This window comes from Halichoerus grypus, chromosome 11 (genome assembly GCF_964656455.1).
Source record: "Halichoerus grypus chromosome 11, mHalGry1.hap1.1, whole genome shotgun sequence".
Taxonomy (NCBI): domain Eukaryota; kingdom Metazoa; phylum Chordata; class Mammalia; order Carnivora; family Phocidae; genus Halichoerus; species Halichoerus grypus.
Window position 1 is genome coordinate 47,139,734 of NC_135722.1, and position 241,894 is coordinate 47,381,627.

At 43.2% G+C, this 241,894-nt stretch overlaps 1 protein-coding gene and 1 pseudogene across 8 annotated transcripts; one reads left to right on the top strand and one right to left on the bottom strand.

Moving 5' to 3' along the window:
• Positions 1 to 459: 459 nt before the first annotated feature.
• STK33 (serine/threonine kinase 33) lies at positions 460 to 155,979 on the top strand. Of its 8 annotated transcripts, XM_078058429.1 has the most exons (15): positions 460 to 518; positions 836 to 965; positions 68,314 to 68,350; positions 87,903 to 88,289; positions 89,404 to 89,517; positions 93,296 to 93,409; positions 95,640 to 95,744; positions 100,076 to 100,214; positions 102,504 to 102,592; positions 104,460 to 104,544; positions 111,608 to 111,683; positions 116,058 to 116,170; positions 116,617 to 116,702; positions 134,465 to 134,671; positions 155,144 to 155,979. In XM_078058429.1, the coding sequence occupies exons 4-15, from the start codon at positions 88,065 to 88,067 to the stop codon at positions 155,354 to 155,356; spliced, it is 1,566 nt and encodes a 521-aa protein (XP_077914555.1). In that variant the 5' UTR covers positions 460 to 518; positions 836 to 965; positions 68,314 to 68,350; positions 87,903 to 88,064; the 3' UTR covers positions 155,357 to 155,979. The 8 variants fall into 8 exon arrangements, with proteins under 8 accessions (XP_077914555.1, XP_077914554.1, XP_077914559.1 ...); XM_078058428.1 differs by lacking the exon at positions 68,314 to 68,350; XM_078058433.1 differs by lacking the exons at positions 68,314 to 68,350; positions 134,465 to 134,671.
• Positions 82,046 to 83,053, bottom strand: LOC118535125 (heterogeneous nuclear ribonucleoprotein A1 pseudogene; annotated as a pseudogene).
• Positions 155,980 to 241,894: the final 85,915 nt, after the last annotated feature.

Sequence of the window (241,894 nt, forward strand, 5' to 3'; positions counted from 1 at the left end):
CTCCATCTTTCGGGGCCAGCTCCGCACGCGCCGCGGGGCGACCAGGGGGCCGCCGCCGCCCGAGCTCCGCCTGGGAATCGCCGCTGGGCCTCACCTCGGTACGGGGATGGCACTGTCAGCAAGCTTTCATTTCGTGTCACGGGTGGCCGCTTCTCTGTCCCCGAGCCAGGATTCCTTGGCCGGTCCCTGAGAGGACTGCTCGCCGGGCCCGCGGGCGCCTTTCCCCAGCCCGGCCGCCGGGCGAAGGGGCTTCGCCGCAGCCGCCGCGCTGTGTCCCCGCGCGGCCCCCGTCCACCCCTCCGCGGCCGCCCCGCCGGCCGCCAAGTTTCTCCACGGGCGGAATTCCGCGCTTGCCCTCCCCCGGCCCCGCCCCCCCGCGGCTGCCCCCCGCCCCCCGGCCCCGCCCCCCCGCGGCTGCCCCCCGCCCCCCGGCCCCGCCCCCCCCGCGGCTGCCCCCCGCCCCCGCCCCAGCGCCGAGCGTGCGCGCCCCTCTGCGGCCGGCCGGCCCTCGGGGCAGGGTGAGTGGCCTCCCGCGTCGCCGCGCCGCAGGGTCCGGCTGTTGCTATGGCAACGCGCCGGCAAACGGGCCGCAGGGCCTCCCGCTGCGGGCGGGCCCGCCTCTCCTCCCAGTGTCTCCCCGGGCCCAGCCGTTGGGACCCCATTTTCCCCGGGGGTCCGAGGTTTGGGGTCGTCCCGTTCAGCTCCACCTTCTCACCTCACCCATCCTGGGACCTGACCCTTTTTGGAAGTTTAAAGCGAACTGACTGTAGGGTAAGTGTGATTTGGGAAAAGGAGCATGTCCTTACAGGTTTCTCTCTCTTTTTTAATCTCCTAGCGCCTGGCTCCTGGTAGGGCCTCATTATGTGGTACTTCTTACAGCCCTGGATCTAGCCTCTTGCACGCGTAGATGCAATTCGAGGAGCTAGTATGGCCTACGAGCAGCCCCTTACTGGCTAGGCGGAAAGGTAACTTCAGCACTCTTACCTTTCCTCATCCGACAATGCAGATTGTAATTTCTGACAAAGTTGTGGGCTTGCTGGAGCCTGTCAGACTGCTTTGTGAACCGTGAATGTAAAGCACTTGCGAGTTAGTCATTAGGGATATTTGCATGCTACCAGTGGTTTCATCCTCCTGGTCCCACAGCACCAGCTAAGACAGACCTTCTTTTTTTGTTTGGCCACCAAACAGCTCCAATATCCAACCGGAAAATAGGGTGGTCATGCGTCGGAGGAGGGCTCTGTGAATGGAAAAGAAACACCAACAGGTTTTGAACCTAAACTTCTCCCTTGCTTTCTGCACTTCCCCAGGCCCATGGCTTCAGGTTACAACCAGTACACAGCTGCTTCACACCTTTAAATTTCTAGCCCCCGTAAATCTCTAGAGTTTCTTTGTTTGTTTTTGTTTTTTCATTTAGCAACATTTATTTAGGGTCTATTACATGCTTGGCATTGAGGTTACAATTGGCACTGAGGTTACAAAAAAAGTTGGTCCTTTTTTAAAAAACTTATTTTATTTACATTCAGTTCATTAACAAACAGTGTATTATTAGTTTCAGAGGTAGAGTTCAGTGATTCATCAGTCTTATGTAATACCCAGTGCTCATTACATCACTTGCCCTCCTTAATGCCCATCACCCAGTTACCCCATCCCCCACTTCCCCTCCCCTCCAGCAACCCTCAGTTCGTTTCCTATGGTTAAGAGTCTCTTGGTTTGTCTCCCTCTCTGATTTCATCTTGTTTTATTTTTCCCTCCATTCCTCTATGGTCCTCTGTTTTGTTTCTTAAATTCCACATATGTGTGAAATCATATGATAATTGTCTTTCTCTGATTGACTTATTTCGCTTAGCATGATATCCTCTAGTTCCATCCACATCGTTGCAAATGGCAAGATTTCATTTTTGATGGCTGTGTAATATTCCTGTGTGTGTGTGTGTGTGTGTGTGTGTGTGTGTGTGTGTGTGTGTGTACATCTTCCTAATCCATTTATCTGTGGGTGGACATCTGGGCTCTTTCCATAGTTTGGCTATTGTAGACCTTGCTGCTATAAACATTGGGGTGCACGTACCCCTTCGGATCACTACATTTGTATCTTTGGGGTAAATACCTAGCAATGCAATTGCTGGGTTGTAGGGTAGCTCTATTTTTAACTTTTTGAGGAACCTCCATACTGTTTTCCAGAGTGGCTGCACCAGCTTGCATTCCCACAGCAGTGTAAGACGTTTCCTCTTTCTCCACATCCTCGTCAATATTTGTCGTTTCCTGACTTGTTAATTTTAGCCATTCTGACTGGTGTGAGGGGGTATGTCTTGTGATTTTGATTTGTATTTCCCTGATGCTGAGTGATGTTGAGCATTTTTTCATGTGTCTGTTGGCCATTTGTATGTCTTCTTTGGAGAAATGTCTGTTTGTGTCTTTTGCCCATTTCTTGATTAGATTAATCCTTGAGTGTTGAGTTTGATAAGTTCTTTATAGATTTTGGATACTAACCCTTTAACAAATAATCCTAAAATTTGTATGGAATCAGAAAAGACCCCGAATAGCCAAAGGAAAGTTGAAAAAGAAAACTAAACCTGGTGGTATCACAATTCCGGACTTCAAGCTCTATTACAGAGCTGTCATCATCAAGACAGTATGGTACTGGCACAAAAACAGACACACAGATCAATGGAACAGAATAGAGAGCCCAGAAATGGACCCTCAACTCTATGGTCAACTAATCTTTGACAAAGCAGGAAAGAATGTCCAAGGGAAAAAAGTCCCTTCAACAAATGGTGTTGGGAAAATTGGACAGCCACATGCAGAAGGATGAAACTGGACCACTTTCTTTTTTTTTTTAAGATTTTATTTATTTATTTGAGAGAGAGAATGAGAAAGAGAGAGCACGAGAGGGGGGAGGGTCAGAGGGAGAAGCAGACTCCCCGCTGAGCAGGGAGCCTGATGCGGGACTCGATCCCGGGACTCCAGGATCATGACCTGAGCCGAAGGCAGTCGCTTAACCAACTGAGCCACCCAGGCGCCCACTGGACCACTTTCTTACACCATTCACAAAAATAGACTCAAAATGGAGGAAGGATCTCTAGTGTTTTTCTTTCTTTCTTTCTTTCTTTCTTTCTTTCTTTCTTTCTTTCTTCCTTTTTCTTTCCTTCCTTCTTTCTTTCCTTCTTTCTTTCTTTCTTTCTTTCTTTCTTTCTTTCTTCCTTTTTCTTTCCTTCCTTCTTTCTTTCTTTCTTTCTTTCTTTCTTTCTTTCAGATTTTATTTATTTACTTGACAGAGAGAGAGAGCACAAGTAGGGGGAGGCAGCAGGCAGAGGGAGAAGCAGGCTCCTTGCTGAGTGGGGAGCCCAATGTGGGGCTCAATCCCAGGACCTTAGGATCATGACCTGAGCTGAAGGCAGATGCTTTACTGACTGAACCACCCAGGCGCCCTGATCTCTAGTCTTTCTATCTCAGTGAATCACACCATCCTCCATCTAGTTTGCAAGCCAGAAATCTTGGACTCATCCTTCACACCTGCCTTTCCCTCTCCTTCCATCTCTAAATCATCATCAAGGTCTGTTCATTTTTTCTTCAAACCAATCTCAAATCCATCCACTTATTTCTGTCCTTAACCACTGTCACCCTAGACCAAGCTACCATTATCTCTTGCTGGGTCTCCTATAGTAGCCTCCTAACTGTTTCAAAGGTATTCATCCTGTCCCGTTAATATTTCTATCTGTTCTTTGCCCTGCGGCTGGAGTCATCTTTTAAAAATTAAAATTTGATTATGATACCTCTCTTCTCCCCCATTGCCCCCTGCTTAAAATCCATCATGACTTCTCATTGCTCTTAGGATAAAGATACAACTCCTTAATGTGGCCTACAAATTGTATGACTGTATACTTTAACATCCAGACCAAGATACTTTTGAGAATAAAAGACAGTGTTGTTATTTACATGGGGATTGTTTCTCAGCATTCTGGGGCAAATGGAACCCTTCCTATAAGGCCCTGTGGTACCTTCCTCTTCTCCAGCCCCTGGTTCTCTGGGTTCCAGTTACATCGGCTCTTTTTCAGTCCCTTGTCATCATTTTCCCTCCTACCAAGGGCCTTTGCGTGTGCTCTTCTCCTTGCCTCTTCTCTTTAGTCTATTTAACTCTTGCTCATCCTTCATATCTTAGATCAAATGTTTACTCAGGAAAACTGCCTCTGACCACTCTGTCTGGGGCAGACCCCCTTGGCTATAGTCTCTTCTGATACCAGTTCTCTTTCCTTGCACTTGTCACAATTCCAATTTTATTTGTCTGTGTGACTGGTACATGGTATGTAGTTAATAAATACTTGAATATTTGAATTATAGACATTTCCCATGTCATTAGTTTCTGGAAATATCACATAGTGGTTTAGAGCCCAGACTGCAGAGCTAGACAGATGGATGTTTAGATTTGAATTTCAGCTCCCCCACATTCCCTTATCTGAAACCCGTGGGGCTAGTTGTCTTTTAAAGTTCAGAGTGTTTCTGATTATAGAAAGATAACATGGCATATATACTGTATCCCTTGTGAGTGGGGTCTGGGGCAGCACCATGTAATCAAACCCATTGATTTTTCTTTAGTGAGATGATGTCACTCTAAGTGCGAGAAAGGTTATACATAGTTTTGTATCGCTTCAGGTCAGGTTTTGCCAACAAATGAGTTTGCTACAAATTGATGCAAGCACTTTTTGGATTTTAGGATTTCCGATAAGGGCACGTGAGTCTGTCCCAACGTAACCTTGAGGCAATCACTTAACTTCCCTGTGCCTCAGATTCCTCAGCTGTAAAATGGAGAGGGTCAGAGGGGAACCTAATCCACAGATTCCATTTGTGTTGTTGTGAGGAGTAAATGTGTTAATATAAATTGACCCTTGAACAACATGGGGTTTAGGGGCACCAATCCCCCACGCAGTTGAAAATCCATGTATAGCTTTTGACTCCCCTGCACTTAACTGCTAATAATAGCCTACAGTTGATCGGAAGTCTGACCGGTAACATAAACAATTGATTAATTGATGTATGGCATAATGTATTCTTACAAGAAAGCAAGCTGGAGAAAAGAAAATGTTATTAATAGAATCATAAGGAGAGAAAATACATTTACAGTACTATACTGTATTTATTGGAAAAAATCCATGTGTAAATGGACCTGCGCCGTTCACACCTGTGTTGTCCAAAGGTCAACTGTACATGTTAACTGCTTAGAACAGGGAATGGTCTTTAATCAGTGCTATAGCAGGATCAACTCTTATTATATCATTTTTATTGACTTCATCATAATCCACATTGTGCATGAACCATTATTTATTTACTTATGGCAATTTACTTATTGTTGGATATTTATATTTCAAGTACAAAAATGAAGAGAAAAAGTTTATATTTAAGTCTTTTGACTAGATTTTTGATAACTGAAGATCAGTTCCTAAAAATGCAATTAGGGTCAAAGTGCAGGATCATTGTGACTGCTCTTGAAACGAATGGCCGCCTTCAGAAAGATTATACCCATTTGCCACCCCACCATCAGTCTTGTGTGATACTTGCGTTAGCATTATCATTTTTAGAAATCTTGGCTAATTTCACAGAAAAAAACAGCACCTCCCTATTTTAACTCACATCTTTCATTATTGATGTTTTTAAGCATTAAAAAAATCTTGTTTCTGTGAATCACCTGCATAAACTCAATGGTGGCTTTTATCTTAGAGTCTCAGGTTTTTTTTTAATCAGTTGTTTGTTTGATTTCTGCCTCCCCCAGCCCAGGCAGGAATCAGTATGCTGAGCTTTGGCTGGAATTCGCTGGATAGGTATCCCTGGAGGCTGGGGCGAGCTGTTACTTGCCTGCAAGCTCCGGAGCAACGTGGAAAGCTGTGTTTCAGAGGCTAGGTCCCCGGGGAAAACCTGAAATCAGGTCCAGAAACTGACTGTGTGTTTATCTGACTCTTCAGTCTCACAGGACTTGGAAGAAAGAGGGCAGGAGGTAGGAGGCAAATGGCCAAGGCAGAAGAAGGAGGCAGAGTGATTCTGAAATCTGGGAGGGAGAAGCCTTAACCTCCTTTTCGTAGGGACCGTGCAATTTCTTGTGAGGCTGAGGAGGGGAATGCTGGGGGTACTGTCTTGGCCAGACACTGAGGTGTGTGGGTTCTTGTTAGAGTAAGGCTATTAACCCTTGCTTGTCCTATGGGGGCATCCGCCCACAATTGCCATTTCATTTCATTGATGATGGTTTTTGATTTCTAGAAACTAAAACAATTTTATGTTGTCTACCTATTAATAGTTTCCTCTTTGATTCATTGTTTTTATGCTTAGAAAGCCCTTTCCATGCAGAGACGAAAGAACTGTCTGTATTTTCTTAAAAAATGCTAGTTTGTGATGTCAGCATATCAAGGAAGAGTTAATGCAAGTAAGTAAAAGAGGATTGAGTAGTGTGATTCCATTCCAAACCTAAAAGATGCTGATACAAAGAGAGACCCTCATGTCATCTTCATGTCTCCTTGAGGAAGAGCCTACACTGCTCCAGGCGAGCTGAGGAAGACTTTTTCTGACATGGTCTGTCACGCATGGGGAACTTGTAGAATCATATCATGAGATACTTTTAGAAGTGTCCCAAAAGGAGAAAATGTGATCTCTGAAGATTCTTTCTACTTCTTTTGTCCTCTATATGATGCTATATAGTATTTCAAGCACTCACAATTGTTAGATACTGAGAAATAATTTCCTTCTTTTTAAAAGAGGCTTAAAAAAAGGAAAATGTAATGTAAAATTAATTGCTGACCTTGGTGCTGGTAAATTAGTATGTTTTAAGATGAGTTTCAGAAAGAATTTTCCTTTCTGCCAAGCTTCAGTACGGATCAGTGAGGCAAATTGTGTTTTGCTCGGATCTGTCTTAGGGTTCCAGAATGTGAAGAGTGGACAACTTATTGTTAAACCTCATTGATATATCCTTCCTTAGTTTATTAACTAAAATAAATTGTAGAGAACCTGATCACCTCACAAACTCCTGCAGTTTTTCCCACCTGAAGTTCTTTTATTTCAGAAAAGTTTATAAGGTGAGGGGCAGTGACTTTTATATTTAATCAGAATATCTTTTCTACTTACAATGGACTAATTATCTTTCTTAATAGCCATTGATGTGTCAGTTTGAGTATCAGTGAGAATGTGGTATTACATCAGGAAGATAAAGCAAAAAGAAACAGCTTTCTTTTGATGAAGATAAGTTAATTTAGAAATACTGTTACCCCAGGGGAATTCTACCAAACACTTAAAGAAGAATTAATACCTATTCTTCTGAAACTGTTCCAAAAAATAGAAATGGAAGGAAAACTTCCAAACTCGTTTTATGAGGCCACCATTACCTTGATCCCCAAACCAGACAAAGACCCCATCAAAAAGGAGAATTACAGACCAATATCCTTGATGAACATGGATGCAAAAATTCTCACCAAAATACTAGCCAATAGGATCCAACAGTACATTAAAAGGATTATTCACCATGACCAAGTGGGATTTATCCCTGGGCTGCAAGGTTGGTTCAACATCCGCAAATGAATCAACGTGATATAATACATTAACAAAAGAAAGAACAAGAATCATATGATCCTCTCAATAGATGCAGAAAAAGCATTTGACAAAGTACAGCATCTTTTCTTGATCAAAACTCTTCAGAGTATAGGGATAGAGGGTACATACCTCAATATCATAAAAGCCATCTATGAAAAACCTACAGCGAATATCATTCTCAATGGGGAAAAACTGAGAGCTTTCCCCCTAAGGTCAGGAACACAGCAGGGATGTCCACTATCACCACTGCTATTCAACATAATATTAGAAGTCCTAGCCACAGCAATCAGACAACAAAAAGAAATAAAAGGCATCCAAATCGGCAAAGAAGTCAAACTCTCACTCTCTGCAGATGATATGATATGATATGATATGTGGAAAACCCAAAAGACTCCACCCCAAAACTGCTAGAACTCATACAGGAATTCAGTAAAGTGGCAAGATATAAAATCAATGCACAGAAATCTGTGGCATTCCTATACACCAACAACAAGAGAGAAGAAAGAGAAATTAAGGAGTCGATCCCATTTACAATTGCACCCAAAACCATAAGATACCTAGGAATAAATCTAACCAAAGAGGCAAAGGATCTGTACTCAGAAAACTATAAAATACTCATGAAACAAATTGAGGAAGACACAAAGAAATGGAAAAACGTTCCATGCTCATGGATTGGAAGAACAAATACTGTGAAGATGTCAATGCTACCTAGAGCAGTCTACACATTCAATGCAATCCCCATCAAAATACCATCCACTTTTTTCAAAGAAATGGAACAAATAATCCTAAAATTTGTATGGAATCAGAAAAGACCCTGAATAGGCAGAGGAATGTTGAAAAAGAAAAGCAAAGCTGGCGGCATCACAATTCCGGACTTCCAGCTCTATTACAAAGCTGTCATCATCAAGACAGTATTGTACTGGCACAAAAACAGACACATAGATCAATGGCACAGAATAGAGAGCCCAGAAATGGACCCTCAACTCTATGGTCAACTCATCTTTGACAAAGCAGGAAAGAATGTCCATTGGAAAAAAGACAGTCCCTTCAACAAATGGTGTTGGGAAAATTGGACAGCCACATGCAGAAGAATGAAACTGGACCATTTCCTTACACCACACACAAAAATAGACTCAAAATGGTTGAAAGACCTCAATGTGAGACAGGAGTCCTTCAAATACTAAAGGAGAACACAGGCAGCAACCTCTTTGACCTCAGCCGCAGCAAGTTCTTCCTAGAAACATCACCAAAGGCAAGGGAAGCAAGGGCAAAAATGAACTATTGGGACTTCATCAAGATAAAAAGCTTTTGCACAGCAAAAGAAACAGTCAACAAAACCAAAAGACAACCGACAGAATGGGAGAAGATATTTGCAAATGACATATCAGATAAAGGGCTAGTATCCAAAATCTATAAAGAACTTATCAAACTCAACACCCAAAGAACAAATGATCCAATCAAGAAATGGGCAGAAGACATGAACAGACATTTTTCCAAAGAAGACATCCAAATGACCAACAGACACATGAAAAAGTGCTCAACATCACTCGGCATCAGGGAAATCCAAATCAAAACCTCAATGAGATATCACCTCACACCAGTCAGAATGGCTAAAATTAACAAGTCAGGAAACGACAGATGTTGGCGGGGATGCGGAGAAAGGGGAACCCTCCTACACTGTTGGTGGGAATGCAAGCTGGTGCAGCCACTCTGGAAAACAGTATGGAGGTTCCTCAAAAAGTTGAAAATAGAGCTACCATACGATCCAGCAATTGCACTACTGGGTATTTACCCCAAAGATACCAATGTAGGGATCCGAAGGGGTACGTGCACCCCGATGTTTATAGCAGCAATGTCCACAATAGCCAAACTGTGGAAAGAGCCAAGATGTCCATCGACAGATGAATGGATAAAGAAGATGTGGTGTATATATATATATATATATATATATATATATATATATATACACAATGGAATATTATGCAGCCATCAAAAGGAATGAGATTAGTTATGAGATCTTGCCATTTGCAACAACGTGGATGGAACTGGAGGGTGTTATGCTGAGCAAAATAAGTCAATCAGAGAAAGACATGTATCATATGACCTCACTGATATGTATCATATGACCTCACTGATATGAGGAATTCTTAATCTCAGGAAACAAACTGAGGGTTGCTGGAGTGGTGGGGGGTGGGAGGGATGGGGTGGCTGGGTGATAGACATTGGGGAGGGTATGTGCTATGGTGAGTGCTGTGAATTGTGCAAGACTGTTGAATCACAGATCTGTACCTCTGAAACAAATAATGCAATATATGTTAAGGAAAAAAAAAAAGAAGAAGAAGAAGATAGCAGGAGGGGAAGAATGAAGGGGGGGAAATCGGAGGGGGAGACGAACCATGAGAGATGATGGACTCTGAAAAACAAACTGAGGGTTCTAGAGGGGAGGGGGGTGGGAGGATGGGTTAGCCTGGTGATGGGTATTAAAGAGTTCTGCATGGAGCACTGGGTGTTATGCACAAACAATGAATCATGGAACACTACATCAAAAACTAATGATGTAATGTATGGTGATTAACATAACAATAAAAAATTAAAAAAAAGAAATACTGTTACCATTTGCCTTAATTTTTGATCTATACAATTTGGTCAACATTATTAACTATTATAAATATTCATTCAAATATTTATTGAGTGTGTATGACGAGAATATTGCATTGTATTTTCACTTTTATGTAGTGTGTGTACAAAGTTTGCTTGTGATTCAATATTCCTAACATGAGCTGTGCTTATTTGGAAAAATTGGTCATTTGGACTCACACATGTTCATTCAGGGAATCTAGGAAGAGCCTTATAGAAAATGTTCATCCAGTCTCCGAGGTTGAGATGCTGGTAATTGGAAGTGCTATTCTGTTACATTGTCGTTACCACGGTGGAATGCTCATCTGCAGCAGCAGAGGTGGCGGGGAGAGAATCCGTTTACCATTTACCAAAGGCGGTGCATCTGAGGCTCAGGTTCTTATACCTGAATTCTTTCAAGTCTGTTTGCTGTTAGCAGATCTAACACAGAGGCTCTTCTCTCTGCTCTAGGGAGCTCAGCTTGCAACCAGCTGAGATATTGGGAAGAAAGCAAATATTTATCCTTGGATGTTTTTCATGGAAATCAAATTAATTTTTCCTCCCAACCTTTATGTTGGTGTTCAGTTTATGTTGGTGTTCAGTTTATGGCAATAAAATTCAATGCTTTTCATATTTGTTATTATGAAAGTAAACACCAATGTGCAGCAGTGATTTTCAAGTTAACTTAATTGCTTTTCTGTCAAATCTCTTTGATGGTACATATGTTATAAGGTGTACACTTAGCTCATTTTTATAGTTGCACCTTTTTTATAGAGATATAATTAGCATACTATAAAATTCACCCATTTAAAGTGTACAATCAAGTGTTTAGTGTATCACTAGGCTTTGCAGCCATCACCACTATCTAATTCCAGAAGCTGTCCTCACCTTAAAAGAGAAATCCCACATCTATTAGCAGTCAATCCGCTCCCTCCCCCCGCCCCCTGTTCTCCCCTCCCCTAGCACCTGGCAAACACTAATCTATGGTTTGCCTATTGCATAAATGGAATCATACAATATGAGGCCTTTTGCATTTGGCTTCTCTCACTTAACACAGTGTTTTTCAGAATCATTTCTGTTGTAGGGTTTTGGTTTTTTTTTTTTGTGAGAGAGAGAGAGAAAGAGAGAGGGTGAGTCGGGGGAGGGGCAGGGGGAGAGAGAGAATCCCAGGCAACCTCCACGCTCCACACAGAGCCTGACATGGGGCTGGATCCCACGACCCTGAGATCATGATCCGAGCCAATATTAAGAGTAGAACACTAAACCTCCTGAGCCACCCAGGTACCCCTTCATTCCTTTTTTATGACTGAGTACAATTCCATTGTATAGATATAGCACATTTTACTTATACATTCATCAGTAGATGGCCATTTGGGTTGTTTCCTTTTTTGGCTATCATGAATAAAGCTGCTATGAATATTTACCTGCGAGTTTTTGTGTAAACATATGTTTTCATTTCTCTTGAGTATATATACCTGAAAGTGAAATTGCTCATCATATAATAACTCTGTGTTTAACTTTTTGGAGAGTGCCAAGGTGTTTTCCAAAGTAGTTGCACCATTTTGCATTCCCACCACAATGTGCAAGGGTTCTCATGTCTCCATATCCTCACCAGTGCTTGTTTGTCTGTCTTTTTGATTATAGCCATCCAGTAGGTGAGAAGAGGTACCTTGTTATAGTTTTGATTTGCATTTTCTTCATAACTAATGATGTTGAACATCTTTCCGTGTGTTTGTTGTCATTTGTATATCTTTTTTGGAGAAATATTTATTTAAATCCTTTGTATATTTTTTATTTAGATTGTTGAGTTTTAATTTACATATTCTGGATACTAGACCCTTGTCGGACAGATGTTTTACAAATATCACATTATGTAGATTGTCTTTTTACTTTCTTGGTAGTGGCCTTTGAGGAACAAAAGTTTTTAATTTTATGAAGTCCAGTATATCTATTCTTGCTTGGCTTTCAATGTCATATCTAAAAAACTATTGCCTAAGTCAAGGTCACAAAGATTTACCTGTATGTTTTCTTTTAAGAGTTTTGTAGTTTTAGCTCTTACATTTAGGTCTTTGATTCATTTTGAGTTAATTTTTGTATATGTGTGAGGTAGGTGTCCAAATCCATTCTTTGGTGTGTGGATATCCAGTTGTCCCAGAACTATTTGCTGTACACCTCACAAGTCAACCTGTGAGTCATGTTTTGGGGAAACACTTTGGCTGATTCCTTATCTCAATTAGATGCCACCATTCTACACACTGGACATTTGAGGCAAAGGAACATATGTATTGCTAGCTAGGAACTAGGACTTTAGTTCCACGTTTCTATGTAGGTTTGTAACTTGGTGAATTGGCTTGTAGGAAATGTAAGCTTCGGGGCTACTTCCCTCTCTAATCCCCCTTAAGGCCTCCAGGTGGACCTATGTGGCTGCCTCCTTGCCATCTTTTCTCTGAATCATAACCTGATTCCCATCTGACCTTCTGGGGAAAGGAGAAGAGCCAAGGAGAAGTTGCTTCCTCCCTTCTTTAGAAAGGCCCTAAAATTTTCCTTCCAGCCTCATGGGAGGAACAGAAAAGCCATGTGAACCTTTCCACAAACAAAAGGAGGGGGATCCTCAAGGGAAGACAGATCTTGTCACCTCTCTGTGCCACCCCTTGACAGCTCCTCTCTCTGGAATTACGACCTAATTGGGCCTTGGCTGATTTCGGAACTCCTTTTCCTTGAAATGGAATGATAAGGAAGATAGCTTTGCATTCCTTCCAGAGATTCAGGTGGTATTGTGGGAAAAGCTTAGGATTGGTTCACCTGAGTTCAGAGTTTGGTTCTGCATCTCGAACTTAGGTTTTTTTATCTATAAAATGGGGTTTATAATCACAGTTTCCCAGGATGATTATGAAAAACAAATCAAATATCATATGTAAAGTACCTAACAAATTTGTAGCCCCTAAGTAAATGCCAGTTTCCCTTCTCTCTTTTCCAAATTTTCTGGGAAATTTGTATAAATCTGTACAAATACAGTTTTTAAAAAAACTCCATAGGATCTTAGAGTTGGAAGGGACCTTCATACTTCTGATTATAACACTTCGTTGAATCTGTCAGAGCTCTTTTCATGTTTATTTACTTGATTTATTCCATTAGTATCGATCACTTACTTTATTTCAGACACTGTTCTCTCTCTGTCAGAAGTCAGTGGAGAGATGACAGACACACACAACACAGGCCTGATGCATGCTTGTCACTGTCACTTCACTCATCCTCACTTCTCATTTGATTCATCCCTCACGAAATGATGAGCCAGACAGTACCATAGATTCTTGGAATGCAGAGATGCAGTCTTGGAGAGCTCATGGTCTCTAGTGGAGGGAAGTACACCAAGCAAGGATCATATCCTGCGGGGGGCGCTGTTAGAGACACACGGACAGGTGCTGTGGGAGTGGGAGGAGAGCGCTCCCCAGTCTGCTTGCAGGAGTCAGGGAAGAATGAGCAAAAGGGGAAAGGAGTCTGAGGCAGGAAGACAGCAGGCTCAAAGGCCCGGATGCGGGAAAGAGTATTCTTTCAGGGAGCTAACCCCCAGGGAAATAATCAGAGACAGTGACTAGATAGGATAGTAGTGCCCAGCTTACCAAGAGCCTGTTATGCTGGGCTGAAATTTGAGGTCCGTTTTGATGGGAGAAAACTGAAGCACAATTTGTAGTTAAGAATTAACATCTATCTTGGCTTTGTTCTTATTCCAAGCCTAGCTTTCAAAACATCTTTTCTTTGTCTTTTGTCTTTGGCATTTTCCCCAAGCATCTGCTATTTTAGGCTTTTGCCTTGGTGATTCTCTTCATACAGCATCCGGCCGCTTTGGTATCGTCCTGGGTTACTAGCCTATCTACTTTGGAGTGATAACTCATGGAGAGCTCCCTCGGTGTCAGTATGCTTTCTCTGGAAGAGTCTATCTCCTGTTTGCCCCGGGACTCAGTAATGGGAAAGACCCACCCTGTGGTAGAGAGAGGGCTGTCAGAGGAGGGCCGGCTACATGGGGAAGCCCCCAGAACTAGACATACTGTCCGCTGACGCTTCTGATGTTGCCAGAGCCCCAGCTCCCTCCTCCTCTCCTCCCATAGCCTCTCGCTGACTGACTCTGCTCTGGGGCTGTGGCTCTCGGCCGCTCTTGCTTTGCCTTATTCTGAGTCACTGAGGGATTGAGGAGTGGCCCCGAAGCTCAGGAATCTTAGCCTCGTTAGTGGCAGCCATCCTCCACACATCCAGTCACTTATCTCCTCAAGACACAGTCCAAGCAGACATTTCCGACATGAGAGGACACGTCTGAATTTCCAGAGGTCACTTATGTAGGGCTTTGTTCGGAGATCCTCCCTATTGTAGAAATCATTGAAGAAACTAGCCTTGGGAAGATTGGGTAGGGGTGGAAGGGAGAATGGAGGGCATGACAGCTACTTTCAGGTATCTGAAGGGCTGGGTAAGGATAGGGGACAAGGTGCCAGATTTTGGTCTGGAATTCTGGCCCTACCTCTTACTAGCTTTGTTTTTTTAATCTAAATTCTTTTAAGCCTAAAATCATTCTGCGATTTAATAAATGTATCAGGCAGTGCCTCTACCGATTAGATCTGGATTCTTAAGGCAGATTGAGTGGCAGCATTTTAGCATTTTGGGCTCAGCCACTAGTGAATTGAAGTTGTAATAGCTGTATTTATTATACCCAGAATTGAATGAGTTATTAATAAACCATTCCTTAGCCCCGTATTATCTCTGTTTTACAGACTAATTTTTTTCAATAGGATTTCCTTAATTGTATCAAATATTTCATTCCTAGAATGCTTAACATGTCTGATTGGCATAATCTCCAGGGAAACTAGGCAGTCTTAATTACATCTAATGTTTTGATTTCGTTTGATTCTTTAGATGAGATTAAAAGTAATTTATTTTAAAGGCTATGACTACTCTCTGTATACCTATGCTTATTGTGAATTTAGAAAGCTTTGGCCATATTACATTAGCATTACCAGTATATCAGATAATTTAGATTGTGGACTAGTATATAGGGTAGTTAACTTCTTTCAGAACAAAAAGCTTGATGACACTATTTTTTTCACTACCTTCCCCCCACTTTTCTCATCACTGTCTTTGGATAGCATTGATTTATATTTTCTGTTCAATTACCCATTTCCATAGTATATGTCAAGACTTGCTCCTGAGGAAGTAGAGGGTTCTTGGGGTTGACTCTTCCCAAAATATGTTTCCTAGTGAATAAATGTTGGTAATAATTTGTAGAATATGATTTTTAGTTCTAGATGTCATGTTTCACCCAGAGGAGGGTGAAGGGCCTGGGATGGTGAAGCATCTTTACATGATATGAAGAATGGCTGAGGGTCTTAGAGATACAGAAAAGATGGTTTGCCTCTAGGAAACATGATCAAGGGGACACATGCTCTTTTTCTTCATATCTAGAAGACTGAGATCTACTAAAGAGGGACAAGGCATATCTGTAGGAAGGACAGACCAGTCGTGACCTGTAGGAAAATTTATATGGAAACCATTTTGGCTCAATATGAAGAGAAACATTCCATCATGGGTGGCCATTGAAATGAGGTTTTGGGGAAAGTAAAGAATGGGTTCCCTGTTGTTGGGAAACTTTTAACAGTGTCTATGTCAGCAAAATCTGATCTTCCATGAAAAAAAAATCCCATATACCAGATGTCCTTTGGTGTTCTTCCCAGTTCCTGGATTCTGTGGTTGCCTCCCCCCATTCCTGATACTATGATATGGCTACTTCTACATTCTAGGTTTTGCTTTAGTGATTTGCACGTGATTGAGTTAATCTTCCTGAACAACCAGCCATAGCACAGAAGGCTATGATGTGGTAGATAAAAACTGCCTGACGTGATAATTCACAAAGTGGATATATACCATGTGCACATATATACTTATATATCTGTTTTGTATAATGGAGAGTTATTATACTTTCATGGTTTTGTCCTCTGTTCCTATTGTTATAAAATATCATGTGCTTTAAAGACCTCTGAGTCTCAGAAGAAGCAATTTCTTTATTTTGACATTTATTTATCAAATTGATTTTTAAAGAATACAGCTCTGTTAAGTTTTCCAAATAGAGCTAATGAAGAGCCTTCGTGGGAGTAGGAATTAAAAACTGGTGGTTTTATTGTGAGATTATTTGAGAAAGATCTACAAATAAAATTGTATAGACATTCAATTAGTATCTTGGAAATTTAAGAATAGGAAGTGAGAACACTATAGTCATTTTGGAAAATTGTGTTTTTAGACTTAGTTATTAATTGGATTGTTGAGTGCAGCATTAGTGGTTTCAAAGGGCATCACAGTTCATTACAATTCTGACCTGGGGTAATAGATATAGAGGTAAAATGAAATCCATTTTCCTTAAGAACTACTGGCTTTATGAAATGATTAAATCTGATTTTAAAATAAAGCATTAAGTGCAACCACTAAGAGTTCAAAAAACACTTACGGGTCCCGTGAAGAAGATTTAGTGCACTTAGCTTTCAAACAATTTGCTCATTGTAGATGAAATGCCTTTAAATTGATGTAAGTTATCATGCCAATAAATTAATAAACTATGAGAAGATACATATCTTCTCTTTGGAATGGGCTCATTCTCCAGGGACAGATGGTTCTCCTTCAGACTAGGCTTTCTTCTGAAGTGGTAAGGTGTTAGAGAAGTCTGTTTTCTGCATGAACTTAAGCTCATTGTGGGTGCTATTAAAGCTTTTGATGTGATATTGTGGAAAGGAAGTCATCATGCTGGGAGAATTTCCCCACTGAGAAAGATTTACATTCTATAGGACTTTTAGAATTCTTTAATACTTTTCATTTAAAGACCCCAAAGCATATGATTTATGTACAAATACATCTCTCTTCCATGAACTCCTATGCAGCCCAGGCCATTGGTATTAGAGAATATGGGGAATGTCCTTAAGTTCATTGGGGAGCAAGGTAAAGCCTCGGCAGTCTTAGAAAACGAACAGATCTTCTGACTCTGCTAAATCTAAATCTTCTATTGGGTAGCTTCTTCTTCTAATGGCAGCCTGAATACTGTGCAATGTAAGTAGTGATATTTAATGTCAAAATCATGATTTTTCAAATATTTGGGTATCTGTTACAAATAGTGAGTAAATGAATTTATCCGTTTATGTTTGAACATTTTAGAGTCACGTTGCTAAGTGAAAATATAATGAATTTCTGTTGAAAATATCCAATTTTTTTCTCCCCTTAATAGCAAAACATCTTCATGCATCTTTCTCAAAATATTATTAATAAGATTGGCCATGAACAACCATTATTGAAGTATTCGAATCACTGTGGGCTTTAGACATGAAGCTGGGGCGCAGAGCAGCTTTTTTCTTTTCTTCTTCTCTTTTTGGTCTGCCCCCTTTTTATCGCCTCTGTGCTTCTACACAGGATGTAAAAAGAACTGCTTGGGTCATGATCTCAGGGTTCTGGGATCCAGCCCCGCATCAGGCTCCTTGCTTGGCGAGGAGTCTGCGTCTCCTTCTCCCTCTGCCCCTCCGCCTGCTTGTGCTCTCTCTCTCTCTCTCAAATCAATAAAATCTTAAAAAAAAAAAAAAAAAAAAGAACTCTCTACGGAGGTCCTTACTTCTTAAACTTATTTGTAGTGTGCCAATGGGATGAGACTGAGTAGTCATTGTTGCTGCTGTTAATTCCTAGTAATAACTTTTAAAAAGTGCACCGAATTATCTGAATGTTAATACTCAGCAATTTCACCTCTTTCAGCCCTCTTTTCCTTACGTCTGTGGGACTTCTCCACCACTTCCACTGCTACCTTTTGGCTTATTTGTGTGAATAGATTGCTCTTTCCCTTTCTTTCCCTCCCTCCCTCTTTCTCTCCTTTTCGCAAATACTGGATACCTACTAAGTGCACTGTGAGAGCCTGAAGGATACAATGATGGATTATGATAGGATCACTGTCTTCAAGAGCTGGTCTGGTGGTGGAGAGGTAGGTAAGTAATATGATGGAGTGTGATCAAAATAGTACACTATGACAACTAGGGATACAGTGCTTGCAAAGTATGAAGGATAGAGAAACTTAAGCTTTGTGTATGGGAGTGGGGAGAATAAGAGAAATGAACATTGACTGATAAGGTAGAAGTATGATTGAATATTTATTAATTTTTTTGTTTAACCAGTGTTGTTTAATCTGCATGAATTTTTAGGCATTGATTTGAGGCATTTTCAGTTCAGTGTGGTAGAACTTATAGTTGGCCATGTATTTTATTTTATGTCCTTAGAACATCTCCTACAATAGATTTTTTTTTTTCTTTTTTGGTTTCCAGAGGCTTAGCAGGATAAATATTACTGCTCATGATTTCTTGCTTCTGAAATTTTTCTACCTATTATTTGGAGAAGCCCATTTTGCGATTTCTTAAGGATTCTGACCTGGTCACTGGGCAGTCATAGTGATTAGATTCTGTGTCATATTGAGTGTCTTCCTAACACTTTCAACTTCTGTATTTATTAGTATTTTACTTAGTTTACTTTGGTTTTAAAAAATCCTTACACTAAATGTTGTTCATAAAATATTCATAAATCTTATGAGGACCTATTTGTGATATTAATTTATTTAACAGCTATTTAATAAAGCACCTACTATGTGGCAGGCATTGTGGTGAGCACTGGGATAAGAGAAAGATGGGGTCTGTACCTTCATAGAGCTTACAGTCTGATGGGGGAATACAGACAGGGAAGTGGACAGTGGGAAAGGTGCTATGGAGTACATGGTACTGCTTGACTCATACAAAAGGCACCTAATCCAGACTTAGGGGCCTGGAGATGTGTTTTTGAATGGAGTGGCATCTATATTAAGACTTAAGGATGGGTAGAAACCATCCAGGTAAAAGGTAGAGTGATAGGGCACGGTGTTTCAAACAGAGGAAATAACATGTGAGTCTGGGTGGACCTGAGAGATAGAGGGGCTGCAAGAATGTTGACAGGAGCCTAGAGTACGAGGTAGGGGAGTGGATTAGAATGAGGCTAGAGACCATATCATATCTATCATGCTGGGTTTGGTGAGCCATGTTAAGGAATAGACTTTAATTCAAGGTAAGAGGGAGTGATGGATGGGCTTTGAATAGGGAGATGGCCTAATTTGATATGCGTTTTAGAAAAATCATTTTGGTTGCCGTTTGCATCTCAGCTTGAGATGAAGAGATCAGTTAATTGGAGCCTGGGATAGTAATTCAAGTAGGAGATATTGGAGTGGCAGAGGTGAAATAGCCACGGGCATTATGTGACTAAGGTTTTAAGTCAGACGGAGGCTCAGCTTAACTGGACATTGGACTATGCTTTGATTTTCTGTCTTGACGAAAAACTTCTGGATTTTTTAAATGTATTTTTTAATTTTAAGTTTTTATTTAAATTCCAATTAGTTAACATACCGTGTTATATTAGTTTCAGGTGTACAATATAGTGACTCAACACTTCCATAGGACACTGGGTGCTCATTACAAGTGCCCTCCTGAATTCCCATCACCTGTGTCACCCTGCCCCTCCCCCACTCCATTCTAGTAACCATCAGTTTGTTCTGTGTATTTAAGAGTCTGTTTCTTGGCTTACGTCTCTCTCTCTTATTTTTTTCCTTTGCTTGTTTGGAAAAACTTCTGGATTTTAAACCGTTTTAGAACAAATACTTTATGACATTTAAAAAATCATGTTACTGTTAAAAATAGTAGCACATATTATAAAGTATACCAGATATTATTCTAAGCACTTTACATTATTAATTGATGTACAATTTACAGCAATCCTATGAGATTGCTACTAGTTTTATCTCATTTAGACAGATGAGAAAACTGAGATATAGGTTAAGTAATATGCCCAAGGTCAGATAGCTAGTAAGTGTCTAAGCTGGGATTTGAACGATGTCAGTTTGGGGCCAGGGTCAGTTCTCTTAACCACTGTTTCCCATTCCTGAGAGTTTGGAGGAATGAGGCATGAGCCCTCCTCTCCAACTCTCTGCTATTCTGTATCCATTCTGAAGAGAAGCAGATTAATTCCAAAGAAAGTTAGAGGTAGAAGCAGGATTTATGGATTTAGAGAGAGGGAGGAAAGTAGAATGACTCTTAGATTTGTGGTTTGGCCTCTTGGGTGACCGTGGGACCATTCATGGAAACAGGAAGCCACAGAGGGGGAAGAGCAAGTCCAGGCAAGGGTGGAGGATGGAGAAGGAGCAAGGCGAGGTAATTATTGCTGTTATTATAAACATGTTGGATTTGAGGTGCTTGTGGGTCATCCTTGTAGATACGCTCAGGGGACAGTTGTTGTACGGGTCTGGTTGTTTGCTGTTACAGTAGCTGGGATTCAGAGAGAGAGAGAGAGAGAGAGACCTGTGGCTACCAGATCTGGAACAGCTTCTGTGAACCAGGTCTTGGTTTAAATAGGTAGGAGCCTTCTAGATGAGGGAAGCAGTATACTTGATGACTTCCTGGTAACAATGGACACTTCCTGGTAAGAATGTGGGTGAAGGGCGACTGGGTGGCTCAGTTGGTTAAGCAACTGCCTTCGGCTCAGGTCAGGATCCTGGAGTCCTGGGATCGTGTTCTGCATCTGGGCTCCCTGCTCAGCAGGGAGTCTGCTTCTTCCTCTGACCCTCCCCCCTCTCATGTGCGCTCTCTCTCTCTCTCTCTCTCTCTCATTCTCTCTCTCTCAAATGGATAAATAAAATATTAAAAAAAAAAAGAATATGGGTGAAATGAGAAGATCTGATTTCTAGGCATTTTTTTTCTTGTAAAGCATGTGACTTTTGGCAAATCACTCCTCTTTGGCTTTCATTTCATTTATTTATTTGATTATTTAAAAATCATTTAAATTCATATTTAATAGGTTACATTTCAATTGAAAATGTTCATCTACAAAAGAATAAACATATCTGCTCTGCTTGCTTATAGTTGTTGAAAATTAGAATGTCCTTTCATGGACCTTCTGTTTCTGAGATTCTTATTGCAGGAATTAAACTCAAGTGTTTAAACATACTTTATCAATGGTAAAGGAAGAGTACAAATATGAATTAGTGGCCCCTGGTATTTTGTAGAGATTATATACATAAGTCTATAGATAGTGGCAAACGTGCAATGGCTCCTGATTGTTTTGCTCGTGAAATTCAAACTCCTGAGCTGATTCTTTGGGGTCTGGGCCTATCTCCGGCAGCTACAAAATGAGCAGAAAAGATTGGATGTCACAGATTTTTTGAAAGAGGAACTAGCCAAATTTGCCCATTGAAAATAAGAAAGAGAAAAAGAGATTGGTGATGACTGTAACTTTGTGATTTCCAAGTCCACAGTACCATTTGAAGGAGAACATTACATAATAATAATGATTTCTAGGAACTGTGCGAAGTGATTTATATACTTGACTGATTTAATTCTCACAGTTAACTATCAGTACTCCCATTTTATGGGATGAGCAAACTGGGGCTTAGAGAACTTGCCTAAGGTCACACACTGGTAAATGGCAGAGCTGGGATGCAAGCCCAGGTCTTCTTATCCGCAGAGCCTCGCATGTAACTAGCACACTGTATATACTTTTGGTTTAAAGTTTAATTATTTTTTGATTAGATTATACTTATACATGGTATAATTTAAAAACAGAAGGGTATACAATGAAAAAGTCTTCCTTTTGACCCCGTCTTCCTGATACTCATTTCCCTAAAATGAGAGTCCTTTCAGAGATGTTCTGTATGTATGTGTAACTGTAAATTAAATATATAAAAATATGCATATATAATATCCCTGTGGTATATTACATACAAATGAAATTTCACCCATTTTACACAAGCAGTAGTATACTATAGGCCTGCTCCTTGATTTTCTTTCTTTTTGCCTAATAATATCTAGGAGATTATTTTAGTTAAAAAAAGGGGGCTCTTCATTTTTTAAATTGCTGTATAATATTCCACTGTATGCATATACCACTAGCCCCTATTGAAGAACATTTGAGGGTTTGCCAATATTTCGCTATTACAAACAATGTCTAATAAAGAACTTTGAATTGGAGTTATTTTGTGCATGTGCGAGTCCACTGTATATGCCAAACAAGAACCTAGGGGGTTGCTCAGAGTGTGGTGAAGTTCTCTATAGGAAGAGTTATATTTTCTTACTAAGATGGAAGGTGTTTTTTATTCCAAGTATACAGGTGTACGATAATCAATAACTATGTGAATGCTTTTCTGTCAGCAGGGCTCTACATCAAGCACTGTAATCGTGTGTATGTAGGGCTTGTAGACTTCGAAAATGAGAAAAAACAAGCTTATGGCATAGTTGACTGACTCAGGGTGAGAGATGCCTGCATATGAGCAGACATTTACTCAACAGAGTGAAAATTTCAGTCCTAAAGAAAAATGGCTCATTACTGCATGGAAGAACTTCCCTGGAGATGCACTGATGCGTTTGACCCTGAGGAGGATTATGGTAGGATTCTTGCTTAAGAAAGTTGCCATATAAAAATGGCTGTAATGGCTCTGTTGCCATTGAGTATATCCAGGAAATGGGCAAAAGGGAATTTTTAAGATCTATATGTAAAGTGAAGAAAACTAAAGTAAGCTTGTACATAAAGAACTGCAGAGCTATAAGATGGAGTGCAAGTGGTTTATATACTTACATCTTCATAGCTTCTGCATTGGTAGAATATACGATGAATATGGAGGTAAACATTAATACAATTTCATAGTACTTTGTATTTTTCTGAGTTATTGAGTGGGCAGTTACTATTTTCAGGAGTGGTTCTAGATATTCTAAAGTGAACCTGAAGAGTATAGAAAAAATAATACATTTATATGTCTAAATAAACTTAAGGAGGGTGACATGGTAGAATTAAGAAACATATTTAAGATTATTCTGCTTATAGCACATTACATAAATAGTAAATAATAAATGAAGTTTGTGAAAAGCCATGTAGTTTTTGAAATTTGGGTCACAGCTGAGTTTGATTTGTTGTCCTAATACTCTAATTTATTAATTATGCATTCTTTGAGTATCTTTGTTGGTTTTTCTTTCTGGCTGTTTTCCGTTTCATAGTTATTAGCTCTAGAATCTATAGGTAATGGACTCTAGAATGCAGACCAAAGTCACTTTAATTAATAAAAATGTGAAATCTCTTACCCAGAAATATAGCTTCTTAGTTTATTCGTATTGCATTTGGAACATAATCATTATATGTAAAAGAGTGATACTACTGTGTTTTGGTAGTTGTGTCATATTAGTTACTAAGTATTAATTTCTGTTAACTCCGAACTAGATACGTTTTGGGGCTCCTGTCCTGCACTTTCCTCAAAATGGATCTTCCCGTCCCACAACCTCTGTTTTGACACATCTGAGTTCCTGCCATTGCTGGTTTGAGGCCCTCCCTCAAAGTCTGATTACACCAAGGTTGGCTAATTGATATGTAGGCTTTTCAGCAATTTATGATCCGTGTTGCTTGACTCGTTCTCATGTGTATAACACTTGACCGTCAGTGTCCAAGAACTCCTGCTTCCCACAGGTTTCCACAGTTTGCTGATACGGACTCTGAGGTTACATGTCCAACTTTCTGGTTCAGCTGGGCCCAGCATGGCTATGTCCTTTTTTTGTCCCACCTTGTTTGTCTGTATCTTCACTTCTCACTTTGTTCTGTGCATTCTCTCTGCTGGAGAAGGAAGAAACAAAATAGAAATGAACACATTTTTAGGATGCGATCCTACATATAGCTCATTACTATTTCATTCTTTTACGGGTTGTGATGTTTTATGGAATGCTTATGTTTACGTGTAGTTTGATATTACAAATTAATCCATTTATAAAAGCACCATGAAACGAACTATTTTTACAAAGTTACCATGTCTCTGAGTCAGGCATTCACTTTTAAATGTTCTAGTGATAGTATTCTGATGGTATTCATCAGAGCTTCTGATAATGTTCACCCATGGGTTTGGAGATAAAATTCAAAGCAGTAAGAATTTGGGGTTCACTTTGGTACTCCGTAAGTAGTTCTTACTTGAGTAAGAACTGCTGGGTTGGGATTGGGTTGTGGGAGCTTGGACACAGCATCTTACATGAAAGCTTCAGCACCCTTGTGTACTAGTTGGCAGGTGTCATGATTCTTATGTTATGGCTCAGAAGACCGAAGTGTGGAGGTTAAATAGCTTGCACGGGAACACTGAATGTTCAGTAGCACTGTAGGAGTGGGATCTGAATATTATTCCACCCATGGGCTCATACTTTTCTGAGTCTCTCTGATTAAGGTAGTTTCAGATAATTCCCCGGCAGTCTGTTCTTTGTTCATGGCCATTGATTGTTAATCAGGAGGGGGAAGGGATCATAGTGATGTATAAAAATAGTTGATCATTTAAAAGTTATACTGTATGGTACATTCTACTTTGGTCGTTTCTCATAAATTTGTCAAAATGGTGTGGTAGAATTCTTTTAAAAACAGGAGATTCTAGGCTTATTTAATTTCTTTTCTTTCCCCCAATATTTTTTTATACTTTAAAAGAATGTAGAGTGATAGCTTATACATTCTGAAGCTCAGGAAACATTGCCATTTTAAAATTAAATTAGCATCTTTGATTTCTGGTTTAAAAAATGTGTTTTTTCCCCAAAAACATATTATTAACATTGTTTAATTACAAAATACATACAGAAAAACTGAAATTCTTGTTGCTTATATTTACTTAGTATATGTGACTTGCTTCCTTTTAATACTATATGTTTATTTCCTGAGCCTTAGTTTGAAAATGGTGAATGTTGAAGTACATTTACAGGTCACAGTTTGAGATTACAGATGCTTCTATGAAAACTGCATATTTTCTAATTTTTTGGCTTATAAGACTCAAAGTCTGTTTCACTCTTTGATGAGAACTAGTTCTTAAATTAAACCAATGGATTAGTGCATGAAATTTGTTGAAAGCTGTTTCTTTGCAATATTCTGATGCTTCCTAAATAAGTATCTGGTGTTCACCCTACATTTTTAAAATAACTTATTTTGAGATAATTTTAGAGTCACATGCAGTCATAAGAAATAATAGAGAGAGATCCTGTTGGACTCTTCATCCAGTTTCCCCCAATGGTAACAGTTTACATAACTATAGTTCAGTATCACAACCAGGAATTGACATAAACACAATCAGCATACGTTATGTAGATTTCACCGATTTTTACATATGTGTGTGTGTAGGATCCCTCATGCCACAACCACCTCCCTCTCTCCTCACCTAATCCCTGGGTACCACTTGTCTCGTCTCCGTGTCTGTATAGTGTTACCATTTCAAGAATGTTATATACATGCATCTTCCTTTTCCCCCTCCATAATGTATAGTATCTGAAAATAAGAACAACTACAAGAAAAAGGGTGAAGGATTCTTAATGTTTGTGCCTACGTTAAGGTTTTCTTTGAAAGAAGGGCAAAGCTATCACCTTAATGTTCACTAGCTAAATTATTTTCCCTGGGCATAAATTATAGTTTTCATATAGTAAAATGCTGAGTTACTAAATCTGTATACTTGACATATTCAAAAATGCTTGTAATTCAGCCTTTCACTTAAATATCACCTTTTCAGAGAGACTGTTTTGATGATTCAAACTACAGCAGTTTCCAAGTTACTCAATCTCATTGTCCTCTATTTTCATGATAGTACACAGGCATTTTATGATTTGTTTGTCTATCTCTCCCTCTTTACCCTCTTAAAATATAAGCTCTGTGAGAGTAGGGACCTTATTTGTATTTTTCATCTTATATTTCCAGTGCCCAGAGTGGTGCCTCTACATAAAATGTTATTGCATGACATGCATTTCATAGGTCTGAAAACCTATCTTCTAAGCCCGTATTTGTTTGTTTACTTTAATGATAAATTTTAATTTTTAATGGTGCCCCGACTGTGCCTGAGTTTTGGTGTATAGTGCTGAAATGTTTGAATCATTTTACTATAATTTAGTCAGCCAGTGACTTTTTGGGAACATTAAATCCCCGGGAGGTAGAACAATTCTTACATTCCCTAGTCAGGTCTGTTTGAAGGCATCCAGTAGTCTTCTGTGAATTGACAGAAGCCTAGAACATCGATCGCTTGCTTCCTTTCATAGAATTACTCTTTTTTTTTTTTTTTTTAAAGATTTTATTTATTTATTTTGACAGAGAGAGAGAGAGACAGCGAGAGAGGGAACACAAGCTGGGGGGAATGGAAGAGGGAGAAGCAGGCTTCCCGCAGAGCAGACAGCCCGATGCGGGGCTCGATCCCAGGACCCTGGGATCATGACCTGAGCCGAAGGCAGACGCTTAACGACTGAGCCACCCAGGCGCCCCTCATAGAATTACTCTTAAGAGTTTGGTCCGATAGTGGATTTCCTGGGTTTGAAGCCTGGCTCTATCATTTATTAGCTGTGTGGCCTTGTGCAAATTACCTAACCTCTCTGTATCTTGGTTTCATAGTCTGTTAGATAAGGATATTAATAGGACCTATTTTATAGAGTTGTTATAAAAATTAAGTGAGACAGTATCCTAAAAGTACTTAGACTACTTCTTGGCACATAAGAGATGTTTAATAATAATGCTAGCTGTTATTATTCAGTGTGAGGAAGTTAGTATCTGTTTTATTCACACATCAAGCAGTTGAAATAACACAATTTATGGCATACATCTAATCAGAGAATAGTGTATCATAAGAGTTTTATCTATAATCAGAAAATGGATTTCAGGTTTATTTATTTCCTCTTATTACATTAGATGGTTTTGTGAACATCAAATAGTTTGGAAAGTGCTGAAAGGAAATGAAATCTGAGAGGCCTGGGAACATATTCTCTTGATTGTTGGTTGTAATTTTTGCTTTGAATGAGAGAGGTCACGTCAGAACATAGACTGGTCTTTTGTTGTCCATGCAAATTATGATCACTAATATGAGTTTCCCAGACATTGGTTAAATGCTGATAGTGAGAGGCAGTCATGAAGAGGATTAGGAAGCTACTGTTGTTTGGTTTTATCTCCCCTCACTCCTCCTCTTAGAGCTCTCTCTTCGTTTTCTGTCTCAGCTGCCTGGTTTCTGCTTGCTAACCTCTGCACACCATCCTATAAACATTTTCTATACCACCTACGAAGGTAAGTTTGCTACTGATCGGCTAACTCCTTAGATTGAGCTAGTCCCTGTAATAGCTCCCTGCCCTGTAGCAATAAGTTTACAAGAAGTTGCAAAGAAAAGTTCAGGGAGGTTCCATCTACCTTTTACCCATCCTGCCCTAAAATTAACATCTCGAGTAACTGTAGTGTAACGGCAATACCAGGAAATCGACATCGGTACAACCCACAGAGCTTATTCTATACATTTATTTGTGTGTGTGTGTCTCTGGTTTGTGGAATTTTTTTTTTATCACGTGTAGTTTTGTGTAACCATCACTACCTGTAACCATCAAGCTGCTGAACTGTACCGTCGCCGTAAGGCTCCCTGGGCTACTCCTTGCTGGCCACACCCACCCCTCCCCGCTCTGTAATCCCTGACAGTTTGGTCTCCTCTTTATAATTTTGTTATTCCAAATTCCATCACATCCAGAACGTGATGTAAATCGAATCATGAAGTATGTTACTTTTTGAGATTGGCTTTTTCCACTCAGCTTAATTCCCTTGAGGTTCGTCTATCAAAGTTTGTTGCGTATATCAATAGTTTGTTTCCTTTTATTTTTTTCTGAGTCGTATTCCTTGGTATGGCTGCATCACAGTTTGTTAAACTATTCACCTGTTGGAGGACGTTGGGGGCATTTCCAGTTTTTGACTGGTACTAATAAAGCTGCTATGAACATTCATAACAGATTTCTTTGTGAACATACGTTATCATTTTTTTTGAGATAAATGCCCAACAGTACAATAGTGCTAGGTTATATGGTAAGTCCATTTTTTAGTTTTATTTATTTTTTATTTTTTTCCATTTTTTAGTTTTAAAAGAAGCTGTCAAGTTGTTTCCCAGAGTGGCGATATCATTTTACAGTTCCACCAATACTGTACGAGTAATCTAATTCTTTCTTTCTTTTTTAAATTTAATTAATTTATTTAAGTAATCTCTATACCCAGTGTGGGGCTCGAACTCACAACCCCGAGATCAAGAGTCACATGTTCTTCCGACTGAGCCAGCCAGTCACCCCTATGAGTAATCTCATTTTTCACATCCTCACCATTATTTGGTGGTATCACTGTTTTTTTATTTTAGCCATTATGATGGTGATATATCGTTGTGATTTTAATTCACAATTCCCTAATGGCTAGTGATGTTGATCATCTTTTCATGTGCTTATTTGTCACTTGTGTATCTTCTTTGGTGAAATGTCTGCTCGTGTTTTGCCCATTTTCTAATTGGATGTTTTAATGTTGAATTTTGAGAGTTCTTTATTTTTCTAGCTATAAGTTGTTGTCAGATGTGTGATTTGCAAATATTTTTGCCCAGTCTGTATTTTGCCTTTTTGGCCCCTAATGAGGTCTTTCACAGAGGAAAATTTTTAATTTTGATGAGGTTAACTTACTAGTTTTTCCTTTTTATCTATTTTGTTTTGAAAAAAAACTGGCATGCAGTTTGGAGTTTGTTGAAATTCTTGGATCTGTGCGTTTGTAGTTGTCATCATGTTTATAAAAATTCTAACCATTATTTCTTTATTTTTTTCTCCTCTCCTTTTGATACCATTTATATGTATACTAGATGCTTGATATTGTCCTATAGGTCACTGCCGCCCTGTTTATTTTTACTTGGCTTTTTTTTTTTTTTTTTTTTTTCCCTCTCTGTGCTTCATTTTGGATAGTTCCTATTGCTATGCCTTCCAATGGACTAATCTTTCCTTTGGAAGTGTCTAATATGCTGTTAATCCTATCTACTCTATTTTTCATTTCAGGTATTGTATTTTTCATCTGTGGAGATTCCATTTGGATTGTTAAAAAAAATCTTCCATTTCCCTTTTAATCATATTCATGTATTCCTCCCTCCTTTTAAACATGTAGGCCATATTTATAATAGTTGTTTTAACATTCTTGACTGCTAGATCTATCATCTCTCTCATTTGGGAGCCATATGCCGGCCAGCTTTTAACTGGATGTCAGACATTGTGACTTTCATGTTGTTGGTTGATGGATTAAATTGACTTTCCTTACATAGTGTTGGATTTTGTTCTGGCATGCAGTTAAGTTGCTTGAAGGCCTTTGAAGCCTTTTGAGACTTGCTTTTAAGTTTAGTTAGGGCATTTGTTTGCACAGTATTTGTTGAAAAGACTTTTATAATTCGTTGAATTACTTTGTCACCTTTGTTGGAAATCAGTTGACCTCTGTTCTGTTCTGTTGATTTGTTCCTTGCCCCAATACCACAGTGTCTTGATTATTGTACCTTTATACTGAGTCTTGAAACCAGGTAGTGTGACTCCTCCAACTTTTTTCTTTCTTAAGATTGTTTTGTCTTTACTGGGACCTTTGCTTTTATAAATACACTCTGGAATCAGTTTGCCAATTTCTATAAAATATGCAGCAAAGCTGAGAATCACAGAACAGACCTTGATAAAATCCATGCCTTCTGATGTTTCTTAGAAGTTTTTTTGTGGGCCTTCTCTAGAAAATACTCCTTAGGAAGACTGGGCTTCATTCTGCTTGAACTTCCATATCTTTTAATTTCTAAAAAATTGCTGTAGTATATATACTGTCCTATATTATTATTATATATACTAATAAATACTTTTCTTTAGGTCTTTGCCTGGGTGTATTTGTTGCCTTGTCTATTTTAGTGTCTTTGGTAGTACTGAATTGTTCTTGTTTCAATCTTGAGAATATAAGTGTTGATTTAGTAAGAGAAAAACAAGAAAGTAACATAGCACATCATTGATTAAATCTGTCAACAAAGGATGTGTAAGAGAATTGAGCTTTTTCCTCTGTGGTATTAGAATTGGTCTTCCTTCTGCTATGTTACAGTTTCTAGACAGGTATTAGGGAAATATTCAGGGACACAGTTTTTATGGCACTGTAATTAATGAAATATCAATACTATAATGAAGTGGCATTATTGCTTTTATATTTCCAAATGAGCTTGAGTTTTCCAAAAACTTCAAATAAGCTATTTTTTTTGCTGCTATCTTGAAATATATGCTTTAATAGTGTTTAATCTTGTTGCTTTAAATGATTTTTTTCTAGAATTTACCTAACCAAATTGCAGTATTCATTTTCACAATTATTTCTGAGTTGTGGTTTTACATATATAAAACATTACCCACAATTTATGATTCCAGTTACATAAATTGGTCATTTTAGTCTCCTGTAGTAAATACATGTAGATGTTATGAATAAGATCTTACAGGTACTTTTATGTCATTTTAATGGGTTCATGTTTGTATTGAATAACTGAATTGCAACTTTTAATTTCAATTTGTGGAGTGTTCACAGAATAAAATATTTGAATTAACTGAAATGAATTAGGGCACCTCAGGACAGTGATGGAAAGAACTAAGAACTATATTCATTTTATTAGAGTGATCATATTGTTTTATGAGAAAACAAGCCATTTTGCTCTGGATGGCAATTATTTGCGGTAAAGAAGTACCTTGGAATTATAGATCATTTTTCAGTTTTATGGGCATTTCTGTCAGCTGAAAATAATTGCTGATTTGGGCTTTCCTTGGAGCAAGAGGTAGAAATTATTTTATTAACTTTGTATGGAGGCATCTTTTAGTCGTTAATTAGATATATTACTCTGGAAGCAGTAGAATATTGTTTTTTTAGAAGTTTAGAATTCTGTAATAGAAGCACAATAAAAGAATAAGTCAGTTGTAGAAAAGTGCCTCATATGTGGTTCAGAGAATCTGAGGCTGCTGATGATTTAAGAGCACAGCAAAGTGCTAACTGTATGTGCTACAGATACCAAGTCAAACGGAGTTCAAAGCCTGAAAGACCCTGGTGGGCTTGGTTTTTGTTTTAAAAGATAGTATGTGATGTTCTTCATCATGCCCATATTGGGACCACAAAAAGACTTGCCAGTATTTCCCACAAAATGATCATCAGGTAGAGTTCCCTTGTGTCTGATCCCCTCCCCCATTCTGCCAGATACAGGCATAGCTCGTGTATTTATGGAGATGGGAGGACTAGCTGAACTGGTGGTATATTGGTTTGTTATAGCCTCATCCCGAAAGAAATGTGTTCCTGCCAGGACTCTTGGTTTTCTTCATATCCTCTGAAATTATGCTCTGCCTTCAATCATACGTTGTTCCAGCTACAAATCATAATAAGCAATAATTTTATGTCCCTGAACTAGGTACCACATAGTGTTCTAGATATTTTCTATGTATTGACTCATTTGATCCTCACGTCAATTCTGTGTTATATTATTTTTTTCCATTTTACAGATGGAAACTGAGACAAACATTGTCAGCTAGAAAGTGACAGAAGGGAGCTATGAACCAGATTCTCTGCTCTTAATCCTATTCTTTTCTATCTAGCTTGAATTGATTAAGAAATCCCAAGTAAATTTGTATTATCAGTGTTTTAACATTATTAACAATGTCCTAAGTTTGACAGCTCCAACTTTGTATTAGAGACCCCTCCAAAAAGCTTGCTTGGTAATTTCTTTAATTTCCATTAGAGGTCAGTCTATCACCTGGTAATGTCAGTATTGTCCGCTTCCTGGTCTTGGAAGTGCAAAATTTCAAGTATACTAAGTTAAAGAAGTATGCTATGAAAGAGACTTGGGGAGCAGAATAATTTTTGAATTAGAAACATAATCAAAGAGTCATCTTTATAGTAATAAAGGCAAATATGACTATTAAAAGACCCAGTATTGGCTGAATAGATTGTATTTGCAGAATTTAATCAAGATATCCTGGAACCAAAAAAAAAAAAAAAAAAAGATATCCTGGGAGATGATAACTGGTGTAGAAAAGGCTAATGACCTTGACCTTTCTTTATTGCCTCTAAACTAACCACACATTAAATATTAAACCAATTTTGGGTTGCTACTACTCCAAGTCCCATTTAATTCATTCAAGGACATAGACTATACCCTGAGAGTAATGAAACAGTGAAATTACTTAGTGTTCACTAATAGATACTCTCTGGTAATTTTAACGCAATATGGGTCTGAGGACTTTTTTAAGTGGCCTAGAGACTTTTATTTCTCAGCTTTCAAGTTTTAGAAGTAACAAGGTATTGAATTACAATGCAGAAACCAGGAGTCTTCATTTAGAAGCAACATTTTGAGGCAACTTCTGTGGTTGGAGAAGAGGAGCGTCATATTTTGGAGGAATCCAGGTAGTTATTTGGAGACTCTAGCACGGTCCTGAGTAGAGAGTAATTTAACCAGCAACGTTAGTTATATGTAAGAAATGTTCTGGATCCTGTAGGTTAAATAAAATCTTTTAGGCAGCCTTCAAACGAATGGAAACAATCTGACTTGACTTCAGATTTGTCACACGGGAAATGAATGGCGACACACAGAAGAGGCCAGGCCAAGGAGGAAAGTTACACAGGAAGGTGGGTCAGCAGAGTTTGCAGGTCTGGATAGAGAAGACGTTAAATCCGGGGGACTGTTGGAAGAGAGAGGTACAAGAAAGTCCTATACATAGAGAGAGAGAGGGAGAAGCAGACAGGATACTGGGCTTCCAGGGAGACAAGTCACATCTAAGACCTGAAACCACTGAGCATGAAGGTAAGAACTGGTGATGTACTTAACACATGTCAGGTACTGTGCTGAGACACTTTGTATATATTATCTCAATTTCCTCTTATTTTTTAAGGCAGATTCGAATCCCCTTTCACAGGCAAGATGACTGAGGCCCAAAGAGTGTCAGTAGCTTCCCTGGGGTCATATAGCTTGTGCATGGCCAGACTGAGATTTGAACTCGGGGCTTTGTGACTCACGCTGGAAAGCTGTGCTTCCTGATGCAGAAGGCATTTCTTTTCTGCCTCAGTTTTATGCTGCCTGCAGGGTAGGGATAGTCATAGGCTTATATCCAATGGGAAATTAACCCCATAGTTAAACCCCAATTACAGCAAAAGTAGAGGGTTATAACTTCCAGGGAGGTGGGAGTAGGGATATTTTTGTTAAAAATGTGAAGTTTCTTCACCTCTGCCTATATTCACAGTAAAGACCTATATTCTCCATGTAGCAGTGATTAGGTGGTGGTGAATCTGTCCCTTGTACTTCTCACGACTTTGTTGTTTTTTTTTTTCCTCTCCTAAAATCCACTAATTATCTTACTAGGTGTTCCCTCTGTTGGCTTGATTTTTCATAAATGGCACTACTGGAGGTGCCCTCTCAAGGACTTTCTAGAGTCTTAATAGGAAGAGTAGTGGGCCAACCTAAAAGGAAGTTTAGGGATCACTAATTTGGTCTGTCAGTATACTTTTGTCACTTTATTTTTACACCTGCAGGCAGCAGTGCTTCTGAGATCTTTTGGTCCTTTAAAGATAGCTTTGATCCTAGATCTCTTTCTGCTTGGGATATGTTTTTGAAGGGCTGAGGACAGAATGTCAGCTTTCTTCTCCCAAAGGCACCCGTTGCTGAATTTCCCCTATAATCTGGGGCTTTCATCATTTCCTCCATGTTGATGGTGGCACCAGACCTGGGGAATAGCGTTTATCTTTTGTTTTTTGACCTAAGTGACTGGTTAATGGTGAAAGGGCCATCAGCTAAGAATGCTTTTAATAAGGCCCTCTTTTTTGTGGTCTAGCCAGGGTCTATCTGAGCTCAACTGCAAAAAGTATTCCCCAAGTTCTCTCACTTTTTTCATCTGGAGTTGCTTGAAGGTGATTCTTAGGAGGAGTACATCCACATGCTGTACAAGGGCAAGCAAAGCTGTATCTCTTTATATAGCTTTTAATCTCTTGGTTAAAACTTTGATTTATTTGGACAAAATAATATAGAATTCTTAACTTAGGGGTGTCATGTGACATTGGACCCACAAGTGCCAGAATCCCCTTCTAAGCCTGTAGCAGAATTCTATAAGGCTGAAGTGCCTACTTTCTTCCAAGAGGCTTTTGGGATTGAATTTACTCATCCGTTTTCAATCCATAAATGCCCCAAGTGAGTTCTCTCTCCTACTTGCTATTTCATAGAGAAAGAAGACATTTGATGGGAATTTCCCTACCAACCAAATCTGCGAACCTGCTTGCACCCATCCACTCTTCCTCAAATAGCTTCCCAACCCACTTTCCTACTGGTTTCCACTCTTGATTCTCTTATATCCTGCAACTAAAGTCATATTTTACAAAGACAGATCAGATAATGTCATTCTGAAAACTTATATATTACTTTGCACTGCTCTTATGATGAAGGCTGAAATCTTTCATGTAGACTACAAGGCTCTATAGGAGATGGCCCCTGGCCTCCCTCACCATCTTGGACTGACAATAGCAGAGCCCTTCTTCACAGTCCAACCATTCTGGTCTCCTTTGGTTTCCTCAAGTCTGCCACGTTCCTGCCTGGATCCTCCTTTTGGAACACATTCTTTGCTTCCCCTAGTTAACTGCTCATGGTCCTTCAGATCTCTGCTCAAGTGTCATTCTTTAAGAGAAATCCCAATGTAGACCTATCATTATCAACTTAATTGCATTTTTTCCCTACATGTTTTTATTGCCAGAAAGTTCAGTTTGTCCCTGATGAGGACTTTCCCTTCACTTGATGTATTGCCTAAGAACCTGGAGGTTCCAAAGGAGTGTTAGTTTCATGTACCAGATAGAGAGTGACCTGGATATCTGGTTAAGTACGATATAGCTGTATAAAGATTTGCTGTTGAAGACTGATCCTGCATAGCCCAAAGGGGAAAATTATCTCTGACATTGTGATGACCTGCCAAACCACAGAATGTGTCATTAGTTGACACTCAGACACTAAGTCATCGTTCCTCAACACATCATCTTGTGTTACGGTGATTATAGGCTGGGCTAGAGTCACTCATCACTCTTCCTTCATGAGCACTTGAGTTGAGCTTGAGTCACCAACTCAGACAGCTCCTGCCCAGCAAGTACTCTTTCAGTGACTTCTGCTTCCCTTCTTGCCAGGAGACTTTGGTCATGGCCATGTCAGGTTTACCCCAACATGTTTCCTTAACTTTGAATCCCAAGGAATACTCACAGAAGGCCTATGGGCTTTGCATTCCAAGAAAAAAGGTAGTTATTTTTAGGTTCTATAGCTAAAGAAAAATTCTATTACATCCAGATATAGGGTACTTACTCATCTTGCATTCTGTCACTAAGGGAGGCAAATCTAAGAGACTCTCTACAAAATAAAGAAAATTAGCCTCAAGGACACTTTTGCCTCTCCCCATACTGAGAAGCACCACAGAAATTTCTAGCTAAAATAATTTAATCCATACCTCTTGGGTACTCTATTTAATCTCTGCTTTAACGTCCACCCCTATACTCACTTATTGATCTATTATCCTTGTGATTGTTTGTTTAAAACCCAGCTTCCTCGCTATAATATAGGTTCCTAGAAGGTAGGAACTATTTCTGTCTTCTTCATTGATACATCCTCAGTGCCTTTCAAAATGCTTTGCACATAGTTAACATTCCATGCATATTTGATGAGTGAATGGATTGTAAATTTTTCAAAGTAGATTTTAATAATAACAATGACTTCTAAAGATTCAGGAGATATAGGAATGTAAACCATGTTAACCATATTCCCCATCATGGAACCAATTAAAACTCAACAAGTATAATGAAACACAAAGAAAAATTCCATGAAACTAGGAAAGGGCTCAGTTCTAGACTGTGGACTGGTATCTAAGAAGTATAGTGAAATACGGATCAAATTTAGGAAGGATGCTAAAAGCTGATACACACTTCTGTGGTTTGTAAACGAAGTATGGATTTCACTGAAAGGAAGGGGAGGGCTTTGAGTGCCCATCCTATGAGGTTTAGGAGTTGGAGCAGGCCATGTGAAAAATTGGAAAATCCCCAGGGGAGCTAGTTCCATATCTCAGAGTAGTGGAAGAGGTGAGGATAAGGGAACAGTATTTTTTTTTTTTATACTCAACTTCTAACCTATAATGAAGTGAGGGGGGAAGAAAGAGGAAGAAATGAGCTTTGCAGAAGTTGACCAGAATCAAATGAACAGAAATGAACAAGCAATAAATTAGCAAACCATAGTTGGCTAAATTGCTTTACTCTAATTATACAGATGAAGTGCATTTCAGGTTAAGAATTATTTCAGGGAAAAAAAAGAATTATTTTGGGAAACAGAAATTCCAGAAAAATGCATCTGTGTTCACTCAAATAATATGAAGGGAACATAGGATTTTTAAAAATTGGAATTAAGGAAAGGAAGGCAATTCCCTTCTAGTGTTGAGAATCATGGGATGTGAGGCTTTGGAGCTGTTGGCAGCCACATTCCCTGCCTCATGAAGGAAGTTGGTCTGTCTGTGATAGTAAGAGCAAGTCAACACATAGAAGCAGAAAAAAAGACAAGAGAGAAACCATCCTGGTTGAGATAAAAAGGCATGGTGATAGTGACATTTGAGTGTTACCCCTGAGGTCCTGATGCTTTTTATGCATTTCCTAAAGATAGGTGAGGTACTCCACTATCCTTCTAATACATTGCTTTTATCTGAGCTAGTTCATGTTAGGCTTCTACCATATGCTTGCAACTAAGAGTTTTGTAAAATATAATATAGATCTAAAGACAGGCAGAGAAGATCCAACATACGCATTATTGGTGTGGCTGATAAAGAGAGCAGAACTGGTGGACAGAAAAAATTTAGATAGGTAATGAAAAAAAAAACCTTTAGAAATTAAGGAAATTCATAATATGTAGAATCAAAAAGGTACATGGTTCTAGGAAAAACTGAAACAGGATGATCAATACCAAGTAAACACAAGATAGTAAAGTTAGTGTGCTTCAACTTTAAGAATCTTATAGACATCTGCGCAGAAAAAGTGAGTCACTCAAAAGGTGGAAAATCAGAGTGCCTCAAATGTCATGGTAATAGTCAAAGTCAGGAGGCGGTGGATAAGGGTTTCTAGAGCTTTGGTGGGGTATGTGTGGGAAGACTTGATACCTGGTCAAGCTATGGTTTATGTTTATGTTTATGGTTTATGATTAAACAATATTCTCAAATATTCAAGTACCTAGTTCCTGAAAAACTGCCTCATGAGTTAAATTAGTCATTTATGTGACAAATAAGGAAAAAGAACTTAGGAATGGAGAAGCAGATAACTCTTTGAAGGGATTGGCAGAGCATATGGAATCCTCTTAAATATTGAACTAAGTCAAATTTAATAACTGCATTTTACGAAAACAGAAGAAAATGTAAGGGCTATACAATTAGTAGTGAGGAAGGATTTATAACAAATATAAGATGGGGAAGGTAGAAGAGGTAAAGGTATATGGAAGTGGGTGAACTCATTTTTCTTAGTGGAGAGAGAGTCAGTAGATCCAGCCTAAAGTTGATGAATTTACTGGTCTGAGGTGAAATCTTGGCGCTGCCACGTACCAGCTGTGTAACTACAGATAAGTTTAAATGTCATCTGTAGTCACAGAATCTTCATCTGTGTCATGGAGATAATGACACTACCAAACTACTGAGGTTGTGGCGAGGATTAAATGCAATAATGTATGTGAAGCGCTCTGACCAGTGCCCAGCCCAGAGTAAGCAGTCAGTAAAAATGACTATTATTTATTATTTTTATTATTTTTTTAAGGAGAAAATATGGGCAGATAGTTTTATGATCTTAGGACAAGGGGGTCTTTCTAAGCATAACTCTAAGCCCAGAGACCAAAAAGGAAAAGATTAATAACTTGACCTTGGAAAAAGTAGAAGCTCTTGTATGGCAAAATCACCATGGTAAGAATCAACGAACAAATACTCAAGTAGGGAAGAATAACTGCCATCTATTTGACAGAAGAAGGGTTGATATTATTAATATTCGGGGATACTGATAGATAAGTCAACAAAAAATATAAACAACTCAGTGTAAAAACGGATGATCTAGGGCATCTGGGTGGCTCAGTCGTTAAGCGTCTGATTTTATGAAGAAGATTGTACTTTCATGGAGCCAAGCAGATCCTAGCATTTCCTAGAGTTTGGCCATATAATTTACACAAATCTATTTAGAAATTGTGACTTTTTTCTATTAGAGACTGTGATTTCTCAAAAGCTTGTGATTTCATTGAGCTCAAGATATTTGAGCGATAGGAAATGATTGCAATATCCAGTTGGCATTGGCTGTTTGATTCTAAATATCCACATAGTTCTGCTATTTTTATTTATTATTTTTTATTTTTTAAATATTTTATTTATTATTTGACAGAGAGACACACAGCGAGAGAGGGAACACAAGCAGGCGGAGTGGGAGAGGGAGAAGCGGGCTTCTCGCGGAGCAAGGATCCTGACGTGGGGCTCGATCCCACAACCCTGGGATCATGACCTGAGCCGAAGGCAGACACTTAATGACTGAGCCACCCATGCACCCCTCTACTATTTTTAAAATTTTTATTTTATTTAAATTCAATTACTTAACATATAGTGTATTATTAGTTTCAGATGTAGAGTTCAGTGATTCATCAGGTGCATGTAACACCCAGTGCTCATCACATCGTGTGCTCTCCTTAATGCCCATCACCCAGTTACCCCATCCCTCCAACCCCCTCCCCTCCAGCAACCCTCAGTTTGTTTCCTAGAGTTAAGAGTTTCTTATGGTTTGTCTCCCTCTCTGATTTCATCTTATTTTTTCCTCTCTTCCCCTATGCTCCTCTGTTTTGTTTCTTAAATTCCACATATGAATGAAATTCATAGTTCTTCTATTAATGCTTGTTTTGAAAACCTGAATTTGCTGCAGAGCAGTTGATATATTAGGAAACAATCTGAGCATAAATGAATTTTGTATTTGCTTATGCACAATTTTGTCAGCAAGAAACAGCAGGTGAACACAGAATACTGCACCTAGTTGAACTGAGCCGTGTAGGAATACACAAAACGGCACATGCACAGGCCTGGGATATCTACCAGCTACCTCACTTGGAGTGTTAATGAGCCACACCCACCTGCAGCTGGTGTTACACCTTCCCTTCTGATTTCCCATAGCCTTCTTTCCGTGACTTAGCAATTAGCTCATAAACTACAGCCTTCCAAACACTCACATTCACAAGCAAATTTCGGGTCTTTTTCAAAATAAGGTAACATATTTATGAATTTCTTAACCAGTAACATATATAAAGCTGGGTTACCATTTTTCTTAGGTCCCTATCTTTTGTGTGTGTGTCACTGACAAAGTTTTTGAGTATTGTGTCCCGAACTGCATTTCCCTCATAAGTCCTGTGTTTTCTATTGTGTGATTGTTATAGTGTACTGATTTTTAGGAACGTAGATGTCTCTTTATAGCAAAAATAACTACCTCCTTGAGCAAATCTATGCTGATCTTTTTTCCTTTTCCTTTTGTTGCAGGTGCTCCACTGTACCAAGTTAGCTCAGCATTTCCAGGGCTAAGCCAACTTCTTTAGTTCCTTACTGAATATTGGTTAGGCCTTCACAGTTCACATGTACTAGTGAATTAGGTGATTTTTCTAAATTAAAATTTTGCAAAGGGCTTCATCTTGGAATAAGATCTCCAATGCTACATGTTGAACTCCTTTGGACTTCTCTAGACCTCTATGACTTAAGTTTCATTACACTGCTGATTTTCCATACATTTGTTATTATATGAAGAAAATATCATACCAAGTTTGTGGTGTGAAATACAGAGATACAAATAGCATGTGATTGAAAGTCACATATTTATTATTTGAAAATGAATTATTTGTAAAGAAGCTTAGCCATCTTTCCTTGAGGGTTTTGTCTACTTCAGTGATGATTTAGGTTAACAAAAAATCTTTCATGTTGAATGTTGAAGTTCTTTTTGAAGTTTTAACATGATATGCCTAGATACAAGGAGTCACAACAAGTATATAGTCACCTTCTTAACATCTGACTTACAATGCTTACCCTGTACTCAGATTCTGTTCCTTATTCTAGTTCACTCAGTAGTTGCCTTATGAATTATTTCTGTAAGAATATGAGAAGTAGGAATGTATATTTTGGCTTGAATACTGGTTTAAGATTTACTTCGTTGAAGTATAGACTTTTTAAAAAAAAAAGATTATTAATTTATTTATTTGAGAGAGAGCACAAGTGGGGAGGAGAGGGAGAAGCAGGCTCCCCGCTGAGCAGGGAGCCCGATGGGATGAGGGGCTTGATCCCAGGACCCTGGGATCATGACTTGAGCCAAAGGCAGACGCTTAACCAACTGAGCCACCCAGGCACCCCTGAAGTATAGACTTTTACTCTAACCTTAGAAAATAAGAATGTGGCCTTAAGTTGCAATTTAAGAATTCTTTTAATTTTCTCTTTGAAAGAAAGTATCTTTGCCAGTTTAGCAGAGGGGCATTACAGCCATGACCTTAAAATCTCTTCTTCTCTTCTTCATTCATTCTTCAGAGAATACATATTTGTTAAGTGCCTACTATGTGTTGTGCTGTTTTATATCTGGAGAATGTGATGATGAGTAACAATAGTACTGTCTTTCCTCCCTAATCTAGTGGGGGAGATAGAAACGTTAATCAATTACTGACCAACATATGTAATTATAAATTGTGGTAAGTGCAACAACAACAACAAAAAATACGAGTTCCTTTGGAGGAGAAAAAAACAGGGAGACCTAATTTGGATAAGTGATTAAAAAAGGCCTTTCTGAGGAAGTGACATTTAAACTGAGACCTACAGGATAAGGAGTTTACCGGAAGGGAAAGGGGGTGGAAGGATTTCCAGGCAGAGGCAAGAGGTTTTGTGATATCATTTTATAGTACTTATGACCTTTTTAGATACTTATATAATTAGGTACTAGTCTATGAGCAAGACAGTTTATAGAGCTGTGTTACTGAAAAGATGCATATAAATTACATTTTTATAAATGAATTCCTGAATTCCTGCAGGCTTACATTATACTCACTGTGCTATATCATCTGCATTTGATTGATGTTCAGTTACTTCAATTACGGCTAGATTGATCTTTCTAAAGCACAACTTTGATGATGCTTTTTCCTGCTCAGAAATCTTTACCAGCTCCTCAATTACCCAATAAAGTCCAGACTTCTCAGCCTTATGGCCAAGCTATTCCAAATTGGTCCTAGTCTCAATGTCCTCCTTCATTTTTAATTACTCCTCTTTGGGCAGTACTCTGTGTTAGCCAACAGAATTTCTGGATGAGCATGGATGCTTTCTTTCTGATATGTCCACCTTCACTTGTGTTGCTTCTCTTTCCTTGCAATGTGTTTACCTCCTTGCAAGCTGGTCCAAGTCCCATGCATATTTCTAGGCCCATCTCAAATGTTACTATCTAATCTCAACGTCTTTCTCTGATCACCCCAGTTGTATGTAACTTCCTTCTCTTCTCACTTCTTATGATATTTTATTTTTACTGCTCTTGAGGCACTTCTCCCTTCTTACTTTGTTTAGAAGTTATTTCTAGGCATGTCTTATCTTCCCAGCTAGACTTGTAAGCTTCTTGAGGCCAAAGCCTGTGATGGAAAAGTCTTTGCTTCTCTCGCTGTGCCTGACATAGTCCCTTGCAAACGTAGGCTCCAAATAAAAATTTTGGAAGGAATTTGTAAGTTAATTGTTGGTTGCTTGATTGCCCTTCAAAAGTAGTTAATGATTTCTAAACAGATGCGTCTGGGGACTGACATATAAAAGAATCTTTTGTAATGTTAGTTGTCCTAAATTCAGATTTTCTTACAAAGGGATTCTACTTGTTTGGGATGTTTATATGTCTTTTTGTCCATTTCAGTGACATTGATTCACAGAGATTATTTTAGATTCATAAGTGATGCTGTCATTTCCATTTTTGCCTCCCTTTTGAAGGTTTGCATGCTCATTTAGCCGTAAAAAAGAATGAAAAGAACAAATCAGCACCCTCTCTGGTTGTTGATACCCAGCAGGGAGAAATAGATTTGAAAGCATGTCTAGGTAATGTATTTATTTTGATTGTTTTGGGTTTTCCAAGTGAATGTGGCTTTAAATGAGTTTGGAATAGTCCCATATAGAATTTTGTTATTCATTGGTTCATTTGGACCTATACCTCTGGTAAACAACTTCCTATTTATAACTTTTTATTAAAACCCATTTCCGTTTGAGAAGTTGTACCTTTCACTTCTGTCTGAATTAACATTTGAACAGCTTTTAGATTGCTCTTCAACTTATGACTGTAAGACCCAAGGCTTTGGTTGATGTAATTCTTATTTTTTTTTTTACTGAAATAACATTATTTCAGGTGATATTTAAATATACAGGATGATGATATATTTCTCATAGAAACATTTGTCTCCAAGAACAATTAAAACAAAGTATAGTTGCCAAATAATGTGTAAATATCTATAATTGATTTAGTATTTGTGATTAACATTATTGTTTTGGCTAGAAGCATTTCTTTATAAGTCCCAGTTATATTCATTTTTTTCCCCTTTTATAAGTGGTAGTTTTTTTTTTTTTTTAAGAAAAATAATTTAGGAATTCCACATCTTTATGATTAACTCTGTTGTTCTTAAAATTTAGCCCTGGAATAGTATATGATTCTGTATAAGTTAATGAGTGTATGTGAATTATCAGAGGGTCTTTTTCCTTGAATATATTATTTACTTTTCATATAAAATTGTAAAAGAATTTAAAGATTTTATTTATTTATTTGACAGAGAGAGACACAGTGAGAGAAGGAACACAAGCAGGGGGAGTGGGAGAGGGAGAAGCAGGCTTCCCGCTGAGCACGGAGCCCGATGCGGGGCTCGATCCCAGGACCCTGGGATCCTGACCTGAGCCGAAGGCAGATGCTTAACGACTGAGCCACCCAGGCGCCCCCCAAAAATTTAAAAATTTTAAAAAGTTATAAGGAAAAAAATGAAATGTATCCATAATTCTTCTTCAGAAACAATCATCATACTAGCTATTTGTTAATAAAAATCAATCTCTAGCTATGTAATAGTTAAGACTACGTATAAATCTGGGTTAAAAAAATAAAAATTTGATTTCCTCTCTGGAGGCAGTTTTCATATTAGATTAAGTTGAGGACCCTAGAATTTTAAAAAGTTCTTTAAGATTATTTTGATGTGGATATTGTGAATTACTATTTAGGAAGATCATGTGACATGAACCTTTAAAATTTTTCTAGTTACATTTTTAACATGATGAGTATTTTCTAAAGACAATGTGTTTTACTTATCTAGTCTTATAAATTTGAAATACATTGTTTTATCAACAAATGTGGCCAAGTAAAATAATAGTGTTTTAATTCCCATAGTTAAAAACTATATATTTTTGAGCTGTTAATCACTGAAAGCATTTGAAAGTGTTTTCATCTGCTAATTTGAGTGACAGTTAAATTGTCAATGTAGTGTCCCTCTCTTGGATTCCTTGGATCCACGTCATAGGGCAAGATCCTTGATAAACATGTGATTTTCATTTGGTCATATTTGACAGCATGGAGACATCTAATGAATGACTAGATAAAGATCTTGAGAATAGACGTAGAGTCTGTATTAGGCAGCATCAAATTGAAGGAGGTATTAAGATGATATAAAAGATGGAAACTAAGTCATTTTGTTTATTAAGATTCTTTCATTCATTCAGAAATTTGATTTCATTGGATTATGTACTTGATACTGATTTAGGGTTTCTCAGCCCTGGTACTATTGATATTTTGGACTGGACAATTCTTTTTGAGAGGTCGTCCTATGCATTGTAGATGTTCAGTGGCATCTTTGGCTTCTATCCTCAGATGCCAGTAGTGCTCTCCCCAGTAGTGACAATTAAACATGTCCCCAGACATTGCCAAATGTCCCCCAGTGGGTAAAATCACCTCTGATTGAGAACCACTGTTTTAGATGAACATTGTAAAAGCAAATTTTTTGGAATGTATTTTGCATTGTTTCCCTATATCAAATGTTGTACATGTTCCATGTGATTTGGTCTTTCAATATTTCCCAGGTAGTGCCCTGCCTGAAAAAAATGGCTTAGGTGTTACAGTGGAATATGGAACTAGCCATATTAGCTACAGAACTACTGAAAAACCTTACATTTGAAAATTAACAGTTGATTTAATCGTGATTCTATAGCATTTATAACATCCTGGATCAAAGAATCTACTCTTTTTGATCTTTTGAAAAGTACTTTGGAGCCTAAGAACAAATTTTTACAAAGAAACCTTCTAATGCCTGTTATTTTTCCTCCTTTAAGAATGATCCTATTCATCTTTTGTTTTAAAGGCTCTATAACTTATTGGTACTGCATAAAAATCCCATTATTATAGAGACTGTTCTCTTTGCTTCTCTGCTGCATCCTTTTCTGAAGTTATGAGAGATGTGAAACATATTCTGAAAATTCATTCAAAGCTTTAAAACTTATTATATCCAGGAGAGACAGATTTAAGATTGCTGAGGTTTCTGGTTGAGGTACTTCAAGTAGAAATCCATACTCCATTAGGCTCTCTAACATTGTGACCTTAATTTTCCAGATATTTTGTCCTTTAAATTGAAAGCAGTATTTTAATACTATTTAAGTCTTCTGGAGGGGCTTGTAATATCACAGACTTAAGTTGTGAAACATTTGAAACAAATGAAAGATAAAATAGCAAGTGACTTAGGTCTGTATAATTTTATACATTTTTTATTCCAAAATATACAATGATAGAAAGATATGCATGGAATGTACTTAATGCACTGAAGTTGGTGAAAAAAGAAGCTATTTAGTAAGGAATTGTTCAGACTGTACTTAAGCAGAATTTCTTTCATGGGTTTTTTTCTTGGCATTGCCTAAAGAGTTTCTCATTAGAAATAGTTGTTAAGTTCTCTGAAGTTAGGAAATTTACTTTGTATAAAACTATGGTCTGGGTGAAATGAAAATCTACTTGGACAATAGCTACTGAGTTATCTTGCTTCAGCAGATAAAGCAGAAAATGTAAAACTGTATTATACCGTGGAGTCAAGAAACCGAGAACTATTTAAGAAAAAAAAAAGAAAACCTCTATGGAAAAGAAGAGATGAAAAGCCTCTTGTTCTTTCATTAGTAAATTAGGTCAGTTTTTAAATAATACGCTCATTGAAAAATGTACACATTTCTCAAGTAATTGATATAATTTAATCCAATTCATATCTTAAGGTATAAAACTGAATTCTTTAGGGGCTCTTAATTGCTTCGTCTATTTTCCATTGTAAAACGTTGTTTAGAACCTAAATTGATCGTATAATCTTTTCTTTAGTTTGTGGCTCACTGAAGGATGATACATCAAATATTCTTTATTAATCTATAGAAGCTTAAAATTTATTTTAGTCTCTGTGTATTACTTTAGTTATGAGTTAGCTATTGAGGGGATACGATAACCTCCCTGAGTTCCTTTTACACATATTCATGTTAGTTAAGTGCGAAATAAATTACATGATTATGTTAATGTCAAGTAATTATTCCACGGGTTGCTAGGGGGCATTCTTTAACGTAAAGAAACAATTGCAGGTAGATTCTCCAGATCTCTTACTGTCCTGTTGCAGTCCAAAATTAGAGTAGTTTACACTTATTGGTATTGATGTTTTATGGGTGCTCCATTGCTTTAGGCTAAAGGTGAAAAGATTCTTGCCTGTTTGTAGGATGTATAGCCTGTTTTTTGCTGAAAGTTTTGTTCACCGAGTCTCCAGGTCAGTGTTTAGTCTCCGTCTTACTCTTACTCCTTCACCTTATTCAGATAAACTATCTCCCAGATGATTACTAAAGGCCTCATCAGACTAGGGCAAGAGAGATCTATCACCCCCACTGAGAGGACAACTTTTAAGATGCAGTGAAGTGTCCCGAGATGGCTCTCAAGCCCCCATTACCCCCCTGGAAGACTGGCCTTGATATCAATATATGAATGTCTTTTCTAGGGGTGCCTGGGTGGCTCAGTCTGTTAAGCATCCGACTCTTGATTTCAGCTCAGGTCATGATCTCAGGATTGTGAGATTGAGCTCTGAGTGGAGCCTGCTTAGGATTCTCTCTCTCTCTCCCTCTGCCCCCTCCCTACTTCCTGCCGCTTGTACATGTGCTCTCTTTCTCTTTCTTACTGATTCTTGGTCTCTCAAAAAAAAAAAAAAAGGATGTCTTTTCTTTTTTTTTTTTTTTTTTTAAAGATTTTATTTATTTATTTGAGACAGAATGAGAGAGAGAGAGAGAGCACATGAGAGGGGGGAGGGTCAGAGAGAGAAGCAGGCTCCCCGCCGAGCAGGGAGCCCGATGCGGGACTCGATCCAGGGACTCCAGGATCATGACCTGAGCCGAAGGCAGTCGCTTAACCAACTGAGCCACCCAGGCGCCCAAGGATGTCTTTTCTATAAACTTTGCAAATCATTCACTAGTAAAATCTTCTGGCTAGATCTGACATTTCTTGGATAGGCTGAGCATCAAAGGGAGAACAGATTCTGGACGACTCTTAAACTTACTCATCCCAGTTTATATCATCAGTATATTTGGAAACATTCCTTTTAGTTTTCATGTACTGTCCTCCAGTCAGAATGGTGAACTGGCCAGACAGCAGTGGTTCATTGTCCCATAATCATCACCTGAAACATTTCCCAACTCCTGACTTTTAGGGGCTCTTCTAGATTCTTCCCCTCTTTAGCACCTTTGAAAGGAGTAGACACTCTGCTCCTTGTTCAAAGTTTGTAGAGACATGCATACACATGTGTTTGTTCGTTCGTTCGTTCATTCATTCATTTGGCATTTGTTGAACACAAGACACTAGTGCAGGACACATCTTGTCACTCAGCAAAATTCATGGGAAATTGCCTATGTTCCTGAGCAATTCATTTTTCCAGAAAAATTCCTGCTATTGGCTTTTTTCTTTAGTTAGTGGCAACAAAGAAATCTATAAAATTATACTTATGATTGCTAAAATGACAAGATTCACCCTTAATATTTCCCTTAATAGAACATCTCAGCATAGGAATAGAGGACATAAAACCGAATGAAATTTTCGTCCTGTGAAAAATACAACAATTGAAAAAAAATCACTTGTATTTAGATTTAGGCTTAATTAAATTCTAGTTCAATTGTTAAGTAATAATACTTCATAGGCGGTGCTGTGTATTTCCTATTGTATCACATAATGAGCATCACACCACATCGTCAGATACAGTGTCTGGTTGTCCCGCTTTTGGTGAGGCTTTTGGTGAGGCTGGTACTGATGAGTGGGCTCAGGTGGTGTTAGCCTGACTCCCACCCTGTTGTGGAGTCCCCTTACCAACCTTTCTTTTCTGTATTCTAGGTGTTCTGAGATTTTATGATTTTTTTTAAAGATTTTATTTATTTATTTGACAGAGAGAGACACAGCGAAAGAGGGAACACAAGCAGGGGAAGTGGGAGAGGGAGAAGCAGGCTTCCCACAGAGCAGGGAGCCCGATGCGGGGCTCGATCCCAGGACCCTGGGATCATGACCTGAGCCGAAGGCAGACGCTTAACGACTGAGCCACTCAGGTGCCCCTGAAATTTTATGATTATTGATGTGGATCATTTTTTCATTAATTTTGCTATGAACTCTGTGGACTCTTTCAATTTGGAAATTCATATTCTTTACTCCTGAGAAGTTTATTTATATTATTTCTTTGATAATTTCTTCTCTTTCATTTTCTTTATCCTTTTTCGCTTGAACTCATTATTCAAGTGTTGGACTTCCTGGATATATCATTTAATTTTCTCATCTATTCACTCTCATTTTCCATCTTTTTGTCATTTTGGTCTATTTTCTAAGACATTTCTGAAATTTACCTTATAACCCTTTTAATTTTTTTTTTTTAAAGATTTTAAGAACTCCCTCTGGTTTCTGAATGCTCTTTCGTTGTAGCTTCTTTATGGATATGATATCTTGTAACTCTTAGGGAATATTATAATATGGCATAATTCTGTTCCTGGCCTTCCCTCTGTTTTCTTTGAGTTCCTTTTCCCCCATTTGTTTTTGTTCTCTTTCACTTTTGTGTCTCTCATAAAATGTATAGCTATCCTTGCCTGTGTTTTCCTATTTAAGAATGAGGTATCAAAATTGCATGACAGGCTCTGTGTCGGCTAGTCAAGGCGAGCAGGTGAAGATCTAAGCCTTGTTTGTGGGGGGGCTGCCGGAAGGGAATCCTTGTATGTCAGGATCTGTAAATCTGTTGTGTGTGTGTGGGCGGGCAGTTTCTACAGTGAAGCAGCCCTGGTCCCTGTGTGTTAGTTATAAGTCTGGCTCCCAGCACTCCGGGACATAGGCAGGGGATGACAACTGGGGAAGCTCAGTATGGCGCTTCACTTTTGATCTCAGATATACTTGCATCCCAAGCCAGAGAAGGTACCTGCCAGAGAGGGTGACTTCTGGTCTTTTGTGGGTTGGGGAGGAATAGTGGTCTGGCTATGTAGAATATAAGGGATACTTCTGAAATTTTGGCATTGATTGGGACAACTCAAATCTGTAAAGTCTTTTAGTAACATTCTAGACAATAAGTCAAATAATTCAGTGCCTGGACCATTTAAGTTTCTTGTGTTGAGGCCCCGAAGAGAGTAGAGAACAATACCAGACACTGTAACTGGGGCTAAGGTGACACCCTCACACCCAAGCAGTCCTGGCAAATTTACCATATTTTTCTGTCTCTTTTTGTATAAGAAATAATATTTTTTCTAAAATTCATTGCTGGGGGTGCCTGGGTGGCTCAGTCGTTAAGTGTCCGCCTTCGGCTCAGGTCATGATCCCGGGGTCCTGGGATCGAGCTCCGCATCGGGCTCCCTGCTCAGCGGGGAGCCTGCTTCTCCCTCTCCCACTCCCCCTGCTTGTGTTCCCTCTCTCGCTGTGTCTCTCTGACAAATAAATAAATAAAATCTTAAAAAAATAAAATAAAACTCATTGCTGTACCAGGTTTAGAGGTGAGTTTCCACACTCTTCCCTTCCTGAATATCTTTCTAAGGTGCTTAGAGGATTCTATCCTCCCAGGGAAGTATTTGTCCTCTTCTCTTCCTGAACATTTTATTCAGTATTTTACATTTTCTCTGAGACGCCCAGTATGCAGGGTCCTTTCAAAGGCAACTTCTTACTAGTTGTCGGTCTTAAGATCAATAGGACCTTATAGAGACATACTTTTATTTCTGAGTATTGCAGATTGCAGTTCTTTAATAATAGCAATTTCATTTTGGTGGATCAGGTGTCACTCAAAACAGTAGAATGCCCACTGGAACCACAGATCACCTAATTGTTTTCAATGGGTGATGATTTAATATGTTACCAAATTGTATATAGCCATTTCTCATGCCTTAGAGCAGTGGCTTTCAAACATTTTTAACCCTGACCTCAGTATGAAAAAATTCACCTTGCTGCGTACACACAGACGCATGTACATTCACACATACACCTGAAGCCAGTTTGAAGAAATAATACCTTTAGGACAAGTGTTAGACTCTCATATTTTTCTATTCTATTTAATTTTAGAATGTTGTGCCCCACAAATGACTTACAATTTGAAATGCCTGCACTTGTGATTCTTAGTATTTGAGGGGAGGATGACAGATTGTGGACCTTTTTGGCATTCTGATGAAAGTATTGGTATCTCTTCTCAGAAAAAATGCACATACACACATTTTTGCATATATTTTCAGGAGACTCACAGTCTTTAGGCATAAACATAGACTCCTTAGTTCTAGAAGCTTCTATGCTAGATAAAATTTGGAATTATCTTGCTTTCCTGATAGATTTCACCCAGCATGCCTGGACAAATATCAACCGCACAGCAGATATTCTGCCCTTCCTCCCTTCCTCTTTCTAAATATTATTAATATAGGTTTGTAGACCAGAGAAACTATGTGACAAATAAAACTTCCTCTTGCATATCAAGGTTAAAACTCACAGAGGAGCCTCATTCTTCCTGGGCATAGAGTTGTCTTTGTAGTATTTAGAGTCAGGGCATAAGGACACACACTGGTATCTGATAGGTCAGGAGACATTTTGTCCTTTACAGAGCTGTTCCTTTGCGAAGAACTTCACATTATCAGTCCCCTAGCAGCTGCAGGCTGATTTCTGGCCATCTTTGCTTCTGGTGGAGAAACTTATTTATTACCAGTCACCTTCACCAACTGTTCTTTAAAACCACCATCTGGTAGTTAGAATGGAGCCACGGCTTTGTGGTGTGAACTTCTGCCTTCTCTCCCTTTCACCTTTCCTGCTTTCTGTCCTTCCTTCCACAAATATTTATTGAGTTCTTTCTATGTGCCAGGCTTTGTTAATGTGAGGAATAATACAATGGTGAGAAAATCTCCATGTCTGGGTGTGTCCAGCCGACCTTGCCCCATTCTTCTGTGGTTCATTATCTTGTGCCACCATTCTTATACTCTGCAGTGGCCCTGCTCCTTACTTCCTGCTTCACTGGGATTTGGTATTTAACTGTTTCCTGCCCACACTGGAAATTTTCATCTGCAATTTTTCTTCTGCCTACAACAACAAACATATATATTTTCTTAGGCAGTTTTTCTTTTGCCTAGTACCACCAATTCATTTTTCCCTTTTAAATAATAATGTAAACATGCAAATCTTAAAATATTTCTGTTGTTAATATGTTCTGGGTCACTATTTTGGAAATAACATCATGGGAATATGGTGTTAATGTGCAAAAATCACCCGCTGGGTTGAGAGTTAGGATCTTTGAAAGATGTCTTAATAATGGGGGCATTTTCAACTGATAAAATATAGGCTCATAGCATTTGAAACGTTATTAGTATTCTTTCAAGAGCAGACATCAATCTCAGAAATCTTGTGTACAAACATGACAAAATTGGTCTGTATTACACTCTGATAAAATCACAAAATGATTTTATTTTCTTCACTTGTTTATGAATGTGAAATATTTGCATATTATTACAATAACTTCCACAGTAGTTGGAATGAAATCTGATACATTGTTAATGGTGTAGTTAAAAATGTGTGCATTGCATCCATATTTTGTGGCAGTTTTCCAACAGTTTTTTGAAAGGATTCTTAAACCTTGCATGTTTTATAATCAGGCTCAGCAAACAGACACCATCCATGCTTCAGGTTACTTCTTTCAGGGCCCGTGATCACAACATTTTGTCTCGCTGAGCTTGGACAGTCTTACGTCCCCTTCAACATAGTGATCTGGGCTGTTGCTAACTAAGTGCAAATAGTGAGATGCAAGCTATGTGTCATATCAGTTTTGCACCCTAACCGTCAGAATCAGCAGAGGATACCAAAATGTCTGCCGAAGGCAAAGGTTGGCCAGTCTGGGGGGCAAAGGGCCAGAACAGTAAGTATGTTAGGCTTTGTGGGTCACATGGTCTCTGTTGTTCCACTGTAGTGCCAGAGCTGCCATAGGCAGTAAGGGAATGAATGGGTATGGCCGTATTCCGGTAAAACTTCATTTATAGGAACGGGCGGCAGGCCACATTTGGCCCACAAGCCAGACCTTGCTAGCCTCTGGTTTATTTATTTTTTAAAATTTTTTAAAAAAGGTTTATTTATTTATTTGACAGAGAGAGAGATAGAACAGCAGGGGGAGCGGCAGGCAGAGGGAGAGGGAGAAGCAGGCTCCCCGCTGAGCAGGGAGCCCAATGTGGGGCTCGATCCCAGGACTCTGGGATCATGACCTGAGCGGAAGACAGATGCTTAACGACTGAGCCACCCAGGTGCCTCTGGCCTCTGGCCTCTGGTTTAAATCACTGCTACTCAAAGTGGACTCTGTGGACAAGAGCTATCAACGTCATCTATATGCTTCTTAGAAATGCGGATTCTTGTTCTGCACCCTAGACTCACTGGATCAGAATCTCTGGGGATGGGGCCCAGGAATCTGCATGTTTACTAGCTGGCAAGGTGATTCTGATGCCCACTAAAGTTTGAGAGCCCCTAGTTTAAATAACATGGCACTTCTCTTCTTGAAAAGCTTTGTAGAAGTCAGTCATGAAACCACCTCATGCATTTAGATCTTCAACCACTTTTCCTGTCTCTTCTATGACATTTGATTTATTCAAGCTTTCCACTTCATGGGTCATTTTTGGGAATTCACATTTTGCTAGAAAATGATCTGTTTCCTCTTGGCTTCAGATTTGTTGCTGGTGGTGGTTTTAAAGCAATTCTGTGAAACTTTTGACATTCCTATTAAGACATGGATTTCTGTTCACTCCCCTTGGATCTAGGCAGGCTTATGACTGTTTCATCCAGTAGAGTTCTGGCTGAAGCAATGCCATGTAACTTCCAAGGCTGGTTCAGACAAGGCGACGCAGCTTTCACCCAGTTCTTAGAGGTGCTCACTGTGGGGGAAGTCGGCTGAGTCGGTCTCCGCCCTGGGGGCGTGGCCACGTGTAAGCTCCCAGCTGCCAGCGAGCACAGCCAAGTGAGCCATCTTGGACACACAGTCTAATTGAACCCTCAGATGGCGGCCACCCTGCTGGCATCTCAGTGAAGTCACATGAAAGACGTTCCCCCAGATGAGCCTTTCCTCACTTCCTGACTGATAGAATCTGTGAGCACAGTCCCTGCTGTTTTAAGCCACTAAGTTTGGGGTGGTTGTTATGCCGCAATTGTGCCTGGGAAAGTTACCCTAGGCTTGCAAGTATTACTGTTTTATAATGATCTTCCTGCCCTTCTTATCTGTGCTTGTGATTTCTTTCATACTCTTAATCATATATATTTTGCTCTCAATTTTCTTTAATTAGAGTTGAAGGGGTTTTATTTATTTTATTAATCATGTCAAAGAATCAGTTTTTAGATTTTTTTATTCTACTATTTGAGATATTTCTGTTTCATTAATTGAAGTTTTACCTTTATTCATTTCTTTGTTCCTACTTTCTGCTTATTTAATTGTTCTTTTCCTAGTTGCTAAAGGTGAGTAGGAGGTTAATTTCCTTTTTCCTTTTTCTTCTTTCATAGGAAGTACATTAGAAGCCGTAAGATTTTTTCTGAGTATAGCTTTCACCTGTGTCCCATAAAGTTGGGAGGAAATATTTTCCTCTTCGTAGTTTTCTGGCAAGTTTGTAATTTTAATTTTGATTTTCTTTTTATCAAAGCATTTTGGAGAGTGTTTCTAAATTAAGTAAAGTTTTTCTTGTTTCTGGGGTAGAGGGAAGATCTTCCATTTTTCCAACATCTATAATAAGGACCTATTTCTCTACTACAAGAAAACAAAATTCCAACTGTTTTCTCCAGCAGGACCTTCCCTTCTTCCCTTACCAGTAAGTTTGCGTTACACTTCGGAGTGCTTTTACTTCCTGACTCCCCCATGTGAGTGTTTTAAATGCTTTTGCTTCTGCTGTCTCCCTATGCCTGACTTCACAAACCTAAGCTGTTTTTTTTTTCCCCAATAGTTTAGTAATATTTGTTTCAGACTATGATTAGGTTCTTATCCATTATTTAGCTCTGATATTGTATGTTCTCATTCCCTTTTCAAGGTACTGTGTGATGCTCCTCCATTCTTCTCTCCATAGATGCAAAGGCTTTCTTCGAACCTAAGAAACAGTCAGGACTTAGCACACCTTTTTGTCCCCCACTCCCACCAGCCTCAAGACCTACTGGAAAATGCTTAATAAATAATATGCTTATTTTAATTCTACTCCTGATTTATTTGGGTGTATTTTATAACCCAAATGTTTTGTTTAGAGTGTTGATTTCATTGAAAACTTTGGAAAGAAATATTGCTACACATGCAAAGTTACGGGATGGAAATCAACTACAGTTACATGGAAGGTTTTCATTAAAAATGTCTCTTGCTATATATCTCAAAGAGATAAAGGTTTAATAACTCAACCCTTATCCTTGAAATGAGAAGTATACTTAAGGTAGATTGGATTATACCATTTAATGTTTGAATATGTTGTAGTAAGGGCCATGTAGATTTGTTTGGGATGTTGAAGGTCATTCATTTTAAGCTCCTATTTAGGGAAAAATCCATCCTCCTCATTTCCCAACTCCTGTGTAGTAACTTCTGCCCTTTTATGGAGTTAAATGGATTTCCTTTCCTGCTTCCTTGGGCAAACATGCTTTCCCATGTCTTATAATATTTTTCCTTAAGTAACCTATTGAGACATTTTGTGTTCCAATTTCAAAGGTATATCAACTAATTCTTTAACTAAACATGATCTAAACTTTGGTAAATCAAAAATTGGGATTAATAGTTAGCTTTTTTTCATACCAAAGTTGGAAAAGCTTACTCTTTTTATCTTGTCCTTTATACCTTTGTTTTTTCTGCCTTGCACTAAAATTATTTGTATTCATGCTACATTATTTCCTTTTATATAAAGGGTCAAGGACCTCACTATTTGTTTCCTTCATAGGGCCCCAATAATTCCTTACACGTAGTGGGAGCTTGACCAATATTATTAAATAAATGACTGAATAAATACTTGTAACTGCCATTGTGATAATAGTGAAGTGATTTTAGTAATGGTCCTACAATTTTGCCATGGTAACTTTTTTTTTATTATATGGAATATCCTGTTACAGCAAAATTATTTTCTGTATATAATCAAAATATAGTACATAGTACATATACACAGAAGGCAAAATTCTGAGAAGCCTGTACATATATGGATCTCAAAATCTGTAGATACTTGATAGTTCTTCCACTATCACGATATGGCAAGAGCAATGAAGTAAGTAATAATTTAGCTATTCAGCGCAGATGAAACATGCATATGTGATAGAATATTACTTCTTTTACCTCTCCAAAGCATCTAGAGCAGGCTTTGACCAAGTTTTGATAATTCCTACCAATGCCATTTGGTGTTGGGGAAGTGGGGAAATTATATGACAGACATAGGGCAAAATTGGGGACTGGAGAGCACTCGGTACCTTGGAAATCTGCAGAGGCAGGTACTTTGGACAATAAATGGATTTAATCACTGGACACTGGGGATTGCGTGGGATTGACTGTTCATCCCAGAGGAAGAGAGTAAATAAGGATAAGAGAAACAATAATATCTAAGCAACAAACCAGATAACTTTCAAATTTATGTCTAAGCTTTGCTGTTAGTTGATGTATCAAATATTTTAGCAGCTTGTCTTCCACCCAGACTGGGTAAATAGTAGTAAAAAGGAAACCGATTATGACAAATTCTTCTCTTTTTTTTTGTAGTTTTATGGATTTATTAACACAAATACTATGTGCACGTAAGCTTTCTATTCATTTTCTTTGCTGTGCAGTCTGGCATTGGGAATTGGTGACTCTGTTGGCCAGCTGGGCTGCTCTTTCCACAATGGCTTTGTAGTTCTTAGAGGAGATAATGTGAGCAATCTCTGCACAGTAAGATTTGTTGCACCTCACCAGCACTTTAACCTCCTTGACGTTATGGACTAGGAACTTCCAGAAGCCACTGGGCAGCATGTGTGTTGTTTTCTTGTTGCTCCTGCAACCAATATTGGGCAACAAGATCTGGCCTTTGAATCTTCTGTGCACTCTATTGTCAATGCCTCTGGGTTTCTGCCAGTTGCACTTAATTTTGACATATTGGTCTGACTGGTGCCGGATGAACTTCTTGGTTTTCTTTTTTTTTTTTTTAAAGATTTTATTTATTTATTTATTTGATAGAGAGATACACAGCGAGAGAGGGAACACAAGCAGGGGAGTGGCAGAGGGAGAAGCAGGCTTCCCGCTGAGCAGGGAGCCCGATGCGGGGCTCGATTCCAGGACCCTGGGATCATGTTCTTGGTCTTCTTTTTAACAATCTTGGGCTTCACCAGAGGTCTGAGGGTGGCCATGATGCCGAATAGGAGATGGCTGTCACCTCTGAAGGCAGGGCAGAGGAAGAGAGCTATGACCAGTTCTTAATTTGTATTGTTTGAATTTTCATTCAAGTCTATAGTTGTTTTTTTTTTTTTTTTTTAAGATTTTATTTATTTGACAGAGAGAGACACAGTGAGAAAGGGAACACAAGCAGGGGGAGTGGGAGAGGGAGAAGCAGGCTTCCTGCGGAGCGGGGAGCCCGATGCGGGGCTCGATCCCAGGACCCTGGGATCCTGACCTGAGCCGAAGGCAGACACTTAATGACTGAGCCACCCAGGCGCCCCCAAGTCTATAGTTGTATGCACTGGATCCTGGATACCCTAATCAAAGTTATTAACTTTTTCTGTTCCCACAGTATCAACCTCTATTGTGCATTTAATTATTCTTCCTTGTGTTAAAGTTAGTTGGTCACATAACCAGATTGGCATTTTTCAATACCAGTTTGGTCAAACTTGGGACCATGACTATTACTGGGTAGTGAAATCAAGTTAGTGGAGCGGTGGTAGGGTGTTGTGACAAGAATATATATTTTTTTAATGGGAATAGAATAGATAAGAATAGCAAATAGAATGTATTATAAATACTAAGGATACTTTTTATGAAACATTTATTTCAGTATATGTATATATATATGTAAAAATATATTTGTTATTATGGGTAAGGTAGAGCCCATTTGAAAAATACTTGACTAGACTGAAAAACTATTTTATTAGGAGTCTGATTGATCTTTGCATTCAATTAATTTTATATTATGAGTACTCACTAAATGCTCCTGGAATGTTTATGGTATTTGTCCTGGTAGTCACTGTGTTAACAAAAAAAGAAGGACTTTTTACCCAATCAGTTTCTGATTTGGCTTATATGGATGTAGAGATTTTTTGTCAGGGGTGCCTTTGAGTCTACTACCCATTAGTCTTCTTTAGTGAAAGGGGTTTGACAAGGGTATACACTATCTTTCCTCCTTTACCTTTACCTTTATTACAGGACTCATCAAAGAATCTTTGCTGGAGCATAATGTAAGGGGTGTGGTCATGATTTAGACTCATTTCCCCTTCTGTTATCCCACAGCATATATTGAGTGCTTACAATTTATCAGGCACTAATATAAGCACTTTCCTTGTATGTAATTTATTTACTCCTTATAGTAACTCTACAGAAGGTGCTTTGTTATCCTCAGTTGCATGATGAGAAAATAAAGCTCAGAAGTAGATTAAATAGATTAAAATCACAGATTTAGTAAACGACCAGGATTTGAATCTAGGCAGTCTGTGGGTGTAATGGAAAGGACACCGCACTGTTCAAGGGCGGAGAGCTCGGCTAGAGGGCTAGTTGGCTCGGAACTTTGCTCAGTCAAGACTCTTTCTTGGGGCAAGGCTGCTAGACAGAAGGCCTCACAGGATTTTGTTTTTTGGTATGACTGGGCCCTGAAATTAGGTAAAGAGGAAGATAGACTGAAGTCTCACTTTTCCTTCTTTTCTTTAAAAAAATTTTTTATTTGAGTATAGCTGTCTCTTTTCTTTTCTTTCTTTTTTTTTAAGGGGGGAGGGGCAGAGGGAAAGGAGGAGAGAGAATTTTAAGCAGGCTCCATGTCCAGCGTGGAGCCAGTTGGGTTCAATCTCACAGCCCCAAGATCATGACCTGAGCTGAAATCAAGAGTCAGATGCTTAACCGGCTGAGCCACCCAGGTGCCCCTAGTTGTCTCTTTTCAATTAATATCTTGATGCTTTGTGGACAGACTTTGAGATAGGTAGCCAGATGCTTTGCCATTTAAGACAAATCCATATTTAGTCTGCCCCTTCCGATTTACTTAATTGGCAAATTTTCAGGAACAACTTAATTTTTAAAAATTTAGATACAATTTGCACAATATGAAAGTTACTACTTTGAAGTGTATACCTCCAAGGTTGTACAACCATCACTACCTTCTAATTTGAGAACATTTTCCTCTCCCCAAAAAGAAACCTTGTAAATTAGTAGTCACTTCCCTTTCTCCCCTTCCCTCCAGGCATATACAGTATACAAATTTACTTTCTGTCTTTATGGATTTGCCTATTCTGGACACTTCTTATCAATAGAATCATACAATATGTGGCCTTTTATCTGGCTTCTTTTACTTAGCATGATATTTTCAAGGTTAATTCACATTGTACATATGTCAGTGGCCAAATAATATTCCAATATATATGCCACATTTTGTTTATCCGTTTATCAGTTGATGAACATTTGGATTGTTTCCAACTTTTTGGCTACTATGAATAATGCTTCCATGTTCATTCATGTATAAGTTTTTGTGTGAATATATGTTTTCAGTTCTCTTGGGTCTATACCTAGACGTTGCTGGGTCATATGGTAACTTCATGTTTAACTTTTTGAGGAACTTCCAAATTGTTTTCCAAAGCAACTACACCATTTTATATTCCCACCAGCAATGTGTGGGAGTTCCAAGTTCCAATTACTCCACAACCTCTCCAACACTTGTTATTTTGTTTTTTGTTTGTTTGTTTGTTTTATTATATCCATCAAGGTGAGTGTGAGGTGGTATCTCATTATGGTTTTGATTTACATTACTATAATGACTAAAGGAATTGTGCATATGTTCATTTGTTTATTGGCATTTGTATATCTTCTTTGGAGAAATTTCTATGCAAATCCTTTGTCCACTTTTTTTTAAAGATTGTATTTATTTATTTATTATATATATAGAGAGAGTAGGGAGGTCGAGGGGGGAGGATCAGAGGGAGAGGGACAAGCAGACTCTGTGCTGAGCATGGAGCTGGATGCAGGGCTCCATCCGAGGACCCCGAGATCATGACCTGAGCTGAAATCAAAAGTCAGACACTTAACTGACTGAACCACCCAGGCACCCCTGTCCACTTTTTAACTGGGTTGTCTTTTTATTCTCAAATTTTAAGAGTTCTTTATATATTCTGGATACTAGATTCTCATTAGCTATATGATTTGCAAATATTTCCTCCAATTCTGTGGGTTATTTTTTCACTTTCTAGATAATGTCCTTTGAATCACAGATGTTTTTAGTTTTGATGAAATCCAATTATCTATTTTTATTTTGGTTGCTTGTGCTTTAGGTATCATATCTAAGAAACTGTTGCCTAATCCAAGGTCACAGAAATTTATTATCCTTGTGTTTTCTTCTAAGAGTTTTTATAGTTTTAGCTCTTACATTTAGGTCTTTGATCTCTTTTACGTTAATTTTGTATATAGTGTAAAGTAGGTGTCCACATTCATTCTTTTTTTTTTTTAAAGATTTTATTTATTTATTTGACAGAGACACAGCGAGAGAGGGAATACCAGCAGGGGGAGTGGGAGAGGGAGAAGCAGGCCTCCCACTGAGCAGGGAGCCCGATGTGGGGCTCGATCCCAGGACCCTGGGATCATGACCTGAGCTGAAGGCAGACGCTTAACGACTGAGCCACCCAGGCGCCCCTTCACATTCATTCTTTTGTGCATAGATATTTAGCTGTCCTAGTACCATTTATTGAGAAGACTGTTCTTTCCCCATTGAATTATCTTAGTACCTTGTCAAAAATGACTCAACTACAGATGTATAGGTTTATTTCTGGACTTTCAATTCGATTCTACTGATCTGTATGTTTATCCTAGTCCAGTATCACACTATTTTGATTAGTGTAGTTTCAAAGTAAGCTTTGAAATTTTGAAGTACAAATCCTCCAGCTTTGTTCTTTATTTTCAAAATTGTTTTGGCTATTCTGGATCCTTTGAATTTACATATGAATTTTAAGATTGTCAATTTCTGCAAAAAAAAGAATGATGGAATTTTGATATTGAATTGTAGATCAGTTTGGGGAATACTGCCATGTTAACATTAATGGGTCTTCTGACACATGAAGACAAAGTGTCTTTTCATTTGTTTAATTTCTTTTAACAGTTTTTGTAGTTTTCAGTCTTGTATTTATTTTGTCACTCTTGTTTTTTGGTACTGTTGGATTGAATCGCTTTCTTAATTTCATTTTCAGATTGTTCATTACTAATGTATAGAAATACAACTGATCTTTGTACATTAATCTTGTATCCTGTAACCTTTCTAAACTTGTTTTTTAGCTTGTGTACATGTGTATTCCTTTAGGATTTTCTATTTCCAGGATCATGTCATTTGCAAATAGAGATAATTTTTTACTTTTTCCATTCTAATCTGGATGCTTTCTATTTTATTTTCAAATTTAATGCTGGAATCCAGGCTAGAGCTTTCAGTACAATGTTAAATTAAAGTGGCGGGAGTAGCTATCTTGTCATGTTCCTGATCTTAGGGAGATAGCTTTCAGTCTTTAACCATTAAGTATGATGTTAACTTTGGGTATTTTGTGGATGCCCTTTGTTAGTTCTATTGCTAGTTTATTGAGTGCTTTTATCATGAGAGGATGTTGGATTTTGTCAAATATTTTTTCTGTGGGTATTAAGACGATCATGTGTTTATTTTTTCCTATATTCTATTAATATAGTGTATTACATTGATATTAAATGTTGAAACAAGTTTTTATTCCTAGGATAAGTCTCCCTTTGTCAAATTGTGTAAGCCTTTTTATATGCTGCTGGATTAATTGTTTTGCTAGTATATGCTGCTAGTATTTAATTGAGGATATTTGCATTTATAGTAACTTATAGGGAATATTGATCCATATTAGTAGTAGTACTACTACTAGTAGTAGGTAGTTAGTAGTAATTAGTAGTAGTCGTAGTAGGAGTAGTAGGGGTGTTTGTGTGTGTTTGTGTTTGATATCTTTGACTGGGTTTGATATCTGTGTACTCCTGGCCTCAGGCTAGTCACTTCATTTTTGAAGGATAGTTTTTGCTAGATTTAGAAACCTTGGTTGACAGGCTATTTTTTCTTTTGGAACTTTGAGTGTGTCATCTCTCTTCCTTCTGATTCTATGGTTTCTGATGAGAATTCAGCTGTTAATCACATTGAACATCCTTTGAATGTGATAAATCACTCCTCTGTTACTGCTTTCAAGATTCTTTTTGTCTTTTTCTTTTGGCAGTTTGGTTAATATGTGTCCAGGTGTGGATCTTTTTGAAGTTATCCTACATAGAGTTTTTGAGCTTGTTGGATGTGGAGATTAATGTTTTTCATTATATTTGAAAGTTTTTGGCCATTATTTCTTCAAATATTCTTTTTGCCCCTTTCTGTTTCTCCTCTTTTCTGAGATTCCCATTATGCATATATTGGTACATTTGATGGTGTCTTCACAGATGGCCAAGGCTATGTTAATTTTTCTTCATTCTTTTTACTTACTTTGTTCCTCAGACTAGATAATCTCAATTAACCTATCTTCATTTCATTTTTTCTTTCTTCTGCCTGCTCATATCTGCTATTGAACATCTCTAATGAAATATTCATTTTAATTATTGTACTTTTTAACTCCAGAATTTGTATTTAAACAAATAGTTTATGCATCTTTTTGATAATCTCTGATGGTATATCCTCATACATGGTTTCCTTCGGCTCTTTGCAGTCAAATGCTCTACCACTGAGCTATACTCCATCCTTCAGCTCTTTGAACATATTTAAAATAGCTTATATAAAGTCTTTGTCCAACATTCTGGCCTCAAGGTCAACCAGAGATAAGAGCTTACGGGCTTCTCAGATCTTACCTGTGTATGGTACATCCCTCTGTGTATGTGTGCCCTCCTAGATTCCCAAGAATATGTTGGAGCTTTCCAAAGTGCCTATGGACATCTTATTTCCCAGCTTTTTCTTTTAAGCTTTTTGGTTAGTTTTTTGGCTACTATTGGTCCAAGTATTAACCACTGCTTCAGGCAGCTGTGAAGTTACAAACTTGATTGTAATTGTTTTCAAAAATGCCCTGTGGAAGAAGACGCTTTGTACAAGGTGTGCCCTGATTCAGGTCAAGTACAGACTAACTTATAAGTGGGGTCTTCTAGAGAACTATCAGAAAGGTCAAGTAATGAGAATTCTTTGGGAATGAGCATTCAAAAGAGCTCTAGCTCCATCCCACTGCACTCCACTCCACTGCTCTTCCCAGCAACTACTAGGTTGTACCAGGAATGTGAGCTATTTTTTGGGTAGGCTATTGCAAATATAGAGTGGGGGATGGGACTAAGGGAAGTTAAAATGTGACAAAGCTTCCTGTTCTTGCTTAAATACAACTATTTATTTATTTAAAAATAAATGTTTCTTCTGTTGCTGTAAGCCTTTGGTTAATTTCCATATCTCTCAAAAAGTTTATTCTAATAATTTTGGTCAGCTTTTTCATTGCTTTTATGCAAGAACAAATTTGGAAGTCCCTAATCTGCCATTTCCACCAACAATACCTCATAGCTTACATTTTAAATATAATTTTTCAGTCCCATCTCTCTTGGAAATCTTGAGCCATTTGGCTTTTGATCAATCTTTCTTTCATTAAATACCCTCCTTGCTGCCTCTATGGACACTACTTTCCATTGTTCAGTGGACTCTCTTCCTCTGATTATCCTTTAGAAGTTGATGTTCCTAAAATTTCTGTCTTTGGCTCTTTTTAAAATTTTAATTGCAGTGTAGTTAATATACAGTGTTATATTAGTTTCAGGTGTACAATATAGTAATTCAACAATTCCATGTATTACTCAGTGCTCATCAAGCTAAGTATACTCTTATTCGTCTTCACCTATTTCACCCATCCCCCACCTACATCCCCTCCAGTAACCATCTGTTTGTTCTTTATAGTTAAGAGTCTTGTTTTTTTGATTTGCCTTCTTTTTTTCCCCTTTTGTTCATTTATTTTGTTTCTTAAATTCAACATTTGAGTGAAATCATATGGTATTTGTCTTTATCTGACTGGCTTTTTTGCTTAGCATTATACTCTCCAGATCCATCCATGTTATTGTAAATGGCAAGCTTTCATTCTTTTTTATGGCTAAATAATATTTCATTGTGCGTGCATGTGTGTGTGTGTGTGTGTGTGTGTGTGTGTGTGTGTACCACATCTTCTTTTTAAGTTTTTATTTAAATTCTGGTTAGTTAACATACAGTGTAATATTAGTTTCAGGTATACAATATAGTGATTCAACACTTCCATACATTACCTGATACTAATCACAGGCGCACTCCTTAATCCCCATCACCTATTTAATCTATCCCCCCACCCACCTCCATTCTGGTAACCATCAGTTTGTTCTCTATAGTTAAGAGTCTGTTTCTTGGTTTGCCTCTCTCTCTGTCTTTCCCTCCTTTGCTCATATATTTTGTTCCTTAGATTTTATTTGTTTATTTTTTTTAAAGTAATCTCTATACCCAATGTGGGGCTTGAAATCACAACCCTGAGATCAAGAGTTGCATGCTGTACTGACTGAGCCAGCCAGGCGCCCTGTTTTGTTTCTTAAATTCCACTTATGCATGAAATCATATGGTATTTGTCTTTCTCTGACTGACTTTTTTCACTGAGCATAATACTCTCTAGCTCCATCCATGTTGTTGCAAATGACATGATTTCATTCTTTTTAATGGTTGAGTAATATTCCATTGTATATATATACCACATCTTCTTTATCCATTCATCAATTGATGGGCACTTATACTGTTTCCATAATTTGGCTATTGTTGATAATGCTGCTATAAACATCAGGGTGCATGTCCCTTTGAATTAGTATTTTTGTATTCTTTGGGTAAATACCTAGTAGTTCATTGGATCATAGGGTAGTTCCATTCTTAACTTTTTGAGGAACCTCCATACTGTTTTCCAGAGTGGCTGTACCAGTTTGCATTCCAAGAGTGTAGAAGAGTTCCCCTTTCTCCACATCCTTGCCAACACCTGTTGTTTTCTTGTTTTATTGATTTTAGCCCTTCTGACAGGTGTGAGGTGATATCTCATTATAGTTTTGATTTGCATTTCCCTGATGGTAAGTGATATTGAGCATCTTTTCATGTGTCTGTTGGCCATCTGTATGTCTTTGGCAAAATGTCTATTCATGTCTTCTGTCCATTTTTAAATTGGTTTCTTTGATTTTTGGGTGTTGAGTTTTATAAGTTCTTTATATATTTTGGATACTAGCCCTTTATTGGATATGTCATTTGCAATATCAGTAGGTTGTCTTTAATTTTGTTGATTGTTTCCTTTGCTGTGAAGAAGCTTTTTATCTTGATGTAGTCCCAATAGTTTATTTTTGCTTTTTGTTTCCCTTACCTCAGGAGACATATCTAGAAAGGTGTCGTTATGGCCGATGTCAGAGAAATTACTGTCTTTGTTCTCTTCTAGGATTTTTATGATTTCAGGTCTCACATTTAAGTCCTTAATCCATCTTGATTTTATTTTTGTGTATGGTGTAAGAAAGTGGTCTGGTTTCATTCTTTTGTATGTAGCTGTCCATTTTTCCCAACACCCTTAGTTAAAAGACTGTCAGACTGTCTTTTTTCCATTGCATATTCTTGCTTCCTTTGTGGAAGATTAATTGACCACATAATTGTGGGTTTATTTCTGGGCTTTCTATTCTGTTCCATTGATCTGTGTCTATTTTGTACCAGTACCATACTGTTTTGATTATTACAGCTTTGCAATATAACTTGAAGTCTGGAATTGTGATACCTTTTTTTTTTTCATTTTCAAGATTGCTTTAGGGCTATTTGGGATCTTTTGTGGTTCCATACAAATTTTAGGGTTTTTTTCTAGTTCTGTGGAAAAGGCTGTTTGTATTTTGATAGGGATTGCATTAAATCTGTAGGTTGCTTTGGGTAGTATAGACATTTTAACAATACTTGTTCTTCCAATTCATGAGCATGGAATATCTTTCCATTTGTTTGTATCATCTTTAATAATTTCTTTCATCAATTTCTTTCTAGTTTTATAGTTTTCAGAGTACAGGTGTTTCACCTTTTTTGGTTAGTATTTTATTATTTGTAGTGCAATTGTAAATGAGATTGTTTTCTCAATTTCTCTTTCTGCTCTTCATTATTAGTGTATAGAAATGCAATGGATTTCTGTATATTGATTTTGTATCCTGTGATCTTACTGAATTTATTTATCAGCTCTAGTAGTTTTTTGGAGGAATCTTTAGGTTTTACTATATAGAGCATCATGTCATCTGCAAACAGTGAAAGTTTTATTTCTTCCTTACCAGTTTGGATGCCTTTTATTTCTTTTTGTTGTCTGATTGCTGTGCTAGGACTTCCAGTACTACATTGAAATAAAGTGGGACAGTGGACATCCTTGTCTTTTTCCTGATCTTAGGGGAAAAGCTCTCAGTTTTCCCCCATTGAGTATGATGTCAGTTGCGGGTTTTTCCTATAAGGCCTTTATTATGTTGAAGTATGTTCCCTCTAAACCTACTTTGTTGAGGGTTTTTATCATGAATGGATGTTGTACTTTGTCAGATGCTTTTTGTGCCACTACTGAAATGATCATATGGTTTTTATCCTTTCTCTTATTGTTGTGATGTATTATGTTGATTGATTTGCAAATATTGAACCACCCTTGCATCCTGGGAATAAATCCCACTTGATTGTAGTAAATGATTTTTTAAAATGTATTATTGGATTCAGTTTGCTAATACTTTGTTGAAGCTTTTTGCATCTATGTTCATCAGAGATACTGGCCTGTAGTTTTCTTTTTTAGTGGTGTCTTTATCTGCTTTTGTTATCAAGGTAATGCTGGCCTTACAGAATGAATTTGGAAGTTTTCCTTCCTGTTCTATTTTTTGGAAAAGTTTGAGAATAGGTAGAATCACCTTTGAAACTGTCTGGTCCTAGACTTGTTTGTTGGAATTTTTTTGATTACTGGTTTAATTTTGTTGCTGGTGATCAGTCTGTTCAAATTTTCTATTTCTTCCTGCTTAAGTTTTAGTAGGTTATGTGTTTCTAGGAATATATCCATTTCTTCTAGGTTGTCCCATTTGTTGGCTTATATTTTTCATAATATTCTCTCACAATCTTTTGTATTTCTGTGGTGTCAGTTTTTATTTCTCCTCTTTCATTTATGATTTTGTTTGAGTCCCCCCCCCCCCACCTCTTTTTAAAGAGTCTGTCTAGAGTTTGTTGATCTTTCGAAAGAAGCAGCTCCTGGTTTCATTAATCTGTTCTATTGTTTTTTTTGTCTCTATATAATTTATTTCTGCTCTAATCTTTATTATTTCCTTCCTTCTGCTGGTTTGGGGTTTTGTTTGTTCTTTTTCTAGCTCCTTTTGGTGTAAGGTTAGGTTGTTTATTTGAGATTTTTCTTGCTTCTTGAGGTAGGTCTGTATTGCTATAAACCTTCCTCTTAGAACTGATTTTGCTGCATCCCAAAGATATTGAACCATTGTGTTTTGGTTTTCATTTGTCTCCCTGTAATTTTTTATTTCTTCTTTGTTTTCTTGGTTGGCCCATTGATTGTTTTGTAGTATGTTACTTAACCTCCATGTATTCATGCTCTTTCCAGATTTTTTCTTGTGGTTGATTTCTAGTTTCATAGCATTGTGGTCAGAAAAGATACGTGGTATGACTTTGGTCTTTTTTAATTTGTTGAGACTTGTTTTGTGGCTTAATGTGATCTATTCTGAAGAATGTTCCATATGCACTTAAAAAGAACGTGTATTCTGCTGTTTTAGGATAGGATGTTCTGAATATGTCTTTTAAATCCATCTGGTCCAGTGTGTCATTCAAAGCCACTATTTCCTTGTTGATACTCTGTTTGATCTGTTTGTTGATATGAGTGGGGTATTAAAGTCCCCTAGTATTATTGTATTACTATTGATTAGTTCCTTTATGTTTGTTATTAACTGGTTTATGTATTTGGGTGCTCCTTCTTTGTCTTGTTATGGTCTTTGTTTTAAAGTCTATTTTGTTCAATATAAGTATTTCTGCCCTGACTTTCTTTTGACAGCTATTTGCATGATAAATATTTTTCCATTCCCTCACTTTCATTCTACATGTGTCTTTAGGTCTGAAATGAGTCTCTTGTAGATAGCATATAGATAGGTCTTGTGGTTTTTTTTTTGTTTTTTGGGTTTTTTTTTGGTAAAGATTTTGCTTATTTATTTGAGAGAGATAGAGAGAGAAAGAGGAGCAGGAGGAGCAGAGGGAGAGGGACAAGCAGACTCCTCGCTGAGCATGGAGCCCAACATGGGCTCAATCTCATGACCCTGAGATTGCAACCTGAGCCGAAATCAAGAGTTGGTGTTTAACTGACTGAGCCACCCAGGCGCCCCAATAAGTCATGTTTTTTATCCATTTTGTCACCATATGTCTTTTGATTGGAAGGTTTAGTCCATATACATTCAAAGTCATTATTGATATAGATACGCATTTATAGCCATTTTGTTACTTGTTTTGTGGTTGTTTTTGTAGTTCTTCTCTGAACCTTTCTTCTCTTGCTCTCTTCTCTCATAGTTTGTTGGCTTTCTTTAATGATGTACTTGGATTCCTTTCTCCTTATTTTTTATATATCTATTATTATTTTTTTTAATTTGTGGTTACCGTTAGGTTTGTAATATAACATCTTCTGCATATAGAAGTCTATATTAAGTTGATGGTTGCTTGAGTTCAACCTGTTTTTACTCCTCTTCCCCCTATATTTTAGGTATATGGTGCCATACTTAACATCCTTTTATTTTGTGAGTTCCTTGGCTGATTTTTACAGATACACTTATTTTTACTGCTTTTGTGCTTCCTACTTTTCTTACTCTTACTTATGGTCTTTCCTTTCCACTCAGAGAGACACCATTAACATTTCTTGTAGGCTTATTTAGTGGTCATGAACTCCTTTAGCTTTTGTTTGTCTGGGAAACTCTTTATCTCTCCTTCTAATCTGAAGAATAGCCTTGCTGAATAGACTATTCTTGGCTGCAGATTTTTTCCTTTCAGCACTTTGAATATATCATGCCACTTTCTCTGGCTTGTAACATTTCTGCTGAAAAATCTGCTGATAGCCTTATGGGGTTTCCCTTGTATGTAACTGTCTTCTTTTTTCTTGATGCTTTAACAATTCTCTCTTTATCATTACTTTTTGCCATTTTAATTACTATGTCTTGGTGTGGACCTCCTTGGGTTGATTTTGGGGGAGGGGAGTATCTCTGTGTTTTCTGGATCTAGATATCTGTTTCCTTCCCCAAATTAGGGAAGTTTTCACCTATTATGTCTTCACATGTATTTTCTGCCCCCTTTTCTCTCCCTTCTCCTGGGATCTCTATAATGCATTGTTATTAGCTTTGATGGAATCACTGAGTTTCCTAAGTCTATTTTCATTTTACATGATTTTTTTCCTCTCATCTGCTCAGCTTGATTACTTTCCATTACTCTGTCATCCAGGTCACTAATTCATTCTTCTGCTTTCTCTAACCTGCTTTTTATTCCATCTAGTGTATTTTTTTTCCATCTAGTGTATTTTTAATTTCATTTATTGTGTTCTTCATTTCTGATTGGTTCTTTTTTTTATCTCTTTGTTAAGGGTCTCACTGATGTCTTCTGCTCTTTTTTCAAGTCCAGTGAGTATCTTTATGATCATTACTTTAAATTCTCTATCAGGCATATTTTTTTAAATTTTTTATTGTTATGTTAATCACCATACATTACATCATTAGTTTTAGATGTAGTGTTCCATGATTCATTGTTTGTGCATAACACCCCGTGCTCCATGCAGAATGTGCCCTCTTTAATACCCATCACCAGGCTAACCCATCCTCCCACCCCCCTCCCTTCCAGAACCCTCAGTTTGTTTTTCAGAGTCCATCGTCACTCATGGTTCGTATCCCCCTCCAATTTCCCCCCCTTCATTCTTCCCCTCCTATCTTCTTCTTCTTCTTCTTTTTTTTTCCTTAACATATATTGCATATTTGCTTCAGAGGTACAGATCTGAGATTCAACAGTCTTGCACAATTCACAGCGCTTACCAGAGCACATATCCTCCCCAGTGTCTATCACCCAGTCACCCCATCCCTACCACCCCACCCCCACTCCAGCAACCCTCAGTTTGTTTCCTGAGATTAAGAATTCCTCAGATCAGTGAGGTCATAGGATACATGTCTTTCTCTGATTGATTTATTTCGCTCAGCATAACACCATCCAGTTCCAACCACGTCATTGCAAATGGCAAGATCTCATTCCTTTTGATGGCTGCATAATATTCCATTGTATATATATACCACATCTTCTTTATCCATTCATCTCTCAATGGACATCTTGGCTCTTTCCACAGTTTGGCTATTGTGGACATTGCTGCTATAAACATCGGGGTGCACGTACCCCTTCGGATCCCTACATTTGTATCTTTGGGGTAAATACCCAGTAGTGCAATTGCTGGATTGTATGGTAGCTCTATTTTCAACTTTTTGAGGAACCTCCATACTGTTTTCCAGAGTGGCTGCACCAGCTTGCATTCCCACCAACAGTGTAGGAGGGTTCCCCTTTCTCTGCATCCCCACCAACATCTGTCGTTTCCTGACTTGTTAATTTTAGCCATTCTGACTGGTATGAGGTGGTATCTCATTGAGGTTTTGATTTGGATTTCCCTGATGCCGAGCAATGTTGAGCACTTTTTCATGTGTCTGTTGGCCATTTGAATGTCTTCTTTGGAAAAATGTCTGTTCATGTCTTCTGCCCATTTCTTGATTGGATCATTTGTTCTTTGGGTGTTGAGTTTGATAAGTTCTTTATAGATTTTGGATACTAGCCCTTTATCTGATAGGTCATTTGCAAATATCTTCTCCCATTCTGTCGGTTGTCTTTTGGTTTTGTTGACTGTTTCTTTTGCTGTGCAAAAGCTTTTTATCTTGATGAAGTCCCAATAGTTCATTTTTACCCTTGCTTCCCTTGCCTTTGGCAATGTTTCTAGGAAGAAGTTGCTGCGGTTGAGGTCAAAGAGGTTGCTGCCTGTGTTCTCCTTTAGGATTTTGATGGACTCCTGTCTCACATTGAGGTCTTTCAACCATTTTGAGTCTATTTTTGTGTGTGGTGTAAGGAAATGGTCCAGTTTCATTCTTCTGCATGTGGCTGTCCAATTTTCCCAACACCATTTGTTGAAGAGACTGTCTTTTTTCCATTGGACATTCTTTCCTGCTTTGTCAAAGATGAGTTGACCATAGAGTTGAGGGTCCATTTCTGGGCTCTCTATTCTGTTCCATTGATCTATGTGTCTGTTTTTGTGCCAGTACCATACTGTCTTGATGATGACAGCTTTGTAATAGAGCTGGAAGTCCGGAATTGTGATGCCACCAGCTTTGCTTTTCTTTTTCAACATTCCTCTGCCTATTCGGGGTCTTTTCTGATTCCATACAAATTTTAGGATTATTTGTTCCATTTCTTTGAAAAAAGTGGATGGTATTTTGATGGGGATTGCATTGAATGTGTAGATTGCTCTAGGTAGCATTGACATCTTCACAATATTTGTTCTTCCAATCCATGAGCATGGAATGTTTTTCCATTTCTTTGTGTCTTCCTTAATTTGTTTCATGAGTATTTTATAGTTTTCTGAGTACAGATCCTTTGCCTCTTTGGTTAGATTTATTCCTAGGTATCTTATGGTTTGGGTGCAATTGTAAATGGGATCAACTCCTTAATTTCTCTTTCTTCTGTCTTGTTGTTGGTGTATAGGAAAGCCACTGATTTCTGTGCATTGATTTTCTATCCTGCCACTTTACTGAATTCCTGTATGAGTTCTAGCAGTTTTGGGGTGGAGTCTTTTGGGTTTTCCACATAAAGTGTCATATCATCTGCAAAGAGTGAGAGTTTGACTTCTTCTTTTATCAGGCATATTATTTATATCCATTTTACTTAGGTCTTTTACTGTGGTTATGTCCTATTCTTTCATTTGGGAAATATTCCTCTGTCTCCTCATTTTGTCTAACTCTCTGTGTTTATTTCTGTGTATTGGGAAAGGCAGCTACCTCTCCTGCTCTTGAAAGTAATGGGCTTATGACAAAGAGGTTCTGTAGGGCCCTGCAGTCCAGTGTTCCCTGTTCACCAGAACCTGGCACTTCAAGAGTGTTTCCTATGTGTGTTTTGTGCACCTTGCTGTTGTGTCCTGGCCACTTACCTTCAGTCCAATCATCTGCAGTAGCTCTGTTTGCCTGTTGTGGGCAGTGTTTGGTCCCCAGCTGGGGTGGGGTGTGAAGTTTTAACAAGGTTTGCCTTAATCTTCTGTGGGGCCACTGTCTTCACCAGAACCAAGGCCTCTAAAGTGTGCAAGTTGGGAGATGTGGTATTGACAAGTTTTGCTCTAGTCTTCTCAGGGAGGGACCCACAGCACCAGGACTGAGGCAAAAGTGACTGGAAAGAGTGGATCTTGGTGTAAGCAGGTTAGGGAGTGAATTCTGTGCCACACTGGTTCCTACAGATGGCTGTGTGTTTGTGTTGGGGGCGTAGGGCAGGGAGATGACACCTGCCAGCTTCTTGGTTCCTAGAGGGGTCTCCCTGCGAAAACTGCCCTTCCAGGACATGCTCTGAGATGAGTAAACAAAGCTCCCTCCTGTGTGCCCCAGGCAGTTTGCAAACTGCAGCTTCTGTGCTCTATCTCCATAGCCTGTTTGTTGTGCTGTTTTTTTAAGGGTGGAGACTCAGCTTCCTGTCATCTTCTAGGCTCTCCCAGAGCCAAGCTTGCTGATTTTTAAAATTCTAGGCTTTAAGTCCTGCTGGCTGTAAAAACTCATGAAATTTGGCCCCTGTTCCTTTTAAAGCCAAATGATTTGAGGATTTGTCTTCCCTGTCTGAGCTCCCTCTTGTGAGAGTCTTTTTCTCTTCCTTCTTCACACCCATGGCTCCCTCCCTCCTCTGGGCAGCCATAGTCTTATGTTTAGCTCTCCCCCCCTCCCCCATTACCATGTCTCCTACCCCTTTGTCATGACCTTTTCTCTACCCTCAGTTGTTGAGTTTGTTCTGCCAGTCTTTGGGTCATTTTCTGGGTTACTTACACTGATATGAGTGTTATCTAGCTGTATCTGGGATATGAGGTGAGCTTAGGGCCCTCTTTCTCTGCCATCTTCCCAGCCGCTCTTCCCACTGTTTTCTGTACTTGGCTCTCCTATGTTTTCATTCCACACATCCTTCTTGGGTGATCTCACTTACACCCATGATTTCAGTTGCCTCTTCTATGATGTAAGTCTTAAATCCAAGTTTCTAACCTAGATTTCTCTTTATGTCTGGGCTTATATAACCACTACCTCTTAGGAATCTCCCTTTCAGTGTCCTGAAGGCAAAACTAACTTAACATATCCCAAACCAAACTGATTATCTTACTCCATTTCTATTCTTCCTCCTCTCCTTACTATCTTAGTAATTTGGTCATCATCCACCTCAGTATTCGAGGTGTTCTTGACTTTTCTCTTTTTTTCTTTTAAAGATTTATTTATTTGAGAGAGAGAGCACCAGTGGGAGGAAGGGGCAGACAGAGAGAGAGAATCTCAATTAGACTCCCTGCTGAGGGTAGAGGCCAATGCAGGGCTCAATCCCATGACCCTGAGATCATGACCTGAGCTGAAATCAAGAGTTGGACACTTAACTGGCTGAGCCACCCAGGTGTCCCAACTTTTCTCTTTCTCTCCCCATGGTCATAACTAATCATTTACCAAGTTCTGTCACTCTATTTCCTAAATATCTCCAGAATTTGGCTATTTTCCCCATCCCTGATGCTGCTTTCCTAATTAAGGCCACATTTATATCTTTGCCTGAACTATTGTAATACTTTCTTGTGTTTCCATCTCTAGTCTTGTCTTGTCTTTCATACATTTTCTGTACTGCAGAAAGAATATGCTTTATAAAAAGCACATTTCCTTTTGTCATTCTCTTGCCAGGTAAACAATAGCTAGGGAATATAGATACCATCCCTGCATTCAGGGAACTTGGGTATAGTGAGGGATACAGACAAATAAATGACCAAGTACGATTCAGAGTGTGATAGAGCAAGTATAGTGCATTAAAGAGATTGGCAGACATTCAACTGAACGTGATTCAAGATATCAAGAAAATTTGAGAGGAGATGATATCTAAGTTGAGATCTGCAGGAAGAGTAGGAATTATAATGATGAAGGGAAGAATGGGAAGGAGTGTTCCTGGCTGAGAGTGCATGAAGGAAGATGTAAAGAAGGCAAAGGATTGTAGGAAATGAAAGAAGTTTTGTAGGTTAGAAAACTTTAGGTTGGAAATAGGTTGGAAATGAAGAGGTACACCAGAGCCACATCACATAGGCTCCTGTTTGTCGTGTTAAGGACTCTGTGCTGTTGGGAACCAGTGAAGTGATTTTTGTTGGGAGGAAACATGATCAGATTTGCATATTAGAAAGAACACCCTGGGAAATGCTTTGGTTGAGAGGGCTGACTTGGAATCAGGGTGACCAGTTAGGAAGCTCTTGCATTAATCCAGGTAAGAGATGATATTGATGTGGACATTTGGAATGGAGAAAATTGAATGGATTTGAGAATTGTTTTAAAGTGGAATGGACTTGTCATAGTTGAATGCAGAGGTTGAGGGAGAGGAAAGAACTGAGGAAAATTTTATATTATTCAGTTAATTAAGCTATCTATTTCAATAGTTACCTATTTAGAACATAAAGTTATTGTGTATTTATGTAAGTATGTATGCACATTAGTGACAAGAAAATGTATGGTGTTTTGTAGGTTGTTTTTTTTTTTTTCCAAATAATCTACATCTGTTGTAGGTCTAAAGATCTAAACTCCCTTGAATAGACTTTACTGTTTACTTGGTAAAAGCTAGTAAATGTAGAAATAGTGCCTGGGTCAATTTATTTCTTTCTATAAGCCTAACTTCTCATTTCCTACTGGGATTCATGATTAAAACATCTCACTTCTAGTCAACATTTTTTTCTATCCTAAGCATAAAACTACATGTTTGGTTCTATCAGCTTTCCTTAGCTACATAAGGGTGTTTCTACTGTGGAATTTGCACTACAAAGCAATTCAAAACTTTCGAATTTTCTGTTTGTAGTGTAGTAGATCTCAGTAGGGTAAAAGGACTTGCTGATTTTAGGTTCAGTTTTATTTGGTCACTTTTTATCAAATGAATTTATGTCTACTGACTAAACATGTCAGTTTACTATCTGAATAAAAAACATACCATGAAAATAGCATTCTCTGAGTTTGAAGATCTGATTTAAAAGTTTATCATTTCATCACTAAGACATGAAAAGAGAGTCATTGCTCATTTTTGCAGAAGAGGTTTGGAAACTCATATTTTTGGACTCTCATATTCTTTTATATGGACTTTGCAAAAATAATAATCTTACAGTCACTATTCCCTAAATTATTTCTAGTATTTGTTAAGTTGATGTGTGGTTGGATATAGTATTGTTAAACAAAAGTAGCTTTATTTATATTTTAGGAAATCAAGGAAAATTTAATATTAATTTTTTTATATGTTATAGAGTACATTTTAAATCTTCCTCATAAAAAATTTCTTTTTAATTGAAGAGAAAAATTTCTTCTCCCCCCAAAAGGAATCCTCTCTGTTCTCAGTTGTTTTTTAAAATCTTGAACCTGTCAGTGAAATTGTGTAATCTAGTAATAACATGCCTAAGGCTTATTGCCTTTTCTTGGGCAACAGTATCAGCAAATGATGTGCTCTATCGATTTTAATCACATTGTTTTTACAGTTCCATTGCAAGGTTTTGAAAACTCACCAAGTAAATAAATCTGTGGATACAGATACCTCCTTTCTCTGAAAATCTAACTATTTACATATTATTCCTTTTTGATCAGTTGTTAAGGTAATATGTAAACTAGTAATATTTTGAGAGATTATTTGGCCCTTGCTAGTCTAAAACATTCTGCCTGATATTCAGCATTACCTATTTAAAAAATAAAATTCTTATAAAGGTGATATTTGAGTGCCTGTAGAATTCAGAATTTAACATATAACTAACTGTGTATGGGCTACTCCAGCAAGCCATTCCCTCAACAACTCAGCTGCATACATTTAGAGCAAGCTCTTGTAATTGTATTCTAAGCTAGCTATGAGCTAATTAGATGACAATTTGTATCTTGGAACCCATGTAGAACAATATTTGGAGCATTAGACTGAGAGATTGTTACTGACTGATAAAGTAATTTTCTGATGCTACCATCCATTGGGTTTTGACAGAGTTTCATAATAATAATAAAAACTTCCATTTATTTAGAGCTTACATATCAGTACTTCACATACATTATATCCTATCCTTATAACAATTCTGCCATGTGAGTATGTAAACATCATCTGTGTATATACTTTGCATATGAGGAAGCTGAGACCAGATAGGTTAAGTCGCTGGTGGGGAATTGGAACCTTGGTCTAACAGTAAAGCTTGGGTTCTTTTTCATTACCAAGGGCAAACACATTTCATCTGAAATTTTCTGTACAGGTAAAATGGAATCATTCTGAGACTTGTGAGATTTTAATGCTTGTAAATTGTTTAGAAATTTGGGGTCCTTAGACCCCAAATGGTAGAATACTGGTACCCTATTTTTTGGGTCTGATACAGCTTTGTTTGTCATAGTGCTAAATTTGGAGTAGGGTGTGTGTGTGTGTGTGTGTGTGTGTGTGTGTGTGTGTGTGTACCTGTGTGTATAAAATAAATAACTTAATATTTTATGTGGGATTTATAGTGGGAAACTTTCTTTGGTATTTGTTGTTACTTTGGAACTAATTAGATCTATGCCATTTACATTGCAACACTGACTCTGGTGAATTTGTCACTAAATTCTAATTTGTTCATATGGCAGTAGATTTTGATTGATTATACTGACTGGAGCCTATTCTTCATGCTTTTGAGCTTTATAGTTTATATTTTCAGCATACACTACCCTGTGTCCTCTCCACTGCTGGAGGAGGTAGTGTTGGCGTTTTGGCCACTCTCTCATCACTCCAGATCTGTGGCCGATTACTGTCAGGGTTGGAAGTGCTCACCTAAGATGATTCTACCGTAGCAGCCCTTTCTTTTTGGCAGCTCTCTCAGAATGAGAACCTCGTGGGCGCCTGGGTGGCTCAGTCGTTAAGCGTCTGCCTTCGGCTCAGGTCACGATCCCAGAGTCCTGGGATCGAGGCCCACATTGGGCTCCCTGCTCCGCCGGAAGCCTGCTTCTCCCTCTCCCACTCCCCCTGCTTGTGTTCCCTGTCTCGCTGTCTCTCTCTCTGTCAAATAAATAAATAAAATCTTAAAAAAAAAAAAAAAAGAATGAGAACCTCGTGTCCCACTCTACCCCATCTGTCTTTTGTGCCTGGTGGAGCCACTATTCTTCAATAAAGACACCTTGTTTAACCCTGATCTTTTCTGGAAGTGCTTTTTCTCTCTTCTTGTCTTAACCCGGATGGGGCCTTCTCACTCCCATTGTTCTTGCCTTCAAATGGAAATCACCTTTTTCTATTCCTCTGGAACCGTAGACTCTGGGCCCTCGCATATGCCGTTGTCTCTGTCTGGAAAGCTTTTCCTTGACTTGTTCACCAGGTGAACTCCAATTCATTCTTTAAGACTTAGTTTGAATAATACCTGTCCCATGAAACCATCTGTGACCTTTCCCTCAGCAAGTCAGTAATAATGATTTTTAAAGCAATAATATATCTACCAGGCAAAGTACTAGACATTTTACAAGTGTTATCTAGTTAGTCCTCACAAAAGTCATTTAAGATAGTTAACCCCACTATTATTTCCACTTTACACGTGGAGGAACTGAGCTAGTAAGTGGTGGAAAGTAGAGTTTGAATTCTGGTCTCTCTCATTCTAAAAATTTTTTGTTTCCCACTAGACTATGTTACTTCCTTGATCACTCCCTCTTTTGTATCACTTTTGTACTTTGTACATACCTATCATTATCTTTATCATAATCATTGTTAGGCCCATGTCCTGATAATAGCTTTATCCCCAATACCCAATACAATCCTTGATATGTAATAAGTATTCAAAAAATGTTTGCTGGATATATACATAAACTATTAGATGATGAGATTCTCAGTTGGCCTGTTCTCCTACTTGGACCCCTGGCGCTTTTTGCATATTGCCCTTTGGATACTCTTTTTGGCCAGACTTACAGAACCCTAGCAATTAAGTACCTTTTAGGTCTTATTTCCCCAATCTTTCCTAGCTTGCTGAAATTAACAGCCATGACACATCGATTCCTGAGGTACGATATTCTAAATGCTTTTGTCTGGTTATGAATCTGGGGTTTGTGTGCTACAGATAAATGGCTCATTACTAGGAGTGAAGAAAACAGATTCTTCCAGAAAATAAATATCCTTATTTGAGCTCATTTGGCTAGGGATCCTGAGAAGGTTAGCATATTTCATATGATCTGTTTGTTTGACTGTGACATACATGTTTTATTATGAAGGAAAGAATGAACCCATTATTGCTAATTATACCATCTGCCAAAAATAGTGATCTTTTGTTGAATATAAGGATCTTAGTAATAAGGTTTATTATGACCAAGGACTATAGTTGCTGGGAACTGGTCTTAGCCAGCAGAAACCCTTTGAATTTGACAATATGGTCCATCCCTCAAATAAATACTTATGTGTTTATATCCTTTCAGACTCCTGTAAACCACAGTCTTGAGTAGAACATAAATATGGGAGTACAGTTATAACTTCTTGTCTGATAGGGAACCTTTTAGAAGCAGGTGGAAATTTAGAGGATTGGGGTCAGGCCTAGTGTGGGGGTTTTGGTGTTTTGCTCTAGGAAGAGAGCTTCAAGGTAGAGTGAGAGTTTGGTTGTAGTACATTTTTTGGCCAGGAGACTTCCACAAAGATTTTCTGATTTTGTTTACATGACAGGCCACTGGTTCTCTCACACTAGGTAACTGCATTGGATATTCTATTTGTAAGCTCTAAGACATTGTTTCCATCAATTAGTAAATGACTTTCAATCAATAATCCTTATTTAATGGAGAACTTCTACTGGACACAAGATGACAAGGTGAATAGAACATAGTTCCTGCCCTGGAGGGGCTCACAGTTAAGAGAAGTAGTCTTTGTTGTTGTTTTCTGTTATTAAATTAATATGATTTCTGCAGAAACTTGAAAATAGGGATCATGGAATCTGTTGTTGGTGTTTTGTTGTAGACTGTTTGGAGTTGCTGAGTTTGCAGAGATCTGGCCACAGGACGAAAGTTTCCCGGATACGTCTAAATTGTGTTTCTGTTATTGGAACATGATCTTGAGGGTCAGAATGCCTTTTCTAATATGGTCTGAACATCTGGGTTGGAGCCTTATATCACATGTTTTCTTAGCTAACTAAATAGGTTCATGGAAAGTTGCTGGCTTTGGAAACTTCCTCTTTTTTAGGACTTCTGGGAATATTTGACACACAGGAAAGATACTCAAACCACACAATTTTATTTATATTAACATATTTTATTAATGCAAAGTTATTAATTAGTGCTTGATAAATGAAGCTAGCAAACCTTTCACATTTACCATCAAATTCTTAATCTTATTGATCCATTGCTAATTGGATTAAGATTGCCGAATACATATTTACTTTTTTTTTAAGCTCTATTCTCTTATGAAATTTCAATTATATAATACAATGTTATCAACTATAGTCACCATGTTATACATTGGATTCTCAGACCTTATTCATCTTCTCAGTGAAAGTTTGTATCCAATAAGTGAGGTGATGGATGTGTTAATTAACTTGATGGGAGAACCCTTTCACAATGTATAAGTATATCAAATTATCACGCTGCATACTTTAAATATCTTCTAATTTTATTTGTCAATTGTACCTCAGAAGAGCTGGAAAAAAACATTCCTGAGTACAAGAAGACTATTTTCTCTTAAGCATCCTGGATGGAGGGAGCACAGCTGAGTGTTCATGCCACAATCCTCAGTGTGGTTCTACTTCTCTTCTAGAGTCTATTGGCAGTGTTGTATATTTTGACTGCCTTAGGTACACGTGGGCCCATTTGCTAACTCTTCACCTGTTATTCTCTGATTTCATGAGTGGGAAGAAAGTCTTTTTCCTTTTTCTTATAATACCTTTTCTTCTATACTTTATTTATTAGCTTTTTCTTTCCTAGCCAGGGCCACTACCCCTTAGCACATCCAGCCTTCCAGCGCATCCCCTTCCTTTTCATTATTACCCTGAGTCCATGGTAAATTCTGCTCTGTTATACGTGAAGTTCAGATTGGCTGAGGTGAATTTGGGGGCTGTAACTAGTTTGGCCTGGTCTGTGGTAGGAAAACCCAGGATCCCCATTATAATATTGAGCCTCTCCAATGGAGGTGAGGCCAGCTGCCTCTTGGTTCCTTTAAATGTCTGCTTCACCTCAGTTGATCATTAGGAGTGATTCATCTTTATAGACTTTTATGGCTAGAAGGAACCTGAAGACACCTAGGCTATGCTTAAAGACCTTCTATGGTTTCCTGCCAGCTGATCTTCTAGCTTCTTCTTGGACACTTCTAGTGACTGAGAGATAGTCTCTCCTTTTATCTTTGACAGTTCTAAATGTTAGGAAGCCCTTTTATATTAGATTGGCGTGCACTCCCTTTTTGAATCACACAGAAGCCTAATTCCTTGTGCCTAATCAATCCTCTTCATATTTATAAAGAGAGCCCTCACATTCTTTTTGAGACATCCCTCTTTCATATGACCCATCTCTTTACTTTAATGACTCTTCCTATACACCTGCCTATTTTTCTGCCTAAGTGATTTGTGATTCTGGCTCTTTCCCACAAAATGAACACTCAGAAATTTTCGTTTTGTACAAGGATGGGCCTGTGCTGGCAGAAAGGTACCTGACTTGAGGTTGCTTATAATGTACAGGGAAAAAAAGACACTGGATAACAACAGGAAAAAAATCAGGGAGAGGTTTCTTGGTTTTGTCCAGGCTCTTCAAGCCAAACTTTCTTAGTGAAATCTCTGTTCGTAACTTAAACTGTCAGTGGGACCACATTTAAGACTGTCTTCCAGATTACAGCTCAATCAGTGAGGTATATTATGCAAATTAAAATAGGAAAAAACATAATAGCATATATCAGCTATTAAACACTTTTTAAACATCTCTGTAATGATGTAAATTTTGAACACACTGTAAATCCTCTTATTAGACAACATAGACTCATTTCCCTGATCATGCCCTTAATGGAAATAGTAAACAAGTGCTGGTCTCCTTTAAAATATAACACTATGATCTAGGAACCTCATTTGGCCCCTCTTTAGGCTCTGTAAGCATGTTGGGAAAACAAGTAGTTGAAAGTGAATATACAGTCATTCAGCTTGGTCTGCATAATGTCAGACAATCCATAGTTTTTTTTCTTCACTTGAATAGACTACATTTTTGACTGAATTGACTGACTGTTTAGGTTCCTTGCAGACACAGTCTTAGCAAAGAAAACTAAAAATTGCTTTTGGGGAAGAAAATTGTAGCTAGTTATATCTCATAAAACCATTCTTGTGTTCATTTTCTTGAGGAAATTGCTGTGAGTGTATCTTCTAGGGCCAATATGTAAGAGACCTTTTTATGCTTAAATAAAAGCTCAGAGATTTTCTGTATCAGAGTTGTTCCATTGACTTGTCTTAGTTCTGAGAATAAAATGAAAACCTCTAGTCAAAAGAAAGCTCACACTTCAGTTAAATACTGACATAATTTGAACTTACTTTATTTGTTTACATTATTAGCCTAATACCCATGTTGTCCAGTCTTTGGAGACACAAAGAAACACTATTACGGCAGAAGCTTCTTTGGTTTTCTAATACATCTTTTTATACCTCAGGTCCTGTTTAAACATAAGTCCATGATTCCATAGAAAAAGAGTTATTCATCTTTGAGTTTACATAAAGATAGGTTTGCAATGCTTGATTAATTCTATGCCTCTAAAATATGAATGACATCATTTGGCCTGCTAGATAGTAGATTTATTTTAGTAACAAATCTTTCAGATCAATTCATAAATGAGAAAGAAATAAATGTGAGTAAACATTTGTTCTATTTTGGTTTTTAAGCTAAAATGATTAGAATCCAGCCAGCCAAAAAGAAATTAAATTTGAAATCTAATTCTTGTCAAGAAATTTTGCATGCAGCTATTCAACCCATTGTTTTAGAATCGCTGTGGTGAGAAAGTAGAACATTACTTGGGCAGATGTGGTGGTTGGTAGGTTGGAGGGTGGAAAAGAAACTCAGTGAGTAATAGGAACTCCTGTGCCTTCTGAGTAGAGCTCCTAAATACATGGAGGGCAACGGATAAATCAGAAACTGGAGCAAGAAAGTACTCGGAAGTCTACATCAGTGTCAGTGATATGATGAAAATATGATTTATTTTGAGAAATTGAAGGAAAATTTTAAGGAAATGCTTTCTGAGCAGAGCTGAGAAAAGGACAATTGTTTTTAGATCCAGAAAAAAAGCCATCTTGAAAATGGGAAATTTAATATGTACCAATATGTAGATAGATATATAGTAAAACTTGAAGGATATGGTAAGCATGCTTTTAGGAGTACTGTTTATAATGAAGGAACTCAGATACACTTTATTTTTTTTTTCAAGAGAATATTAAATTGTTTATTGATTACACATGATAATGGATACACAAGCTTTAATCCCATCTATAATTTTATCTGATACCATAATTCAATTTAGATATATTGCATAAGATGTGCCAACAGTCATATTAATAACCAAATAAACTCTAGGACTTTGCTTGGGTGACCCTTTTAATGGTGAACTCCGGGTCACAACCCATTAACTGTCAGTTCAACTACACCAAGGTTTGTGGAGACAATGGCTTCTGTGCCCAAGCAGGTTGCAAATCAATTTCGAATGGAACCTGGCATCACCCTGAAGGAGTTCTAACTTCACACTGTTGGGGTAGTATACCAAGATGGCTTCCGAGTAGACTAACTTTACACAGCACATTTAAAAAAAGACACATTTATTCAGCGTAATGATCAGACTATTACATTTAGCAATTAACAGCATGGGTGCAAAAAAAAAAAAAAAAAAAACTACATTAAAACCCTTTGTTGGAATGCTTTCCACTTTCCATAGAACAGAAACTAAAATAACCTGTTACACCATTAGTCACAAATGCAGTCCTCGAGTTTTTTGCCCATACACATGAGTATTGTCTAAAACATGTCTTCTGTGTAGCAGCGAGGCCCTGCCACCACTGTGCTTGGCTGAGTTCACAAATCTGTTGTAACCTGTAGCTTCCCTGTCACTTCTCTGGCTCTCCTCTCCTGCTAAGCTTTGTTTCCTGGCAGTGATTAGACCCTTCTGCCGCTGCCGTAGCTACGGCTGCTGCTGGAACCACCACAGCCACCTTGGTTTCGTGGTTTGGCAAAGTATTGGCCTCCACCACCATAGGGGCCAGAGCTTCTGCCTCCAAAATTTCCTCCTTTCATGGGTCCAAAATTTGAGGATTGATTGTTGTAATTGCCAAAATCATTATAACTTCCGCCACCTCCAAAGTTGCTTCCATCATTACCAAATCCATTACAGCCATCCCCACTGCCACCGTATCCACCACCTCGACTGCCACCAAAGCCACCTCGACCACTGAAGTTCCGTCCACGACCAAAGTTGTCATTCCCACCAAAACCACCTCCACGACCACCACCAAAGTTTCCAGAACCACTTTGACCTCTTTGGCTGGATGAAGCACTAGCCATCTCTTGCTTAGATAGGGCTTTCCTTACTTCATAGTTGTGGCCATTCACAGTAGGGTATTTTTGAATGACAATCTTGTCTACAGAGTCATCAAATGTTACAAAAGCAAAACCTCTCTTTTTGCCACTGCCTCGGTCAGTCATGATCTCAATCACTTCAATTTTCCCATACTGTTCAAAATAATCTCTTAGATGATGTTCTTCAGTATCTTCTTTAATGCCACCAACAAAAATCTTTTTCACAGTTAAGTGGGCACCAGGTCTTTGAGAATCTTTTCTTGAGACAGCCCTCTTTGGTTCCACAGCTCTTCCATCCACCTTGTGTGGACTCGCATTCATGGCTGCATCCACCTCCTCCACAGTGGCATACGTGACAAACCCAAAGCCTCTGGAGCGCTTGGTGTTTGGATCTCTCATTACCACACGGTCCATAAGCGTTCCCCATTGCTCAAAATGGCTCCTCAGACTCTCATCGGTTGTTTCAAAGCTCAAACCTTTGATGAAGAGCTTCCGCAGCTGTTCAAGCTCTTTGGGAGACTCTGACTTAGACATGACGGCGGTGGGAGGGGAGACTTTAACGATGCTTACTCGGCGGCGTCCACGGGCAGAAAGCTCAGATACACTTTAAATAAACCCTCACATTATGAACTCTTCTTTCAGTTTCTTATAAAAAGTACTATAAAGTCAGTATTCTTAATGCATGCATAAAACAATGTCTTACACATCTTACGTGGGACTTTTCTACACTTGCAGAGAGAAAGTACTATTTTTCCTATACAGAAAAGCTGTTATTTGCAGATCTACTCAACTGCTCTGAGTCATTGATGGTTACAGGCTTTATATTTAACTTGAAATGCAAAGCATTTTCTTCTAAGGCCTGAAGTTAAATCATTTTGCAAAGTGTATGTAGGTACATTCTGAGTTTTCTTTGTCTTGCTACCTATACTTGAAAAACAAGGCCTGACATTTGTAAGAGGGGTGTGTGTGTGTGTGTGTGTGTTTTAGTGGCCTCAGTTGCATTCTTTTTTCCCTCCACCTGTCGGGAGGGTACTTTTTATATATCTTTTCCAGCGTTTGCCATTGTGAGTTTTGATCACAGCAGGAAAATTTTTTCACACAACTTTGATGAAAGGTCATACTTATTGGGATGACTTGCCCATTTTTTCTATCTAAAGTCTTAGAATATGCTGTACACATTACCTGGGGTAAATATATATATAGCATTTAGGATTTTTGCATCTATTCACAAGTAAAATTGGCTTGTAAGAATGCCTTTTGCTTTTTTGAGAACACTGCCCCAGTCAGGTTTTGGTTATTCTTGCTGAGTGAAATGAACTGGATGGCTTTTTATTACTCTGAAATAGTTTATATAGGAACCATCTGGTCCCTAAAAGTAGGAAAGAACTCTGATAGAGAACTTCTTGAATGAAATGACAAGTGCTATGAATAAAAATGAAGTGAGGTAAGAGGGCAGAGTGAATGGGCCTGCGGTTTCAGATGCAGTGGTTAGAAAAGTTCACTCAAAGGAGGAGAAAGCACCATGAAGAGAGGGGGCAAGCCAGGCAGATGTCTGCAGGAAGAGCATCTTGGGCAAAAGAAACAGAATGGCTAAAGCCATAGGAACGGAATAGGGTTGACATATTTGAGGAACAGCAAGAATGCTAGTGTATCTAGAGCAAGGGAGATGATGTAAGATATGAAATCTGAGTGGTAGTGAGGAGTCTGTGTATTTGGGGCCCTATAGGCAAAAGTCAATGAAAGTGAAGTTCTTTGTTCCGTTCATCTTAAATTTATTCTTTAATCATGTTTTTCTGTATTTGATTTGACTACTTATGTAAATTTTTATCCTTTTTCTGTTTTTTAATAAAGGTTTAAGAATATAATTTTTTTTTTAAGTACAGCTTTGCTTACATTCTCCAAGGTTCACGCTCATAAGTCATATGGCCATTTCTAAGCTACATAAGAGACTGGGAAATGGAGGATTTTTAATGAGTACATCCTGGTCAAAATCAGGATTCTCTTAGTAAGGAATAATGGAAGAATAAATATTGGATAAACTACTAGCAATATTTTTCGTAAAATCCTATGTGCCTGGGAGATTTTCCTGTAGATTCTATGCTATGCAAATTGTTACCAAACATTGTGAGATGGAAGATACCCAACTTATTTTATGAAACCAGCCAGAAGCTTGTATCCAAACCTAACGAAGATGGCTGAAAGGAAAATTATAGACCAGTTTAATTTACGAATATAACTGAAAGCTCAAAATACAAATGTATCCGTTTTTCACCGTTAAAAGAATCATCCATTGTGATTATGTAGGGTTCATCCTGTAAGTGCAAGAATGCCTTAATATTAGGAAACCTTTTTCAACAATGCAACATATCAAAAGATCCAATAAGAAAAAATATGACAATCACAATAGGTAAGAATTGACAAAAGGTAGCATTCATTTCTGATTAGAAAACTAGTCTTATTAGACAACTAAAACTAGAAAGACATTTCTTGAAGGACATAAAGATAATCTAACTTCCTCTTCTGGTCAAGTTTATTCCAGTTCAAAGGGCAAAGGTATATTCCATATATCTCTAGCCTTATCAATTGGGGACTGCAAAATATATTTTTATGTATTATCTGAAATAGTATGGTAAAAAACCATCTTAATGTACTCCCAGTTACTTCTGGAAGTTTCTCAAGGTATTCTCTTATATGCACTGCAGAACACATTTCTCTCTCCTTCCTCAGCTCACATCTTTCCAACTTGCCACCAGATAGCTGCCAATAACTCTAATAGTTAGGCAGAATGTTGGGCAGACCTGTTTCTATGCTCAAGGAAAAATAGCACCCAAGAGTTCCTTTTTTTGCTATTTGAATATAAAAATAAGGACAATTCTAATATTGCCTTTGAACTTTCAGAAATAAGTAGTTTTATAAAATAAAGTTACTCCTTTGTGAAAGGCGTTAATATGAATTTGCTCTAATAATAAGCTGAGTAAGGTTTAAAATTTGAAACCCCAGTAATAAATGTTTTATACCAGTATTTTTAAGCTTTTATTATTTATTTATTTTTTATTTTTTGCCACAACCCACAACCCACATTAAGAAGGAGGGGGTAAAGGGGAACCCTCCTACACTGTTGGTGGGAATGCAAACTGATGCAGCCACTCTGGAAAACAGTATGGAGGTTCCTCAAAAAGTTGAAAATAGAGCTACCATATGATCCAGCAATTGCACTACTGGGTATTTACCCCAAAGATACAAATGTAGGGATCCGAAGGGGTACGTGCACCCCGATGTTTATAGCAGCAATGTCCACAATAGCCAAACTGGAAAGAGCCAAGATGTCCATCGACAGATGAATGGATAAAGAAGATGTGGTATATATATACAATGGAATATTATGCAGCCATCAAAAGGAATGAAATCTTGCCATTTGCAACAACGTGGATGGAACTGGAGGGTGTTATGCTGAGCGAAGTAAGTCAATCAGAGAAAGACATGTATCATATGACCTCACTGATATGAGGAATTCTTAATCTCAGGAAACAAACTGAGGGTTGCTGGAGTGGTGGGGGGTGGGAGGGATGGGGTGGCTGGGTGATAGACATTGGGGAGGGTATGTGCTATGGTGAGCGCTATGAATTGTGCAAGACTGTTGAATCACAGATCTGTACCTCTGAAACAAACAATACATTATATGTTAAAAAAAAACCAAGATAGCAGGAGGGGAAGAATGAAGTGGGGGAAATCGGAGGGGGAGACGAACCATGAGAGACGATGGACTATGAAAAACAAACTGAGGGTTCTAGAGGGGAGGGGGGTGGGAGGATGGGTTAGCCTGGTGATGGGTATTAAAGAGGGCACGTTCTGCTAGGAGCACTGGGTGTTATACGCAAACAATGAATCATGGAACACTACATCAAAAATTAATGATGTAATATTTGGTGATTAACATAATAATTAAAAAAAACAAAAAACAAAAAAAACCCACCAAGAGTTCATAATGATAGCCCCAATTCTGGTCCAACATCACAGGATTGATTTCAGTCTTTGCCCTTCCCATATTTTAATTCACTTCTCTGGCAGTGAGAAACTTGGCTTTCATTATTCTCAATATATTTACTTATTTGTTCAACCCTAGAATATCCAGAAATTATTTTCAGAATGACTAACCTATATCATTTTGTAAAACAAACCAATTAACTATGGTTCAACATAGTCTTATAGATAGTTGGGCTGTACAGAATATTGTGTTCCAAGTTACTTGGTTCTTTTTCTTCCTCTAGGGTATGGTTATTTATTGGAAATATAATTAGGTTTATTTGGTTATCTTTGTTACTAATTTTGGGTTCCCTTTACCCATTCTTATTGCTTTTTTTGGATATGTAAAATATTATAACATGGCTCCAAAGGTGTAAGCTGTACAAAAGAAGTGTATGCAGAAAGGTACATACCATTTCTTTTTATCCCATTCCCACCATCCCTTGTGGGAAACCCACGTCATTAGTTTCTTGTAAATTGTTGGAAACAATTAAGAAATTCATATATATTTTATTTCCCCTTCTTGTAGAAAAGGCGACATGCCATGGATGTCTGGAAATCACTTTATATTAGTTCATAGAGGTCTTCCTCATTCTTTTTTAGAGTTGTATAGTATTTCATGATGTAGTTATATTAGTTTATTCAATTACTCTCATGTATGGACATATTGATTGTTCCCAGTATTTTTCAATTGCAAACATTGTTGTAATAAAGGAATATATGAATATAAAAAAAAAAGAAGGGGGGGTAGTGGATGGGTAAAACAGGTGAAGGGGGTTAAAACAAACTTCCAGTTACAAGTCACAGGGATGTAAAAAAATACAACACAGGAAATATAGTCAATAATATTGTAATAAATGGTGACAGATGAACTAGACTTATCATGGCGATAATTTTGTAATGTGTATAAATGTTGAATCATTATGTTGTATATGTAAAACTAATATGATGTTGTATGTCAATTATACTTCAATAAAAAATGCCTTATACTGTGACTGAGTACATACACATACACAAACATTCTCCACCTATATAGCTTTATAATTAGAAGTTTCATAGAAGTTACCAAGGATCTATGCAAAATACTCATATTATCTTCTTAGAATTAAAAAAAATTGATGTCAGCCCACCAAATTGATTTCCTTAGACCATGCTTTTCAGCAATTTTATGGTTCTGAACAGAAATGATTCTTCCAATTGTTAAGTAAATAAGATGTCTGGAGTTCAAGAATTAAATTTTGAAAAATGACAATCCATTGGTTTTTAGAAATATGTCCTAATTTTGCTGTAAATATTAACTTTTCATGCATAGGCAAGATGCCTTTGGTGCTAGTTGCTAGTTTTTCTCTGATTCATAGGAGTGTGATAGAATAAGAAAGAACTTTCTAAATTATGATTTCTTTTCTTTCTCCAGCTCTCATGTGTGAATGTAAGTGTAGTGCATCATTCCTCTAAGGACCTCGCCAACTGGAAGTTACAGTTTTCACCATCGGCGTACCTTGTCCCTTTTGGTCTGATTCTTTTCCTCGAAGAGTAGAAACTTCTTTCAAGTTGCTTTTTTTGCAGAGTTAAGCAAATGGCCAATAGTGGCTTTGGTAAAAAATCCACAAAATGTTCCAACTGTTCATCTACTTCTCAGAAAGGTGCATTTATTGTATGTGCCTGTAAAACAAGGCTTTCTCCAATTTCTGTGGTGGAAATGTCCCAAGCATCAAGCATTGGCAGCTCAGAATTTATGGTTTCACCGGAGAGGAAAAAAGAAAACCAAACCAGCATAGATAGTTCCTCTGGGAAAGATATGGTAAATATTGAAGATTCTCTATCCCAACATAAGTTGGAATCCCATTTCCTAATCCCATCCTCAGATTCATCGGTATCCCTTGGGCCCTTGTCAGCTAATTCATTGCCTTCTTAACTATTAAAAGAACATTCTATCTTATGTAAGAGGTGAACAAAATTGGTTAATAATTTCTTTTATGATATTTCCATCCACTGCCAAATTAGTTATTTGCCAGGATCATGAATAATTTGGAATGTTATTCCAGTTTCTTTATTTTTTAATGGTATATACAGAAATGAATTGGTTTTCAAGTTGGATTAAATCTGAATTTTGGGGCATTTTCTTCAACTGATGCAGAATGGGATTTATGGTTGTAGTTAAATATAGGGTGGTTATTATTTAAGACAATTCCTGGTTTTTGGATGGGATAGCCAATATACTTTGCAAAACCAATTTACATTAATTACAACCTATGACTACCTGGTCGGACTGGTTTGGGTGTATTCTACCTTTATAGAGAAGAGGCAAGTGTGGAAGATTGTAGTTGATACAGCACAACTTTGGAGACAGAGAGCAGTAAGTTTAAGAAAAGTTGGGTTCCCAGTCCTCAGAGTTGTACCTTTTTCAAATTTTCACCTTAAACTGTTATTTTTTATTTGTATTATAGTATAGTTATTGCCATATAGACATCTCTGAGTGTCTTGTTACTATATTGTTTTCATTCAAAGGATATTTTGTGAATGTTTGGTCAATAATTTTTTATATATAACCTACTGGGGATGACTGTTATGTTTTGAAACAAGGGTGATTGAGAAAGCTCTGAAGTTGCCTTCTCTTGTGATTTTAAAGAATCAATAGGTAAGTTCTATTAGATTTGTGATGCAGGTTATCATGTGAACTTGCCTGGATTCAGGGGATTAGATTGAATGGCTGGTTTCTTGTGGTCCCTTTTAGCATAATGAGCCAATGAATCATATAGGGCTTAGAATTTGGAAAAGACAGTAAATATCATGGCACACATTAAAGATTTGTCAGATTATTGAAATTAGAGTTCTTATTTTGTCAAGATACAAGCACATTGTATTTGTACTGCAAGTATATTACATCTTAATTTTTTTATTCCTTTTGGTGTAAGCCCTCAAAAACCTCAAATGTGGAGAGAAAAACATCTCAGCAACAGTGGAGTCGGGGCAACATTACAGAAGGAAAGGTTCCTCACATAAGGATGGACAATGGAGCTGCTATTCAGGTAATAGAAAGCAAAGTGAAACTGCTAGGAACATCTAAGTCAATGGTTAATGGCAAAAATGATTTAAAAATTAGTCTCTAAGGAAGGGAAGAAAAGAAGAAATTTATGGGTTTCAAGTATGTCAAAGTCTTTACAAAAGAAAATGCAGACTAATTATTTTTTCTGTTTATAGAGGACCAAACAGACTTTAATTAAAGCAGAGGGCATTTTTATTAGCAAAATGAGAACATTTTGGTCTTTAGGTCCTGGCCATTGCTGAGAGCAATCTTGGAGTCTTTGTGTAGACTTCTTCAAGACAGATGACTTGAGATGGTTTGGCTTTTCATTTCTTTGATGACTGGTAGTGAGGCCAGAATTTCCCTCGTGGACCCCTCCATTTTTGATTGGATGGATACCAATATGGTACCAATTGATCTTCCAAGGACTCTAATTATTATGGATTGAGTGTTATTACCCTTTTAGAAATTAAAATGTGTTCCTTTAACATCAGATTAAAAGAACCACAATAAGAACAACTACAATAAGAAAATTGCATTCATGTTAAATAACTTTAAAAAGTTGCTTCAAGAGATATTTGACAATTTACTTGAAGGGATCAGAAAAACTTCCTGAGTAATTCTAACTTTTTATAACTTTAAATAAAAGGCTGGATTTTTTTTTTAATCCACAAATTTACTGAGTTTTAAATTTAGCAATAGAGCTTTTATAAAAATAAAATGTACTCAGCGTAAAATAGTAGGAAAATATAGATAGAAAAATGAAAAAAAAAAATCATGAGCCAGATAGAACCAATTTTAACATTTATTACTTTTATTTTTTCTGTGCATGTATGTTATTCTATTTTTTCTTTTCAGTTTTTTTTCTGTTTTAAATTATGAAATATTTCAAATATATACAGATTTTTAAGAAATAACCTTAACTAGCATAATTGAAGTTTTTCTCCTCCCATTAAATGGACAGGCTCATTGTAAAGTTTTTAAACATTTCAGAAGAGTATAAAAAAGGAAGTTATAGTCATCCAAAATTCTACTATCCAGAGATAACTACTCTTAATATTTAGATGAGCATCTTTCCGCATACCAGTGTCAGCACCCTCACATGCACACATTTTCATAATGGGATCATATCATATGTGCTTTCATACTCTACACTATATCATGGACTTCTATATCAATAAAAATAGATCTGCATTACCATTTTTATAGCATCCTCTTAAAATTATTACAAATAAGAAGTCATTTCCTCCTTATTTTCACCACGATGTAATGATGTCAAAGCAGTTAGTTGAAGAAAAAGATTAGTTTATAAAACTAGTTGGGCAGTTGGGCTATTTCTATATCCATTCCTCATTTAAAAAATCCTATATAAATGGTATTAAAATACTGTGTCCAAGTTGTGGTTCTGTATGTTTAAAGAGCAAATTGGAGTTTAGTTTTTAAAGGTCAAGAAAAATTGGGGAGATGGTTATAAAGTTTAGATCATTTTGTTCTGTGGAAAACAAAACGGATAAATGATGATTAAAATTAGGATTTTACTCATTTTTCATAATATATTGTTGGGAGTTGGATATAAATATGATAAAAAATAAAGTGTTTTGTCTTCTTTTAGTCATCTTAGTTTTCTGACTTTGATTCTCACTATTAAGTGGCAATAGGAAGAAGGAGGAACCAAAGTAATTATAAATCATTGAAAGTAGTGCTTTGGGGACCATCCCTTGGGCAGGATGTACCCTTTGTGAGTCTAGGAGTTGGCATTCACAACACTCAAGACCATTAATCTAAAGCTCTTCCTCCAGGATTCAACTCCACATAGCCAGTCTGTCACTTCTCTTGCAGGTGTGTATATGTAGAGGGTTCCTGATTGGCTGGCTTGCTGACTGGATTTATTGATTGATTCATTCATTTACCAGTTCACTCATTCATTCCATATTTGCACTGTTCCTTTGGAATGCCTTCCTTGCTTTGCTTGGATTATAGAAAAAAAGTTCTCAATTATTTGCCTTTGTTCCCTCACATGCCGATCTCAGAAGCTACCTCTTTTGTGATGTTTTCACCTATTTTCCCAGCATTTTAGCTGTGGTCTCTGGCCCCAATGTTGTTTTGTATTTTTTTTTAACTTAAGACTTTATGACTTAAGTGATAATCTTGTCTCTTGAGCAGATTACAAATTCTGAGAAAATAGGAGTTGTGTTTTATCCATTTTTGTACAAAATATATATCACAAGGAACTATCTAAGGAAATTCTAAGATGTTGAAGCTGAATATTTCTTCCTTCCTTCCTTCCTTCTTTCCTTCCTTCCTTCCACTTTCCCCTCTATGTGCCAAGCATGAATATTTTACCTACAAAGTTTCAGGGTAAGCTTTTTAAAGGAATCAAAAGGAAAAGCTTCTTAAGAAGTTTCTAGACCATCTTGGGAGAAAAACATGAACCAAAGTGTTTGTAAGAAGGAAAGTAATAATAGTGTTTGAGGACCAATGCATATGTGCTGAGGGAAGTCAAGATAATGGAACAATCACCATGGTGCAGAGTCAGTCAGGGAATCCCTTCATGAAGCCGGTGAGTAATTAGTTGGGCATTGAATCTTTTCTTATGAAAGTAAGACAAGAATGTAAGCAGCAGCAAAAGGTATGAAGACTAGCAGCTAATTTATCTGTTGTGTGGTAAAGGTGAAAGTGGTTGCTGAGAGAGAGTTGCATCTCCAGGAAAGGCTTTGGCTGCTAACCCAGCAGAGGCTGCACCTAGTGGCATTCCTTCAGCTCTTCTGTCCTGTTCTAATCCCCAGGCATGATGTGTCCAGAAACCCTGCTCTTATTAATGCTCTGATACTGATTTGGATCAAGGAGACTAACCCCCCCCAGCCCAACCAAATTCACAAGAAATCGAAGTATAAATGTGTTACTTGTTTGTTATTTTACAGTGTGAACCAGGGTGCTAGTGTTGGAAAAAACAGTGCATTCTTTTTTTTTTTTTTTTTTTTAATAATATTAACTTTTATTGAGTGCTTATTATGTCAGGCACTATGCTTTTTTAAAAAAGTTGAAATGTAGTTGACATACAATGTTATATTAGTTCCAGTTGTACAACTTAGTGATTTGACAATTCTGCTCATTTCACTATGCTCATCATAAGTATAGTTACCATCAGAAGTTAAATAATAAGTGGAAGGATTCTTGGTCTGGATAGTGTTACTAAGGATGGTTTTTATTTTCTTCCCAGTGCTGACTTATATTAAAATTTCTGTCAGATACTGCTTTTTCTAAAACAAAAGGAATAAAACAATAGAAGCAATTTTTGATAGAAAAAATGAAGATTAAGTGTTACTTGGTAAACAGAAAAGCAGAAAGTATTCAATGGTTAATATGTGTTGATTTTACAGTATAGCTCTCAGAATTTGGGGATGATTTCTTTGGTGAATGTATTTTATACACATAAACACACAGATATGTGTGTATTAATATTTCATTCCTCCTTTTTCTTATGAAGACATTTCCTTAATATTGTAGTTTGTTTTTGTACTTTTGAGGTTTTCCATATTTCTCCATTAGGATTTTTATGGTTTTCCTCCAAAGGACATTTAATGAAATTTGTCAAAACTTATTTTTGGTTAATTAAGATGTTTTTATTAATATTGAAGCAAAGATGTGGTATCTTCTACTTGATTGTACCCTGGAGCAGAAACCCCCTTCCCTTGGGTGGATATCTGTCAGTATTATGTGTTCATTTTTAATACCTGATGAATGGCAGAGAGAGACAAAGGAGCTCTTATTTTTTTATCCAGGAATTCTATACCTTTGGAAAAATATTGGGACAAGGGAGTTTTGGAATGGTCATTGAAGCCACAGACAAGGAAACAGAAACTAAGTGGGCAATTAAAAAAGTGAACAAAGACAAGGTAAGACTTCTTAGCAGCACCACACTGAGGACACAGAGCCAGGGCTGGGGGTGGGGGGTGAGGGAGGTGGGGGGATGGGCAGTATGGTGTCCACACTGATAACACAGCTGACCCTGAGGGCAGGGCCGGGGCTGTTGCCCTGGGGAAGTGTGGTCCTTGCCCTGGCCTTCTGGGAAGGGACCAGTTCTTGAAGTCAAGTAGACAAGCGCTATCTGGGAAAAGCAAATGAAGCATCAACTAACATAACCAATATAACCAAGTAAGGGTAAAGTTTTCCAGAGTGAGTTGAAAGTTAGGGCTGATTCTCAGTCTGTAGTTGTAGGGCTGGGGCTAGAGATTGCTTAGCTAGGTTAAGTCTTGGCACTGTCTCCTGATGCAGGTGCTTCTGAACGACTTTTCTCCTGTCCTTTCTTCTCCTTTGATTCCGTTTCCTCCTGTGATTATTTATCCCACCTGCTCTGATTTCTCCTGGAGTGGACAATGACTGGGCTTCTCTTTAAGGGAGATTCTCGTTTACATCTTGATCATTTCATTAACTTTAAAAAAAAAAAACTTCTGTGCCTGGAAAAAACAGAAGACAAAATACAGTGTTTTTTTCTTAGGCTTATGATGATAAATATTACATTTACAAAATGAAATAGTAAGTTTTATGTATTCTTTAAAACAAACTATAGTAAATTACATACCATTTCTTCCTAAAGTTTAATAAGGTAACATATACGTCTTAATAAAGGGAGATCTAGAGCCTTACTAGAAATCTTTAGAATTCTAGAATCATGGTGCTACATGGCATGTTCTTTCCTTTGCCCCTTTGGTGTCAGGTAGGGTTAGGGGCTAGGTTTTAGGTTTACACAGCCAGGTACCTGCTTGCAACTTTAGGAATTCATCATCTTGCACACACATATTGATGATAAGCATTTACAAACACCAGTAAAGTCAAATAAATTTATATAGTCAATATATGAATTGGATAATATATTACTTCATTATATGCAGGTCAAGCCATTTGGGAAGGGAGGTAGGAACAGAATTGAGACTGATATTAGGAGAAATTGTGGTAACTTTCCACATCTAGTCTAGATAAGAATTCACACCTCATAGTTACTTTTTCCCTTGACCTTCTAGGATAACCTTAAAATGTGACTTTCATCCTCCTTGGGCAGGGTATAGTGGGCAAGTGGTTTCCTACTCATTCCTGAGATAGTAACGTAGAAGGATAGAGGTCATTGGAAGCAGGGATGGCCCTAGGTAAAATGTTAACTAGGTAAAGTTTGCCCTGTGATCCATTCCTTTCCAGTCCTTTAGGAACTATTATGTATTCTCCAAACTTGCTGGGGGCATGGGGAGGGGAGAGGAGGGATAAGACCTCTGTAATCCCTTTCTGGGATATTTTTATGTGGATGAGGGCAATGCTTTTCTTCAGATAAGGATGTTAATTTAGATATCAATGGGGTGACGATTGGGGTGGTGGTAGTGGTGCTGAGGGTAGAAAAAGCCCTTCCAGAATTTCTTAGATGACTTTGTAGAAAATTAGTTGCACCCTGATTTGTGCTCCCTGGGGTGTGCCTGCCTTTACCTTTTGCCATCAGGTATGGTTAAGGGGTACATGTAAGGAGATAAAGCAGGAGTTAGATTGATCTGAAGGCAAGATATTTCTCTCTCTCTCTTTCAGGTAATTTTGAAGCTAAGGGTATCAGGAAGTGATAATTGCAGGGCTAGGTGTAGAATTTCACTGCCTATTATTTCTTTTATATATAAATATATATACTTTATATGTAAGTATATATAAATACAATCAAAATAAAACAATAACAAAGCAGAAGAAAAATATTTTGTTTTTATCTTCTCCAAATGATGTCCCTGGAAGGTAGATATTGGTTTTATTATGCTAACATCAAAGGATGAACAGGATTTTGAAGGAAATACTGAAAGGCATATTCAAAATTGGAATAATCTGTCAGGGGGACAGAGCCCATGTTGTAGTTAATTTATAGAAACAGTCCAAGAAACAGATGTGGCTTGAGGCCAAATTATATATAACTTAAAATTGGACAAAGGAAAGAAGGACCATAATTTAATCTTATCATGGAAATAAATTGCATGTTATCTTTTGAAAAAGGAACTTCTCCAAAAAATGTAGGGAAAAAATGTAAAAATAACAGGAACTTTTATATTGAGGTATGTAGGAGTGACATTCATATGTGAAATCTATGCGTCCTCATTATGAAAGGCTGGAAGCTCTGCTGTGAAGTTACTCGAACGGGAGGTGAACATCCTAAAAAGTGTGAAACATGAACACATCATACATCTGGAACAAGTGTTTGAGACGCCTAAGGTAAGGCTTGATCAGGTGATGGATTTCAAAGTGGTTATTATCACAAACGAACATCGTTGCCTTCTGAAGTCACCCCTGTAGGGCACGGTTGCTCAAGTCCTTGGCATGTGTCTGTCACTGGAGATTGATGAGGGCATTCTGGAGGGCTTTTATTATTGATTATATAATTAGGTGTCTGATGATTAGATTGATGTCTTTGGTGATATTTCTGGGTGGCTTGTTGCAAACAAATGCTTAGAATTGAAACAACTTCATGCACAACCAGATAGTGATTAGAGCTTCCTTAGAGATGGCTTTCCTTTTGCTTTGGTCTTTGGTTTCTCCATTAGGGTCTTCTGGAATATCGTCATCATTTTGCAAGGTTAGCTTTCCAATAAAGTTGGCATGGTTATATTTGGCACTGTGCAGAAGGTATTTTATCATCTGTGTTTTACCAATGCGTTTAATTGTCCTTCTTCCCTAGAAGTTATCATTCTTTTTACATGCCTGTAATTTTCATTTTCAGTTGTTGTGAAGCCTGGGTTATTTGCCATTCTGCCTCCGGATTGTTTGGTGCCGGTGGGTTTGGGTGTTTCTCTGCTTGGAGGCCGTATGATATGTGGTTAGGCATGTGGACTCTGGCGTCAGATTGCCTGTGCATTTGAATCCTGGCTCTACCACTTATTAGCCATGAGATTATGATGTTACTCAACCTCTCTATACTTCAGTTTCCTCATCTAAAAAATGGGTTTAATATTAGTATCAACCTCATTTGGTTGTTGAAGGATTAAATGGAAAAATGGATATAAAGATCTGTCTCTTTAATTGTTAGCTATTCTTCTTTGTTTCCTTTGTCAGTCTCTAAGGTAGAAATAATCGGTTTGATTCATTAGGAGTGCTTAATAACTATGAAAGACCAGTTAACCTTCATGGGAGCAGTGTACGGCAATGGTGCTGAAGTCTACTCAGTTCAGTCTTAGAGTTATTATTTTTTTAATCCCCAAATCTTCTTAGAATAGTGTTGCTCTTTATCCTCAGTTTTAAGCAACTTGATTTCATATACCTTGCTATAGTTTTCCTCATGTTTCTTATGCTTGGGGTTCATGGAGCCTCTTGGATCTGTGAGTTTATGGCTTTTCTCAAATTTAGAAAATCTTTGGCCATTATTTGTTCAAATACTTTCTCTGCCTTCTCCCACCGTGGGGACTCCCAAGTACCCGTGTTAGACTGCTTGGTATTGTCCACAGCTTGCTGATGCTCTATTCATTTTTATCAATATTTTTTCTCTCTTTGTTTCATTTAACAGAGTTTTCATTGCAATGTCTTCAGATTCAGTCATCTCTTTTCCTGTAACATCATGTGTGCTGTTTCTCTTTTCCAACAGAAATTTGATTTGATTCTTTTGTGTATCTTCCACCTTTTTATTCAACATGCTCAGTATTTACTCCTCCTTATTAAATATAGTTGTAATAGCTTTTAATGTTCTTTTCTACTAATTTATCATGTGTGTCATTTCTAGGTCAAGTTCGATTGATTTTTTTTGTCCATTATGGGTTATATTTTCCTTCTTTTTTATATGCTTGTTAGGTTTTGATTGGACACTAGATATTTTTATATTCTTATAACTACTCTTAAGCTTTATTGTAGGACATAGTTATTTGGAAACAGTCTGATACTTCTGAAGCTTGCTTTAAGCCAGAGCAACCTTTGATCTAGGGCTATTTTTTTCTTACTAAAGAAGTAGGACCCTTTGAGAGTACTCTACCTGATGTCCTGTGAATTATGAGATCTTCCACTCTGGCTAATGGGAATGCAAGCTCTTTCTGGCCATGTGTATGCTCCAGTGATTATTCTCTCTGTTCCTCTTGCATGGTTCCTTATCCAGCTTTGGGTAGTTCCCTCATACACATGAACTGAGCAGTACTCTGCTGAAGACTTGAAGGGCAGCCTCTGCAAATCTCTGGAGCTTTCTCTACGTACAGCTTTCTCCTTTTTGATACTCTGTCCTGTGAACTTAAGTTGTCTTGGCCTTTCTGGACTCCCAGCTCCCTTTCCTCAATTCATGGAGACTGCGGGGCTCTCTTTGTATTCCTTCTCACTGCCCCATGGCCTGGAAACTCTCTCTGGACAGTAAGCTGGAATGATCATGGGTCTTGCTCCGTGTGTGTCCTGTCTTTCAGGAATCATCGCCCTTTGTTGCCTGATGTCTAATGTCTGAAAATTGTTGTTTTATAGGTTTTGTCCATTTCTTAAGTTGTTTCAGGAGGGAGGGTCAGTCTGTTACTCCATCTTGGCACAAGTGGGAGTCCAAATCTAGAATCGTTTGAAGGCAAAGGAAATCATCATCTGCGACTGGTTTGCTGGTTTATTTATTTTAATGCACTGCTGGCCCTTGATTCACCAGATCAGATCTGCCTCCTCCCAACACTAACTCACACAAATGCCTAGAACTTCTACTGAAGCTATCTTAAAGATGAATGGAAATTGTTACTTGATTAGGTAGGCCGTGGTATTAGTACTATCATCTAGTCAGAGTTTGTTATGGTTTCTTGTGAGTCTAACTGTTCTGATCTATGCAATTATTTCTAATAATTATAAAAAGACTTCTAAAAAATTTTATTGGTATAACTTTTATCAACTTACATATTTAAAATTAACATCAATTTATATTGTAAGCACTGCTAAAGTCACTTTTCTTTCCAAATAGTTCACTTACCATTTTATGTACCCATGATCCCTACAGTGCTACCAGTGGAAAAAATATGGCACAGTTCAAAAGCTTATTTATGTGTTAGACTTTGCACAATTCTTTAGTGACTTTTGAAATTCCAAAGCATCCTGAGGCTTAGTGAACCAGAATTTTGACTGTTAGAAGAAGGGGTGTTAATCTTCTGTTCCTGTTTTCGTGCTTGCTGATTGAACACAGAAGTTGCATTAATAGTGGCGATAGAATAGAATCAGACCCCAAAATCTTAAAAAACATTTACTAAAATTTAGCAGCAGAGGATGGAATGGAGACATGGAGGGTAGTCTATGAAAGGTATGAAATAGGTATGAAAAAGGCTTGTATTTTAGTTGACTGTGAATCTTTTTGACTCAAGAAATGACTTGACTTTGGGAAAACCTAAAGTGATCTTAATGTACATCAACAGAAACAGCAGATATGGAAGAGACATTTCATCCGTGGCTTTTTCCCATATATACCTAATTAGTTACTAAGTCCCACTGTTTCTTCCCCTTAGGCATTTTTCACGTATTTTTTTTCTTCCCCTTCTTGTGTACATCCTGTACCTCAAATATCTACCCTCCATAAGTAGAGGTCAGCGTACTATAGCGTGCGAGCCGAATCTGGCATGCTGCCTGTGTTTTTATGGCCCACAAGCTAAGTTTTTTAGATTTTTAAATGACTGAAAAAAATTTTTAAAGTAATATTTGATGACACGTGCAATGTATATGGAACTAAAATTTCAGAGTACATATATACAGTTTTGTTGTATTGTCTATAGGTGCTGTTACGCTGTAACAGCAGAGCTGAGTAGTTGCGAAAGAGATTGTATGACCTGCGAAGGCAAAAATATTTACCATCTGGATCTGGCCTTTGGAGAAAAAGTTCACCGAGCCCTGCTGCCCATTACTGTTGGAGTGTTCATTTAGAAATGCAAAATTGATCATAGCACACACCTTTCTCCCTGCTCCAGACACCAGCTTAAAAAACTTCAGTGGCTCCTTACTGCATATGGGGAAAAAATCCAAACTCCTCTGCATGACATCCAAGAGTCTTTACAACCTGGCACCAACCTGTTTTTTTCCGGCCTCACCCCTCCCTGCTCCACTCTTCTCTGCCCCACCAAACTCCTAATGCTGTTAACACGGAGATATTCATTATTCTTTCAACAGCCAGTGCTGTGTCAGTCTTTGGAATCTTTGCGAATACTATGCGTTAAGCCCGTTCTTACCCACATCCTCTACCCATAAATCCCGATTCAGTTTATCCAGACCTGCCTTTAATATCACCTCCTCAGGGAGCAGACTTTAAGCAGAGGCTTCTTTCCTTGGTAACCTCATGCCGTTTTGGCTATACCCCTTCTGTTGGCACCCGCCACACGATACTGTATTTATAACTCTGCTGTGAGCTCCTTGAGGGTAAGAACTATGCCTTATACCTCCTTGTTCTCTAGTATCCTGCACAGTATCTTGTACATGATAGGAAATAAATAATTTTGAATAAGTACATTGATGATTTAGGTTGGGATCATATTTCTATGATACATGTGCAATATATAATATTTTTAAAATCCTCAACTATATAATTTGCTCTCTCTCTCTCTCTCTTTATAAATCTATAATGTCAGAAAATGTACCTGGTGATGGAGCTTTGTGAGGATGGAGAACTCAAAGAAATTCTGGATAGGAAAGGGCATTTCTCTGAGAATGAGACAAGGTGGATTATTCAAAGTCTCGCATCAGCTATAGCCTATCTTCACAATAAGGGTAAGAAGAGAGTCATCCAGCTCATTGACTCCATGAATGCAGATGGTGCTTTTGTTTAAGGGTGATTGCATTCAGGGTTCAGAGTCACAGAAGTGATCCCTACTAAAATAGAAGATTTCATCTGAAAATTTTTCTGAATTTTTTCTTTTTAAGACTTTAATTAAATATAATAAGTATATTTTAATTAGAAACAAGGCAGGTATACAATTGCATTGTACACAGAGAAGGATGAATATTTCTATTCAACAGTTTGAAAAGCAGCTAATCTTGTCAAATCAAAAGTAGGCTAAGTCAATAATAAAAGTGAAATTTCAAAACACTTATATTGTATGGAAGTGTTGAATCACTAGATTGTACACCTGAGACTAATATTATAATGTATATTGACTGATTGGAATTTAAATAAAACTAAAAAAAAATCTATATATTCTAGGCATTTTTTTTTTTTAGAGTTAATTTTTAGAGCAGTTTTAGATTTGCAGCAAAATTGAGCAGCCATTACAGAGATATTCCATATACCCTTGCCCGTACACGCACAGCTTCTGCCTGTTATCAACATCCCCACCAGAAGGTACATGTGTTACAAGCCATGAGCCTACACTGACACATTGTTATCACCCAAAGTCCATAGTTCACATTAGGGTTCACTCTTGGTGGTGTATATTCTGTGGGTTTTGACAAATGGATAGTGACTTGTATCTACCATTATGGTATCATACAGAATAGTTTCACTACCTTAAAAGCCACATTTAGAAATTATTCTAATTTCTTCACTGTTTTTGGTTGTTATTGCTGCTGCTTTTCCTCAGGCTCGTTTTTTTCCTTCAAGGTTAGTTTATCTTACATGTGACTTTAGCACCTTCTCATTTTATACATGAGGAAAAGTTGGTTCCAGAGAGGTGAAATGACAAGGTGAGGTGTGGCAGAGCTGGACTAGAACCCAGCGGCCATCCCACAGACATTTCCTGAGCCCCGCCTGCATGTGGTCTGTGCTAGAATTAGAAAGATACAAAGACAAGGCCCCCACACCTCAAGGAATTCAGGCTGGTGGGAGATGGAGGATAGAAAGCAAACTAATTCAGTGTGATAATTTCTCTAATGGAGAGTCATATAAAGCACAAGGAACATTAGGAGCATCAGTGCCTTGTTTGATTTGGAAAGTCAGGGAGGGATTCACAGAGGAAAACAGAATTTGGGCTGAGGAATACAGTCTCAGACAAAAAAGAAGGGAGGGCCTTCCAGGCAGGGGCAGCAATTTTTGCAAAGACAGGAAACCCAGGGCCTCCTATGATGCTAATGTCAATTCTCCCACATTAAGCTATAAATTCAGTATAATGCCAACCAAAATTTCAGCAGGATTTTTTCGTGGAACTTGTTAGAAATATTCTGAAGTGGGCGAGAATAGCAAAGAAAACAATGAAAAAGAAGAACAATGGAGGCAGACGGGAGACTTGCTGTGCTGTACTTATGTAAGAAGAGGTCAGCAGCACACATTCCACAAACACATTCTGGGAGCTGTGTTAGGGAACTGTAAATGGTTGGATAGGGTCGCCAGTCCAGGGCTCTTCAGCTGCATTTTTCCAGCAGCGATACATGTAACTTTTTACGTGGAGGGAAATGATTGCTATGGATATGAACTGAGTTAGTTATTTGCAACAGAAGTGCTTGGTGCATGATTATTTGCATGCGCATAAAAATCCTACCTGATGTCTGACATGTTCAACTGGAGATTTTGTGTCTCAGGGTTTCCATTTGTTTGTTTTCATTTTAACATATAAAGACTAGGAAAGTATGTGCTCATGTTATAGAAAAATATATTGAAATAAGTGTAGTGTGTATCCACATAGTCAAGTTGCAGGATGTTAAATGTGTAGATTGACAACATACGCATGGAAATAAGTAAGTAATTCTCTATTTGAAGACCTAAGGATATAGGAAACCTTACTGGGTTTGTAACTACTTTTGTCTCCCTCTGCCTGGAATGCTTGACCTTGGGCAGGATCCACCTGCCCACTCACCAGGCCACTGGTCACAAAGAGAAGCCTCCAGGGCAGCAGGGGGATGGGGAAAGAGGAGGGAGTCAAAGAAAATGCCTCCTTAAGGATAAACCTGTGAAGAAAAGGGATTGGAATATAAGGGAAGGAACAGGGCAGAATTATGCTTGACCCTCCTTGAAGTTTTTAACAGTGGGACATTAATTTGTCAAATATATTTATCTGTTCTATTTGTGTCCCCTCTATTTTTCCATTTTTCACTATTCATTTGATTTGTTGTTTATTTTCTTGGTAGATATAGTACATAGAGATCTAAAACTGGAAAACATAATGGTTAAAAGCAGCTTTATTGATGATAACAATGAAATGAACTTAAACATAAAGGTAAGGTATTAGAAATCATGGTAAATATTTGTCTATAAACAATTTGATAGCAAAGTAGCAAAGTACGTCCTCTTTTTAGATACATTTTGGAAGCTTTTGAGCAGCAAAATAAGTGGCTTGTGCTAGAAAAAAAATAAAATTTTACAAAAGAGGTTGTAACTGACAAGAATAATTTTACAAGTTAAATGGTGCTATTGAATCTTTTTTAAAGTACATATTCATTTGGATAGTTCTAAATCATTAGTTAATAGCAAGCAAACAGATGCTCTGAATTCTAATTAATTTCAAAATTATGCCTGGTAATTTGATGTAAATGTGTTACAGATTTAGAAAAAAAACACACCTTGGCTGTGCCTTTGATATTAAATTAATGCTAAAGTCTGTATTTCTCATTGAAAATTTTCCTGGGTATTAATATTTATGTCCTAAGCACAATTAATGTGCCAAGTGTTTATTCTTCAAGATTTTATTCAAATTAAGTGTTCCTTAATGTCAAATAAATGATAGGATACATTATTTATTACTTAGCACTTTAATAGCGGCTGCTTTCAAAATATATGAATGTGTTAATTTAGGAATAAAATGTTGTCTGTGAATAACTCACTCTGTTGTAGAAGCTAAATCCCTATGTAATATAAGTGGGTTTAACAGCATTGTTGTTTTACCAAAGTAAATAAATATTCTTGAATATTTTCATTTTAAACTCTATGAGGGCAGGAATTATGTATGTTTTATTCACTGTTGGTACCTGGAGTAATGCCTGAAAACATAGTATGTGCTCACTTAGTATTTGGTAAATGAAGGAATAATTGCTCTCTAAAGAACTGAATTGATCATGAAACCTTTTATATATTTGATATCTGTGTAGATTTTCTGTGGAGAAGGATACATACTATAATGCTCAAAGTGGGGTAATTGTGAAAACTCCTGGAGAAATTGATTTTTCTATTTAGAAAAATAGTGGTATCACATATTGATAGGAACATTTTCTTATTCCAGAAGGCCCTGGAAACTTTTCATTCAGTGTCTGTGGACCAAGAGCCTATCTTTGGTTGTATGATCAATAAATGTGCCTGTTTTTCTGCTTTCAGCCCAAGGCTGTTCCAACTTGGGAGACAAGACCAAGGGCACATACTGAATATTTAATAACCGAATGTGTACTGGCCCCGATTTGGAACTGAGCAGAAAGAGTGCAGTTGCAGCAGCAGGCCTCCAGCGGATTTGTGGCTCTACGGTTACTTTTTGACCTGTTAATTTGCTTCTTGTAGTTTTTAATAGTGTAGTAATTGTTTTAATTAGTAAACTCTAGAAACACAAAGGAAGTCATAGTAAAGAAAAGATAGTAATTACCAGAGATAGTGTCTTATAAATAATTATAAAAAGGGGCAGTTTCTGTGAATTCTGACAAGGATAATGATTGCATTTATAAAAGTGCTTTAAACTGGAACATAGCTTGAGTGTCAGAAAAAATAGACGATAAACATACTATGGCCAGAATGTATTTTACGATGAAAGAGGTTTTTAAAAATAACTTTTTTATCTGAAAAAGTTAAATGCTTTCTTTCAAAATATAACTTCCTATGTTGAACTGGTAAGTTTAATTAGAAGAAATGAGCAATCAATATCATGGGTGTTTGCTCCAGGTAGGAGAAACCAAGCTTCTCTTTACCACAGATTTGTTTCTTCTTCACAAAGAGGGGTGGATGGGAAGCCAAAGCAAGGTCCTTAGTAGTAAGACAAGGAAAGCCCCTCCATCCACAGGAATCTCTGAATTAAATACAGAGCAATTACAATGTGGTGGAACTCCTGCCTTCAGAATGAGTAAACTCTGGGACAGGAAAATAGGTGACTGGGTTTTTTCTTCCAGGTGACTGATTTTGGCTTAGCAGTGAAGAAGCATGGAAGGAGTGAAGCCATGCTGCAGACCACATGTGGGACTCCTATCTATATGGGTAAGTTAGTAGATTTAAAATGATCTTTCTATATAAAGAGGTAGAACCACTAATGTAAATTAAAACTTGAACGACTTGAAAGAACTCCTAAAACTCAATACCAAAAAAAAAACTGATTAAAAAAATGGGCAGATGACATGAACAGACATTTCTCCAAAGAAGACACATAGATGACCAACAGACACATGAAAAGATGGTCAACATCACTCATCATCAGAGAAATGCAAATCAAAACCACAAGGAGATAACACCTTACTCCTGTCAGAGTGGCTAAAATCAACAACACAAGAAACAACAAATGTTGGCAAGAATGAGGAGAAAAGGAACCCTCGTGCACTGTTGGAGGGAATGTAAATTGGCGCAACCATGATGGAAAACAGTGTGGTGGTTCCTCAAAAAGTTAAAAATAGGAATGCCATATGATACAATAATTCCACTTCTGAGTATTTATCTGAAGAAAATGAAGACACTAATTTGGAAAGATGTGTGTACCTCCATGCTCATTGCAGCATTATTTACAGTAGCCAAGATATGGAAACAACCTAAGTGTCCATCAGTAGAGGAATGGATAAAGAAGATGTGGTATGTATGGTTGTGTGTTATTACTCAGCCTTAAGAAAGAATGAAATCTTGCCTTTTGCAACAACACAGATGGACCTAGAGGGTATTATGCTAAGTTAAATAAACAAGACAGAGAGAAGAAAATACCATATGACTTCACTTAAATGTGGAATCTAAAAAAATAAAACAAATGAACAAACAAAATAAAACAGAAACAGACACTTGTAGATACAGAGAACAAACTGGTCGTTTAGGGGTGGATGGGCAAAATAAGTAAAGGGGATTAAGAGGTATAATCTTCCAATTATAAAATAAATAAGTCATGGGGATGTAAAGTATAGCATAGGGAATATAGTCAATAATATTGTAATAATTTTGTATAGTAACTAGACTTTTCATGGTGATCATTTAGTAATGTACATAAATGTCAAATCACTGTCATATACCTGAAACTAATATAATGGTGTACGTCAACTACAATTAAAAAAAAGCAAACAAAAAAACTCAAGCAATTTGATTTTGCCACAGTTTGACTTACTGGCCCTGATCAAGCTACTTTTTCTTTTCTTAGGTCAAATAATTTCATTGTTTTAGCATTTTTCTCACAGTTTATCTTTAAAGATTGTAGTTTTTATTGGTTTTTTGGACTCTTCTTATAGTTGTTTATATCTCTTAGGTAATCATACCCCAAACTTAATTATTGGTTTTGTTAACTCATGCTGAAATCGTGTGTGTTTTACTTCTTTCCATTTCTTATCCAATTTTATTACCATCCAATGGTACATCCTAAAGCTACTGATTAAATATATTTTGTAAAGCAACCATTTATGATTTTTCTAAGTGCGACTTTTAACAGCTTTACCGAAGTACAATTTAAATGCCGTAAAAAATGTACTATTCAGTGATTTTTCTAAATTCACAGAGTTGTGCAGCCATCACCACATTTCAGTTTTAGAATAATTCTACCCCATAAGGTTGCCTCATGCCCATTTGTCCTTCATCTCATTCCCATCCCAATCCCCAGGTAACCACGAATCTATATTTACCTTTCCTGTACATTTCATCTAAAGGAAGTCATACCATATGTTGTCTTTTATGTTGGCCTTCTTTCACTTAGTGTAATGTTTTTGAAGTATCTTCCTCTTGTACCTGTAGTCTATCCCTTTATATTTCTGAACAGTTCTCTGTTGTATGGCGATGCCACATTTTGTTTATTGTTTCCAGTTTGGGGCTATTATGGATAATGCTGCTATGAACACATGTGTACAAATTTTAACATGGACACATTTTCCTTGGGTAGCTACCTAGAAGTGAAGTTGCTGGGTTGTAAATTATGTTTAACTTTTTAAAAAAGATTTTATTTATTTATTAGAGAGCACAAGTTGGGGGAGGGAGAGGCAGAGTGAGAAGCAGGCAGAGGGAGAAGCAGCCTCCCCGTTCAGCAGGGAGCCCGATGCAGGGCTCAATCCCAGGACTCTGAGTCATGACCTGAGTTGAAGGCAGACGCTTAACCGACTGAGCCACCCAGGCACCTGCCGCTTTATGTTTGACTTTTTAAGAAACTGCCAAATGTTTTTTTCAAAGTGGCTGTAGCATTTGACCTTTCTACTAGCAATGTATGAGGGTTCCAGTTTAGTTGTATCCTTGTTGACTCTTTTTTTTTTTTAAAGATTTTATTTATTTGACAGAGAGAGAGAGACACAGCAAAAGAGGGAATACAAGCAGGGGGAGTGGGTACAAGCAGGGGGAGTGGGAGAGGGAGAAACAGGCTTCCCACAGAGCAGGGAGCCCAATGCGGGGCTCGATCCCAGGACCCTGGGATCATGACCTGAGCCAAAGGCAGACACTTAACAACTGAGCCACCAAGGCACCCCTCCTTGTTGACTTGTGATAATTACCTTTCTTTCTAATTATAGCCACTGTAGAGGGTGTGAAGTAGTAGCTTATTGTGGTTTTTAATTTGGTAATTTAATTTTCCTAATGACCAATGATGTTGAGCATCTTTTCATGCAGTTATTAGTCGTTCATAATCTTCTTTGATGAAATGTCTATTCAAATCTGTACCTATGAGATGATTATATTTTTCTCTTTAAATTTATTAGTGAAGTAATTGCATTAATAGGTTTTGAAAATGTTGAACCATCCTTGCACTTTTAGATTAAACTCCACTTGGCTTAATAAACTGCTTTATTCAGTTTGTCACCACTTTATTTAGGAGCTTTGAGTGTAGCTTTCTTTCTTTTGTGCTGCCCTTGTCTTTTTTGATGTCAGTGTTACTCTAGCCTCATTTAAAAAATAGCATGCTCATGAATCACTTAAGTAACAGAAACTATCTGTTATATTAATAAATTATTAATTTGATGAAATTTCCCCTTAAAATTTTTTTGGCCCTGGTACCTTTTGGTAGATTAAGTTTCTATTATATTTTCTTTTTTTTTTTTTTTTAAGATTTTATTTATTTATTTGACAGAGAGAGAGACACAGCGAGAGAGGGAACACCAGCAGGGGGAGTGGGAGAGGGAGAAGCAGGCTTCCCACTGAGCAGGGAGCCCGATGTGGGGCTCAATCCCAGGACCCTGGGATCATGACCTGAGCCGAAGGCAGATGCTTAATGGCTGAGCCACCCAGGCGCCCCAAGTTTCTATTATATTTTCAATTTATACTGGGTTATTCAAGTTTTCCACACCTTTTTGAATCATTTTGATAATTTATGTTTTTCTAGAAAATTGTTCATTACATTGAGATTTTAAGTTTTATGACATAAATATGCATATATTATAACTTTCTGATTCTCCTATGTATCTGTGACTATCGCCCTAATTATTCCTAATATTTTTTAAGACAGTCATGTGATGTAAGATAAGCAATATGGCCTGTGACATCACCTGGCTAACTCAGGATTCCAGCTCTGTCACTTAGTCTGGTGAGCCCTTGGCAAACAACTTAACTGCTTTTGTTGTGGTTCTACATCTGTATGATGGGGATTATGTCATCCATTTATCAAAAATTTTTGAGGGTCTACTTTGTGTCAGGACTGGTCTGGGTATTGGGAATATAACAGTGAACAAAGTATAAAAATGTCATGTTGGTGCAAACATTAAACAAAGTAAAAAAGTAAAATGTCTGCTATTACCTGGGATGTTAGAGAGAAGTGCTAAGGAAGAAAAATAAAACAGGGAAGGGGAGAGGATATACTTAGGATGGTAATAATAAGATCTTTCTTACCAGGTTGACATGAGAATTAAATGAGAAAATATATGTAAAGAGCTTAGCACAATACCTGACAGTGCTCAATTTAAGCTCTTATAATAATCATTTTTTTTCTTGATCAAATTTGTTAGTGGTTAGGACAATTTATTGGGCTTTCAAAGAACCAGCTCAAGTCTAATATTATTTGGTTGACTTTTTTATTAATTTCTGCTTTTATTTTTCTGGATTCCTTCTATTTTCTTTTGGTTTATTTTTTAACTTCCATAAGTTAAATGGTTATTTATGTTCAGTCTGAGTATTTCTTTCTTCACTCTGAGTATTTCTTTGACCATTTCTTTTGCTAGACAGTGTTCTTTTTAACTATTATTCACTTCTTAATAGTCTATCATTTTAGTCTTCTTTAATCCAAGAATTATTTAGAAGTGCTTTTAGAATTTTCCAGGTTGTTAGGATGTATTTGATTTTCATGTGAATATGTGTTAGTTTTCCTAGCCTTTTGGTTTTTCTGTCTGGTTTTCTTCATTGTTCTAGGCAATTGTGACTTAAAGGTTTTCAACTTCTAAAATTGTTTTTTGTGATTGAACACATGGTTGGTTTTTGCAAATGTTGCATTGGATATTTAGGAAGTATGTATATTCCTCCTTTGTTGACCACAAAAATTTCTCTGTGTGTGTATTTATAAAATCAAATGTGATAGGGGCGCCTGGGTGGCTCAGTTGGTTAAGCAACTGCCTTCGGCTCAGGTCATGATCCTGGAGTCCCGGGATCGAGTCCCGCATCGGGCTCCCTGCTCGGCGGGGAGTCTGCTTCTCCCTCTGACCCTCCTCCCTCTCATGCTCTCTGTCTCTCATTCTCTCTCTCTCAAATAAATAAATAAAATCTTTAAAAAAAAAAAAAAAATCAAATGTGATACCTTTGTGATTTAAACTTTCCATATTGTTAATTTTGTTTGCTTCTGTTGATTTCTAAGACAGAGATTTATTAAAGTCATCCACCAAGATAGGGCTTTGACAAATCTTTTTCTACCTTTTGTAGATTTCTTTAGAAAAATATCTTACTTTATTGAAGTATAATTTGCATACAATAAAATGCACAAATTTTAAGTGTACAAAGTTTGATGACTTTTGACAAATGCATATGCTTATGTAATCACCACCTCAATGAAGGTATAGAACATCTCTATCACCCCAGAAAATTCCTTTGTGTTCCTCTCTGTTAGTCTCCCACCCAGACCGCAGGAACCACTGATGATTTTTATCACCAAAGCTTAATTTTGCTTGTCTAGAACTTTATTTAAATTGAACCAGACAGCGTACATTCTTGTGTCTGTCTTCATCTGTTTCATGTCATGATTTTGAGACTTAGCCATGTCGTATCAGTAGTTTATTCATTTTTATTGCCGAGGAGTATACCTAGTTCTGTATTTGGTTTTTTGTTTTTTGGGTTTTTTTTTTTTTTTGCCTCCTTGATGTATTAAGTTTTGAAACTGTTTTATCTTATTTGGGAAAAGGCTACTTTAGATTCTGTTCATATCCTCCTGTTGGCAAAAGACATCTGGTCTGTAGTTACATGGGGAAAATATATCCAAGCACCCTGAGTTTTATGCCTGCTTATTAGCTGTCTACACTGATAACAAGTGAGAGAACAAGAGAGAAGACAGATGGTTTGTAGAGCTTTGCTGACTTCCTAAATGGCTCCTTGGCACTGTTACCGTGGCCTCTGCCTTCCTGTGAGAGCTGTGATGGCAGCGCACGTGGAAACACCCCCCGTCGTTAAGATGGCTCTGAGGGACCCAGGCCGCCATCCCGGCCCCCGCTGTGCAGGGCACCCAGTGTGGACGCTAGTCACAGACTTGCCCTTGTCAGTGACTCACTGTTCAAGAGCCACTTGGCCTTTAGGGATTCAGTATTTAAAGAGTGTAAGTAGAGGTAAGGAATAATAGTTGCTTAGAGGAAAATGCTAAGTAATTTTCAATGATACGGAAATGAATAACTCAGTTTTGTTAATTACCTATTGTTGAGCCTTTGCTCATTGTTTCTTCTCTTTACTTTTTGGTTCCTTTTTGTTGATTTTTAGTTCCTTTGACAAGAGGCAGAGGAAGTGAAATGCTGTTTGCTTTTAGTAGTTATAGAAGGTGTGTGTGAGTGTGTGTGTGTGTGTGTGTGTAGGGCAGGAGAATGAAACTTTTCTAAAATAAAACCACCTTTTATGTGGGAGGCACTCTGTAGCTGTGTAACTTGAGGCAAGTCACTTCATACGCCGAACCTTAGTCTCCTCACTGGCAAAGTGAGCCGAATGTCTACATACCCATCTCGCAAGATTCTTCACATGATTTACACAAATAACATAATTTATAAAAAAGTGCTTTGTAGACATTAAAGTTCTATTGAAATATATACACCTATATTTCATTTTTATGTTTACATCTGTTTTATTCTTCCTTTTTCCTTGAAGAAAGATATTTGACCCCTAGCCATAAAGGCACAATAGACTATTCCTGAAATACCATATGTGACATTTTAAAAGCCATTTAAAAAGCCAGCCGTTATAAAGTAATCTAATCATTAAAATGTGCTACCTTAAAGTAAAACAAAACAAAACAAAAAACTACACACACAGACACACACAACTACTTTGAGAAGATTGTTTAAAGGAACCCTATTGTGAACACATTGTAAAGTATGGAGCACAGAGTTGGGGAGTCAGGAGTACCCGGATCCTAGTCCTAGTTGGCTTTTTTATCCAGTTATGTTGTAGGAGCTCTCTCTTTGTCTTAGTTTTCTCATTTAGAAAATGTGGAAAATAATTCATATTCTGTCATAGGAGTGATGTTATTATTATTATTATTTTACTAAAATGATTTATAACCATTTATCTTAGTTTCTCTGTGAATCCAGATTTCCACATATTGGGCTTGCTTTAAATTATATCCACTTAAGGCATGTATTCAATTCTATTTTGGGAAAAGAACTGAGATATTGTTGTCTTCTACTATAACTACACAATCTTTGCAAAATCATTTCTTAACAATTTCAGAGGAATGGAGAGCAGTACATTTAGTTACACAGTTTATGCCATCGTTCCATTAGAAGCTAAATGACAGGAGTGAGGGTACAGTGACATCAATTGTTCAGGCCTGTACATTATTCATTTAACATCTGCTGTTGGTTCTCTTTTTCCCTGTGGGGGAATAAATTACAACACATCAGCACATTTTTCATGCTTTGTGTTTAAGCATTTAAACTTCATTTATTGTATTATTAATATTATTTCATTTCTGCTTATTTGGCAGCCCCTGAAGTTATCAATGCCCACGACTATAGCCAGCAGTGTGACATTTGGAGCATAGGTGTCATAATGTACCTTCTGTAAGTAGCCTGCTAAATGTGCAGTTTAAAATGAATTGATAGTCTCTAACAGCAGACTAGAATTACATAGATTTTAAATGAAAACTCGGCAATATAGTTTTTAAAAAGTGACTGAAAAAACAATTGGGAAGCCATTCTAAAAGCTCTCTTATTAATTGTCAGCGACATCCATTAGATAGTTTTTTAATACTATAAATTTATAACATACAGGTTTGCTTTTCATGGACCTATAAATGCTACAATACCTGAGCCAAGTGAAAAACTTGCTTAACACCTCTCTGATCTTTTGTTACAGACCAGGAAGTTTCTTTGTACTTTCTCCAGAGATTCAGTTATAGCCCATCGGATAGAGAGAGGTACTGGGGCCTGGCACTTAGCTGCCCTATGGCCCTGGCATATGTGAGAAGTGAACACTAACTAGACAGGAGTTCAGCCCAGGATCTGGGGACTATTCTATAGTTTCCAATCCTCTTACTGCTCCTGAAAACATCGCTGTTTCTGGCTCTTCCTTCTGTCTCACTCTCAAGATTCCATCAAACCCCACGTCCTGTTCATTTTTCCTTTGCAGTGTCCTCACCTCTTCCTTCATTTCTCTTCACTTGTATCATTTCTCCTCACTTGTATCATTTCTCCTGATGACCCATCTTCTAGAATATTACAATGTCTGTCTGACTGTTCTCCCTGCCTCCGGTCTCCTTCCCCAGTTCATCCTTCACATTGCTGTCAGGATTATCTTTCTAAATCACCATCTGATTGTACTACTTTTCTGATTCCCAACCTCTGATAATTCTGCCTTGTTATAGAAGAATGTCAGAGCCTCCCAGCATGGCATGACGGCAAGTCTCCCCTGACCTGGCTCCAGCATGCCTTTCCAGTCTCGGGCTAGCTGTGTATCCCATGCGCCTGCTGTATGTGCAGCAACTCTAGACCATTCTTCATGATTCACATACCCTGTATCACGTGTCTCTGAGTCTTTGCTCATGCAGTTCCTTCCACTTACAATGGTTTTTCCTTCTCTACTAACCTTTCTCCTGGGCCCTCCAGCTCAAACATTAACGCCTTCTGTTTCCCTAACTCCTATCTACCCCAGCAGAGTTACTGCACTCATCATGTATATACATTCCCACACTCCACAGAGGATTTAAAGCAACATGCAAAAAATGCATGCAAAACAATAACACTGAAAGAAAAACAATAATATTTCATCAGGAAAGTTTGCACATGTGTGAATTGGACAGACTTGTTCACTTTCCTGTGTTCTTATAGCACTTTTAAAAATTAGATTATACTATTGTAATATAATTATTAGATTATGTATATTTTTTTTCTCTGTTTTTGTTTTCCTTGCTCTAAATTCCATGAAGGACAGAGATCTTATGTTATTCATCTTTGCATCCCTCGTATCTGGTACAATAGGAGGCATGTAGTCAGTGCTCAATATACGTTTGTTAAATTGAATTAAAGCGAATTGTCTAAGAGGTGTTCTGAAAAGTTAGTGGCCATTGTTCTGCCTTGTGGTGAGTATGAACATTTTTACACGGATGCAACATTAGTTTTATGGTCATATTGAAGATTTCACTGTGCACTACCTCTTCCAGATCATTTCTAAATATTGACATCAGAGTAGTTACATTTTCACAGTGCTGTGAAATGGAATACACAGGCAGTAGAAATTGGAAGATGTGATTGTAGCTGTAACTCAGATGGTCAACACACATCACTGCTTAGATTGCATAAAGTATAAACGTATTCACAAAGTTTTTGATCATTGTCTTGTGCTAATTAGAATCATACCGTAAAAATTCTGAGCCTTAATTTTTAATTAAAAATATCACTATTTTAATTGTGTTTTATACTTGTAAGAATTTCCAGACAAGTCAAACATAATATATGTAATCTATTATTACACAATTCATGTGGTGTTTGCTGCTGCTTAGTTTGAATTTGTTGTTAAAGAAAGTGATAGTGTAGTACATACCTAAAATTTTTTCTCCTTCTTAAAGATATAATTTTAATTTTTCTGCTTCAGAGCACGGCTGCATATCATCATAATGACATCTTTTTTTCCTTTACGGTAGGCTCTTACTTAGCTAATCAGTGCCTATTCATTAATTTGCCTGAGCCCGGTGTTCTTACAGATAATTTCTTTCACCAAGGGCATAAACATATTACCTTCTCCAGGGGGGTTATTTTCTTGTTTATCAGTTACCCCTGATTTATTTCTGCTTAATTGGACAATGATAACATACTTTCTCAAGGTGAAATTAACATAAATACTCTTCACGGGTACTATCCTTGTTGTTGTGATTCCTATGACATAGGCAACAGAAAATAATAGAAAGGCTTTAGAGGCATTTTTCATGTCTTGGATTCCCTTTTCTGGATGTGCAGAAAATTGCTGTCATAAAATTTCATATGCTGCTGATTGACCAACCATTAGATACATTTTGTGAAAGTAAAATTGCAAAGGACAGAAAAAAGTGGGATTTTTTAAACACAGCCCTTAAGCTATAGTTGCATGCTAGTCAGGCAATGCAGGAACAGCTAAGAAATTGGTGAATGTGCATATCACTGGTTGTTAACAGACTCAATGAGCTGGGCTTTTGCTGGCCTGTACTTGTTATAATAGATAGTAATTGTAGGTAAGACCATTTTTCTGGACTTTTTTTTTATTGCATTTTAAAACTAAACACTAGTGAGGCAAATAAGATCAGAGAGAGGAAGGTCAGAACGAGCTGGAGAAATAAAAAGTATTAAAATAAGAGATTGCAGAACAATAAATACTGATCTCTTAACAAGAAGCTACTGCAAATGAAAAACTCTGTTTTCCAGCCTAGGTTGATAAACTACAAGGATGAAAGCAACTTTTTCCCCTAGGAAATCGTCATCATCGTCCTCATTATCATATAAAATATTTATTAAATTTAGATTAATTCAAAAAATGTTCATGGCAAAGATTTTAAAAGAACTTAAAAATGGAACTTTAAAAATCAGTAAAAATCTAACTGCTAGGAGGCTTAGAGGTCATATACTTATGTACATAATAGGCTAGCATTTGGGAAGTATAATGGGATTATATCATTTTATTCTCTCAGTAATAAAGTGGAAAAATCTAATCCTGAGAGTTGAAGAACAGGCATACAGTGTGGCCTCTGTGACGAGCCCAGGTCCAGCTTCTGTCTGGCTGTCATTGGGAAAATCTGGTTGTTGGCTACAGGGCTGTACTCAGCTGTTGGGGTTGACAGTAAAGATGATAGCTAACATTTGTCCAGAATGTATTCTGAGGAACTGAACTCAACTTTTAAGCAAGTTCTTGCAGTTTTGGACCGGATTACTTACTGAAGCACAGGCTTGCCATGCTTTTTCTAAAATACAGTACAAAATTTCCTTTTTTTAAAAAAAAAAATATTTTTTATTTATTTATTTTAGAGCGAGAGAGCGCACACATGTGCACGAGGTGGGGAGGGGCTGAGGGGGAGGGAGAGAGACAAGCAGACTCCACACTCAGTGCGAAGCCGTCTCTGGGCTCGGGGCTCAATCGCATGACCCTGAGATCATGCATGACCTGAACCGAAATCAAGAGTTGGAGGCTTAACGGACGGAGCCACCCAGGCGCTCCAATACAGTACTTCCTTTTACAAGATTCTGAACACACACAGTCCCTGTATTACAGAATGTGCCTCAAGCCCAAGTTTACTTCATACATACTGCTGGTGGTTTTACTGATATTGGTCATTATGTATGCTCAGCTTTCATTCCAGACTGAAGGGTCAAATCATCATCATCCAGACTGTCTTCATTTTGTATACCATTTTTGAAGAGTTGTTGCCTTTTTAATGGATTTTTGGCTTTGACTCAGAGCCTATAGACCCCAGGGTTATTCTTAGTTTATTTTTACTAACATTGGTATAGTATTTTACCATGGATAAAACCCTTACAGGATCATTAGACTCTGAAAACTCTCACTGGACTCTGATGACTCAATATATTTTCCCCTAAGTCCAGTTTGAATTATGTACCTTAAGTACTACCTTACCTTTGCTCACATTGAAGTATATCTCCACTATTATTTGTGCACTTAAAATCACACACCTGCTTGTATTTTGGTCCTATTTAAGCTTAGTTTTCCCCATCTGGAAGACCTTTGGGTCATGTGCAGATCTGGAGATTTCAATGTATATAAGGTCCTATCACTGATCTTGCAAAACCTCCTTTGCTCCCATTTCTACATCCAGAGAGAGATACCCACCTCTAGCTATCCTTTACTTAAATTTGAAGCACCACTATTTCCAAGTTCTATGGAAACTTAATTTTTAAAAGCTTCATTTTGATTATTTAAAAAGAATCTAAACAAAATGATTGCCTTTGTTGTAGATTATGTGGAGAACCACCGTTTTTGGCAAGCTCAGAAGAGAAGCTTTTTGAGCTAATAAGAAAGGGAGAACTACATTTTGAAGATCCAGTCTGGGAGTCCATAAGTGATTGTGGTAAGTATAGATCTGTCATTATTTACTAAAGCAAATGTATGTAATATAAAAAACTTGGCCAATAATTCAAATACTCTCAATCTCTGTTTCGTCATTAAATTTACTTGTAGAAATAAACACTATTTACTTGTGGAATAGTGATCTCTTCACTGTGATTGTTGTAGTCAAAACTTCCAACAAAAACAGAAATTACATAATAAAAATTGAAGAGGAAGTTGCTGATCATCCAGCCCAGTTTTACTGTAGATCATAAACCAGCAAATCCAGGCAATAAAACCTCACTTTAGGCCTGAAACTTTATTAATTAGCCATTTATTCTGATGATATTTATTTTATAATTGGAATCTTCCCTTCATGTCATATAGACCTAATCCTAAATAAACTGGAAAATGTATGGTATTAATTGTAGTTAAGATAAGATTTTCAGGATTTCCCCTTATTTGCAGCTAAAAGTGTTTTGAAACAGCTTATGAAAGTAGATCCTGCTCACAGAATCACAGCTAAGGAACTACTAGATAACCAGTGGATAACAGTAAGTTACAAGATTACTTCTTTTTGACATGCCACCATTGCTTTTTTTTTTTTTTTAATTTGGTCTTGTAGTTTATATATAGTCCTAAAACAGCCAATTAGTTTCATCTTCTGACAAGTTAAAAAATTATTGAGTCTTAACACATTTCTGAAATGGGTATTTTCAAACTATTAAAACTATTAGCACAGTTGTTTATATATGTTTATAGAGGCTTAAATGAACTCTTCCTTGCTCCATGCCAGGACGGTATCAAGTCTGGTAGAGGAGAGCTGGGAAATGCCCCGTATGAAAACTAATATTGAAACAGTCTGTTTAGACAAGTGACGTAAAGCCTGGAAGAGTCCACTTCTCTTTCAACTCTTTGGATGCAAGGAATCTTTGGGGACTTAGAAAAACCAAGATCTTCTAAGAGTGGCTGTTACCTGGCCTGAAATCTTGAGTAATTATTCATTTACATGTTGCTTCCCCCATCAGACTTACTGCCTTCAGCATAGACCCTGTATCTTACCGAGCTTTGTATTCCTGTACCAGAGCATTACCTGGTCACAATAGGAACCTTGGAAGAAGCTGCTACTTACCTCTCCATATTTATCCTCTTTTTGTTCTCTGGTAACGAGGATCCTCACTTGTAGCTGGAAACACTGCTATCTAGTCTTCATTGCTGGTTATCCCCAGTTTTTGTTAGTTATCATGATGGCAGAAGTAGGAGCAATTTTCGGGAAGTGTCCTTGAATGGAGGGCATATGGCATTCCTCAGGTGCATCTTCTTTCCCAGTGAATGGAATACAGATGGGATGGCTGGAGTTTGACTAGCCATATTAGACCATAAAGTGGAATCCATAAACTGAGGATGGCAGAGCAACAGGATGCAAGGAAGCAGGGCTTTTAGCTCACAGAGCCCCCGTGCCAGCCCTTGACTACCCACCTCCAGACTTTTTCATGAGCAGGAAACAAACTTCTGTCATCTTTGAGACACTGTCAGATATGTTATTGGGCCTAATACCATTAATCTATACTCAATAATTGTTGAATGAGTGAATGATTCAATAAGTGAATAGGTCTGTAGGTATCTCAGAAAATGTCTGAGAACTGAGTTTGGAGATTTCTAAAGACACCTGGGAACTATTGCTAAGCAGTATTCATCTATGAAAATATTATTGTACATCTATTATTTGCTAGACACAGTGCAACGTACTGTTGCTGGTATGCTTACATTGTAGTGGCATTGTTGCAGAATGGTGGTGGCTTGGATGGGGTGGTAGCAACAGAGTTGGAGAGTAATAAATGCAGTATGTTTTTTAGATATAGTTGACAGGACTTGGTGGTGGCTTAGATGAGGAATGAGGATAAGGGAGGAATCAAGGATGACTTCCAGATTTTGCTGTAATAGCTGGTGGGACCATGATGGTGCCATTTACTGAGATGTGGAACACTGTGGGAAAAATAGGGTTTTTTTCCAGGGTGAGGGTGGTAGATCAAGAGTTCCATACTAGATATGCAAAGTCTGAGATGCCAATGTGGCATCCAAGTGGAAATATTAAATAGATAATCGAATATATGAGTCTGGAACTGGGGAAGTCCGAGCTGGAGATATAAATTTGGGAATCATGAGTGTATAGATGCCATGTAAAGTCATTAGGCTGCAAAGATAAGTTAGGAAGAAAAGACAGAAAGGAGAAGAGGCCCCAGCAGCCTGCCATTGGATACTACAACATTCAGAAGAGGAGACACCAGCCATGGGGGCTGAGAAGGGATGGCCGATGTGGAGAGAAGAAAATCGGGAGAGTGGTGCCAGCAAAGTTAGGTGAGAAGAATGTTGGAGAAAGTGAGAACAGTCAGCTCCCCGATAAATGCTGCCAAGATGTCAAGACGAGATGAAGAGTTTCCATTAGACTGGCCAACAGAGGGGTTGATGGTGACCCTGAGGGCCCAGGTAAGTTTAGATACCTATCAGAAACTTATAGTGATATCACTCCTCTTTTCAACTCTCTAGTTTTCCTTTGGCAATTTCCAATCATTGTTTTGAATAATATTTTTTCCTTGAAGGACTAAAAAACCAGTCTTCACTGAAAGCTGGGTTATATCTGCCCTCTTCTGTGAATGTGTTGATCTCCAAATGATTCTGTGCAATAAGTCTTTCTGGCCTAAAGTAATTGTGCAAATGAGCTAGCAGCTAGATCCTTGCAAAACCATTCTGAGGAGATTTGTAGTACAGCAAAATCAAAAACTGTAAAACAGATGGTGTGCCTTAGAAATCTCTCTCTTTTCAGCAGCACATAACATTCGGGTTTGGCCATTTAATTATTTGTTTTCTAATTAGTACAACTTTATTTCTGGCTTTGGTCATTTTTTCAGAAGTCTCCATTTTTGAGCCTCTGTAACATTTGTCTCTATGTAGTCTTTGCCAAATGGATAGAGAAGTGACAGATAGCGTGTACTATATCGGACTACCCTAAGGAGTTCAGTGTATGAAGTTTAGAATACTGGCATTTTATAAACTTCTGAAAGGCAAAACTCTTTTCTTCTTAACCACTTGAAGCCTTCCTGTAATTCATATCCTCTGTTTGAAATAATCTAAAAAGAATACGTTACTTCTCTCAGCACCTGGCTGCTTTATAACCAGAGCTTATCTTTTGCAATATCTAACATATAGTGACATTTTTTCAAAGAGCTTTATTGGATAAAAAGTTTTTATGATTCAGCCTATGTATTGTGCATTTTGAAATATGGTATATATCTGCAAAGTGTTCTGAGAAAAATAGTCATAGCTTCTCTATATACATTTAAGTGAATGGAACTTAAAATAAACACATTTGTCATCCTGATTTCAAAAGTCAAAGATTAGATGTAAGGAAAACCAGCCAAGAAATGACTTTCCTACAAAGGAAGAGTTTGATGATGACTCCCATGGCCAGGAGTGTGCCTGCGATCCTCTTGAGTCTGTTTTTTACTTCCTGTCCTCTTTCCTCTCAACAGTGGCTCAGGAGTTTATTCCATCTTATTAGGCAATTACAGTTGCTTCTTGGTATTCCTTCAAGTCCCCTTATGACATATAACACCAGGAATTTGCATGTTTAACAAGTTTCCCAGGTATTTTTAATGCCTACTTATATTTAAGAACGCAACTATAAATTAAGGAAATATTTTTCTTCTATGGCTTATCATAGTTTCCAGATTTGAGCTCTTTCAGTTTTATTTATACATTCGGTAATTCCTTTGACAGATTTTGTGTGTGTGTGTGTGTGTGTCTACCATGTTGTGCTAGGTAAAAAATAAAATATCATTAAAGATATATAGGATATGGTCTCTGATATAAGGAACTTATAACCTGGTAAGAGAGACAAGCTGTGTAAAAGATACGATCAATGAAGAAAATGATAAATGACATAAGAAGACCAGAGATAACAGAGGCAAGCAAGTGTAAAATCAGGAAGTTCAATCTGACTGGGAGAGAAAATGCTTGAAGGAAAGAAGTGGGAAACGAACTTTTAAAAATGGAAAGAGAATTGTGAGAGGACTTGAATCTCAGGCTAAAAAGTTGTAACTTGCGGTCATAGATGGTAGAGAACAATGTACACTCTTTGAAATGAAGGAAATTATTGTTATAGTGCATCAGTCTTGCAAGGTGGCTTATTTTAAATGGGACAGCAGTCATTTAAATGTCTATTCATTTTAACAAGTATCTGGATTTTAATCCATCAGGTACCATTGGGGTTCAAAGATGAATAAAATGCAGTCTCCCTCCTTAAGTAATTTACCACAAAGTACAATATACTTTTTTTTATGGTCACACTTTGTGAAGGCACTTGTCATCAAGGTGTGGGGTCTAATCTCAGAATGGTCTTTCCTAGTGTGTGAACAAGGCCCTTCTTTTTACAAGTTATTATCCAGGTTTTTGTCATTAGCTTTTGACAATTAGCCTTAACATATACACTCTACATAAGAGAATGAAACTTTTCTGATGCCTAATTGTGGGGCATTTTTTTCTGACTGTATACTTTCATCCTAAATATGTCAAAACTCTTACCTTTATTTTACTATATTTAGTTATTCTTAAATTGTGAATTATCTTATGTATATGAATATGTCGAGGTCCTATTTAACGAAGGTTTCTATAAAAATTATGTTACAAAGCAGCTCATGAACCAGGAACCTTGGAGATTATTCACTATCCAATGAGAGGTAGATAGTTAATAATTCAGTAAATATTTATTGCATAACTACTATGTGCTGCGGAGGACACAGGGATGAGTCTGGCACAGCCCCTGTGCACAGGTTGCCCACAGCCTAATAGAGGGTTTAAAATAAAAATACAGGCAGTGAATGAGTATATAATAATGTGTGTGTGTATATATAAACATAAATAATATGTAAAATACACTATATGTTATATGTAAGTGTACAATGACACGTGTTCTATAAAGATAAAAATATATATTTTATATATACTGTGCTATATAATACTATATAATACAATATGATACAATGTACGGTATAGTGCCATATAATGTGGTACCATATCATGTAGTAGTAGTACTAGGTTTTCAAGAAGAGAGCTATCATCTCCTTTAGGGGATTATAAAAACTACTTAAAGTGAAGGTAATGTGTGACCTGGCTCTGAAAGAGCAGGTAAAAGTAGAAATTCGTGTTACAGTTGTGGTAAGAAGGATGAGAATTCTAGATAGGAAGAACTTTACAAAGATATATAGAGAAAAAAATGTGCAATATATTCAGAGAACATGAAGTATAGTAGTAATTCTGTTTTTCTAGAACCATAGAAGACATGTAGGGAAGTAGTGGGAAATTAAGCTGTAAAGGCAGGTTAGAACTGTTTTACTCTAGACCTTGACTTATCTGGAGGAGACTTTATGTTCGGCTTGTTTGACAGTGGGTTGCTACTGGAAGGCTCTGCAGGACCCTGATCACAGCTGAACCTACTTGAGTTTCTCCTTTGTCCCTCTGATCCTTATAGGGTGACTTGGGTGGACTTGGATGAGGTCTGTGGGCTAGATTCTGAGAAGAGAACACCTATTCTAATGGAGTGTCCTGCCTAAGAGAATAAGAAGCTGGAAAACCCCCAGGAGTAAATTTGAGTTGAAGGTCTTGAGAGAGCCTTACACACAGGTCATGGCTTAAGGGCAGAAGCAAGATCTTGATGAAGAGAGAGTAAAGTAGGAGCCAGGGTCTCAGTGGAAACAGGATGGGCATTGGAGCAGGTTGGGGACAAGTAGCAAGTGTCTGAGACTCCTCACAGGTCAGCTCCATCAGTTAGTGGGCTGGTAGATGTATTGCTGGCAAGACAGACAGAACTTCAGGAAGAATAACCTGGCAAAAGTGTGTGTGGTACAGCTTGCTTGGTGGCAAGCAGAAGCTGGAGCACTGGGGCGCCTGGGTGGCTCAGTCAGTTGAGCATCTGACTCTTGATTTTGGCTCAGGTCATGATCTCAGGGTCGTGGGATCAAGCCCCATGTTGGGCTCCACACTCAGTGGGGAGTCTGCTTGAGATTCACTCTCCCTCCCTCTCCCTTTGCCTTTCCTCCCCACACCCCCCTGCCCACATGCTCTCTCTGTCTCTCTCTCTCTCTCAAATAAATAAATATTTTTTAAAAAACGAAGTTGGAGCACTGAAATAGGACTTGGGTGAGATGATGAAGACTAGAATTCAGGCAAAGAGAGTGGAACAGAAAGGAGGGGGAAAATCAGATGTTAGGAAGAGAATCAACAGTTTTTCAACTAAGTAGAAACATTAGATAAAGGAGTACAAGGACTCAAAACTGTTTTTCAGGTGACTGGGAAAGACAAAAAGTCTAGAAGAATTGCTGGTTTCATAGATTAGAAAAAGAGTGAGGTGTTTTTTGGAACAGTATATTCAAACTTTTATGCTTGAGTAATTCCAAAAAGAGTATTGAAAAAATGGTGAATCTCCTAGGATATTTTTAGGTAGAGCTTAAAAAATTTTCACCCTAAATTTAATCAATTGCAAAGGATATAATTTCCTTAATATTGATAATTAAAAATAAAACTAATATTGTTTTTACATGAATAAGACATTCATCTTATCCATTTGTAAAAATTTGTGATCAGTCTCTTCTTTAACAGGAACTATAGGTTATTCATTCTTTTCTTTGAATTTCTGTTGCTATTCCACTTCTTTCACAAAATTTTATCCTAATATATATTTTTGCTGAAAGGTTTTTATTAATCATCCTATAATTTGTCTCATCTTGCAAGAAAAAGGTTCAAATACATATTTAATTTTGTTTTTATTTGCTGTGATTTTAAGTTTCTAAATGTTTAAAAATTACTTAATGATGATTTATCATTATGATTATTAGTACATAATTGATCAAGAGAACATAATTATAATTTGCTATAATTATTAAGTATCACAAGTACAATTATATTGGAAATGCATCTCTGTACTGGATAGAGAGGGCTGCATTTCCCCACCCCAAAAACTTTATTCATCCATGATTGACTATTACTTATTGTTAGAAAGAGACAGCATTCAGTTTCAATTGTATTGTTGTTTTAGTTTTTAAAGATGTAGGCACCTAGAACCTTATGTAAATATGTAGATGGGAATGGAAGGAGTTTCAACATAGCAGTGTCACTCAGCTCTTTAAATCTCTTTGAGTTAATTGTCAAAAACCACCCAGGGAAAGGCCTGCTAGAGAAGGTTCTGGTTCCTGCCAAGATGCTGAATTAGCACAGATTACTTCATCTTCTCTGAAGATTAAACCTAGAATAACTTTAGAGAAAAACCTCATGATACCAGATTCAGAGAATCAGCATGAGAAGCCCTTGGGAAGATGAAGGATTCATTTTGAGTTGCTGCGTATGGTGGGTGAGGCGACAGCCTGGAGCCAGGACAGGATGTTAAAGTAGGAAGACAAAAAAACCCAAGTTCCCCTTTTGCTTGTCTTCCTTTGCCTTGGGACATTGATGCCTGTCCCCTCACAGGGGTCTAAGAAATAAAATCAGAGCAGTACTGAAGCCCTGTTTTGAGTGAGGAGCTAAGGAAAATGGGTGGGAATTGACTGGTTTTTGGCATTGACTCCTTACCTGTTGAACTCCAAATGCTAGGACTGGCGGGTTGTGTTTTTAGGAGTGCCTCATCTGAAGGTTGTTTCTCCTGGGAGAAAGTTGATAAGGATGAAACCCTAGACTGTGGAGTAGCTTGGAGGGGGCAGGTTTGTGGTGCCTAAAGTTCTTACCCCTACTCTTCCTTGAGCTCCTGGGCTGAGGGCCTGGATTTGACCTTAGAACCATGCCCTGTCCTCCCAAGGAGCCAGTACTCCCTGGGAAAGATGAGATCACAGGCCAAATTTCAGACACCATTAGGAGAGTTTAGAATAGACAGTCCAAAATTTAAAAGTCAGCAAAGTGAGCATACTAAAAGAGATAAGTGGAAGATGTTAATAATATGGAGGAAGAATATGAAATAATACAACAGAACCAAGTAGAACCATTTAGGTGTAATGGTTGAAATATAGAATGCAACTATATAGGGTAAGGAGTGAAATGGGTGCAGCTAAAGAATGAATTAAAAAACTAGGCGATCAGATTATGGAACTTTACAGAAGGAAATGGGAAGATAAATTGAAAACGTAAAAAAAAAGAAAAAAAGTTAAGATATGTGGAGTTAAAAGTAAAAGTGCCCAAATTCCTATAATAGGAGTTTGAGAGAGATAAGTAAAAAGGAGGAGGAGAAAATCTTTAAAGAAATAATAGAGATAAAATAATCAGAATTAGAGAAGAAAGTCTTCAGCATTCAACAGATGATAGAATACTAAATAGGAGAGATGAGGAAAAACTGACAGAAGAGGCATAATGAAATTTAAGAACATTAAAAACAAGGAAAAAACTCTAAAAGCTCCCAGAAAGAAATAGTAAAACATATAAAAAAGAACAAGAATCACATTGACATCTTACTTTTGGGGAGCAACATTAGATACAAGCATAAATAGAGTAATCCTCTAAATATATTAAAAGACCAAGAACTTTAAACTTAGAATTTTGTATCCATCCAAATTATCATTCAAATGAAAAGATATTATAAAAATATTCTCAAATATACAAGACCTCAGAAGGATTGACACACAAGTCATACACGTAAAACACTTGGTTGAAATAATTAAATAGGAAAACCAAATCCAGAAGCTGCTACCAGAGCTATGTGCAGTAAGAGTCTTTAAATACCTTGATAAAGTTTGTTGGTGTCAAAAAACAAAACTAAAAAACCACAAAACCAAAGAATAAGAGGAGAAATTATCTTCATAATAACAAGAATTAAAATGCAAAGCAATATCCATGTGATAAGCACTGAGAAGGGAGAGAGAACATTTGTCCACTGAGAGGGTGCTAAAATGGGAGATGTAAACATCAGATTTTTAAAGTGGGAAAGAATTAAAAAACAAAGAATGGGGCAAATTGAAGTAGTAAACATAAATGATAGAAACAAGTCCAAATATAAAAATAATTACAAATAAGTGGGTTAGAAATACCTATTAAAAGACATATTGTCAGGTTGAATTTTTGTTGACTCTAGCTAAGTGCTATTTACAAGAAACACATTTGAAGCATAAGGACAGAGAAATATTGAAAAAAAGAAGAATGGAAAAGGACATACCAGGCAAACACTAACCTGTGTCACTAAATTAAAGCCTGTGTAACTGAATAAATACCAGTTAATACCTTAACACACCTTTACACAGAACAAATCATTACTAGAGATAAAGAAGGTCACTTTATTATGATAAAAATTCAACTGAACCATGTATGCAACTAATACATGTTATTTTAAACATGTATGCAATTAATAAAGTAACTTGAAAAACAATGTATCAGAAGTTGACAAAAGTACATGGAAAAATTGGCAAATTCATCATAGTGGGAGATTTTAATGCACTTCTCTCAATTACTGATAATGTAAAGCAAATGGAAACAAAAACAGTTACAGAGATTTTAACAACACAATCAACAAGCTTATCCTAGTGGACACATAAACAATTCTGCACCCAACAATTAGAGAACATATAGTTTTCTTAAGCCCATGTGGAACATTTATCAAAATTGCTCTTATACTAATCCATGAAGCAAGCAAGCCTCGATGAATTCCTCACAGATCACGTTCTCTAACAATATGCAAACACGCGTCAGAAGTCAATAGCAGTTAGATTAAATATCTGCGTGTGTTTGGAAATCACATCACATGCTTCTAGAGAAGTCCTGGGTTAAGAATAAATACTAACGAGAAAAAATGAAATCCTTAGAACTGAATGACAATGAAAATACATCATGTCAAAACTTGTAGGATGCTGAAAAGTTTGTTTTGGCAGAAGTTTGTAGCCTAAAATATTTATATTAGAAAAGAAGAAAGGCTAAAAATTAATAAACTACTATCCAACTTAAAATGCATGGAAAAAAATCCAGTGGAATATACCCAAATAAAGTAATAGGGGAAAAAAATAAGTGAAAATAAAGTAAATAGAAAGCGAAGGTAGAGGAGAAAAGATAACAAGAACATTTGAGTCTTCTGAAAGACCAACAAATAGAGAAAACTTTGGCAAAAGTAATTGAGAAAGAAAAAGAGAAGACAAAAAGTAGATATTACATATGAAAAAGAGAATTCAGCCACAGGTAAAGCACAGAAAAAGGATTGTGATTTAAAAGATAAGAAATTTAAAAGACAAGGGAATCCTACCAACACTGTATACTAATAAATCTGAAAACTTTGGCCAAATGGACAAAATTTCTCGTTCCAGAAAAATTTTACAGCTTCATAAAACTGTCTCAAGAATAAATAGAAAACTTGAATGGTCCTATAGTTATTAAAGAAATTGAAGTAGTAGTTTAAAATCTTCCATAAGGAAGATGATGGGTATTAAGATGAGCATGATGAGCACCGAATGATGTATTGAAGTGTTGAATCACGTATTGTATACCTGAAACTAATATAACACTGTATGTAAACTACACTAGAATTAAAATTTAAAACTTTATATATATATATATTCAATAAAAGTTATATATATTAAATAAAAATAAAATCTTCCATAAGGAAAACACCAGGCTTAAAATTCAGATGATTTTACAGATTAGTCCTACAAGACTTTCATCTCAAATTTGTAACTCACCTCCCACCCCCAACAAGAGGGAATTTTTCTTTACTTCTTCAAAAAGTCTAATATAACTCTGTATACTGTAGTGTAACAAAACTAGACCAAAGGAAACTAAACCTATGAAAAAGGAAAATGATCCATTTCACTTATTAATATAGATATGAAACCTTAAACAAAATATTAGCAAATTGGATCCAATTGTGTATATGAAAAGATAATACATCATGACCAAGTTGGATTTTTGCTCAGTATACAATGATGGTTTAATTTCAGAAAAACAGCTATAAATATAAATTCCCACATTAACATATTAAAGGAGAAAAAGCATATGATCATTTCAAAGGAAATACTTACAAGACTCAACATACATTCACAATTTAATTAGAAATAAAAGGAAACTTCTCTAACCTGATATAAAAGATTGTAGCAAATATCATTCTAAATAGGAAATATGAGAACTTCCTTTAAAATAAAGCAGTAGTCAAGGAAGTCAGCTTTCAATATTTTTTTCCAAGAGTGTGGTTTTTAGTTAACTTGAGACAAAGAAAAGATATTAAAGGCATGGGAATTGGAAAGCAGAAATAAAACTTTTATTATTTATCATAATATACAAATTATTAGACACATTATTTGAAATAATAGGAAAGCTGAGTAAGATAGCTGGATTTATTACTGATATATAGTTAACCCTTGAACAACATGGAGATTAGGGGTACTTTCCTCCTGTGCAGTTGACTCCCCAGAAACTTAACTACTAATATCAGACTGTTGACTAAAGTCTTGCTGATGACATGAACAGTCAATTAACACATATTTTTATGTTATATGTACTATATACTATATTTTTATAATAAAGTAAGTGAGAGAAAAGAAAATGTTATTGAGAAAATCATAAAGAGTAAATACATTTACAATAACCTACTGTATTTACCAAAAAAAATCTGCATATAAGTAAACCCACACAGTTGAAACCCATATTGTTCAAGGGTCAGCAGTATATCAGTATAGAAGTGTATCAAATCAACACATATACACCTTAAACTTACACAGTGTTGTTACATGTCAATTATATCTCAGTAAAGCTGGAAAAAAAGATTGGTATATAAAGTTCAATTACATTTCTATTCACAAGCAACCAACAATAGAAAATGTAATAAAAATGAAGACATGTAAAGCAGTATCCAAGAATATAGAATATCCAGGAATAAATCTAACATAAGATTCCTAAGACCTCTTTGGGTAAAGTTAGGAAATTTTATTGGAAAACATTGAAAAAGACTTAAATGAATAGATTGTGGTATGGTCTAACAATGGAATATTATATAGCAGTCCGAGTGATTAAATTACATGTAGTAATATCTATGAAGCAATGAAATTTATCTTTAAACTCATCATAGTTTTGTTAAGATATAATCTGCTCACTCTAAAATACACTGATTTTAAGTATATAGCCTGATGAATCTTTATATATGTATATATTTGTGTAACTACCAGCCAGAACAAAATATGGAACATTTCTGTCCCCAATCAGAAAGTTCCATTGTTCCCTTTTCCAGAGTGATTGGACCATTCACCAGCAATGTGTGAGTTCTAGTTTTGCTCCCCATCTTCTCCAATGCTTATTATTGTCGATATTTTTTTAGATACTCTGGTAGATATGTAATAGCATCTCATTGTGGTTTTAATCTGTATTTCCTGAATGACAAATGAAATTGGTCACCTTTATTTATGTTTATTGGTCTTTTGTTTATCTTCTTTTGTGAAACACCTGTTCAGGTCTTTTTTCCCCCTCATTTTTTCTATTTGGTTTTATCTTTTACTTACTGATTTGTAGGAGTTCATTATTTTAGATAAATGAGCATTCTGTGACACACAAATAAATATATATACAATAACAAGAAATGGAAGAAGCTGACTTACGGAAAAGAACATGGAAAGGATTACTGCAAATCCTTGCTCAAGGAGGTGGCTTTTGAAAAAGAATAGATCATTGGAAATTGGGGGTCTTGAAATGGATTCCCTGCAAACTCTATCCTTGCCCACATATCCCTTTGAAAGTCTTCATGTACAGCCAGGTGTACACAGTTTGAAAAATGTTGGTTTGAATATATTGAGTTTGTTTTTATTTTTCCAGCTTTATTGAGATATAATGGATGTATAACATTATATAAATTTCAGGTGTACAACATAATGGTTTGACATATGTATATATTGTGAAATGATTACCACAATTAGTTTAGTTAAAACATCCATCAGCTCACATGCTTACAATTTTTTATCTTTTGATGGGAGCTTTTAAGATCTGTCTTAGCAACTTTCGAATATACGGTGCAGTAGAGAAGTCTCCACAAACACCTCTAGCTAGAAATTCTTGGCAGGCAATTGGAAATTCACTTCTGTAATGGGGTAAATTACTAAATTTCTCAGGCTGCTTCCCCCTGAAGAATAGGAATATCAACACTAACCTTGTATGCTCATATAGTTGCTACACTTATCAAAGAAAATCACCGAGACGACTTTTAGGAATATTTTTAAAGCATGCAGTTGCTTACTTCAGTGGTCATTATTACCTTGATATGCTGCTGCCGAGCACTCACTGAGGCCCGGTAGGGTGAGTTTGGCGGTTTTACCGGGTGCCACCAGTTCATGTGGGTATCTGCAACTTACATTGTTTCTTTTCCTACTGTAATGTACATTAATTACTAGTCATATAAAGGTAATAGCTGAGATTACCCTGGTAAGTGATTTAAATGGTAAACAAAAAAGGAAGAATAACTTTTCTTCCTCCATCCCCTCATTCCCTCACACTAAAGATAGCCTTTGTTAAGTCTCTATGCATTCTTTCAAAAGTAATTCTATGCATTTTTATGTATATACCTTACACAAGCGGGTTCATATTATGCAAGCTATTCTTTTCTACCTAATGTATCTTGGAAAGATTTCTTTATTTTTTAAAAAGCAGCATTGGATCCCAAATTATGGATACACTATTATTTTCTAAGTAGTCCCCTATGAATATGGAACATGTAAATTGTTTCAGATTATTTCTATTATAGCAGTGGTACAACAAATGTTCTTATAAATATATGTTTGCATGCTGTGCTATCAGGTGAATTCTTAACAGTGGACTTACTGGTCAGAGAGGAGGTGCATTATACATTTTGATAGGTTATTGCTAATTTGCCCTCCCATAAAAAGCCAGTAAGTGAGAAAGCCTGTTTGCCCACACCCTCACCAACACAGAGTATTACAAAACTTAAAGTTATGTCCATCTATTAAGTGAAGATTGGCATCTCATTGTTTTGATTTGGGTTTTGTTAACTTTGTGAAGTTGAGCAGCCTTTTACGTTTTTTTTATAAAGTGATTATTCCATTTTCCTATTGAAAAAAATTTTATTCCTAGGTGTCAACTATACTTAAGTAAAAAAAAAAAAAAACAAAACAACTTAGGAATATTACAAAATAAAGAGTTCTGGCTATTTACAAAAAGTGGAAATGATGACCAGAAGCTAAAGACCTAGAATGTTTCCTTTTAGCTTTGCCATTTTTTAAAAAAGATTTTATTTATTTATTTGACAAAGAGAAAGAGCGAGCGAGAGAAAGCACAAGCAGGGGGAAGGGCAGAGGGAGAGGGAGAAGCAGGCTCCCCGCTGAGCAGGGAGCCCACATGGGACTCAATCCCAGGACTCCCGGGATCATGACCTGAGCCAAAGGCAGATGCTTAACCAGCTGAGCCACCCAGGTGCCCCTAGCTTTGCTAATTTTATGTTTCATACCACCTCACCCCAGCTCATAAATATCATTCGTTCATTCATTCATTCATTCAAAACTACTCATTAAATACTTACTGTTTATAAAATACTGATAGTCACAGTCCTTGAACAGGCGAAGTATGTTAGATAGGGACATATGTTTAGATCTCCAATTTTGGTCTCCACTTAATACTAAGGTATTAAATCAAATCTTAGTATTTGCCAATGCTTCTTCTCCATGAGTATTCATTTTTCCATTTTTCAAAATAAAATAGTCTCAACCCTCTGTTAGTTAACCAAGTAGAAGTTTAGTAACCAGAATGTTGGTGTTCTACTTTTGAAAGCCTCAGATTATTGACCTGTTACTGCTGCCTTCTTGCCATTTACTACTTCACAGTTGATAAGTTCAGTATCTGACTCTGATTACAGCCAGTAAAAGGAATTCAGAGGTTAGCGTCCTGATAGTGAAATGACATACACTTTACAGTGTCTGCCCTAATAATTCTGCCCATTTTTGTTTGTTGGTTGGTTCATTTGTAATTTCTGTTGAACCTAGAAGGCTCATGACACATAGCCCTGGCCCACTTATTCATAGGTCTGTCCAAGCATTTGATACAATTCCTCCTCCAGCTGCTAGCAAGCAAGAAGGGGGTAGTCTAGTAAGTTATTGACTGGACTTCAGACTTTGTGCCCTGTTTGATATCACACATGAATGTAGGAAGCAAAGAGTTAAAGATTTCCAAATAGTAGGGTGTTTCTGAGGGGATAATGTCCTATTCTGAATCCTTTCTCTTCTTCACAATCTCTGTGGAATGAGAAATAGGGTCATTTCTTTGAGTACAAAGGCACTCTACTTTAGGCATATAGAGTATCAGTCATCAAGCTCTTACGTGTATTATGAGCATTTGAAAGATTGCTAGAGATGCAGATTCAAGATAATACAGGGAATCCTTGCTTTGTATAGTAGCGCAGGACCATAAAAATAACAATGCAGGTTGAAACTGCAAAAGGGTCTTAATAATTATTGGGGAAAATTACTATTGTTCCATGCCCTTTAAAAATTTTTGTTACATAATAAAAACTAACTGTTGGTTCTAATACTTGGAAAATGAAACAAAAGGAAAACTGATTTTTCTTAGTGCATTGTAATTTAAAACATTAGAAATATTAAGAACTAAAGTGTCTTATTTTTTTCAGAAAAACTTATCAAAATCAGTTTAAACAGTGCTTACCTTCTTCTCCTTGTCCTATAACTTACAATACAGAGGGGAGCATCTTTTTTTATACTTCAGTGAGTTCTAATACTGTTCTCTAAGTTTGGATCAACTTCCAACATCTTATCCTTTGTGCTTTCAATGTCATGAATTATCTCTGAAAATCCTTTAAATGATACCTTCTTTGCGGGCATCACTTTCTCCGGGGCACCTCTGTCCTTTCTGCACACCACTTTCCTCTCATTTCTGTTCATAAGTTTGCCTTCACCAGGTTCCTTTGGTTGCATATCTAGGTTCTCTCAAACGGTGGCAGTGGCAGTTTCCAAGGTCAGCTACTTCTTCTGTTACTCCATTGACATTTGATTCAGATTTCACTTCCAGCATGATCACTTTTCATCTACTTGATGCACTTTCATCTTAGCTGGCAGATTCCTGGGGAGGCAAGGAGGCAACACGACTGCATACTTTGCTGTCTGTGTGTGAACTGAGTAGCGGATGCCCAGTGTCCCGTCACCAACAGACCATGAAAGAAGTGACATGACTCGTCACTGATCACATTGCACATCTGTAATTTACATGGTGATTGTGGCTGGAAGAGCTAGCAGTGAACTTCGAAGTTGATGTAATTATTGTTAACATACCACGGTGACTGAAATTTGAACTATGTTATTGGGGGACTGAGATTATTTGTAACTAAGTCATGATGACTGAAATTCATGCATATCAGCACTGTGCAAAGCAAGGACTGACTAAACAAATGGGCTGTCACAGGGTACTAATGGGATAGGATTTCTGTAGTAATTACAGTTTTGTTGGGTATGCTGGTTTTACATTGGGCTCACTCTTTTTAAGGGCTTTTTGGAAGTGACTTACAGAATGCAAATGTTTAATTTGCTATTTATATCAGGATAGGCTAAATTATGCTGTGGTAACAAATGACCCCCAAATCTCAGTGGTCTCGATGCCATGGCACAGATTGGCTGGGAGGAGGGGAGGAGGCTTCGTTTTACTTGGTCCTCACTCAGGGACCCAGGCTGAGGGAGGCTCCATCTCTGTGCTTCTATAGTTACGAAGGTAGGGATAGGGAACATGATAAATTACACGCTATCTCTTATAGTTTCCACCCAGAAATGATATATACTATTTCCAATAACATTTCACTGGCCAAAAAAGTCACATAGTCATATCCCAAAAGATATAGAGAACAGAATTCTACAACATGCCTAGAAGAAAGGATATTGTGATTACATGAAAATTAGGGACAAAGGTCAGGATGAAACCAGAAAGTTGTAATAGAGGCTAGATGGATCATAAGGATCAAACAGGGCTATTGGCAGAGCCCTGGAGGTCAGAACTCTTTCAGATGAGCGATCAGAGACTCTACTATTCTAGACAATTCCAACTCTTTTATGGTCTCAAGACTCAGTCTATATTTCATCTGAGTTTAAGCTGACAACATTTTTTAAAGTTCTGGCATGCTTGACAGAGATGACTCTCAAATTGAGCCTTGGAGGAAATGTAGGCTGTGGGTTGGCAGAAGGCATGGTAAGGGCATTTTGGGAGTGAATGGGTAGAGGATGCTATGGGTAGATGTAACCAAAAGCAGGATGCTATGAAAGTAGTAAGAATATAGAACTTCTTAAAACAGGATGAAATAGAAGAACCACGAGGAATTAGTTGCATAATGATCCTCAGTTATTACCGTTCTATACTTAATGTGTGTCTATGTCTTTAACCACAAATATGTTAAACTCTACAAATCCTCAACAGTGTACTCAGATGTCTACCCTTAAAGTGCTCTGTTTCATAGTATTCTGCGTCACTGATGCTTAATGCTTCAATCCACCCACATACCAAATTAACATAGAATCACTTCATAGCTGTGCCCACACTTGTATTTCCCATTTTAATCTAAATGTGATCTAAACTTGTCTAAACCTTCTCTACTAGTCTGTGTTCCTAGGAGCAAAAATATTTAAAGCATACCTACTCTCTCAGGAGCCATTTGAGACTGCATTCATGTATTTCTTGGCATTAAGTGGAATATTATTTTTGAGAAAAACATTATTAATATAAAACAGTCAATTTTGGTTTGGTATGGTCACATTTGGGATTAAAGCAGTGTGCTGAATCAGTTATAATCATGGCCACTTTATATTTAAATCTTCCAGTCAACTAAAAAACTTTCAAATCAAACATCTCTCTTCTTGGACACAGTGTTTAACTACTTAATGAGTTTAGCTTTCCTACCTGGAGATTTTGATGTTATATAAGCTTGCCCTTAGTGTTGGACCCACCAGACTGGGGGCAACTTTTTTCCTTCTTTCTGCTTCCCTGTTAGTTTTCTAAGAGTCGCTCTATAAGGGGGTCTTCGGATTCCAGGGAATTCCCACGTCTAGTGTCCTTTGCATGAGCATGTTGCATTGTTCTTTCAAACCCTAATATTTCCCCCCAAACCCTAACCTGTTGCACATGATCTCAGTCAAGAGGCATGAGCCATATCAGCACAGGGAGGATGCTCCAAAGGGCAACAGAAGTTTTGCTGTTTATTCAGCATTTTAGTTTTTCCAAGTGACTTACTGAATTTAGGAAGATGTATTACTCGAAGTTGTAAAAATCTTTTCAATTTTCTAAACTGTTTCTAACACCAAAAATTCATTGTTAATATTAGGGCAATACGCTTTCTTCAGCAAGACCAGCCAATGTGTTAGAAATGATGAAGGAATGGAAAAATAACCCAGAGAGTGATGAGGAAAATACAACAGATCAAAAGGACAACTGGTCCATTCAAGAGAAGTTGAAAGATTACCAACCCGGCAGCCCCAGTGGAAATGTCCAGGATATCAGTAGCACCTCAGATGAAGAGGAGGAGAAACAGGTAGGAGGGACCAACAGAACAAGTAGGAAGAACAATTGTTCCATTTCTCCAAACTGTAAAATATTTTCACAACACTTGGAACAACTTTTGCAACTCTGTCTTTTTTTGTTTTTGGTCTGTAAGGAAGGACCTACATGACAAAGCAAGTAAAGTTCTCACCTCTCTTAATGCTATTGTGATTTAGCAGGGTAGCCTACATGTTTATTCTAAGATCTATGATTATGTCGGGCAGGGGTCTGCAAACTTTTCCCATAAAGGAACAGAGAGTAAATATTTTAGGCTTTGTGGGTCCTAATAGTCTGTGTCACAACTTCTCACCTCTGATGTGACAGTATGAAAATAGGCATAGACAGCAAATGAATGAGCATGGCCACGTACCAACGAAACTTTATTTACAAAAACGGATGGTGTGTGATATTTGGCCCATGGGTCAAAGTTAATAATTTTGTGCTTTACCAGGCTATACAACCTGGAATGATTTTATGTGTTATCTAGGAAAAGATTTTTTACATTATCCAGTTATTTGTTTGCAATTTTATGATAACTAAAACTATTTATATAGGTTTATCATTTTGCCTTATTAGATCTAAAAGAGCTTTATTCTTTTTGGTGAATATAATTCAGTAACATTTGATTAATTCCAGACAGTGTTCTACTAACCAGATATCCTAGCAATGTACCCAAAGTGTTTTTTCTTTTGTTTCTATGTTTATGGAAAATTTTTCTGTGGGTTTGTTCTCTTGAATATCTTGAAATATCTCAAGATATTTCTTTTTTTTTTTTTTAAGATTTTATTTGTTTATTTGACAGAGAGAGAGACAGTGAAAGGGGGAACACAAGCAGGGGAAGTGGGAGAGGGAGAAGCAGGCTCCCCGCTGAGCAGGGAGCCCGATGTGGGGCTCGATCCCAGGACCCTGGGATCATGACCTGAGCCGAAGGCAGACGCTTAACGACTGAGCCACCCAGGCACCCCATCTCAAGATATTCCTTATCTTGAAATCTAGTGAACATATTTGAATTCTTTTTTAATAATTTAGTGTCCTGCCAGTGGGGGCTGTGTTCACCTCAGGGCAGCCCCGACCCCGTGAGGAGCTGTTACTTTCTGGCTCTCTGAGGCGTAGCGTAGGCAGAGTGCTGCTCAGGCCTGAGAGGGTCGGTTCTGAGCTGCGCCCAGGAAGGTGCTTTGCTGCCTGCCCCTCCCATGCTAACAAGGCCATCAGAAACCTGCAGAAAGAGACTTGGTAGAGTGATCTACTGGTTGATTTTGACTTACTGGTTGAGAACTTCTTCATCTACTTGATAGCAAATGTCTAGATAATAAGTTTAACATTTAATGACTCAGCTATTTTGAAATATTTCTTGTGCTAAGAAATTACTTCTTTTCTTTCAAATCTTCATTAGCAACAGTAAATAGTGGAGTATAAAGTTCTCAAGTGATAACTGAAAATAGAGCTTTCCATTTTCTCTTTTTTTTTTAACTCTGATTTTTTTATTTTTTGAGTTGTTGCACAAAGGCACTTTTTTAATTGTTGTGTTAATCACCATACATTACATCATTAGTTTTTGATGTAGTTTCCATGATTCATTGTTTGTGCATAACACCCAGTGCTCCATGCAGAACGTGCCCTCTTTAATACCCATCACCAGGCTAACCCATCCTCCCACCCCCCTCCCCTCTAGAACCCTCAGTTTGTTTTTCAGAGTCCATCATCTCTCATGGTTCGTCTCCCCCTCCGATTTCCCCCCCTTCATTCTTCCCCTCCTGCTATCTTCTTTTTTTTTTTCTTAACATATATTGCATTATTTGTTTCAGAGGTACAGATCTGTGATTCAACAGTTTTGCACAATTCACAGTGCTCACCATAGCACATACCCTCCCCAGTGTCTATCACCCAGCCACCCCATCCCTCCCACCCCACCCCCCACTCCAGCAACGCTCAGTTTGTTCCCTGAGATTAAAAATTCCTCATATCAGTGAGGTCATATGATACATGTCTTTCTCTGATTTATTTCGCTCAGCATAACACCCTCCAGTTCCATCCACGTCGTTGCAAATGGCAAGATCTCATTCCTTTTGATGGCTGCATAATATTCCATTGTATATATATACCACATCTTCTTTATCCATTCATCTGTCGATGGACATCTTGGCTCTTTCCACAGTTTGGCTATTGTGGACATTGCTGCTATAAACATCGGGGTGCACGTACCACTTCGGATCCCTACATTTGTATCTTTGGGGTAAATACCCAGTAGTGCAATTGCTGGATCGTATGGAAACTCTATTTTCAACTTTTTGAGGAACCTCCATACTGTTTTCCAGAGTGGCTGCACCAGCTCTCATTCCCACCTACAGTGTAGGAGGGTTCCCCTTTCTCTGCATCCCCGCCAACATCTGTCGTTTCCTGACTTGTTAATTTTAGCCATTCTGACTGGTGTGAGGTGGTATCTCATTAAGGTTTTGATTTGGATTTCCCTGATGCCGAGCGATGTTGAGCATTTTTTCATGTGTCTATTGGCCATTTGGATGTCTTCTTTGGAAAAATGTCTGTTCATGTCTTCTGCCCATTTCTTGATTGGATTCTTTGTTCTTTGGGTGTTGAGTTTGATAAGTTCTTGATAGATTTTGGATACTAGCCCTTTATCTGATAGGTCATTTGCAAATATCTTCTCCCATTCTGTCGGTTGTCTTTTGGTTTTGTTGACTGTTTCTTTTGCTGTGCAAAAGCTTTTTATCTTGATGAAGTCCCAATAGTTCATTTTTGCCCTTGCTTCCCTTGCCTTTGGCGATGTTTCTAGGAAGAAGTTGCTGCGGCTGAGGTCGAAGAGGTTGCTGCCTGCGTTCTCCTTTAGAATTTGATGGACTCCTGTCTCACATTGAGGTCTTTCAACCATTTCGAGTCTATTTTTGTGTGTGGTGTAAGGAAATGGTCCAGTTTCATTCTTCTGCATGTGGCTGTCCAATTTTCCCAACACCATTTGTTGAAGAGACTGTCTTTTTTCCATTGGACATTCTTTCCTGCTTTGTCAAAGATGAGTTGACCATAGAGTTGAGGGTCCATTTCTGGGCTCTCTATTCTGTTCCATTGATCTATATGTCTGTTTTTGTGCCAGTACCATACTGTCTTGATGATGACAGCTTTGTAGTAGAGCTGGAAGTCCGGAATTGTGATGCCGCCAGCTTTGCTTTTCTTTTTCAACATTCCTCTGGCTATGCGGGGTCTTTTCTGGTTCCATACAAATTTTAGGATTATTTGTTCCATTTCTTTGAAAAAAGTGGATGGTATTTTGATGGGGATTGCATTGAATGTGTAGATTGCTCTAGGTAGCATTGACATCTTCACAATATTTGTTCTTCCAATCCTTAAGCATGGAATGTTTTTCCATTTCTTTGTGTCTTCCTCAATTTGTTTCATGAGTATTTTATAGTTTTCTGAGTACAGATCCTTTGCCTCTTTGGTTAGATTTATTCTTAGGTATCTTATGGTTTTGGGTGCGATTGTAAATGGGATATACTCCTTAATTTCTCTTTCTTCTGTCTTGTTGTTGGTGTATAGGAATGCCACTGACTTCTGTGCATTGATTTTCTATCCTGCCACTTTACTGAGTTCTAGCAGTTTTGGGGTAGAGTCTTTGGGGTTTTCCACATAAAGTATCATATCATCTGCAAACAGTGAGAGTTTGACTTCTTCTTCGCCAATTTGGATGCCTTTCATTTCTTTTTGTTGTCTGATTGCTGTGGCTAGGACTTCTAATACTATGTTGATTACTATGTAATTCTCCTTTTTGATGGGGTCTTTGTCTGGTTTTGGGATCAAGGTAATGGTGGCCTCATAAAACTAGTTTGGAAGTTTTCCTTCCATTTCTATTTTTCGGAACAGTTTCAGAAGAATAGGTATTAATTCTTCTTTAAATGTTTGGTAGAATTCCCCTAGGAAGCTATCTGGCCCTGGGCTTTTGTTTGTTGGGAGATTTCTGATGACTGCTTCAATTTCCTTAGTGGTTATAGGTCTGTTCAGGTTTTCTATTTCTTCCTGGTTCAGTTTTGGTAGTTGATACATCTCTAGGAATGCATCCATTTCTTCCAGGTTATCTAATTTGCTGGCATATAGTTGCTCATAATATGTTCTTATAATTGTTTGTATTTCTTTGGTGTTGGTTGTGATCTCTCCTCTTTCATTCATGATTTTGTTGATTTGGGTCCTTTCTCTTTTCTTTTTGATAAGTCTGGCCAGGGGTTTATCAATCTTGTTAATTCTTTCAAAGAACCAGCTCCTAGTTTCGTTGATCTGTTCTACTGTTCTTTTGGTTTCTATTTCATTGATTTCTGCTCTGATCTTTATTATTTCTCTTCTCCTGCTGGGTTTAGGCTTTATTTGCTGTTCTTTCTCCAGGTCCTTTAGGTGTAGGGTTGGGTTGTGTACTTGAGACCTTTCTTGTTTCTTGAGAAAGGCTTGTATTGCTATATACTTTCCTCTTAGGACTGCCTTTGCTGCATCCCAAAGATTTTGAACAGTTGTGTTTTCATTTTCATTGGTTTCCATGAATTTTTTTAATTCTTCTTTAATTTCCTGGTTGACCCATTCATTCTTTAGTACGATGCTCTTTAGCCTCCATGTATTTGAGTTCTTTCCGACTTTCCTCTTGTGATTGAATTCTAGTTTCAAAGCATTGTGGTCTGAAAATAGGCAGGGAATGATCCCAATCTTTTGGTACCAGTTGAGACCTGATTTGTGACCTAGGATGTGATCTATTCTGGAGAATGTTCCATGGGCACTAGAGAAGAATGTGTATTCCATCGCTTTGGGATGGAATGTTCTGAATATGTCTGTGAAGTCCGTTTGGTCCAGTGTGTCATTTAAAGTCTTTATTTCCTTGTTGATCTTTTGCTTAGATGATCTGTCCATTTCAGTGAGGGGGTGTTAAAGTCCCCCACTATTATTGTATTGTTGTCAATGTGTTTCTTTGCTTTTGTTATTAATTGCCATATATAATTGGCTGCTCCCATGTTAGGGGCATAGATATTTACAGTTGTTAGATCTTCTCATTGGGTAGACCCTTTAAGTAGGATATAGTGTCCTTCCTCATCTCTTATTACAGTTTTTGGTTTAAAATCTAATTTGTCTGATATAAGGATTGCCACCCCAGCTTTCTTTTGGTGTCCATTAGCATAGTAAATGGTTTTCCACCCCCTCACTTTCAATCTGTGGTGTCTTTGGGTCTAAAATGAATCTCTTGCAGACAACATATCGATGGGTCTTGTTTTTTAATCCAATCTGATAGCCTGTGTCTTTTGATTGGGGCATTTAGCCCATTTACATTCAGGGTAACTATTGAAAGATAGGCATTTAGTGCCATTGTATTGCCTGTAAGGTGACTGTTACTGTATATTGTCTGTGTTCCTTTCTGGTCTATGTTGCTTTTAGGCTCTCTCTTTGCTTAGAGGACCCCTTTCAGTATTTGTTGTAGGGCTGGTTTCATGTTTGCAAATTCCTTTAGTTTTTGTTTGTCCTGGAAGCTTTTTATTTCTCCTTTTATTTTCAATGACAGCCTAGCTGGATATAGTATTCTTGGCTGCATATTTTTCTCGTTTAGGGCTCTGAATATATCCTGCCAGTCCTTTCTGGCCTGCCAGGTCTCTGTGGATAGGTCTGTTGCCAATCTAATGTTCTACCTTTGTAGGTTACAGATCTCTTCTCCCGAGCTGCTTTCAGGATTTTCTCTTTGTCTCTGAGACTTGTAAGTTTTACTATTAGATGTCGGGGAGTTGACCTATTTTTATTAATTTTGAGAGGGGTCCTGTGTGCCTCCTGGATTTTGATGCCTGTTTCCTTCCCCAAATGAGGGAAGTTCTCTGCTATAATTTGCTCCAATATACCTTCTGCCCCTCTCTCTCTTTCTTCTTCTTCTGGGATCCCAATTATTCTAATGTTGTTTTGTCTTATCGTATCGCTTATCTCTCAAGTTCTGCCCTCGTGATCCGGTAGTTGTTTATCTCTCTTTTTCTCAGCTTCTTTATTTTCCATCATTTGGTCTTCTATCTCACTGATTCTTTCTTCTGCCTCATTTATCCTAGCAGTTGGTGCCCGCATTTTTGATTGCACCTCATTAATAGCCTTTTTGATTTCGACTTGGTTAGATTTTAGTTCTTTCATTTCTCCAGAAAGGGTTTCTCTAATAACTTCCATGCTTTTTTCAAGCTCAGCTAGTATCTTTAAAGTGATGATTCTGAACTCTAGATCTGACATCGTACTAATGTCCGTATTGAGTAGGTCCCTGGCAGGTGGTACTACCTCTTGTTCTTTTTGTTGAGGTGATTTTTTCCATCTTGTCATTTTGTCCAGAGGAGAATAGATGAATGAGAGAACACATGCTAACAGGGTAACAATGTCCCCAGAAAATATACTCTAAACAAATCAGAAAAGACCTGAAGCCAGGGGAAAAGAAAGGGAAAGAAAGAAAAAAGAAAAAGAAAAAGATAAAAACAAACAAAAACAGAACAAAACAAAAAAAAACAGAATATGATCAAATATGATCAGGCTGGTGCATAGATCAGTGGCACACACTAGATTTTGGGTGTATTTTGGTCTGTTAGAAGAAAGTGCCTCCCAAAATTTTAAAGAAAGAAAAACTTATATATGTACAAAAATAAGGGTTGATATGAAGAAGGGATGGAATATGACTGTAAAGATGAAAATTATAAAAAATTTTATAAAAGGAATTGATAAAAAGTTGTTTGAAAAAAGAAAGAAGAGGATTTTAAAAAAAAAGGAGAGAATGTGATCAGGCAGGAGAGTAGAACAAAGCCATACACTAGAGATTTAGGGTATATTTTGATCTGTTAGAAGAAACTGTATCTCAAAATTTTAAAGAGAGAACTACTTATATATATGTGCCAAAAATAAGGGTAACCACTATGAAGGGATAGAATATGACTCTAAAAATGAAAAATAAAAATGTTTTTTAAAAAAGGGATTGATAAGATGTTGTTTGAAAAAGGGAAAAAGAAAAATTAACTTTGAAAGACTAAAGAATCATGGTAAAAAAGCCATGAATTCTATGTGCAGTATTCCCCTAGCGCTGGAGTTCTGCCGTTCTCATTGATCGGTAAACTTGGTCTTGACTGGCTGTTCTGGCTGATCTTCTGGGGGAGGGGCCTGTTGCCGTGGTTCCCAAATGTCTTTGCCGGAGGCGGAATTGCCCCGCCCTTGCCCGGTTTGGGCTAAGTAAGCTGCTCGGGTTTGCTCTCCGGAGCTTTTGTTCCCTGCAAGCTTTCCATACAGCTTTGGAGGCCGAGAGTGAAAATGGTGGCCTCCCAATCTCCGCCCCGGAGGAGCCGAGAACTCGGGGCCCCGCTCCTCAGTGCGCCCCCAGAGAAAAGCCGCCAGTCACTCCCGTCTCCCGGTCTCCGGCCGCACTCCGTGCTCACTGGCCTGTGACCGCGCGTTTCTATCTCTGGCACCCGACTCGGTGTGGAGTCTCCAAACCCAGCAGATCCCAGCGGTGTGCTCCCGGGCCGCTCCTCCCGGGGGAGGAAGGTGAGTCTCCCCGGATCTGCCGCTTGTTGGGTCCCTGCTGGAGGAGCAGCAGCGGCCCGACTGTGCGGCGGATCACGGTTTATGGCAACCCCGAGCTGAGAGCCCGCGCCTCGGCTCCGTCTCTGCAGCTGGCTTCCCCGCTCTGATACCTGGGAGCTCTGCCGCACTCAGGCACCCCCGGTCTTTCTGTGACCCCGAGGGTCCTGAGACCACACTGTCCCATGAGGGTTCCACCCCTCGCTTAGCCACTGGAGCGACATCCCACAGTGGAGCAGACTTCTAAAAGTTCCGATTTTGTGCTCCCTGGCTCTATCACTTGCCAGAAGCGGCCGACGGAGGCTCCCTCCCCCACCGTCTATCCCCCGAATATCGCCTCGGATTCACTTCTCCGCCCGTCCTACCTTCCAGAAAGTGGTTGCTTTTCTGTTCAGAGAGCTGCTGCTATTCTTTTCTTCGATCTCCTGTTGAGTTCGTAGGTGTTCAGAATGGTTTGATCCCTATCCAGCTGAATTCCTGAGACCAGATGAAATCCAGGTCTCTTACTCCTCTGCCATCTTGCTCCCCCTTGCCCTTTACTCTTGAGTCCACACAGGATTCACATAGTAATTAATATTCTTAAGAGTGAAATTTTAATTTCATTAAAATTATTCTATGAATATTAAAATATTTCCCATGGGGAAAATTTTGATGTTAAAATTAGATTATATGAACAATTTGATGTGATAACATAAATAATTTATACCTAATAAATTAAGTAAATTCTTTTTCCATTAAAGATTTTTAAATTTGGCTTTAATTTAAGTGGAAATCTGCCATCAGTTCCTGTTTTCCATTGTATCATGGTTCTCTCTTCTGGAGAATCTCAGAAATCCATTTGGAGCTCTGATTTTGTATTTTTTACAAGCCAGGGTCATCATGCTTTTTGGCTGAGTGGCAGAGCTCTTGGAAGACTAGCAGAGAAAGTGAGGATTTGTTATAAACAAAATCAAAACACTTGACCTGAGCATTTTCCTCTGTCACTGAATAGCCATCCCTTCGTTCCAAATGCTGTGGTCATCATAGAAAAATATAGTCTGCATCTCCTCATTGTTCATGTTTGGACTGAGGTATCACACTACACTCTTCTAGACTTGTCATCAAATAGTTGGCATTTGGCCATGTCCTTTTTTTTTTTTTCTTTTTCTTTCCGATTTTTAGCCTAATTTGGGTAATGGTACTCTTCGAAGGTAGAAATGTCCTCTTGTGTATATCTCATGTTTTATAGGCTGAGTACATCTAGGTAATGTTTTGTGTCTTTAGTAACCCTCTAAATTCCCCACAGTGGGTTCTTACTCCATTCTATCAGGTAGACCCAAGACTTCAACTCCTACAAAAGCATTTTACTCATCTTCAAATGAGATGCTTGGCAGACCATTGCTTATTGCGAAAACATGCCTTTTAACATTATGTCCTTAGTGATTTCTGGTAAGTAGTACAATACTCTCATTATTTATTAAGCTCAGAAAACAACTGAGAAATGAATGTCTGGTAATTAAAGTGCACTTCCCCATAACCATGGAGGGAGGGACTAAAAATTCTGGATGTATATTTGCATTACAGAATTCTTGCTTCATAAAGGAGATACTTCTTCATTGTTATTTATTGAACATAGTATTGAATGTACTTGTTTAATGAAAATGGAAGATTTTTCTGATTGTTTCCTTTTGTGATCATTTTTCTCCACTGAAAACGTGGCCTTTACAGTGTCACAGGAGACAGTATATGTAGCAGATACTTTCGTCTAGAAAGTAGATATTCAAGGTTGCCTAGAAACTTTGAAAAGTTATTTTGATCAATAAAATGTATTCATGTAGCAGTTCTTCAAAGACAAGAAATGTTTGAATTTAAATAACATTGAAATTAAACAGTTGAACTGTGGTATGTTGATATATTTCTATGAGAAAGAGTCAGGTTTTCTTGGTATTTTTGTTGAGTAGGATAAAAATTTTCTTCTCTTGACAAATTAAACCTTAGCTTTCTGAGCCCATGTGAATCATGTGCAAATTTGGTGGTGCTTCCACAACTTTGGCACACTTTAGTAGTCCAATACTGAAGCCTTGCAATCTGGCATGCACTTAAAATATAATGGTTAAAAGCACAAGCTCTGGATCTAGGCAGCCTGTATTCAAACCCTGGCTTCACCGCTTACAAGCTTTATAACCTTGGACAAACCTCTTGGCCTCTGGTTCCTCATCTATAAAATGGGAATAATGATGGTATCAACCAGGGATTAAATAAAATAATGCATGTGACATTCTTGACATGGTAAGCACTTCTTAAAGTTAGCTTTATTGCTTCTATTATTATATTGCTAAAGAACTTGCATAGCATATTACAAAAATTGCACGTTTTTTTCTTGTCAGCTTCAAGTCTCCTTGAGGCATATTTCCTTTTGGGTATGAACAAACCAAGAAATATCATTTTCAAAGGTGATAAGGTGATGCTTCCAACCTCATTTGCCCTCTGAGTTTCGTGAGGTCCCTAGGATACTGTGGTAGATTAGATTACTTTTCCCCATTATTTAATCCCTCTCTGTAAGCAATTTGTACATTCACAACCTTTGCCATGTGACATTGCAGTTCTCCCTACTAGAGTAGATGAAGGAAGGATATTTTCTCACCCCACTAGTGTTGGTTTTAACTGTATGACTTATTTTGGCTGATAGAATGTTAAGAGGTGAGATGTAAGTAGAGACCTTAAAAGTGTTTGTGTGATTTAGCTTGTTCTCTTCTATTTCTGCTACCTGCTTTGAGAAGAACATGCCTGCAGGGAGTCACAGTTCCTGGAATTATGGAGATTTGTGGAGCAGACTTGAATCTAATACAAAACCTGAAGTCTGGCCTAGCCTAGCATGGCCAACCCCTACAGCTAACTGAGACTTTTATAGTCATTTGTTACGTGGTTGTACAGAAAAGCGTTAACGTAGCAGACCTAAGCTGCTCACCTTGAAAAGGCCTGCTTGCAAGGTTGGCCCTTGGCTGGCTTCTGGGAACTTGGATTTGGTTGCTATCATTATCTGATTAAGAATGATTCATTCTGCCTAAACTATGCAAACAATTCAGTTTATGCTGCAACCTGCTTTTCTTCTGGGGGTCTGGGATTTTGGTAGGTGCTAGGCAGAGACTGCCTACATGACCAGTTCCCAGTAAAAACCTAGGGTTCCATCTCTGAGACCTTCCCTGCTTGGCAACATTTGACATGTGTTGTCACAGCTCATTGCTGGGGTAATTAAGTGCATCCTGAGAAAAGACCCTTGGAACCTTGAGCCTGGTTTCTACTGGACTTCACCTCAAGTGCCTCTTACCTTTGCTAACTGTGCTTTGTAATAAATTGTAGCAATGAGTACAACTATATGCTGAGTCCTGTGAATCCTCCTAATGAATCATGGAACCTGGGGGTGATTTGAGGGACCTCCCAAACACTGTAGTGTAAGTGCAGCAATAGGTGACTAATACAGGTACAAATAACCATGCTAACATGAATCTTGACATGTTGTTCTTTGACTCATGCTTTTTATAATGCCAATGCTAGTTTGGATTCATAGGATTTTGTCCCTACTACTCCCACTAGAACCTTTTGTGTAAGGCTTAGGTTTCACCACAAGCTTAGCCAGACTTCCACAGTTGAAGGGAAGTATTAGTGAAACCTTTCAAATCATTACCCTCCTCTCCCAAGCCTGGCTTTTGCTCAGCTCCCCTTGTGGACTATAGCTGTTAGGATATGCTATGTATCTTTTCCCTATGGAGAACCAACCCATTGGGTTGGGTTATAACAAATATTGCTTTAAGTGCACATATATTAATTTGGGTCTATTCATCTCTTATCCTGCCTTCAGGCTATAATTGTCACATGTATTATAGCTACATAATTATAAACCCCACAAAACAATGTTTTAATTTTTGCTTTAAATAGTCATATATATTTCCAAGAAATTAAGAGGACATTTTGTCTGTTATATATACCCAGGTATTTACCATTTCTGATGTTCTTCTTTCTTTTCTGAAAATCCAGTTTTCCATCTGGTATCATTTCCCTTCAGCTTGATTCAGTCTCCATTTCTCTGTTAAACCTATCTGGTGAATATTTAATTTTAGGTATTCTAAAATTCCCATTTGATCCTGTTTTATTACTTCTACTTCTCTTCAGAGATTTCCTTTATTCCTCAAAGAATATTTTCCTTTGCATCATTGGTAATAGTTATGATAACTGCTTTAAAATCCTTGTTTGCTAATTCCAACATCTGGGTCATCTCAGGGTCTGTCTCTATTGATTATTATTTCTGTTGAGTAGTCTGGGATTATATCTTAGACATTGGAAATGTTATGTTGTGCTGATTCTGGATTTGACTATGTTCCTCCAAAAAGTGTTGATATTTCTGTTTTGGCAGGCAAGTAGTTGGTTGGAGGCAAATTGTCTCTTAGCCAGCAGTTCAAATCTTAGGTCAGTTCATTTCTCTTTGGCTGGGCAGGATTTAGGATGCCCCTTCTCTGGCTATCTCCTTTAAGGGATTTCCTCATTACTTTCTTGTGTCTCTGGTTGTTTTGAATTCTGTCCCCTAATTCTTTAGACTAGAGAGAGAAAATTGTAAAAGTGTCCAGGGTTAGGAGAGTGGTGGTGAGGAACACATTGCCATTGAAGGAGCAACATTTGATATATCAACAGAAATAATGGAAGCCAGAAGACAATGGAGTGACATTGTTAAAGTCCTAAGTGCAAAATAAAACTAAAAAACTGCCAACTTGGAATTCTATATCTAGTGATAATTTTCTTCAAAAATAAAGATAAAATAAAAAAATACTTTCAAGTATGTAAAAGATGAGAGAATTTGTTACCAACATTTCTTACTATAAGAAATGCTAAAAGAAATTTCTCAAAGTAAAAAAAGAAAAAATGACCCCAGATGGAAATCCTGACTACAGGAAGGTATGAAGGGCAATAGCAAGGGTAAATATGTGAATAAATGTAAAATAATGTTGACTGCTTGAAACAATAGCAATAATAATGAATCTAAGCTTTCATCTCAATAAGCTAGGAAAAGAACAAGAAATTAAGCACCCTTCCTACAAGAGGATATTGTGAATGATTTAGTCCCAATAAATTAGAATATTTATATGAAATGATCAGATTTCTTTAAAAAACATCAAAGCAGATATACAAAAATACAAAATCTGAATAATTTTATATTTACTTTAAAAATTGAATCTGTAATTAAGAACTTTCCAGTAAAGAAAATTTCAGTCTCAAATTACTTCACTGGTTAATTGTTTAAATATTTGCAGAAAAGAAAGCTTGTTACACAAACTCTTGAGAATATTTCCCAATTCATTTATAAAGCAAGTAAACTTTAATACCAAAATATGACAGGAATATTATAAGAAAAGGAAATTGTTAGCCGGTATCTCTCATAAATATAGACGTAAAAATCTCAAACTCAGTATTAGCAAAGTGAATCCAGAAATACATAAAAGAAATAGCACATTCTTGATCAAGTATACAGTATATTCCAGGGATGTATGTTTGGATTAACATCCAAAAATCAACCAATGTAATTCACCATATTAATAAGTAAAGGAGAAAAGCCATATGACTATCTCAATAATTGTGAAAAAAACATTTGATGAAATTCAACACTCAAACATGAGTAGTAGACTAGAAACAGATGGTAACTTCTTTCATATATTAAGGGATTTTTATATTTAAGAAATCTCCTCTAAAGCTAATATCATTCTTTTTTTTAAGATTTATTTATTTATTTGAAGTGGGGAGAGAGAGAGAGGGAGAAAGTTGGAGGGGGAGCAGAGGGAGAGAATCTTTAAGCAGACTCCCTGCTGAGCGGGGAGCCTGATGTGGGGCTCCATCTCATGACCCATGAGATCATGACCTGAGCCAACACAAAGATTCAGATGCTCAACCAATTGAGCCACCCAGACACCCCAAAACTAATATCATTCTTAATGGTGACATATTGAACACTTTCCAACTGAAGGTAGGAGAAAGACAAAAAAGCCCATTTCTACTTCTCTTTAATATTGTACTAGAGATCTTAGCCAATGCAACAAGGCACATAAAAGAAAATTATATAGGCTGGAAAAGAAGAATAAAACTCTCAATTTATAGGTGACATGATTGTGTACAAAAAAATCCCATGGAATCTACAAAATGTGAATTAAACAGTTTTCAGGGCGCAAGATCTGTATACAAAAATAAAGTGTATTTTGATATACTAACAATGAATAATTAAAAAACAAAATCTTAAAATACCATTTAAAATATCACGAAACATAAAATACTTAGTCTTAACTCTAACAAAATATGTGTAAAATATTTATACCAAATCCCACAACACATTGAAATTGAAGAAGACTGAAATATTTGGAAAGAAATACCGTGTTTATGGATTGGAAGATTTGATACTGTTAAGATGTCAATTCTCCCCAAACTGATTTATAACTTTAAAGCAATCCCAATTAAAATCGAGGGCTTTGCTTTTCTGTTAGAAATTGACAAGATGCTTCTAAAATTTGTTTGGAAATATGTAAGACCGAGAATAGCCAAAATCGCTCAAAAAAACAAAGTTGGAGAACTTACATGATGTGGTTTCAGCACTTACTATATAGCTACGGTAATTAATACAATGTGGTATTGATGTAAGAATAGACAAATCCAGGAAACAAAATACAATCTAGAAATAGACCCACCCTTAGGTAGTCAGCTGATTTTTGACAGAGATTTCAAAGCCATTCAATAGGGAAAAAGATAGTTGTTGTTGTTGTTGTTTTTCCAGTAAATAGTGCTAAACTAATAAGATATCCATATGGGGAAAAATGAACTTTGACCCCCCAGCTTACACTGTACACAAAAATTAGTTTGAAATGGTAGTAGACCTAAATCTAAAAGCTAAACTGTAAAGCTCATAGGAGAAAACGTAGGAGAATATCTTCCAACCAGAGAGTAGTCAAAGATTTCTTAGAACACCAGGCAGCATTTTAAAAAGTCAGATCAAATGGACTTCTTCAAAGTAAATGCATTTTCTCATCTAAAGCATATTAAGAAATGGAATAGGCAAGCCACAGACAGGGGAGAAAAAAATTTCAATAGATGTATCTAACAAAGGACTTGTTCCCCAAATATTGAGACAGTTCCTACAACTCAATAATAATAAGGCAACTCCACTTTTAAAATATGCATAAGATTTGAACAGACATTTCAGATAGGAAAATATACTAATAGGCAATAAGCATATAAAATATGCAACATCACTAGTTATCAGGAGAATGCAAATGATAATAGGAAAAGCTACAATGATATATCACTGTATCCTTTCTAGAATGGCCAGAATTTAAAAAGACAAGTTCATATTTTAGCAAATATTAGAGCAAGTAGAATTTTCCTATATTGCTTGTGGATTGCAAAATGGTACAGTTTCTTTGGAATACAGTTGGGCAGTTACTTATAAAGTTAAACATTTACTTACCATTTATCCGTAAATCCCAAATTTGATTTGTAGGACTTGTAGAATATATTGTAGAAAGGACTTGTAGAATATATTTATAGCAGCTTTATATATAAAGAGCCCCAACCTGGAAACAGCCCAAATATCCATTAATAGAAGAATGGATAAACAAATTATGGTATATCCATACAATGGAATACTACTTGATAATAAAAAGGAATGAACCATTAATACATGGGTGAATCTCAAAAACATATGTTGTAATACCATGAGACTCTATAATTATCTCAGTAAAAGTTTCTTTTTTTAGAATCTCAATACAAATTTCAATCTAAAAACATGTTAAGCAAAAGAAGTCAGACACGAGAGTACACACAGTATGTTTCATTTACATGAAGTTTCAGAGAAGTAATTATGTTGAAAAATATCAGAACACTGGTAGCTTCGGGATGGGAAGGAGTTGAGTGGGATGTGGCCCCTGGGAAATTTGTAGGGAGTTGTTCTATTTCTTGATTGGGGTGTTGGTTATACAGGTCTGCGTATTGTCAAAACTTATCAAACTGTACGCTTGAGATTTGTACATTCTACTGTATGTAAATTGTACTTTAACTAAAAAAGAAAAGAGAAATTTATATCTCTCTAATTTGCAAGTTAGATTTTATTTTCATTAACTCCCTACAAGGCCCAGCTATTTATGTAGGTAGCCTTATAAAACAACTCTATATATTTGGAAGTTAATTACTCTTCTTCCCTTTGGTTTTTCTTTCCCTTCCTTCTTCCTTCTGAAAACCATAGGAATGTGAGAGAATGTGGGTGACCATTGCGAGCAAAGCTGGAGCTGAAAACTTGTATCAGAATGTTCTGTCACTTGGACCTTGTGCAGGCCTATAATTTGAATGTGTGACTCTAGAAATGGTTGCTATGGTGATAAACCACTTTACTTAAATAGCATGTATTTTACTCAAAATTCAGAGAAATGGTAACAGTTTCTAGTAATCATGTACTGGTATTAACTTGGAGGGATATGCCTAGAGCTTACAGGTTTTGCATCCATTATCACCAGATGAGTTCATCAGGTTAAAGTTATGCCAGTGAATAATGAAATATGTGTATTTAGCCCAATTTTCTTGTTACATATCTCCCCTTGCACACATGGATCCCCTTTCCAAGATGAATAATATGAGCTGGAAAAATCAGGCCAAGGGTGCTGAGTTACTAAGAGATGAAACTGGAGGAAACTTGAAAGGTCATCTTTTCCATCATCCTGCCTCCAGTAGGACTGACTATTCTTCAGCCGTCCCAAGTGGTAAGAGCCTGTCAAGGCTGAGGAACAATTGAAATGCTGCTTGGGCCAGCCCCTGGTGTAACCATCCTGACTGCAGCACTCAGAGACACCGTCTAGCTCCACAGAGCTGAGCTCTCTCCCCTTCTGCATTCTACAGAGTGTGATTATATATGTCCTCTTAGTCTTTATATTTCTAGACTGAAGAGCTCTCTTGTAAAGAAACCTCCATCCATTAATCATATTAGTAACCTGTCTGTAAACCTTCTCTGGTTCCTTTATCTCTGTTCAAGCTGATTGCAGTGTTTCAGGTATGAATTCTTCATGATTTTATATAAGGATAGAAGGATTTTTTTCTTTGTTTCTAAGATGCTTTCTGATGATAACCAGGTTTTCTTGATCACTGTGCAATGGTATGTTACGCCAGTATCTTCAGAGAACAATCTACAGTGATTTGTAGATCCTTGTCTTGGACAGATAATGATGGCCAACAATCTCATAATGATCATTTAGACTCTTTTCCCCCAGACCGGAATATTGAAATTCCCCTCTCATCTTCCTCCCCCTCTGTGCAATCTTACAGGAGATCCTCACCTTCTATTTGCCTTTTATGACCTGGAAGATCTTAGTAATTCCTATAGCCTTGGCAATTTCAGTTTTCATTTCTCTGTCATGTTACTTACAAAACTGTAAATTGCATCAGTGACAGCATAGATCCCTGAGGAATCCCCTCAACTATGAGAGAAGAAAAAGAGAAACCTAAAATTTAGATAACCTGTAACCTGCAGAGGAAATCCCTGAAACATTAAGATTTGTTTATATTCCTAGAGAAAAGCCTAGAAGCTGGAATTTGCCTTGGCCATTTGTGTTCAGGGAGATGAGAGGCGTGGCTCTCGGTGAAGAAAGCTACAGCTCAGTCTGAAGGACAGACACCATGAGGGCCAGCCTGCACCCATGTTTTGTTAACATCATAGCACAGTTTCAGTGAGGTGATATTTAAGAGGGGAGACTGAGAGTCTTCAGGAAAGCTCTTACAATTCTGATTCCTGAACAGTGGCATCCTAAACTTAACGCAACTGCAAATTAGCAAAGAGAAATGGTAAAGTGTACATGCGTGCACACACACACACAAAACATCTTACAAGGTACACACATACACACAGAAGCTTCTAAGCATTTGCAATAAACATTCGCATAAAGGTGAGTAGATTTACGTTGATGTCACCAGAGAGTAAAGGAACAAATATTGAGATTTGTTTCAGTGCAACCAGTTTTAGGCCAACTTGGAGTTCAATTAAAATATAGATGACTGTATTAATTTGAATATGTATTAAATACCAAATTGAGAAAGAAATAAGAAAACAGGCACTCATATGTTGCTGGTAAGAGTATAGGTTGGTACAACTGCAGTGGAAGGCGATATGGCAGTAGCTTTGAAAACTACAAATCCATCTATATTTTGACCCAGGAGTCCCACTTCTAAAATATATATCCTGTAGACATACTTGCACACCCACAAAATGACACAAGTGCAAGATTATTCACAGCAGCACTATTTGTACTAGGAGAAGTTTGGAAACAACCTGAATGCCCACTGTGAAGGGACCGGCTAAATAAATTGTAGTCCCTTCAAACAAGAGAAGACTGCATTGCCGAAAAGAAGAATGAGCACCCTTTTTTACGTATGGACACAGAAGGATCCTCAAGATAATCATTAGTTGAAAAAAATCAAGATGTAAAAGAGTGCTTATAGTGGGCTACCATTTGTGTAAAAAAAGGGAGAAGAAAGCATGTCAATATATGGATTGGACTGAACCATATGCAATTGCCATTATTAGGCTGTTTTTGACCTGCAGAAATGACTACCAATTCAGTTTGGTTCCACTTAATATTTGCTTGAAGATGCATGACCTCTCTCTGGAAATGTACACTGTAAATTGATAATATTGGTTGTCTTTGATGTGGCGCAGAGCTGAGTTAACTGGGAAGCAGGGAGGAGATTTTTAACACTGTGAATATTAAATCATGGGGGTGTGCCATCTATTTTAAAAATATATCACTAAAATTGGATATGAATAAATAAAATAAAGAAATGTAGCCGAGGAATATCATTTCCTCATCTTGCTCAAGAATGAAACTGAGAAATATCATGTTTCTGCACTGAAGTAAGCAAACATTTTGGTTTAGTTTCCTCTTCCCTTCCCCTTTGCCAGGAAATCCTGAGGATTATCTTAAGATATCTTATCCAAGAAGAAAATACCAGAGCCTCTAGTGATTTTGGAAAAACTAATCTGCATCACTACCCCCGCCCACAGAGACTGTTTCTGAGTATTTCTTCCTGGTGATGCAACTTCTAGTCTACTTTCGTGACTCAAGTCCACTAACAAATGGAACCGTGGAGAAGAATGGAAGTGTTAAGATAGATATGAATTTGCACGCATTAAAAAGAAAACGCCAGAGTCTCTGTTCCTACTCTAGAGAACAGTAGTTGTAGTGGACACGTTGAAAAACATTTCCTCGACTACTTGGGTGATAGCTCAAAAGGTGGAAATGTCAAAAGGGAGAAGGTTACACTGAGATTCGCCTTTTAATAGGATTTGTATGTCAAGTGAATTAAACTTTCATGAATTGAAATTTCCAAGATAGGTTTCCTGTCTTAGGGATCAGTGCTGCATTCAACAAAGCAGCTTCTCTCCACTGGACGTGGGAACATTGGGGGAGTTGACTCTCACCCCGTTGTGGCACGTGAACATTCTCAGTGAGAGGGTAGAGGCTGTATGGCTGAATGCTAATGCATTTTCAGTATTTTCTATTTCGTGAAGGAATACACACGGAAGCAACCTAGAAATTTTGTTGGGAAAAAAAATCTATGGAGAAAAGGACTTTTTTACATTTACATTACATTAGTCTACATTTCCAAATGTAGACTAATTTTTCAATCTACAAATATACGAGCTCGAGACTTAGCATACACTGTTATGAAGCCATACACGAGTGATGTTCCGAAGAGGCACATACTTCAGGGCTGTCTGCAATACAGCACACGTCAGGTGGCTTTTCTCTTTCTCTAAATATAGCTGTCCAAAATCATAAATGACCTGAAGTTCTGCTGGGGCCCTGGGAGGTCACTTGTTCATCGGGAAAATCGATATTAAGTGCCTACTACCGTGTATAAAACATGGCCACTGGTATCACAAGAGCCTGAGTGATCAAAGAAACCAGGTTTATTTGTAGTGTGTTACCTGTAATGTTTTCACATCCTTTGAAAATTGCTAACCTGATTATCAACTCCTATGTAGAGTAACTTTGCATTCACCAGAGTGTTAAACATCTGAGCCCTTTCCAGACGGTTCTGTGTACGTGAGGCCTACTGCATCTATTCTCCCATGTCTCATCCCCCACCCTGCTGTGTCCCCCTCTCCTAAGACGTTCTCTGCTCTTTTCTGTTCTGTTCTGTGCTCGCCTTCATTTCAGGAGAAGTGATCACTTCTAAAATGGGTCTAAGGTCAAAATGGACTCTGCTTCCCTCATGACAGCAGAATCGAAGACCATTTCCTCTGCCGTGGGGTGAGGTGACCTGAGAAAACACAATTGCCTATTGAGATCTCTCCTACTTGGTTTGTACTTTAAAGAAGCACTTTACCGGCCACCATCTTCGTGCATTCTCAGAGTGAACCCACGTGGGAAATGTGCGAATGCATGGTCCCCGTTTACCCGCATGGCATCGAGACTCTGAGAGGTCCGTGGACCTGCCCGAGTGGAGTGACTGGGATTAGAAGCCAGTCCCTGGAGTCAGCACAGAGAACGGCATGGCAGAGCCGGCCCAGAAATCTGGTAAAGATGCAGTGGGTGCGGTTCTGTCCTGGCCGACTTCCCTGTGCACATGTTGTAGACATTTACTTTGATTTTGCGTGGCAGACGATCTGAAATTGTGCCTCTAGTTTGCGCTACACCGAACCCTAAACAAGCCTCTTTTCTTGAAGGCGCTAAAGGACCTTACTCTGGCATTTAATAGCAGCTTTGCGGTGTGATTATGTCTCCCCTCTGGAGAGCGCTCCACCTTGCAGATCCTGGGCAACTTTGTGGTCCCTTGCTTCTTTGAATTGGTGTCTATTGCTTCCTGTCTGAAAGTTAATCCAGGCCTTTTCTTTTATTTCCAGTCCACGGTTTATGTAAAGAAATTCCCTGTGACCCGTAAGAAGGAAAACGCGGACAACTTGGACACGAAGTGTGCAAGTTCCACATCTAGCAGACACCTTCCAGGTGGCTTCAAGGCAGAGCCAGAGAAATCCCCCATGACTTCAAGCCAAGGGACAGCAACCAAATACATTGCCAAATCCAATGCCATGCCTAGAACCAAAAAGAAACTCTAAGTGTCCTTCGCCGATGCACAGTACAAACACAGAGCTGCTCCTGCTGGTGCTAAGACGAGGTGATGGGAGGGGAGAGGACAGGACCAGGAGGAGCCTTTAGCCGCTTAGCCCTGCTGAGCCCTGCCATGTGTTTGCACCAGCTGCACCGCGAAGGCAAGCCGGTCCCCGGCAGCCCGCGGTTAAAGGCCAGCGGCCACCCGGCTCCATGGCGGGCTGCGGCCGCAACCAACCCAAGGGGTTTTCGAGAGTTGTTTAGAGGAGTACAGGCCCTCAAAGCAAGGCGGTGGGCATGCTTGCTCAGTTTTCCTTCAGATTCTTATATTTAGGCACAATTATTTGTAGGAGAAAATGAGAGCCGGATATGGCAGTGGAGGTTCTGAATAATTATGTGCACTTGGCACTGGAAGATTTTGTTAGGAAATCACTAATAAACTTGCCAGAGGCATAACAGCAGAAGCGCTTCAGCCATTCACATGTGTTCTTGTGATTTTAGGTTGCTATAGAGTATTTAAGACAACTTATTTTAAATGTAGAAAAATAGGAGATTTTGTAACTGCTTGCCATTAACTTGCTGCTAAATTCCCAATATATTGATTGAATCAATAAAAAACAGATGTTACCCATGCACGTTAATTTTTATGTTAACAAGAGGTGGATAGAATAAGGTCCTTGAAGCCCTCGTGCAAATTAGGAGTTTGGCCTGCTTCTGCGAAGGTAGGCACATAGCTTTGGCGGGGAGGTCATGAAGCTGGGTACAGGGGAAAATACATCATTACCCTGGGTGTTATTAGGTATCTCCTTTCCACCTGGGCAAATAACTTTGTCATTCCAGGTCAAACTGGGTGAAGAGATGCTTAGCCTGGCCCTCCAAACAAATTCTAAAGAAGCTATTTGCATTTGCTTTTACCTCCCCTTAAAGTAATAACCTAGTTGCAGCCCACCTCCCCCCATGGGATTGTCGTAGACCTCCCAAATGACGCACAACTGGCCTGCGGAGCGCGTACTAGTTGCATATAAATCCACTCAGCGGCTGACGGTGATAGAAGTACTTCTCGGGATTAATGTGGACGACACTGTTGTACCCGTGAACTGGGCAAAGCCGGCACCCGCCTATGTTGGCCCTGGCTGAGCAGCTCTGTCGGGACCTTCTGAGTGCCTTCAGTGTGCTTCCCTGGGGGGATCCGCCAGCTAAAGTGTACCTGCTTTAAATGCTTTATTTTAAAACTGGAGTTGGCATAGCTCCTTCCAGGTCTTTCCCCCTTACTGGTTATTACCTCCAGTCCTACCAGGAGCCCATAAGCCATCTCCTGAGCTTTACGCCTTCTGTCAGGGTTTAGTGAGCCAGTCTTCAAGGAGTATGTTCTGTTTACCTGCTGAGAAGCCCAGCCTCATTAGCTAAGTGGAGATTTCCCTTCTCTAGTAGTCCTCCTGAAGGCAGGGGTAAGAGCTAACCACTGCTCTCCTCGCCGAAAAGCCAAGGGACACAGTGGCTTTGATTCTGCTCATCCCCTGAGCCTGAAAATGGAATATTCCCTGTATCTAAAATGCTCTTGCTTTCCTAGTGATACAGTCTTTTGTATCACGTATTAGAGGAGTCTGATGTTAACTTTAATATTACCCAAATTTCTGCCCACATTTCTCTTTGGCCTTGAATTAGCGATTCTGCTCGGTAAGCGTGGCCAGAGGGCCAGAACTCGGCACTGAGTGAAAGGTGAAGTCGATTAATAACTTGTTCTTGTGTCTGCACCTTTTCTCTCCAGCACCAAGCCAGGCCAGCCATCCTTCCTGCCATAAAATCATTCTGTCAGCCCTCATCTGTCTAGACCTTCATTTTATTTATGTAGAATCATTTTGATAGAAGCTTAGCTCACTCTTTCTAAAGGGAATTTTCACATTATTTTGATTTGTTATTTATTTGTATGGAACACCTGGGCCAGGCCATATCTGAGCTTTTTCCCCCAACTGTTGTACCTCTTTACCATCTGGGGACATGTGGCCTCGCTCTCTTCATTTGCTTTCATGGCTGTGAAAAAAAGCAGCTCTTCTGGTGCAGAATGGTTTTCGGTGACCAATAGGCCAACTCCAAGGCATTGGTAGCCATCACTGCGAGCTCTCCGGGGCACTGAATGGAGGGACGGGCTTTGCAGGACCCAGAGGGACACTAGGACAGGACAGAGCAGGCGCCCTTGCCAAGGCATGCAAATGCTGATCACACCACGAATTGAATAGCAGACAAGTCAAGGCAGGAGATAAAATTGATAAACGCAGGCTTGGGGCTGAGAAGTTCAGTGAGGAGAACAGAAGATGCTATCAGATAAGGGCTTAAATCAGAGGAGCAAGGGAGATGGGTTGGGGGGGAAGGGAGCAGAAAGAAAACAAAGTATAATTACTCAAGAACACCGGACGCCAACACACGGTTCTGCCAAACCGGGCGCTGGTGTCAGAGGAAGGATGCACTGCGGAGTGCTGGCCCCGGGCTCGGCTGAGGGAGAGCCTGCCCTCCCGGGCCTGTGCCCCGACGCACCCAGATGAAGACGCAGGCAGAAGAGACGAAGACTGGGGGGATGGGAGCTCAGCGAGGCTGCACTGGTGGCCCCAGGGCCGCCCTTCCCTTTTGAGCAGGTATGCTATATGGGGTGTTGCGGGGGGAAAGGAGCAAAAGACCAAAACATGTTGTGCTTATCACTGAACTGCTTTGTTTAAATAATTCTATTTGACTCCAAATTGTAAGTTCCAGGTTAGACACATCAAAAGCAGCCAGTCTTGAAAATGAAGCTTTTTAAATTCCAGCCCTGCTGTTGGAGTAGAGAGAATAAAGGCTTTGTTCAAACATGCATTCCCAGCAGTAAGCAGAGCCTTGAAATTGGCCAGGGAGGTTGTGTCCTATAATGGTTGCACTTGGCTGGAGACCAAGAAGCTGTGGCTTCGGGGAAACGCCCCTGGACTGGCTGCCTTCCGTCTGCCCCTCCGAGCCGCTCTGCCCTGCTCTGCCCTCTCCGCTCTGAGAGGCTCATCTCCAGGGACCACACTCACGGTCTCCCTGGGCTTCTGTCAGTGGGAGGGCCCCACAGGACATCAGAGGGCAGGAGAGCGGGGGGCCAGTCACCTGATTCCCCGGGGCTGTCCGTGCCAGGCTGCTGGGACTTCACTGTAGTCCCTTGCTGTGGGCCCCTGCTGGCGTCCGGTCCCAGCCAAGAGCAGGGGCTATTGCCCTGGGTACTGTGTCTTCCTTTGTGGGTTCCCCTAACTCTCTCAGTCCCTTTACAAGTGGTCTCTTTGTTAAACCCTCGACAACCCCATTTGAGCGTACCCTCAGTCTCTTCCTGGGACCCAGAGCGATCCAGGCCCTCTCCTTGCTGGTTCTGTCTTCCCTTGTCCTTTGACCTGGGGCCATGCTGTCTGCGGCGGCCACACTCCTACCGAATAGCAGTCAAGTGAAGAGCGGAAAGCCTAGCTGAGTTCTTCCTGAAGCACGCGGTGCCCCTGGGTGGTCCCGGGGGGTTGAAGGAGGGGATGGCAGAGGAGATTTCCCAGGGTCTAACCTAGACAGAGCAAGATAAATCTAGCGTGACCCGACTGAATCCGAAATTGTCTAGACCCCTAAGGTTCACACTGAGGTTTAAATTCCAGTCGTGGCTTGTGGAGCCTCAAGAAAGCAGCACTTGTAACAGCCGAGGGGACCTCTGGCCTGGGACGCACCGCCCTCGCTGTCTCCTGCGGGACTGGAGGGCCTGGCAGAAGCTTCCAGGGCACCCGGTGCGGCCAGGAAGCCCACGCAACCCGAGGACAAGCCTTCTCCCGGGGCCGCGCATTTCATCTCCGCCTGCGCTCAAGTCACTTCACAAAGCATTTTAAAGTAAAATGTTCACTCTTCAAAGGTCTCACCTCGTTCAGTTTTACTCTTCAGGATCCTGTATTTTTCTGAGTGAGCTGGCTTAGAATTGGTTTTGATTTCTGTGCAGTACATTATTATCACTTAATTCTCATTGGTGAGCCAATTTTCTTGGCTTTTGTTCTTCAAAGGAAGGCCGTGTTCAGTGTCTGTCTTGCATTTTTGTGGCTTCCTTCCTCAGTATAATCAGCTCAACTGTTTCCTCTCTGCGGGTGCTTCGCGTTGCCCTGCAGGCCATGGAGCAGCCCTCGGCAGAGGGGTAGGGGTTCCGGCTACTGCCCCAGCGGCCTCACTTCAAGCCCCAGGTGCACGCGGGACCGCGGGCGTTGGGAAGACTACGAGGGCCACTCCGGTGTCGCCACCCGCTAGCCCAGCGACTCCCCTCTCCGTTGCCTGGTGCCATCCCAGGCATGTCAGGTGGACCCAGTGAACCCAGGGTGAAGACCTCAGAGGACTTCCTCCCCAAAACCTGCAGCAGTTCCTGGCCCAGCCCAGAGGACGGGGCCACGCACCCGTGCGGCCGCATCCCCCGCTCCTAATGGGTTCTACAGCATCTCCAGCTCATTCATATCCCCGGCGCTGATGCGGAGATTGCCCCGAGCTCCCTGCCCTTGGGGGACGGACACACAATCTTTGACCCCCTCACCCACGACGGGCTCCGCCAACGAGATCCTGACACCACACTGTCGTTTCAGAGAGCTTTTTCTCATCAGCACAGGAAGTCCTCTCCATCCCTGGGGCAAGTGCAAAGTCCCAGTGTTGGCATCTGCAGTCTGACCCTGGGGCAAGGCAGGTGGAAGATGAAGCAAAGGACACCTTCCCTGGACCCTGAGGAAGAAGGCCTTGCACAGAGGTGGCAACTAGAGGTCCAGGCATTGGTTTACACTGAGTAGACCAGAAATCAGAGTCCTCCTGGAAGGTGAACTTTGAGCCATATTAGTGGATGGGGTCTTGTCTTTTAACAAAAGCCCATCTTCAGGGAATGACGTAAACTAGCAGCAACATTCACAGAGCACTTACCACATGCCAGACACTCTTCTAAGCATTTTACATGTGTGCTTTTAATCCTTACGGCAACCTGTGACGTTGGTACTGTTGTCCCTACCGGGGAGTACGTTAAGCACAGAGAGGTTAAGAAACTTGTCCAAGGTCACACAGCTCAGGAGTAGCAGAACAGAGGTTTGAACCTAGCCGGCAGGCTCAAGTAGATCACCGTTGCGCTACATGCCTCTCAATGTCTTTGTAGTTTAGGCGGAGATGGCTGTCAAGTTTGATCTCAGGGTTGCAAAAGGTCAGTGGCTCATGAACACCTCCATCTCCCAGCAAAAGCCTAGAGTCGTCATGTTGGCAAATTTGGGGTTCGAGGTTTCAAAATGGAGTAGGGTTATTTTGCGTATTGACGAATTTGAGTAAAGTGCAGCCACACCATACCACGGAGAGCTGCATTCTGAAGGACTCCGCATGACAAAAATAAATTCTAAATGCTTTGACTGTTCATTGTCAGGAGCAGTCTTTGGAAACCTTTGAAGTGTTTTTGACCAAAGAGGGAAAAGAGGCCCTGTGGGCGTCTGGACAGCCCTGTCTGTGTAGACGCGAGAGATGGATGCTCTCCGGGGCCGGGAGCTGTAGCTCCCACTGCACCTTACATGTGTGGAACTAAAGCTCACAATCAGGGTTCCAGTTCCTGCACCGCGTCACCAAGTAGCGGGCTCAGCTGTGCAGTGGCAAACAGGTGCAGAAGTCAGCGGGGGCACACTGCTCCGCCATCCTCTTGCGCATACTTTCAGCTTTTGCCATCCTTACTGCTTTAAGCTTCTGTTTTCCTCATCACACCGACAGCACCTGGTTCAGGGAGCACAGACTGTTTCCGGAGGCTCGGGCCCACGACCTGGTACAGGATGAGGGAGACCTCTGCTCTGGAAAGAAGCCCAGCAGTCAAGGATGGCGCCTCCTGCCCCAGCTGCTATCTCTCAGGTCTGCTCTCCACCACTTGGCCCCAGGAGAAGAGAGGCAGTTCTTATCCTGGGTCCTGCTCTGGAGCTTTGGAAGAAAGGCTTCCTACCAAAGCCCACTGACATGGGTGACGTTTTACAAGAGTGTCTTCCCTTGGAAGAGTTACTCAATTGGCTAACCCCCTTCCTCCCATCAGTGGAAACTCAGTCATGGAACCTTGATGCTTCAGCCACGGGGTCTTGTCCGGGCCCCATCCTTTCCCCGCCCCAATCTGGAAGCTTGGCGGGATGTCTTGCCTATGGGACACTCTGCTTGCCGGCAGGAGAATAAGTCCGGCCACTGCTGATGTCTCCAGGGTGGCCCCACCACACTCTGCAGCAAGGAGCAGGACTTGCACAAAGAATGTTCACTAAGTAGAATTGGACTGAGAGATTCAGTTGTTCATTCAAGAAATATTTATTAATTGACCCTTCACTATTGCCAGGCACAGTGATAGGCACTGGACATAAGAGGAGGTAAGAGACAGTCAAGGTCATTGTCCTTGAGGAGCTTGCAGTCTTGGTGTGGGGCAGATGATCGTGATCTATACAAATATGTAAAATAATTATGTACTGTGATTAGAGCAAGAAAGGAAGAAATAGAACACCAGAATAGATCACGACAGGATAGGAGCCTTCTTGGGAGCCTTTCTGAGGAGGCTTGAAAGCTAAAGGAAGGGACGCTTCAGGCAGAGGGAACCGCGGCAGAGCTGGGTAGACTCCAGGACCTTGACTAAAGGCCAGGATAGTGGGGGAGGGGGCAGGCCCTGTTGGGCCTTGGGGGCCACAGGAAGGAACCCATCCATTCTAAACACGGCAGGTTTCCAGCTGGGGAATGACATCTGATTAAAGGTTCACTCTGTCTTCTATGGAACAAATGAGTCCAAGGGGAACAAAAAGAGAACCAGGGAGATAGGTTAGGGGACTTTGAGTAAGATGGTGGCAGAGAAGATGGGGAGAAATGGGTAGAGGTGAAACACGGTTTAGAGAGAGACTGATAGGATCCAGTGAGGGATGAGACGTGGAGGGTGAAGAAAAGTGGGCAGGGGACCAAGAAGGACTTTCGGCTTCAGCAACCAGACTGACAGTGGTTTCAGTCACCGAGGAAGGCCTACTCGGGGGCTGGCAGTGAGACGGAGAGCTCCTCCAGGTCATCCTAAGTTGAGATGCTATCAGACTTTGAAGTGGAGATGGCCTCTTGAGGTGAATTTAAAGTCCAGAGTGGGTCACCGTGGCTGGAGAGGAGGGGAAAGGATGTGAAGAGAGAGCCAGGGTTAACAGGGAGTTGTTCACGAGGGCTTCTGGACACAAGGCAGGGCCCCGGGAGACCCAGGCATCAAGGTACCATCTTAGTCACACCCTCACTCAGGGGCTGGACATGGCTGTGCTTGGGCAAGAACAAGCATGGGATGACACGGGATGACCTGACATGAAATGCCATTTGGAGAAGTGTCCCTAAGAGATGTGGCCAAACCTCCTTACGGTTGATAAATCAAATCTGAATAGTGACAGGTAACAGGTCCTCACTGGCTCAGAGTTCCATAGCCTCCCTTCAGCATAAACCAGAAAATCGTGGACCAGATACTTTGCTGAAGCCCAAATTTGCAGAATCATGGACTGTCTGCACGGTTCCTTCAGCCCAACTCTCCCAGGGCAGGGACCCCCCCCACCCGCCCCACCACAGCTGCTGATGAAACGCTCCCTGGGTTGGGGGCTCACTAGAAAAGTCTTCCTATTAACTGATACCTGCTCCTCACTGGCCCCTCTTGAACTCCTTCTGTCACATAAAGGACCCTCGAGAGTTGGAGGTGACCCCACAGCCCCAAGAGCCTTCCCTGGTTTAAACATCTCTGCTTCTCTTGGACTCCTCCTCAGATGACATGTTTCTTGGGCCTTCGTTCTAGTTCATCTGGGTCTTTTTCCAAAATGAACCCAGGCCTCCAAGTGTGGCTGGCCACTCCCAGTCCCCTGGAACACTGGTCCCTGTCCCCGGGGCTCATCATGTTCCTGTTAGCAAAAATTTGTGGACAGTCTGGTTTGAGTTTACTAGCAGAGCCGTTAATGATGATGCAACCCTGAAGCACATTTCCTTTCCTATCGGTGGCCTTGTGGCAGACTCTCAGTGACCACAAAAGAGCCCTCTCCCAGCAAGATGCCAGCAGGGAGCAACAGAATGTGCCTGGGTTGGATCTGGGGCACACAGTCCTGGGATCACCCAGGAAGACAGACGCATTTTCCTTTAGTGTCTGTCTTTCTAACCACTGCTGAGCTACAGAGAGGGGAGAAGGCATCATCTGGGTCACAGGCCTGCTCACCAGAGAATCACGGCTGGCTTAGCCACTGCGGGGGTGGCACTGAGGACCCTCCAGACAGGACGAGCATGTGTCTGTGTACCCAGATGTCCGCTAGCCTCCCCTGCCACGGGGACACATCAACATCTCTGCCTAAATTAAACAGCTCTGAGCCCTCCCCGGACGTTACTGGCAGGCATCTGAGTCTTGTCGGGGGATTCTCCCCCCAGACCTCTCCAGCCTTCCCAGGCCTGTTCGCACGTGTCGTTGTTCACGTGCTGCTCTTGGCCTGCCGGTAAAGCCTCAGATAGGACACTTGAAACCAAAGCATCACTTCTGATGTCCTCGCCTCCCGCCTTTATCTCCAGAGCTTCTACTTCCCCAGCTTCTGTACAGCTCCTGGGGTGCCGTGTGTCCAAAGCAATGAGGGCTGGGCCCAAATGCCAGGTTCCACCCGGGTATGACAGAGCAGCCAGGCCTCGGGTCCTCGCATGGCCCTCACTGTGGGGCGCCGCCTCTTCCAGCCCCTGATGTGGGCTCAGCTCTGTGTTGGGGGTGGATGTGGGTGGCCAGGGGTGCCGAGGTGCATGCGCTGTAGGGTGTGGGGTGGGGGTGGGTGGCTACGTGGGAAGGAAGGTCACGTGCACTGGAGGAAGCGCAGAGGGACTGGGCTGGGAGGGCCCCCGTGGGATCGTTCAGGCCTTCCCTGGCCCTACTCCCGGGTCTCGGAGCACCCCAGCTAGTCCTGATACACACCCAGGTCTGTTTCCTCTCTGGGCCCCAAAGCAAGTAATGGGATTTGCAGGCAATTTTCGAATGTCAAGGAACGTAATGGAAAGAGCCTATGAGCCTGTGATGAATGGCTCTGACCACACTCACACCTTAAGTTTTTGGTTGACGAAATCTTTCAAAACGCAGAGTCCACAGAAACAATTTTAAAAGGCATCTTTGGGAGTGCAAAGGGTAGGATGTAGCCCGACCCCTCACCACTGCACAGCAAGGCTCAGTGAAAGGGCTGTTCTGGCTGCTGGTGCCTGCTGGACCAGAAGCCAGGAGGTGGATGCTGAGTGGTCTCTTGGGATCCCAAGCCCAGGATGTCCCCTGTGGGATGAACCTTCTGGATCCCATGTGGGGTCGAGGCAGGCGCCGCGCCATGACCTGGTTACCCACAGCTTTAGCAACCCCTCACCTGGTAGCTGGCTCCCTGCCCTTCTGTCCGGGATGGCAGCAAGAGCCTAACCCTAAAGCACCGTGAGGGCAAAGGGCCTGGCAGGAGACCCTCAGCGGCCCAATATCTCGGAACACCCTTTATCCATCATGTAGGGGTCCCCATCCCTGCCTCTGGGGGGTAAGAGAGATTGAGATGTATTTTAATCAGACAGTGCTTATGGGGATTTGTTGAGGACCAAGGTGAAGATGGAGGGGACTCAGTGGGAAGAACCACATCACCCCAAGACCCTAGGCATATTTATTGGTCAGTCTTGGTTAACGAGGGCGCAATCTCTAGCTTCTCATTTTTGCTTTGGCTGTGACATAATTGAAGGAAAATGGAGAATTTTACGAGGTGCACAGAGGCACAGTGAGGTTCCCAGCTTTGCTGAAGGGACCGTTATGCAGGATATAGGACCAGCCGGAAGGAGAGCTCAGATGCTAGTGCAAACAGCCTCAGATTCTGCCACGGAGGACCCTTTCCTGCCCAGGGAAGAGCGTGGGGAACTTCAGGGAAGGCAGGAGCCCAGGGCGGCGGCCGAAGATGTGATCGCGCTTATTTAAAAGAAATGCAAAATGAAAGCCTGCTGGGACCAGATGTTATTTTCGAGGTGCTTCTCAGCTCCCAGAGATCCCAGCTGATGGAGAAAGCACCAGGAGAGACAGGAGGAAGGGGAGCTCTGAGCGCCCAACTCTGCCTCCAGGGTCCTCCCTTCTCCCGGCTGGGGCTGAAGGTTCTAAATAACACCCCTCCCTCCAACATGCATGTGTGAGCACACTCGTGTGCACCTTCACAGGCGGGTAACTGATTTTGAAGCAGCGGGGGTCCCAGCTGAGACGGGTGTGGGGGGCACACATGAGTCCGAGTGTCAGTTAGCGGGAGGCGTACAGCAGGGAGCGTTGGTGGGAAGGCCCGGCATGAAGGAAGACAGGGAGGACCGGAAGGGCGAGGATCTGGGAAAGCTCCTGGGCCTGGTGGCGAGAGGCGGGCCCTCCGGGCTCCCGGAGCCCATCTTGAGAACCACCACCGCAAGGCGGGAACCAGCTTGGGCGTCCCCTGGGGCCTGGTGGCGGAGATGAGCCCCTCTGAAGAGGGCTCCTGTCCCCAAGTCCCCGGCTGTGGAACGGAAGGTGGATGCTTCCTGTCTTGATGTGACTGCCTGACATGTTGGGGTGACAGGGGCCTCCCTGGGGCCAGGGGAGGTTTGACCTTAAGATGAATGGGAAACTGCTGTTCAGGAGACTGTCGGCAAGAGCTGGAGTGGGCCCCTTGAGGCGGGGGGCCAGGCCCCCGTGGGGGATGCGGGGCTCCAGAACTGGAGGGGTTAATTAAAGAGGGCTTGAGAAATCCATAAACACCCAGCAATGACTGGCAGGTGCTAATTTCTTCCTTGGTATTCACAATGACTTTCTGTTAATTAAGAAGAGAGAGAGCCCAGGGGAGGGGCGGCCAGCCAGACATTCTGGAACAGGAGGGCCGGGCAGGCTGCCCATCCGGGGCCTTCTGAGGGTGAGGTGTGGCCAGAACACAGCTTGACCTTGAGGCCCAGAGAGCAGGGCAGACCGGCGCCCAGCCCAGAACAGCCTGGCCCTCAGGGAGCGTCCTTGGGCAACAGGCGGCATCGTGCATGGGCAGGCCATAGCGTTTAGGTTTCTCTTTGAACCCCCTGAGGAGGACTGGGGACACACAAGGCTTGGATGGGGACTTGGGCCCTCCCATTTCCCAGAGAGTCCTTTTCACAGGCTTGGGCAAGGTGGGCAGCCTTCGCCCCTCGCGGAGATGGAGAAGATGAGGCTGCACTGCGGTCTGCAGAGTGGTTGTGCTTGCTTGGGTGTGGTGAACAGGGAGGATCCTGCCCTCTGTTTGGGGCCAGCAGGGGCATGGTTACAAGGTGGAGACCACCCCCAGGTTCCTGCTTCCGGTTCCCCTTCATCCCATGCTCACACCCCTCCTCCCCTCCCCACCCCCATCCAAACAAACCCAGGGCTGAGCTAGAGCTCTGGGGTGGGTCAGTCCGGACAGCTGGGGCCCCTGGAGACAGACTGGGGATGCCTAAGTGTGTGCTCGGCATGCCTGTGTGATTGGGAGTGTGTGTCCGTTGCCTTGTCTACATGTACATTGTGTCTACCATTGTGTGTGTGTAAACGTGCGTGTGACTGTGAGTACATGTCTGCTCAAATCCTGATTGTACCACTTTCAAGCTACGAGAGTTTGGGCAAGCCACTGGACATTTCTGACTCATTTTCCTCATCTATGAAATGAAAATAGGATAGTGCTCACTTCATAGGCTTGCTGTGAAGATCCTATGAATGTGTGTGACATGCTTGGAACATTTAGCCCGGAACCCCTTTCTCGCCTCTACTTCTCCAATTGCTTGGTGAACTCTTACTCATCCTTCAAAACATAGATGACGGCCGGGCAGCATCAAGTCCACGTCAAGGGCAGGATCTACTCTTAGAACCCTGGGCTGAAGGGCAGAACCCCAGTCCCTAGAGCAGCAGGGAGGACACTGCTCTCTACCCCACACCCATGCAGCAGAGAAAGGGCTCTGCTCGCCAGGGCTCCTCACACTCTGCACACAAACGTCCAGGTGAGCACACTTCCACATATGGGTGTTTTGCACACACCTGGGCAGTGCTGCAGGTAGACACAGAATGGTGCACCCACCTATCCACACGCAATCCACATGGATACAGGAGCTACAAATACTTGGTGTCCTCAGTGTTCACAGACATAGGACTCACACGATCTGTGCGCACACACACAATGTACATAGATGTAAGTGCTACATTGTGTACAAACATAATAGAAAAGCACAATTTATATGCACATGCTTTGTATACGTGTAAGACACGTAATTAGGACACACAGTACTTTGTTCACACATATACAAGATTTACACTTTGTACACGTAAGTCTGCGCATACACACAACACATATATACACAGAGTGCATCCATAGGTACACACAAGGCGTATACCAGTCAAGGATGAACGTGCTCTTTATACACAAGGCAATGCAAGGACAATATGCACACACAAGCTACCCTAACAGGCCTGTGACTGTCATCCTGGGGACAAACCACGCTGAGCCGGTGCCCTTCCCTTTAACCTTCAGCACTGAAGGCTGCATGGGACCTACAGATGGGGAATTAATTGGTGTCATTAACATGTGACGATGATAATGACTTCCCATCGATCCCAGTGGCAGACGGATGGTCACCCCCAGGTGGAGCTGGGAGCCCATGATTGGGGGCCAGGCCTCCCTTGCGGAGCCCTGACATTTGGTGGCCATGCCAGGAATCCCTGTTCCTCCACCCAGGCCACGGTTCCCACTGGTTCCCACCGAGCACAGAGGGGAGGGGAACTGGAAATGCAGGGGAGATTAGCCACTTGCCCCAGGTCCCCTGGCCTGCTGGAGGCTGGGGGCCTGGGGAGCAGGACTCCAGTCCCTCCCATCTGACTTTCCTCTCCCTTCCTGCCCCCTCCCACGGCCATTTCCTGTTCTCTACTTCTCTATCATCTCTGTAGGAAAGGCCGCTCTGTCTCTCCTTGCAGGCTCCAGGCCCTAGCTGTCTCCCGTGGGGCTGGCTCTGTTCCAAGTGTCTGTTCTCTGTCCTGGAGGCTTTGGTGGGCCCGACACCACGAGGTGAAGGGGCTCAGCTGTAGGGAGGGGAGGGCTGGAATACGGCAAGAGGTGGTCAAAGGAAGAAGAGACAGACCAGCAAACTCCTGTTCCTCCTTTAAGATGCTGCCTCCTCCAGGAAGCCTCTCCTGACGTGCCCCACCTCTGAGTCCTGGGGCCCCTCTTCTGTTGCTTCCTGTTTTTACTCCATCCCATCCCTTATCTCGTGGAAGTATGTCTGACTACTCAATTCCTCCCTTGCTGTGGCATGAGCCAGTTACTGACCTAGCTTTGTAACTACTTCAGACTTAGTCCAAAACAGGCAAATAGTAGATGCCTAACAAATGTTGGATAAATGCCGATACACTGAGACGGACACACATAAAGGCTTAGACCAGAGCTGGAGAGACAAACAGAGAGGGATACTGGAGAGCATGCCGTCCAGGACGCAGCAGATAGACAGGCAGACACTCTGGACATCGGACATCGCAGGCTGGCCTGGTGCCCAGGGTTGGGCAGAGAGCCTGGGCTCTCTGCGGCCCCTAGAGGCTTTGGGGTCCCCCTTGCTATCTTGGAGCCAGGCTACCTCCTTCTATCTGGACCTTGAAGGAGAGGAGGGTAGCCGCAGAGTCCTGCAGCTGGGGCTGGGGCTGGAAAGCGGCAGTGGGCAGGTTGGGGCAGAGGACATTTTAATGGGATCCAATGACTGGGATTCAGACTCTGAGGATTTGGGCCTGGGCAGAGAGACTGAGCTCATTCCCAGTAGCCCCCCAGAAGCCCAGCCTGGGTCAGGCCTCTGGGGACACCCCAGACTGCCTGGTTGCACTGAATTTGTTACTGTCACTGCATTTCCAGGGTTTCTAATGAGCTGCTAATGAGCTGTCAGCTAATTATGAGAATTAAATGGGGCAGCCAGGCCAGGCTGAGCTTTTACTGAAAGCTTCAGGAGTATCAGGAGGAAGGAAGGTTCCTGTCATCGGCCTCCTGGCACCACGTGCCTGATTTGACTTCAGCCCCCCTGTGGAGAGGGTGAAGGTATTTGCCCAGGGAGAGAGAGGGAGAACCCCAGCAGCCCCAGAATAAGGCTGGTTCCAGCCTCACAGCTGGGAGGGGCTGTACCCTGGATGGCAACCCTCTGCAGGGCAGGCAGGCCTCAGAGGTCTATGTGTGACCTCCGGCAAGGCCCTCTGGGCCTAGTGTCTATTTTCCTATCTGTGAAATGGGTCTGGGGTAGGAGAAGGGGCAAATTTGATGATCCCTGCAGGCCCTTCCTCCCATCTCAGTCCAATTATAACCCTGTGAATCCTCTCCTTTACGGTTGTGGCTCTCTGAGGGTGGGAGAGGGCTTGCCTGGGTCATGTGAAATCATTAGTGAAGCTGAATAAAGAAATCTTCAACCAGGGGCACCTGGGTGGTGCAGTCGGTTAAGCGTCTAACTCTTGGTTTCGACTCATGATCATGATCTCAGCGTCGTGATTTTGATGTCTTACAGAAGAAGAGGTAAATAAATTGTGATATAGTCCTACAATGGAGTAGTACACAGCAATGAAAAAGAACAGACTCCTTAGACAGTCTTTATTTTACATGGTTCTGATATGCATGGATTTCAGTTACCACAGTTGAGTTAAAAAATACTAGTTTCTCAGCAACACAGTTCACATTTTAGTTATCATGGTATATTAACCGTAATTACATAAAATTCAGACTAACCTACTAGCTTTTCAGTCTGCAAGTCACTACATAAACAGCAGATGCACATACCATGATCTGTGACCAATCATGTCACTTCTGTCAAAGTCTGTCGGTGACTGGCCACCGGGCACCCGCTCTTCAGTTCATGCACAGACAGCAAAGGATGCAGTTGTGTTGCCTCCTTACCTCCACGTTATAAACCCATGTGACATTTTACAAAATTGACAAGCAAAAAAAGAAGTATAGTCCACAAAGATGTAAGTGCAACAAAGAAATAAAAACCAATAATGATAACATTGAAATGAGAATCCAACATCAATGGAGCTGCAGAAGGAAGAGCTGCCCGGCACTTTGTGACTGTGAACTCAGCGTCAAAATGAGGCACGCAGCTGTGACGAAAAGGATGAAGATGTCTCCGAGAAAGTGAGGCTCACAAAATAACTTCCCACGAAAGGAACTTTCAGAGATATTTCATAACATTGAAAGCACAAAGGATAAAATGTTGGAAGCTGATCCAAACATAGAAAACAGTAGGACAATTCACCAAGGCACAGAAAAGACCAGAAAAATGCTCCCTCTGTATTGTAAGTTACATGATGAGAGGAAGGAGGCAAGCACGATTCCAACAGCTCTTGATAAGTTTTTTACAAAGAAATGAAATTCTTGGATTCATAATATTTTAAATTACAACATGCTAAATGAATATTAGTATTACCATTTTTTTAAAGATTTTATTTATTTATTTGAGAAAGAGAGAGCGCGTGAATAGGGGAAAGGGCAGAGGGAGAGAATCTCCAGCAGACTCCCTGCTGAGCACGGAACCCGAGGCAGGGCTCGATCTCACAACCCTGAGATCATGACCTGAGCCGAAACCAAGAGTCAGGTGCTCAACCCACTGAGCCACCCAGGCGCCCCTAGTATTACTATTTTTAAATTTCCCTGTACATTTTAAACCAACAGTAAGAGAGTTTTCCTGTTTTGATTACAAAATTTTAAAAGTCACAGAACAGTCATAAGTTCCCCACTGATTATTAAGATCCCTTTGCATGATTCCTGCCTACGCAGTGTGCACAGCCTCTCACTGCCACGCAAAGCAAGGGCACTGCTGGTACCCACAACGGCATGGATGAGCCTCGCTGACACGAAGCTGGGGGACAGAAGGCAGCTGCAGCAAAGTACATACTTTATAACTCCATTTCTATGACACGCAGAAGCAGGCAAAACTAATCTATGAGGATAGAAGCCGGACTGGCAGTTACCTGGGGGCAGGTGGAGTGTTGACTTGTAGAGGTCATGAGGAAGGCCACTGGGGTGCTGGAAATATCTGGATTTAGGTGGTGATTACAGGCATGTATAGATTTGTAAAAATTTCATCAAGCTATACACTTAATATTCGTGTACTTTACCGTGTATAAGATAGTTTTAAATAAATAATTTTTTTTTATTGGAGAAATTCCGTGAGTGCCTTGGAGTTTTATGGGGCTCCATCTTCTAGAATTTGGCAGTATTTGACATGACTGGTCTCTTTCTCCTTCCTCAGGCTCTTTCCCGTCTGACTTCTGTGACCCAGCCCTCCTGGTGTTCCTCCTTTCTCCCTGGCCACTACTTAGTCCCCTCTCCCTGGCTTCTAAGTGCTGCTCATCACCAGCCCCCACCTTGCCCATCACCTGCCATGCCTGTTCTACCCAAGGGGCACCGCCTTCCACCCTGGAGCTCAAGCACGCTCAGAGCCTTCCCTGCCCTCGCTTTTTTTTTTTTTTAAAGATTTTATTTATTTATTTGACAGAGAGACAGCAAGAGAGGGAACACAAGCAGGAGGAGTGGGAGAGGGAGAAGCAGGCTTCCCGCAGAGCAGGGAGCCCGATGTGGGGCTCGATCCCAGGACCCTGGGATCATGACCTGAGCTGAAGGCAGATGCTTAATGACTGAGCCACCCAGGCGCCCCTCCCTGCCCTCGCTTTATCCAATGTGGTCAGTGGTTTAACCCTGACGCCCGTCTCCTCACCCTCTCCTAGGAAGGAAGGAAGGAAGGGAGGAGGGAGAAAGGAAGGCAGGGAGGGAGGGAGGAAGGAAGGAAGGAAGGAAGGGAAGGAAAGGAGGAAGGGGAGGATGAAGGAAGGAAGGAAGGAAGGGAGGGAGGAAGGAAGGAGGGAAGGAAGGAAAGGGGGGAAGGAAAGGAGGAAGGGGGGATGAAGGAAGGAAGGAAGGAAGGGAGGGAGGGAGGGAGGGAAGGAGGGAAGGAGGGAAGGAAGACAGGCCTGGCTGCTGGGGAAGAGGCAGTGTGGGAGAAGTCATAAGGAGCAGGAGTTGCTCAGGGTGGATTTAGGCCTGATCCCAGCTCTAAAGAAGTGACGCCCCATTAATGTCTTCCTGGCTACTGACATGTCTCCCTGATTGAGCCTGGAACTCCACACTATTAGCCACAAATGGCATTTTGAAATGGCCTTTTTTTTTTTTTTTTGGGCGAACCCCAAAGACATTGCTAAGATTTACATTTTCAAATATATGCTGACCTTTTTTTCCACTTTCTTTGAGTTCATTTGTCATCAGTGTATAATTGAATCAATATATTTCCCGATCAGCCCCAAGATTGAATAAGGTCACGGGGAGCCATGTGTGGGCATTAGACATCATTATTTCACTCCGAATGAGCGGCCATGGCATGGAGCATTCCAGGCGCCAAATGAAATTCTATTAGATTCTATTACACTTTTACAATTATAGAGACGTTCCAATATTACAAGGGGAAATGAAGTCATAATAAAAAAGCCCAGAGGTGTATTACAGAGAAATGGGCACACTATTTTTCTAGTTAAAAACCTGATGGAAGGAGCTTGACTGGCTTTCGGTTGCTGAGTGTGACCTTGTTCTCAAAGCCCCTCAGCCGCCGGCTCGGGCCCTCCCTTCCTGAGCCTCTGCCAGCCAGAGGCTGGTTGGAGCCAGAGCCAGGGAGCCAGCAGAGCCTCTCTGGTCAGACTGAATCCAGCTCCTGGGCCCTAGGAGGCAGAGACATGCTCCACAGAGATGTCCCAACCAGGGAAATGGGCAGCCCAGACACTGAAGTGTTCTGGGAGGGAGTCCCAGTGCGTGAGGGGGAGCAAATGGCCTGCGTTGGTGTGTAAGAGGGTGGCATGGGACCCCCTGGGGGCTACGGGGCTGTGTGGGCTTGGGGGCAGCTGCCCCTGCTGGACCCCCTTCATGTAGGACTGGGTAGCCAATAGTCACATGGGGCAACGTTGGTATTTTGGGGTGCTCACTCCCTCCCGTGGAACACTCCCCACATACAACCGTGCTACAGCAAGCTAGGGTCTCCCCCATCTTATACTGACTCTTCCAGGGAGTTCTACCCAGCCCTGAGCAGAGAGAGGACAGGGCCCAGTGGGTAGGCTCCTTGGGCTTCCAGAGGAGCCAAGCAAAGGAGGCCTTGAAGCGTGAGGAGGATGGGGACAAAAGCATCAGAGAGGAAGAGCCTGAGGCTCAGCAGGGAGGAGGGCCAGTGTGATGGAAGGCCCAGAGGTTGGCACTAGGGCGGGTGCCTGGGGATGGAGGGGTAAGAGAGTGGAGGGCAGGGCAGAGAGCCAAGGCTGCACAGTGGGCACATGGCCTGGGGGGTAAGGACGAAGGGGCTGGACCACAGCCTCTGTCCCTGAGCTGGAGGAGTGTCTTGGGAGATCTGAGGGCAGGGTAGGGTCTGGCCAGGACTGGGTGGTGGCTGCCCAGGAGGGGCTAACTGTGTGGTGCGGTGACAGCTGGACAACCAACCACAGAGACAGGACAGGGAGCCAAAGGAAGGGGCTCAGAAGGGTCCCTGGTGGCTGGATGGGGCTCAGACACCAGATCCAGGCCCAGGGCCTTGGTGGGAAGAGGACAGTGATAGAGCAGCTTGGGAACAGGCCCAGGGTCCTCCCTTTCTCCTAGGCCTGCCCAGGTACTGCTGAACATTATCTGGTGGACAGATGAATGGATTTCAGAAAGGGTTTCCAGAAACACCGTGATAATGGTTTGGTAACTTCTCACTTCTCTCTCTCTCTGAGGACATGCCTATCTTCCCACCCACACATGTTGTGCTTGGCCATGTGTGGTAAGCAGAATTCTAAAGATGGCCCGTCAAGATTCCTGACCCCTAGTTATTCCATGAACACTAATCTAGGTACCGCTGTGAAGGGGTTCTGCAGGTGTAATTAAAGTCCCAATCAGCTGCTCTTAAAATGCAGCAATTATCCAGGTGGGCTGTTTTAAAAGGTGAGTCCTTTAAAGGCAGAGCGATTGGTCTGGCTAGTAGCAGAAAGGGAAGTCAGAAATGTCCAAAGCACAAGAAGGATTTGGGGCACTGTTGCTAGCTTGAGGATGGAGGAGGCCTCATGACTAGGAATGCCAGCAGCCTCTAGAAGCTAAGAGCCCCTCTGGCTGAGAGCCGGCCAGGAAGCAGGGCCCTCAGTTCTACGGGCTCAAGGAACAATCCTACGACGGCAACAGTAGGAATGAGCTCGGAGGCGGATCCTGAGCTCTAGCCGAGCACGTTGTCGGCCCGACACCTGGACTTCAGCCTGAGCGGAGAATCTATTACACCAAGCCTGACTTCTGGCCTCCAGACGGGGAGCTACCAGCGCGTGTGGTTTTGAGTTGCTAAGTTTACGGTAGTTTGTTACGCAGCAGGAGAAGGCTAACCTGCCCTGTGACTTGCCTGGATGGTGGAAGTGACAGTGCGTGGCTCTGGGACGAGGGGCTGTGTTCCTGCTCAAAGCCTTTTGCCTTTGGTTGTGTGAGAAGCACATGCCCGTCGGCTGCCCCCAGACTCCGGGGCCTCGGGCCATGTTCCCTTAAGGAACTCTGACGCCCTGGCAGCCCTTCCCACCACTGGGGAGGGGATAGGAGGTGAGCAGCACTCTGATCTCCCCAGAGGAATCCTGGCTTCTCTCTTCTACCCGCTGGAGGCCAGTGCCCGGGTAAGGGGCCCGGGCCAAGGTGGCCTTCCTCTTGCAAGCCTGGCCCGGAGCATCCAGCACCTCCCATGGAATGTGGGGGACTGTGCTCTGGTTTTTCCCAGCTTTGGGCCCTAGCCCAGACCAGGACCGCCCCCTAGTCTTTTACATTTTATTTTGAAATAACTTCAACTGTACAGAAAAGTGGCAAGTGTGGTACACATAACTGTCTTTTTTGCTGAACCATTTGAAAATATGTTGTCTACATAACACCCCATCACACGTCCCCAGGTGTGAGAGTGTATTTCCTGCAGAGAAGGAACTCTCCTTCATACCCGCTGGGCAGCCAGCAGAGTCTCATCGACAGCCCTCTGCTCCCACTCGTGTCACCAGCTGTCCCACTCATGCTCTGTACAGCAAAAGGATCCAGGTTTTCTGATCACATATCTCACTTCATCCTTTATTTCCTCTCCTTCGATATAGGGCAGTTCCTCACCTGGTCACCTTTGAGACGACAGGCCAGGTGTTTGGCAGACTGCCCTTCAATCTGGGTTTGTGCAGTGTGTCTCGAAGTTCGGTTCAGACTGTGCGCTTTGGGCAGAAAGCTAACAGAATTGATGTAGGGTCCTTCTCCCCGAGTCCAGGCAGGTGGGCCACGGTTTTGATTTGTTCCATTACTGATGTTCACTTGGATCCCTTGATGAAGATGGTGTCTGCCAGGCTTTTCCACTGTAAGATGACTCTTTTCTCCCTTTATAATTAATAACCATGTGGGAAGATACTCCGAGACTGTGTAAATATCCCATTCCTCATTGCATTTCCAATTTATTCATTTATGTCGGGGTGGATTCATGGTTTCCTATTTTATTCAATGGGTTATAAACTGCTACGATCATTATTTATTTTGATGTTCAGATTGCCCCAGATTTGGCCAGGGGGAGCCCCTCCAAGCTGGCTTCTCTTTCCTGTTGCTATACCCCCTTCACGGTTTGAGCACACACTTGCTTTTTGGCACAATCAGGTGTCCTGGGTTCACCCTGTACTTTCCCTGCCCCGGTCCCGGAACCTGCCCTCACCCTGGAATCAGTCATTTCTCCATGGAAGCCCTGCTCCATTTAGGTGGACAATTCCATCTCTGTCTCTATTGAAAAGTCCAAGTTCACATTGATCCCTCTAGTCCTAACCCAGAGTTCATTCTAGTTCACCCATTTTCCTAATTTGTACCTCCCTTCCCCCATGGTGTGAAAGCCGGCTCCCATTATCTCAGCATGTTTCTGTGTTTGGTCAGCCGCCCTGGAGGCAGGCAGGCCCTACTGCCACCCACTCTCGCACACGGCGCCTGCCTCACCCCATCCGTGTTCTGACCCACATGCTGGACCACCTTCCTCCCGGGAGTTCTGCTCTGGGCCACCGTGACTTCCCCTGGCCGCTGGTGCAGACCCTGACCTTGCTTGACCTCACCTAGTGGCTTTTGGACAAAATTGCTCATAAAAGGAAGGAGGAGGAGGCGGGAAGGAAGAAGAGAAAGTGGAAACCCTCTTTCAATCCCTCTCACTTGCTTATGATGGGAGGCCACTTCCTTTCCTGTACGTTCCATGTGGCGCTGCCATCTTGCAGACCCTGGGATATCAGATGGGGAGTGGCTTTGTTTGTGCTCGGCCTTCCTCTCTATACCCTCTACTTAACCTCTCTGGGCCTCAGCTTTCTCATCTGTGAAATGGAGAGAGACTCACACGTTGTTAAGAGGATGCAATGAGGGGCGCCTGGGTGGCTCAGTCGCTTAAGTGTCTGCCTTCGGCTGGGGTCATGATCTCAGGGTCCTGGGATCGAGCCCCGCATCGGGCTCCTTGCTCAGCAGGGAGCCTGCTTCTCCCCCTCCCTCTGCTAGAGCACGCATGTGCGTGTGCTCTCTCAAATAAATAGATAAAATGTTTAAGAAAAAATAAAAAGAGGATGCAATGATCTAGGCCCAGAACACACCAGGCCTTCTGGGGGGCCTGGCCCATGGCCTCGTCACAGCGCCTGCCTTCCCCTCCCTGTCCCGCCTGCTCCTGGCCACTCCTCAGGCAGAAGTGTACCTGGACAAGCCTCCGGTCTGCCCTCTCATCCTCCAGGCCTTGTTCAGCACCTCTCGGGCCACTTCCACCCCCACTGGAGCGAGCGGGGTCCTGACAGGTGTGGACCTTGGCTGGAGGGCAGAGAAAGGCAGACCTTGGCTCCTGCCCCTGGTTGGGCAGACCTAGCACCAAGCCAGTGACCTCTTGGGGCCCCTTTTGGCAACGAGGGAGTCTATACAGCTGCCCTGGGTGTGTGCTCATTGCCAGGGCTCAGACATGCCTCCCCCCTCCGCCCTGGGCTGTGGCTCCTCCTGGGCTCTGAACCCTGAAGTCTTCCCGGCGTGAAGTCGTCAGCATGGCCCTGCAGCCCCTGGCAGGCAGTCCGTGGTTTTTAGGGTATGGAGAAGGCCTGGTGGCAGCCGCATCACCATGGAGGACATCCGGGCAGAGTCCGGGGAAGCGAGAGAGGGTTCGGGAGAGAGGCTGAGTGACACCCCTGGGGCAGGGGCTGGAGTCCCTCAGGCCACGTAGGCTGGGCCCTAGGAAGCCAGCTGTCAGAGTGGAGAGCCACCACGCTGCGCCGAGTCCCTACACTCTTCTGGCTTGAATCCCCTGTATCTCTAGATACTTCATGGCATGAAGTTTGCTGACACACTGGAAGCCCCATGTAGGCGCAGTGTGGGTGGTTCAGATGTGATTTTTGGGGTCCACCTGAAGGATGTGGATGCCCGTAATTCCTGTGGGATTCCTGGAGGGAACTGCGGGCCCCTCTCCTCTCCCTGGCCCTCTCCTGGTGGGGAAGGCTCTCAGGGCAGAAGCACCCTGAGAGGTGCGGAGCCTTCCCTAGGGGCCGTCCCCGACCCCTCTCATGGTGTGGAGCCCAGGCCTGGCCGTGCAGAGGCCTGGGGCTCAAGGCTAATTGTGAATTAGGAGCCCCATTACGCCCGGCAGAATTGGCTCCGCGCGGCCTCCTCTTCCCGACAGACATGTATATTAATAGTTGGCACTTATTGAACCAAATATGAATATTCATCTTCATTTATATTTCAAGGCCTTTCCTCCTGGAGGCCCGCGGGGCTGCGACCAGCTCCAGCCCCATCACGGAGCTGACAGCTCGCACTCCTGGGCCCTGACTCCTGGCTCGGCGGGGCCGCGGTGGCGGGCCTGGCTCCCAGCTGTCCACAAACACTCATTAGGGGGCCGGACCCAGCGAGCTGCGGAGAATGTGTAATCGCGCCGCGCGCTGCTAATTAGGGAGCTGATGGGGCATTGAGGGCGAGAGGACGAATTCTTTAAACAGAGGACGGGAAACTTGAAGAGCTGTAATTACTTGGAGCAGAGTTCATTTCAGAACTTGGGAGCCAATGAGTCTGATGACAGCCCGGCTCGAAGGAGGGCCGGGTGGTGGGGACAGCGGGGGAGGGAGGGGTGAGCAGCTGCCCGGGCACCCCAACTGCAGACCTCCATGATGTATTTTGTTTAATGCCGTCCTGCTGGGTGGGCGCCTCCCCGCTGGGGACAGCTTCCTCCTCCTGGGTGGGGCAGCTTAGGGTCTGGCTCCTCTCTCTCCAGGGTGCTCCCCTGGTTGGGCCTCCAGCTCCACCAAGGGCCTTGGATCTCCACTGACAGCCACGAGAACAGCGGGTCACAGTCCAGCCATCTGACCGCCCATGTCGCTCTTTCCTAGACCCAGCAGAGATGGTCGGGGGGAGGGGGCGGTTCCGGGTCACCCCAGGCCTCAGACCCTCGTAGAAGATAGTGATTTCTGGGTGCTCCCCCACTCCTCATTGGCCTCCCCGGCTCCAAGGCCCACAGCCCCACCACGGGTCTCCTGCAGACCTCTGGGTCTGAAATTCCCCCCTCCCACTCTGCTCTCAGAACACCTTGCCATGACTAGTGGGGAAAGGCTGCCTGGCCCTGTGTCTGTCCTTCCACCCTACGGCAAGCACCGCACACGAGCCATTCACTTTGGAGCAGCTTGGGGGGGGGGCCCCCTCCTCCACCTTCCCACTTAAGGTCCACTGCCACCCAGGTTCCCCAGGACAGCTGTGGGCAGGAAGAGCGCCAGGCCCCTGTCACCAGTAGACACGGGAGCTTCAGGTTGGGTTGTCCTGTCTCTGCTCCCACTGGGGGAGCTTCGGGCCTAACCCTGCCACTACTGCCAGATTCCAGCTCTCCCGTGCATACCCACCCCCGGCCCCCACCCAACTGGCTGCAGTCGTTAGGTCCGAGTCCCTACTCTGAGAGGACCTACTTCCTCAGTTAGCAACAGCTACTGCCTCCCACCCGGCCCCCCCCAAATGTTTGGGGAGGCCAGTGTTTGGTTTCTCTCCTGGCAGCCGTTACTGTTACTCGAGAAGCTCCAGACTCAGACTGAGATTTAAGGTCTGCAGCCTCCTTCCAGAAGACAGTTGTCAGGCCCCGTTCTACACCGAGCTGCTGCTAACCGCCTGCTGACTAGTGAGGGCAGTGGTCACGATGCGGGTGGCTACAAAAGCCTCGGCTTCCCGAGCACGTCCGTGTGCCGGGGGCTGGTCTCGGTGCCTCAGTCAGGCCTCACAAAAGCCCGGTGGACAGTGGTAGTATTTGTATTTCTTCCCCCGCCCCCCGTTTTACAGATGAGGAAATGGAGGTTCAGAAAAGCTCGAGGCTTATTGGTAAGTGGCAGAGCAGGGATGATTTGAACTCCAGCCTGTGTGGCCCCAAGGGCTGCGCTCCTCCCCTCAGTCCCTGACCGCTCCTGGAAGCCCAGGCCCGTGGGGATCGGGGCTCCCGGGGCAGAGGCCCCGACTGGACGCGGGGAGGAGGGAAAGCCGTGTTTTGGTGAGTGGGGAGAAGAGGATCAGGAGACAGTCCTGTCACTCCTCAGGTTCCTCTCTGCGGGAGTCTGGGTAACAGTCCCCTCACTTCTGTCTAAATCTGTGCTGTCCCGCGCTGTTAACCACCAACCCCGTGCGGCTATTTAAATGAACTACAGTAAAATCACACACTGCGGGGTGCCTGGGTGGCTCGGTCGTTAAGCTTCTGCCTTCGGCTCAGGTCATGATCCTGGGGTCCTGGGATCGAGCCCCGCATCGGGTTCCCTGCTCCAGGGGAAGCCTGCTTCTCCCTCTCCCACTCCCCCTGCTCATGCTTGTGTGCTCTCTCTCCTCTCTCTCTGAAATAAATAAAATCTTTTAAAAAAAATGTTTAAAAAAATTACACATCGTGCTCCTCAGTCACGCCAGCCACATTTCCATGTTCAGTAGTCAGATGTGGAGTATTAGTCTCCGCTGTTCTCCGCCACCCCACAAGGAATGCCAGCAGCCTTCCCATCCCCAGGTAGAACCTGGAGCGGGAAACCTTCAGGAATCTTCTCCCCAGGGCCGCCCTTCAGGGCCTCAGAGCCCTGAACAGACGCCCGGTGGGGGCGGCGTGGGAACCCACCTTTACACCTGCCTGCACAGCCCCATTCAAGCACCAGAAGCTGCAAATAGCAGGTGGCCGCCGCCGCTTAAACCCGCTGTTCCCCCTCCCGGATGGGGGCTGGGCAGCTCACGGCCGCCATGGAAAACCCCCGCAAGAAGAGATCAGCAACAGAAGCGTTCAGGCTGTGCCTGGCGCTCTCTCTCTCTCTCTCTCTCTCTCTCTCTCTCTCTCTCTCTCTCTCTCTCTCTCTCGGCGTGAAGTCGGTGCCCGGCCCTGCCAGGCACAGCTTCCAATGTTCCAGTGAGAGAAGCGAGGCCGTGATGGCCACGGGGCGGCCCCCAGCCAGCACCCACCTGGCCCCCTCCCAGCTAATCAGTGCCTAACTGACGCAGGGTGGGGGGCTTGCTCGGCGACGCTCCCCTTGCTTCCACGGGCCCAGGTGCTGCTCCTCAAGAAGGGGCTCAGCCTTTTGTCCCAGCAAGTTTGAAACCATCTGGACAGAAGTTGGCAGCCCCGTGTTCACAGCATTCTGGACTTTCTTCATGCCCCCAGGCAGATTGCTGGGAGGGACCGTTCCCGCAAGCTGTGCTGAGCTGGGTGGGACTGAGCAGGATGCGGTTCACCCCCAGGGTGTGGGGGCGGGAGGGTGTGCTCCGTGTCCTGAGTTCAGACTTGGACACGGAGGTACCCTGAGGCCTGTGCCTTAGGATATTCCATCTGGGAAGTAAAGATGGGGGCAGGACTGAGAAGGGGCCTGGGGCACAAGGCAGGGAGAGGAAGTGGGGGCAGGGGTAGGGAAATTGTGGGGGGAGGGTGCAGAGCTCAGGCTGGGCCTGGCAGGGGTTTTTCCTCACTGATGCTGCCTTGTCCTAGGAGCTGATCCACATGGAGGGAGGGGACACAGTTACGGAGCACTCTCATCTTGGCATCTCGAGCTAGTTTATAAAGAGCTTCCTCTCCATTTCTCCCCGCAGCTTTGGGGAGCAAGCAGCGCAGGATGGTCATTGGCATTCTGCAAAAGGGAAAAACCGGGGCCCACGGTGGGGAACGGGTTTGCTTAAGGTCACACAGGTCACAGGTGGAGCTGCAACCTGACCCTTGTCCTTTCCCTCCCTCGCCCAGGGCTACGACATCAGACATCCGGCTGTGGTCCAGGGCTGCCAAGAGAAATGTCAGACCTTCACTTGGCTTGGGGAATGTTACTTATTGCTCAAGTGGCCACACTGGGTTTCAAATGGCCTGGATTTAGAGCTGTGGCTGTTTTATTTGGAGTTTTAAGGAAAATGGCACAGACGAGAGAGTTCAAATGAGCTCTATTAGACTTTGAAAACCACTCCAGGGGCATGTGGTCCAGGCTGCAAGGGTAAAGAAGTAAGAACCCTAGGTGGCCCCCCCCCAAGGAAGGCCCCTTCTGTCTGAGACAGCCAAAAAGCAACAGGGAAGGGAGAATTCCGGAGATGGATTAGCATATGGAAAGGGATTTCATTTGGGACATTAATTTCTCCGTAAGAACTTAATGATGGGAGAAGGGTGTGAGGTTCCGATTGGGGGGAATTTTCCGTTGCTGCCGAGGTATACGGCGTTCTGCCTGTCTGCGGCGTTCCTTGTGCAGCCCTCAGGTGAACTAGCCGGTACAGTGAGCTGGGTCGTAACTGAAGGTGGGGAAATAGAAGGGAGGGGGAATTTTTGGCCCAAGTGTAGGACAGCCTTGGGTCAATCACTTACCACCCTGTTCTAACCGCTTCAGAGGCCTCTGGGGGCTGCCGCGTTCCAGCAGGTATTGATGGGGGGGCCAAGCTAGCTAGGAACAGACTGTATCCACGGGCTGCAGATTGTCCCCTAGGGGAGGCAGCCCTGCCCGTGCTAGGCAGACCGCAAAGTCAGAGAACAAAACGAAGTGGCTGAAGCGAAGGAGGTGCTTCACTCTCCCCTCGTGCTTCCTCTGACCACTGTCCTCCCAGCTCCTTCCAAAGGAGGGCTTTGCCAACCGGCTCCATCAGAACCCAAGGCATCCACAGGGCCTTCGTGGACCCCACTCCGGTTCTTGGCATCTTGCTAACCCAGGCAGTGCATGAGCCTGGAGTCCTGTGGCAACCTCTCCTCTCATCCCTTCTGGTTCCATGTCCTGGGAGGGAGGTGGGCCCAGGGCCTCTCCTGGGGCATCCCTCTCGTCCCACAGGCCCTCCTGAGGTATTGATGCCACATGTACGTTTGGGGACATGACGGGTCCCGCTTGTGCTGATGCTCCCGGTCCCACGGGCTGCAGATCAGTTGCTCAGAGCACCGCCCTGGGGCAGGAGGCCCCACAGGGCTACTGACAAAGCAGGGCTCTGATGTCCCCTCTGCTTCTGCTCCCTCGGGACGCCCTCCGGGAAGAGGGGTGTGCAAGGTAGGGTGCAGGCCCTCCTGGGCCCCTGGCAGAAACCATTTCCGATGGCACCACCATCTCATACTCCACCTAGAATGATTATTAACATATTAATTAATATTTAAAAACTCATTACGCCTTGATGATGGCTTCCTTAAGCTGCTTTTCTATTCATTGCAGCCACCGAGGAGCAATAACCATACTTATGTGGCAAAATGGAGTCATTCTACTTAATTACCGGGGAGGTTTTACAGGCAGTCTTCTCAGCCTACAAATAATCACAGAGTTGATGTGATGTCTTCTTTTTAGCTTTTCTTTTAAATCGGATGCTGCGATGGTTAGAAAGTTGTTCTTACATTGAGATTAAGTTTTCCCACCAATACCCTACTTTCCTTGTGCCGGGCCTGGGGCCCAGGGAGAGCCTCTTGAGGCTGTGGACCCACCCCGCACCTCGGGGCTGCTCTGCCGGGCAACCCCACAGACTGAGGTCCCAGGTCTGGAAACCCTACTCCGTCTCCTCTTGGCAGGGCTTTACCTCTGAGCCTGAGGCTCAGACCCTAGCGCTCTGGGTGGGCTGTGCCTTCAACGGCCTCTGTTCCCCGGCGGGGGGAGGGGGGGGGTAGTAATCCTGCCAGGCTCCGGCCACAGCTTCCCTCCTCCCTGTTGCCTGCAGGCTTCTTCCTGAACCACTTCTCCCCAGTGCCCAGCTCCGCAGCGGCTCGTGCAGCGACAGTGTGAGGCAGCTCACATTCAGTCTGTCGGGACAGTTGCAACTGGTCCAGGGGGTGGAAGAGAGGCTACAGGCCCTGCTTACATCCTTCCTGCCTGAGCAGCTCTGGGGATCTTAGGAGTTCTGTCATCTTCCAGAGGGGCGGGGGGCATGGCTGGGCGGGCAGCCGTGGTGGCATTTGCCTTAGCCGCCTCCTTCGGGCTCCAGGGAGGTGCTCCTGGTGGCATCAGGCCTCAGATGAGCCAGGACTGGGTGCTGAGGCCCGGGCAGAGGGGGCCCCGTGGGGTGTCTGTCTAGGCGGCCAGCGGAATGTGTGAGTGCTGAAGCACGGTGCCTACCAGGGTCTGGGCATAACCACACTTGCGGGCCACCTCCTCTGGGTCCTGGCCCCGAGGAAGCCTCCGGAGACAGGGATGGAGTCAAATGGTGTTGTGAGAGGGAATCAGCTGACTGTGCCTTGGAAATCACGGTAAAGCGACAGGCAGGGAAATCGGTGAACCCCTCCCACGGTGCTGATAATGCCACAGCTCATCTGTCCCCACTGAGGGATGGCCGGAGCCGTGCAGAGTCCAGCTGCTCTAAGGGGTCCCCTGTGGCCCTCAGAGCAAGGCCGGCAGGGGGCAGCAGCCCCCAGGGGGCCAGCACCGTCCTCCTGAAAGAATAGAGCTGGGGCCCTGGACACACGTGTGCGTGCGGCCGAGTCACGGCCAAGGCGGCAGGGTCGCAGCGGCTGTTAAAGGTGAGGGTGGGGCGAAGGGGGAGTGACAGTGCGGTCTGGGGTCAGTCAGGGTAGGTTTGAGGTCAGGGGTCAAGTGAGACTTCCGTCTGAGTTTAGGAGAGGGGTCAGGATCGGGGAATCGAATCGGAGTTTGGTTTCAGGGGGAAGGTATTTTGTCCCGGACGAGGGTACAGTTGGGGGTTACATGTGCATCAGACTCTGGTGGTTCCTTATCTGCGAGATACTTATTTACTTATCATTGTATCTGGGCACTCAGACATGTCAACCCAGAGTCCACTCCAGCTCCCCGTGGGGAACACCCAGGGATTTCCTTCTCTTGTTTCCAGCCTAGTGCTCTGTGCTCTGTCTCTCCTGCCCTCGTCCCAGAGCCCTCTTCTGTCCCAACTATTTCTTGAGACAAAGGGTGTGGGGGGCTAGTGGCCTTGTAAGCCCTGAAACCAAAGACCCCCAGTCACTCACCCTGCTGCCGGGCATGGGCGGCGTGGTGTCATCTCCAAAGCACAGTGATTCTTGGGCTTCCTTTTCTCTCTCCCTCCCTGCACACAGCCATGACCACCAGCCCACACCTGCCATTTAGCTGCAAACCCTGTCCCCAGCTCAAGCGGGAGCTTGGCTCCAGATCTTAGGAAGGGGAACTTTGCACTCTTGGTTGGCTACACTTGATTTTAAAGCCATTCCTGCAGCCTCCCAGAACTTAGGTAAAAGCTGCTCTGTGACAGGTTCCAGATGTGGGCCACTCCTGTCTTTGCTCTCCCCTGCTGACACCCCCAACACCCCCCACCCCGTCCAGCTGAGGCCCATGCCCTTCCCCCAGCTCCCTCATCAGCAGCTTGATCAGGGTGATCCCGCCCTTGAATTGAGATCAAAACTTGTTGCCTGGTGGTTGTGTCTCCAAACTTGACCCACGACCCTTTGTGAGCACGTCATTCCTGCTCTCCGTGTCCCACATGGGCCTATCCCTTTCTTCCTAAAAGCCAGAGCCATGCTGGGGATCTTATGGTACAAGATAAGGTGTCTGGAGCCAGGAGAGCAGCATGGAGCAGACGAGAGTCCCCGCAAGAGAACGGTGTGGTGTGAGCTGTAACCCCTGAGCTTCCCTGGCAGGTGTCCTGTAGCAGGTGCACAGGCCTGGGGGCTGGCTCGGCCCAGACCATTCCCAATCCCATGTGCTAATCCCAGGTATGGGTCTGCTTCTCGACACATAGCCCCACTTTGATGCTCTTTCTGTTTGGTTCTGCCATGATTTCTCCAAAAAGGATCTTGTTCTTCCCTCACACTACCTTGCCTCCTGCCATGGGAATCTGGGCCGTGTTCACTCATTGTACATCCTGGGGTGGGGTGGGCATTGGGAGGGGGGCACAGGCTGTGGAGTCCCGCAGACCTGGATCCAAATCTTGCTCCACTGCTTACCAGCTGGATGGCCTTCAGCAAGTCAAATGACTGCTGTAAGCCTTGGTGTCCTCATCTGTAAAGTGGGAATAATAATGTGTCCTATGGGCAGTTCGCTTCTGAGGATGAAGTGAGACAAGGCCTGTGACGAGCAACGTGCATGACAGGTGCTCAGTAAAGGGCCGACGCTCTTAGCGTGCGTGCTCACAGCCTTGGGGCAGTGAGCTCACAACCCTTGGCAGCAGCCCCTGGGATGAGGATGCGTGCTCAACTGGTTTATGAAGGAGGTGCTTCCAGGAGAAGCCTGTGAGGAGTGGGCAGGGGGGCAGGGGAAACCTGGGGTGTCAGGGGATAAGGCCTAGAATTTCAAAAAGTTTCAGTTCCCCAGAGGGCAGTGTCAGTCCAATCCGAGTGGGGAACTCGGGCGAAACACTTCTTCTGGTTGTCCTGACCAGGGGCAAGGGAGCCGGGCTTTCATAGTCCAGCCCCAGCTAGGCATTGGCCAAGGCACATGTGATGGTTAATTTTATGGGTCAACTTGACTGAGCCGATGGATGTCCAGAAGGCAGGTAAAACGTTACTTCTTGGTGTGTCTGTGAGGATGTTTGTAGAAGAATAAGTGTTTGAATTGGCAGACTGAGTGAAGAAGTCTATCCTCACCAATGTGGGCGAGCATCTTTGAATGCATCGAGGGCCTGAATAGAACAGAAAGGCAGAGGCAGGTGCATTTGCTCACTTGCTTGAGCCGTGACATCCGTCTTCTGTAGTGCGAGGGCCTGATGCCTTTCCCCGGCCACTATGAGGGACGCCGGCCGGCCTCTGCAGCCCGAAGCCATCTTAGGAAGAAGGAAGTAGAGGGAAGATACACAGAAGAGGAGAGAGACGTCGTGATAGCTTGATTCTGAAAGACTTGAGTATGAAAAAGTTGTTGAGTTAACCTGAAAGAGACTTTCAGGCTGGACGAGGCTGATTTGTCTTTCACTGCGAAGCCAAAGGATGTCCCCCTCTGGTTTCCTTGTCATCTGTGGGAATTCGGGCTCAAGGGCAAGATAAGATGAATAACAGAAACTAAACATCTGTGATTTTGCACATCTGAATGTATAACACCCCGCAGTTTTGCGCTTGCCCAACTCAGTTCTGTCTGTCTTCCCAGGCTGTCCCTTACTGTCCCCAAATAGCTCAGTTCCCTAAAGTGCTGTCCCTGTGGAGGGAGGTTCTCCAAGGGGCCATGTGCCTGGCCGAGAGTTGTGGCAGCAAGAAAGATGACAGCTGGGATGGAGGAATATGAGGAGGCCATTTCATGGAGCTGGTAAGTCCTTTGTTTTAGAAATAGACAAAGGACAAAATGAGGCCTGTCTGCTGGGGCACAGAGCCCACGCCGACCACGGGGGAGCCTCAGGGTGGAAGCAGGGGCCTTCCCTCCCTGACAGCCTGCCCTCCCTTGTCTCGGACTCCATCTCAGAGCACCACACTACCAGCTTCGCCCCACGCCTACACCAGAGATTTATGTCACCCTTGACCCGGCCACCTCTGCACTCTGGCCCACTGTGGGCTGGACCCGCCGGGCCCCCTGGCTCAGCGGCTGGCTGCGTGAACTGCCTTCATGCCCTCGCTGCCCTTCTCCTACCCCCGTCCCGTCCCTGCAAGGTCACCGCAGGCTCACTGTGTCCCTTAGCTGAAGCACAACACCTCCTGAGTGGCACCCTACCGCTCTCCTCTCCCTCCCTGTTTCCTTTCTGGCCCCGGGCTGGGAGTGGCTCTCCACCGTTCCAAGCTTAAGGTGTGACCCCACTCTTTAGAGCTTTTCTTAACCCTGCTCCCCGGTGAGGAAACAGCCCCTTGGTTAAGCCCTCCTCACAGGGCTCAGTTGGAGCATGCCACCTGCTTTCTGCCCGGATGCGGCCGCTTGGATGGAGAGAATGGATGTAAAGCACAGAGATCCAGCACCTAGGACAGTAGGACAGTTGTCACTCCATACCCAGAAGCTGTACATACCCTTCTAAGTAATGTTGAAACCTCATTTATCTCCATCCCCACTGCCACTCTCCTAGCCCAGGTCACCGTCATCTTGCTCCTGACCATGTGAGTTGTCCTCCTTGTCTCCCTGCTCCAGTCTCATCCTCTTCCGCTTCTGCCGGAGCTCCCTCTCATTGCGACACCCCTCATGGAGAACCTTCAGCCCCTGGCCGCTCAGCCTGGCCCACAGGCCCTTCCCGACGGCCCCTGCCTGTCACACACACAGGAGCCCTGCAAGCGGGGACTATGTCCCCAACTCCCTGGGCTGCCCTCTGCCCATGCTCTCAAACCACAGGCTACGGATGGGTTTTCTGGGCCATCTCTCCCTCTAGACTATTAACTCCATGAAGATCAGTATTCTGTCTTTCAGCATTTCCCCAGCATCCAGCATAGGCCCTGTTCCAATAAGTGCTCAAAACGTATTTGTGGAAGGAAGGAAAGGAGAAGAAAGTTGAGTGCTGTCTTCTCTGTGCCAGGCCCTTGGCACGTTACCTTCTGTTTGCGTAAGAGTCACCAGCCTTTAACCATGGTATTACAGACACAGTGGTCTTATGACTCATATTAGCCAGAACTTTCTAAGTGATGTTAAGATTAGAAGGTTGGGCTTGTCAACAGCTGGAATTTGGATGATAGCAGGACAGGCTTAACTCGGACTCTGCAAGTCCTCTTAGGGAAGCTTCTGGAGATGCCTGGAGTCCTGCGGCTCCAACCTCACCCATCTCTGAAGCCAAACATGGAGGAGGGTGGAGGTGGGGCAAGTCTCCAGATGGGCCCTTTTCCTGTGTACCCTGAGCTGATTGGGGCGGCGGGGAAGGGAGGGGTGTCATGTCCAACCAGGCAGCCCAGAGGCACATGGGAGATGTGACAAGCCAGGGGCTAGGTGAGAGGGAGCAGAGAATCCCAGCCCCGGAGGCCTCAGCCAGCTGTGGGATTTGACTCCCCGCCGAAGGGGTATGCAGTAACGTGGACCTAGGCCTGAGCACTCCTCTCCACACCCTGGAAGGAAACAAAGCCTATGACTGACCCAAACCTGTGAGAATAAAATAATGGTCAAGACTCTGGAACCAGACTGTCGAGGTTTGAATACCTGCTCCAGTCCTTACTGGCTATGTGACCCAGGCATGTGACTTGACGATCGGTACTCAGTCTTCTAATCTGTGAAACAGGGCCGATACAGTATTTACCTCCCACATTGTAAGGGTGAAAGGTGGGAAGGTGGAAAGCTCTTGCGACTGTGCGGGCACATGTAAGTGCTGTTGAGGGGGTTGCTGCTGTTCTTATATGTATTTCCTGGGTGCTCAAGAGAGGAAGAGAGGGGGCTGGAATGGGCTGCAGGGAAGAAGGTGCCCCCACTGTAGCTTTGAAGGATTAATACAATCGCCTGTGGAAGAGAAGAGCATGGAAGCGTATTCAAAGCTGAGGGCACAGCCTGAGTTTGTAATTGGGGTGCCTTTGGGGGATGGTAAAGGTGCTAGGTGATGGGGGCCCAGGCAGGGAGAGGGCCTGTGGTGGGAGATGAAACCACATCTCCCAAGGTTGGGAGTGTTGGGCTCTGTCCTCTGGTGCTGAGAAGCCACCAGAAGGCTGTTACCAGGGGCAAGGCGTGGGCACCCCTGTATTCTGGCATCAATCTGGGGTAGCGGAGAGGATGGGGCCATTGGGTGGGGGGATTATCAGGTAGGAGGGGGGGAGCAGAGAGGCCAGTTATGAAGCTGGGTCCCCAGACTCGGTGGGGGCAGGGCCAGGGTGAGCGGTGAATGCAGCCCCCTGAGCCGGGATCCGGAGGGCGCCTCAGTGCCCAGGCCTGACCCCTCTCCCTCTTCTTCCTCCCTTTGTCCAGAGCCTGCCCCAGGGCTCAGCCACTGCTCTGGAGGGCCTCCCTTAAGGGCTTGGGCCTTCATCCCTTCCTGGGTTGCAGAGTGGCAAACCAACTGTTTCCATACTTTCCGCGTCCATCAGTGACCCCAGCAAGACCCCCGCTCAGTGCTCTGACGGCTTCCCTGCAGAAAGCACAGCAGAGGCAGAAACAGGTTCCCGGGGCCCTGACAGGGTGTCCAGGGCGGGTGTCCGGGGCAGGTGTCCAGGGCGGGTGTCCAGGGCGGGTGTCCAGGGCGGGTGTCCGGGGCGGGTGTCCGGGGCGGGTGTCCAGGGCGGGTGTCCAGGGCAGGTGTCCGGCTACAGCGCCGACGCCTTCTGAGGTGGCAGCTGAAACCCCACTGGGTTTTGGCTTCTGCTTCCCTCTCCAGGAAAGGTTGGGACCCATCTTACTGAGACACTCCTCTCTGACCCACAGTCCCCCCCTGGACCCATCTTACAGAGAGCCACAGACCCCGTGTCCAATAGGAGGAGACCCCCCAGTCAGGACAGCAGGGACCTTGTGCCATAGAGGGTATTCTTGAGGGCCCTGCCTTTAGGCTGGGCTTCACCCAGGTCTGTAGGCTTCAGCCGGGCCATGAAGGAAACCATGGGTGTATTGGCCTGTGTGGAGGGAGGCAGCAGAGAATGGGGACCTGGGGCAAGGCCACCTGATACCACCACTTCCTGACAATGCGATGCTGAGCAAAATAGCCTTGCTGGGCCTCAGCTTCCCCGTCTGTCAAATGGGGATAGCAGTAGTCGGTTAACCTGTCACGAGGGTGGGAGTGAGTCCGTGCCTCACAGCTGGGTACACACTGTCCCTCCGTGTTGGCTCATGGTTTCCGTCATCTTTTTGTGCTCCGTGGGCATATGTGCGCCTGATGACGTGTGAGCAATGACTCTGTGGGGCAGGAGAGCACTAGGTGGAAATTGGGCATATCTGAGGGGGGAGGGGAAAAGAGAGGGGGAGGCAGCGAGAAAAAGGAAGGCTGAATCAGGAAGGCTCATCTCACCCCTCTCAGGACAGGACACAGAGACTTTCTGCAGCATCCCTCACGGGCCGTGGTTTAGCCTCTACTTGCATCCTCACAGGGCAGGGGAGCTCATTCCCACTCTAGCCTGCTTGGTTTGTTGTTAGACCCTCTGAAGTTAGCGAGTCTGTTCTTAAGGGACCTGTATGTCTCAGGCCTCAGCAACCCACTGGCATCTCCCTGGGCCCAGCCCCAGCTCAGATCTCTGTAGACCTTCCTTTGCCAAGTGTTTCGGGTGATGACCAGAAGTACCTCGCATGGGGGGCAGCCAGCCGAGCCAGAATCCTGCTCAAGCTCCCACTGTTCCTGCCGCCCGCGCCCCGGAGCTCACTGTCCCAGGCATTTGCTGTTGCCTCTACCTACAGTCACGTGGCAAAGGAGACCCATGTCTGCAGGATCCCCCCGTCAAAGTGGGGGTGCCCCCATGTCACACCCAGTTAGAGGTCCCACAGCTGGGGGGCTTCAGGGTACAGACGCAGTGACTCCGTCTGTGATGATTTCCTCCCTGCAAGCACGTGCCCCCCGGATGGCCAGCCCCCCGGCTGCAGGGCCGTACCCCACTTTCCTGCAGGGGCTCTGACCTGGCTGGGTGTGCCCGCCACGTCAGCCGCTATCACCCTTTGGATGAACTGTCACCTGGGGCCTGCTCTCCATCGGGGCCCTAGAGCCCATATAAAAGGATTGTATGTGGTTCTAAATGCAAGTGTTTTCACAGGATATGGCTCTTACGTAAACCTTGGATGCACACGCTTGCGCAGGGAGCGGCCTCAATGTCTCCGTCAGAAGTAGCAGAGGCAGGCGCGCCGAGTGGCTCCGTCGGTTAAGCATCCGACTTTTGATTGCGGCTCAGGTCAGGATCTCAGGGTCCTGGGATGGAACCCTGTGTTGGGCTCAGTTTCGGGCTCCTTGCTCAGCATAGAGTCTGCTTGAGATTCTGTCTCCCACTCCCCACTCCCTCTGCCCCCCCCCCACTCGCTCTCTAAAATAAATAAATCAATCTTAAAAAAAAAAAAAGAAGTATCAGAGGCCACTCTTGCCCCTACATCCCTGCTCCATTCACTCTCTCTGGCACACAACTTGCCCCCTTGGTCCCCCCCCAGTGGGCCTCATTCTGCTTTTTGGAACAGGGAAAATCAGGTCTTAATAATAGAAATAGTAATATTTATTGAGTTCTCACAGTATGCCAGGTCTATTATATCTGTTGGAAGAATGCCTACTAGCTATGTAGCCTTGGGCAAGTAACCTCTCCGTGTCTCATTTTCCTGATCTGTAAAATGGGGAAATAATATCTATCTCACAGGTTTGCAGTGCAGATCAAATGAGTGTGTGAATGGAAAGTGTTTAGAATAGTTATAACAAGTGTTCCAAAAGTGTTAGATCTCATAATCATACAACTTAATGACTTAGGCTCTATTTATCATTCCATTTTCCAGACAAGGAAACAGTCTGTGAAGGTGGTATGACTTTCGGAACCCACACAGTTGGTTAAAAGAGGGGCAGGGGTTACAGTCAGATCTGACTTCAGGACTAACCCTCCCTAACCCCTCTCCTAAGTCCCAAATGTCCCACTGCTTCCCCACGGCCCTCTCTGGACATACTCTCCTTGTATCTGGGTTTCCTCAGGCTAAAAGCCTCCAGTTCTTCCAGCTGTAGGCTCAGGCTGTTATTGCTCAACGAGGTATTACTTCTTCTCCCGTTAAGGCAGAAGATGAGGCCACAGTCAAGAAATCAAGAAGGAAGTTAGTGGGGGGCGCCTGGGTGGCTCAGTTGGTTAAGCGAATGCCTTCGGCTCAGGTCATGATCTCAGGGTCCTGGGATCGAGCCCCGCATCGGGCTCCCTGCTCGGCGGGAAGCCTGCTTCTTCCTCTCTCGCTGTCTCTCTCTGTCAAATAAATAAATAAAATCTTTAAAAAAAAAAAAAAAATTTAATTAAAAAAAAAAAAAAGAAGGAAGTTAGTGGGTGGGGAGGCGACCGTGGACACGTGGAGAGTTGCTCTGGGAGCCCAGGGACAGGAGGAAAGCTGAAGGTCTCAGGGAGGCAGTGGGAGTGGTGTGGGAATGGCCCCCCTGGGTGGCCCAGAAACTGCCAGCGATGCGTTGGGGCAGGTGAATGAGGAACCAGAACCCAACAGAGGCAGCCTCCCTGCTCTGTGGGGTCACTGTCCTCTAGGCAACACGGCCTTGCTAGATACAGCGGCCCGAGCCCTGAGGCTCCCAAGAGGACCAAAGGCGGTGATGGGGTGCCTGGCCCGAACTCCTAGGCTGCATATTAATACCTAAGGGCCTGGGGAAAGCCCCCTCAAAGTATGACCTGGGGTCTCTGGGAGCCTCAGTTTCTTTGACTTAAAACAGATGCGTAGCCAAAGGTGCTCTCCTAAGACCTGCCCCCGGATAGGGCTCTTTGGAATGTGTTACCACTCCGATTGGAGCCAGGCTGATGTTGGGAGGCAGCCGGACTCAGGAATAACCCAGGTTCCGCCTCTGCTTCAGCCTGGGAGCTGCCTGGTAGTTGGGGCACACAGTCTCTCAGTGCTTGTCTCCCCAGCTGGAAAATGAGGGAAGAAGATAATTGGTCACACGTGAGGGTCTTTCCAACTGATGTCCTGTAAGCTGTACTTTGCTCAAGGTCTGAAGAAAGGCTAGAAGCAGCAGCTGAGAAGGCTCCCGCAGAGGATGAGCTCTCCAGGGAGTCCACAGCTATGAACGACATTTATTGGACACCAACTCAGGGCAGGCACTGTTGTAGGCACTTGGATTCATCAGTGATAAAAACCAAGATCCCTGGTAGTTCTCGGGTAGGCCACAGGTAGATTTGAGGACACTGAGGTACACTGTACATGGAAGGGAGGGGCCTTGCTCTTCGAGAAAAGCAAGTTGGAATCCCTTTGTAAATCAAGGGAAGTCCCTTCATTCCTCTCCTGAAAAAGACCCCAGTTTTTATAAACTGTTTGCTTAAAAGGAAGCCATCAGAGACCAGCCAGTTTCCAGGCTGTTGGAGGTGCTCATTTGCATATGGATATGCTATTTATAAACGTACTTCTATTCATTAAAGCAGGTTCCCCAAGGCCCTCGGCTGCTCAACAAGGTGTGGCGGCGGGGCGCGCGCGCCTTCTGCCGGGGAGGCCCGCCTGCCCCGGGCACCGCTCCGCACCAGCCCCGGGGGGGCGGCGGTCGGGGGCGGTCGGGCCCGGGGCACGCAGGCCCGGACAGCCGAGAGGAGGGCCGTCCGGACAGCGGCGTGAGGTGGCGGGGTCGGGGAGGCGACCGGGAGGAGAGGCCTGGCTACCGGGCTGCCATCAGGCCCAGGCGGGGCGGTGCCCAGGGCTGGCCGGGGAGGTGTCGCCTTCTGTCCTTGACGGTGGCCATGGCGGTGGCGAGCGTGGCTGGGTGACACGCCCCGACCCACCCCTGCAGCCGTTCCTGTTGAGGAAGTGCGGGTGGCCATGCCCTGGTCATCCCCGGAGGCTCCTGGTGGCGGCCGGGCAGGGTGAGGGTGCTGCGCGCACAGCCAGCCCTCCCTGGGCGCGCCGCGCTCCACCCTCCACTCCGCACCCTCTAAGCGCACATCCTTCTAATGGGATTAGGCTTCACACGGGTCAGGGAACAATTTATTATTCTGCGGGCTAGAGCCAAGTTTCCCTTTGAAAAATGGTTACTCCTGGAGTCGGCAATTACTTCAAAATAAATTTACCAAAGACAAAATTGTGCCTCTTGGGTCAGTAAACGACTTGCCTGTTTGGGGCTGAGGAGACAAGGTGTTTATTAAGGACCGCCTTCGTTTTCTGTGCAGGTTTTTCAGTTTGAATAATTGTCCAATTAAATATAATTTGGAAGTCAGTGCTAACCCAGTGCCTGGATTGCAGGAGGAAGAATCACTCGGAGGCGTGCATTAATAAATCCCTCGGAGCCCCATTGCTCCCCAAACCCCTCCTTTGGTTTAATTTTGAGAAATTTTTTTGTCTTCCCACGGCCTCTATGCCTACCGTTTGGAAATGAGCTTCTTTCCCCAAAGAATTCCTAGGCCTCGCTTGCTTCCATCTGTCTGTCCGCTTCTCCCCAGCAAGCAGATGCATGGGGTTTCTCAGTGGGGCCCATGTGCTGGGTGGGGCTGGGGCTAACAGCCTGTTCTTTGATGAGCCTGCGCACTTGTGGGTTATTCTATCATCCATCTAACTCCTACTGAGAGCTTACTCTGGGCCAGGCCTAGAGCTGGAAAAGCAGAAAAACCAGACATTGTTCTGGCCCTCAAAGATGACTCAGCCCATTGAGAGAGAGGGACCGGTAAATGGACAGGCATAGTGCAATGTGGCTGGTGCTGTGTCCTCCTCCCATGGGGACCCTGGGAGCAGAGGTGACCCCTTACCCACCCTGGCCAAAGGGGGCTTACCTGGAAAAGAGGACAGATAAGTGAAGCCTGGAAGACCAAGAGGAGACAGGCCCAGGAGGCGAGAGGGTGCAGAAACCCAGAAGTGGGGGAGCATGGAGGAGAAGGACCCCACGTGCTTCGTGGTGGGAGGCGCAGGGGCATTGGGGTTTGGGTAGGAGATGAGGCAGGAGAGCGCTGAGGCTGGGGTGTGGTGGTCCATTGAGCCAAGTGAAGGAATACGAAGTTTATCTGGATTTGAGGGTGATGCAGGGCGGGGACTCGAGCGAGTCCAGCCGGGCCCCAGATTTACACAATACCTGGCACAAGATTCACAGAAGCACTGTGGACTGGAAAAGTCCTTTGTAAAGAAGGACTCTGTACTTGCGCAACTCGGGGAGGGAGCGCCTTTTTAAAGTTTGTACCCTCGTCTGGGCCCAGGGGCAATGCAAGCTTTCCAAGAGGAGATAACAGGACCAGATTTTTTTTTTTTTAAGATTTTTTTGTTTTTGTTTTTATTTATTCATTCGAGACACAGAGATAAAGACAGAGAGAGAGAGAGAGAGAATGAGCAGGGGGAGAAGCACAGGGAGGGGGAGAAGCAGACTCCCCGCTGAGCAGGGAGCCCGATGCGGGGCTCGATCCCAGGACCCTGGGAGCATGACCTGAGCCGAAGGCAGACGCTTAGCCATCTGAGCCACCCAGGCGCCCCCAGAACCAGATTTTTAAAGAAAGATCATTGGTGGCTGTGTGCTGGAACCCATCCTCCCAGCCCAGTGCAGCCCAAGGTTTAGGGTCAGGGTCAGGGAGGCCAGTTAGGAAGTGACTGCAAGCATCCTAGGGAAAGGAGGACCACACTTAAGTCAAGGAAAGAGCAGGGAGGACGGGGGAGGAGCTGTGCCTGGCATCATGGTTGGGCAGACCGAACAGGCAAGAATTGCTCATTGGCCTCACTGGGAAAGTCCATAGACTAACGGAGAGAAACGGGCCTCTCGGCGGCTGGAGGGGTCACCATGGATGGAGCTACCACCCGCTTGGCCTACAGACGAAGTCTGGGGGAGATGGATGCAGGGGAGGCAGCCGTGTTCCCTGAAGGTCAGCTCAGCAAGGAGACTGGCAGCCCCGAGGGTAGCATGTCTACCGATGCAGGAGGTCTGGGCTGGGCCTGGTGCCGAGGTCAGGGTCAGTGACAGGGTCACCTCAGGGCTGAGCTGGTGACCAGGATTCTGTTCAGCCCATTTAAGCTGGGAGAAGAGGAGATCACAGTGGCGTGGGCCCTGAGTCAGAGACTCCTGGCCACTCCTTCCTCACTCCCACCCCAAACATGAAGAATTGATCAGTGCAAAGTCTCCTTGAGGCCTGAGGTCGGCTTTGGTGGCCTTCTGATCCTCGCAGCCTGGCTGCCTGACCTGTGGCTCACTTGGGGCCCAAGAACTGGGGTGGGGAATGAATAATGACTTGGGGGGCCTCCGTCACTGCCACCCTCTTACTTGTCCCTTCTAGGCCTGGCCCCAAGGTTCCACTCTATCCAATGCTCTCAACCCACCCTCCTGCAGCCCAAAGATGAGCAGTGACCCGAGTTCACGGGGTGGGGGGTTGCCCTGCCTGCAAGCCTGGCACCTCCAGCTGGTGGTTTGGATTCTCCCCAGAAGGGGCCCAGGGCTCTGATGATCAGGCCTCCAAAGCGGTCCTCGGGGTCCATGCTGCATGTGGGAAGACTGAGGTCAGGAGATGGAAGGAGAGTCCCTCAGGGACACACACCGAGAGAGCCAATTCTAGCTGCAGGGCTCCCGTCCTCCAGGCAGGGTTGTTTGCCCGTTGTTGTAGCCCATTAGGGCTTCTATACCAAACACCAAAGACGGGGTGGGTTCTAAACTACAGAAATTTATTTCTCATAATTCTGGAGGCTGGGAGGCCAGGAGGAGGGTGTCACCATGGTCAGGTCCAGGGAAGGCCCTTTTCCATGTCACAGACTGCTGACTTCTCACTGTGCCCTCACATGGTGGAAGGGGCTAGGGAGCTCTGTGGGGCCTCTTTTATAATCACTTCCCAAAGGCCCCATTTCCTAATACCATCGCCATAGGAATGAGGATTTCCACATATGAATTTGTGGCGGGCGACAGAGGAGGACACAAACATTCAGACTATGGTGTATGGCAATTGTTACACCTACTTGCCCAACCTAGAGACATAATGGGGGAGGTGGGCGGCAGCCCTGGGGTCCCCACAGGGGGATCCATCCTCTGGGAGGGGCTTGTAGAGGGCAGCTGAGGGCCCAGAGAACTTCTGTGGTACTGTCCTGGCCAGCTAGATCTGATGGGGTGAGACGCCCTCACATAGAGATGGAGTTTAGATTTTAGTTGGGGGCGGGGGGGGGCAGATAGCCACACAAGAAAGAAAAGCGTAGAATATGTCAGTTGTAATAAGTGCTATGCAGAAAAATAAAGTGCGGGAGGGGGCTAGGCAGTGGGGGGGAGTGCCATTTTAAGTGGGATGGCCAAGAAAGTTTCACTGAGAACTTGACATTTGAGTGGAGACTTGAAGGAGGATGTCTGCGGAAAGAGCTTTCTGGGCGGGAGAACAGCACTGTGAAGGCCCTGGGGCAGAAGCTTGGGTGGCCTGTTGAGCAAGGAGTCAGGGCTGGAAATGGGATGACCAGAGTGGCAAGGGCTTGCGGGTGGGAGAATCACAGAGGATGAGCAGTAGGAAGGACAGAAAACGAGACAACAGGCTGAGGGCAGAGGTGGGCATGTTCAAGGGTCCCTGGAGTTGTCCTACTACCCAGGAAGGGCAGGCGAGGCCCCATGTGCCAGCTCCCCAGGCCCAAAGCCTCCCCGCAGGCGCAGGGTGCCTCCCCGGTGCCCCCGAGGGAAGGGTAGCTCTCAGGAGCTCTGCCGAGTCCCGTGGCGAGGCACACGGTGGGTGGTGAGGAGGGTGCGGCAGCTCCCGGGCATGCTGGGCCCTCCTGGCTGCCGCCCCCGTTCTTCCGCAGCCCCACCGGCGAGGAAGACGTGGGATTTGTCGGCCCATATTCACAGCGATGGAGGTGATCCAGGTTGAAAGAAAATCAATAAGATGTGTCCATTTATGTGGCACAAAGGAAGAAAGGTCTGCAGACAGAAATAGGCCGGGATTCACACGCAGGTGACTTAATAAGACTTTTCCCCAGTTTGAAGAGGACGGTAATTTAGATTTGCCTTTGAACGTCTCCTTTTTTGTGCCTCAATAACTCTCAGGATCAGCCTGCTTAGGAAGCAAGGGAAAGGAGATTGGCCGCCTTCTTAGAAGACAGGCCCGTTTGGGAAGGCCGCTTGCTCGGAGAAGTTCAAACACCGGCCTTGAGAAAAGATGAAAGTGCCTTGTCAGCACATCCTCGGCCCATTGATCATGATTGAGGCCTGGGCCTGGTGCATTTGGGCTGGAGCAGGACAATGAGAACAAGGCCGGGCTGCCAGGAGGCCTCCTCTGAGCCGCGGTGGTGTAGGAGATGCTCATTACCAGCATCGGGCTTAGTGGCCAGGTGGGGGCAAGAGGCAGATAAGCCCTGACTGCAGAGTGCAGGCCCCACAAGCTGTCTTGGCTACAACTCAACCTTGGCCCAGGAGGCGGGCCCGCTCCCACCTCGGGCTGAGGCTTCCCGGCTCCCGGCAGGCGGGACTCTGGTTGCCTCTCTTGCCCAAGCTTGGCCCATGGGCAGACTCAGCTCATCCCAAACAAGTCCAGAATGCCTGAAGGAAAGGGGGAAGAGCGAAGGCTAGGCTCCTTGGGGCTCTGCTGAGGAGGACACAGCCTGAGCCTGGGCTTTGCCTGTCTAGCGGGACTGTGGGCAGGGCTGGACTACCTACTTCATGCTTCCTCAGTGGGCTTCCCCACCTGGGCTGTTCACCGGTCAGAGATAGCTGGGGTCCTGGGATTCTAAGAAGCTGGGTGGGTCCCAGCTGCAGAAAGAGGCCTCTGAGCAGATTTTCTGCCCCTCTTCCCAGACCCAGCTCAGGTATCACCTTTCCCATCTCCCCACGAAAACTTGTCCTCAATGTCTCCACAGTGTCATCCGCTTTCCCCTTCTAGGCCTTGCCCCACTGTGCTGTCATTGTCCCATCCCGACAGTAAGCTCTTCCAGGTAAAGACCGCCCCCCGGGCACAACCTGGGTCCTGGCCCAGAGCCAGTGTGGGAAGTATCTGCCGCTCCGCTGTGTCTACACTTGACCATCTTGCGCAGCCGACAGGATGAGAGGTCAGGGCCAGCAGGGGCCCCAAGTTCAGTGCAGTCCTGACCCACCTAAGGCCATGAATGGGAGGTCAGCAGCAGACCCAGCACATGATGCCTGTCTCTAGCCCTGGCCTGCAGACCTCCACCCCAGTGCCCTGGGCGCCCTCAGGGTCCAGCAAGGCTGTGGGACGGCCAGAAGCTGGAGTCAGGAGACTTCATCCTAAAGCCTGGTTTGCATTTGACCCCGAGTAAGTCTGTCCTAGTTTGGGCTGCTATCCTAGAATACCAGAGACTTATAAACAACAGAAATTCATTTCTCACAGTTCTGGAGGCTGGAAGTTCAAGATCGGGGTGCCAGCATGGTTGGGTTCTGGGGAGGGTCAGCTTTCCGGTGGCAGATTGCCGGCTTCTCACTGTGTCCTCCCGATGCAGAGAGCCGAGAGGAAGCTAGCTCTCTCTCTCTCCATCTTGGGCCTGGGGACCTGGGCTAGGGACCAGGAAGGGGCGCTGGGGTTGTCCGAGCTGAGAGTCGGGGTTCTCTCTCGTTCTCAGGCTTCTCTGGCCCCCGTGCACTTGCACACTGCTCTCTCTACCAGAAGCCTCTGTTCTTGCCACCACCTGGGGACTTTCTACGGAAGCTCACTGGCACCTAGCTGCTGAGGGAGCCCCCAGATGGACTTCTCTGACCCTCCCCCAGTCAAGTGCTCACACCGTTTACACTTTGACGGCCCAGCCCTGCTGCTCAGTCTCCCACGAGGCAGGAAGCGTCCCGAGAGCAGGTTCTGGCCCCGGTGTGCCAGTCCACACGCGGAGCCGGGCACAGAGCAGGCGTGCACACCGGCGGAGACTGAGCGAATGGACAGAATCTGGTTCCGCTCAGCCCTGGAGCAGAGCAGAGGAGCCGCAGAGCTTGGGAGGGGAACGCAGAAAAGGGGTGTGTACCGGGGGAGGAGGGGAACACTGAGGGCCCCTGGGGACTTCCGAGCCCCCTGCACTAACAGTCTTCAAGTGTAGGGTCCTCGTTGCAGGGAGCCACACCAAACAGGCTCAGGGTAGCCCGGCCAAGGGGGAGTAGGAGGGGGTAGTCCTGCCCCCTGGCTTCCTGGGAAGCCCAAGCCAGGGCCAACTGAGCAAGTGGGGGTTTGGGCCCAGAAGCCAAGGGAGGCCCAGAGGCCTGGAGGCACTAAGGGCACTTCAGACAGGAAGAGGCTACAGAGACTGGGAGCGAGGAGTGCCCTGTCTGGAGACCAGGGCTCCTTGGCCTGGGAATTTGGAATCTGGACCAGGAGGGTCCCTTGAGAGATGAAAATGCCCGGATGACAGATGAGAGAGGAGTAGAGAGGCTTCCTGGACTGGTGGGACAGGCCATGGTGAGGCTGAGCTGGGGACAGCTGCCTCTTCCTGTCCACCCCGAGGGCCCAGGCCAGGGTCCCGCCTTCGCCTCTTTGTGGAGTGGGGTTCGGCGTCTCAGCCAGCAGGGGCAGATCCCCAGAGCCCCTCAGGGTGGGCAGATGAAAGGCGCTGCCCCTCCTCCCCCAGCCTCCTGGCCAGTCACTTCCCCTCTCCTCTCCTCAGCAGAACTGTAAGAATTATTATTTTTTAAATCCTCATTGGAATGCTAATTTTGATTTTGAGTGTCTGTCATGGGCTCTTTGAAGTTTTTCAGACAAAATAAGTATCTCCTTAACAGAGGGGATTAGCGCCTACTTGTTTAGAATCCTCTGACTGAGAGTGACAAGCAATTTCAGAAGCTGTGGGCTTTTGGGAGGCGGCAGGAAGAGGAGCCGCCTCCCTCCCTGGTGGTCAGCTTTCCATAAATGGCTTAGAGTTTAACCCCTCAAACAGGGATCAGAGCCCCCAGCCTGAAAGCCAATGAACAGTGAGGCAGATCTTGCTATTTAAATCCAGCAGGACTTGGTTAGAACTCTTTTATTCTCTTGAGTTTAAAGAAAACAAACCCACTTCCCTTGCAGGATGTAGGGCCTGCTCCAGCCAGCAGCCCCCAGCTTCCTCCCCAAAACGCAGGCCTTCCAGCCACAGGGAATTCATGGCTCAGGCTCAGCTCAGGCTGGGATGCTCCCGGCTTTATGATTCAGTTCAATCCGGGAGTGCTAATGGGGCAATTTGTAAAGAAAGAAATATAATGAGTTATCACAAAGCTCAGCAAGGACTTGACAAACTGGGCACTTCCCATCCATCAAACATCCCAGTGTGCTTGCAGACCAGCTGGGCCAGGAATCTCGGGGGGGGGGGGGGGGGGGGGTGCTGGGAATCCAGCTTGATGTCTGCCTGGACTTGCAGAAGCCCCTGCCCCTTCTCTCGGCCCCCAGATTGTGGCCCTTAAAGGCTAGATGGCGGGGGGCGATGGTGTGGGGTATATGGAGGTAAAAGGAGGGAATATTTAAGGCTTTATTTGCGGAAGCAAAATTATCATGCGGACCATTTTTAAAAAGAGCATTAATACCACGTGAGGGTCTGTGGAGCGCTGGGTGGGCTGCAACATTGCTTGGTCTGTCATTAAGCCTGAAGGTCATGGATGGTGTTGAGCAGATGAGAGAGGAGTAGAGAGGCTTCCTGGAGTGTAAGTCTGTCCTAGTTTGGGCTGCTTACAAAAGCCAAACTGCACCCAGCCTGCACATGTGAGTGGGCTGTGGGACCTCCTCTGCAGAGAATAGGTGAGTGACATGTTATGTCCCTTTGCTGAGATAACAAGCCATGAACTTGAATCATAGACCCCTAGACCCTCCTGCTCTTCTTTCAGATGTGCAAAATGAGGTCCAGGAAGGGGAAGTGAAGGGCCAGAGGACTCACATTAGGCAGCTTGTCACCTGTGTACATGACGGTCAAAGATAGTGCTATTGAGTCTGGCGGGGGGCCATGGGAAAGGTGGGTTCAGAGCCACAGTCCTGGCGGGATAGAGTGAGGCATCTGGGCTCACCCTGCATCCTGGGATGCCTGGAGTGGCCCCCATCCTTCCCTAGCCACCCACTCCCCTGATCTAGCTCAGTCTAAGGACCCTGGAGGACACCGATCTTGGCTAGCTTGGGAAGTAGAGCTGGCCCACGCAGAGGGTCTTTCTGGGCTGACATGCCCCTGTGCCTTCTCTCCTGTCCCTCATGTCTCTGCTGCCTGCACGGCTGGCCTGGTCCCCAGGGATCTGCCCCTGCAGGAGGCCCTTCCAGAGCTGCAGGTCACAGGAAGGCCCCATCACCCACAGATGGGACAGGCAGAAGTCTGACCACTGTAAGGACTGCTTGCTTGTGAACAGAGAGGTGGGGTCCAGACTTGTCCTCAGTGAGGTTCTCGGTGGCCTTCTTCTGCCCACTCAGATCCTGTCTCTTTTCCTCCTGTTTTTGTGGGCAACCTGGAGATCCCTCAAGCCTAGGAGAAGTCGACCTGCAGCCTTACAACAGGCAGGTTCCCCAGAGCGGGCATCCTCATAAGGATGATAAATAAAATTAACAGCCACCGCTAACGCTCACTGTGTGTAGGTGTGATTCTGAACACAGTAGGTTAATTAACGCACTAAATCTTATTAACGGCACAATGATAAGATACGATTGCTGTTATTCCCATTTTGCAGATTGGGAAACTGAGGCATGGAGAGGCTAAAGAACTTGTTCAAGGTCACCCAGCTAGTGAATGACAGTGTGAGAGTTCAGACACAGCCAACCCGGCTCCAGAGTCTCTGCTCCAGTGGCCACCAGTACGTGAGCCAGCAGAAGCCTGAGACCCACTCTTGGCACCCACCTGAAGGCCAGGTTGAATGTGCTGTGAGGGATGAGGCACAGGGAATGGGCAGTGGGTGCAGGGCCTGGACTCGGGTTTGGGGAGACCCCAAAGAGCATGGAGCTGACCCGATACACACCTGCCGTGTGCCAGGCACTGTGCCTGGCACTTCATCCACGGTATCTGATGAAAGTCTCCGGCAGCCCTACCAGGTAGGAATTGCTGTCTTCGTTTAGCTGAGATACTCAGCAAGGTTAAGTAACTTGTCCGTGGTCACACAGCTCACAAAGAGCACACCTGGGTTTCCAACCCAGGTCCGTCTGGTTTCAAAGCTGGGTCTGTGGCCACCCTCTGTGTGGGAGAGGGGACTGGGGTGGGGATGGAGGAAGAGTGGGAAGGAAGGCAAGAACTGAGAGTGTTGTGGGCCATTCTGCAACTCACCAGCACTGGGCACCCCAGGAAGGCACACTGAGAGCCAGACGGCTCTGGGGCCGCGTGGGGATTCTTGAGAGTGCTCACGTTCTTCTGTATGAGGGCGCTGGCCTGTGGGCAGGCGGAGGGCTGCAGGGACGGACCTCAACTCCTAGGTCCATGCTCCCAGCTGCCTCTGGGGCAATGGGAGCTGAACTCTTGCTGATCAGAGGGAGGCTGCGCCCCACAGACCGGACAGGGGAGGAGGCCGAAGCCCCTTGCTCTACTCCCTCCCAGGCTCTCTAACCCCGGGGCTCCGGCACTCCGGCACTGTTTCAGCCCCCCTGCCCCCGTGGCCTTTGTGTTTCCACACCTCCTGGGTCACCAGTCCCTGTGCCCCGGGTTCCCACGTCCTGGGAGCGGAAGGGTTACGGCTTCTGCTGCTGAGTGGAAGCCGCTGTTCCCCAGCGTTAAGCAGCTTTAGTGTCTCCTACCCCAGCCCTGATTTAAAATTCATAAATGCTAATCCTTCATAATTTACGGTTTAAAAGCAGCCCCACTCCCAGGCCCCGTGGCTACAGCTCTGTCAGAGTAATTATGCCGCCAAGCTGAAATTGGACTACTAACTGAGATATTAAACAGGGGGGGAAATCCTTGCGCTGGCAGCCGACCCAATTATTCCAAATAAGCAAACAGATTAGTGAGTAATTTTCCAGTTAAATTTGGTGATTGGTGCCAGAATTGTATGTTAAATATTCAGAAGTAAATAGATTAAAGATGAAATGTGCCCCCCTCCCTTTTTCTGGGCTTAATTTACTGTGTATATTAAAACTTTTTCATGAGGAGAAAAAAAGTAAAAATGATAATTAAAAAATCCAAATAAACCCCTCTGGGCCTCCCCAGTGCACTTTGGCAGAGGCCAGAGCCGGGCCCAGGCCTCTCCAGCCTCTTTGACTCCCCAGTCCTGGGCAGGGCCAACCACGTCCCCTAAGCCCAAACTCCGGCCCTCCCCAGGGAAGGGGGCTGCAGGATCCTGGGCATCTGGGTGGGCTAGGAACTTCCAGGCCCCATATGCTAGGCTTATATTTTTCTTTACCAAGAGAAATCCCAAATCTATTAGTCCTGAAGTCAGACAGAGCTGAGAAAACCCAGGAGTGGCAGAGGGAGAGGCGATTCATGGGCACGCAGAGCCCCAGGGGTGCCAGGCTCCTCCAGGCACATGGTGCTCTCTGCTCTGAGGACCACTGGGTCCTGACCACTGGCTCCACCACCATGCTTCCCTGGCCTGTCTGTAGTCGCTGGTCTGCTGTCCTGGAGGTGGGGGGTTCTGAGCCCTGGCAGCCTCTTCCCCTCAGCACACGGCTGGTGCCCCCCTGCCCCGCCCCTTAGCCGCCAACACTCCTTCTGGGCCGCTCGTGCACTCCCTTCTCCACCTCCTCCTCTGATTCCCTACAGCAGCTCAGCTACAGCTGTATGTCTGACAGGGAGTCATCTCCCCAGAAAAGCAAATATAGAAATGGAGGCCCAGAGAGGGCAATGGATTGTCCCGAGGCACCCAGCCATTCAGGGACAGAAGTGCACGGAGAACAAGGCGCTTTGGCTGCTTAGTCTGGACTCTCTCTGCCGCCCCCTGGAGGACCCGGGCTCACCTGGGCAGGTCCTCGGGAGCTGTGCAGCATAGGTGGGGAACAGAGAAGGAACCCTCGTCTCAGGCCAGGAGTGATCTGGCTGGGTCTGTGGGAAGGGCATAGTGTGGAGGGCGAGAAGATCCTGGGCCCATCCTGGGACAGCCAAGCAGGGGGAACTGGAAGAATGGGCCCGGGGAGAAGGATATGCATGTGGGGAGGGGCAGGTAAAGCCGTGTCAGCCCTGGGGGGGAGGACAGCCTTGGGACTAGGGCCTGTCTAGTTCCCCTCAGCTAGCCTCTCAGCATACCAGTTCCAGGGGTGGGACCAACCTGAGGCACAGCCTCCTCCCGGGCAGCCCTCTTTTCCTCCCTTTCTCTCAGGGATCCCCTTCCATTAGGTTCCAAACCCTGAGGCACTGAGAGGATAATTGGAGGGAGCTGGGGAACCCCAGGGGCCATGTCACCCTCTCCAGAGGCCCCCCCCTTCCCTTGTTCTGTCTGCCAGAAGAATCTCTGCGGCCCACATCATGCTAAGAGGACTCCCTGTCCTCTTGGGTTGAAGGGAGCCCCCTTTTCTCTCCTTCAGCCTCTTAGAGTCACACCTGAAGGCAGTGGGGCAGGGGTGAGCAACCACCTCTCCCTGACACAACGTACTAAGGCTCTCATCACAAGGAAGCCTGGCCCCGACCACAGAGACAGCACCCCAGATAAACTCAGGACAGGCAGGCAGGCCTCTGGACCCACAGCCAGTCAGAGGAGGGACACAGAAAGGACACGATTTGTCCCGTCCATGGGATCGGCCTGGCTCAGCCTTCTCTGACCCACCCACTAGGCACCACTGGTTCTCAGGGGAAATCAGAACCCTCAAGAATCTTTCACAAAATACAGGAAACTCCCCACCCCACCCCCCACGTGGAATCCCCTAAGGGTTCTTCACCAACCTACCCAATGAAATTGCCGCTCCTAAAGCAATGATTTGCAATTCTTAAAAAGTAACTGAACCCTTTCTTCAAACAAAGTCTTTTGTACAAACAAGCCTATTATGCAAAGCAGATAACAACAGAGTTTGGCTTAAATATCTTCACTTGCCACTCCCCTACCCCCACGGTCTGAGTCTTCTCCAGGGAACCCCTAGAATTCCACCAGAGGGCAGCCAACCAGGCACCAGGAAGCTGAGCCTCTAGTTTGTGGTTCCCGGGTGCTCCTTCGGGGGATCCCCATCAGTGGGTGCAGCTATTATGCTCGGGATGGTCAGGGCCTGGGGACAGAGCCAAGTGCCTCCAGGTGCTGCTGATGCCAGCCACTGTGGCCAGGAGGGCTGGTGCAGCCTTGCTCAGCTGCAGTCCCGCTCTCTTTCTCAGCAAGTTTACCCCCCACTCCTCTGAGAGTTCCCCAGAAGGAGGGGCCAGTTAGAACCAGAGTGAGTGGGTCCTGGCCTGAGGTCCTTACCCTCTTGTGCAGGCAGAGGCCTTCTTCCCTGGCTTCCTCCCTTCAGGGACATGGCAACAAAATCCTTCCCTCTCAGCCCTTCAGGGAAGATGGGAGGAAGAGCCTGGATCATTATCCTCACATCCTGTGCTCTTACCAGCTCTAACCCAGGGTATGCAGACCTCTCCAGTCCTTATCTAGAAAAAAAAAAGGGGAGGGGGGAAAAAAGAAAAAAGAAAAGAAAGGCCCCCAAATAAAGAGAAAAAACAACCAGACACCTCTCACTGAGCACCTCGTGTGCGTGGCCGGCACGGGGAAAGGACCATGTCACTTAATTGTCAGCCCTCTCATTTGGGGTGCGCTCGGGTCTGCCTGATGACCTCTGTCGACTGAGAGAAAAAGGCCTGACCTCTTCCCCAAGTGCCTGGCCCACCGGAGCCCCAGGCTCTCCCAGGCCTGAGAGGGCGCCGGCCACAGCCTGCGGGCACACACTGCCTTTTTCCTCAGGGTGCAGTTGCCGCAGGAACCAGCCCCCCCACCCCCCCCCAGGCCGTGCCCTCTCTCTGGTCTGCTCTCGATGGGGTATCAACATTATTTTCCATGAAAAGCTAAAGATGATCTCTTTACTAACCTCAGGTAGTTTGTTATTGCTGTTGCTGTTTTAACGACATCAGACTTCAGAGTCTTCAGTCACCCAACTTTGTGTCCTGTGAGTATTAAAACAAGAACGAAGCACCAAAGGAATGAGAACACAGTGTGTGACCCGAGGTAGCAAGTGGCTGCCGGACCAGCTGCAGGGGTCGTGGGGCCGCCAATGGCCTGATCTGCTCAGAAGTCCCAGCCCTTGACGGTAGTGACGGTGGGCCTGGGGCCGCTGGGGCTGGGCGGACGAGCCTGCCCTGTCACAGGTCTGAGCCTCTTGCGAGACCTCTGGGGGACATTTTCCTACAGTGGGAAGCTCTTGCTCCATGGGTGGTTTGGGTTGTCAGAGAGCCCGCTGCCAGTCCTCGTGCTGAAACGCACAGAGGGACACGCGAACATGCACCTTGGGCCTACACACGCGTGTTCCTACTGACCCCTACAGAGGGACCCACAAGTGCAAACACATGCATACATCACACACACACACACACACACACACACACACGCCGGGCGTCCTCCGTGGCCGCTGAGTATCAGGGCTCTGTGTCAGGGTGTGCAGGTAAACTGGTTCTCCGGGGGAAAACAGGCCCGAATTTGTAGTGTTTGCCAATTTCCTTGATGTTAGTTTACATGTGGCAGATTTTAAGCTACCAACAGTTTAACAAGTAACTTGCAAAATTCTTGAATATTTAACAAATTGGCTCTTGCCGACACAAACCAACCCTAGTCCCAGGGCCACGTGTCTTTCGTCCTAGGCCGGGTTGCTGCACGAGTGACCTGACTGAGGTGGTCTGAGCAGATGCAGCAAGCAAGGGGCTTGGCTGGGAGCAGGCTGGATCTCGGGCAGGTGAGTCACTGAGCTGGGAGGGTGTGACAGAAGGGCCCCAGTTAGGCTCCGAGGGGAGGGGCTACGGGTGGGTGGTGGTGCTCTCCTGACAGATCACATCACAGCTACCTCAGGAAGCAGGGAGTCCCCGCTGTGTCCGGGGATAGAGAAGCAGGGCCAGAGGACCACTCGGCTGGGACACAAAGAGACACCAGGCGTTTTCTTACTGCCTCTGCCGGAGCCCATACTCAGTCCTTTTGCCCTGAATGACACCGCCGAGGAAGGAAGGCTTGGGTTGTTCTTGCTCTACCTTCTGGAACTAAGAAACCCAATTCTCACCGATGGGAGGCCAAGCTGCCTGACCCTGGGCTCCCATGAAACCAGCGAGCACTCAATAAAACCAGGCCCCATCCTCTCTTTTCTGGCTTCTGTTCATGCCCTTGGTTGGCCTGGTGGGAAGGGAGTGGGCATCCTCAGGCTGCAGCAGCCTGGCTCTGTCTGTCCTGATTTCCCCCCAGGGTCCATGCTCCCCAGAAGTGACCTTCTGGGATGATCCCCGAGGCCCGATCTTCCATTGCCCCAGGAAGAAAGTCCTCGTGTGTATATGTGTGTGCGTGTTGGTAAGTATAGGAACAAGTGCACGCATGTGAGGAAAAATACTTGTAAAAAATAGAGAAATTACAACTATCCTCTTACTGAGCACTTATTTTAGCAAGCAAGGCAGAATAGTGTAATGGTTATGAACACAGACCCTGGAGCCAGATAACCAGGGGTTAGAAACCTGCTTCTTCCATTTACCCTCTGTGCCTCAGTTTCTTCAACTGTAAAATGGACCCACCTTCCCAAGTTGTGCTGAGAACTGAGGGGATATGCGTGAGGTGTGGAGGCGGTGGCTGGCACACAGTAAGAACAGGACAAGTGTCCGCCGTTATTCCTCCTCTTCTTCTTGTTCAATAGCCCGTTCAATGTCAAACACTCTACTGAGCAATTTTTTGGATTTATCCCATTTAATCTTTACAACAGTCCTGTGAAATGGGTGTATTACTATCCTCCTTTTAGAGATGAGGAGTCTGAAGTTCAGGGAGAGTGTGTCACTTGCCCAAGTTGCCGAAAGGGGTAAGCAGCAGAGCCAAACCTCCAACTCTGAATTCTCAGGGGCACCTTGGCGAAGGTCCTAATAGCAACGTAAGCCGCGGGCAGGCACAGTTGTCTTTGTCAACAAACAAATCCATAGAAACCGAGCCATAAAGAACCCCCCCTGAAATCGGCAGTAACAATGATGTATCTGTCTTTTGATCACCCTATGGTGGCCACACCACGAAGATGAAGCCTGACCAAACAGTGGGATGGTCGGGAAAGGGCCTGCCTTGTTTTATACGTGCCTCATCTGTCATCCCTGAGCAAACTGAAAAAGGCCCTTTGCCACCTGACAACTCAGGCAGGGCATGTTTGGGATGGGAACCCGTCCCTGCCTGGGGGATGGGCAAGAGGCCCCCACGGAGTTACTGTGGGCCTCTTCTTGACCCTGGCAGACCAGGGCGGGTGGAGATGGCTGCCGCCTTGCCCTGCCCAAGGAGTTGTGGGATGCGTACCTAGCCTTCCCCAGGTCTGTGTCCAGACCCCTGCTGGAGCGAGGGCCAGTGTGAATGAGGGCCCCCCTCTGCCCCTGGAGTGGAGGGAGGCGGCCAAGGGGCAGCACCTGAGGTACTGGGGGTAGGAGCAGGCTGAGAACTCATCCCAGGAGGTTTGGAAGCGGGACTGTACTCCAAGCCCTTGGCCATGCTCCATTGTCCTTGGACTTCACTACAAAATACAACTTCAAAGATAAGATTCTAAGAAATTTAAGAGAGCAACAATGGAGCATTAAACCCTCAGCCCGGGGCCCTTCTGAGCATCGGCCACCACATCCAGGCCACAGCCCTCTCTGTTCAACAACTGGGTCCCACAGATCCACACCCAAATGCCTCCTCTTCACCAGGACCCACCTGGTCATCTCCCCCTTGACTGGTTGGAAGAGCCTCCATTCACCTTCAGGAGGAAGCATTGCTTATTGCCCTCTGTGGCAAGAGCCAGCTTCCTCCCGGGCCTTGTCTGCCACCTCCTGTCCCCCGCGCCCTGGCCCCAGCTGTGCCAGTCACACACACATTCGGCTGTCCCTTTTTGCCTATCCTCTGCCTGTTCTGACATTTGCTCAGTGTCCTTCCCCGGTGCCACTTGTAAGCTCCTATTCAAATCCTACGAGTTCATCCGGTTGTCACCAGCCTCTTGAAGTCTTTCCTGGTCTCCAGCAAGAGGAAAGGTTTCTTTTCTTTCCTATCACTGTGCCTTATTCTGCTATAATCTATTATTACACTTACTAGGTTTGTCCCCTCATTTGTTCAATATCTATTTATTGAGCACCTATTATGTTCAATTACAGCCTGGCTGATACTCTCTTAATCTGACTCTCTCCCTTGAGGGATAAGCAGCCCCCACAGGTCAATGTCCTGAGTTCTACTCGTCTTTGTATATTCAGATCCTGGAAGCAACTAATAAATACTTGTTGAGTTAAAGAAGGAAGGAGGGAAAGGAAAGGACGGGGTAGAATGGATTGGGCGTGTGGGGGGGAGAGGAGCGAGACTGGCATTCACTCCAATGTTGACCGAGGTGGGAGAAGGATAGTTTGGACTCGGTAAGGTTAGGGCCCCGAGCACTAGAGCTGCAGAGTGAGAAAATTTCAGACTTGGGGGAGGGAGCATTTTTTTTACCAATTACTCCCCTGCCCTATTCCCACCAATGAATCCTTCAAAGCCAACAAAGAACCAAAGGTCCTCTCTCTCCACATTGCTTCCAAAGTTCTTTGGCCTTGAGAAATTCTCAGGAAATGGGATGGGATATTTGGTTGTATCTTTGAGGGCTGTGTACCTAGTTTCTGATTATAACAGTCCATTCTGTGGTTTTAGGAAACATTATACAAAATATGCACACCTGTGCCCCGTCCACACATACTCGTGTGTCTCACACCTGGGCACACACACACCACCCAAATATGCACTTATGCACACACATGGGGGTGGGGCAAGGGGTAGGGCAGCTGCCATTACAGTCACCACCCCGAGTGACAGCTCCCTCCTGCTCCTGCTGGTGCCCTGTCCGCCCTGACCCCACCTGACCATACCCTGTTCCCACTGGGATCCCCTGCACTTGATACGTCCATTCCCCGATCCTCCAACGTCACCCCTTGTCTTCATCTGATCCCGACCTTACCTTGCACACCCAGCGACCCCACCTTGACCTCATCCAATTCTGATTTTGTTCTGAGGTCATGGCCAAGACCCTTGCACGGCCCCTGCAGAGGGGGGCATCTTCCGCGCAGGCCTCTCTCTCGGTGAACCGCACTGTAGGGAATCATGCGAGAAGCAGGCCTGGCCCCACTTAGACGTCCTTCCCCAGCTCTACTAAGCATGATCACCTTTTCCTCAGCTGCCTCAAATTGTTTGGGAAAGGAGGCAGGATATAAGGTAACTGCATATACTCCAGTCTCCCCAGTGGTTACCAATAAAGAATCTTGTTGAAGTCTGCCTTCCCCCCTGGCTCCCCTCCCAAGGCATCTGGAACCCCTCCCCTTCCTGCTATGTCTCTGTGGGCCACATGACTGACCAAGCTTCCCATCTTCTCTGATCCTACCACCCCCTACTTTCTTCCTACCTCTCCGGCTGCTCCTCTTCACTCCATTCTTTCTCCCCTTCCTCCACTGGCCTCCTGAATGTTGGTGTTGCCCAGGGACTTGAGCCAGTCCTCTTTCTCTCCCTGAACATACCTCCTTCTAGTCCAGCCGGGGCTTGGCTTTCTTCCGCTGTTGAACTCTACACCGAGCCTCCAGCCCTGAGCTGTCTCCTGAACCCCGTAGCCAGCAGATTCCAGCCGTCTTCCCTTGGGTGTCCCAGGTTCAAAGTGGAGCCCATCACTTTCCTCCCACCCACCCCTGCTGGCCCAGACTGTCCTTCCTCCCGGAATTAGCATCCCGGTGAATGCCCCTACCCTCACACAATTGTCTGGGAATTCTCCAGAAACCTGGCAACCTGCTAGGACCTCCACTTCTCTCTTTTTCTCTTCCCTCAAACTCAGCACTCACCAAAGCCTATTAATTTTACCTCTTTGACGCCTCTTGAATCTGGTCCCCCTTCTCCGCCACCATCACCACCCTAGCCAGCCTCTCTCACTTCTTATGTGAACGACTGGAAGCGTTTCCTGTCTCTACTCCATATTCCTTCATTCCAGAGCAACCTTTCTAAGAAATCAAATCATGTCCTCTAACTGCCTGAAACCTTCAGTGGTTTCTCCACTGCCAACAAAGTAAAGCACACCATCCTTACCAGACATCCCAGGCCCTTCACGATCTCGCTGCTGCCCATTGTCTCTTCTTCCCCCGCCTCCCCTGCCTCCCCCCACCTGCAGCTCTGCCCCATCACCCCACTCCTCAGTGCCCAGCCACCTGCCACAGCCCACCACTTCATGCCTCTAACATATTATGGTCAGATGCAGGTCCAGAGGGTTTTATGTACCAGCAAACTTGGGATGAGGGAGGGCGGAAGGGCCTCTGGTATGTACTATGGGTTCGCTCAGCACTCATTCAGTGAGCCTCTTCTGTTCCAGGCACCGGGGAGAAATGGGTGAGAGTCCAAGAGCTGTGCACCAAAGGAGCTTGCTGTCCCCTGGGGTAAACCCAGAGGGGGCGGGCAAGTACAGAATAAAGAAGAGCGATTGAAGATGTTACATCAGAGTGTGATGACATCCTGACATGCTTTAGATGCAGGGTGTTGAATGCAGTGGAGTGGGCGAGAGTGGATTTGGGGAAGCAGGTCTGGAGCTATTATGATGGTCCAGGCTCTGAGAAATCACTGTGCCTGGATGGGAGAGGAGGCAGTGGGAATAGAGGGATGTTCAGAAAGGGGAATGGGCAGAACTGTACGACTAATTTGCTACGGGGTGCGAGAGGCCTCTAGAATGACCTCACGGTTTCTGCCCCAGGCAAGGAGGGGATGGTGGTACCATCCATGAAGTAAAAACAGAGGGCAGAGGGAACAGATGTGAGCCCCAGCCCTCCCCTAGGCCCTTGGTTTTTATCGTTGTTATTGTTGTTGTTTGAGTTAACAATTATGAGCTTTACAGTAGCCAAGCAGGTGCTAAGTGATTTACCTGCTTTATGTGATGCTATTCTCAAAATTCTCGTCTCCCTTGAGGAGATGACTATTATCCCCATTCTGCAGATGGGGCTACTGAGGCTCAAGGAAGTTCAATAATTTGCTTACACTTACATAGTGGCAAATGAAGGAGCCAGGATGCCAGGCCAGGCCTGCCTGACTCCAAACACCTCTCTTGTAACAGTAGTATTCTATCACCTCCCCAGATGGTAACCCCTTCCTGGGGGTGTGAGGCTCTATGGGGCTGCCCTAGCCTCATATCCAGGGCTACTCTTGGGAGTTTCTGCCTCCATTCCCTGCTTCATGCTCATGGGTGGAGCTTGCTCTTCCTCCCCGTGGCTCTGGATTCCTATAGTGCCTGGGGGTAGCAGTGGGGGGTGGGGGTAGGGGTCCAGAGCTGGGGCAACAGCCTGGCCTGTGGGCAGTGGTCTCACTTCTGCTCACATACATCAGAGCCAAGAGCTGTGCCCTCCGAGGCCTCTTCTGCCCCTCCATGACCTGCCCTTCTACTCTGAGCTGCACAGCTAGGACAGAGGGCAAGATACTTCGTGGGGTTTGTAGAGGCTCGGTCGGGGAGCTGGCTTCTGTGGAGTGGAGCAGCAAGGCAGGCAGGGGGCGCCACAGACCCCTCCAGGGTGGTGGAGGAGCTTGTGAGGTTGTACCTGATGAGCTCCCCTGAGCAACCAAGCACTGGAAAATCAATATCGTTTTCCACTTTCTGTGCTGGGCGACTCATTTTCATTATGTCTCATGCTTCCTCTGTGCTGCTGGGGACTGAGACGGCTCTCTGGCCATGGTCCCAGCCCTAATCTCTGTGCAGGCGGACAAGCTCAGTGAACACAGGGCTCTAGGACCTATGGTCCGTTTCACACTGCCGCGGCACCTGGGGGCCATCCCCAGGCCTGCCATCCTTAGCTACACCCCTGTACTTCTCACACACACAACACATTCGACCCTAACTCATCACCCACATTTTTCAGATAGTGGGATGTAGGACCACTGAAGCACCAACACTTAAGCATGTTAACCCTTATGGATGAAAATCTCTCCTAAATGTTCTCAAATCTCCCCTGACTTAAAAAAAAAAATAACTGTATCTTTCTCTCTTTTTATTAAAATAATAAATATCTGTTATATACAAAGTTTGGCAACTAAAGGCCATTATGAGGAAAAATTATTTTATGCAGTAGTCATTAATGAAGAAGAAAGTGCAGACAGGTGTGCAGGCATATGGGGTCTGGAAGGAATTGCAGGTATGCACCAAGAGGGGGATGTGTTTATCACCCTCAAGCATCATCTCCTCCGAGAAGGAAGGAGACTCTGATCCACAGTGCTCGGAAGTGCCTAGTCTACAGCAGGTGGAGATGTGTAGAATGAACTTGCGAACTGCTTCTGCATAAGGATACAGCCCCTCCTAGCCAGCCTCCAGGCCCTTCTCTAGCTCCCATTCAATAGAGATTCAGGAAAGGAAACAAAGGGCTCAGTAAAATACACATCTCGACTCTTACTTTGAAGAGAGGTCCCACACTCTTAGCTAGTCTTTTTTATCTTCTTTCAGGAAGAATTCATAAAGTTTGGTTATGTAGTCCTCGTGCTCCAAAGTTGATTTCCGGGCCTCCAGGCTCACCAGCAATTCAGAGCAGCACGAGGAAGTGAGGACGCCCTGGACAGACACCCCGGAGGCTGGCGGCACCGCGCGCACCCAGCTGCCCGGCTCAGAAGCCCCAGCACTGGGTGATCGGAGCAGGGACTAAGAGCCCTGCAGCTTCTACAGCCTCAGAGTGCATCCGTACATCACACCCGCAAACGTAACCAGGACGTGGGCCATCTCAGGATGAAATCCTGTCTAGGATTTCTTTAGGAAGGCATGGGAGGCATATGGTATTTGTGTTTTATTCCGTCCTTCTGCGCAGCCCCCGCCCCAGGCATCCCTCACTCTGCTCTACAGGCCCACACTCAACTATTTGGAAGATGAGAGCGGACAGAACGCCCTTGTGTCATCTCCAGTGAGGGATGATGTGGTGCTCCCCTGTCCCTTGCGCCCTCCACCCTTTATTTAGCTCTTTCCCACCCAGCCTCGCTCCCCAGTAGGGTGGATTCTGGTGCGCCCGGAGCAAGATCAGCCTCTGCAACAATGATTAATTGACCCTAGCAGTTTAAGAATGCTTATTTGCACACAGTTATGAAGTGTCACAATATGTCTTAAATGCAAGCGGCTTCCATTAGAAGCGGAACGGCAGAGTGGGAAGCGCGAGCAATATTTCCTTAAAAGTTCATCGTAGGCAACGGGGTAGCGTGCGGAGCTAAACAAATCCAGGCAATAATGGAAATGTAGCATGAAATTACTTCTGTAAACAACAACCATTCATTATTTGAACATTTTTCATAAGCGAGCAGGCAGGGAGAGGGGCAGGGGCTGTGGGTGGGAGGGGAGGGGGCTGCAGCGGGTAGGACCCGGACACCCACTGGAGTTTCTGGGTGGAGCTTTCTTGGGGCTCCCTGTGCCCATCTGTCTTCAGAAAAATGCAAGGCGAGGCTCCACTCTGCCCAGCACCTGCCGTCAGTTTCCCTTTCTTCATTAAGCGAGATTGGCGCAGGCAGAGGGAATGTATGATTTAAGGAGGAAAGAGAGGCTCACTACTTAATGTTAATTTGGTGGAGTGTATAACCCCGGAGAGAAATGTAAATAGCAGCCTGCAATAACATGACAGCCCACTAATCATATTTACAAACGATATTAAATCTGTCCGCACACAGGCCTGCCTGCGGATTGGCCCGGCCGTAATTGTCATTGTAACCAGCGCCGGCTTATGGGAGGATTTAACTGCAGTGATATAAGGTGAGTTGCGGGCTTATTATGACTTTATTATTACCCGGTTTATGTTTATTAAAACAATTTGTCATGCAGAGCAGGAATGGAGGAATGGGAGCATTAAATCGTGCCGTACTCAACCTGGAGCGATGACTCCAGGGATGAATGGCAGCAGGCCCCGAGGCTCCGCTCGGAAGCCTCTGGAGCTGGGACCCAGAGGCACCAGCCACCTGGAGCCCTGGCCTGGCCAAGGAAGACCGCTCTGCCAAAACCTCAGGGCCAGGCGACACAGAGCCAGAGTCTTTTCTGTGGCTGTAACGGCCTTTCAAAGAGGAGTCAGCTCAAGACAGCCACAGGAAGAAGGATGGCCGGGGTGATGGCTGTGTTCCTGCAGGAGTGACCACAGGGGCCCCAGCGAGGGCTCCCCTTGCCGGCAGGAGCAGAGCCGCGCCTGCCGAGGCTGCGCCGAGACAGCCTGCAGAGACTCAGCACAAAAGGTCTTGGAAGAAGTTTAATAAAAGCTGCTTTATTTTCTCTGGGGGTCCTTATTGGTTATTATCAAATTTATTTCATCCCCAATCTTTGTTCTTTGGCAAGACAGAGAAAAGGGAGGGTAGATGGGTCTGAGAGGAACAGGTCCACAAGACTAGTAAATAACACTCCCTTTCCCCAATCCAATTACCCAAGGAAGAGAGGCGCTGGGAGGTGGGAGGAACGAGGTAGCAGCTCCCCACGTTAACTGGGGCTGAAGCTTGGTGTGCACAACATAAAAGTGACAGGCACCAGTTTCTGCTGCCAATCGCAGGAAAGACCGTACATGCAGGGGTGGACCTGTTCACACACTAGAGCTGGGGCTGTGACCGTTACAAAAGCTTCACAAATGTGACCCTTGGTCAGAGTGACCTGAAGAGGAAAGAGCCGAACAGTGGCAAGGACAGCCCTCATGGACCAAGTAGCTGCATTTTCAGGGTCTCCACTGGCCTTTATAGTGCCTGTGTGTGTATTAAAATGAGAAAAAAGCTTCCCCTTCCTCCAGGCAGGGGTGGGCATACAGGGCCCACGGTCTGGTAAGCAGAGCAAAGTCGGGACTCCAACTCTCATTTGTCCCCTTAATCCTTGTGCAGTGAACAACCTACACAACTGTACATGATGGCCCTACCTGCCCCCCTGCCAGCAGCCTTGTGGCCTACAATGCCATTATTTAGTAACTCACTATCTATACAATGTCTCCAAAGCCATTAATGTCCTGGACAGTCAAGCAGGAAGAGTCTCAGAGGGGGTAATGGACAGCAAGAAAGGATGTTCCCATCATTACTATCTGCCAGGATACCCACAGGTCTTAGGCCTTCTTGTAGGTGAGGGCAGGCAGAAGAGACAAACTGTTCAGGCTTCTTTCTGGGCTCCTGAGCAGTGCTGTCATGGGATGTGATAGAAGGTGCTTCCAGCAGGAGGTGCTCTGGGGACATGGTGCCGCCTTTCAGGCTCTATTCCCCAGGGGCATGGGATACCTGGGCCCCAGGGGTACAGCACCAGGCGGCTGCCTCAAGTGCAGAGTGTCTCTGAAAGGGTTACCGCATCCCTCTTCTCCCTCTGTTCCTGTCTGGCCAAAAGAGCCATCTTGGCGATCCTGAGTCTGGACATTAGGGCTCTGGAGATGACTTCTTCAACCAGAATTCAGCCTTCATTCTGGGCGTCCTCTAGGCAGGTGGGCTCCCGGCCTCTGCTCACACACCTCCGGTGGCTGGGAGTTCAGTCCATCCTAAGGTGGCCTCTCTGGCTTCTGGAAGCTTTTCCGAGGACACCACCTTCCACTAGAGGACTCTGAAAATGAGGCTCATCCCCTGCGTCCCCTGCACCTGCTCCTCTTCTGGCTCTGTAGCACCCCTGCAGCAGGACTTTTGGGCCCCCTCCCTGTTGAAGTCCTGCCTCCTGGTGCTCTGGGGCCCGCCAGAGCCCCTGTTGGAGTGTGGGTCCCAGTGGACGGTGTCCCCGGATTGTCCTCTCCTGCGGGTGCAGCCCAGACGGGGGCTGCGTTGGGCCCTCCCCACCAAGGCCTGGCGCTGGGGTGGCTGTGGGGGATGCCTGCTAATTGTGGACCCAACTCCCCAGGCCTGCGGATGCCTGTGGGCCTTGGGTTCCCTTTGTCTCACTTAAGAAAGGAGTCACCAAGCAGTGGCTTGGAGGAGGAATAATAAGCCTTTATTGCAGCTGCCCTTCTCCATAAATGCTCAACCTGCTGGCCAGTGGGAGAGGCCGAGTGGTAAATTAAAAGTCTCTAAACTTTCTTTATGTCTCCTTGGACACTCCAGCGACTTTAACACTAAATAGGCTGGCCTGGCTCAGAGACAAAGAGGCAGGCTGAGGTTAAGAAGGATCGGCCGGTGTGGTCCTTTCCCGGCCAATGGATGATGGTTGGGTGGAGTGGGCGTGAGTCTGGGGGGGAGGGTGCTCTGAGGCCCAAGAGGGCCTCTTGGGGCAGGACCCTGCTTCCTGACAGTCTTCACTGCTGTGGATGGTAGACACTGAATCCCCACCAGCCGCCTCTGAGGTCCATCCTCATGGAAAGACCCCAGAGGGTCTTAGCTCCCCATCTACCCCCTCCATCCTCATCGTGTCCTGAGGCTGGTATACCCCTAGAAGAAGTTGGGTGGGCTGGTTTCTGTTCTGCCACAGGGGAGGCCCCCCAGAGCTCCCACCAAAAACTTGGGCTCAGAGCCTCTGAGCTCTGACACAGGCTGAGTAAAGAGGAGACAGGGACAGTCCCTGTTAACACCGGTAATCCCCACATTATTCACTTTCTTCACTCCCCAGATTGCCAGGGTTTCCTCCTATGTACCAGCACGGTGCTGGTCATGCCAACTTTCCAGTAATAGCTCAGTCATAGGCACCACGGGGGAGCCCCACTGGCCCAACCAATCCATTCTTCAGCAAGCAAGTGCCAAGCTTTGCAGAACAGAGATTACCTTTGTGGGAGGAGGCACAAAGGAGCCTTCTGGAATACTGGAACTCTAGACCTTGAGCTGGGTGATGGTTACATGGGTGTACACATGTGTAAAAAAAATCATTGAGTCGCACCCTTTGCTGTATGTACATTTAAAATTTTGTGATAACAGACATAGGCTCCCCCTTTAAGGGCCTCAGTTTTTGGAACTTTTGTTTTGAAGTATCATGACTCACAACGTCAGGGCTTCAGTTTGGACCCCAGCTCTACCACTCCCCAGCTGGATGGCCAAGGGAGCGCCTCATGCTATGTCTGAGGGTCAGTCTGTTCATCTGTAAATGGGGAGATGATCACCTGCCTCTTTCTCCCTGGCTTTCGAGCTCCATGAGAATAGAGGCTACAGAGAATGTTCCCCATAGAGAACAGGGACTCCCCTCTGTGCCTCCCTGGGCTCTACTCAAGATCCACTTTAAGAAACTGCCATTAGGGCGCCTGGGTGGCTCAGTCATTAAGCGTCTGCCTTCGGCTCAGGTCATGATCCTAGGGTCCTGGGATCAAGCCCCGCATCGGGCTCCCTGCTCTGCGGGAAGCCTGCTTCTCCCTCTCCCACTACCCCTGCTTGTGTTCCCTCTCTAGCTGTCTCTCTCTCTGTCAAATAAATAAATAAAATCTTTAAAAAAAAAAAAAGAAAGAAACTGCCAATATAGTAAGACCCTCCCCCAGGTATTGGCAATGGCCGTTGGTCTGAGGGAAGCCATAGCTCCCTAGGAAACATCTTACCTTGTTTTACCAACATCCCAGTTATAATGTGGCTTTTGATGAGTCCTCACATGCCTCTAGCTGTTCTTCCATAAGGGGCTTGGGGTCGCCTCGCTCTCCCCTGGAAAGAAGGACCAGAACTGGGGTGCTGAGGCTAAGACGGGGTCTGGACCTTGGAAATTAGGAGCGGGAGTCCTTGGAGGTGTTGGGGTAGCTGGGTTTGGCTTGGAGAGGGGCCAGGGTGGGGTTTGCTCTCCTGGGCAAGGAGGGGAGGGTTGACAAGCTCTGCTGAGAGAGGAAGGCCCAGCAGTGAGGCCCTGACTCAGACTGGCTCTCTGGGAGAGAAGGGGACCTGGAGTCTCCATCAGGGATGGTGGGGAAGTGACCCCGACCCTGCCTACTAGATTACCCCATCTCCCCGGGGCTCCCACCAGGCTAGATGTTCCAAGCTGTTTTTTGGAGGAAGGGTCCCTTCTCTCCATCACTCTATCTGATCGTCTGCTAGGCTAGTTCTTGGCAATTTCTTGCTCTGTTTCTTTAATCCCTGATTCTTCTCAAGCGCAGAGGGAATAGGAAAAAGCTGAAGGCCTGTTGGTGGGGGAAGTGGGGGAGGGGTGAAAAGAGCTGAAGGAAGTGGTCCAGCCCTAGGCATCCAGCCTCCAGACAGGGTGGGGATAGCAAGGGCCCCTGAGGGCAGAAGCTGCCTCCTCCTTGACCTCTCCAGGACGGGCAGGGTCAGTGTGAGTGGCCTGGGGGCTGAGACTCCTGGGCTGCAGTCATTTTTATAGGCGAAGACCAGAGGCCTGGGTGCACAGCGTGAAAGGCAAAAGCCAGACAGACCATGGGGAAGAAGATACAGTCAACTCACTACAGCTCAGCAAACTCTCAGACGCAGAGCTGGGACTCAGGTAAGACTCGGCTCATGGCTCAGACACAGTCTAGGCCAGTGTTGAGGGTCCCCGGGGCCCCAGCATGGCGGCTTCCCCACTAGAGGCTGCTGGCGGGAGGGGGGAGCAGAAGAGGGTTGTATGGATTCCGCAGGCCTGTGCTCCCCTCTGCGGCTTACCCCGCCACCCCCTCAGGCCTCAGAAGTCCTTCTGCTTCTAGGGAAGCCTGGGAAGGGCTGTGGCACAGGGCGGGCTCTGCAGAACAGAGTCCGTGTGGAGTCTGCAACTTCTTAGAGGAAAAAACCTATTGAGAAGCTCAAATCACGGCAGTAATTAGGCCACTTATTTTGCAAAAGTCCAAATTAAATGGAAAATTTGGTGCTAATGAAAATGTTTCATTTTCCCCTTTTATTAAATCTAGCTCTGTGCCTTCCAAGAGTTTGGGAATAGCCAGCCCCCGGTGGCTTTCTCCCAACCAGTTCATATTCTCCGATTGTAGAGTTGCTGAGACAGAACACACTCCCAGGGCCTCCAGTTACTGGCTCAATTGAAAAATGTCCTTCATAAGGTAGCAGCATTAACCCACTCCCAGCCACCCACTCCTCCAACACCACCCCTCCCAGCCCCCACCACGATTGGCCTCCTGCTTGCCACCACCAGCTGGGCTGCGAGGGCCCCCAGGAGCCCAGGCCCAAGGGGGAGGGGCCGGTGTGCTCCTTAAAGCTGGGCTTCAGGCCTACTCCCTCTGCAGCCCAGGAAAATCTGAGCTCAGCATCTTCTCTCGAGAGCCCTGTGGCCCTACCTCTCCCGGCTGCCTGCGTCCTGACAACAGTTCTGGAAAGGGCTCCGAGGCCTGAGGCCTAAGATTCCAATTGGACCTGCACTTTGATCCCCAACTCACCAACAAGAGGCCTCAGGCAACTTCATTTGCCTCTCTGGGCTTCAGTTTCCTTATCTGTAAATTGGGGGTATTGCTAATATCTGCCTCGTAGAATGCTGTGAGGGTGAATAGAGAAAAGGCATTGCCCAACACCTGACGGGTGTGGGGGGGAGCACAACTCTCTGGGGCCTGGTTCCTCCTACAAGCACTCTCTCGGGCTAGGGTCAGGACACGGGTTCCATCATCCCCCCACCCCCCACTAGGATTTCCTCTGGAAGGTTTGGCTGGGCTGAGAAGAGACACCCCCACCCCAGGCTAGGTATCAGGGGTGAAGCAGCCCACTCTGGTCTGGGCCAGCAGGATGCCTGGGCTTGGGAGCCTGGCTGTTAGGGATGGGGAGGTCAGAGGCTGAGTGCAGTGGGCCGGAGAGTCATCTCGCACAAACAGACAAAACGATAGGAACAGACAAACACCGGCTTAGCCCCAGCCCTCCTCAATGGGACTGTCAAGGACTTGTCTGTCAGTGGGTCCCAAGGAGACCTACAGTTTGAAGCTTAAATCCACATTTCAAAGCAACTCCTGATTAGTCTCCCCATAAAGGTTTGTCAGAAGCCTAGAGTGTACCCAGCATTGGGTTAGAAGAAGGTGAGGAGACGGGCAGACCAACAACCATTGTAACATGAGGGGCCCACCCCTCTCAGGCTCCCCACCTTGGTGATGAGCACCCCAACACACACCTGATACCCAGATGAGAAATACGGCTGTCACCTTACCTTCCCAGCCTTTACTACCCCATTCTGTAGTCTCCATTTGTTTATCAGCTTCCCACCTGACCGGCCCCTACTCCCTGCCCCACACAGCTTCCTTTCCCTCCACCTCCTTTCATGTCCCTCACTGGATTTATGGTAACAATCCTCGTTCGGAAGTCCCTCCCTCCCACAGGCCCCAGAGGGATCCTCCTAAAGTGAACATCTGAACCCTTCACCCTCTGCTTCAATCACTGTAAAGCTCCCATTCTGTTCAGGATAAAATAAACTTGTTAGTCCGCATGTTTGGCACCTCCCTCCCCTCCCCAGCCTCTTTCTAGCCATGTCCCCCCTCATCATACCCTCTACTCCTACCCAACAGCTAGCAGTTTCTCAAATGTAAAGCAGTCTCTTATGGTTGGAGTAGATTTTTTTTTTTTTTTTTTTGCTCCTTCGGATTTCTTCTCATTCTGAGAACAGAATCCTCTCCTGTAAGGAAATAGTTCTTTGTGGTTTGAATGAAGATGGTTGGTGACCTAGGTCTGTGATCTAAGATAATAATACCCCATCCTTTTAGGCTCAGTGGCTAATGCAGGAATGTGAACATCACCCAAACAGGGCCCATTAAGAGTCTTCTCTGGGAATCTTGGCTAGAACTTATGAGAAAGAACACCTCCTAATGATCTTGCTAAGCTGAAAGGAAGTGAGTCTAGGGCTCTTGAGGACCATCTGACTGACTACATAGAGAAGGCCTATCTGAGAGATGTGGAGAGAGGTAGCACCTGAAAATCTATTAAGCTCCTGGATCCAGCCATGCCTGAACTCACTCACCTGGTTTTCAATTATGTAAATTTAAATCTTGTGTGTGTGCCCAGTTTGAATCTTAATTAAGACAATGGCTGAATTGCTTCATACTTTGTGTTTAAACTGTCAGCAAGTCTCACCTCCTTTGTCATATTGGAAAATAAGACAACTAATTTCAAGACTCATCTCAAATGTCAACTTCTCTAAGAAGTCTCTCTTTTCCCCAGTCTGACTGTGATGATACCCCTTCTTTGTGCTCCTATAGTTACTTCACACTGTGTCATGATTACTCATCACACAACCAAATGTGGTCATTTCGATGACAGGATCCATGCATCATTCACCTCTATATTCCCTTTGTCAAGCATATGATTAGATATAAGGCAGACATGCAGCCCAGGCAGAATATAGATTTCATTAATATAAAAAGAACAGGCAAAGAATCAATATTGCTTAGGGATGTACAAATAAGTAACAAAACAGTAAGAAAAAACAAGAAAATTATCTTCCTATAAGTCAGGAGGGCATTTACCTCTGGGGAACCGAAAGAGAATGCAGATGGACAGGGGCACACAGATTTCTGAGATTCTGGAAATACACTGTTGTAAATCTGAGTGATGGTACATAGATGTTTACTTTATTGTATTTCTTTACATTCTGTGTATCATATGTATACTTTTTTACACATATAGTATAGTTCACTACAACAAAAAAAATGAGTGAGATATTTTTGGGCCTAACTTTTTTATTGTTTTCTAATTTTATTGAATTGGAGTCCTAGAACATGTGTCATTAATTATATCAGAGTTTTAGTATCTGTTAAGACATCCTTTGTGGCCTATTACCAGTCAATTTTGTTAATGTTCCATGTGTACTTAAAAATAAAGTATAGAGGGTTGGATAGAGGGTTTTATATATGTACATTAAGCAAGGGTTAATTGTGCAGTTTGATCACAGGTATTCAGTTATATATGTTCTTACTAACCTTTTGTCTATTCCTTCAGTTTCTGAAAGAGCAGTGTTAAAATTATCATTGTAGGTTTATCAGTTTCTCCCACATTTTACTTTATAATTTTGCCTTATATACTCTGTTAATTTTTTCCTCATAATTCTGTCACTTTAAGAGTTATGTCATTAAAAACAATCAGGTTCAGCATCACTATAGATTCCTATTGAATTGTTTCTCTTGTCAGTAAATATTCACCTTTTTAAAATCTCGGGGCACCTGGGTGGCTCAGTCATTAAGTGTCTGCCTTCGGCTCAGGTCATGATCCCAGGATCCTGGGATCGAGCCCCACGTCAGGATCCCTGCTCAGCGGGGAGTCTGCTTCTCCCTCTCCCTCTCCCTCTGCTGCTTCCCCTGCTTGTGCTCTCTTGCTCCCTGTCCCTCAAATAAATAAATAAAACCTTAAAAATTAAAATAAAATATCAAAAAAGTTTTTGCCTTAAAATCTCTTTCCCTTGCTGTTATAATATTATAATATATAATTATGTTACATATGTAATATAGAATTATAATATTATAACATTATATATTACAATGGCTCCTTTATTTTAGTTAGTATTTATATGCTCTCCTATCCTTTTACTATCAAGCTTTCTGCATGGTTATGTTTTAGTTGTTATATCTCTTATAAACAACTTATAACTGGAATTAAAAAATCTCAGAATATCTTGGAATAAGTGGGCTTAATCCATTTAAATGAATTGTGATTTCTGAAAAACTTAGTCTTTTTTATACCATCTTGTAAAAATTTTGCCATGTGTTTTTCTTTGTTTCTTTTCCTTTCTGGCTTTCAGTTGGATTTACTGAGTTCTTTTTATTACCTTTTTTTCTCCTCTCTAGTGGTTTAGACGTTATACTTTTTTAAAAAAGTCTAAATGTAATTAATATCTTTATTTGCCTCCTATAATACAAAGATCTTTAAATGTTTTAACTCCAGTTCCTGCTCCCATCTTCTTGTTATTGTTATAAAGTACTTTAACTCAACCCCGTTTTTAACTCCTCCCAAAGGTTAGTCTTTATTTTTTGTAGGCAATGCTGGTTTAGGTGAACCAAGCATGTTTTCTACCATCATTTCTACATTTTGGTCTCGATTTCCTTCTAAAGTACCTTCTAAGGTACAATCTTTCCTTATTAGTTCAGAGAAGATTGTGAGTTTAAACTCTCTCTGACTTTTTCTGATGTGTTCGATTTTGTCTTGACTCAGAGTGAATTATACATTGCCAGTTATTTTTCTTTTTGTCCTTTGAAGATGTTCTTCCATTGTCTTCTGGGATCAATCTGGCTGCTGAGAAATCTGCTGTGAGTCCAACCATTGTTCTTGTCCAGAGATTCTGCTGTCTCTAGTTCTCTAGTTGCTTTTCTCTCTTATTTAATGTTTTACAGTTTCCTGATAATGCATCTAGGGGTAGATGTGTGTTATTTGTCCTTCTCAGGACATAAGGGGTTTAATCAATTTGAGGACTCATCTCTTTCTTTAAGAAAAAAAAAATTTTTTATTTTTATTTATTTGAGAGAGAGCGTGAGAGAGAGCATGAGAGAGAGAGAGAGCACAAATAGGGGAGAGAGGTAGAGGGAGAAGCAGACTCCCTGTGGAGCAGGGAGCCTGATATGGGACTCGATCCCAGGACCCTGGGATCATGACCTGAGCTGAAGGCAGACGCTTAACCAACTGAGCCACCCAGGTGCCCGGAGGACTCATCTCTTTCTTCAGCTATGAAAAATTTTTAGACATTTTCTCTTCTAGTATACCCTCCACCATTCTTTCTGCTCTCTTCTTTGGGAACTATCAGGAATCTTCGAATGATTTTATTTGTCCTGCTTCTTCCTCATGGTGCCTCATTTCCTTATGTAGTTGGTAATTTTCTGCATTTATCTTTAGCAAGGGTTTTCTTTCTGTTGGAATCTCTTGTGCCATAGTTGTCAAAATATTCCTTCTAAGCAGTTTCGTGGTTCCTGCTGCTGGTCCCCCAGACACATTTTATTCTCTTGGCTTGTGGATCCTATGCCCCACAGGTAGTATGCACTGGGAACTTCACACCTGCTTCTGTTTCATTCCCAAGTCTTTACCTTCTTGTGTGCTCTTTCCCTCTCTCACCTACCTCCCCAGCACACAATATGCTTTCTTGTTGCTTCCTCAGCTTGTGAGTTCAGTTTTTCTACTTCCATTTTCATACAGATGGCAGCATTTCAGTGCTTCCAGCTATTTACAAGGGACTTAGTTCCAGCTCTGTGCTTTTCATGGGCAAGAAGCTAAATCTCCTGTCCCTGCTTGGGTGTTAAAACCCTATGACCACCACCATGGGACACTACAGCATCACTTCCTACTTACCATCCTAGCAATAAATACATTCTTCCTCATCCTGGAGATTTAACGTTCTTTTTTCTTTCTTTCTTTCTTTTTCTATCTTTTTTCATGTGATGCCATATTGAGCATCACTATCCATTTAGTAATCTTTGTTTAGAAATTGAGTTTAAACTTTTAAGAATATACATACTATGGGATCATTATTAATTTTTATAGTCAACACTTAATTGAATTTACCAACATACATTTATTATTTCCTGTGGTCATCTATGTTTCCTGCATCCCATTTGCTTTCACTTTTTGTCCACTTTTCTTCTTACTAAGGGGACATCTTTATTTCAGTGAGGGGCTATGGGGAATATTAGCTTAGTCTTTGCATGTCTATAAGAAGTTTTATTTTTGCAGGGGCACCTAGGTGGTTCAGTCAGTTAAGTGTCTGACTCTTGATTTCGGCTCAGGTCATGATCTCAGGGTTGTGAGATCGAGCCCCATGTCGGGCTCTGCACTGGGCATGGGGCCTGCTTAAGATTCTCTCTCTCTTTCTTTCTTTCTCTCTCTCTCTTTGCCCTTCCCCCTCTAAAAAATGGTTTTATTTTGCATGCACTTTTGGGTAGTAGATTAGCGGGGCATAAATTTCTAGATTGATTGTCATTTTTCCTCAGCACCTTGAAGATATTATTTCATTTTCCTCTGGCATCTACTGTTGCTGAAGAGAATCCTGCTTTGGTCTAGTTTGATTTTTGTCACGATCTGTTTCTACTTTCTAGTAGCTTTTAAATGATCTCTTGACCCTCGACATTCTGAAGTTGCACTATGATGTATCTGGATGTGGATCTATTTTTATTTTTCCAATTCAGTACAATGAGTGGCTTTTTAAATCTGAAAACTCACATCTTTCTTCAATTTTGGAAAATTCTTGACAGTTATCCTTAAATATTGCTTTTCTACTATTACTTTCATTTTCTTCTTGTGTAGCTTTTATTAGACACATGTTGGAGCTCTTCAATCTAAATTCTGTGTTTCTCCATTGAAATATATATATATTTGGATGCATTTTGGGCGAATTTCTCCAGTTCTAACTTCCAACTCAATTCTCTGGTTCTCTCTTTAACTGTGCCCAGTCTGGGGTTTATTTCATCTGTTGAACATTTAATTTCAATGACTCTATCTTTCGCTTCCCAGATTTCTAACTGGTTCATTTTCATATCCACTTGTCATTTGTGCCTGTTTTTATTTTATGTATATTTTTTTGTTTTCTTTCATTAAGACTTTATCTCTTTAAACTTCTAAATGTATTTGTTTTAACGTCTTGGACAGATACTTCTGTCAAATGAATTTTATCTAGAGTGAATTTCTGTTCAGATTGTGAATCTTTTTTTCTGGCAAGAAATCTCTTCATATATCTTGGAATATTGATTTATAGGTTCATTTTAAGCGGGGATTTCTTTTCTTTCTTTCCCTTTCTCCTCCTCCTCCTTTTCTCCCTCTCTCTCCCCTGTCCGTTTTACCCATTCTTATCCAAAAACAGCTCTTATAATAGTAGTTTGCAGTTCCTGTCCCCTGGGTGTAGTGGCATGTCCCAAACATAGTCACATAGTCGGCCGGTCAGCTGGCCTTCATTCCTGACCACAAAGCTGCATCCTACCCCTAAAGGACCACTTGCATCCCCTTTAACCTACAAGGGTTGAATTGTCAACTGCATCGCTTGATGCCGGACCCAGAACCCAGCAAAATTATGGCTTTGGTTCCATTTACCATTTTAGATTTCTATTCCATTTCTGGTCCGTGGAGATTTTAATCTTATGTTTGAAACTGCCGATGAACTTTTGGGTTTCTTTTTATAAAATTTGTAGTCATTGTTCCTTGTAGGCAAGGCATTTTTTCTTGTCCAAATTAGGCAATCAAAGTGTGAACCAACTTCATTCTGAAGTTGGCGACCCCTCCATCTCAATTCAGAAAATCTGGATAAAGAGAGCGATGGGCCCAGCTTGTGTCATGTGGTCCAAGACGTGCAATGCAATGACTGTTCCCTTTGTATTACATGCTTACCTTGTGGAGGAGGTGGTACCAGATACCTGGACTGAGAGCCTCATCATGGCCATACAGGGCAGAAAAAGGTGTTCCCCAAAACAAAAAGGAAAAAAAACCAGTTCCCCAAAAGTGGGAGATGAGATCATGTGCTGAGCAGAACACAATCATGGCAACTACAATCCACATTGGGAGGAGCCTTTGTCAGGGTATGGAGCACCCGGAAAGCTTAGACTTACCTTTGTATTTCCATCCCAACCCTCCGAGTGCCCAGCAGAGGGCTGAGTGTAAGGCAGGACCTCAGCTAGACTGACAGGAGAACATGTTAAGTGCAGCACAGGAGAAAACAACCTGGGACTGCCCTGCTTTCCCCAAGCTCTTCGCCAAGGACAGCAGAGGCTGAGAAGCAGGGCAGCAGGTTTGGCCAGTGTAGGAAGTTCCTTCAGTTGAGACATTTGCTTTACTTTTCCTCAAACCCCAGCAGTATGTAAGTGGGCGAAGAGGCCCATGGCTCCAAAATTAAGAGAAGGGGAGCCTGGTGCTGAGCTGGCACTTAGATGCCATCTTGCCATCATGGGGGGAACAATTGTTTGTTGGAGCCCTAGTCTGAGTAACCAGCCCAGAGCCATGGGATGTTGGGCAGGTGGTCATCCCACCGGGGGGTCTGGCAGGAGGACAAGTGGGCCATGAGCCTTGGCTAGCCAGGGCACAGACCCCAGCCTCCCACACCGGAGCTCCTGGGCTGGGGTGCAGGCGAGGTCAGGTGGAGATGGGGGTGGGTCCCTAGGCAGGGCTGCTGGGTCAGCTTCTACCCTGCACCCCCAGGCCCCCATTTCCAGGCCGGCTCAGCATTGCTACTGCTGCAGTCACAGTTAATGGCATCTTTCATTTCATTTGGAGCTTGATTTGTTTACAAACTAATAAATATGATTTATAAAATGTGCCCGTGGTTAGCTAATTACTGCACATATGGCGTTTTCATTTTGTAAAACTGGCATTTGCATTCTTTATAGATTATGACTTTGTGTCCCCAGTGCTAATTAGTCTGATTAGGCAGATAACTTCCCCGTTACTAGGCTGAGAGGCCGAAGGCTTTCGGCACTGGAGGCGATGGGGCTGGGGCTAAGGCCATCCTTGCGGGGAGGAACCAGGGAGGTCCCAAGACTTTGCCGAGGACCCCGGAATGTCAAGCAGCCCGTGTTGTGTCCTTCTCCAAATCCAATTAAGCACAGTGCATTAGCACAAATTTCTTAATCAGGCCTAATCTTCCCACTGAATGTACAATTTCTGAATTGTCACAGAACTGGGTCAGCCTACAGGGGATGGGGAGGCCGGCAGGGACTTTAGCAGGACAGTGAAGGGACTGCTGCCAGACTCTTCCCTGTGGCCAGTGAGAAGGACACAGTGCTAGGCTTGCTGACAACCAAGACCCTGGGGAGGGGGTGGGCAAAGGAGATCCCAGGCCACTGAGCCAACTTATGAACCTCAGGTGGCTCCTCCAAGTGGTCTAGTCCACAGGATACATCCTCAGACCCCAGGAAGACCTTGGAGACAAAGCTGGGTCCACCTGGAGGAGTAGGTAGAAGGCTGAACAGCAGGCTTCACTGCTTTGGGAGAAGGTCCCAGCTGAGGGAACGGGCCCAGGTCAGGAGCAAAGGTGGCCATATCTGAGGATGAGGGCTTCTCTGAGTTTCTGGGATGTGTAATCCCTGAGGTTCTTATAAAATAAAAAGGAGGGGAAGAGAGAGCCCACGACAAATAATGGACATTGAATCTCTCGCCAATCTTGGTGAGCTTGGGCTGGTACCAGATTTCATTTGTGTTAGAAAACTACAAAAATGTGCCATTGCTTACACCCTGGGTGTCCTAGAGGGATCAGCACCCGCTTCATGAGCCCCAAGGGAGTGTAAGCTGCGGCACACATCTTTGGAGTGCTTGTGCCAGAGCTAGTTAAATTTTAAACAGTGCTTAGAGAAGCGCCTCCTGTCGGTGAATGTGCAGTGGAGAAGTTGCAATGGATGTGCAGGGGAGTCGGGGTCTCCGGGCTCCAGGGGAGGCCAGGCCAAGGCTTCACAGAGACTCTGTGGCCACTCAACAGAGGCGGTCCTGGGCCCCAGCCCCCCACCTCTTTCCCTTTGCCCTCCCACCAGACATTTGGAAAGAACCTAGTCACACCTGGTCCAACCTCCTTCCTCCCCTGGCTCCCATGGCTGGCTCTTCCGTCTGTGGTGGCTCAGGAGCTGAGGAAGTGGCATCTCTGTGCTACCCAGGCTCCCTTACACATTTCCTGTCACAACACTTAACACGGGGCTGACATGATTTTCCTCTTCTCCCAGAGCCATGAGCACCTAGAGGGCAGGACTGCGGCAGCCTTACTCATTGCTGTAGCCACAGTGTAGGTGAACTGCTGGGTGGATGGAAGGATGGATTCCTATGGGTTCTGGAATCCAACTCCCCCTGTAAAGGCCTTTCTCCCTGCCTGATCCTGGGGTCTGAAGGGGCCAGCACAGGAGAGGGATGGGTGGGGGTAAGGGCAACAGCATTAACGTGGCCTACTTCTTTGTCTCTTTGGGCAGGAAGCCCCACAGAGGGCCCTCATGGGCCTTCCTCATGGAGTCAGGAACCTGGCAGGACCCTCAGACCTATGCTTGGAAGTCTAGAAAGTTCTAAGGGGAGAGTTCTGACCTTGAAAGATCTGGTCCTGGTTGACCTTGGAAAGGTCACTTCCCTCCCCGCTGTCTGAGCTTCCATTTTCTCCTTTCAACAATAGGGATCAAATAGTCATCCCCTTCCTCCCTGAACAATATGGTGATTCAAAGAAGTAATTGTAACAGGGAGGGACTGGTGTGTGCGCACGTGTGTGTGTGTGTGCACACGTGAATGTGTGGATGCATGTGTTAGGGAGGAAAGCGAGTGCAGATGAGCCCAGGCAAGCCCAGTGTGGTGGCCTCCAGGAGAGCGGCGCTTTGCTCAGTGGTCAGGTTTGCTTAGGACTCAAGACTCTGAGGGGTGGGCCTGAGCCCCCTCCTCCTCTCCCACTTTGACGTGAGGGAGGTACTATAAGAGGATTGCTTTGTCCCATCCATTTGAATTTCATAACCAGCATCCTGGTGTAGGGATATGATTCTTTCCCTTTCTTCAAAAATCTTAATGCATTCTGCTTTAAAATTTTTTGAAGTAATAAAGGGATTTTCACCGGCAACAAATGAGTCTCTGGACAGACTTAATCTGAGGCCAAAAGCCAGAGATGGGGATTTACCTCCCATAACGGCTCCTTTCAAGTGAGACAAAGCGGAAGCCTGACTTCCACTCCTGAAGGCGATCCACAGAGAGACAGGCAGGGACACCCCAGAAACCCCTGCTCCAGGCCTAGAAGCCTCGCTTATGAGCATACCCAGGCCAGCAGCTCCACGAACCCCACTTCAAACAACTGCAGGGTGTCACTTCATCCACGGACTAACTGCGTCGGTCTGCCTCAGGGGTCTGTACCATGTGCCCCAATCTGTTCTGCCCCTGGCTACATGGCCACAGTCAAAGCTGGGGAGGGACACTGAGGCTGAAAGCCACGGGGTGAGCACTGAGGCTGAAGAGTCCCTGGGGAATGAGCATCCCCTATCCCACTCTCTTCCAGAACGCCAGTCAGCTCTGTGCCCTGGTCGGGAAGAAAGTGATGCCATCTTGATGATGGTGAGCACAGGAGGTGGGGCTGGCCTGGGAGTTGGTGAGGAGTCTAGTTGTGGACGCAGTGAGTTGGAGGCACTATGGGACATCCAAGGGGAGGGGTCCAGGTGCTTATATGTGCAGGTCTGCAGCCTGGGGAGAATACCCATGTAGACATCCAGGCACCCATGGAGCTGAGCCATTGTATTGCCATGTGTGCACATGAAGGTAAACCCTCGTACGCTGGGCTTGGGAGTCCCACTTTGCAGCCCCGGGATAAAATGGCATGATGCAGGCCAATAAGTGAATGATACCCCCAGACTTCTAGGTGAAACCCTGAGCTGGAAGGAAAAATAGAGAAGGAAATGATGGCACCTCTTTCATGAACTGGGGCCACTGTGGCCTCTGTTGACCGCCTGCATGTGGGTCATGGGCACGTACTCCTCTGCGGTTAGTTCAGAGCTCCTGCCATGGGAGGTGGAAGGTGCCCTGAGGGCATCTTCCGTGTCTCAGGTCACCTCTCTGCCTTTGGGACAGCTATTGTGTTGTGGGAAAAGGACTCACTAGGTCGGACCTGGGTGTTGTTTCTAAGACCGCTCTTATAGGCTATGTGACCTTGAGCAAGTCGCTTAACTTCTCTGGGCATCAATTTCCCCATCTATAAGATAGGGATGATGTTCCCTGCCTGTCTATTGCTAGGAATGATATGAATCAATGACAGTGAAAGTTCCTCAAAGCTGTGAAACCTTGTATATATTTGAGGGGTTATTAATATGTTCTTCCGCCTCCCAGGCTGGCCTTCCCCGAGGAGATGATGCAATGTTTTTGAACATGGAGCAAATTCCTAAACTGTGCCCTCCCCCTCTCCACTATTTCTGCCTTGGATTGTCAAAAATGGTAATCTTCTCTCAGGCCTGAAATTATGAGCCTGCTTTATTGGTCAAAGGCCATAATAATTTGAGCTCTTATTTTATAAACTCATTTCTGCACAGTGATATCCTGATAGGAGCAGGAATAATAAATCACAAACATGTCCCCCAAGATTGCATTGTAAATGTCAAACTAGACAGGAAATTGTAATTAAAGAAAGGAAATTGCTACAAAGAAGCACTTGATTTTAAAATGAGCCAAGCATAGAATTTTCTAAGCATTTAATTATAGTCCAATTTCAACTGACTTGGCTTTTGCAGTCATATTTCTTATTATAAGTCTTCTACATAATAACCCAATCTCCCTGCTCACATAGGTCCGGCCCATCAGAGGGTAAGGACACTGCGTAAGTACAGGGATTAGGAACTTTATAGGGATGGTAATCACGGTGGAGGCTGGTGTGATGGACACAGGTGTCAGATTTTAAATCAACCACAGTTGAATTTCCAGCCAACAGGGGAGCTACCTAACACCTGTGAGGGAGCAGATTTGGCCCGACTTCAGCTCGGTGAGAAATCCGTCCAGGGCCTCGCTTCTGTCAGGAGAAGAGACGCCCAGGCTTCTGGCTTCCGCGTTCTGTTCCTCACCCCCTCAGACGTGCCTGGGAACAGCCCCCACACCACCCGCCCCCTACGGGTCCCCCTTTACCCAGGCTGCTCCTGTGGCTGGACGTGGCGCAACATCCACATCTTGTGCTGGGCGCTGGGGGCTTTGTATCCATATTCAACCAGATGTCCAGCGTCCTGAGGCTCGAGGGGTGGGAGACCAGAGTGGCTGAGAATATAGGACGTGCTGCCCGACAAGCCTGGCTTCAAATCCCAATTCTGCCACTTACCATGAGTTGGACTAAGTCACATAACCTCTCGAGCCTCAGTTTGCTCGTTTGTAAAATGGGCATCATGATAGTCTCCATCTTGTCTGGTACATGGTTAACAGTCATATATGGAAGTGATTATAATGGTCACTATGGCCTGAGTCTGTGCTGTGCCAAAGAGGAAGATGGGGAAATGGATGGGCTATCTTGATTAATGTGGGCAGCCCAACTAGATGGGGCTGAGCCAGTGCAATTAGTGGTGGATGTGGGAAGTGGGGGTGGTGAACAATGACCGGGGGCACTTTGTTGCCACCCTCCATAGTAAGGAGGAGAGATCAAACCACATCAAGAAGTCTTTGCTGGCCCAGAAATGATCCCCAAAGTAACCTGCCCACAGGATCTTCTTGGGTTTCCCTAAGTTCATAGGGCCCAGAGATTGGTTGGCTGCCGGCTCAAGTCCTGGTCCATGAGGGCTGCTGGTCCCAGCTGGGATTCCCCAGGCCCTACTGCAGGCTCAGCTTCTCCCACAGAAGGGACAGGAAGACTCAGAAACAGGAGAGCCTTCTTTCTGGAGTCTTTCTCTCTCTTCAGACAATTCAGCTAGGTTGTGGGCAGCAGGTTGAGTGAAGTCTGACAGCGGGAGAACAGAGCAAGGCCCTAAGAAAGGCCCGAAGACTGCTGTCTCCGTGAAAATGGTGCCCAAGGAGGTACTGTGAATGGGGATCCCACAGGTCTGCTGGTCTGGTTGTGTGATTTTGCATTGCACAAGCTCCAGGGAGTGCTATTTACATAGACCACAATATGAATGCCCCCTCTTCAAATTGTGCAGTGCACACCTCTATATCCGAACATGATGAATGTAGTCTCTGGGCTCCAGGATGGAGCTAGATTGGTAGGGAGATAAGGGTCAGATTAAAGAGAGGTGCAGAGCAGTTTGAAGATGAGGACTTGAAATGGAGTGAAGAGCTGAAGGTCCTAGGATGGGAGCAGAAACCAGAGGAGCAAAGTCCAAGAGAACTGCGGAGGCCCGTCTGCGGGGAAGGCCAGGCTGGTGAATCCTCTCCCCTGGGTGCCTCTGCTCCATGCGGTTTGCCTCATCCCAATCTCCCGGGTGGCAGGGGAGCATGGCAGCTGATAGAAAGTGCTGAGTCGGATGCCAGTCTGCCCTCCGGCAGAGAATCTCATCCCTACCTGTAATGAGTCAAATGCAGGATCAGCCACACATAGGGTAGTGTGTGTGTGGTCGGTGACCTAGGACCAACTTTCAGGGCTGTGACCATCCAGGGGGACTGGCTCTAGCTGTGAGAACTGGCTTCCCCTGCAGGAGTGCCACTGGAGATGGCCATAGAGGAAGCACACTGGAGCTTTGTAGGTGCCCATGGGGAAACCCGTTCCTAGGAGACAACCTGAGCAAAGGTGCAGAGGTGTGAACATACTTTCATTCATTCGAAAAATATTTTGTCATCTACCACGTGGCAGGCACTATTCTGGGCACTAGGTGTACGCCAATGAACAAAACAGACAAAAATCCTTGCCCTCATGAAGTTTCCATTCCAGTGGAAGAGAAGAATAATAAATAACTATGATAAATGCATTATGTAATAGGCCAGCAGGCCGTAAGTGCTACATAGAAAAATAAAACAGGGGGGCACCTGGGTGGCACAGTCGGTTAAGCGACTGCTGTTGGTTTTGGCTTGGTTTATGATCTCAGGGTTGTGAGATTGAGCCCAGCGTCGGGCTCTGTGCTCAGTGTAGAGTCTGCCTGAGTTTCTCTCTCCCTCTCCCTTCCTCCCTGCTCTCTCTCTCTCTCTAAAGTAAATACATCTTTTAAAAAATAATAATAATAAATAAATAAATAAATAAATAAATAAATAAATAAAGCAGGGAAGAGAAATAGAGAGTGTTGGGGAGGAGTTGCAATTCACCCCAGCAGGCTCACCTCCCTGCCCTGCACACTCCTGTATTCCACCCTCTAGCCAGCTTCTGCACCCTTTCCAGGGAGCAAGGTGGGAAGGTGATATTGGAGGCAAGACATGAAAGAGGTGAAGACGCAAGACAAGCAGACATATTAAGGAGCATTCTAGGCAGAAGGAAGAGGCAGTGCAAAGGCCCTGACGTCTGGCATGTTCACGGAACAGCCATGAAGGCACTGTGGAATGAGGAGTGGGAAGCAGGAAGGGGCAGAGGATTAAGGAGGACCGGGTTACATGGGGCCTTGGAGGGAATCGTAAGGACTTGAACACGATCAAGGTCTTTCTGACTACATCTTTGCGAACAGACTGAAAGGGGTCCAGGGCAGAAGCAGACACTGTCTGGGTTCACATCTTGGCTTGGCCACCTACGAGCTGTGTAACCTCAGGCAAATTACTTCACTTTCCTAGACCTCAGTTTCTCAAATGTTACCCAGGGATTGATAACAGTGTCAACTTCATAGGATTGTCACAAGGCCAAAAATAGCTACTTCACCTAAAATGCTTAAAGCGGTACCAGGCTTGTAGCAAGTGCTGCGTGACTGTCGGCCACCACAGTTTCAAAGAGGGGACAGACGGGTCAGATCTCCATCTCATAAAGCTCACCTAGGCTGGTGTGAGGTGGGATGTCGAGGCAGGCCTGTAGGCTGGGAGAGTGGCTTTTGCCGTAGCCCCGGGGGAGAGATCATGATGGTCTGGACTGAGGGGTCTGGGTGAGGGGTGGGGGACCGATAGAACTGGGAGAGTTTCAGAGAAAGGGAGGAGGGAAACGTGGTGACAGTCAGAGGAGGGAAGTTGGGGGAGTCAGGCCCTCCTCGTGGATGGCGGGGTCCCTGCAGCAGCCTTCCAATCACCCCCACCCCCGGAGTCCCATTGCTCACTCCCCTCTGCCCCCAGCGGGGTCTCCTCAGGCAGGCCCCTCACTCCCCTGCCTGAGCTCCCTGCCCCCCTGTGCCCCTATCCTGACGGGATCCAGTCCCAATTCCTTGGGCTGGTTGCCAAGGCCCTTCCCACTCTGACCCAGACTGGCTCCATCGCTCACTGCCCCGCCAAGCCCCCTGCTTGTGCGCTACGCCTATGGCCCCGCATCCTTCTGCCGGACCCTCCAGTCCAGCAGGCCCCCTGCGCCTTCCAGGGTCAGCCTGGCGGGACCCAGATCCCTGGAGACGCAATCCTGCCTCCTGGCGGCCACAGGTCCTCAACAGGGCAGTGATTTGTCCGCATCTGGGCTTCAGTAAAGGGCTCTCCAGCCGGTGTGGCTTCCTGTGTGTCTGCTCCGCTGTGCACGGTGTCCCCGAGCAGGCCGCTCTTGGGGGGAGCATCCCCTGCCTCCAGGCACCTCTAGCTGGCCCAGCCGGGACCCGCTCGTGAAGGAGGCAGCTGTGTGCTCAGGACTCTAGCAGGGGGCCCACACCTTGTCACCCTTTGCTCCGGGAGACCCCAAAGCTTTCTCCTGTGAAGACAGAGCTTCAGGAACGGACCTCAAACTCCCAGTTCCTCAGGAGGGAACTTGGGGCCCTCTGGAGGCAGCCAGACCAACCAGCGGAGACAGCCAGCCTCCAGGGCCCCCAGAAGCCTCTCTTTCTCACAGAGAGAGTGCCCTCCAGCTGCCAGGCTGTGCTGTCACTCCAAGGCTCCATCTCATTCCGGCCAGGCCACAAAACCATATCCAAATGTCTCCTCCTGGCCTCCGAGGCCCCCTGCCCTCCCCACCACTGCCCATGGAGAACTCTGTGGCCTGGCCATCCCGACTGCTCCTCTCAGCCCAGCAGGCTCACCTCCCTGCCCTGCTCACTCCTGTATTCCACCTTCTAGCCAGCTTCTGCACACTTTCCAGGGAGCAAGCCTGCCTGGTCCCTTCACCCATCTCTGCCTCCTTCCCCTCTTTGCTCCAGGAACCACCATGTTTGACTACCTCCATCACTGAGGGCCCCTTAGGGCCAAGAGAGCCTCGGGCTCCAAACCTCAGCCCTGCCTGCCTGAGGTCTTCCACAGATTCCTAGCAGGCTTGCTCCAGCCCATGAGCCCTCCAGGAACAGGGCCCACCCACCTTTGCCTTCTCTGTGTCCCCTCATGGGACCTGACACAGCAGGAGCCAGAAGTACGTACCTGATCCACATCCACAATGGTCCCCCTGAGGCCCCGAGCCAGACCCAGGGCCTGCCAGGGAGACACCAACCTGGTGGGGGCTTCAGGCAGCACAGGGTCCAGTGGAAGCCCCTCATGGTGCTTCAGCAAGGAGCCCCAAGCTGCGTCTGAGGGAAAAGCAACGTCCATTAAGTCCATTAACTTTAACACTGAAATCAATGTTGCAGCCACCAGAAGTAATTAGCGTAATTCACATTTCAGATCAGGAGATTTCTGAAAACCAAGTTTAATTATGTTGAAAAATGACAACTTCATTTTCCTTCCCTGGATAGGTTCCCCTGATGGTCCCCACACTTTCATTAAAAAGAGGACTGGTCATAGGTTTTTGTTGTTGTTGTTGTTTAATGCCATTAAGCAAAAGCAGTACTTTGGCTATTTCAGAGCTAATAAATCAGCTTGGATGCCCACATAGAGTTCAAATAGCTTCGAAAGTTTCCCTTCCTTTTATCAGGACAGAACATGGGGTTTTCGGCCTAAGAGAATCCAGCTGGGACTCTCCAGTAGCCAGAGTGGCTCTAAAAGATCATCAAACCCATTTTACAGATGAGTAAACTGAGGACCAGCCAAAGGAGGAGACCCATTCAAGGTCACCTTGTCATGCCCCAGGCCAGCTTCCAGGCATGCAGAGATGGCCCCTGCCATCAAGGAGTGGGGGAGATAGAGATGTGGGCTGTGACAGACCAGCCTGGGGAGTCAGACAAGGTGGAGGTGACATCAGATCTGAGTCTTGAAGGTTCTAGGACTTAGCTGGGAGAAGAGAAGGCTGCCATTCCAGGTGGGGGAGAAGATAATAGCCCCAGGTCAGGCAATGGGCAGGAGACTCAGGAGTCGCTCTGGACATAGGTAGAGGATGGGAAATGAGATCTGGGGACACTGTCTCTCACCTCACTGTGATTTCCCAGACAGAGGTCCTCACGTCCACGCGAGGATATCAGATTCCCTATACATTGAAGATGGCAGCCTGGAAGCCACACTGTCCACTGTCCCGCCGATCCCATTCCATTGACCCATCATGCCCTGCTCACACCCTCCCCCATTTACTGTTCCTGTGGTACCCAGCCCCTACCCCAAGCCCTTCCCCCATCTCTTTGTCTCCACCCTCAGATCTGTCCCACCCCAACATTTTGGCCTGTTCATCCTTATTTTCAGCTTCCCTCCACCCGAGCCTATGTTTGTAGCCTCTGGCCCCTCTGACAGATGCATCTGAACCTCCCCCACCAATGACTTGGTCCCATGTGTTTGTTTAAGAGGCTTCCATGGTGCTAATTGCTGTCTTTATTCCTGCTCGCCAAATGCGCACTCTGTTTTGCAGACATTTGCTTGAGTGGCTCTGGATGCCTGGTCTTGCTTATTTTTCTTTTGGGGGGAAGGAAAGAGAAGCATCCTTGTCGGCACTGCCTCTCTGGGACCACAGGCCAGAACCAGTACTAGGGCCTGTCCCCTTGTCTGCCTCCACCCCTCCTCCCCAGGACGGGGCTCTGGTCTCCCAGTTGGCCTCCTGGGTCAGGAACCTTTCAGTTTGCTGTCAGGGGTGAGGGGCTGGGGCAGCATTTCCCTCCCTGGGAATCACGTCTCTGTTTTCCTAGCCCCCCCGCCCCACCCCCCCCCCACGGCCAGAAAAAGCAAGTGTTAGCTCATTGGTTGTGCAGCCTGGCCTGGCCTGTTCTCTAAGTAAAGGAACAACCTAGATGAGAATGTTGTGCTTCGCTGGATCTCAGAAGATGAGGCAATAAATGTGAGCCATCCCAGCCTCCAGGGATCCCCACGAGGGCTGCTCAGCCAGGCAGGCCCCCACTCCCAGCACCCCCCTTCCCGTGCCAAGCTGCACCATTGTGTGGACTTGCGGGGGGGGGGGTGGGAGTGGAAGGGTCGTGCCTGCCAGGGTCTTCTCATCACAGCTTCATGCTGAAAGACCCCACCCCCTCCCCTGGGCCCCACCAGCCAGGCCAGGGTCAATGGGATTAAAGGCTCAATTCACGCCAGTCAGTTCTCTGGTAACACGATTTCATTAGAGGCAGGCAGGGAGGAGAATGGACGGAAACAGCTGGTGTATAAATTATAAAGTCTACTTTGTACTGAGTGAGCACACCTTTCCCCAGCCACATGACTAATTAATGTGGCGGGGAGTGGACTTGAAGTCAAATTGCCTTTCCCCCTCTCTCCTGGGGCTTGGTTAACAACAGGTCCCCGAAAAGCTGGGAGAAGGGAAGATTATGCAAAGCTATCATCATATGAAAATACCGTATTAACATACTGCCTGTGAGCTGTGTCCAATCAGTTCCCTCCCAGTGGCGTGTGTATGAAACAATTAGAATGGCATCTCCACCACGCTTCTTTAATACATTTTGGCATTAATATAATCAAGGAGTGGGGGCCTAGACATCTTGCAGGCACAGTTTTCTGGAACACCCCTGGGATGTTGGAGGGAGATTGGTGGGATCCTAGGGGGCGGGGTGGGACGCGGCTACGCTCCCCTGGACCAGAACCTCAGGCGTAGTTCTCCCGAGACGCCCTGAACTCTGCCAGCCCCCCACAGCCTCTGCCTTCCTGGAATCAAAGCTGCCTTCCCCTTGGGCGAGGGACCACAGACCCCCGTGGCTCCTCTACAAGCAACAGCTTCGTAGTTTCGGAGGCCGAGCGATCCTTTCGGAACTCACATCTTTCAGTCACCTGCTGAAACCCCAGGGACTTCTCATCCTGCTTCCAATAAATTGCAAACTGCCCACCAGGGCCAACACCTACCCCGGCCTACCGGAGACCCTCCCTGCCTGGAGGCCTTCGTACTTGCCATTCCCTCTGCCTACTGTGGTTGTCCCTCCTGTCCAGCAGGTCTCAGCTCCTCGGAGAGGCCCACCCCGACCCACTCAAAATCAGCTCCACCCGAGTCACTGTCTGCCTCTTTGGTTTCTGTCGTAGGTCTTGTCCTGATTAAAAATTGCCTTGTGTATGGATTTGTTCCTTGCTATTTGCTGCTTTCCGCCAGAGTGGAAGCACCTGAAGGCAAGGACCTTGTCTGGCTTGGTCACGGCTATATTCCCAAGACTGTAGTGGTTATTGGCACATGGTAGATGCTTGGCAAATATCGTTTGGATGAACGGATGGATGGATGAATGAATGAATGAACGAGCGGACAGCTCAAATCCTAGCATCTGGAGGCTCCCGGGGGAACCAGTGGACCTGTTGGGAATCCTGGCTTTGCTGCCATCTTCCTACATGGCCTTGAGCAACTTGACTTTGTCTCATTTCACCAAGCCTTCATTCAGCACCTGCTGGTTGCCCAATCTTGAAGAACTGGGAGAAGCAGGAACCAGATGTGGTTCTGCCCTGAGGGGCTTGAAGCCTAATTGGGGAAACAAGTCTAGATCCGAGAAAAGACCAGCTCTCTCAGTCAGCACTTGAGCACAGGGGGGATGAAAATGTGGGAGTGAAGGACCTGGGGCCAGTTCTATTACTACTCTTGTTGTGTGATCTCAGACCAGTCATTGAACCTCTCTGCATGGCTCTTTCCCCATCTGTAAGGCAGACCATAGCCAAAGGCAGCTTGAGTCCCGTTTTAGAGATAGACAAACTGAGGCCCAGTGTGGGAAAAACCTTACCTAGGGTCACAGGATGAGTTAGTGGCAGAGCCAGGACCAGTGCCCTAAGCAGAGCCTACTCTTCAGTGGGGTACAAGACCCTCGGCTCCTCTCTGCCCCCCGTGTCCCAAAGAGTTCCAGCCTCTCTAGGGGTCTACCTGGCACCTGGCCCTCATTCCATAGCTCAGAGAAAGAGCTGAGAACCTCCTTCCCTCACAGCCGGTGGGACCATAGCTGAGTGACTGTGTCTCCAGACCCGGAACCCTTGGGCCATGAGACAGCTGGAAAGTGGCCTGCGGCCGCTCCCCAAATTCTGTATGAACACGGTCTTGTCTTGTGGGAAAGAACCAGCACAGATAGGCCCCGCTCAGGCCCCTCCCCCCTTCACCTTCTCTGACACCCCTGGGCGTTGGCCCCAATGAATTCTGGTGTCCATTTTCAAAGTGACCAACAAGTGTCTACCGAGTACTTGTCCTATTGGCTGGAGATGCATCACTGAAAAAAACACAGTTCCTCTCACGGCTCTTACACATAATGGGAGAAACAAACACACACACACTAGTAATACTATATAACATTTGGATAATAAGTACTCTAAATACATATAGCAGGGGAAGAAGATAGTAACCAGGAAGGA

Bases quoted from the DNA above. Each gene is read 5' to 3' on its own strand.
- STK33 (XM_078058429.1), top strand. From the start codon at position 88,065: ATGGCCAATAGTGGCTTTGGTAAAAAATCCACAAAATGTTCCAACTGT. The intron at 88,290-89,403 runs GTAAATATTGAA...TTTTGGTGTAAG, and splicing joins GTTCCTCTGGGAAAGATATG to CCCTCAAAAACCTCAAATGT. The intron at 95,745-100,075 runs GTAAGGCTTGAT...CTATAATGTCAG, and splicing joins AAGTGTTTGAGACGCCTAAG to AAAATGTACCTGGTGATGGA.